Source organism: Mesoplodon bidens, assembly GCF_964165515.1.
Source record: "Mesoplodon bidens genome assembly, chromosome: 13".
Classification (NCBI taxonomy): Eukaryota; Metazoa; Chordata; class Mammalia; order Artiodactyla; family Ziphiidae; genus Mesoplodon; species Mesoplodon bidens.
Window position 1 is genome coordinate 23,240,679 of NC_138169.1, and position 275,737 is coordinate 23,516,415.

General features: G+C 50.0%; 8 protein-coding genes across 20 annotated transcripts; 4 read left to right on the forward strand and 4 right to left on the reverse strand.

Annotated features, from left to right (window-relative positions):
• Nucleotides 1-1,055: 1,055 nt before the first annotated feature.
• On the forward strand, nt 1,056-8,741 carry NEFH (neurofilament heavy chain; the record flags this gene model as incomplete). The annotated part of the gene is made up of 4 exons (XM_081252593.1): nt 1,056-1,932; nt 3,828-4,027; nt 5,005-5,129; nt 6,755-8,741. The coding sequence occupies 4 exons, from the start codon at nt 1,056-1,058 to the stop codon at nt 8,739-8,741; spliced, it is 3,189 nt and encodes a 1,062-aa protein (XP_081108719.1).
• Nucleotides 8,742-23,366: 14,625 nt separating this feature from the next.
• On the reverse strand, nt 23,367-54,954 carry THOC5 (THO complex subunit 5). Of its 4 annotated transcripts, none has more exons than XM_081253325.1 (22): nt 54,872-54,954; nt 54,094-54,168; nt 52,768-52,899; nt 50,234-50,377; nt 49,213-49,326; nt 48,967-49,064; nt 46,950-47,096; nt 45,439-45,553; nt 42,031-42,163; nt 41,275-41,307; nt 39,919-39,996; nt 39,198-39,238; nt 38,868-38,967; nt 37,347-37,455; nt 33,435-33,536; nt 32,766-32,862; nt 32,103-32,217; nt 29,984-30,087; nt 29,752-29,839; nt 27,488-27,603; nt 26,621-26,811; nt 23,367-23,748 (listed from the first exon to the last, which is right to left on the reverse strand). In XM_081253325.1, exons 3-22 carry the CDS (start codon nt 52,861-52,863, stop codon nt 23,685-23,687), a joined length of 2,085 nt encoding a protein of 694 aa, XP_081109451.1. In that variant the 5' UTR covers nt 52,864-52,899; nt 54,094-54,168; nt 54,872-54,954; the 3' UTR covers nt 23,367-23,684. The 4 variants fall into 4 exon arrangements, with proteins under 4 accessions (XP_081109451.1, XP_081109453.1, XP_081109454.1 ...); XM_081253327.1 differs by lacking the exon at nt 54,872-54,954 and adding an exon at nt 54,713-54,817; XM_081253328.1 differs by lacking the exon at nt 41,275-41,307.
• Nucleotides 54,955-56,581: 1,627 nt separating this feature from the next.
• NIPSNAP1 (nipsnap homolog 1) lies at nt 56,582-71,570 on the reverse strand. The gene is made up of 10 exons (XM_081252199.1): nt 71,443-71,570; nt 64,818-64,945; nt 64,573-64,618; nt 64,228-64,322; nt 61,014-61,084; nt 60,728-60,868; nt 60,393-60,424; nt 59,946-60,040; nt 58,559-58,642; nt 56,582-56,917 (listed from the first exon to the last, which is right to left on the reverse strand). Exons 1-10 carry the CDS (start codon nt 71,538-71,540, stop codon nt 56,853-56,855), a joined length of 855 nt encoding a protein of 284 aa, XP_081108325.1. The 5' UTR covers nt 71,541-71,570; the 3' UTR covers nt 56,582-56,852.
• A 10,404-nt stretch (nt 71,571-81,974) lies between these two features.
• On the forward strand, nt 81,975-161,385 carry NF2 (NF2, moesin-ezrin-radixin like (MERLIN) tumor suppressor). Of its 5 annotated transcripts, none has more exons than XM_081252184.1 (17): nt 81,975-82,557; nt 110,823-110,948; nt 112,891-113,013; nt 114,975-115,058; nt 124,717-124,785; nt 125,620-125,702; nt 130,500-130,575; nt 132,978-133,112; nt 138,216-138,290; nt 139,959-140,072; nt 142,627-142,749; nt 143,419-143,636; nt 144,828-144,933; nt 145,407-145,534; nt 147,277-147,442; nt 148,837-148,881; nt 159,098-161,385. In XM_081252184.1, exons 1-16 carry the CDS (start codon nt 82,444-82,446, stop codon nt 148,870-148,872), a joined length of 1,776 nt encoding a protein of 591 aa, XP_081108310.1. In that variant the 5' UTR covers nt 81,975-82,443; the 3' UTR covers nt 148,873-148,881; nt 159,098-161,385. The 5 variants fall into 5 exon arrangements, with proteins under 5 accessions (XP_081108310.1, XP_081108311.1, XP_081108309.1 ...); XM_081252185.1 differs by lacking the exon at nt 159,098-161,385 and adding an exon at nt 150,960-151,237; XM_081252183.1 differs by lacking the exon at nt 148,837-148,881.
• Nucleotides 161,386-181,600: 20,215 nt separating this feature from the next.
• CABP7 (calcium binding protein 7) lies at nt 181,601-190,852 on the forward strand (the record flags this gene model as incomplete). The annotated part of the gene is made up of 5 exons (XM_081252204.1): nt 181,601-181,709; nt 188,953-189,096; nt 189,889-190,001; nt 190,312-190,465; nt 190,687-190,852. The coding sequence occupies 5 exons, from the start codon at nt 181,601-181,603 to the stop codon at nt 190,812-190,814; spliced, it is 648 nt and encodes a 215-aa protein (XP_081108330.1). The 3' UTR covers nt 190,815-190,852.
• Nucleotides 190,853-192,155: 1,303 nt separating this feature from the next.
• ZMAT5 (zinc finger matrin-type 5) lies at nt 192,156-217,557 on the reverse strand. Its single transcript, XM_081252205.1, has 6 exons — nt 217,469-217,557; nt 206,449-206,603; nt 201,581-201,643; nt 199,254-199,334; nt 197,890-198,001; nt 192,156-192,559 (listed from the first exon to the last, which is right to left on the reverse strand). Exons 2-6 carry the CDS (start codon nt 206,573-206,575, stop codon nt 192,430-192,432), a joined length of 513 nt encoding a protein of 170 aa, XP_081108331.1. The 5' UTR covers nt 206,576-206,603; nt 217,469-217,557; the 3' UTR covers nt 192,156-192,429.
• A 328-nt stretch (nt 217,558-217,885) lies between these two features.
• UQCR10 (ubiquinol-cytochrome c reductase, complex III subunit X) lies at nt 217,886-219,856 on the forward strand. Its single transcript, XM_081252471.1, has 2 exons — nt 217,886-218,062; nt 219,591-219,856. Exons 1-2 carry the CDS (start codon nt 217,913-217,915, stop codon nt 219,633-219,635), a joined length of 195 nt encoding a protein of 64 aa, XP_081108597.1. The 5' UTR covers nt 217,886-217,912; the 3' UTR covers nt 219,636-219,856.
• A 15,467-nt stretch (nt 219,857-235,323) lies between these two features.
• On the reverse strand, nt 235,324-275,519 carry ASCC2 (activating signal cointegrator 1 complex subunit 2). Of its 6 annotated transcripts, XM_081251643.1 has the most exons (22): nt 275,315-275,424; nt 273,295-273,332; nt 272,796-272,960; nt 271,252-271,350; nt 265,172-265,257; nt 264,636-264,806; nt 263,540-263,669; nt 258,744-258,811; nt 257,720-257,830; nt 256,299-256,411; nt 252,393-252,467; nt 251,841-251,948; nt 251,521-251,589; nt 251,221-251,295; nt 249,821-250,001; nt 248,324-248,538; nt 247,199-247,318; nt 239,383-239,476; nt 239,167-239,297; nt 238,506-238,602; nt 237,204-237,283; nt 235,324-235,883 (listed from the first exon to the last, which is right to left on the reverse strand). In XM_081251643.1, the coding sequence occupies exons 4-22, from the start codon at nt 271,340-271,342 to the stop codon at nt 235,712-235,714; spliced, it is 2,187 nt and encodes a 728-aa protein (XP_081107769.1). In that variant the 5' UTR covers nt 271,343-271,350; nt 272,796-272,960; nt 273,295-273,332; nt 275,315-275,424; the 3' UTR covers nt 235,324-235,711. The 6 variants fall into 6 exon arrangements, with proteins under 6 accessions (XP_081107769.1, XP_081107768.1, XP_081107767.1 ...); XM_081251642.1 differs by lacking the exon at nt 272,796-272,960; XM_081251641.1 differs by lacking the exon at nt 272,796-272,960 and having other exon boundaries at nt 265,172-265,330; nt 275,315-275,420.
• Nucleotides 275,520-275,737: the final 218 nt, after the last annotated feature.

Consider the following 275,737-nt stretch of genomic DNA (forward strand, 5'->3'; position numbering starts at 1 on the left):
ACCTCAGTGTGCAGACCCTGGCCTGAGTGACTCCTAGCCCTCCTGTCACTTCCCCCACTCCCCACAGGCGTCAACTCTCCCAGCTTCATGCCAAGTTCCCCGCAGCACGCCCACTCTTGGTTCTCTGACCCTTACACACTCTGCCTTTACAGGGGACCCTCTGCCACTTCACTGAGGGCCCTCCTTGCTGGGGCCAGTTGTAGGGTCTCCTGCCTCCTATCCTGCGGAGACCACTGTGCCCCCCAATCCGGGCTTCCCTTCTCCATCCTCTGCAGTGTCTCCCACACGCCCATTCAGGGCAGCCTTGTTGCCCTCCCCAACTCCAGGTCCTCCTCCCGTATTCCGGAGCCGGCTGCAAAGTTCCTTGAGCCCTCTCCTGGTGGCCCCTCTAGTTACTAGGGGAACAGTGTACCTCCACTCAGGGGTTTTCTACCTCTACCCTCTGTACTGCCCACTATGCCTCCATTCAGGTTTACTTTTCTCCCTCCCCTATTCCGGGCCGGCTGCAGACACTCTGCATCCCCTATCCTGAGAGTCTAATTATGAGGCAAAACCTGTGCTCCCTCTCATTCGGGGGTCCTCTCATCCTACCGAGTCTTCTATCGCTCCATCCCGAAGGCATCCTGCCCCTATTCCCATCAGGTCTCCTTGCCCTCCCCCCACTTCAGGCTCCTTCTTTAATTCCGAACATAGTAGCAGGGTCTCCCGACCCGCATCAGGGGGCTCCCCTTCGGTCCACTCCGGGAGTCCTCTACCGCCTGACTCTGCTTCGGGGGTGCTTCTCTGACGCTGCGTCGTCGATTCCCCTTCACTCCTTGGTTTCCCTGCCCCGCCCCTCTCACTGCGGCGGAGCCAGCCGGCCCCGGGCCGCTGGGGGAGGAGGCGGAGAGGGCGGGGCCCTCCTCCCCCGCTCACCCCCCCAGCAACTGCTGAGGGGCTGGACCCCGCCGGGCTGCTATAAAAGGGCCGGCAGTCCGGGTGCTACCGCAGTGCCGCCCGCCCCGTCCCGGCCTCGGGTTCCCGCTCCGCCGGCAGCCGCACCTGCTCCGGCCAAGATGAGCTTCAGCGGCGCTGAGGCGCTGCTGGGCGCCTTCCCGCCGCTCCACGGAGGCGGCAGTCTGCACTACGGGCTGACTCGCAAGGGCGGCGCGGGTGGAGCGCGCTCTGCAGCCGGCTCCTCCAGCGGCTTCCACTCATGGGCGCGGACGTCCGTGAGCTCCGTGTCGGCCTCGCCGAGCCGCTTCCGCGGCGCGGGAGCCGCCTCCAGCACCGACTCGCTAGACACGCTGAGCAACGGACCGGAGGGCTGCGTGGTGGCGGCGGCGGCGGCGCGCAGCGAGAAGGAACAGCTGCAGGCGCTGAACGACCGCTTCGCGGGCTACATCGACAAGGTGCGGCAGCTCGAGGCACATAACCGCAGCCTGGAGGGAGAGGCGGCGGCGCTGCGGCAGCAGCAGGCGGGCCGCGCCGCCATGGGCGAGCTATACGAGCGCGAGGTGCGCGAGATGCGCGGCGCTGTGCTGCGCTTGGGCGCGGCCCGCGGCCAGCTGCGCCTGGAGCAAGAGCACCTGCTGGAGGATATCGCGCACGTGCGCCAGCGCCTAGACGACGAGGCCCGGCAGCGCGAGGAGGCTGAGGCGGCGGCGCGTGCACTTGCGCGCTTTGCGCAGGAGGCCGAAGCGGCGCGCGTCGAGCTGCAGAAGAAGGCTCAGGCCCTGCAGGAAGAGTGCGGCTACCTGCGGCGTCACCACCAGCAGGAGGTGGGCGAGTTGCTCGGCCAGATCCAGGGCAGCAGCGCCGCGCAGACTCAGGCGCAGGCCGAGGCGCGCGACGCCCTCAAGTGCGACGTGACGTCGGCACTGCGCGAGATCCGCGCGCAGCTGGAAGGCCACGCAGTGCAGAGCACGCTACAGTCCGAGGAGTGGTTCCGAGGTTCGCAGGCGAGCGGGGACAGGGAGGATGGGGCGCCCTCTGTTGGTCGGTCAGTGAGGGGAAGGGTGGCGTGACTTAGGGTGCTGGTGGACTCTGCATAGAGGTGGCTGGACCGGATGGTGCGCTGCTCAGCTTCCTCCTGCAGAGTGCATGCCCCTTAGTTAAAAAACAGTTTTACTCTGGGTCTCTTGTGGAACACCCCCCCTTCCCCCCAACTGTAGGTTCTCCTTTGGCCTTCTCCAGGGTCCTTATATCTGTCCTTCAACTCTGGGTCCTTTCTGCTCCTTCTCCCGAGTTTTGGTAACCCCACTGTGAGGCCCCTCTTCATCAGGTTCCCTCTACTGCTCCAAAGCGGTGCCGGCTTCTAGTCGCTGGGGCGCTCTTTGCCCTTCAAAGTAACATGGCTTCCCTGTCCAATGCTGCCCACCCCCTTTCTTGCACACTGCAGGGAACCCTATTCTGACACCTATCGGGCTCCTCCCCACTACAGTTGGGGAGGGTGGGTCATTCTCACATTCTTTCTCCCCAGGGGGACCACCATTACAACCAATTGGTGCCTGAAGCTGAAGTGGCTTGTGGGCCCTTTAATGTCCTTGCTCCCCTTCAGAAAAGCCTGGAGCCTCCCAAACCCATCTCCCTCCCCCAACTCCGTGCCACCCTGAGTCAGCTAGGTTGCAGCTGCAGCAGCTTTGAAGCTGTGCCCAGCACCTGCAGGGTGACTTTGGCCAACACTTGCCCTCTCTGGTTTTCATTTCTTTTGGGGTTGAAAGGGGGGTCGACTAACTGGGCTTCTTACCCTGGGGAGCTCCATGAGCCTTCCTGAAACTGTCTGTAAAACTTCTGCATTGTTCCTGGGAGAGCGTACAGAGGCTTCAGTGATTTTCAGACAGGTCTGTGATCCACAGTGCGTAAGAATCCTCACCGACTTGGATGGTTTCTAAATCTTTGCCAGTACTAGCAGAGAAAAACCAGAAAAGCTGGGATTTTGATGCATTGCTTTTCCAGTTCCTTCCTCTCCTCTGCAGTGGTAGAACCATCCCCTCCCCCATCTCTGCAGCAAGGCTCCTCCCAGAGCAAACCTCTCTGCTCTCTTGGGCGTTGCCCTTCATCCATCTCAGGACTTCTGGACCACCCAGCTGGCATCCCTTCTTCCTCCCCCACGCCCAAGACTCAGGTCCTGAGTGTCATTATCTCAGGATTCAGGATGTCCACATTCAGGAGGTTCAGACTAGCCTCCAGATACCCACTGGCCCCTGAAAAGTCTTCTGGGAACCTGCAGCCCATTGCTCACAGGGGCCAGGGTGTGGCTGCCATTGGCACAGAGGCTCCTGTGCTAGAGAATGCGCAGCAAGGGGGAGGAAGGGACGGAGGAGCTGGCACGCAGGCCCCAGGCTCTGCAGTGACCTTGGGCTCTGCAAAGCAGAAACCTGCAAGGAAGGGGCTATGGCTACATGGTGGCTCACGGGGCCCTCGTGCCTCTAAAGGTCACAGACTCATTAACTTGTTCAACCACAAGCTCAGAGTTAAGCCCCATGGGTCAGGTTTCACATATGAACCCTCAGCACTGCCAGCCTTTGCTGGGGAGCTGAACCAGGAGGGCCAGAAATGTGGGCTTCCTTTGCCCTGCAGTTTCCAGATCCTGAGTTTGGGGAGACAGTGTGATCTTTGAAGCCAGATAGACACTAGATTTGAACCCCAGCTCTGCTGCTCAAACTGGCCTACCGGCCTTGGGCAGTCGTCATTTGCCTATCACAAAGGATAGGGTGAGTTAAGCATCCAAGATGGCACCGGCACTCAGTAGGTCCTCAACCCATGTGTGTCACCTTCCAGATCTGGGCAGTAGAATCCAAATCCAGTTGTGTCTAACCCGGTGGCCCTACTCCCTTCTCTCCCAGTGAGACTGGACCGACTGTCAGAAGCAGCCAAGGTGAACACAGACGCCATGCGCTTGGCACAGGAGGAGATAACTGAGTACCGGCGGCAGCTGCAGGCCAGGACCACAGAGCTGGAGGCGCTCAAAAGCACCAAGGACTCACTGGAGAGGCAGCGCTCTGAGCTGGAGGACCGTCATCAGGCTGACATCGCATCCTACCAGGTAGGCAGGGGTGGGGCAGAGAGCCAGACTGTCTCAGCTGGTTGGGTGATCCTGGACAAGTCATTGCCCCTCTTTGAGTGGGGTCATCATAGCTAAGACCATGGGCCTTGGAGTCAGACATACCAGGGGTACCAGTATGTCTTTCTAGCCATGTGACCCCAGGAAAGTGTCTGCCTCTCTGACTCTGAATTCCCTCAATGCAATGGGAAAAAAAAAAGCCTCCTTTGCAGAGCTATAAAGCTTAAAGAGAGAGACGAACTTTTCATGCGAGGAGTGAGTGTGCTCAGCAGGGTCTTGGTCATAGTGAGCATTCAGTAAACAATAAACAGTGTCTATGAGTGAGGGTAGCCTGGGGAAGGCCTTGGCAGATACCTCCCATTAAAGACAACTGCCAAAAGAAAATACCTCTTTTAAAGAGCTTATTATGCAAGTAATATATGGTGATTGTAGAAAAAGGAGGCAATAAAAATCAGCCATACTGATTCACTTCAAGCAGTGGCTAAGTGGGCTTGGGGTCAGGGGAGAAGCTTCAGCTAGTACTGAGCGTGCTTCTGTGTATTGTCTCGGTCAACAGATGCCTCCCGAGCCTGTACTGTGTGGCAGGCACTTTGGAGCACTGGGAAAACAATAGGGAGCCAAAGCAGACAAGGCCGTGTTCCCACTGAGCCCTTTCTAAGCTTAAGATCTGTAAAAATTCACCCATTATCCCACTGACCTGTGATGACCATTGTTGGTGTCTGGTGTGTTTCGTTCCAGACCACTCCCTAGGCTGAGGTTATACACACAGCAGGAGTTTTGTTCCAGGTGGCTTTCATGTCCATGAATGAGATCCGTAGCTTTCACCGGGTGGGGGTTGGCCCCAGCAAGCCTGGCTGAACAGGACTACGTTGGGTCTGCATAGCCCGCCCCAGCTCCTCCAGTGCTGAGGGCCAGAATGCTGACTGGCGCGTGACATGTATGTGACTTCTCCTCCCCAGGAAGCCATCCAGCAGCTGGATGCTGAGCTCAGGAACACCAAGTGGGAGATGGCAGCCCAGCTCCGAGAGTACCAGGACCTGCTCAATGTCAAGATGGCTCTGGATATTGAGATTGCTGCTTACAGGTGAGGGGGCCAGGGGGCCTTTGGGTGGTGGTTCTTAGAAGGAGAAGCCTTGGATTTTAAGCCCCACAGTGAGGTAGCCTGCCAGTCTTAGAGACAAAAAAATAAAAAATTTTTTTTTGTATTGCGGTGAAATGTATATAACAGAAAATTTACCATTTAACCATTTTTAAGTATACAGTTCAGGGGCATTCAAAATATTTACATTACTGTGCAATCATCACCATCATCTATGTCCAGACCGTTTTTCATCTTCCCAAACTGAAATTCAGTGCTCATTAAACAGTAACTCTCCACTCCCTTCCCTTCCCTCCCCCCAGCCCTGGCAACCACCATTCTACCTTTTGAGAGACAAATATCTTGAGAGTGACTTAGTTTCATTCTGACAGTGATTCAGAGGGTTAAAGCTCCTCACCCTCTTCCCAAATCCAGCCAGCTAGAGGTTGTCTTGGAGGGAAAGGAGGTACTTGAGTTGTCAAGGGCCTTCACAACTCTACCTCTTAGAGATTTCTAGCTCTCTGAGCAGTTGTTTCCTGGGGAAATAAAATAGGGGTGATAATAACAGTACCCACGTCCTGGGATTGTTGGGAGGAGGTGCTAATCCTGTTCCTGAGCTAATCCAGGTAACACAGGCACCACTGGGCTGCCACAGAGAAACCCCTCAGTAAAAAGTAGCCATGAGAAAGTCAAGAGACCTCCCAGCTTAGCAGTTTCCTGCTAAGGAACAGGGCTGACCCCATGAAGACCTGTCCCAGTTGTTGGCTAATGACCCTTCACTTCCCACCTCTTGGCTCTAATCTCTAGTCTTGCTACTCAAAGTGTTGTCCATGGAGTAGCACAATCAACATTATCTGAAAGCTGGTTAGAAAGGCACCCCAGACCTGTTGAATGAAAATCTGCATTTTAATCAGATACCTGGGTGATTTGCATGCCGTTAAATTTTGCAAAGCCCTGGTCTGTATGGGTAACCCCTACACTTACTCTGAGGCAGGTATTGCCAGGTTCTTTTTATTTATTATTTCACTGAAACAACCCTCTGAGGTTAGGACTCTTAATGACCCTGTTTTTACCAATGAGGAGACTGAGGATGAAAGAGTTTGAGTGGCTTAGCTAAAGTCACATGTCTAGTGAGTAGGAAAGAGTGGAAACTGCCCCCACCACGTTCCTAAAACCCAAAGGATGAGACTATAAAGTAATAGGAGACCCTTGAAATTCAAATGGGAACATTCTAAGACCTCTTAAACCCAGGTTTATACATGTGGAATTCCTTGCTCATACTTCCACCTTCCTCTTGAATAACATTTTAGTTGAGGGACAATAAGTATAAATGTTGTTAATATAGGTGTTTTCTCTTGAGGGCCATTTTTTCAGGAGAAAAAAGTTTTATAAGTTGCAACCTTAGCTGCGTTCAACAAGAGCAGTGCCATTGGGGTGTGGATTCTGGGTGGTCCCTGGGATGATCTGCTAAGTGACCTTCTCCAGTCTCAAAGTGCCCACCATTCACATCCCTTCCTCCACCAAAGTGCATATCACTGGATGCGGTGGACCTTCAGAGTAACTCAGGAAGCCCCCTAACTCATTGATCGGCTCTGAGTTAATAGTAACCTGTTCCATTATCCATTCTGCAGAAAACTCCTGGAGGGTGAAGAGTGTCGGATTGGCTTTGGCCCGAGTCCTTTCTCCCTTCTAGAAGGACTCCCCAAAATCCCTGCCATATCCACTCATATAAAAGTCAAAAGCGAAGAGAAGATCAAGGTGGTAGAAAAGTCAGAGAAGGAAACTGTGATTGTGCAGGAACAGACAGAGGAGGTCCAGCTGACTGAGGAAGTGACTGAAGAAGAAGAGAAAGAGGCCAAAGAGGAGGAGGAAGGGGGAGAAGAAGCAGCAAAATCTCCCCCAGCAGAAGAGGCCGCGTCTCCAGAGAAAGAGGAGGCCAAGTCCCCAGTGAAGGAAGAAGGCAAGTCCCCAGAAAAGGCTGAGTCCCCTGTGAAAGAAGAAGCAAAATCACCAGCTGAGGCCAAGTCTCCTGAGAAGGCCAAGTCCCCAGAAGGAGTGAAGTCTCCAGAGAAGGCCAAGTCCCCTGTGAAGGAAGAGGTCAAATCCCCAGAGAAGGCCAAGTCCCCAGAGAAGGCCAAGTCCCCAGTGGAGGTGAAGTCCCCAGAGAAGGCCAAGTCCCCTGTGAAGGAAGAGGCCAAATCCCCAGAGAAGGCCAAGTCCCCTGTGAAGGAAGAGGCCAAATCCCCAGAGAAGGCCAAGTCCCCAGAGAAGGCCAAGTCCCCAGTGAAGGAAGATGCCAAATCTCCAGAGAAGGCCAAGTCCCCAGTGGAGGTGAAGTCCCCAGAGAAGGCCAAGTCCCCTGTGAAGGAAGAGGCCAAATCCCCAGAGAAGGCCAAGTCCCCTGTGAAGGAAGAGGCCAAATCTCCAGAGAAGGCCAAGTCCCCTGTGAAGGAAGAGGCCAAATCTCCAGAGAAGGCCAAGTCCCCAGTGGAGGTGAAGTCCCCAGAGAAGGCCAAATCCCCAGAGAAGGAAGAGGCCAAATCTCCAGAGAAGGCCAAATCCCCAGTGGAGGTGAAGTCCCCAAAGAAGGCCAAGTCCCCTGTGAAGGAAGAGGCCAAGTCTCCTGTGAAGGAAGAGGCCAAATCCCCAGAGAAGGCCAAGTCCCCAGTGAAGGAAGAGACCAAATCCCCAGAGAAGGCCAAGTCCCCAGTGGAGGTGAAGTCCCCAGAGAAAGCCAAGTCCCCAGTGAAGGAAGAGACCAAATCCCCAGAGAAGGCCAAATCCCCAGTGAAAGAAGAGACCAAGTCCCCAGCTGAGGTGAAGTCCCCTGAGAAGGCCAAGTCTCCCGTGAAAGAAGAAGCAAAGTCCCCGGAGAAGGCCAAAAGTCCTGTCAAGGAGGAGGCCAAATCCCCAGAGAAGGTCAAGTCTCCTGTGAAGGAGGAGGCCAAGGCTCCTGAGAAGGAGGTCCCAAAGAAGGAGGAGGCAAAGTCCCCCGTGAAGGAGGAAGAGAAACCCCAGGAGGTGAAAGCCAAAGAGCCCCCAAAGAAGACAGAGGAAGAGAAAGCTCCAGCCACACTGAAAACTGAGGAGAAGAAGGACAGCAAGAAAGATGAGGTGCCCAAGAAAGAGGCTCCAAAGCCCGAGAAGGAGAAGAAGGACCCTGCTGTGGAAAAGCCCAAAGAACCCAAAGCTGAAGCCAAGAAGGAAGAGGCTGAAGATAAGAAAAAAACAACGACCCCAGAGAAGGAGGCTGCTTCCAAGGGGAAGGAAGAGGCCAAACCCAAAGAGAAGACTGAGGTGGCCAAGAAGGAACCAGATGATGCCAAGGCCAAAGAACCCAGCAAAGCAGCAGAGAAAGAGCCGGAAAAGCCAAAGAAGGAAGAGATGCCAGCGGCACCTGAGAAAAAAGACGCCAAGGAGGGGAAGGCCACAGAGGCCAAGAAGCCTGAGGAGAAACCCAAAGCAGAGGCCCAAGCCAAGGAGGAGCCCAGCAAGGAGGCCTCCACACCAGGCAAAGCCAAGGCAGAAAAGGCTGAGAAATCCTCTAGCACAGACCAGAAAGACAGCAGGCCTCCAGAGAAGGCCACAGAAGACAAGGCCACCAAAGGAGAGAAGTAAGGCAGGGAGAAAGGAACATCCAGAGCAGCCAAAGAAATTCAGGAGGGTCTGGGAGCTCAAGGGTCGGTGTAACAAATTTTCATTTTTTCTCCCTTTTCTTTAAGAAGAAACTCTGCTTAGACTATGGGCCCTCCTTCACCAAACAGGAATTTCTATTAGCAACGTGTTAGCAGGAGAGGGTCCTCCCAACCCCCGGCCCCACGCCCCAAACCCTCCCTAGGCGATGGACAATTATGTTATGATAGCTTATGTAGCCGAATGTGATATATGCCGAATGCCACATGTAAACACTTGACTATAAAAACTGCCCCCTCCTCTCCAAATAAGTGCATTTATTTCCTGTATGTGCAACTGACAGATGACCGCAATAATGAATGAGCAGTTAGAAACACATTATGCTTGAGATGTCTTAACCTATTCCTGAATGCCTTCTGTTTTCCAAAGGAGTGGTCGAGCCCTTGCCCAAAGCTCTCTATCCTGGAAGAGCTGGAGCAGGTGGGGCTGGGCGCTGGCCACTGAACCATGCCAGGGCGCACTTTTCCACTGGAGTCCACTTTCAATTGCTTCTGTGCAATAAAACCAAGTGCTTATAAAATGAAAATGCTGCTGTTGTTATTTATTCTTTTCCCGTGGGCAGGCTGGGGGATGGGCAAGGGAAGTCTTGATCTCACTCTTAAGAACGCACAGGACTGAATGGGAATCAGAGGTCTTGTGCGGGTCTGGGACCAGTTACAAGGCCTCTCGGGCTATTTCCCGGGCACAAACCATGTGCCAGGCAATGTGCTCGGTGCTTTATCTTTAAAATCTTGTAGACAGGTGGCCTGGTGTGTGGTTTCTCAGTGAGGTCCATGGACCACCTACATAAGCATCATCTGGGAGCCTTATAGATATGCACACTTCTTGATTTCACCCTAGACCACTGAATCAGAATCTGAGGGGTAGGCCTGGGACAATGAATGCTTCACCAAGTCCCACTTGATTCTAATGCACGCTGAAGTCTGGGAAGAGGTGAGGTCCTGAGGACACTGAGCCATCTATTCAAGAGCTCTGCATGTGTCCTTTTTTGTAAGGAGGGATGAGCTTTCTGAAAGAGGGGCCATATGTAGCTAATTCACCTGTAGTGAAGACTATAGTCACCACTATTGGGAACAATTTGTCAATAGTCACTTAATTGGACTCCAACATGCTTCTCCAGACATGAGTTTCAAAGCTGTGGTGCTTTTGTGGATTTATGTGGGGTCTTTACTGTAAAATTTTGACCTCATGACTTACTTGTAATGACTAGAATATGGCAAAGTGATGGGATGTCATTTCTGAGAGTAGATTACAAAAAGATTCTGGCTTCTCTTTTGCTTGTTCTCTCTTGCTCATTCTACTTGCTCATTCCAATGGAGGAAGGAGAAGCCCACATGGCCTGGAACTGAAAGAGGCCCCTGGCCAACAGCCAGTGAGGAACTGCAGTCCTCAGTACAACAAGAAACCAAATCCTGCCACAACCACACTTGAGCATAGATGCAGATCCTCCCCTGCTGAGCCTTCAGACCCAGACAACACCCTGGCTGCAGCCTTCTGAGAGACCTTAAGGAAGAAGCACCTAGCTAAACGGCACCTGGATGATAGATGTTTGTTGTTTTAAGCCACTAAGTTTTGAGGTAATATGTTACATAGAAATAGATGACTGGACTTCCCTGGTGGCACAGTGGTTAAGAATCCACCTGCCAATGCAGGGGACACGGGTTCAAGTCCTGGTTCGGGAAGATCCCACATGCCACGGAGCAACTAAGCCCGTGTGCCACAACTACTGAGCCTATGCTCTAGAGCCCGCGAACCGCAACTACTGAGCCCGCGTGCTGCAGCTACTGAAGCCCACGTGCCTAGAGCCTGTGCTCCGCAACAAGGGAGGCCACCACAATGAGAAGCCCGTGCACCGCAACAAAGAGTAGCCCCCACTCGCCACAACTAGAAAAGCCCACTCGCAGCAACGAAGACCCAGAGCAGCCAAAAAATTAAAATAAAATAGTTAACTAATACAGCTTCTCTCTCAGGAAGGCCTTCTTTTCATGGAGATCCTAAGTAGCTATGGGCTTGCACCCTTCCAGGTACAAATCAGGGAGAGAGAGACTGTGTCCCCACCAGTTCAAACAAAGTCTGAGAACTGAGTCTCATTACATGGTCAGGTTATGTGCCTATCCTGAAATTAATGGAACATACTAATTGGACCTGCTGGGTCACATGTCAAACTCTAGATCCAGGGTGGAGTCAGCCATCTGAATTATATAAACTAGACCTGACATTTCAGAACCCAGGGATAGAGAGGATTCTAAAATCTTCTAGAGAGAGAGAGAGGAGGAAAAAAAAAATGATCAAGAACAAGAATGGTCCCAAACTTCTCAATGATGGGAAATGTCTAGAAGTCTATACTGATAAATCAAGTGTGAGGGTAGATAAAGGGCAATTTAAAGCATACAAAGTCCCCAAAGGTTACTTCCCATAAACCCTTTCTCTGAAATCACTAGGGGGACATGCTCCAACAACAGGAGACTATAAACCAAGAAACAGAAAATCTAAGAATACAGAAAACAGGGACTATAACAAAGAAGAGACAAGAAGGGAATCCCCAGGATGATGACAAAGAAGAGTTGATGGACAAGAGCTGTGCAGCCCTATCTAGACTAGCGTGGGTCTGGGGAGAGAAGGGTGGGTTCCAAGAAAAAAATTAAACTGATAAATTATTTGACATGATCCACCATGTATAAAATTGAATTGAAAGCCCTTTACTGAACTATTGGAGAGTGTGGGAAGATTGTCAGTTTCAAAGAAAACAAAATAACTCCAAGACAAAAAAATTATGTATAAGAGGAAGTGTAATTATAACACATTAGTCAAATCAACAGGTAACAATATTTACATAAAAAATAACAAAAGCAATGAATATGGATTATACCAAAAAGCAAGACAAAAAATGGGAAAGGGAAAATGGAGTGTGTAATTGACAAAAATACTCATCTCTTATACTCCTCTGGAGAAAATGCTTAATATTTATAAATGAAAAGAAAGACTGAGAAACTATCACAGACTAGAGGAGACTAAGATGACATAATGACACAGGGCAATGTGGAACCCTGGACTGGATCCTGGAACATTCGTGGAAAACACGGTGACCTCCAAATAAAGTTTGTAATTCAGTTAATAGTAATGTACCAACATTAATTTTAATTTTAGTTTTGACAAATGTACCATGATCATGTAAGATTGTTAACATGAGATGGAGCTGGGTGAGGACATTCAGGAGCTCTCTATGCTGTCTTTGCAACTTTTCAGTAAATTTAAAATTACTTCAAAATAAAAAGTTTAAGAAAAAAGTTTAAGATATATCAATAAATTGTATATTTAAATAAAAGTTTAAGATATATCAATAAGTTGTATATGATTAAAAACATGGAGGTAGGGCTTCCCTGGTGGCACAGTGGTTGAGAGTCTGCCTGCCGATGCAGGGGACGCGGGTTCGTGCCCCGGTCTGGGAAGATCCCACGTGCCGTGGAGTGGCTGGGCCCGTGAGCCATGGCCACTGAGCCTGCGTGTCCGGAGACTGTGCTCCGCAATGGGAGAGGCCACAACAGTGAGAGGCCCGCGTACCGCAAAAAACAAAAAACAAAAAGCAAAACAAAACAAAAGACATGGAGGTAAATACCAAAACCTAAGAGCTATGGTTGAAAATAAGAATAGGGACTTCCCTGGCAGCCCAGTGGTTAAGACTTCGATTTCCAGTGCAGGGGGTGTGGGTTCGATCCCTGGTCAGGGAGCTAAGATCCCACATGTCTCCCTGCCAATAAACCGAAACATAAAACAGAAGCAATAGTGTCACAAATTCAATAAAGACTTAAAAAAAAAGAAAGAAAATAAGAATAGATGGGGGTTGGGAAGAGAAGGCAAAGGCCCCTGTATATTACTATAAGTAAATCATAGCCAGTCAAAGCAAATAGGGACCCAAATAGCATCTAGTCCAATCCCATTATACAGATGAGGAAATTGAGGCCAGAGAGACAGGAGCCTGCCTAAGGCCCAACAGCCAGTTGGTAGCAGAGCTACATTTTCCTATTTGTTTTATAGAGAAAACATGAATTACATGGATATTAATTTTCTTAAGAATCTGATTTTTTAATAAATTATCCTCAGTGACCCTTACTTAGAAAATCTACATTTTCTCAGTTTTGAAACCACAGGGAAGACATGAAAGGTATTAGACCTACAAGGGCTCTCTCTCATGAATCATTGTCTCAGCTGATGTCCACAGAAGAAAAGACGGGACTTGTCCAGACTAGAATCCATGGTCACCACTTACTGAGCATCCCCAAGGACTGGGCCCTGGACTGTACACTTTATGTCCACAGTCTAAAACAGCCAGCCCAATGAAGTGAGCACTATTGAACCTGCATTTCTCAGTTGAGGAAACTGAGGCTCAGAGAAGCAGACCTTGCCCAAAGTCCAGAGCTAGGAAGAGGTGGAGCGTGGATTTAAATTCAGGCCTGTCTGACCACAGAACCCAGGCTCATCCTTACTCTGCCATCCTGCCTCCATCCTCTCCAGGGACATATTACATGGCCACCCCTAAACCAGATGCTGAAGGTATTTAGAATGCCAAAAGCTCCAGCCCTCCTTGATGATATCATTCTCATGGTGGCCCTAAGTGGCACAGGCAGGGCAGAAGGATCTGACCAGGATGCCCCTCCTTTTTTGCCCTAACTGGACGTGTACCCAATGCTGTAGGCAGGATTCGCTGGCCAGGTACCAACCAGACTGACTTTAACCATCTGCCAAACAAAATCATCCTCCCTCTGGGAGGATAACAAACCTTAGGAAAAACCAATAGAGTCAATTTGCTATGGAATTGCTTGTCAGATGTTAGAGGCCTGGGGGACAGAGACGAAATGTGGAAGGAGCTGACTGCTTTAGGATGTGCCCTTCCTGTTGGTTAGCTGTTGGCTCTGCAGATACAGCTGAGCTGATGAAAACCATCCTTCATTTTTTCCCCAGGGGGATTGCTTCAGAAAGAAGAGGTTAGGTTCTGTCTATAACAATAAACAACTACATCTCGGTGGCTTAACACAAAGAAAGCATCTTTCTCACTTATGTTATACACTCTGGGTAGGTCGGCAGGGGTCTCTGTTCGTAATGGTCATTCAAAGACCAAGCTAATAGGGGATCCATCTAGACCCAGGTTTCCAAGTTCACCAAGGCAGGGGCGAGAGGATGTAGCAAACCACGCACAGGCTCTTAAAACTTCTACCTAGAAGTGACACAGGTCTCTTCTGACAACATTTCATCAGCCAAAGCAATCCACACAGTTATATCTAACATCAGAGGGGATGGGCAGAGCAGTCCTACCAAGTGCCTGGAGGGAGGAGAGTAGGGACTCTTTTAGGGGGAATCAAACAGAATCAAGCCAGTTTAAGCAAAATACTTGCTACTGATAATAATGATTGATATAACATATTAGCTTACATAACCAAGGAGTTCAAGAAGGTTGACTTGCTTCAGATACAGCTAGAGCCAGGGGAATTCTCAAATAATGTTCCCCAAGATCCTGTCACTCGTTTCTTCATCTCTCAGCTGTCTCCTTTTGTGTAGGCTTCATTCTCAGGCAGGACCTCTCCATGTGGTCTCCAGAAGCTTCAGGCTTACATCCCACCTGTTTAGGAAACTTGGGGGGAAAAAAGAACTCTTTTTCAATATTCCAGGAAAAGTCCAGGGGTTGATTCTCGTTGGGCCCCTCAAACTGAAACTGAGAGTTTGTGAGGTGTGGTTCCAAAAGAAAGTTAGAGGATGGTTAGCAGAAAAAAAGGAGTGGATGCTGGGCAGCAACAATGATAACTGTCCACAGTGGCTTGAGTGCTTGTAGCAGAAGATCCAAATAGGCAGTAATACCCAGTGTTTGTGGGTGTGCAGAGAAACTTGAACTTTCTGACACTAATGATTGGAATGAAAATTGACAAAACCTTCCTGGAAGGCAACATAATGAGACATATCAAAAGCCTTAAAAGCTTAGACACTCTAACCAAAGTTTGCCACTTTTAGGAATGTATCCTAAATAATCATGTCTGTACAGAAATATTCAAATACAAAATATATTCACTTCGCTTTATGTTTTGGAAAAATGGAAAATACTCTGAATATACAATAGGAGATTGGCTAAATAAATTAAATTACCTCTATTTTTAAAAATATTTATTTATTTATTGTTTATTTTTATTTATTTTGGCTGTGCCAGGTCTTAGTTGCAGCATGCAGGTTCTTTTAGTTGCGGCATGTGGACTTCTTAGTTGTAGCATGCATGTGGGATCTAGTTCCCCAACCAGGGATCAAACCCTGGACCCCTGCATTGGGAGCATGGAGTCTTACCCACTGGACCACCAGGGAAGTCCCTAAATTACCTCTATATTAGTAAACATGTTGCTGCAGAAAAGAAACAAGTTTTTAATTTTAAAAGTAATTTATATCAATGAGACCTAACAGATATCTATAGAACACTGCATGCAACAACAGTAGAATACACATTTCTTCTCCAGTGCACATGGAACATTCTCCAGGACAGATCATGTATCTTAGGCCATAAACAAGCCTCAATAAATTTAAAAGGATTGAAAATGGAGGGACTTCCCTGGTGGTCCAGTGGTTAAGACTCTGAGCTCCCAATGCAGGGGACCCAGGTTCGATCCCTGGTCAGGGACCTAGATCCCACATGCCGCAGCTAAAGAGCCCACATGCCGCAATGAAGATCCCGCATGCAGCCACTAAGGCCCGACACAGCAAAATAAATAAATAAATATTTTACAAAATAAAAATAAAATAAAAATGGGAGATAACAAGTGTTGGTGAGAACGTGGAGAAAATGGAAACCTTGTATCATACATTGCTGATAGGAATGTGAAATGGTGTAGCCGCTGTGGAAAGCAGTTTGGTGGGTCTTCAAAAAGATAAACATAGAATTAGTATGTAACTGAGAAATTTCACTGCTAGCTATATACTCAAAAGAACTGAAAACAGATACTCAAACAAAAATATACACACATGTTCATAGCAGAACTATTCACAACAGCCAAAAGGTAGAAACAGCCTAAATTCCCATCAATGGCTAAATAAATAGAAAGCAGACTGGTGGATGCCAGGAACTGGAGATAGGGAGAAATAGGGATTGACTGCCTATTGGGTACAGGGTTTCCTCTTTGGGTGATGGAAATGTTTTGGGATAGGTAGAGGTGATGGTTGCACAACATTGTGAATGTACTAAATGCCACTGGATGGTTCACTTTAAAGTGGTTAATTTATGTTACGTGAATTTCACCTCTATTCACTCGATATAAAAAAAATTTTTATTGTAGGAAAATACACATAAAATTCACCATTAGTGACATTTAGTATAGTCACAATGTTGTACAATTATTACTACTATCTAGTTCCAGAACTTTTCAATATTCCAAAAGGATACCTCTTACCCATTAAGCAGTCTTTCCCATTTCCCCCTCCCCCCAGCCCCTGGAAACCACTAATCTGCTTTCTGTCTCTATGGATTTATATATTCTGGACATTTCCTATAAATAGAATCATACAATATGTGACCTCTGGTGTCTGGCTTCTTTCTGAGAAGTCTACCCTGCAGGTTGTAATACCCAGATGAGGGAGATACAGGGATGGAGGGATTTTTGTTGCTGCTATGGTTTTTGCTAACACCTGGAGATTCCTTAACAGTTATATATATATGAATGTCAGCCTTAAATAGTACATTAATGATTATAAAAATAACTTCCTGCCTTTCTTGCTATCCCAAATCTGTTTACTCATTGAATTTAACACCATTTTACCTTAATCTTCTCCTTACAGACTATAAGCTTTATGTGTTAATTCATTCAAGAGATATATATTTTTAAATTAATTAATTTATTTTTGGCTGCGTTGGGTCTTCGTTGTGCGCACGGGCTTTCTCTAGTTGCGACTAGCAGGGGCTACTCTTCTTTGCAGTGCGCAGGCTTCTCATTGCAGTGGCTTCTCTTATTGCGGAGCACAGGCTCTAGGCACACAGGCTTCAGTAGTTGTGGCTCGTGGGCTCTAGAGAGGAGGCTCAGTAGTTGTGGTGCATGGGCTTAGTTGCTCCGTGGCATGTGGGATCTTCCTGGACCAGGGCTCGAACCCGTGTCCCGGGCATTGGCAGGCAGATTCTTAACCACTGTGCCACCAGGGAAGCCCCTCAAGAGATATTTATTGATCTCCTACTGTACCCACCTTGGGCAAGATCCTGGAGATATAGAAGTGAGCAAGATAGAAGTGTGTTCTGCCTTTTCTGGAGCCTGCAGTCTAGTAGGAGAACAAATACAGAAGAGTAAACACAAAGGGTTACGTAATAAAATTGGTTGTATGTTGCATTCTTGTGGGTCTCTGTTGGCTTTTGCCACTCTAGCTTCCATTTTCTCTTTTACTGATAAAAAGAGAAACCACATGTCCCCACTCTCAGGCCATGTAGTAGGGTGAATTATGATCCCCCAAAGATGTCTAAGTCCTAATCCCTGGAATTTGCCTATGTGATTAAGTCAAGGATTTTGAGATGGGAGATTACCCTGGATTACCTGGATGGGCCCAATGTCATCACAAGGCTCCTTATTAGAGGGAGCAGGAGTCAGAGGAGAAAGTGATGTGATGATGGAAGCAGAGATTGGAGTGATGCACTTTGAAGATGGAGGAAGGGACCACAAGCCAAGTAAAACAGGAAGCTAGCTCTAGAAGCTGGAAAAAGCAAGGAAATAGATTCCCTCCTGGAGCCCCCAGCCCTGCCAAAATATTGACTTTAGCCCAGTGAAATTGATTTTGCACTTCTGGCTTCCAAAATAGTAAGAGAATAAATCGGTGTTGTTTTTAGGCCACCAAGTTAGTGGTAATTTGTTACAGCAGCCATAGAAACCTAATATAGGCCACATGGTTTGGGTGACCCCATGTACCCAGAACTCAGAGATGCACATGTTCCAGGCATTGCGGATCATATGCTATCCCCTGGCCTCTGTGATTAGTTCACAGATTCACATGTCATGCAAGTTTATCCAATGAGAGCCAATTCCAATGATATTGTGGGAGCTGTTGGTGCAGAAAAGCCTTACCAAAGGCTACCCCGAGAACAAATAGAAGCAGAGAAGACAGCACCTTGGAATTACTGCCAGTGTTCAAGTGACAATGACACGGTTTGAACAGCTGAATCGAGCCATGCCTGAAGTCTTCCTCTGTGGGACTTCTTAGTTACCTGGGTCAATGAATTCTCTCTTTTGCTTAAAAATAAAAAAACAAACAAAAAAACAACTATAATGAATGCAATTTTTTAGTTATTCTATCAGCAAAAATCCAAAAGTTTAATAATATTTTGGTGAGGCTGTGGAGAAACTAGTCCTCTCATAGGTTGCTGGTGGGAACATAAGCTGGTATATCTCTCATGGAAGAGAATTGGGAAATATCCTTCCAAATTATGAAAACATAGACCCTCTACTCTGGTATTTCTACTTTTGAAAGTTTAACCTACAGATGTATTAGCATATGGGTGAAATGGCTCTGTGCACAGGTTATTTACTAAAGCAAAGATTGGTAACCAAATATCCATTAAGATGACTAAATAAATTATAATACATCCATTCAATGGAATATTATGCAGCTCTAAAAAAGAACAAGGATGGGCTTCCCTGGTGGCGCAGTGGTTGAGAGTCCGCCTGCCGATGCAGGCGACACGGGTTCGTGCCCTGGTCCAGGAAGATCCCACATGCCGCGGAGTGGCTGGGCCCGTGAGCCATGGCCGCTGAGCCTGCGCATCTGGAGCCTGTGCTCCGCAGCGGAAGAGGCCAGCGTTCCGCAAAAAAAAAAAAAAAAAAAAAGAACAAGGAAACTTTGTATCTCTGTACTGATAAGGAAAGATATCCAAGATATGAAAAAAAATCAAGATGCATATAGTATGATATTTGTGTGCAAAAATAATTGTGTTTGCTTAAAGAATTTGAAAGGATACAAAAGAAACTAAGCAACTTGGTTGCCTATTTGTGAGGGAGATGGGAACTAGGCAGGTGGGGGATAAGATTGGTAGTGAAACCTTTCACTGTATTTCACTTCTTATGCTTTCTGGTTTTTGAAGCTTGTGAATGTATTACTTATTCTAAAAATTAAATTAAAAAAACCCAATGTGTACACTGTGATCCAAGTTTAGTAAGAAAATATATAAATGTGTATGAAATCAGAAAATAGAAAACATCTAGCCTGTAAGTGGTTATTCTGGATACAGTGGGAAGTAAATATTGTACTGGTTCTGTGGAATCAGGGAAGGAATAGCATAATTTCAGGGTCTACCGACTCTCTGATTGCCAGGACATGTGCCCCAACAGCCATTTTAAACCAGTTGCTCACCCAAACTGTCACATATTTTAACTCAAGCTGTTGTTACATCCCAGCACATGGGTGAGTGGTTGGATTTTAAGACTTTCTGTAGGACTTTACATTTCAACTTGTTAGACTGGGTCCATCTTTGAAATATTTTGGGACCCCCATCCATTCACTCATTTCACAAATACTCTGAGGGTCCTTCTCCACCAGCCCCACTGGGGAGTGCTGGGGTTTCCTTTCACACCTTAGGTCATCTGCAGAGGTGGGGGAAAGCCAAGTTAGAACAAGATGTGGTGAGAGCCCAGGAAGTTGAGGTGATCCTCTGGTGGGGACCAGGACACAGGCCCACAGACAGCAGGGAACAGATGCATGGCTAACGGGCTGTGGTTGGCCTAGTGTGACAGGTAATGAGAGCCTGACTCCAGCTGAGGACAGAGCCCAGCTTGGCCACTGACTGGTGGACATGCGGCCGAAAAGGAGGGACAGGGCCAGAGAGAGCGAGGTTTCCAGAGCCTGGGAACCCTCCAGCAGGGGAAAGGGCATCAGAAAGGTAAGGCCTTCCTCACTCAGGAGGCCTCTTCTCCAGGCGGAAACCTGGAGGCAGAGACAAGAATCGCTCCCCTGAAGCAGCTGCATAGCACAGGGAGATCAGCTCGGTGCTTTGTGACCACCTAGAGGGGTGGGATAGGGAGGTTGGAAGGGAGGGAGACGCAAGAGGGAAGAGATATGGGAACATATGTATATGTATAACTGACTCACTTTGTTATAAAGCAGAAACTAACACACGATTGTAAAGCAATTATACTCCAATAAAGATGTAAAAGAAAAAAAAAATCGCTCCCCTTTACTGAGCGGTGCTTGGTGTTGGCACAGTGCTGAGTTGATTCTTAATTCCCACAACCACCCTGGGAGAAAGGCTGACTGTCACCTCTAGTTGCAGATGAGGACTCCTGAGGCTTCGAGTGATTCATGCAATCTGCCCAGGGTACACAGCCGCTCAGGGGTGGGACAGGACCCAGCTGGTGGGTCTGACACCAGGCTGTAACTCTTGACCACTACAGTACTCTTGGTGTACTTGTGTTGCTGAAATGAATAAATGGCCCAGAAAGAGCGCCAGCCTGAAGCTACGTTGAGCCTGAAGCTACTCTTGTGGAAAGGAAAGCCTTGGAGGCAGACAGACCTCGCTGCGCTCGCATCCTGGGTGGGCAGCTCAAGAATCCTGTGAGCAACGGACAAGTCATTTAACCCTCTGAGTCTCAGTTTCCTCATCTGTAAACATGAAGGGAATATGTACCCTTGGCAGCATGCAGTAATTAAATAGGACAGTGAATGTAAAATCATGACTAGCACAGGGCCTGACCCAAAGTCGATGCTTGACATCTGAGCTCAACAGAGAGGCTGCTGAACACCATGGAAAGGCCAGAGTTGGGGCTACAGAGACAGGGAGAAAGTTCCTTTGGAAGCCTGGCAGCTCTGCGCCATCCATGGATACAGCTTTTAGCTTTGTTTCCCCAGAGTGATCATCAGCTATGCCCTTAAAATAAAAGGGGTCTTTGGATTTATTTGCAGAGAAAACAATTAGGGGAGGGCAAGCTTGGAAAAAGGGAGAGGCTAGGAGACACAGAGACATCAAGAATATGGGTAGTAGCTTTAAAAAGGCAAGGAACCTGGGCTGAGTCCCAGGTGTGGGAGGATGACAGAAGAGGGCTGCCATCTGGGACGTGCCCCAGCCAAGGCCAAGGCCAAGGCTGAAGAGGAAGCTTTGAGGTCCTCCCAAGCCAGGCCCCTTCCCCCTAATCTGCCCACTGTTGACACAAAAGGCTCAGTTCAGTAGCTCAAGGGGCTAGATTGTCTTGGGCTTCTCACTAGTTTTAAAACCTTACTCCTTAAGGCCAAAGGATTCTTTTGTTCAGCTTGTTCCTTTCAAGAGGGAAAATCTCTTCTGGAGGGCGACAGGCCCTGATATCCTCTTCCCAGGAAGCAGAGCCTCCTCCCAGCCCTCACAAGCTGTCTTTGCAACCTTGTCCCAGCTCTCCGAGACGAGCTTGTGTGCTGAGTCAGTTTGGCCGCCTTCCAGCCAAGAAGACAGTGGAGGCTGCAATGCAGGGGCCATTAAAGGAACTATTTTTAGGCCCCATTTCAATCTTATTCAGCACGGGCCGTGAGATGCTAGGCTTGAAAGTGGCCAGACCAAGGGGATGCTGGCAGAGACAGAGTCCCAGGCAAGTAGGTCAGGGAAAAGACAAAGAAATCTCACTATGGGAGAGAAAGAAGCTCCCAGAGGTTCATCTTGCTGTCTGTCCAAGTTGCAGGAGACAGAAGAGGGGAGCTTTTCACAGAGAATCAGCCCTCCTGCATTACCTGAGGAGTCACCAAGAAAAATGAGGAAAGTACAGCGACTTCCAAAAAGAGACTAGGGCAACATGCACCTGGGGAGCTCATTAAAAATATACCTCTCCGGCTCATCTTAGGTCATCTGAGTCCGAATATTAGAGTGGGGATGTATGTTTCCAACCTACTCCCAGGGTAGGTGACTCTCACACACAATGAAGTTCAAGGACCTGAGGGCTGGAGAGTATCTAGGTCTAGAATTCAAAGGAATGATCCAGACTGAGGGGAAGGAAAGGCACAGGTGGTGGTGGTTATTTAACAACCCCCAGAGGTGCCATTTTCCTTTCCTCACTGGGCTCAGGCTTCCACCTATGAAGTGCATGGTCCTGGCAGGACTAGGAGTCTCTTTGTTCTGCCTCAGAAAATCCTTGCCACAGGGATGCTCAGTGGTCAGCTGAGAGGACAGGAAGAAACGGCTTTCATACCAGAGGTCCACGTTATCCAAGGGTAACCATTAAAATTCCATCTAGGATGAATACATGTACATTGGGAACCAAACTTCAAAGCATGTTTTGGGAGGAAAAAAATCCATTTGATTGGGACTGTCACAGAAAACAAAGTTTATGTATATTGAAAGCTGCTAAGAGAATAGATCTTCAAAGTTCTTACCCCCAAGCCCATCCCCCCCATATCTATGTGAGGTGATGGATGTGTTAACTAACCTTATTGTGGTAATCATTTCACAATACATCATCTATCAAATCATCCCTTCGTACACACCTTAAACTTACAGAATGTTATATGTCAATTATATTTCGACAGAGCTGGAAAAATAAAATTTATTTCATTTTGTAATTAGCAAATTTCAGATTATACTTGCAACTGTGTAATAATTTTTCAATATTTTCACATCTTTATATCTTATTCCTTAAAATGAATTAAGAGTTGAGGATTGACTTTTTGGTGGGGGACGGGGTATAATTTTTCTGACAAAGCTGTCCAAGAACACTCTATGCTATCCTTCGTTTTGTTTGACTTTTGCAGAATTTTAAAGAAGATAATTTTTCAAACATTTTAAAGGCTGTTATCTATTTCCACATTTTTTAACATCTTTATTGGAGTATAATTGCTTTACAGTGCTGTGTTAGTTTGTGCTTTACAACAAAGTGAATCAGCTATACATATACATATATCCCCGTATCTCCTCCCTCTTGCGTCTCCCTCCCATCCTCCCTATCCCATCCCTCTAGGTGGTCACAAAGCACCAAGCTGATCTCCCTGTGCTATGCAGCTACTTCCCACTAGCTGTCTATTTTACATTTGGTCACAGGACTTCTCTTAATCCTTTGAGAGTCAAACCATTATTTTTTGAGGTACCTATCATGTCATCACCATGAAGTCTCTCCTCAGATGTCACCTGGTCGCACTCTGCCAGAGCATCACTGGACAGTAGATCTGCATGTGATTCTCCAACATCACTCTCATCAACTTCATGAAATCCTGTAAGATTTACAATTATTCTTTGGGATGTATTTGCCTGTTTCCGTTGCATTGTCAGATGATTATTAACAGCCACCAATCAGGAGAATTTGGCCATCAGAGACAGTGACAAGGTCCAGTGGAAAGAGTGAGGGGAAGGGGGAAAATGAGCTTTTGCTTTTTGTGCTATGCGACTTTGGCTTCCCCTGCCACCTGCTAACAGCAGGGACTTAGCATAACAAATACCAAGATAATGAGGACCTGCCAAAGCAAGGTGAATTGTTCTCACTCTGCTTTTCTTGGCCACCTAGGGAAAGCCTATCCACACATGCTCTTTCACATTGTGCCTCAGCTCCCACCTGCCCATCCAGACTGCAAAGCCACCCCTTCTTCCCTAAGGAGACACAAAGGCCACATGGTCAGGTGACACTTTAATAGGCTAGAAATAGAAAACATGTGCCAGGGAGATCAGCTTGGTGCTTTGTGACCACCTGGAGGGGTAGGATAGGGAGGGTGGGAGGGAGGGAAATGCAAGAGGGAAGGGATATGGGAACAGATGTATATATATATAACTGATTCACTCTGTTATAAAGCAGAAACATAATTTTAAAAAAATTAAAAAAAAATTCATCCACAAAAAAAAAACCCAAAACAGGAGCCACATGTGCGCCAGAGCAGAAAGCAGAGGCGCAGCAGTTGGGTCTGGGGGGAAACAACAGGCCGAGTGGGAGGTCAGCGATGGCTGAAGAATCCTTGAGGATGGTTATATTTAAATGGCTTCATCCTGCTGGGGCCCCTAGAGAAACAGGAGAAGGGAGAATAGTGTTAATACCATACCCTTCGGGCTGATAAAATAAATTACAATTCATCCACACAAGGGACTACTATTAGCTGTTAAGGGAAAAAAAAAAAGGAATGTTGTAAGAAAAGCAGACTGCAGAACAATATGAAAGGTGTGACGCACTTCTGAAAAAATGTCTTTATGTGCCTGCAAAGCCATGAACACAAACCTGGAAGGGCCCTCACTGACGACGTGCACTTTGGGGGACAGGGCTTGGGCACCCTCACTTTTTAGTGTTTTTACAAAACTGCTCATTGTTATTTGTTATATTTAACAACAAACATGTTTTATTTCTATGATTAAAGAAAAACCATAAAATCCTCCTTTGCAGGGAGATTCCCATGCAGGTAGGAGTCTGGGTGTGAAAAGAATCTGTATAAAGTTCCTGCCAAGAGCCACGTGCTTTATACTCACTACTTCTTAGACGCTATTTCTATCATTTTATAGATTTTAAAGATGAAGAAACAGGCTTAGGGACGTAAACTGTCTGCCCAACATTATGTGGTCAGAAAGCAGCACAGCACACACAAATTCAAAACCAGGTCTGATGCCAAAGCCTGCTGGCCACAGGCAGGCTGACAATCACAGCCAAAGCCTGGACCCTGCGAAGCTTAGGTGCTTCAGCTCCAATCCTGAGCCCCCCAAGCAAAACTTCACACAGGGTTCTTTTCCATACAACTCCACAGTGAATGACATCCAGCTAAAGGGCCTCTCATTTATCTGCCTATGACTGACATTCAATGGTAACCAGGAGGTGACACCTTGGATCTTGGTCTGAGGGAGGGTGAGAGGCAGTGTGTGGTGTGTGTGTGTGTAGGGGTGTGTGTGTGTAGGGGTGTGTGTGTGTAGGGGTGTGCAATCACTTACTTAAGGGAGGGCTTACTCTGCCTGCACTGTGCTTGGCACTTTACACGCTCCGCCTGGTTTAATTTCATCCTCCCAACAACACCTGAAGTGGATGTCATTTTAGGGATGAGGAATCTGAATCTCAGAGGGGTTAAGTACAGACCCTAATCACATAGGCTGGAGCTGCCATTTGAACCTAGGCCTTTCTGGCCCCAAAGGCTTTGCTCTTTTTTTTTCCGACCATGCCACACAGCATGTGGGATCTTAGTTCCCTGACCAGGGAACGAACCCGAGCCCCCTGCGTCAGAAGCACAGACTCTTAACCACTGGACTACCAGGGCAAGTCCCCCAAAGCCTTTGCTCCTAGCCATGACGTCATGTACCTCCCCAACATCAGAAGGGTGCAGTCATCCAGGTAAGTCTAGGCACATAGCTGATGGAGACCCCATAGCCTGAAGGTACCCGGCCACGGGAAGAGCCAGACCTTGTGTTTCCTGCGGCCCAGGCCAGCCCTTTGCAGCCCAGCCCCTTGGCCTGATCCCAGTGGTCAGCTGAATTCCAGGCCAAGAACCTCACATCCCACATCTCATCAGTCATGGAATTAATTGGATCTGAGTAGCCAAAGGAGCACCTTCCCAGAATGTCCTGCCAGAGGAGCTCAGCCTGGGAGACATACCAACCACTTCAGAAAATGGGTCCTTCGGGAACCATTAGATAACAGAATATAAACACTGGCCGTGTGAGAACTCCCACCCTGGAAATGTGCTACAGCAGGCTGGGAGTCGGGGTAAGAGCTGAGTTCTCACGCAGACACACCAGGGAAAGCAAGTCCTAGAAGGCACCAACATCTAGCCGCCAGCTCTGCCTTGTCAGCAGCCACTCCGGGGCTGCAGCTGGTTATTATCAGCTAGCATGACAAACCAGGCCAGGTGGAGGTGCCAGACGGAGGTGGGAGGATGCTGGGGCAGCTTCTAGGAGCTGAAGCTGGCTGTGTGAGAAGAAGGCAAGGGGCAGGTAAGGTACCTTTTAGACTGACAGAGAACAAAGGGATGTCCTGATTAGATACAGATGCTAGCCCTTCGCAGACACCATTCCTCCCCAACCCCTTGCCCAAAAGGGAAGGGATGCCTGAGCAGTGTGGACTCTAGAGTTCTGAAACTGGCTCTAAGAACACTAGTTAAGGGATGAAAGGGAAAGAAAGGACCCAACACCAAGGCAAAAGGAAAAGCAGCTAGCAGTGCTGTGCGTGCAGACACGCTAAATACCAAGCTGTCAGGACCTGCTGGCATTTTCTGAGCCTCTGCCTGTGCCAGGATCCATTCTGGAAGCTTTACATGAACTCTCTCTACTTCATCATGAGTTAGAAGGTAACACCTTTGAGAAAGGTTCAGAGCTGAGCTGAAGTGACTCTTCCAAAGTCACACAGCTGGTGAGCAGGAAAGCAGAGATCTGCACTTGTGTTTGTATTACTTCAAAGCTGGTTCCTTCTGTGACTCCTGACTGCCTATAGCTGCGATCCCCTGAGATGTGTGAGTACCTTAGGAAGTACAGCAGACTCTGGGGACTGGTGGGATGCATATAGTTTAAAAAGTTCATTTGGACCATGAAAAGCAAACCTACTGTTTTCCACAGAAAGTAGAGAGAGGAAAAAGAAAAAAAAAAAAAAAAGAAAGTAGAGAAAGGAAAGTTCAGTCAAATCCTCTTGCTCACTTGGCGTGTGACCCACCTCTGGGGGGTGTTCATGATGAACAACTGGACCAGGCTGGTAGGATGGGAGCCACAGGGAAAGTTTTAGGAAGATGGGGGCAAGCTCTCCCGAGGAAATCTGGCAGCAGGATTTTAATTTCCATGGTGAATGGAGACTAGTGCACTGGGAAATGTGTGTGCCTTCCATGCCAGGCTCACCTCTGCCCCAGGTCCCTGTGAGAGGCAGGGCTGGAGGTCCCTGGGCCCGGCACCCCCACCCCTCCCCTCACCTCACCTGAAAAGCCGCAGACACATTTTCTCCTGGGGAAATTCCTTGGGCCCCTCCACGCTGTCGTCGTGGCTCTCCGTCTCCAGGTAGACGTCCAGCAGCACGCACAGGCGCTGCAGCTGGTTCGTCAAGAGCTGGTGGCCGGGCCGGGGGCCGCACAGCTCCTTGTAGCACACATTGACCTCACTCTCCATGGCCTATGGGTGGGAAAACCAGAAACTCAGCACCACTTTCAGGCCAGCTGGGTCTGATGGTTTCACAAGAACTGCACCCGGGCCTCCACAGGAGCTGGGCCTCTGCAGATCAAGCCGGACCGACTTGTCCTGAAGCTCCCTCTCCTCAAGACAATGGGGTCTTCCTGATCCTGACTCAGAACTTTCCCTGCCTTGCACATCCACAGACAGACAGAGACGAAGATGTGTAGAAGAGGAATCTCAAGGTAAGATCCAAATCAGGTGTTAGGGTTAAAAACGTGCTCCACGACTACTGAATCAAATCCACAGGTATAACAATAACTAACAGATGCAATGATCTCGGACATCATCTCATTCCAGCACTTTCTGTGTATCTGAGTTTATTCTCATTTCCACAGAAGCCCAAACAACAACCTTTCACAGCAGGTATTTATATTATCCCTATTTCATAAATAGGGTGAGCCTGTGGACCCCAAGCTAGATAAGGGGTTGAGGTGGGTCTGAGCTCTTTCTGCTACTATGGCATGCACCCTCCAGTAAATTCTACAAATCCCGGCAGGCCCCTCTGCCCCGGGAATTGTGCCAGTGCCCAAGCCCTCAGCTGCGGCAGGTTCTGCCACTGCCCACCTCCCCAAGGAGGCTCTCCCTGCTCCTCCCACCACCCCCAGCAGGTCCTTACCCGAATATTGTCATCGTTGTTGTTGGTTTTCTCCCCTTTCCAGTTCAGACAGAGCTGGAAAATGGGTGGGATGGAGGGGTAGCCGGGGTTCAGCACCACGGCAGCCTGGAGCTTAGCTGGGAAGGGACGGGAAAGGAGGAAAACTCAGTTCTGAGACCTGGCTTGTTAGCCGAGACACCCTCCCCGCTGGACCCCTGAGGCTAGCTCTGGGTCTCACATTAATCCAAGTGCTCAGAGCACATTCTGGTACTAACTGACTTTTACTTTTGTTCTAGAATCTCCCAAGTGGAACTGCCAGGTTGCAGAATGTGAGGTCCTGTGACTCTGGTCCCTCCAAGGACACAGAGCTGTGTGGACTCCCCAGAGTCTGGTCCACAATGAGTTTGCCCAAGAGTTCTATTTACTCCTTTGACAGAAGTTTGTTTTCACTGGCATTTATTTGCCAGCAAGTTAAGGATTTTCCCACGTGAAGGTTTCCTATCTGTTTTTCCTTTTCAACAATATTGGGTATTAGCTGTTATATTAGTCAAATATATTTTTTCTATTCTGTTCTTCATTTTTATCTATTTTGTTATGTGCAGCTTTTTCATAGCTAACATTTAATGACTACCTACTGTTTTCCAAGCACTGTGCTAAGCCCTTTGCACACATTTTATTTCATCCTAATAACGATTCTGAGGTGGGTACCATTATTATCCCATTTTACATATAAAAAAACTGAGGCTCTGACAGAAACTTCCTTAAGATCATCAAGCAGTTGCAAAGCAGCAATGCTGAGTTTAATCAGAACTACCTGATGCCAAAGCTGTGTTCATAATCATTAAATGAAATATTTGCATTTTTAAACGTTTTCATTTTTTCTCTGGTGATAGCCTTTGCCTTTTTCAATAGGATGACATTTATCCTCTCCATCAATGGGCTAAGCATTTAGCCACTCCTTTTTCATTATTTATGGAGGAAAAAAGGAACTCTCTGACCCACCAGTAATTCAAATAAATAAGAGAACAAGAGAGTGTAGGTTAAAACAATCCTTCCCAGTCGCAACAACATTTATTAAAAAGTGACACTTTCCTGTTGTTTCTGTCATAACAGTTTGCACATATTTCGGGGTTTATCTCTGTTCACTAATTTTTTGTTTTTAACCCATACCATGTAATTGTTGTTCACTTATTCATTTAAATTTCACTCTTAATTTTTCAAATTCTATAATGCATCTAATGAAAATTTAAATGATCACATTCATTCCATGTACGAATCTAGAATACTTATCATCTTTCCAAGCTTTCTTCCGCTCAACCAGGAAGCAGAAGTGATGTCCTCCAATGACTTCCCACCCTTGGGGCTTTGTAAATTACTGGATGCATATTTTGTGCTCTTTTAAAATAGCACTCTGTTGTTTAGGGATGAGGTTAAAGTATTTTTTAAAAGGGGAGAGGATGAAAAGCAAATGCAAAATTCCTAACAGCAGTCACCTATTGTCAGGGTGAGAATGAAGTGGGATCAAGGAGCCTCAACTGTATCCGAAATTATTTAATTTCCTCAGAATATTTCTAAAAACATGTAAAGAAAAGAAAAGGAGAAGGGAAGAAATAGAGAAACTTGGACATCAAAGAGTGCAAGCTTTCCTGACATGTCTCGTACTGTCTTGGAACTACAGACAACTTCCTCTGCCCTGTGGCCTCAGCACTGAGCCCCTGGGGTGGGATCCTGCAGGCTGTGCCAGACCTCCCAAGGCTGGGGCCAGATGACAGCACCACAGGCAGCATCGGGGTGGCTCCAGCAGGAAGCCCTGGCCGAGCAGATGCCAGGACAGCTGTGAGGAATCACAGCTCTTGATGCCTCCCAAGTGAGTGCAGGGACTTCAGAGAGGGAGGAGGGTCCTACACTTCACATCCTGAGAGTGACAGCCCTTCCCTGAAGAGGGGGAAGAGCAGGCATCTGATTCTAAAATGCAATGAAACAAAGGGGCTAAGAGCTCAGGCTCAGAGGTCAGACTGGGTTTCTGACTAAGCCCTACTTTCCTCACCTACAAAGCAGGAATATCACCAGCCCCAGGACTGTCCTGAGGATTAGCTGATAAATCACGGGACATGACTGTTGCAGAACAAGTCCCGCCTGAATGCTGCCTCTCACAACCATGACTGTTTGCTAAGTCCCCACTGCAGGATTCCAGGATATTTCGCTTCCTTTGGGCAACTCCCAGGAATGTTTTATTCTCAGCGGCTCCCCTTGCCTACAGCAACTGTGATCAGCAGAGCAATTACCTGTGCCCCTTTCCACGAGTGCCATATAGTAGAGATTGGTGTCCCCAGCCAGTCCCGCCTCCATGATGTCTTTGGTAAAATGCAGCTCCTAGAAGTCACCAAGGACAAGGGGTGAACTGCTGGCTCCTCTAGTCAAATCCCCTGCCCTTCTGGTGGAGGAGCAGGAGCTGAAAGGTGACATGGGCCTGCAGACCCCAGGACAGCAACAGTGGCCTGTCACCCCTCCACCTACCGTATAATCCTCATGGGCAATCGTCACCCACTTCACCAGGCGAGAGACAACCTTTGCAGGGAAGAGATACTGGCAGTCACTGGTAACTGGCACAATGCCGTGTTCTAAAAGAGAGCAGGACAGGTGGTGTCACAGGTAGAAATCAGCTGTCACAGCTGGGTAACTAGCATCTTGTACAGGGCTCAGATGGCCCTGCCAGCTGTCCAGGTACACTCAGTACTCAGCTGTCCAGGTCAACACGTGCCAGAAACGAAGGCACACCAACCTGACCTTTACCCAGTGCTTGTGCTTGAGGCCAGACCCAGCACCAGCATTCACAGCATTTTATCCTTAATGCAAATGATGGCCTGCCAAACAAAAAAAAACCCTGCAGCCAGAATCAGATGTACAGTGTCTCTGCAGCAGTGACTGTTAATTAGACCAAATAGCCAAGAGGGCTGTTCTCAGAGCTGACCTTGATGGAGAAAGGAGTGAAGTGTTCTGTGTTGGTTCCTCTAAGGGAAAAGAGCAGGACGACTGCTCCAGGGTGAATTCCTGCTGGCGTTTCAATAAGCAAATGTGCCAACACGGTAAACGCTGTCCAGGATGACAATCACCCAACCCTGGGACAAAACAAACTAAGCAATGCTGATGGGGAGCAAGCAGTGCTGCTCTGGAGAAAATAGGGTCCACGTGAGGCCCCCAGACGGGTCCTGGGAACTCAAAGCCTTTCCTGACAGTGGCTCTTTTAGATCAGAAAGATCTTAACCCTCACTCCTTACAAGTCCCTTGTACATGGTAGGCTGTTACAAGTTATTCAGAGAATGAACAAATGAAAAGCCCCACATGGCCACCATCTTGGTCAAGGGCTCATCAGAATCACCTGGGACCTTATGGAAAACACAGGGGCTCAGCCCCACCCTGGAGGATGTCAGTTCAGGTGTCAGGGGAGGGATGAGGCATGGATCCCTGGACAGCTGTATTCAAGTAAGCTGAGAGTAAGCTCCACAAAAGCAGGGCTCTGTCTTGTGCTCATGGCTCTTCTCCCAGCACGATTCTGGCTGCCTGGAATGAATTAGGCTCCTATTAAAACGCACATCAGGACTTCCCTGGTGGCACGGTGGTTAAGAATCTGCCTGCTGGGGCTTCCCTGGTGATGCAGTGGTTGAGAATCCGCCTGCCAGCGCAGGGGACACGGGTTCGAGCCCTGGTCCGGGAAGATCTCACATGCCGCGGAGCAACTAAGCCTGTGCACCACAACTACTGAGCCTGTGATCTAGAGCCCGCGAGCCACAACTACTGAGCTCGTGTGCCACAACTACTGAAGCCCGCGTGCCTAGAGCCCGTGCTCCACAAGAGAAGGCACCGCAATGAGAAGCCTGCATACCGCAACAAAAGAGTAGCCCCTGCTCACTGCAACTAGAGAAAGCCCGTGCGCAGCAACAAAGACCCAATGTAGCCAAAAATAATAAATAAATAAATAAAAATAATAAAATAAAATAAATTTATATATAAAAAAAGAATCTGCCTGCCAATGCAGAAGACACGGGTTCGAACCCTGGTCTAGGAAGATCCTACATGCCGCAGAGGAACGAAGCCCGTGTGCCACAACTCTTGAGCCTGTGCTCTAGAGCCCGTGAGCCACAACTACCGAAGCCCGCATGCCTAGAGCCCGTGTTCCGCAACAAGAGAAGCCACTGCAATGAGAAGCCCATGCACTGCAACGAAGAGTAGCTCCCGCTTGCCACAACTAGAGAAAGCCCGCATGTAGCAACGAAGACCCAACACAGCCAAAAATAAATAAATAAATAAATAAATAAATTTTTTAAAAAAACGCACATCAAAGTCTGACGTGCACTGACCTAGCATGATGCTCCTGACCAATCTGCTAACCTGGGCCCCCAAAAGGCTTTGGGCTGAGACAGCCCTGATGGCCCTGAGGAGAGCTCAGACCTCTGCTTGGCGGCCTACAGCTCTCCCCAGTGGCCCATCTAACACCTCTGCTCAACAAGAGCCAGAAAGCCAGCCCGCTTTGATTTGTCATCAGGATTCAAGAAATCTGAGTGCAGGGCTCCGTTGTCTTTGTCCCTGTGTTGTCTGAGTGGCTCTCAGGCCACAGCCCTAACTAGCACCAGCTTACCCAGGGAGGCAAACTGCTTGTGGAGGGCCAGGCGGGACTGCACCCTGGTCTTCAGCAGTTTCATGGTGGTCTCCATGTGGCTGGCGCTCAGCGAGTGGTCAGCGATCACAGTGGGCTGCGGAGGACAGCGAGTGGCACACGTTAGTAGCTCCCTATCCCTTCCTCCAGGCACCCCTCTCTCCTAGGACCTGCCTGCCTGTGGCAGCCTGGACCACCCACGTCCTGAGATGCCTTCTGGGGACAGCAGGGTTTTCCTGCTGTGACAGGCCAGAGGTTGAGTCCCAACAGGAATGATACAAGCTGCTGAGATCTTGAGAGGCTGTGGAAAAGGAAGGCCTCTGCTAAGGTGCCAGGTCCCCTAGGGTTCATTTCTGGCACCTTTGTACATAAGACCAAGGGGTAGCAGCACCTGGAGCTGCACTGCACACAGGGCAAGGATCCAAGTTACTTTGACCTAGAGGGCTAACAGGCTCATGGCAAAGGCAAAAGGTACCTAAACACTTGTAGGCCTTGGACATTTTAGTATCCCGAGTGGAGGGAAGATAGATCATAGCCCAGAGGGATAGCATTCTGCTAGTTCAAAGTCCCAAAGCCCTTCTGGAGTCTGTACGGGAGGAGAGGAATAGAGGTCCTCAGCCGAGGGGACCAGATCAGTAGACACACCTGGGGCTGCTCTTTGGGGAAGTGGAGGCCACCCAGCTTCTGCACCCACAAATAGGGATGCCCTAAGTCAAGTACGTAGTCCCTCAGAGTCAGGATGCTGCAGAAAAGAACACAGAATGAAATGATTCTATAAGTCATTTCTGCAGTGGTCCCCGGATATATCCCTCCTCCCACCTTCTCATCCCCCCAAAACAGAACGGTCCCACAGGCTCAGCTGCACCCACGGCCAGGCTGCCAGCAAAGCCTCTTAACTTCATCAGTTCCCTACTGTGAATTTCATCTCTCCTAGTCACTTTTCTCTTTTTCCCTTGGCAGCCTTCAACTCATTAGTAAATCTCAATAAAAAGGCAGTGTACTTGATCTCTTCATCAGTCCACCAATTTATAAAATATTTAAAAAATTTTAATCCTCAGAGAATTAAAACATTAAACACATCTATTATCACGTTCCCAGAGTTTTGATCCTTCCACCCTTCCCCACCCTCCATGGCCTCATAAGCAGGAAAAGGCATGTGTTCCCTTCTCTGGACAGAGCACTCCCTCCTGCCCCACCACCTCCCCTGCCCCCTGGGAGGACTCTGGCCCTAACAGGTCTCCAGCTTTGGGTTTGAGCCACAGGAGAAACTCAGAAGCAGAGAGGCTGGGAGAGGAGGAAATGCTGCTGACTCACCCAACTTTATCAAACTGATACTGATTGGCTGGATTTGGAGTTTTCTTTCCATGATCCCCAGGATACAAACAGCTCAGGACTGAGTCAGGAGACAGCAAGTCACTGGAAGAGGGAAAAGACTGCAGTGAGAACGCCGGCCAACCCATTGCTTCCATGCAGACGTGGGCATTTGGCGGTGGTAACGCCACCTCTCACAGATGATCAAAGCCAGACCCTTTATATGCCTGAGGTCATCAGATACTCATAACCCTATGAGGTAGGGAGTATCATCATTTCCATTCTATAGAGGAGAAGATCAAGGCTTTAAAAGATATGGCTTGTCCAAGACCACACTGCTATAGTAAGTGCTGGAGCCAGGATTTACTCTATTCCATCAAAGACAGTAATACTCTTAACCATCAATTTTTTAAGAAACCTATCCCTTCAAGAGTTACATGGTGACCAGAGCCTTTTCCTCAGGGGAGCAAAGCCCTGTGACACAATAGGAATAATCAGAATTTTCATAGGAGCAAAACAGATGCCTTCTACCCCAGAGAGATCCAGTGTGAAGCTTTGATATTGTGCTTATCTCACTTTTTACCAAATCTCATGCTATCACAGAAACAGGTCCCCTTTAAAATTCCCGGAAAAAGATATATCACATAGACTGGAGACAAGGTGACCTAGTGCTGTAAAGCAGAGAGACACGGTGATGCCACAGCCACCTACTCACAATGGTTAAACATGTAATTAAACATGACAATCAGAGAAGAGATGGGGAGAGAATGGAGTAATTTGATCACAAAGGTCAATGAGGCCCATTCTTTCCCTTCACCAACGGGAGCTCCCCTTCGCCTTCCAGGGACAGCATCAGGAGTGACTCAGGTGGAACTGCTGCTCTGAGCCAGCAGGCCTCCAGGAACTTAGCACCGGGAGGGTGGCAGCTTCTGGCTCTGCCCTGCTCTCTCTCCTGACAGTGTCTCCCTGCACCACCACAATCCCCAAGGGTCTCTGTCCCCTTTGCTGCTTCACACAGAGAACCGGCTAGAAAATGAATAATTGTCAGTCTTTTAGCCAATATTTAGTGACTGTTACTAATATACAGAATCAGCCAAAATGAAACAGAACAGCTAAAAATGCCCAAGATAAGGATTTTAAATTGATGAAACCTGATGGAAGAATCAAATCTTCTCGACAAAATTTCCATCTGCAATATGTGGCTCAGGACAACTGAATTTGGTAAAAATAATGGCCATTAAAGAGAAGGCTAGGGCTTCCCTGGTGGCACAGCGGTTGAGAGTTTGCCTGCTGATGCAGGGGACGCGGGTTCGTGCCCTGGTCCAGGAGGATCCCACATGCTGCGGAGCGCCTGGGCCCATGGGCCATGGCCGCTGAGCCTGCGTGTCCGGAGCCTGTACTCCGCAACGGGAGAGGCCATAACAGTGAGAGGCCCGAAGGCTATATACTCATAAAAATATGACTATTCAAAAAACTATTCAGTTACTCAAGTCTTTGTTATAAAGTTTTAAAAGAAGAGATTTTTAAAATCTTTGTAAAGTGGAAATGGAAAATAATTGAAAATAATTCAATGCCTTAATGAAAAACTGATTAATGAATTAAAGTGGCCTAATGGAGATCATTCTGGAAAACAATTTCTTGAGGAAAATTCAGCAAGGTTCATACAATTCTGAATAAAATGTTGATAATAAAAACATGAATTTCCTAATGAATTAAGAGATCCTGGCATCAGTTGTCAATGCTGCTAACATCTCAAAAATAGAGACAGCCTGTGCCTCCTGATAAAATCACGCAATGTCTCTGACACAGTGCTGCACACCCACCTCCCCCGCTAAAAATGGAATCTGATCAGGTCTCTAACTCTACCTACAATTTACAGGAAATACAGGGGGAGGGAGCAACACGTTCAATTGTACCGCAGGGATGCAATCATCAAAATGCAGCCTGGGGGAAACCTACAGAGCAAACAACCTACTTTCCTCAACAAATAAAAGATGGCAGGACATTCAGATGGAAAGACACTTGAAAGAAGCTTCATCCAACTGCAACACATGGACCTTAAAAAGATCCAGATTCAAAACCCAAACTGTAAGAACAAAACTAACAAAGAACATTTATGAGAAAATCAGGGAAATCTGAACTCTGACTAGATAATTGATATTAAGGAATTAGTGTCATACTGTGATTAAATTGAAAATTTTAAAAAGTATCCCTGTTTTAGTTGATAAATAAATAAAACCACACACCATGGTGTCTCCATGGGGCCAAAGCAGCCTTGAGCAAAGGCCTCTAGGCTAGGAGTTTGAAGTCTAGGCCCAGCACTTCCATAATTGGACATATGCCCCTGAACTCAGTTTCTCCATCTGTAAAATAGGGGGATGAGCTAGACAACACCTGAAGGCCCTTAAAGGGCTAATCCTGGCTTCAGGGTGGTGTTTCCTTTTGGGTTTCCTCCCTCTTTGGGGACCAGGGCAATGACAGTAGTGTAGTACCATGGTACAGGACCGGCTGGCTTTGAATCATCACTCTCCATGTACTACCCGTGACCTTGGGACAGCCTCTTAACTCTGCAGAGCCTCAGTTTCTTCACCTTGTAGAGCTACTGTGAGAGTTAAATCTGATGATGACAAACACAGCTGTCATTTACCAAGTGTTTCACCTATGTTAAGCATTTTATCTGACTCACACAGGCACCCTGGGAGGGGATCTAATTAATGACCGGAGTGAGGAAACGGACTCAGAGGCCAGGTAATCTGGCTAAAGGTGCACACACAGCTGTGAGGGGAGACCCGGCACTCGCAGAGCTCATAGCCAGTCTGCAGTCCTGCCCCTATCACTGTATGTGCAGCGCCCTGCAGGGGAGTGGGCTTCAGTGTACACTGGGGCCAGCCTGCAGCCCCGTGACTTAGCAGATAGGACATCTGAGAAGTGAGCAGGCAGAACAATCACGACAAAGAGCTCCACTGTGGCCAGGGCCGTCATGGGACCCTCGAGCTGCTCACTGGACCAGCACTGCAACTGGGTACTCTGAAGAAGCCAGCCCTGGGCTCCCTCTGCTGGGGTGAGGTGGGAACAAAGTCAACTCCATCCAGAGTGCTCGGGGTGGTCCAGCAACACTCTCAAGCACAGGGACCAAGGATGTAGCCTGAAGGGGGTGTGGACTCTAAGTGCAGGGTCGAAAACCCAGGGGAAACGCCACCATCAGGCAGGCCTGGAAAGAGTCCCACCCCACCAGGCACCAGATCCGCGCCTCCCTCACTGATCTTTCTACACTTGACATGAGGACTCACTGGAAGCAGGTGGGGCAGGGTCGGGAGGCGTGCAAGGCCAGGTGAGCCTATTTCAGCCCCAGGCCCTCTCGGTTCTCCTCCCTCCCTCCCGTGCTGGCTGTGGAACAAGCAGCCACGGTCAGGGCCTTTCTGGGGATGCTCCACCTGTGGCCGCCACTACGTGCCTCTGCTCACCCTACTCAAAACCCCCACAGGGACCCGCCAGTCTTCCTCCCGCTGCCCAGGTAAGGGCAACCTGGGATTGAGCTGAGCTGCAAAGTGAAATCCCAGCACCTTGGGACAGAAAGAGACAAGAAAAAGAGGCCTAAATTTGTCAACCTGGTAAGGTCTGCCAAATCTCACTTTCACATTCACACTCTTTCCACTGGTATAAAAGGTGGTGCCCTGCCCAGTCAATTTACAACAGGCTGTAGTCACTTCTGGCATCTGCTGTGTAGTGAGAGGACTTCACCAATTCAAGTCAGTAAGTGCTTTCTAAATACCTGTGATGTACCAGGACTTCGGGGCTGTGTGGCCGTGAACTCCACTCAGAGCCAGATGAGGGAGGATCCGAGAGGAGCCCAGCACCGAGGCTCCCACCACACCCCCCTCCCACGCCCCACCCCCCGCAGCACCTGTCCAATACCCTGCACTGATGGGGGTGATCAGTTCTGTGGCGGTTGTCACTTTGGCTTTTACCGTCATGATGTTGAGGTTCATGAGGTAGTAGAAAGTCAGGTGCAGTACACTGTCATCTGGAGGGGAGGAGGAAAAGAAGACATCATTTATGAGTTAAACACTAGAAGAGCGTCAACAGTATTATAGAAAGGAAAGTCAACAAGACTTTTAAGATCTTTCACTATAAAAACAACTTGATGGCAACTTAACATTGAGTAAAAAAAGAGTCTCTACAAATTCTTTGCTATTCCTCCCTCCAAGAGGTGGAGCTTCATTTCCCTCCTTTGAGTGTGGACTGGACTTAGAGACTCTGCTTCTAACTAATACAACATGGAAAGCAAGCGATCAAGGGATCACCAAGTGATCTGGGTTAACATCACTAGTAACAAGACGAAGTGACACCTCCGACCCCTGATAAGACGTGACGGTGAACACTGCCATCTGTGGTATTCCTTCCCCAAAACCCACAACCTCAGTCTAATCAGGAGAAAACAACAGACAAGCCCAAATTGAGAGTCTTTCTACATAATACATAAACCTCATCTTCCAAAGTGTCAAGGTCATGAAAGATAAGCAAAGACTGGAGGAGACTAAGAGGCATGACGACTAAATGCAACATGAGATCCTGGATTGGATCCTGGAAGAGAAAAAGGGCACTGGTGGAAAAATCAGGGGAATGTGAATAAGTTTGGTAGTTAATAGTATTGTACCAATGAAACTGACACTGATTTTGATAACTGTACTGTGGTTAAGTAAGATGTTGATATTGGGGTGAAGAGCAGGTGAGAAATCTTTGTATCATCACTGAAACTCTTCTGAGTCTAAAATTATCTCAGAATTTTTTTTATAAAAAGGCAAAGAGAGGACAAGTGTGTAGAGTGTTTCCATTTATGTAAAAAATAAAAGGTGAAGGGGATAAGTATATACTTGTGTAAAAGCTTCTAAATGCATAGTTTATTTCTTGAAAATACATAGGAAACTGTCACAATGGTTGCCCTTGGAGGTAATGACCAGGACCAGGGTCTGGAAGTCTGGGGTGAGAAGGAAACTTACATCTGACTGCTAACTCTTATCCTGCTGGGATGCTTTACCATGTGCTCCTTTACCCATATGAAGCCAGTTTCAAAACCCATCGTCTCCGCAAAATACGAAGTTCTATTTTATTTATTAAATTAAGCAGGTTGGTCATATTACTCAAAGCCTGCATACTCTTGGCAACTTGTTCTGTGTATCTAACCTGTCAAGTTCAGAAAGAGGTGTAGTTCCATCAAGCATCCCTAATGTGTCTGATGTTTTTACTATGTTTTCAAAGTTATGGCTTAGGAGGGGGAAAAAAATCAAACTCCATGAAGAACAACAAAGGAAAACAGAAATATGAAACCAGAATCTTTTCCTGGGCAAGGAGGCATCAGCTTGCTGGGCCCCGCAGAGCGGCAGCTGGCTGCACTCCTAGGCGCTATGAGATCCCCCAGACCAAGGGGAGCCAGACCTTTGCACTTCAGGTCCAGCATGACGGACAGCGGGTGCCTCTTCAGCATCTCCTTGCGCTTGTCGTCCAGCTGAACTCCCAGTGTGGGTCGCCGGCGCTTCTGGACAAAGGAAAGGGTGGAGCCGGTAAGCACTGCTCACGGGAATCTCCCCCGTCCCCCCCTTCCTGCTGGCCAGGGCCTCACTATTGAGACCCGTGCTTCAGCTCTCCAGCTGCCAGGATCTCAGCCTCCCTTTCTTTCAAACCTCTTTCTTCTGCTTCTAAGGGGGGATGGCACCCACCAACTAGTGGGCCCCTAGGGCAGCCGCTCGGCACTCCCCACACTCTCACCGTGGTCTGCTCCTCCTCAGCATCCGAGTCACTCTCATCATCTGCAGCGACAGAGAGAAGGCAGCTCGAGGTGAGAAGGCTCCCAATTCTCCTGAGAGCACCTCAACCCAGGGCGCATAATAGGGCCCAGGCTTTTGTAAATGGGTTTCTTTAGAATAAATAATAAATTTGCTGCTTCTTATTCAGTATAGAAAACAGAGTGATGCAAGGAAAAGAAAAATGACCTACAATCCCATCACCCCTGGTTTTTTTCAGTGATTTTTAATGTCATCCTGTGGACCACAAGCTCCTCCACTGGTGGTGGTGGTGGCAGTAATAACAGTAGTATAAACAACAATAACAGAAGCTCATATAATTTGAGGGGTTACTGTGTGCTGAGGACGATGCTAAGGGCTCTGCATGCATGACCTCATTTAATCCACATAGTAATTCTACATGAGGTATTACTATCTTGTTTTGACAGGAGAGTACTGAGGCTCTGAAACGTTAAAGAACTAAGTTAAAGAACTTAGGATCAGTGAGCTAGTGAGAGGCAGGTTGAAATCCAAAGGCAGTGCTTTTCTCTGTCTACCCCGAGCACTAAGACATTAAAGCTAAGCTCCCTGCCACACAGAACCAGTACGGCTAATTACCAAAGGACCAGCACTGGCCCTCGGTGGTGACCTGGCATCTCTGGAACCAGCTACGGTAGACGTGGGGGAGGATCCTGACCACCACTTACCTTGGGAGTCCTCGGGAGGCTTGAACAGAGCCTTGGCCTCATCCACACTGCCTTCAATCGCCACAGACAACGTCTTATCTAGGAGCAAGAAACAGCTTCCTGTGAAAGCTGCTGAGAGATGGAGCTAAACTACATGAGCAGGCCCGCCCTGGGGCTGCACTTCTTCTGCCTCTGTCACACCTTCTTACTGACCGGGGTTGGAGGGCAAAAGTTCTTTCTCCAGATGAAGAGGAGCAAAGTGAGAAACCTACATCTTTTTCCCATCATTTACTGAAAACAAGGAACCCAAAATGCAGATTCCTGGCCAAGCATCACCTGAGACTAGGGGTGAATGCCTCTCTTTTCAGGCTTACACCAAGGCACAGAAATCCAAATCGATGGCCGAAAGCCACACGGCACAATTCTACCAACTGCCTTAAAGGTTCTCATCCAGAACCTGTAACTGTCCACATTCTGGCAACGACAGCTCTCCTCCCCTCAGTTCTTCTTCTCTGTTCTGCACTACACCCAGCACCGAGCACCTGCCTGGTACCGGAACGTTTAACTGGGAGGCAGCAGGACAGTGGGTAGGAACCTGGACCCTGCAGTCCAGTCCCGGCCTGAGTCTCTGCTCAACCAACTCCCAAACTTACAACCTGGAAAGTTATGTCACTGCTCTGAGCCTCAGTTTCTGCACCTATGAAACAGGGACTTGACAAATGGTGGCTGCCCAGTTAGGTTAGGAGGACTGAATTTTAACTACAAAATTACTTTTAAAAATTAATTTTTAATCCTCACAGCAATCCTATAGGAGCAATACTATTACTCTAGCCATTTACAGATGAGAAAATTAAGGCTCGGGGAAGTTAGATACAACAGCCAAGAGGTAAATAAGCTAGGATTCAAGACCAAGTCTATTCAACTTGAGCTTGATGTCTCAAACACAAAGCTAAGTGGCCTGCTCCCTGCACCAGGCCTGACACCTCAATGAGCAATGCCTGGGCCTGCCTCTGTGCAACTCCGTGGGTCTAGCGCTGAGAGATCAGATAGGCCATCACCCTTCCTTCTCCATTCAAAAGGGTATACAGAGACGCAGATAGTCACAGGAGCCTGAAAGGGTTTGTTCAAGTGCATAAAGAGGGATGACAAACTTCCCCCAAGTGGCAGGCCCCTGAGATATTCCTAAGTGGCTGACCACTGCTTATCTCTGACAGCCCTCATGAACCATCACACCTCATCCCAAACAAGCTGGCTGCCCCCTTTAACACTGGCAAATGCTAGCCTGTTCTTTTGACTAGTTTATTCCTGGAATTCTACAGTAAAATGGGAATGGAAACAGGCTGGGTTTTAAACACAAAAGAAAAGAAAATTACTCACCCTGTCTAGGGGGCTGGGAGGATTTCATATGAGCTGATGATGAAAACAGGAGGGAGAAGAAAGGGGAGGGAGAGGATCAAAAGGACCAGGAAGACACAAGAAGAGAGACAGTAATGTGTTGATGCCCATGGCTGGGAGGAGAGGCATGCACTGGCGCAATGTGTGTCTGTCTGATGCAGTGGGGTGGGCATAGGGAAGAAAAATTTAGGTGCTGGGTGAAAGCTTGCAGTAGGGCAAAAAGTAGGATCTCTAAAAGCTTCTCAAAATCCTAGTGGAGTCATGGGCTGCCTTCAAGCTTAATGAGGACACCTCCTCTCCTTCTGTAATTCACTGTTACGACATGCAGCCTGTTCCAGGGCTTGGTGAAAGCCTGAGACAGCTGGCTGGGACCTGCGTTCACCAAACCCTCTCTCTGAAGCGAGCAGGAGGCACTGATCCACCTGCCAAGTGTGCCTTGATGGGGTGAGTGCTTGGGAGGCCAGACAGGCTGCCTGGGCACTGAACACAATAGCCGACCAGTCAGGCTCATCAAAGATTCAAAGCCATCCATTCTGAAATGCCCATCAGGTTAGTCCAGCCTCAGGCCAGCTGGTCAAAGCAGCCATGCCCGGCAGTGCAGAGGGGAGGCAGCATCTATCACCTGAGGGCTTCTGAGTAGGGCCAGGGAGCTTTCCTCAGCAGGAGGTGCTTCCAAATGACTCAACTGGCCACAGCTGCTGCTCCCACAGCCCCTCCCTGCCCAGCCCCTATACTTACCACAGGCTTGCCCATACGCAGTGGCCTGGACAAAGAGGACATAGAGGGGAGGTGGTAGGTGTCGGGCTGTCTCATACTGCTTGTGAGCTTGGTCGAAGGGCATAAACAGATACTCCTGCACTGGTAGGGAAGCCTGCGAGCAAGGAAGAAGGGATTTTGTTTTTCTTTTATAGGCAGTCCACACAGGAACATGTGGCTTCTTAGTTACTTAGTATACAGTTTTTTATTTATGAAAGTGATAGCAGCAAAAAACAGTAAGAAAATGAACTTTAAAAAAAGATACCATTTTGCCTAGCATCAAGAAAACATCAAATACCTAAATGTCAAAAGTGTGTCAACCTCTACATCAAGAAAACATCAAATACCTAAATGTCAAAAGTGTGTCAACCTCTACATAAACACCTGAGAAATGAAAGATCTAAATGAATGGAGATATATGCCATGTTAATGGCCTCCAAGGCTTAATACTGCCCAGATGTCAATTCTCCCGAAAGTATCTATGGATTCAATGCAATCCAATCTAAGTCCCAGCAGATGAAAATAGACTAGCTGATTCTAAAACTTATATGTAAATAAAAAAGGCCAAGAATAACAAAGATAATCCTGAAAAATTAAGTTGGAGGACTTACATTATTGAGCATCAAGACTTCTGATAGAGCTAGAGTAATAAGTCAGTGTGATATTGGTGCACAGACAACTAGATCACGCACACACAAACCCAAACATATACAGATATCTGATTTATGACAAAAAAGGCACTGCAGAACAGTGGGGGAAAGAATGGTCTTTTCAATAAATGAATCAGCTGAATACCTATGTGGGGAAAGAATCTGACCTTCACCTCACACTATATACAAAATTCACTTCCAGGAAGACCATAGATTTGAATGTGGAAGGTTAAACAATAGGGCTCTATAAGAAAATACAAGAATATTTCCATGACCTTGGGACAGAGAAAGGAAAAGACTGATAACTAGATCGTATTAAAATTAAGAACATCTGCTCATTAAAGAATACTATTATGAAAGTGAAAAGGAAAGACACCTGCAGAAGACTCATCTCCAGAAAATATAAAGAATTCCAGGCAACCCAACAGAAAAATGAGCAAAAGACTTTAATAGGCCCTTCACAAATGAGGTACGCCAAAAGCCAATTAGTATATAAAACGTGCTGTGCTCAACGTCACTGGTCCCCAGGGAAATGGAAATTTAAACCATAAAAGATACCCTCCAGAATGGCTATAATCAAGAAAAATGACAACATCAAGGAGGTGGAAAATTAGAACTTTCACATGGTGATGGTGGGAATTTCAAAAATCAGTATAATCACTTTAGAGAATTGTTTCACTGAATACCAAAGCTAAATATACGCATAGCATACTATGATCCAACAATTTCATTCCTGGGTATATATTCAAAAGAAATGTGTACACATGTACACCAAAGGACACGTGTAAGGCTCCTAGTGGCATTATTCACAACAGCCCCAAACTGGAAACACTCCAAATCAAACACTAAACATCAATGAGAATAAATGAACTCCTGGTACTCACAACAACCTAGATAAATCTCACAAACAAACTGTTGAATCAAAGAAGCCAGACACAAAAGAATATGTACTATATCATTCCATCTATATAAGTTAAAAAACAGGCCAGGACTTCCCTGGTGGCGCAGTGGTTAAGAATCCACCTGCCAATGCAGGGGACATGGATTCGAGTGCTGGTCTGGGAAGGTCCCACAGGCCGCGGAGCAACTAAGCCCGTGCGCCTCAACTACTGAGCCTGCGCTCTAGAGCCTATGAGCCACAACTACTGAGCCCGCGTGCCACAACTACTGAAGCCCGTGTGCCTAGAGCCCGTGCTCCACAACAAGCCACCACAATGAGAAGCCCGCACACCACAACAGAGTAGCCCCTGCTCGCTGCAACTAGAGAAAGCCCATGCGCAGCAACGAAGACCCGTAGCAGTCAAAATAAAACAAAACAAACAAACCAACAAAAATAGGGCAAGCTAACCTGTGATGTTAGAAGTCATGAATAATGGTTATGGGGTGGGGGGACAGTGACTGGGAGGGGAATAAAGTAACTTCTGGAAAATTGCTAATGTTGTTGATTTGGGTGCTGATTACACAGATGTGTTCACAAATGTGTGCACAGTGAATATCCACTGAACTGTGAGTATGCTTACGAGTTATATGCTTTTCTTTATATAAAATTATTTTTTTAAGTAGTATATGTACATTTTTTTTAAAGTTGTATTCGAGTTTATAAGGCAAAAATTCCCAGTTCCCAACCACCAAAGGTAACTGTTAATGGTTTGGTGTGAAAACATACTTTTCTAAGCACATACATGACTTACATATATATACAACCATTCGAATACTTTGTAAATGAAGGTATACAAATGGGATTTTACTACATGTTCTACAACTTGCAGTTTTTGATTTCATAATTTAACAGATCTTTCTATCCAGTTATTCTGTCAGTAACAGGATGCTCCATACTTCCATTATAGGTGTAAGACTGAACCACACAAGAATTTATTTAACCTGTACCCTATTTATTTAACCTGTACCCTATATAGGAGCATTCAGTGTTTCCAGTTAACAGGAAAAATTTAAGTACAACCAAAATTTTTAGTTTCTGATTTTTGTCCTATATGAAGTGTTACTGAGCATATTTGTTAACTCTAATTCTATGCCTAGAGTTGAAGAGAAGAAATGTAGATCTTGCCAGATCCTACAAAAGTGAATTTTCAATTTCACTAGGGTCCTTTTACAAAGTTCCTCCATATTAGCCATTTACCCTGCTTTATAAAACTATAAAGATTTAGATCAAATCTGGCTTCACAAAGCAAACAAAAATCAGGTCACCTACATAGAAAGAAATTACATTTTATAGGTGAAGTGGGGACTTTTCCTCCTAAGGTACCTAACGGTTTTCAAATATGAGTAAAGTTCTTTTCAGAGCGAGTAGATTTGCTGAGCAGCTGGCCCCTGAGGTGCAGTCAGGGGGATCTAATAGACATCTGTGAAAGCATGCTTAGATGCCCGGGGACTGTGGGCTGGTGGAGATCATGCAAGGTGTAAACTAAACTTACAGTTTGTGAAAGCGTTTTACCCGGAATAGGCGCTGGGTGAAAAGAAAACGCCGAGGTACGTGTGTGTATACGTTCCAGAGCCAATCCTGCCAGCAATTCCTCCACACAGGACACAACCTTATCACACCTGCTGTGGGCATGCAGACGGGACCATCCTTGCACTGTGCTCTAACACTGATTAGGGTAACAGACCCGACAAAACCCACAGGGTGATGTGGCTGCTGGTGGTCTCAGGTCAGCAATGTGTCACTGAGTGGTGAAGGCAAAGCAAAAGCCGAGGAGGTGGCTGGGTGTGGGGAGACCCTCACCTGCATGATGCTGTTGAGACGAGGCTGGAGGCTACTCAGGTACTCCTTCTTTACTTCAATCTCCTTAAGGATCTTCTCCTTGTTGGACAGGCACTCTCGGTACTTCTCCGCCAGCCTGTTGGGGGAAGACAGAGCACTGTCGTCTGATGCTCTCCAGGGACACCCCAACACACCTGTTCACTATCAGACTCTACCTAATGACAGCAGTCACGATTATCTGCTAATGTTTACCTAGCACTTACTATGTGCCAGGCACTTTGGAAAATGGTTTACAAGCGTTATGGCATTTAATCCTTATAAAAACCCTGGAAGACAGGGACTTTTTTTATCCCCGAAGGAGGAAACGAAGGCTCAGGGAGGTAGATAACTTGCCCAAGATCATCCAGTAAGAGCAAGCACAGAGCTGGGCTCTGAACCCATGCCTGTCTGCTCCAGAGGCTGTGCCCATGACCACTGGTATCACCTACTGCTCCATTTCTTGCCTCAGAGGCTAGACCCAGAACTTTCACAAATATATGGACTCAGCAGCTATAGGACACAAATGAGGCCCATGGACCTGAGTGGGGCAGAGTGGGGATAGACTCCAGACCAGAGCCACAGGAATGGAACACTTATGGCTTAGCCAAGGGCAACTGACGTACTGGACAGGGGTGTGACAAGCCAGCCCCATCTGCTAAAAAACTGACACCAAGTCCCTAAGATCCAGACTCAGTACTTATTAAATTCGTTATGTAGACCAAAGGCACAAAATATACTCAACAGCAGAAGAAGGCAAGGAATTAACAACAGCAGCTTCTCTGACAGAAAACAGAACAAATGTGCCAACCAAAAGCCCTGGAACTCATGTACAAACATGAAAGGGAAAAAGGTCACCATGATGGAAGGGATGCAACCATAAAAAGTTCAGGATGAAAAAAAAATACATACCATATTCTAAGGAAGATCTAGATTAAATTACACAGTATAGACATTCTACTTACGGTTAATAAATAAAAGCTCTTTATTAGTACAAAAAGTTTTATATGTAAAGGTGTGCCTCAAAGCATTATTTATGATACCAAAACAATGCAAACAACCTAAAAGTCCAATTCAATATGGGAACAATTATGTGATTTACAATTTACCCTGGAATGTTGTACAACCTTCTAAAATAATGTTTACAAAGCTTTGCAATACCACACAAATATGCTTACAGGTGGGGGAAAAGGCAAAAAAAAAAATCAGATTAATAATACAAAAGGTATTTAGGTCTTAGGCATTAAAATTTTAAAGGAAAGGTTACTCTTTCTCATAACGGCGTTAAGCAATTCCAACCCCACTTATGATACAGTTGGTCAAGTGTGAACTGCTAAGTGTGAATTAATCACAAAACAGGATTTGGTCTTAGAGACTATTCTGCTGGTTCCACAGTACTTTGCTATCTGATCCTGGGTCAGGACAAAGCACTGTCCCTCATGGATAAAGGTCCGTGTTTGCACAGGTGAACAAGGTCAGGAAGGAGGAAACGCTACCTTTTCCGCTGCTCCAGCTCCCAGTCCAAACGTGCAAGGGTTTGCTGGTGAGGGTCTCCCATGGTGACTTCCACCTTGCTGATATCTGGAGGAGCCTCCTTATAAAACTCCTCTAAGCTGACCAGATCGATTTCTTCGTGCTTTGATCTGCAGTCAAAAACTCAATGTCAGGGCTTCCCTGGTGGTGCAGTGGTTGAGAGTCCGCCTGCCAATGCAGGGGACACGGGTTTGTGCCCCGGTCCGGGAAGATCCCACATGCCGCGGAGCGGCTAGGCCCGTGAGCCATGGCCGCTGAGCCTGTGCGTCCGGAGCCTGTGCTCCACAACGGGAGAGGCCACAACAGTGAGAGGTCCGCGTACCGCAAAAAAAAAAAAAAAAAAACCCTCAATGTCAAGCTGCTGCCCTCAGAAACCCAAACTGTGGCTTAAACAGGCCCAGAGTTCCACCCCGTGTACGTCAACTCAGCCCTGGTCTACAGCTACCCAGAAACCTAGAATCCAGTCTTCTCAGCAAATGCTCATTAGCAGGTGTTTCAATGTGAAGAGAGGTAGTTGGTGACATGCCACAGGATCCTTATCCATGTTGCCCAAGCTTATATCCATGGTTTAGCTGAAGACCTAAAAATACACTTATGAAATTTACAGACCTCTCCAAGCTGTGCAAGAGAGCTAAGAGCTTGAAGAATCAAATAAAAACACCATGGTCTAGGTCTAGACTGTCAGGTTGAGACCAAGAAATGCCATTTAACAGGAATAAACAGAAGAGTCTACACTTAAGTTCAAACTATTAGCTGCCTAAATATAGCATGGGGAAGATCCAACATAGTATGACCAGATGTGAAAAGATCTAGAGGCTCTGTTGATGTACAGTGACACACAATAACTGAGATGGGGATTTTTATCTCCATTTTTCAAATGAGATAGAGGCTTCCATCAGTAAGCAGCTTGCCCAACGTCACACAGCTAGGGTGAGGCAGAGCTGGGATTTGAACCCAGGCTGTCTGATTCCAGGGCCCCTGATCCTTCCACATGGCCACCTGCCTCGCTACAGGGTTTGCTGGCTTTCATCTGAACAACGGTTTCAGGTGGAGCATCCTATCTTTCTTCTTTTTAAATAGTACTATTTTTGAAACTTCTTGTAAGTCTTAAACTGAGAGTTTATTTCCTCCATGAACCCTTCTCCCAGGTTCCCCCAATGATAATATCTTATCTAGGCATAATACATTGTCAAAACTAGGAAACTGACAATTGTACAGTACTATTAGCTCAGGTACCTGATGTGGATTTCACTTCTATTAGTATTTAAATATTATTACGTGGATGGACTCGTGAAGCAGATAAAGATGCCTCTCAAAAATCAGCATACACCAGACCCAATGCCTAACGTGGTCCCCCTCATCCCAAGTTTATTACAAATAAAACCTGACTCCTTTCAGTTTACACAAATAGATCTGACGAGGCAAGAACACGTTCCCTTCTCTCATTTTATCTATTCCTTCCTCTTTCACATCTCTCAGCTTGGATTTGCCAAGGGGCATCACAGTTTAAGGACACTGACAAACCGTAGTTTGTTCACCTAAAGGCAGATAGGCAGCAAGAAGTTCAGGTTCCTAATAATGAAATCCATTTGCAAAAATGAATGCTGGAACTTTAGAGAAGAAAGCTGGGCCAAAAGGTTAAAAAGATGTAACTGGAAGTGAGCTGCTCCCATACAGGGTGCTCAGGAATCAAACTGGTAACGCAAAGGCTCTGCCTGCTGGGGAGAGACAACTGTTTTTCACCAGGTTCAGAGCGCAAAACTCAAAAGGGTCAGACAGGCTTCTGAGGTTCTTTGTGCAGCCTGGAACTACTGCTTCCAATTCTCCCACTCAAAGTGATCTATGCACCCTTCCCCCTAGATCCTGTAGTCTCCAAGTGCATCTGACTTCTTTTTAAAGAAACTGGCTCACACTGAGCTATGTAGGAAAAAGCAGTTACCAACAGACCATCTTGCCAAAGCCCTGTGCTCCAAAACTCACTTAAACTCCAGACATTTGGTGATCTCCTTCTGCAGGTGCATCACCTCATACAACAGGTTCTGGAGCTGCAGGTGATAGGCGTCCACTTTCTGCTTGGCCTGAAAGGAGGACAAGGTCAGAGGTGAGTGGGGCAAGTTGGGGTGGGGTGGGGCAAAGCAGAGCAGCAGCAAACTCAGAAAAGGGGTAAAGGAGATTAAAGAGGGGATGAGAAGGAAGAAGAGGAGGGTTAAATCTCTCAGCTCCTACCTCATGGGTCTGATCTCTTCCTTTCTTCAACCTGATGTGGGCTAATCGGTTAAGCTTTTTTAGAGTCATGAAATGCACACAGCTCTGGATCTTCCGATTTTCGATCTCAACTGCCTGCAGGCCAAAAAAACTGGTAAAGACCTTGACAACAGGAGCTGGCTCAGCTTCCTTCAGCCCCTCACTGCTCATCCTCATCCAGAGCCAAAAACAGACACTGGAAGGAGCTCAGAACCATAAGAAGTGTCAGGGGGAAATGGAAGAATGACTGTATAAGGGAATGCTTAAGGTTCCCAGGCATAAAAAACTAATTTCTGCTTGGACCAAAGTAACAGGAATCAAAGATGGAGCAAAGGCAGCCAATGCAAACAATAGCTGTTTCTACACAATGTACACAGAGATCCTAACAACGGCAACATCGTGCCATACAACTTGACCTCTGTAAACATTACAGAATAATTTAAATGAAAATAGAAGAATTACAGCTGTAAAACTTGACTACAGTAAAATAGATAGAATGTAATAATCTTAACAATATTGGCCAGTATAAGCACAAATAAGTGAGATTCCTGGATAAATATGGATTGTTTTGTTTTGAACTTACCCATTCAGTTTTCAGTCACACTGTTTTGCTTCTCTACCCTGAAACCTTTTTTTCATTTAATATTAATACTTTAATTTTTGGCCTCTATGATTTATTTGTACATATCTAGCCTTATAATAGCAATGGTGATTGACATGTACCATAATTTCTCCATGCCCAGCACTTAATAAATATCATTTGGACGAATTATCAAATTACAGTTATGGAAAAAATTAATTATCCTGTACTTTCATGACTGTAATTGATGACTGGGTGGTGATGTTACAATAAATTAATAGGCAGGTCTCTGGAGCCCTCAGGCTCTAACCCCCTGATGACGGCAGGATGTAAGACCAATACAAAGAAGGGCTCTGATAGGTGCGAAACAGGTCCATCCATGCAGACCCACCAGGTCCGTGTCCTCCCAGCCCCACTCCTTACCACATCCTTGCCTCCCCTGCTCTTCAGGTCCTGGATCTCGGCCATGAGCCTCTGCAACTCCTGGCACGTGTACTTGTACAGCTCATAGTCTCTGCCAGGGTCCCGCAGGTCCACCTCAGCCTCCTCGCTGTAGTATTTACCTTCCTGTGGAGGCAAGGATACAGGCCTTGGGTGGAGAGTAAAAGTCTCTCTGTTGGAACAGGGACACTTGGCTGAGATAAGTAACAAGGAAGCCCCAAATCAGGTCTCTAAAGGATCTGGTCTGTAAATCAAATGTTTTTCTTCTTTTCAAAGTGGAAAAGAATTCCTCTTTTCCTCTTTCTGATTATAAAGTAATGCATGCTTGGTGTCAGAGATTCAGAACATAGTGAGGAGTATCAAAAACAAAATGAAAACTTGCCTATAATCTCACCTCCCAGCCTGAAGTAACTCCATTGTTAGTATTGTGGATAAATACATTAAAAAAAAAAAGGGATTATATTGTTCATGCTATTTAGTGCAATTTCCCATCACAATAAATATAAATCTCCATCAAAATGGCTACATATAGATGAACCAGAATTCATTTAACCAAATTTCTACTGATGGGTGTTTAGATGGTCAAATCAAGCTTTAGCAGAAACTAAAATATCCCAATTGGTCTCCCAGACTTTGGAATAAACAAACACATCTCTTTAAGAGAGAGTCAGTTACAATTAAAAATATTGTATCGCATATTTGAAAGTTGCTAAGAGAGTGGATCTTAAAAGTTCTCATCACAAGAAAAAAATTTTTGTAACAACTATGTAACGCGTCGAATGTTAACTAGACTTATTTCGGTGATCATTTCACAAAATAAACAAATATCAATCATTATGTTGTACGCCTGAAATTAATATAATGTTATATACCAATTATACCTCAATTTAATTTTTTAAAAAAAGAGTCAGAATCAATACCTCCCAAAGGATAAGGTTCTTCATTAATTTTAATTTCCTAAATCTGAGGAAAGCATCATCTTCCATTGAAATTGAAGCTGGTATGTTTCTCTATTCTAGTTAAAAAACAAACAAAAACCACAACCAACCAAAAAATCAACACAGTTAAGTCATACAACCTATGGACTGGGAGAAAATATTTGCAAACGATGCGACCAACAAGGGCTTAATTTCCAAAATATACAAACAGCTCATACAACTCAATAACAAGAAACCAAACAACCCAATCAAAAAGTGGGCAGAACAGTAAATAGACATTTCTCCAAAGAAGACATACATATGGCCAAGAAGCACATGAAAAGATGCTCCACATCGCTAATTATTAGAGAAATGCAAATCAAAACTACAATGAGGTACCACCTCACGCCAGTCAGAATGGCCTTCATTAAAGTCTACAAATAAATGCTGGAGAGGGAGTGAAGAAAAGGGAACCTTCCTACACTGTTGGTGGGAACGTAAACTGGTGCACACTATGTAAAACAGTATGGAGGTTCCTCAAAAAACTCAAAATAGAGTTGCCATATGATCCAGCAATCCCATTCCTGGGCATATCCGGACAAAACTCTAATTAGGAAAGATACATGCACCTCAACATGCATAGCAGCACTATTCACAATAGCCAAGACATAGAAGCAACTTAACTGTCCATCGACAGATGAATGGATAAAGAAGATGTGGTGTACATATAGACAATGGAATACCACTCAGCCATAAGAAAGATGAAATAATACCATTTGCAGCAACATGGATGGACCTAGAGATCAGGTACGAAGTGAAGTCAGTCATAAAGAGAAAGACAAATATCATATGATACCACTTACGTGTGGAATCTAAAATATGACACAAATGAACTTACTTACAAAACAGGTTCACAGACACAGAGAACAGATTTGTGGTTGCCAAGGGGAAGGATGGATTGGGAGTTTGGGATTAGCAGATGCAAACTATTATATATAGGATGAATAAACAACAAGGTTCTACTGCATGCACAAGGAGGAAGAGTTTATTATATTATATATATATATATATATATCATATTATTATATTCAAGATTCTGTAATAAACCATAATGGAGAAGAAAAAAATAGTTAAGTCATAAATTAGCTTGACAGATTCAAGGACAGAGTAACAGCAAAAGAAGAACCTGCTGACTACGAGAGCACTCAGGCCTCAGAAGACGTTCTTTAGCTACATGGTTCTGGTACTGTCTCAGTAGCAGACCAGGGATGTCACATCTCCAAAGCCTTAGTGGCCTGCTGCGGATGGACTGCCTTCTTCTGACCATCAGGAAAGCTGGAGACACACACCATACTAGAACGCATTCTCTGTTCAAGCACTAATCGTGTCTAACACAGGCTTGTTGGTTCTTGGGATGCTGCAGCTAAATCTGATGTGGATACTCGGGTCTTGAAGAGCCAAGGGAATTCCAAGCACCTGGTCAAACAGAGGCCACCTGGGAGGTTGTGCCTATGACCCTCGGTTGCTGCAAACCCACAACCAGGTGCTTGGCCACGAGCTGCAATTTCTCAGCAGCACAGCAGCCCTGGCTGATCTCACCTGTTCAGTTTCAGAACGATTACGCTTCCCTTCAGATGGAGCTCCATCACTTCGGATCACTTTGGGCTTTCGTTTTTTGCTCGATTCCGATGACATGGTTGTTTGGTGAAGTCAGGAGGAAACAGCAGAGACCTGTTAAGAGGAGAAAGCTTCTGAGCTTTTCCAGAGTTGGAACTGGAGATTTTCCTGGAGTCAGAATACTGAAGTCTAACTAGCAGTTGTGCCCGCTTACACTCTTGGTAACTCAAGAAAAGTCATCAATCCTCCAAAGCCTCAATTTAATCCTCTGTAAAAAGCAGAATCATCCCTCAGCCTCTTCAAAATGAACTCATCTTCCCCAACTCCACCTCCTTTAAAGGCACCACCACAACCCCACTGACCAAACTCCTCAGCCAGGCACATAACCCCATTCTCAACACTACTGATTGATCATTGTGTGCTGACCTTCATCTAAGCACTTTAAGGGTATGTTCTCATTTGGTTCTTATGACAAGGATCCTCTCAGATATGAACAAGCACCATTTTACAGGTGAGAACACTGAGGGTCAGGAAGGTGAATGACTTGTCCAAGGTCACACAGCTAGTGTGCTAAAGCTAGGGTCCAACTCATGCCACAGCAGTGCTCCTGACAACTATATGACTGTATCTTGTAGTGTTGCCACCATGTCATCTGATGATGCCATCAACTCCCTGGTTGACGCGAAAATTTAAAAGAACAGAACAGGGACTTCCCTGGTGGCGCAGTGGTTAAGAATCCGCCTGCCAGTGCAGGGGACACGGGTTTGAGCCCTGGTCTGGGAAGATCCCACATGCCGCGCAGCAACTAAGCCCATGTGCCACAGCTACTGAGCCTGAGCTCTAGAGCCCGCGAGCCACAACTACTGAGCCCACGCGCCTACAGCCCATACTCCACAACAAGAGAAGCCACGAAGAGTAGCCCCTGCTCACTGCAGCTAGAGAAAGCCCGCGCACAGCAACGAAGACCCAACGCAGCCAAGAAAATAATAAAAATAAAATAGAAAATAAAAAATTTAAAAGAACAGAACATACATTCATGGGCCTCTAGCGTCACAAAGCATCCTCTCTCTGCTACCTCTACTGACTGTCACCAGCAGCCCCTGAGGTGGGCGGCACTAACCCCCCTACCCCAGTGAATCTGTCACCAACACTTATTGAGGGAGCCAATACCTCAACAGAGTCGAGTCAGAGAAACCGTGGGCTGGAGCCTCCAGTTCTCTATTTCATGGCTATGAGTCCTGCGACAAGTCACTTCACTTTTCTCTGCATCTACTTCCTCCCAGAACAAATGAAAATAGCCATCCCTACCTCAGAGGTGGCTGTGGACATTAATGCAGGAGGCACTCCACTGGGGCAGGCGATGAAGATGATCTGAGAGCAGGGCTTTAGATGGTACACAAGTGGTTAATAATGTTAAAAACCTACGGAGAAGGTTAATCCCTTTCAATTCTTTTTAGAAACTTCTGATTGCTTCAAGGAGAACGTGTCATTTCCCTAGTTAGTCTTTAACATCTATGAATGACAACGTCCTTTTGTTAACAAAAGGACTCTATCTCAGATCCTTAAGACAATGAAATCTAGCCACAATTATTAACGATAACCTTTACATATTAAATACATTAATTTTTATCACTACCTTCTGCCTAGGACAAGTGAGAAAAGTTTTCTATTTATAGTAAAGATTAAAATTTTTCTTTTAAAGTAAATTTAAATTTTAAAAGTGACTCAATTAAAAGCCTTTAGTAAACAATCGTGCAAGATAAGTTGATTTTTCACAGAGGGACCCGAAAAGCGTTGAGTGTGGGAAATCCTGACGTTGGCAAGACAGTAGACAGTGCCTGGCACACACAATCGCATAATAAATGTGACCACCGTGGTGGTCGTTATCTAGAAGCTGCCCTGTAAGGCCTGACGATGCTGCAGCCACCATTTTCCACAGGAGGAAACTGAGAGTGCGGCGCCGAGCGGCCGGGGTCCCCGGAGAATGAGGACGGAGAACCCGAGTCAGACCCCAGCCCGGAGACGTCCTCGGGAGGTCCGCACACCAGTCCCAGCCCGCCCAGCCCCACCCCGGTCCTCTCCTCACCACACTGCACCCCGACCTGTAACAGCCAACGAGCCACTCCCCGCGGCTCGCGCACCATAGAGAAGCGGAAGGAAGGAACGGCCGACCGGAAGTGAGGCGCGGAGGCCGGGAGCGGAGCACGAAGGGTTCCGACGCAGCCACCAAGCGGTGCGGGCGGCTGCTGGGCTGCGAGGGGACAAGGAGATGGTGGCACCTGGGTTGTCTGGGCGGGTCCCAGCCGGCCAACAGCCTCACGCTGCCCTCTGAAACCAGGAAACCGAAGTTGCAAGGGCAAAGACTATGTGCCTCGTTCATTCTTTCCCCAGCGCCTAAAGCAATGCGCAACTAGTAGGTGCTCGGCCAAGTATTTGTTGAATGAATTTGTCGAGAGCCCAAGATAACGCAAGAATGTCGTAGTGCCATGATTTGGACACTTGTGAATTTGCTTCCATAACCTGGATTCTTAACCACTGTCATACTCACCCGAACATCCCACTCTAGCGAGAGCAGCAACTCAAGGTGGGCATTAATCCCATTTTACCCCGCCTCTCCCCCCACCCCTAAATTCATCCCCATTTTAGGCCCGATTTGCCCTAGGGCAGAGTCACAAATCTAATGCAGCATTTGACAGCTTCAAGTAGTTTCTATCCCTGGTACGAATCGTACTGATGAGGTTCAGTGAATCCTACTCATCTGAAGGTAGAAACACTGATGTCCTGAATCCCTGGTTATGCAGTGTATTTCCTTCTGGTAGAAGGAGGCCCTCCCCAAAAGTAGCTCAGGGAACGCAATAACCTCCAGTGGGGTAGATCAGCCAGGTGGACCTGCGAAGCTGGCCCTGCCTGGGGCACCTGCCCAATTTCCTTGCAGATGAAGAAAAGACACCATGGTTATAGTAAATATTTAACTGGTTCCATCAGTGACTCCAGCACCAGTTTTCCTGAAACGGAGGCAGAATCAAGCTACTCAGAAGTTCATGAGGTGTGGGGGGTCACTGAGGAGGTCCCCAAAGTCACTGACCCCACTCAACACACCTGATGGCCCAGTGGAATGAGGGTTGGGCTGAGAGAATGTGAAGAGGGAGAAAAGGAATACGGGGTGAGGGAAATACGGGACCTAGCCCGTAGCTCTGCCTGCAGGGCAGTAGGGAGGGCAGAAGACACTACCTGCACAGAAGGGCTGGAACAACTTGTTCAAGTTCTCAACCTCATTATGTGGGAAGAAAGAGATGCACCTCTCTCCAACCGTCTTGTATTAGGAACCCCTCCCCAAGTGGTCTTCTCTCATCTCTATCTTCCCAATTCTGTATTCCAAATTCTTCAATTCAAACCCAAGTTCTGAGTTCTAAGTTCTACCTTCTGGGTTCCTGTTCCATTCTGTTTCCCTCCCCCAGGCCCTTCCCAGCTCCCATCCCTTTTCCCAGCCTTTCTGGGTGGAATATGTGGATGTCCTGCTGACTTAGCTAACTTGAGGGTTTTCCCTTTTGCTTCTTGAGGCAGTTCTAGGCTTTTCTCCAGCAGAAGGGACTTGGCTCAGACTGTCCAGCAAGTGGGTGGCCCACTAGAGACCAGGGAATTCCTGAGAGCCTGGCCTGGTCTGACCTCCTCCCTTCCCACCCCACCTCTAACCACTGGACACACTACCTTTTGTGCAACTTAAGCAAAGCTGAGGATTTCCATGGTGATGATTATGGACTGGTGGTCTTGAGATGAGGAATCTTAGGGGAAAATGTGAAAAGACACAAAAGGTTGCTGTTCTTCATTCAGAGAAATTAACAACTGCTTCCAGCAAGGGGAACGGGTGGGCGGGGAAGGTGGGAAGGGTCTGGACAGGGCTGCGAGTCCTCAGAACCCCATCATCCTTCAGCTCCCCCTTCTCTGAGCTGAGCACTACCCCCAGAGTCCACAGAGTCTGAGAGAAAACCAAGACATCAGGGCTGGGATCTCCTCTGTCCATGGCTACCCTGAGGGAGAGGTGGGAGGAGGTGGAGGCAGCGGCAGCATCACTGGAGAGGTGAGATCTTCAAAGGGATCATGATCCGAGACTCCATATGTCGAACCAGGGGGACTGCAGAGAGAGAGGCAGAGGTCACGAGGGGGCTGAGGTGAGCCAACCCCCAAAACTAGCCCCTGAAGGAGGAGGAGGCCTGGGATGCTGAGACAGGGAAACCCCACTGCTCTCCTGGAATGGCCCATGGAGAGCGCCACATCTCCCAAACTGTGGGATACGAGGGGACTTAGGCAGTAATGAAAGGCAGCTTTAAAAATTTTTCATAATTGGGACTTCCCTGGTGGTGCGGTAGTTAAGAATCCGCCTGCCAATGCAGGGGACATGGGTTCGAGCCCTGGTCCGGGAAGATCCCACATGCCGTGGAGCAACTAAGCCTGTGCGCCACAACTACTGAGCCTGCATGCTGCAACTGCTGAAGCCCACATGCCTACAGCCTGTCCTCCACAACAAGAGAAGCCACCGCAATAAGAAGCCCGCGCACCGCAACAAAGAGTAGCCCCTGCTCGCCACAACTAGAGAAAGCCTGCACGCAGCAACGAAGACCCAACACAGCCATAAATAAATAAATAAATTTATTTTTAAAAATTTTCATAATTATGTATTTATTTCCTATGTATGTGAAAAACAACCAGCATAGCTTAAAAGTGATTTCACAGATTATTATTGCTTAGGACAAAGCTAGGTGAAGAATAAAGCAGGCGGATTTAAAGGAAGAGATGAAGAAAATAATTGTAGCAGAAGAAAACTGGCAGGACAAAATCTGTGAGGGTGTCCTCAAGGGGCTAAGGTTTGAAAAACACTGATTTAGTTCAACTGACTCATTTTACAGGTGGGGACGCTGCAGCCCAGAGCGGGTCAGCCCAAGGTCACCCAGAAGGTCAGACTCCTTCCTCCTGCTCAGTGCAGTTAAACTTTACCGTGCTTAAAAATTACCTACAGTTCTCGTTCAAGTGCAGATCTTGATTCAGTGTGGGGAGGGAGGGGGTTGAGATTGGGCATTTCTAACAAGCTTCCAGGGGATGCTGACACCGTCATTTGGGACCACACTTGGAAGAGCGAGGCTCCCGCTAACTCCTTCAGGAGATGCATTCTCCCACACACCAGCTGGTAAGTGTGGAAGCTCAGCTGTAAGTTCCTTAAGGGCAGGGCGTTCTCTGCCTCCCAACTCCCACCCACCACAGTCCCTGGTACACAGTGAGTGCTCACCCAGCACCTACTGACTCCAGGTGGTTCCCAGGGGTCCCGGCAAAGTGGCAAATGCTGTAGGCAAAAAACTTGCTCGAAAAAATTGACTGTGCACCTCCTCTGCGCCAGAGTCTAGGCCAAGCACTTTTCATAAATTAGCTCCTGGAACCCTCCCTCCAGCCCTCTGAGGGAGGCATTCTCACCAGTGCCACCTTACAGATTGAAAACAGCATCAGTGAGGTGAAGAACCAGGCCCAAGGTCACACTGTGTGCTCAACTACAACACTTCTCTGAGACAGGGACCACCTGGCTGTGTTATTGCCCCTTAGAGCACTCACCCAGGACAGCCTGCATCCCGGGGAGCATGCCACCAGGACAGGAACCTACTAACTCATTGTCCTGAAAGTGAGTTCTCCATCACGAGAGGTAATCAAACTAGGTCAGATCTACTTGCAGAGGGGATTCCATCCTCAGATAGGGCTCTTGGCAGATGACCTCAGAGGAGGTGCTCACCTGTGTAGTAGACATTTTCATCCCAGCCCCTCTTCCTCCAGGCAGCATTTCTGGTCTCCTCCCGAGACTGCAGGTCTTTATAGGCTGTGGGGAAGGCATAGGCTCATTCCTGAGGCACAGAGGATCTGTGCCTGTACCCAGCACAAGGCCCTCCTCCCGTTGCCCCAAACCCTACCCTGCTGTCTCTTCCTCCCCGGATGCCTCCAACTGTTAGCAAACACTGTCTGCTTTGACAATCTCATCCAATCAGTACATTTCTTGTGTATTTCCAGCCCAGAACTCTCCCTTGAGCTCTAGACTCGACTATCCAGTGTCCACTTGACATTTCCACTCAGATGTGTCAGTGTCTCAAAGGTAACACTTCTAAGGACCAAAAGTACACTCCTGACTCTCCAACCTGCTCCTCTGAGGGTCTCAGTAAGCAATACAGAGCTGCTCAAACAGGAGTCTTGGTGTCCTGGGGTCCTCTCTCCCTCCCCCACCGTAGACAGACAATTTACCCACCAGTCCCATTGGTTCCACCTCCAGACCAATGAATCTGTGGACTTCTCAGCATCCTCACTGTCACCACCTTAGGCCAGGCCACGATCCTCTCCCCCATGAGCTACTATAACCATCTCCTGATGCCCCACATCCTCTCTTGCTCCCCTACAAAGTGCTCCCAACAAAGCACATGGCAGCCAGAGGAGCCATTAGAACACAAATCAGGTCATTTCATGCTGTTTGAAACGCTGCAGCAGTCGCTCGCTGAAGTTAGAATAAATCCCGGGAATTCCCTGATGGTCCAGTGGTTAGGACTCTGCACTTCCAGTGCAGGGGCATTGGGTTTGATCTCTGGTTGGGGAACTAAGATCCCTCAAGCCTCGCGGTGCAGCCGAAAAAAAAAAAAAAGAGAAAAAGAAAAAGAATAAATCCCAACTCATCTCATCCCCATGGCCTACAAGACCCAGACTAACCTGGACGATCCACATCTTCCCACTCTCTTCCCCACTCCCTCCACACAGGCCTCCTTTGCACTCCTCAAAACCCTGAAGGCCTTTCCTCACCGCAGGGCCTTTGCACGTGTTGTTCCCTCTACTTGGAATACCCTTCCCTGGCAATTCACAGCTGACTCCTCATCCTTTAGCTGAGCTTACATTTCACCTCCTTAGAGAGGCGTTCTAGTCTATCTAAGCCAATGAGGCTTCCCATATGTTTCTTCATTATTTCTCCCTCTCTATGATGTGTAATAATCCGAAATTATCTTTTTTGTTACTTTACGTCTGAGGTGGTGTCTCCCTCTGCTGGAATGTAAGCTCCACAAGGGCACTAATGTATTCGCATTGTTGACACGGACTGAGAGTGGAGAAAGGGGGCCACAGAGGGTCCTGGAGGGTCCCCAGCCTACCCCAGAGATGGTGCACAACGTAGAGCTCTCCTATCTGCGAGAAGAAGCCACCTACTGCCTCCTGGTTCTCCTGCCGGTACTTGATGGCCCGAGCCCTGGGGATGGCAGAAAAGTGTGGGGCAGAGGCCAGGGCCAGTGCAAAGGGCCCCTCCGGGGTGTTCCCAGGCTGGTTTCTCAGTTACACATCAAGGGAGGAGCCTGAGGTAGGGCCCTCGGCTCTCAGAAATGATCAGGGACCAGGGTGATGGAGGTGCAGCCGCTGGCTGGGTATTCTACCACAGTGGTCTAGAGGATCCTCACCCCCCTGGTTGGATCATCACCATCTCCTGGAGATAGCATGGAGGATGACGGGTTCCCTGTTACAGGGCCCTGGGAAAGGTGGCCCACCAGGGGCCTTGATGGAGCAGGTGGGCAGGGTACACCCAACTCCCCAGAACCACCACTCACCAGTTGTTCCCCCATTCGATCATGGTTCCCGGCTGAAAGAGAACCAGAGCAGAGGAGGCAAATGAGCCCCCTTCTGGTATTTCAAGCATCACTGTTGGGTGGGGATGGGAAACTGTCATGTCTTTGCAGCTCCTGGGGCCGCTTCACCTTATTCACGGGGCCCTGACTCACGCCTGGGTGTGCACGTGTGCACACATGCACACACACCTCTGTTCTGGGGCCAGAAGCCCCAATCTAGGTGCTGGGGCACCAGGCCCACCCACCTCAGGGTACCAGGAAAGAAGCGCTGCTGCAGCATGGGTGAGAGACAGGCGGGGAGCTGGCGGGGGAGGCACCTTGAGCTTGTACGTCCTCAGCTCGTAGATGTTGGGGCCGTCTCTAGGCTGTGGCTCGTTCCAGAAGCTGAACTCGAGGAGCAGCTGGTTCCTCCTGGACAGCAGCATCTGGCTCCGCTCCTTTCGGAACTCCAGGTACTCCTGTGGGCATGGTGGTTTGGGCACAGCAGCCAGGAAGTGCTCCGGCCCCATCGGTGTGTCCCACAGGGTGACGGAGGCAGCCCCCAGCACAGGGCTGAGCCAGAACCAGCATCTGGAGAGGTTTGCCAAGTGTATGCCAACATACCTTGTTGTTTTTGAGCTTGTTCATGCAGTCCATGAGGGCTGGGTAGCCACCTGAGAATCGCCACAGGTGCACTGTTGGGGGGCAGGGAGGAGGGTACAGGTCAGGGGGCTGCGGGGACCCTGCCCTGCTTACCCTGAGGCTGGTTAGGTGTGTATGTAAAAGGGGAGGCTCCAGTCTGGTTCCCTATAGCACCAGGACTCTCTGAGTTCCCTCTGCCTTGGTGGGGGCAGCTCTAGGCAGGGGAAAAAGCCAGACACAAGCCCCGGAGACCTAGGTTTGAGCTGCAGCTCTGCCAGGTGGCCTTTGACCCCTCTAGGCCTCAATGTCCTCATCTTGAAAATGAGAATAATGCTCTCACCCAAACTTCTTTAAGTAGCAACAAGAGGATCAGATGTGAACTTGTACCCTAGGAACTGCGCATGCATAAAGCAGACCACCAGGCCTGTGAGGGACAGGCTGGGCCAAAGGAAGGGGTAGGTCTGATGGGCAGAGATGGATGACTCCAAAACACTGAATTAAAGGAAAAAAACTAAGGAACAGAACAGCATGTGAGGTATGGTACCACGTGTGTTTAGAGGGGGAAGAACATATCCAGAGATGCTGGTCTATGCACCACCTCTTGATGGAGAACCATCAAGATTGTGACAGGAGATGCCCTTGGGGCAAAGAACTGAGGCCTGGGGTTCACAGGCAGGAGGGAGGCTTACTTTTCATTGCAAACTCTTTGTACCATTTGCATTTTTTAATCACAGTCTCTGTACTGGGTTAAATAGTGTCCTCCACCCCCACCCCCAAATTCATGCCAACTCAGAACCTCAGAATGTGACCTTATTTAAAATAGGGTCTTTCTAGTGGTAGTCAAGCTAAGGTGAGGTCATATTGGGTGGGCCCTAAATTCAATGACTGATGTCCTTATAAGAAGAGGGAGACTTGGACACAGAGGGCAACACCACGTGAAGACAGACACCCAGGGAGAACACCATGTGACTAAGGAGGCAGAGATTGGAGCAATGCATCTGTGAGCCAAGGAGTGCCAAGGATTTCCGGCCACCACTAGAAGCTGGAAAAGGCAAGAAAAGATTCTCCCCTAGAGCCTTTGGAGGGAGCACGCCCCTACCGACACCTTGATTTCAGACTTCTGGGCTCCAGAACTTGAGAGAATAGATTTCTGTTGTTTTAAGCCCACCAGTAGTTGGTACTTTTTACAGCATCCCCAGGAAAACCCTGATACACTTTCCAGTAATAAAGAAACCTAGTCTGTGTGCAAGAGAAGGAACAGTCTTGTCATGCTTGGGAGCATGGCTGGGGCCAAGGGAGCAAGGTCCCTAAAAGGTCAATCGGGCAGGCTAAGGCTGAGAGCATTTGGCTGGCCAGTGGCTTGGCATTTCAGACTCTTGTTACTTATCCCCAGCTGGTCGCTCACCTGCCTTTTGACTCCATCTCTGCCTTGATTTTCCCATCTGCAAAATGGTCTGACCCTATGGTTTAAAGGCCTCTTTCCCAAGGGAAACAGCAAAAGTACTGTATGGATGGCAGTCTATTAAGACCAGGAATGCTGACCTGTGGAAGAGGCATTAGCCTAATTCTAGGGGCCAAGAGGTAAAAGTTACAAGGAGGGCATCCAAGGCCCATGAGAAGAAAGAATTTTCTAACAGTGATAGTGTTCCATCTAGAAGATGGATTGGAGGTTTTTTTACAAAAAACCCGAATCTACAAATTCATTAAAATGTAAATTCTTGAGCCCTACTCCCAGGAGGTGGCTCCGTGCATCTGCTCCCCAGATGATTCTACATAGGGGACAACCCCTCAAGATACACAAAATATAGGACATGCTTTAAAATTCACGCTCCCATTCCTCAAAGTTCATTTCTCAATTAGCAGATACTTAGAAGAATCCAAGAAGTACTGCTGGAACTGATTAGGTTGTACCTAAAATGGGAAAACTGTAGGGGCTGGAACAGAAGACAGCTTTTCTCCTACCCCACTATTAATGTGTCAGTGACCGTTACTGAAACAGAATAAATGATTAAGAGAATCTACCTAACTGCAGATCACAGATTTAAAAAACAAACAAAAAAAACACATACAATTATCAGGGCAGTTGAAGGATGAGGTGAGTTGGCTTATGTGGTAGTGAGCTCCCCATAGCTGTGAGTGTTCAAGGGAAGCATAGAGGACCCTCTATCAGGGCTGCACCAGAGGAGCTCCCTGTGCTGTACGTAGTCTAATCAGCACTGTCCAAAAGGACTTTCTACTATGACGAAAAAGTTCTACAGCCGTGCCATCCAAGATGGTAGCCACGAGCCACATATTTCTATCAATGGGCACTTGAAATGTGGCTAGTGTGACTGAGAAACTGAATTTTTCATTTTATTTAACTTTACCCAATTTAAATTTAAGTAGCTACATGTGGTTAGTGGTTACTTTCCTGGACAGTGCAGATCTAAATGCCAAGGCCCCTGTAAGTGGCTGGGATGTTGTGAGTGAACCAAATTCATGTGTGGGTCCTCACAGCTGGTGCCAACTGAGGTGGGCATGTTGGGGTAGGATGGGGCGTGCTTGGGGTACCGCTGGGAAGCTGTAAGGAACCAGCTCAGATAAGAGTCCCTTTTACTCCACAAATATGTACGGCATACCGGGGGTTCAGTGGTGAAGAAAGGCAGGGCCCCCGCCCTCCCGGAACTCACCACCTCCACGGGGAGACAGACAGAACAGGGCACATGATTAGGGCTGTGAAGAGGCAAGTCCTGGGGGCTGGGGAGCCAGGAGGGGTGCCTCACCCAGCTGCGGTGGAGGGAATCAGGGGAGGCCTCCAGGAGGAAGTGATGTCTACACCAAAATAAAAGGTGAGTAGGGGAGTGAGCCAAGTAGAGGAGGCAAAGGAGAAAGAATGCTTCAGGCTGACGAAACAGCATGAACAAGAGCATGGAACTAGAGGGAAAAACTATCCATCTGAAGAACAGAAAGAAGTCCTGGGTGGGATGGTGCAGCGAGCAGGAGGACGTGGCGAGACAAGGCTTGACGCTGGGCAGGGAAGGGCTCGAGAGCCTCGTGGGGCACCCCAAGAGCAGAGGGAGCTGCCACGGATGTTTGGGCAGGGGAGTGAGCTGACAGAGGCTGCACTTAGAAAGACCCCTCTGGGTGCCGCCGCAGAGGAAGTGGAGGGCAGCCACCTGGGCTGGGAAGCAGTGGCGCTGGGGGGTGCGCAGCTCACCTGCCTGGTCCTGCTCCCCGTACCATGTGTTCCAGTTGCCCACGAGCGAGCAGGGGTAATCCTCATCCAGGTGCAGCTTGGGCAGCACAGCCTCCCTGTGGGAGGGGCACAGAGAAGGGGGAGGGCTCACACCAGCCACCAGAGCCCCTGAGATTAGGCTTCCAACTCAGGCCCGCAGAGTTGGGTCTCAGTCTCCCCATCTCTAAGATGCAGAGGCTGCACGAGAGGACTTGTGGCTCTGAAATCTACACCCCCCTGGATTCCTGCACGGAGAACAGGGCTGGGATAGAGGCCCCCACCCAAGCAGGGACTGGGACAGGAGGGTTAGGGTTAGGGTCAGCTCACGTCAGGCTGTTGTAGGCATCCAGACACTCGGGCTTCACATTGTGAACTGCAACAGAGGACAGAGAGCAGGAGGTGAAGCGAGGGGGAGCAGGGTGTCTGTGGGGAGCTGCGCTAGGGGTAGCCGCACAGGGCCTGGGCTTCCAGGACAGCTCGGGATGTCCCAGACCTTCTCAAGTCCCAGCCAGAGCCTTGCAGGCCCCCAGATGCCCTGGGAGGGAGGGCTGGCCAACTCAGCAGCCACTCACACTGGATCTTGTAGAGGTTGCTGGTCTCCTTCTTGGACAGCAGGGTAGAGTGGGCGTCCTTCCGGGGATCCACCTTGTGTACGAACAGAGAACGGAACCAGCTGCCTTCATTGTCCTTGGAATAGAAGCTGCGGGACAGAGTTCAGGGGGGACCTGCTTACATCTGCTCAGAAGCCTTGCTCCCCAAGGCCAGTGACACACATTTCTGGGAATGAAGCCACGGAATCCCATGGCAGCTCCAGAAGATGTCATATCATTGGAGCCAGCTGAGCACAGCTGGTCCTTTCTACAGACATCCTGGCTGCCCAGTTTGCTTCTTGAAGCTCTGCAGAGCCTCAGGAGGCCAGGAGAGGCAGCCCCACCTCCTGCCTCTCTCTCCAGCCTCCCTGCCTCCACTTCACCCCTTTCCAAGAGGTCCTCCACTTGGACCACACAACTGCATCCCTTGCCAAGAGGATCAACCCCACACCCGTCTTGCCTGATGTCCAAAGCCCATGACAGCCCAACCTACCTTGGCAGCCTCCCATCCTGTCCATCCCCCACCTGTGTATCCCACTCTCCAGCTATGCTTCTCCCTGAACACACCAGGCTCTTTCACTCTGTGCTTTCTTTGCAATCTCTGTCCCCTCTGATGAGAGGGCTGCACTCACCGTCCTCCCTAGTGCTCACACTACACCTGGCCTGTGCCCAATCCCAGCCCCACAAATGGAGAGCCCAAGGCAAGCACACTTTGTCCTTGAGGAGGTCACAGTCTGCTGGGAGAAGTGGACCTTGGAACACAGTTACAGCCAGAGGTCTCTGGGAGAGCCCAGATGTGTGAGCCTGAACTTGGCCTCTGGAAGTCTGGGTTGGCTCTCTAGAGGAGGTGATCTGGCCAGTCTCCAAATCTCCAGGGCTGATTTGGCAGATAAAGGCAGGTAGAGGGGGTCAAAGGCATCACAAGGCAAGATTCATTCACTCATCCAGCCAACACTTAATTGACAAATATCTGCCCTGTGCACATTGCTATGTTGCTGTGAGAATGAATGAATGAATGACGTGCCTTGTTCAGAGCAGGGGGACCAACCACCAGGTCCTGCCAGATCATAACTGCACTCCCCACACAAGGTCCCAGCAGGGGTGGGGATTACTTTTAGGCTGCCAGAGGTGGTAAATCATCTTACTTAACAGCAGTGGTGCAGCTTGTAGCCAGGCCTGAAACACTAGCCTCCCGCTGGATGATTTGTAGCCAAGGAGCCCGGCAGTGGGGGCCCCATCAGCAAGTCCTCTCCTTTTTCAAGCCTCTTCTGTGGCTAGGATAAATGTTTTGCAAATCAAAGTATTGCTTTTCTCCAAAATATGGAGCAAGTACTGGGACTGATAAAATTTAAAAAGCATCTTAAAGTGGTGAAATATTTGTATAATCATAGAGAAAGATAAGTAACAATCTGTCCCAGACTGCTTTTTGTTGGTTGGTTGGTTGGTTGGTTTTTGGCCACGCCAAGCAGTCTGCGGGATCCTAGTTCCCCGACCAGGGACTGAGCCCGGGCCACAGCAGTGACAGTGCCGAGTCCCAACCACTGAACTGCCCAGGAACTCCCAGTCCCAAACTGTTAATACTCCTTACCTGGGAGAGGGAAGAGGAAGATGGTTAAACTTTTCGTTATTCATTTTTTGTAAAGGTAAAAAAAACTGTTTAAAGTATTTCCAAATTCATAGGTTTTCTATCATTTTGTGTGTATTTGCTTCATTAACAAAAAACAGACAGTTATCATCAGATGGTCGACGCAGTCTGAAAAATTTGGGGCCAGAATAAGGGAGCCTCACTATGGCTAATGTTGGCTGAGGATATCCTCTGGGCCAGGGACCTGTGGTCAGCTTAACATGATCCCGCTGAATCTATGTAAGGATATCATAATGTTGATATTATTAATGGCCCCATTTTCAAGATGAGAAAATAGAAGGTCGGAGGTGGGAGGGTTAAGAAACTTGTCCCCAGGTCACATAGCAAATCAGGGGCAGAGAGCTCAGGAAAGAACCCAGAGCTCTTTCCTCTAAAGTCAGCCCCACCTCAGATCTGGCACCAACCTGGGGAACTAGCATCAGGTAGATACTGTGAAGAACCAGGTGTTTTTAGCAAAGCCACTGGCAGAGGGACCTGACCTTTGGTCTGAATGTAGAGAGGCTGCTTCCGCTGGAAGGGGTGGTGACAGGGAGGGCAGCCACTCCTACTATTTGTCAACCAAGACCTTTGCTCCAGGACTGGGCTTTGAGTAATTTATTAACGTCAGCACTGACCAAGATAAACAGCCAAGTGGCCAGCCCTGAAGAGAGAGCCTGGGACCCCGGGGGCTGGGGAGTGAGGGGGTCCAGGAGCTCTGATGGGCACCCATCTCCTCCCACCACTGTCTAACCTTTCCTGCCTCTGGGTCTCCGTTTCCCCACATGTCAAAAGAGCAGGGTAGAGCAGCCTATCTCTAAAGACCTTTTCTACCCATGCCCCCTACAGGTCCCAAGAATATCCCAGGGCAGGGTCTGAACTTGAAGCTAGCATCCGAGGGTTCACATTTTCAAGAGTTCAAATTTCACTTTCTCAATGAAATCACAACATTCTCCTGTCCCTGAACTCCCCAACTCTTCTCACCCTGCTCTCTATTTTTCTGTAGCTCCTTCTAACACGTTATAGAATTTTTTTGTTTATTATGTGCCTTGTTTATTGTCTCCCACTAGAAGCAGAGCCCCAGGAGGATAGGGATCTTGTCTGTCTTGTGTATCCCTGCTGTAGCCCCAGTGCCTGGAACAGTGCTGGGGACGTGGCACATGCTCAGACCACGTTTGGGGAATGAGTGCAGGCGTGTGGGGGAAGCTAAGACAGAGGTGCATGAAAATGATGAAATCTGAGAGGTTAGAAAGGAGAGAAAGTGTGGACCTTGGCTCAGAGTGTGGACTCGGGACTCAGGGGCCCTTTCCATCCCCACCACCACCAGCAGAATTAGTGCTTAAGAACACAGGTTCTGGACAAATCCAGGACTAATCCCAGCCCAGCGTCATCTCTCTGAGCCTCGTTTACCTCATCCATAAAATAAGAGCAACAGGATCGCCTGTAGAGAATGGGACAGACACGGCAGTGCAGCTAATATCACTCTTCCTACCTAACTTCCTAACTGAACTCCTGGCTCCCATTCTTTCCCTTTTTTCCTAACCTGCCCATCAATTTTGTAATGCACCATGGTTGTGATGCTATTCGTCCACTTGAAAATCTTCTATGGATCCCTACTGCCCATAAAACAAGGCTGGATGTCTCCACTTGGGATTCTAGCTCTAATCTATTTTGCCAAGCTTTCCAGAGTCAATTCTCCTTTTTTTAAAATTTTTAATTTTTATTTATTTATTTTTTTGGCCACCCCACGCAGCATGTGGGATCTTCGTTCCCCGACCGGGGACTGAACCCATGCCCCCAGCAGTGGAAGTGTGGAGTCTTAACCACTGGACTGCCGGGGAAGTCCCCAATTCCCTCTTAAATTTGGTCACCACAGAGCCAAGACTCCCTATCGTTAGCAACACCTGAGAACATGTTAGAAGTTTTCAGGCCCCATCCCAGACCCACTGCAACAGAAATTCTGGGGGTGGGCCTAGCAATCTGTGTTTTAACAAGCCCGCCAAGGGATTCTGATGCACACTCAGGCCCGAAAATCACTGCTCTAAGGCAGTCCCAACTTACTTTCTTTCCTTCTTTTCTTCATGTAATCTCAGTAAATCATCCCAGAAACACCAAAGATTCTGGTATCTAAACTATATTAAGAATATATTAAGCCCCAAGGGTGGGGCTTCCCTGGTGGCGCAGTGATTAAGAACCCTCCTGCCAATGCAGAGGACACGGGTTCGATCCCTGGGCCAGAAAGATCCCACATGCCGCGGAGCAATTAAGCCCGTGTGCTACAACTACTGAGCCTGAGAGCCATAACTACTGAGCCTGAGAGCCACAACTACTGAGCTCACGTGCCACAACTACTGAGGCCCACGTGCCTAGAGCTCGTGCTCCACAACAAGAGAAGCCACGGCAATAAGAAGCCCACGCACCACAATGAAGAGTAGCCCCTGCTCGCCGCAACTAGAGAGGGCCCACACGCAGCAACGAAGACCCAACACAGCCAAAAATAAATAAATAAATAAATTAATTAATTAATTAAAAAAAAAAAGAATCCGCCTGCCAATGCAGGGGACACAGGTTCGAGCTCTGGTCCGGGAAGATTCCACATGCCACGGAGCAACTAAGTCTGTGTACCACAACTACCGAGCCCGCATGCCACAACTACTGAAGCCCATGTGCCCTAGAGCCTGTGCACCGCAACTACTGAGCCCACATGCTGCAACTACTGAAGCCCGCACGCCTAGAGCCTGTGCTCCACAAGAGAAGCCATGGCAATGAGAAGTCCGCACACTGCAACGAAGAGCAGCCCTCGCTCGCCCCAACTAGAGAAAGCCCGTGCGTAGCAACGAAGACCCAATGCAGCCAAAAATAATAAATTAAAAAAAAAAAAGAAAGGGGCCACATTTCTGCTTATTGTTCCTGAAGTGTGTCTTTAGAAGACAAACTGGAAGAACTAAAGTTCTGTTAACGAGAGCATTACTGATGCAGCGGCAGCAACTGCTGTGTACTGAGCACTTCCTATGTGCTGAGAACTGATCCTCACAATATGTTCTTGAGAAAAATGAGGCTCAAAAACAAAATAGAGAAATATGAGGCTCAGAGATGTACCAGGCCTTATTCAAGAACAATTAATCAATGACCAAGAGGATTCCAATCCAGGTCTATCCGATTTCAAAACCCACGCTGTGTCTATACCCCAGTGGCCCCCAAAGCTCAGAGGCCAGAGGGCCCCTCTAGTGACTCCAGAGAGATACGGGGCAGATGGAGGGTCGGTAGGATTCCCAGGTATCCAAGGTGGGGCCAGGGAGTAAGTAACTTTGAAGCAGTCCTTTAGGGACTTGATAAGTATTAATCCAAGTACCTGCACAGCAATCCTACGAAAAACACCAGGCAGGGATCCCCATCCCCACTTTACAGAGAAGGAAACCAAGGATCACAGTGGTTCAGTGCCCCATCCAAGGTTAAGGAGTGGATAAGTGAGGAGCAGCAGGCTGCCTTAATGTCCCATATGCTCCTTTTGTGGCCTCTGGCTATTCGCCACACAAATGGCTTTACCACCAACCAATTTTGTAACACCGGGGAAGTGTGGTCCCGCCCCCAGCTTCCATTTCCTTATCTGGAAAACAAGGGGCTCACAGGAGGTGATCTCCCCAAAGCCCCTTCAGCCCTGACACCTTGGGGGTTCATGAAGAAATTGCTTGAGACACAGGTTTGGGCGAGGGGCAACATTTGCAGCAAATTCATCAGGGGCTGGGTACGTCGCACACATGGCCTTGTTAATCCTCAACAACTCTATGAAATACATCCTACTTTATCACCCCCATTTTACAGATTAGGAACCTGAGACTTCAAGAGGCCAAATGACTCATGCAAGGTCACCCCACTGAAAAAGGCTGAGTTAGATGTGCTGGTGCCGGGCAAACTCTAGGCTCTCTCCATGTTATCAGCTTTCTCCCCAATTACTGGGCAGTCAGGTTGGGGGCACATGCCTGGCTCCTCTTTCCCAGCCTCCCCTGACCCCCACTGCACAGCACTCTAGAACATCTCACAGCAAAGCCTAACAGAACTCTGCAGCTTCATGCCTGCACTGCTGGGCAGGACAGACCCCTCCTTTCCACAGGTAGGGGGACAGGTGTCCTCACTTCTTTGGCCAATGTTCTTGAGCATACACTGTTGTGAGACCTGTGCCAGGGGCTGGGGAAACAGAAATATGAGGTGATGCTCTAATGGCAGGGACAGGCAAGTGTGTACAGGGTGGTAAGAGCAGAGATGGGGGAAGTACAGGGTGCTAGAGACGGAGAAGGGAGGGGTCCCCCAGGGCCAGTCAGGGAGGCCCAGCCCTGCCTCAGCCCAGAGCAGGGACCAAACAAAAGCCCAGGCCCAGCCCATGGCCTCCCAGGAGGCTACCAGTTGTGGTGCAAAGAGCACAGGGGTGTCAGAAGGCCTGGGTCCAGACCAGACCCAGTGCTGCCACAGGATGGCAGGGGGAGTGACCTTGGGCAACTCCCATCCTTTCTCAGGCCTCCTTTGCCCCACTTCTACTGTTCAGGGTTGGGGAGCAAAGGATCTGTGCAGCCACGGCCTTTAGGGATCTCCCATTGCTCCCCATATCTCTTACCCCCAGAACTTCCGGAAGGAGGTGCTGCCTCTCCTAGAAGCCCCCAGGGGGACTACCTCACAATCACCGCAGAGGCCCCGGAAGGGGCCACTCCTCCTGCCCTCTGACAGCTCCCACTCCCCAGGGCCCTGGACCTGCCCCTCTCATTCACCCTACCCTTCATTCTCAGCCCAGAGCCAGGCACCCAATAGGACAAAGACCCTGCGCATACCTGTCCCACCTCCTCCGTTCTTTGACCAGACCTCCTCCCCATGGCTCCGCCTCTAACCACTAGATTACAAGCCCGAGTCTCTGCCCATCCCCCAAGCCCAGACCCTGGCCCCCACGCGTGTACCCCCTACGCGCGCCGCCCCCGCCTGGCCCGGCCCGGCTCATACCGCGCTGCAGCCACAGCCGCAACGTCCCGGCCTCCGGGCCCCGGGCGCCCCAGCAGCCGCCGAGCCGCCGCAGAGATGCTGCACAGACGCGGAGCCATGTTGGAGCGCGGCTGCTTGGAGGAAGGCCCCGCCCCCGAACCCAGCAGCGGAGGCGGAACGTGAGTAAGCCCCGCCCCACCTGGTCGCCCGCCCCCTGTCCACCCAAACAGGTGGGCGTAGTCCCTGTGAATTCAGCAACTTAGATGCTGGGCAGAAGTCCGGATTCTTGTCCTCTGAGCCTCTGCAGCCCTGCTACAGACTTGCTCTGTGACCTAGAGCAAACCCTTTGCCCACTCTGGGCCTCAGTGTCCACCCCGGTAAAATGGGAGCATTGAACAATAATACCAGGGGTTCTTAACGGGGCACTCAAGGATGAGCGGCAGAGGGCGAGTAAGCCCCCTGAAATCGTATACAGTTATGTGCGCCTGTGCGTTCCTGGGCGGGGGCGGGGGCGGGGTGGCGGCACAGGTAGCGTTTATCATATTATAAAAGGAAAACCCCCTAACAATTTAAGACAGATGGGCAAGGCTCTGGGTTGCAGGGACACTTTCTCTCCATCATCTCCTTTTCCCTTTCCATCCCCCCCTACCATCGATGCCTGGGCCTCCTGGGGCCCCACGCCCTTCTCCTGCTCTGCCCAGGTCTTGTGCCTAACTTCCAAACTAGTCTCCTCTCGGCTCACAGTCCCCCAGGTCACAGACCTCAGCAGGAGCAGAGGGCCTGCAGACCCCACAGGGGGGCCCAGGAGCCTAATAACTTCCAGAGAGACTGGATGTGTGCCTAAAAGTATGTCCACCCGCTGAGGCTGACGCTGACGGTCACCGTGGTGTGCCTGGGGTGGAGGAGTGAGGACAGGCTTTGATTTTGTGATTCCTTCAGCAAATATTGAGTCCACGTGGCTAGGCCATGTGGTTAGCTCTGAGACACCAAAGGCGGCCAGAACAACAAGCCCCCAGCCCTCTTGGAACTTAAGGCCTGGCCAGGGAGACAAAATCAAGCTGGTACTAACCTCCTGGGCAGAGACCTTAGGCCTACCCCTCCCCTCCCCTCTCCTGCCTGACATACTAAATATTTACTGAATAAGTGAAAAATATACACAAAAATATTTTTTGCCAACTGTGATAGAGGCCATGAAGAAGTATGTGGAGTTATGAGGACTTATAATGGGGAGTGGGAAAGAGAAAATTCGAGGTCCTATATAGACCTTGAGGGTCAATGATAACTTCTATAAGGAAGTGAGGCTTGAACTATGATTTTTTTTTCTTGTGTTTTCTAAAGTTGCTACAATGAACATGTATTCTTTGCATGATTTATTTTAAAAGGATACTGTATATCATCATGATAAATAAAAAACCGAAATCAACTGTTAATTCACAGGCAGAGCCATCAAAATAAATGGAAAAGTATTTGCAACAGATACTGCAACAGATAACAGTATCGCCCGTACCTTGTAGCTAAGGCAGAGGGCCATGAGCCTGGGGCCTGCTCTCTGTGTTAACAAAGAAGACACAGCTGGGCCCAGTTGCTCCTTGGGTTTATCAGAGGGACAAAAAGAGAGTGAGTTCCTCATTCTGGAAGTCAGCATGATTGGAGGGTTCCCAGACACAGACACTCAGGAAAAGCCCTGATGGGTAGATGGAAGTGTAGCAAGTAACATGTCACTGGTGTCATGCGGTGGAGAAATCAGGTGTGGCAGGCGTGTAGAGGTGGGTGTGACCATCTTGATCGGGCCTCACAGGTGGCCTGATTTTAGGCCTAAGCTTTAAAGGCTAAGCAGGGAGAGTCGGCCAGAAGGGAGCAGGGCAAGGAGAGACTCAGGCAGAGGAAGCAATGTGTGCACAGTATGCGAAAGGGCCCCCAGGAAGGAATGGGTTCGGATTGTTCAGCACCATCGAATGTCATCAGAGGGTGGAGATGATGTGGAGGCATCTTCTCTCTCAGTACAAGGAATACTTTCCTAACAATGGAGTGGGCAGCCTTGGTGACCTGTCACTGGATTGTGCCAACAGAGGCTGCGCAGCAACTTATTGGCCATGTGGTGGAGGGCATTTGGCAATCAAGCCACAGGAAGCCAGGACCCCTGGACAGGGAAGGGCTGGCCCTCCTGGTCTAGGGTGAGAATCCTCACCAAATTCTTGGTGTTTCTAGCCACCTCTGCTGGAGAAAACAAGGGAGGGCGGACCTGCAGCCTCCTCACACGGGTCTAGGCATTTCTAAGATGGTCTTCCCACCTCTCCCTATTCGAGTGGGATAGGAGGATCAAACTAGGTCCTCCGGGAGCACGGTCTCACCCCTGACCGGGAGAGATGGGAGATGAGTCTCCATACCCAGGCCATGTGAACCAGTGCGGCTGGCTCACTGGAAACTCAGCTTCGAGATCTCCACCCCCACCCCAGCTAGGGTGATCAGCTCATTCCAGTTTACCCCAGACTTTCCCAGTTTGGGCACTAGATGTCCCCTATCCCAGGAAACCCCTCTATCCTGGGCAAACTGGGATGTATGGTTATCCTAACTGTGGCCCTTTCCCTCTCCCCAGGACACACATCCACTCCACCCCAGAATCTTTTCCTTGCTTAACTAACCCCATTTACCCTGTTTGAAGTGGCAGGGCAGGGGGGCTGTCTTTATGGCACTCAGTGACATGCAATGCTCGTTAATTGAGCACCTGGTATGAATGGGTCCCTGCCCCATGGACCGTGCATTCTGGGCAGTAACCAGATGGATGTTGGATGACAATTCTGCAAATAGGGAGTTATATAATTAGACCATTTCCAATTACTGCAGAATAAATTACCCCCAAATTTAGCAGCTTGAAACAATAAACATTTATGATCTCACACGGTTCCAAATGGGTCAGGAATTCAGGAATGAGTGATTAGCTGGGCTGTTTCTGGCTCAGGGTCTCCCACGATTTTGCAGTCAAGTTATTGTCTTGGGCTGTGGTCATCTGAAGGCCTGACGGAGGCTGTGAGATCTGCTTCCAAGGTGGGCCGCTCACACACCTGGCAAGTCAGTGCTGGTTGTTGGCCAGGTGCCTCAGTTCCTTGCCACGTGTGCTTCTCCAGATGCTGCTTGGGTGTCTTCACCCCATGGCAGGTGGCTTCCCCGAGCACAAGTGATCCAAGAGAGAGCAAGGTGGAAACTTCAAGGACTTGTTTTTTTTTTTTAATTCGGCCAGGCCATGCAGCATGTGGGATCTTAGTTCCACTGAACAGGGATCAAACCCGTGCCCCCTGCAGTGGAAGCACGGAGTCGTAACCACTGGACCGCCAGGGAAGTCCCCCAAGGACTTCTATGAATTGGCCTTGGAAATCACACTCTGTCATTTCTGAATATCCCATTGGTTACACCTGTCAGCCCTGCTCAGTGTGGGAGGGGACATTACAAGGGTGTGAATATCTACACGCGAGATTCTTGGAGGCTGGCTACCACAATTATGTTCTGCACTAGGCCCAACTTAGTTATTGGGATTGGACTCAGCTCTTCAAGCCATCTTCTACGAGCAGGCCTCCCCAGCATCATTGTCTTCTGTTCTAGGATCTCCCCTTCCCCTTCCTCTCTGAGGTCCCTTCCTGCTCACCACAGAGTCTGTGGCATCTCTTTCTCCTGAACCTGTTCAGCCTCCCCTCTCTGCAGGGAGCTGACCCATTTCTTCTTCTCCCTCCCTCGTTTCCCAAAGATGCCCTCATGGGCTCTACCTTCATAACTCATTGCCAAGACCTACTGCCCAATCTGTGAAGTGAAATGAGAGGAGCAGGGACAAAGACAGATGGGCAGAGCCAGGCGAAGAGGATCAGGCAGGTTCATAAGTGTAAAATATGGACAAACCTGCCATCATCTATTCCCTGGGACAAATAGATCATCACCGAATGGGCTGCAGAAGAGCAAAGAGACAAATTACCCAGCTGTGGCAGTGTCACCCGCTCCTTATTGATGGGCTTTTATGCTCGGGCCCAACTGCTCTCTGAGAATTGCATCCTCCAGTTCCTAAGAGACCCCGAACAGGAGTGACAGGAAAGACAAGAAAGCTTTTATGTCTTGGCTGGGGCATGAGCCACACTGCCAAGTTCCAACCTTTCTGTAGTATGCATCATATACGTATATGAATTTTGTGACTTTGACACAGTGCCACATAAAAACATGATCAATGTGCCACCCCATGTGTAAACTGGAAATCATATAAATGCCAGAGAAAGAGAACATTTTAACCGGTTAAATACTGAACAATTTCAAAGCTGTTGGGTTGGAATAAATTATAAATTGTGTTTACGCTGATGCCACAAGGCGGCGCCACTACAGCCGGAAAACGACCACATTCTGTGTCACTATGGAGCAAATCACACAGTTGCTAGCATGCTTTGGACTCCAGCAACTGCCTCTTTGTGACTACTGAGCTGTTATTTTGCCACTCACTGTCATTATAAACAACTTTAAAAAGCTATAACAACTGCATTCAACAACATCATTCACGAAGTAGAGAAGTCAATGCTGAAAACCACGCCCCCAAATCAATACTTTGGAGCGGCTATTGGACGTGATAGAACACCGTGAAGAAGATTGAACCACCTCCGTGACAGGCGGTGCAGAAAATCTGGGAGAGTGCCAGCGGATAGAGATAACGCAGCAAAGACACGAAGCAGCATCAAAAGCAAAAATATAGTAAGATGGTTATAGATTTACGAGCTGTGGGAGCGCATTTCATTGCCTCCTTCACATTCATTCCTATGGGGAAACATGGGTCTTGGTATGCAACGTTTTGAATCATGTGAAGTTTACAGGAGGCACCCTTCCTGAAAAAAATGGGACTTCCCTGGACCTCCCCCAGATATCCTGGTAGAAATATGGCTCCTGGAGCCCACTGCTCGAAGGGGAATGTTGTAGGTTGAATTGTGTCCTGTGAAATAATAGAAACTCTTTATGTGGTCTCTGACCCCAGTTCCTGGCACCTGAGCTCCTAAAACTCTTGTAATTTCCTAAGTGATAAAAGCACCAGGAGCCCTGTGTGTTCAAATTATTTGGTCTTTGATCCTGGTTCCTAACACAGAGCTCCTAAATCCCTTGGAATTTCCTGGGTGATGGGAACATCTTTTGCTCTAATGAGGCAATGCTTGATGGGCTCCTGGATGCGGGCTGGTTACTAGAAAGATTAAGCCATCATTAGAAGCCTGGAGCTTTTAGACCCAGCCCGCATCCTCCTGGAAGGGAAGAAAGGCTAGAAGTTGAGTTGATGATGGATCATGCCTACATGAGAAAGCCTCCATAAAAATCCCAAAAGTATGGGGTTCAGAGAGTTTCCAGGTTGGTGAACACATGCATGTGCTTGGAAGGTGGTGCACCCCAATGCCACGGGAACAGAAGTTCCTGCTCCCTGGACCACTGCAAACCTCATCCTATGTGTCTCTTCATCTGGCTGTTCATCTGTATCCTTTATTAAATAAAAAACCGGTTAACCTAAGTGTTTCCTTGAGTTCTACGAGCCATTCTAGCAAATTATCAAACCCAAGGAGGAGGTCACAGGATCCCTGATTTATAACCAGTCCTCCAGAAGTTTAGATTACAACTTGGAATTCTGATTGGCGTCTGAAGCCAGGGGCGAGGGTGGGGAGCAGTCTCGTGGGACTGAGCCCTTAACCTGTGGGGTCTGTACTAACTCTAGTTAGTGTCAGAATTGGATTAAATTATACGACATGCAGCTGGTGTCCCAGAGGATTGCTTAGTGTGGAAAACCCATTCATTTGGTGTCAGAAGTATTGTGGGTATGAGAGTAAAGGAGAAACACAGGAGTGTTTTTCTCATGTGTGCCCTAAAAATGATATTGAAGTCCTAAGCCCAGCACCTCAGAATGTGACATTATTTGGAAATAGGGTCTTTACAGAGGTAATCAAGTTATAATGAGGTCATTAGGGTGGGCTCTAACCCAGCCTGACTGGTGTCCTTATAAAAAGGGGAAACAGACACGTAGACAGCCAGGCACAGAGGGAAGAGGATGTGAAGAGACACAGGGAGAACACCATAGGAAAACTAGAGCGATGCAGCCACAAGCCAGAGAACATCTGGAGATTCCAGAAGCTGCAAGAGCCAAGGAAAAGATCCTCCCCTACAGGTTACAGAAGGAGCAGGGCCCTGCTGACACCTTGATCTCAGACTTCTAGCCTCCAGAGCTGTGAGATAATACATTTCTTTTGTTCTGGGCCACCCAGTTTGTGTGATTTTGCTACAGCAGCCTTGGAAACTAATACAGAATGTCAGCTTGAGACTCAAAATTATCTACCACAGTAAGGAGCACAGAAATAGCAGAAAATTGGGCTTCCCTGGTGGCACAGTGGTTGAGAATCTGCCTGCTAATGCAGGGGACACGTGTTCGAGCCCTGGTCTGGGAAGATCCCACATGCCGCGGAGCAACTAGGCCCGTGAGTCACAACTACTGAGCCTGCGCGTCTGGAGCCTGTGCTCCACAACAAGAGAGGCTGCGATAGTGAGAGGCCCGTGCACCGCGATGAAGAGTGGCCCCCGCTTGCCACAGCTAGAGAAAGCCCTCGCACAGAAACGAAGACCCGACACAGCCAAAATAAATAAATTAATTAATAAACTCCTACCCCCAACATCTTCAAAAAAATAAAAGAAAAAGGAACAGCAAAATTTTGAATTAGGCATGAGCATGAATTTTAGGCCAGAAAACAGTCATTTTTCAGTGCCTGCTGTAGACAAGGCCCCTTGCAACCTGCAGCATGCTGTCCTTGAAAGGCCATGGACCCAGGTTAGAGACCTGGGTTTGGGATCCAGGCTGTATCTCTATTAGGCTGTGTGGTCTTTGGCCAGTAACTTAGCTTTGGGTGTCTCTGTTTTCTTAACTGTCAAATGGGTATAATAATCTACTTAATCATGAGAATTAAATGCAAATGCATGCATATGAAAATGAGCACCAGTTAAAGTTCTATCTATGTGTGCTCTTAGGCTTTGGTATTTGCAATCCCATTTCCTAGTCTCCCCATTTTAAGTGATGATGAAACGGAGGTCCAGAAATGGTTAAAAAAAAAAAACTTTTAGGTTACACAGCACCTTAGAGTGCTCAATAAATATTAATTCCTACTTAAGAGTGACTCTTAAACATGTCATATCATTTATTATTATGCCCATTTTTACAGATGAGGTAACTGAGGCTCAGAGAAGCTAAGTTATGCCCAAGGTCACAGAAAAGTAGAAATTGCTACTCAGATCTGCCTGCTTCCAACACTGCAGGTGACAGTCTGGGCAAATTCAAGAATCTTCAGTCCTGGGCCTGAAGGGAAGAGGGTGAGCACCAGTGATTTCCTAAGGCCTTGTACTTTTTTTTTTTTTTAAGTATTTATTTATTTATTTATTTATGGCTGCGTCGAGTCTTAGTTGCGGCACGCGGGCTCCAGAGCACATGGGCTCTCTAGTTGCAGCACCTGGGTTTAGTTGCCCTGCGGCCTGTAGGATCTTAGTTCCCTGACCAGGGATTGAACCCATGTTCCCTGCTTCGGAAGGTGGATTCTTAACCACTGGACCACCAGGGAAGTCCCAGGCCTTGTAGGTTCTTACTCACCGTTATTCAGGTAGGAGCTGTTATCCGCAACTACTTTCATCCAGGCTCAGTGCTTCAGGATAGCGCCTTGGAGCATCCCAGCTATGGCCTCAGGGGAATTCCCTTGCAGTCCAGTGGTTAGGACTCCATGCCTTCACTGCTGAGGCCTGGGTTCAATCCCTGGTGGGGAACTAAGATCCAGCAAGCTGCTGGTGTGGCCTTAAAAAATAAATAAATAAATAAAAAAGGCTATCGCCTCAGAAGTCTTAGGTACCAGGTCACACATCCTTCATCTTCCCATAGAGGGGAGAGAGGCACCCCCTGGTTGTGACAACCAAAAACAAAAAAAACAAAAAAATCTCCAGACATTGCCAAATGCCCCCCTGGAGGGAAAGGATGTCACTTGGAGAAACTCTGATCTTCTGGAAGAATGAAGGAACAAAATATATCAGGTGAGATCTGGATTAAAACAGTCCTATATGAAAATTGCAACTCTACCAATTATGATTTTGGGTAAATTACTTCGTTTCAGCCTTATCCAGTTTTCCCATGTATAAACAAGGGACATATACCTACCAAATAGGGTTTTGATAAAGATCAGAAGAAGCATGCCAGGCCCTTTGCAGAGTACCTTATATGGTAAGCACTTAATATATGGCAGCTATTAACATTGTTCCCATAGTTGAGACTGCAAGTATTTCCTCATGTCCTTCACTTATTCATACAACAAATATTCAGTAACTGGTGTCTGTGTGCCAGGTCTTTCTTAGTAAGCCCTACCTGAATTTTTCTTTCTCAAAACCTTATCTGGTATGTACTATTACCATCTCTATTTATTCTGTGAGAACAGCACTTTTAATGCCAGCATAATATTCTATCACGTCTATTTTGATTCCTGGCCCTGGCCTCCTTTCTGAGGTCCAGACCCATACATCTACCTGGATGTCCCCCAGGAATGTTAACAGCATGTTTGGCCAATTAGCCCAGTGCCTAGCACCTAGAGAGCCCTCCATAAAAATGAGCTATTACTGGTCATCAGTGTCATTTTTAGCCCCTGCTGATCCACCTCCTCTTGCTACTCCTCAGTGGGTTCTCAGAGTCACTTATTTTCTGTCAGCAGTCTTGGCCCTGGGTTAAAGCCCTGATTTGTTGTCCCTGTGGGGAGCCCATAGGAGAATCCAGCCTGGTTTTCCCACCTGCAGGGAAGAACTGAAGCAATGAAAATAAAGACACTCCCACGCTAGAGTGCCCTAAACAACCAGTTTGGTGGGGAGAGTTTGCTAGCAGTAGGCAAGACATAAAGTTCCCCCACGGCAGCCTGGCAGCCTTGCTGAGTGTGCCAGCAAATGATTCCTGGGGCCTGGCTGGTGCTTCACGGGCACCGCCGGGGCCCATGGAAAAGAGCTAATTTATGCTATTAGTATAGTTACAGCAACAGTGTCTGCTCAGTGTTCCAAAACTGTATTTCATGGTCTTGGGGCCAGAACAGGGAGGAGCAATTTAGAAGCCACCACCAGGGAAGCAGAGCAGAGTAGAGGTAATACCAACAGCCTCTGGGTGAGATAGGCCTCGGTTTGAGTTCCAGCTTTGCCCCTCATTAGTTGGGTGATAGCCAGCAAGTAGCTCTGTCATGCTGATCTTCTATTTCTTCACCTGTAGGGTTGGGGTGATGCTAATGATAGTTATTCGTGGAATGCTTCTTGATCAACCATTCAGGTATTCAACCATTAAGAGTTATTCAAAAATAGTATTTTTTTTTTTTTTTTTTTTGCGGTATGCGGGCCTCTCACTGCTGTGGCCTCTCCTGTTGCGGAGCACAGGCGCCGGACGCGCAGGCTCAGCGGCCATAGCTCAGGAGCCCAGCCATTCCGCGGCATGTGGGATCTTCCCGGACCGGGGTGCGAACCTGTGTCCTCTGCATCGGCAAACAGACGCTCAACCACTGCGCCACCAGGGAAGCCCCGTATTTTTTTTTTTTAAATACACAAAGTTATACTTCCCCACCTCACACACACACACACACACACACATCCATATAACCCTTGATGACATTAAAAAATAAACAGTACACGTATATGATCCGAAATAAATTGGAAATCACACAGTGTAAAATGAAAAATGCTCTTTTTTTGTCCGGGCAGTGGCTTGCGGGATCTTAATTCCCCGACCAGGTATTAAACCCGGGCCCTCCGCCGTAAAAGTGCGGAGTCCTAACCACTGGACCGCCAGGGAATTCCCCCAAAATACTTTCATTAAAAAAAAAAAATCTACAAAAAGAGCAATTTCATAGGATTCAACCTAATATGGCCAGCCACCGTTCTAAAGCTTTATAGTCCCCAACAACCCCATAACGTAGGAACAATTATTACCCTCTCCCTCGGTAATGATTAGAATTTCTCCTAAAGAGAAGAAGGACTTGGGGGGAAAGTGCCGGCTACCTAAACGGCCTCCACAAGTGATTTGAAAGTTTGAGAAACAGAGATCAGTACATGTAATTAATTAAGTGCTAAACAGGATTATCCGCCTGGTGTCCGAAACACGATCCCCTGGGGGGCCACACGCGGCGCAGACTTGGTCCGAAGGGCAGTCCCTCGCGGTACCAGGGGTGACCCGTCTCTCTCGCCCCGGCACGAGCCTCTACGTGTTTTCCCGGGAAAGGCGAGCCGGGCTCCGCCACCTCAACCAGTCTTGCTAGAGTAGGCTTACCCCTGCGAACAAAAGCATTCGGAGAGACTGCCGCCTCAGCCACTCAACGCCGAGCCCAGGCCGGCGCCTCCAATTAGATCGGAACTTCCAATTGGTGAAGTGTTGTTGAAGAAGGTGGAACAGAGCGGGAAAATTCCTCCTCCCTCGGGGTTCTCAGCCAACCGCGGGTCGGGGCGGCAGCCGCCGAGTTCGGTTGCGCCGCGTGTAGTGATCTAGGGGGCCCGAGGGCGGGGCGGGGAGCAGGCCGGGGGCTGCGGGGAGGGGACGCTTCCCGCGGGCACGCGGAGTGAAGACGGTGACAGCCACGCGCGCACGTGCGTGCCCGGCTGCAGCGCGGCCCCGACACCTCCCTCGGAGGCTGAGAAGCGCGCGGGGTCTGGGCCGCCGGCGTCTAGGGGCCCCGTCCCTGGGCGTCACCAGCGTCCCCGGCCCGAGTCCCGGAGAGCCGGGCCGTGCCCGCCCCGTCGGTCCCCGATCGCGATCCCTTCCCCTGGCCGTCAGGGTCCGCCCCCCAACTCCCATTTCGGTTCCCGGGTCAGGGTCCTCGCGGTCCATGCTGGCCGCTGGGGGCCCGCGCCGCTCAGTCAGCTCCCGGGCCGGCCGGCCGGCCACCATGGTGGCCCTGAGGCCTGTGAGGCTCCTCCAGGGAGGCTAAAAGGTCCAGAGCGCAGGCCTCGGGGAGCGAGGGTCCCGAACCTGAGCCCCGCGCCATGGCCGGGGCCATCGCTTCCCGAATGAGCTTCAGCTCGCTCAAGAGGAAGCAGCCCAAGACGTTCACAGTGCGGATCGTCACCATGGACGCGGAGATGGAGTTCAATTGCGAGGTAACTGGCTGCAACGGGCTGCGGCGAAGGGGAGCGCGGCGGGATCGGGCCGGGTGCTGGTCCGGCACCGACGCGGACGCCCTTGCCGCGGTGACAGTGGAAGTGGAAGCTTCGGGATTCTGTTTATATCAGCTCTGGGCAAAGATAGAGTCAACCAGAACTGGAAGGGGCCATCTAGGCCCAAATCCTCATGTTAAAGATAATCGCTGCTTTTTTTCAATGGGGCTTTCGGGTTTGGAGGCACTTCCTGAAGGTTTTCATTCATTGTTACTGCAAGAGTCTGAAAGCATTCGTGGTAGCGAATTCTAGTTTTTAGTGTCACGCTTAAGCTCCAGCTCTATACAGTTTAAACTTTATTAGATAATATTATGTACCCCAGTTATTATAAATTGCATCTCGTTGTATTGGAAAGTCTATAGTACTTGTTTCCCTTTTTCACAGCTTAAATTTTCTGGGAAAAAAAAAAAAAAACTTTGAGGAAAGAGACGGTGTCTTAAACTTTCCATACAGTTTCTATCATGATGGTAACAGTTATCATTTATTGAATACTTCCTAAATGCCAGATATTCATACACTTAATTCTCAAAACAACTCAATGAGGTAGGTACCCCAAACCATATATCTAGTAAATGGCGAAGGGGGGTTTTGACTCGAGATCTTAGCCAATACAGTACTGCCTCTCAAGCAGCTTAAGTCCTTGCTACTCAAAGTGTGGCCTGTGGACCAGCAGCATTAGCAGCAGTAACCTAAGTCAGGGGTTGGCAAACTTTTTCTGTAAAGGCCCACATAGTAAATATTTTCAGCTTTGCTGGCTTTAGGGTCTCAGTTGCAACTACTCAACTCAGCTCTACCATGGTAGCACAAAAGCAGCCTTAGACAGGATCAACTTCCAGCATGACAGGGTGAGGAACTCCACTGACCTGGTTCCCTGTAAACCGGTAAAACATTAAAAAAAAAAAACAATTTAAACCCTCTGGAAATTGTCCTAAGGGCAAACATCAAGTGAAGAAACAGCTACTCAAGAAAATCTATGAAAATTCGGTAAGAAAGGCAAGAATTTGTGATATTTGTTTTTGTTTTGGCCGAGAGGCATAAGGGATCTTAGTTCCCTGACTGGGGATCAAACCCACGCCCCCTGCAGTGGAAGCATGGAGTCTTAACCACTGCACTGCCAGGGAAGTCCTGAGAGTTTGTGGTATTTGAACCAAGACCACTACTACCGTCCCTGCTCCCAGCTCTCGACAATGGCTGCAACCCAGTACACTGGGCTCCCTCTCCCCCTAGCTCCCAGTCAGACAGCTTTCTTCCCAGGAGGAGCATGACTTTAGGGCTTCTCCTGCCCAAGGCTACTTGCTGCTGAGGCTAAATCCTGGGTGAGTGAAGCTGAAAGATGGGGCTTCCTTCCTTCACCCAGCTCCCACTTATGGAATGGAAGCTGTACTCTGGGCATGGCCCACCGAGAGTACTGTGGTCCCAGTTGCTCTATCCCCACCCTCAGTTTGTGAGATGGTGGTACCAGCCAGGAGAGGCAAACTAAGACCTCAGGCTAGTGTGTCTCCCCCTCCCCCCTTCTATCAAGAGCTCAGCGATTTTGCCTGGAGGGAGAAGCAGGCTCCTAATCTCTTCCCAGAAAGTAGTGACTTCATTTGTAGTAGAGTGTGGAGAAATTTATACCTCAGGGTGCTTTCAAGAACTGTGGAGGTTTTAGTGAAAGGCAATTGGGAGGAGATTTGTGGATTTAATAAAGATACAGCCTAGACTGTAAGCCAGCTAGTTTGCAGGAGAGAATAAGACAGCTGGGAAGAGCCCTCCTGGGGTCAGAACAAATATCAAACACTAATCTCAAAAGAGCCACCTTTTGATTGGATTACTTTATAGAACAAGTTATGCCCCAGGGCATTGTTGAAAATAATAGAATAATATACCACAATTAGTGGAGTTTAACAGTTGGGTGTGACCAGGGAAAGAGGGAGAGTCCTACTAAGACCACTGTCATCTTGGGTGACTTTGGGCAAATCCAAAGATATGTCTTCCTGAGGAGCAACATCATAGGCCTTAACACTGTTACAGGGGAAATAGATTTCACTAAAACAGTCCAGCCAGTCACTAACAAACAAGCAAATAACAGTAACCAGCCCAGTTGGGTGGGGGGGAACCACTCCCTAGAGTTGCTGTAAATATGTTCACAGAACTAAAAGAAAGCATGATTAAGAAGGAAGGTATAATGACATTTTTGCATCAACTAGATTTACTCTTTATCAGTAAAGAGATATGAATTATAAAAAGAACCAAATTGAAATCCTGGAATTGGGGCTTCCCTGGTGGCGCAGTGGTTAAGAATCCGCCTGCCAATGCAGGGGACACGGGTTCGAGCCCTGGTCCGGGAAGATCCGACATGCCGTGGAGCAACTAAGCCCGTGTGCCACAACTCCTGAAGCCTGGGTGCCTAGAGCCCATGCTCTGCAACAAGATGAGCCACCACAAAGAGAAGCCTGCACACCACAACAAAGAGTAGCCCCTGCTCACCACACTAGAGAAAGCCTGTGCACAGCAACAAAGACCCAACACAGCCAAAATAATAAAATAAATTAAATTAATCAATTTAAAAAAATTCTGGAATTAGAAAATACAATGACTGAAATAAAAAGTTCACTAGAGGGGCTCAAGGTAGATTCCAACAGGCAGAAGAAATAATTAGTGTACTTGAAGATAGATTGATAGAGAGCATGTAAGGTGAAGAGTAGAGAGAAGAAGAATGAAGAAAAATGTAGAGCCTGAGAGAAATGTGAGGATCATTCAGTGCACCAACATGTGTAATGGGACTACCAGAGGAGAGGAGAGAGAAAAAATATTCCAAAAAAATTGGCTGAAACTTCCTAAATTAATTGAAAAACAATAACCTGTATATTTAGGAAGCTCAATGAACTCCAAGGAGGATAAACACAAAGAGATTCACAGACACATCATAGTAAAAATGCTGAAAGTCAGACGGGGAGAAAATCTGGAAGGCAACAAGAGAAAAATGACTTGACACTTATAAGGGAACCCCAATAAGATTAACAGCTAACTTCTCAGCAGAAGCTGTGGAGGCCAGAGGCAGTGGGATAACATTCAAAGTGCTCAAAGAAAAAACTTGTCAACTAGGAAACCTATCTCCAACATAGCTGGATATAAATGAAAAGGACATTCCAAAAACAAAGTTAAATAAAGACTTTCCCAGATAAACAAAAACAGAGACTTTGTTGTTTAAAGACCCACCTTACAAGAAATATTGAAGGAAGCTTTTCAGGCCTAAAGCAAGTGACCCCAGATAGTAATTCAAATCCATGTGAAAAAAATCAAAGAGCACCAGTAAATGTAATAATATAATTATAAAAGACAGTATAAATGTATATTTTCCTCCTTCTTTTAACTGATTTAAAATGCAATTATATAAAATAATTTGTATATAATATACAATAATATTTGTATGTACTATATTGTTGGGCCTATAACATGGAAACGTAATATATGTTTAATAGGTGTGCCAATAACAGTACAAAGGAGGTGAGTGAAAACCAAGCTGTAATAGGCTAAGGAAATGACTACAGATGGTAAAGTAATAACTACAACAATGTATTGCTGGGTTTGTAACTTTATTAAATAGTATACAATAGTTATAATACTATAAAAAAGGGGGAAGGGAACAGAACTATGTAGAATAACATTTCTGTATAATTGCTGCAGTTAAGCTAGTATAAATCTGAAGCTGATTCTTTTTTTACTATATATATATATATATAGTAAATTAGTTTAATTATTTACTTTTTGGCTGCATTTGATTTTCATTGCTGTGCGCGGGCTTTCTCTACTTGCAGCAAGCAGGGGCTACTCTTTGTTGAGGTGCGTGGGCTTCTCATTGCAGTGGCTTCTCTTGTTGTGGAGCACGGGATCTAGGCATGCAGCTTCAGTAGTTGCAGCACGTGGGCTCAGTAGTTGTGGCTTGTGGGCTCTAGAGTGCAGGCTCAGTAGTTGTGGTGCATGGGCTTAGTTGCTCTGCGGCATGTGGGATCTTCCGGGACCAGGGCTTGAACCCATGTCCCCTGCACTGGCAGGCGGATTCTTAACCACTGCGCCACCAGGGAAGTCCGATATATATAGTTTTTGATGTGAACCATTTTTAAAGTTTTTATTGAGTTTGTTACAATTTTGCTTCTGTTTCTTGACCCCAAGGCATGTGGGATCTTAGCTCCCCAACCAGGGGTTGAACCTGCATTGGAAGGCGAAGTCTTAACCACTGGACCGCCAGGGAAGTCCCTCTGAAGCTGATTCTGATAAGTCAGGATTATGTGGTTAAACCCTAGAGTAACCACTTAAAAAAAAAAATCTTTAAAAATACAGTGGAAAAATAAATAAATAAATAGTGGAAAAATTATTAAAGAAATTTAAATGCTTCATTAGAAACTATTCACTTAATGCAAATCAAGTAGTAAAGGAGGAATAGAGAAGTAAAAAAGGCAAGAAAAACATAGAAAACAAAAAATAAAATGGCAGTTGTATCCCAAATAGTTAGATAACTTAAATGAAGTGGACAAATTCCTAAAATGAAACCAGCTACCAAAAGTGACTCAAGAAGAAAGATAATCTGAATAGACCTATAACAACTGAAAGAGTAAATTAGCAATAAAAATACTACTTACAGTAAAAAACCCATGTTCTACCCAGTAGTGGCCCAGGTGGCTTCACCACTGAATTCTACCAAACATTTCACGATCAATAAATACCAATTCTTCACAAACATTTCCAAAAAACTAGAAGAGGAGGGACCACGTCCCAGCTCATTTTATGAGGCCATCATTATCCTGATACCGAAACAAGACAAAGATAACACAAGAAAACTAGAGATCAATATCTCTTATGAGTATGGAAGCCACAATCCTTAACAAAAATGTTAGGAATCCAGCAACATATTAAAGAAACTATACTCCATAACCAAGTGAGATTTATCCCAGAAATGCAAGGTTGGTTTAACATCAAAAAATCAATTAATGTAATATATATTATCAATAGAACAAAAAGCAGAAATTACAGGATTATCTCAATAGATGCAGAAAAAGCACTTGACAAAGTGCAACAGCATTTCATGATAAAAGCACCCAACAAAATAGGAATAGAAGGGAACAGCCCAATATCACACTTAATGGTGAAAGACTGGATGTTTACTCTTTAAGATCAGGAATAAGACAAGGATGTCCACTCTCACCACTTCTATTCAACATTGTACTGCTGGTTCTAGCCAGGACAATTAGGCAAGACATGAAATAAAAGGCATGTATATTGGAAAGGAAGAAGTAAACCTATGTCTATTTACACATAATATTATCTTGTATACAGATATTTAAATTATTTATTTATTTAACATCTTTATTGGAATATAATTGCTTTACAATGGTGTGTTAGTTTCTGCTGTATAACAAAGTGAATCAGCTATACATATACATACATCCCCATATCTCCTCCCTCTTGCATCTCCCTCCCACCCTCCCTATCCCACCCCTTTAGGTGGACACGAAGCACCGAGCTGATCTCCCTGTGCTATGCGGCTGCTTCTCACTAGCTATCTATTTTACATTTGGTAGTATATATATGTCCATGCCACTCTCTCACTTTGTCCCAGCTTACCCTTCCCCCTCCCTGTGTCCTCAAATCCATTCTCTACATCTGCGTCTTTATTCCTGTCCTGCCACTAGGTTCTTCAGAACCTTTTCTTTTTAGAGTCCATATATTTGTGTTAGCATATGGTATTTGTTTTTCTCTTTCTGACTTATTTCACTCTGTTTGACAGTCTCTAAGTCCATCCACCTTGCTACAAATAACTCAGTTTCATTTCTTTTTATGGCTGAGTAATATTCCATTTTATATATGTGCCACATCTTCTTTATCCATTCATCTGTCGATGGATACTTAGGTGGCTTCCATGTCCTGGCTATTGTAAATAGAGCTGCAGTGAACATTGTGGTACATGACTCTTTTTGAATTATGGTTTTCTCAGGGTATTTGCCCAGTAGTGGGATTGCTGGGTAGTTCTATTTTTAGTTTTTTAAGGAACCTCCATACTGTTCTCCATAGTGGCTGTATCAATTTACATTCCCACCAACAGTGCAAGAGGGTTCCCTTTTCTCCACACCCTCTCTAGCATTTATTGTTTGTAGATTTTTTGATGATGGTCATTTTAACTGGTGTGAGGTGATACCTCATTGTAGTTTTGATTTTCATTTCTCTAATGATTAGTGTTGTTGATCATCCTTTCATGTGTTTGTTGGCAATCTGTATATCTTCTTTGGAGAAATATCAATTTAGGTCCTCTGCCCATTTTTGGATTGGGTTGTTTGTTTTTTTCATATTGAGCTGCATGAGCTGCTTGTATATTTTGGAGTTTAATCCTTTGTCAGTCGCTTCATTTGCAAATATTTTCTACCATTCTGAGGGTTGTCTTTTGTCCTGTTTTTTTTTTTTAATCGGTATGTTATTTTATTTATTTATTTTTTATTTTTATTTTTTTATTTTTATTTTTATTTTTTTGCTTTATAACAAATTTAATCAGTTATACATATACATATGTTCCCATATCCCCTCCCTTTTGCGTCTCCCTCCCACCCTCCCTATCCCACCCCTCCAGGCGGTCACCAAGCACCGAGCTGATCTCCCTGTGCTATGCGGCTGCTTCCCGCTAGCTATCTACCTTACGTTTGGTATTGTATATATGTCCATGCCGCTCTTTCACTTTGTTACAGCTTACCCTTCCCCCTCCCCATTTCCTCAAGTCCATTCTCTAGTAGGTCTGTGTCTTTATTCCTGTCTTACCCCTATGTTCTTCATGACATTTTTTTTCTTAAATTCCATATATATGTGTCAGCATACAGTATTTGTCTTTCTCTTTCTGACTTACTTCACTCTGTATGACAGACTCTAGGTCCATCCACCTCATTACAAATAGCTCAATTTCATTTCTTTTTATGGCTGAGTAATATTCCATTGTATATATGTGACACATCTTCTTTACCCATTCATCCGATGATGGACACTTAGGTTGTTTCCATCTCCGGGCTATTGTGAATAGGGCTGCTATGAACATTTTGGTACATGTCTCTTTTTGAATTATGGTTTTCTCAGGGTATATGCCCAGTAGTGGGATTGCTGGGTCGTATGGTAGCTCTATTTGTAGTTTTTTAAGGAACCTCCATACCGTTCTCCATAGTGGCTGTACCAATTCACATTCCCACCAGCAGTGCAAGAGTGTTCCCTTTTTTCCACACCCTCTCCAGCATTTATTGTTTCTAGATTTTTTTTTTTTTTTTTTTTTTTTTTGCTGTACGCGGGCCTCTCACTGCTGTGGCCTCTCCCGTTGCGGAGCACAGGCTCCGGACACACAGGCTCCGCGGCCATGGCTCGCGGGCCCAGCCGCTCCGCGGCATGTGGGATCTTCCGGGACAGGGGCACGAACCCGTGTCCCCTGCATCGGCAGGCGGACTCTCAACCACTGCGCCACCAGGGAAGCCCTCTAGATTTTTTGATAATGGCCATTCTGACTGGTGTGAGATGATATCTCATTGTAGTTTTGATTTGCATTTCTCTAATGAGCAAAGATGTTGAGCATCCTTTCATGTGTTTGTTGGCAGTCTGTATATCTTCTGTGCAGAAATGTCTATTTAGGTTTTCTGCCCATTTTTGGATTGGGTTGTTTGTTTTTTTGTTATTGAGCTGCATGAGCTGCTTATAAATTTTGGAGATTAATCCTTTGTCAGTTGCTTCATTTGCAAATATTTTCTCCCATTCTGAGGGTTGTCTTTTGGTCTTGTTTATGGTTTCCTTTGCTGTGCAAAAGCTTTTAAGTTTCATTAGGTCCCATGTGTTTATTTTTGTCTTTATTTCCATTTCTCTAGGAGGTGGGTCAAAAAGGATCTTGCTGTGATTTATGTCATGGAGTGTTCTACCTATGTTTTCCTCTAGGAGTTTTATAGTGTCTGGCCTTACATTTAGGTCATTAATCCATTCTGAGTTTATTTTTGTGTATGGTGTTAGGGAGTGTTCTAATTTCATTCTTTTACATGTAGCTGTCCAGTTTTCCCAGCACCATTTATTGAAGAGACTGTCTTTTCTCCATTGTATATTCTTGCCTCTTTTATCAAAGATAAGTTGACCATATGTGCGTGGGTTTATCTCTGGGCTTTCTATCCTGTTCCATTGATCTATATTTCTGTTTTTGTGCCAGGACCATACTGTCTTGATTAATGTAGCTTTGTAGTATAGTCTGAAGTCAGGGAGTCTGATTCCTCCAGCTCCATTTTTCTTTCTCAAGATTGCTTTGGCTATTTGGGGTCTTTTGTGTTTCCATACAAATTGTGAAATTTTTTGTTCTAGTTCTGTGAAAAATGCCATGGTAGTTTGATAGGGATTGCATTGAATCTGTAGATTGCTTTGGGTAGTAGAGTCATTTTCACAATGTTGATTCTTCCAATCCAAGAACATGGTATATCTCTCCATCTATTTATATCATCTTTAATTTCTTTCATCAGTGTCTTATAGTTTTCTGCATAGAGGTTTTTTGTCTCCTTAGGTAGGTTTATTCCTAGGTATTTTATTCTTTTTGTTGCAGTGGTAAATGGAAATGTTTCCTTAATTTCTCTTTCAGATTTTTCATCATTAGTGTATAGGAATGCAAGAGATTCCTGTGCATTAATTTTGTATCCTGCTACTCTACCAAATTCATTGATTAGCTCTAGTAGTTTTCTGGTAGTATCTTTAGGATTCTCTATGTATAGTATCATGTCACCTGCAAACAGTGACTGTTTTACTTCTTCTTTTCTGATTTGGATTCCTTTTATTTCCTTTTCTTCTCTGATTGCTGTGGCTAAAACTTCCAAAGCTATGTTGAATAATAGTGGTGAGAGTGGACAACCTTGTCTTGTTCCTGATCTTAGAGGAAATGGTTTCAGTTTTTCACCACTGGGGACAATATTGGCTGTGTGCTTGTCATATATGGCCTTTTTTATGTTGAGGTAAGTTCCCTCTATGCCTACTTTCTAGAGGGTTTTTATCATAAATGGGTGTTGAATTTTGTCAAAAGCTTTTTCTGCATCTTTGAGATGATCATATGGTTTTTCTCCTTCGGTTTGTTAATATGGTTTATCACATTGATTGATTTGCTTATGTTGAAGAGTCCTTGCATTCCAGGGATAAACCCCACTTGATCATGTTGTATGATCCTTTTATAATGTGCTGTTGGATTCGGTTTGCTAGTATTTTGTTGAGGATTTTTGCATCTATGTTCATCAGTGATATTGGTCTGTAGTTTTCTTTTTTTGCGGCATCTTTGTCTGGTTTTGGTATCAGGGTGATGGTGGCCTCGTAGAATGAGTTTGGGAGTGTTCCTGCCTCTGCTATATTTTGGAAGAGTTTGAGAAGGATAGGTTTTAGCTCTTCTCTAAATGTTTGATAGAATTAGTCTCTGAAGCCATCTGGTCCTGGGCTTTTGTTTGTTGGAAGATTTTAAATCACAGTTTCAATTTCAATGCTTCTGATTGGTCTGTTTATATTTTCTATTTCTTCCTCATGCAGTCTCGGAAGGTTGTGCTTTTCTAAGAATTTGTCCATTTCTTCCAGGTTGTCCATTTTATTGGCATAGAGTTGCTGTAGTAATCTCTCATGATCCTTTGTATTTCTGCAGTGTCAGTTGTTACTTCTCCTTTTTCATTTCTAATTCTATTGATTTGAGTCTTCTCGCTTTTTTTCTTGTTGAGCCTGGCTAATGGTTTATCAACTTTGTTTATATTCTCAAAGAACCAGCTTTTAGTTTTATTGATCTTTGCTGTTGTTTCCTTCATTTCTTTTTCATTTATTTCTGATCTGATCTTATGATTTCTTTCCTTCTGCTAACTTTGGGGGTTTTTTGTTCTTCTTTCTCTAATTGCTTTAGGTGTAAGTTTAGGTTGTTTATTTGAGATGTTTCTTGTTTCTTGAGGTAGGTAGATGTTTTTTGTTTCTTGTATTGCTCTAAATTTCCCTCTTAGAACTGCTTTTGCTTCATCCCATAGGTTTTGGGTCTTCGTGTTTGTGTGTTTGTTTTTTTTAAAAAAGTTGTTTATTTATTTATTTATTTTGTCTGTATTGGGTCTTCGTTGCAGTGCACGGGCTTCCTCTAGTTGTGGTGAGTGGGGGCTACTCTTCATTTTGGTGCATGGGCTTCTCACTGCAATGATGTCTCTTGTTGCAGAGAATGGGCTCTAGGCACGCGGGCTTCAGTAGTTGTGGCTTGCAGGCTCTAGAGCCCAGGCTTAGTAGTTGTGGCACACAGGCTTAGTTGCTCCACGGCATGTGGGATCTTCCCGGACCAAGACTCGAACCTACCCCCTGCACTGGCAGGTGGATTTTTAACCGCTGCGCCACCAGGGAAGTCCAGGTCGTTGTGTTTTTATTGTCATTTGTTTCTAAATATTTTTTGATTTCCATTTTGATTTCTTCAGTGATCCCTTGGTTATTTAGTAGTGTATTGTTTAGCCTCCATGTGTTTGTATATTTTACAGGTTGTTTCCTGTAATTGATATCTAGTCTCATAGCATTGTGGTCAGAAAAGATACTTGATATGATTTCAATTTTCTTAAATTTACTAAGGCTTGATTTGTGATTCAAGGTGTGATCCATCTTGGAGAATGTTCCATGAGCACTTGACATGGAAGTGTAATCTGCTGTTTTTGGATGGAATGTCCTGTAAATATCAGTTAAGTCCATCTTGTATAATGTATTATTTAAAGCTTGTGTTTCCTTGTTACTTTTCTGTCTGGATGATCTGTCCATTGATGTAAGTGAGGTGTTAAAGTCCCCCACTATTATTGTGTTACTGTCGATTTCCTCTTTTATAGCTGTTAGTAGTTGCCTTATGTAGTGAGGTGCTCCTATGTTGGGTGCATATATATTTGTAATTGTTATATCTTCTTCTTGGATTGATCCCTTGATCATTATGTAGTGTCCTTCCTTGTCTCTTGTAATATTCTTTATTTTATTTATTTATTTATTTTTTTGCGGTACGCGGGCCTCTCACTCTTGTGGCCTCTCCCGTTGTGGACCACAGGCTCAAGACGCGCAGGCTCAGTGGCCATGGCTCACCGGCTCAGCCGCTTCGTGGCACGTGGTATCCTCCCAGACCAGGGCACGAACCCGCGTCCCCTGCATCGGCAGGCGGACTCAACCACTGCGCCACCAGGGAAGCCCCATTCTTTATTTTAAAGTCTATTTTATCTGATATGAGTATTGCTACTCCAGCTTTCTTTTGATTTCCATTTGCATGGAATATCTTTTTCCATCCCCTCACTTTCAGTCTGTATGTGTCCCTAGGTCTGAAGTGGGTCTCTTGTAGACAGTATATATATGGGTCTTGTTTTTGTATCCATTCAGCGAGCCTGTGTCTTTTGGTTGGAGCATTTAATCCAGTCACGTTTAAGGTAATTATCAATATGTATGTCCCTATTACCATTTTCTTAATTGTTATGGGTTTGTTTTTGTAGGTCCTTTTCTTCTCTTGTGTTTCCCACCTAGAGAAGTTCCTTTAGCATTTGTTGTAGAGCTGGTTTGGTGGTGCTGAATTCTCTTAGGTTTTGCTTGTCTGTAAAGCTTTTGATTTCTCCATCAATTCTGAACGAGATCCTTGCCAGGTAGAGTAATCTTGGTTGTAGGTTCTTCCCTTTCATCATTTTAAATATATTGGAAATACCATTTTACCATAATGAGAGCCAACCAGTTGTATGACTAGAATCAAAAAGACATACAGGGACTTTCCTGGTGGCACAGTGGTTAAGAATCTGCCTGCCAATGCAGGTGACATGGGTTCGAACCCTGGTCCGGGAAGATCCCACATGCTGTGGAGCAACTAGGCCCATGCGCCACACCTACTGTGCCTTTGCTCTAGAGCCCGCGAGCCACAACTGCTGAGCCCACGTGCTACAACTACTGAAGCCCGTGCACCTAGAGCCCATGCTCTGCAACAAGAGAAGCCACCGCAATGAGAAGCCCACACACCGCAATGAAGAGTAGCCCCCACTCACCGGAACTAGAGAAAGCCTGTGAGCAGCAACGAAGACCCAATGCAGCCAAAAATAAATAAATAAAATAAATTTAAAAAAAAGACATATAATAACAAGTGTTGGTGAGAATATGAAGAAATTGGAATCCTCATATACCACTGGTGGTGATGTAAAATGGTGCAGCGACTTTGGAAGAGTCTGACAGTTCCTTAAACAGTTGAGCATAGAGTTACCATATGGTCCAGCAATTTTACTTGTAGGTATCTACTCAAAAGTGAAAACATGTCGATAGAGAAGCTTGTACATGAATGTTTATAGTAGCATTATTCGTAAAAGCCAAAAGTGGAAACAACCCAGATGTCCATCAGATGATGAATGGATAAACAAAATGTGGTCTGTCTGTACAATGAGATATTATTTAGCAATAAAAAAGAAGGAGGTGGGGCTTCCCTGGTGGCGCAGTGGTTGAGAATCCGCCTGCCGATGCAGGGGATACGGGTTCGTGCCCCGGTCTGGGAGGATCCCACATGTCGCGGAGAGGCTGGGCCCATGAACCATGGCCGCTGAGCCTGCGCGGCCGAAGCCTGTGCTCTGCAATGGGAGAGGCCACAACAGTGAGAGGCCCACGTATCGGAAAAAAAAAAAAAAAAGAAGGAGGTAACAATACATGCTACAACATGGATGAACCTTGAAAACATTATAAGTGGAAGAAGCCAGTCACAAAAGATCATATATTATATGATTCCATTCATATACAAGTCTATTATAGGGATATCTATAATGAAAGTAGATTTGTGATTGCTTAGGGCTGGGAAATTAGGTGCGGGGATAGGGGCACTATAGCTAAAGAGTACGAGGTTTCTTTTTAAGGTGATGAAAATGTTCTAAACTTGACTCTGATGGCTGCACAACTTGGTGACTATGCTAAAAACCATTTACCTGTACACTTTAAATAGGTGAATTTTAAGGTATGTGAATTATATCTCAATAGAGCTGTTTTTTAAAAAGCAGCCTTTGAGGGCTTCCCTGGTGGCGCAGTGGTTGAGAGTCCGCCTGCCGATGCTAGGGGACACAGGTTCGTGCACCGGTCCGGGAAGATCCCACATGCCACGGAGTGGCTAGGCCCATGAGCCATGGCCGCTGAGCCTGCGCGTCCGGAGCCTGTGCTCTGCAACGGGAGAGGCCACGACAGTGAGAGGCCCGCGTACTGCAAAAAACCAAAAAGCAGCCTTTGATAAAATTAAAAAATAATAGACATGACTTTGTTCCAATAAAACTTTCTTTATGGACATTGAAATTTGAATTTCATGTAATTTTCACAAGTGAGGAAATGTTATTAAAATTTGGGGGGGGGGGTGGAATTCTCTGGCAGTCCAGTGGTTAGGACTCCACGCTTTCACTGCCGAGGGCCCGGGTTTGATCCCTGGTCGGGGAACTACAATCCCACAAGCCGCACAGCATGGCCAAAAAATAAAATAAAATAAAAAATTTTAAAAAATTAAAAAAAGTTTTCTTCAATCATTTAAAAGTGTAAAACTCATTCTTAGTTCTCAAACTGCAGTAGGTTGGACTTGTCTTGTGGACCACAGTTTACTGACCCCTGATCGAAGTTACTATTTGATACATGTTGTGAGAGACTGACCCACAGGGAAAGGAATTTTTTGTGACATTTGTTCGGCCATAATTTTGCAATGAAAAACTCTTAGTTTTTCTTCTTTAAACAGACCCCAGACCCAGAGGATGGACACTATTATCAATGTCAGGATTTCTCAACCTTGAAACTATTGACATTTTGGCTGGAGAGTTCTTTGTGGTGGGGACTACCCTGTGCACTGTAGGATGTGTAGCGACATCACTGGCCTCCACCTATTAGATTACAGGAGCACCTCCTACCTTGCCCCAGTTGTGACAACTAAAAAGTGTCTTCAGACACCGTCAACTGACCCTGAAGGCAAAACACACTCCTCTTCCCTCCACCCTATCCTCCACCACATTGAGAACCAGTGGAAGGAATAATAGTAGTGATGTTCAGAGAGACAGACTGTTACAACATACAGCCTGTCAGGCTTTAATGTACACATACATGACCTGAGGATCTTGGTAAAATGCAGATTCTGATTCTGTAGTTGTGCGGTTGACTGAGAATTCTGCATTTCTAACGAATTCTCGAGTGATGCCAATGCTACTGGTCCAGGGACCACACTAAAGTATCAAAGCAGTAGTAGTAGTAGTAAAAAGTAGTAGTAGAGGGCCTCCCTGGTGGTGCAGTGGTTAAGAATCCGCCTGCCAATGCAGGGGACACAGGTTCGAGCCCTGGTCCGGGAGGATCCCACATGCCTCGGAGCAACTAAGCCCGTGAGCCACAAGTACTGAGCCTGCGCTCTACAGCCCGCAAGCCACAGCTAGTGAGCCCGCGTGCCACAAGTACTGAAGCCCGCTCTCCACAACCAGAGAAGCCACCGTGATGAGAAGCCCGCGCACCGCAACAAAGAGTAGCCCCCGCTCAGTGCAACTAGAGAAAGCCTGTGCGCAGAAACGAAGACCCAACATAGCCAAAAATAAAATAAATAAATTTATAAAAATAAAAAAGGGAGTAGTAGAGAGTGCACAGGCTTTGAAATAAGACAGACCTGGGCTGGAATTCCAGCTAAACTACTTAAAGCTTGGATAAGATACTCAAGCTCTCTGAACCTCAGTATGCACATCAGTAAAATGGAACTACTATTACTGACCCTGCAAGGTTGTTCTAAGGACTCATGGAATGCTTACTGCTGGGCAGAAAGGAAGGGACTATAGTTGGCCTAAAGCAGGAGGCTTGGGTCACCATGGGCACTGACTGCCCTGTTGTGATTTGTCCAGCCGTTGTATCTCATCAAACCTCAAATTTCCAGTGAAAATACCTCTTTGTAAACCATGTTCAAATATTCTGTCGAGGGCTTCCCTGGTGGCGCAGTGGTTGAGAGTCTGCCTGCCGATGCAGGGGACACGGGTTCGTGCCCCGGTCCGCGAAGATCCCACATGCTGCGGAGCAGCTGGGCTCGTGAGCCATGGCCGCTGAGCCTGTGCGTCCAGAGCCTGTGCTCTGCAATGGGAGAGGCCACAGCAGTGAGAGGCCCGTGTACCGCAAAAATAAATAAATAAATAAATAATTCTGTTGAAAGTAATGGTAGTTTGATTTATGATGATGGAGAGAACTCTGAGAAGCCACTAGTCTTGCTCTCCTGCTCTATTTTTATGTTGTACATTAACTGAGCAAGATGCTAATGCGAGAAGATGCTAATGCAAAGATGCATTTTGAAAAAAAGAGAGATGGTACTTGAGGAATTCTTGGTTTTATTGAGGTCAGATGTAGGTGGCTTTCTAAGAAGGACTCAATTTCAGAACCAGTGGTAGTTAACATATGAATCATGTTAATGATGCTAATCATTTCAGACTTTTTTGCTGCAGAGATAGGGGGGAAAATCTCTTTCTTGCACCACTTACTGCATTGCACAATTGGCTTGATGCTTTGGGATTTTTCCACTTGAAAGATTTGATAGTTGTCTTTTTGAGAAAGTGGGTGCTGAATGTAATTTGCCAGGAGGCTAAACGGTTCTGTTATTTCTTTTCTAGGCAGGAATTTTACTCTAATAATTCAATCTATCAGTAAGAAGAGCCAAATATGAAAAATTTCTCGAACTTGAGTTGTGAGAGATTCTAATACCATCTTATATCAAAACCAAAGCCTCCTTCTCCTGTTTGTTGGCATCCCAAACATTTTCACATACCCAAGCACAATTATGATTGGATTAAATACCAACATTACAGATCATTTTAGCATACAAGTGGACATACAGTGGTCCATGACGGGCAGAACTTTCAAAAGGAGAAGACAGAAAGAACAACTCTGGTGATTTCAGTAAGGTGTTAAATCCTAGACTCCCCAAGATCGAGGCAAATGATTCCCTTCCAGGATGTAAACTCCAGGAGGGAGTTCAAACTGGTGTTTGAACCCTGGCTTCTCCGTGGAGCTCTTCTGTGACCTTGGGCGAATCTCTTTTTTCTCCCAGGCCTCAGTTCTTCCACTGCAGAACAGGGGGAAGAACTTGATTTCAAAGGCTCTCAGCTTCACATCCTATTTTAGGTGATCTGGGCAGAAGAAGCTCATTGTGCAACTTTCTGTTTCATATTTCCGTCTTAGGTAGGAAGTCATTTCAGGGTTTGAGCATGTAGGTATGAGAAAATCTGCTAGAGGACAGAACAAATACTGCTTAGGGAAAAGAGCCAGCATCCTGATAGAAGGGGTAAGTTGGCTTAGGTGGAAGGAAGACCCACCACTGCCCCCGTCTCCCTGATTGATCTTAGACTTACCTCTCTAAACCTAAATACTATTATTCTAAATGAGAATAATAGTATTTTCTTATAGGATTGTTTTAAGGCATGAACGAGGTAGACCTTTACAGGCACTTAGCCCAGGGCCTGACCATAGTAAGCACTTGGTAAACATTAGCTTCGTATCATGAGTTGGGAGTGTGAGAATAAAGAGGAAAGGTCTCATGCTAGAGGCACTGTAAATTTTCTCCTTTAATCATCTCCGTCATTTTCTTTGAATCTTCTTCAGGTTATCCATGGCTTTGTAAGTGTAGACCCTCTAGACTCCACAGTTAGTCTAAATATAGTGAGCTTTACCTTATGCCGTATACTTAAGGATCTTTTTTGTAATGTGCTCTATAATTGGTCTTTGTTTAGCTCGATGTCCACTGTGATAGCAGGATTCTTTTCTGATTTCTGCCAAGCTTAATTATTCTCCATTCCTTTGTCCCCCATGTGTCATTTTGAAATTTTTCTCTTTTGTTTTTGATGACTTCTCCAGTTATTCATGCTAGTTTTGCATTCTTCTCCAAGAACATTTTTGGTGCTTGTTTATTCTTAATTTCAGAAGTTAAAAGAGCATTTGCGGTCTTAAAAACCCAGAATTGAGTTTTCTCAGAGCTGGTAATCATTTTAGCCAGCTGATGACAAGGCTTCTCTGGTTTGTGACAGGATGATGTGTTCCATCCTCCTGTCTGTGCTTTGTCTGATTTAGATTCTAAGTCCACGTTTTAGTACTTTTTTTTTTTACTTTTTAAATTTTTGGCTGCGTTGGGCCTTCATTGCTGCACGTGGCTTTCTCTAGTTGTGGCGAGCAGGGGCTACTCTTCATTGTGACGTGCGGGCTTCTCATTGCAGTGGCTTCTCTTGTTGTGGAGCGCAGGCTCTAGGTGCACAGGCTTCAGTAGTTGTGGCTCGCAGGTTCTAGAGCGCAGGCTCAGTAGTTGTGGCTCACGGGCTTCGTTGCTCCGCAGCACGTGGGATCTCCCAGGCCCAGGCAGATTCTTAACTACTGCGCCACCAGGGAAGCCCGCTTTAGTACATTTTTGTCAAGCAAAAATTTATTACCAATTTAGTGCTGACCTCGGGAAGTCTTCAGTCACCTGTGCTGAGTTGAGGCACTTGTCCTAGTTCAGGAATCACTCCGACACCACTAGGTGGGGTCAGAGCACATCATTTCTGAAGGAATTGGCCTTTTTCCTCTCCTTTTTTTGAAGTACTTTTAAATATAAATTACAATTTTCACAGAGTCCAGGGCAGGAGGAGTTAATCCACTGGGTAACGCTTAGTCATGAGTGGTGTTTCAGAGTCTGTTCATTTTACTTCATGTTTAGGCATTTGAAATTGAGCTTTGTGCTGCCAGCCCTGAATTTACTATTGTTTCCTATTCATAGCTCTCCGCAGAGTTCTTATTCTCAGTGTTTGAAACATTTTTTTTAACATCTTTATTGGAGTATAATTGCTTTACTATGGCATGTTAGTTTCTGCTTTATAACAAAGTGAATCAGTTATACATATACATATGTTCCCATATCTCTTCCCTCTTGCATCTCCCTCCCTCCCACCCTCCCTATCCCACCCCTCTAGGTGGTCACAGAGCACTGAGCTGATCTCCCTGTGCTATGCGGCTACTTCCCACTAGCTTTCTATTTTACGTTTGGTAGTGTATATATGTCCATGCCTCTCTCGCTTTGTCACAGCTTACCCTTCCCTCTCCCCATATCCTCAAGTCCATGCTCTAGTAGGAAACATTTGTAACCATTGGTAATTGCTGAATATCAACAGCATGCTTGGTGCTAAAAAACTTGTATTTTTCATTAGCATGACAATCACCATTTTTGTTGCATTAGAGAGTTCATTATTGTAAGTCAACTCCTGATTATTAGTAGAAAGGAATGATTGCAGTGGCAGTACCTGAGTAAGGGAAAGTAGAAAGCACACAGAAATTAAGTGTTGAGGGTCATTGACATCCCCCAAAATGATTTTAAGATATAGAATGGGATGTTAAAGGATTAAAAGAAAATGATTATAGCAGTGAAAAAAGTACTCCATGGTTTATACAAAACCATCTCAAGCTCGTAGACTCAGAGGGTATTAATCCTGAAAGCCCACTTGATGAGTGTGGAAGCTGAGACCCGGAGAGGTTAAGCGACTTTCCCAACACAGCGGGTTTAGGTGTTTTATAGCTATTTGACAAGGCCATGATTGCCCTCATGTTGTGAGTTAAATTCCAAAGATAGAGATTGTCTTCTTTACTTTGGAGGGATTGCATTGCTATTATAGCATATAACTATTGTTTCTTTTTGCTTTGTCATCTGTCAGCTGACTTTCAAAGATTCAAGCCTCTCATCTTTTTTCACAGCATTATAAAATTTGGGCCTTGCATGGGGCACAAATGATTGACAGGAGGCGCAGTTGAGCTGCGTGGCTCACCCAAGGTTGTGCGTGGTGGAGGGAGTAGTTTAGGTCGCAGATCCCCTCTCTGGGCTCACGGCCGCTGCCAGAACCTGTCTCCACTAAAGCAGGCAACGTGCCAGGAGCTGCAAACATAAGGACTTTTCTCCCCCCCAAAAATCTATAATTCATTTTGTTTTGAAAGACTTCTCAGAGTTTAAAACCTCTGTTTTGTGGCTTGCCGAGGCGCTGTGATCTGTTTCTTACTGGTCTCTTGTTCTGTGGAAATTTTTCTTGGTTAGCTTTTTGAGATTTAGATTTCCTTGCCAAAGTATTTTTAGAGAGTGGAGATCAGTATGTGTCCCCAAAGTGGGGGGGATATATACCTTCAGGCCCAATTATGCAATTAGAATTTTAATGAGGAGTGTCATAAATCCTCGCTTCATTGCAATCATTACCTAGAAGACTGTTCTACTCAGAAGGCTCAGCTTAGGTATCATCATCATTATCATCAACATCACCAGCCAACCACAAGCATTTGTGAAGTGGCCACAGATTATGCAGCACTTGTGTGGGTCCTGGGAGACTTAGAGAGAAAGAGGAAGGGAGAAAGGGGGAGAGAGAGAGAGAGAGAGAGTGTGTGTGTGTGTGTGTGTGTGTGTTAGCCCTTGCCTTCAAGGAGTTTATGATCTGCAGAATTGCAGGAAGGACAGGAATCTTGGGCAAAGACAGACACCTCATTTTTCCGTGTATGTAAAGTACATACTAACTCACATATCTGGTATTGTATGCAGGGGAGGGAGACAGTGGTGAGATAAAGAAGGGATCTTAGAGGGGCTTCCCTGGTGGCGCAGTGGTTTAGAGTCCGCCTGCCGATGCAGGGGACGCGGGTTCGTGCCCCGGTCCGGAAGGATCCCACATGCCGCGGAGCGGCTGGGCCTGTGAGCCATGGCCGCTGAGCCTGCACGTCCGGAGCCTGTGCTCCGCAACGGGAGAGGCCACAACGGTGAGAGGCCCGCGTATCGCAAAAAAAAAAAAAAAAAGAAAAAAGAAGGGATCTTAGAAAGGTCTGGTTGTGGGTAACTAGAGGCATGTAGGTTTGTTGACCAGGGAGGGCACAGGCTGCCTTGTAACAAGGCAGAGCAGTTGGTTGGAGGAGAGAGGAAGTAATTGGTGGAAGGCCTTGAAACCAATGATTTAAATAGATTCAGCCTACTAACAGCGATGATTGGAGGGCTGGGAGAGGAAAATTACTTGCTATGGTTGATTCTGGCAGGGCAAGATTGGAATTGAGTTTTTTGTTCTGTTTTGTTTTTGCAAAAAGGAGGTTTCAGGTTTGTGAGATTTTGTGCAGATCAAGATAAGGGATTTGGGGGTCATGATTGGTAGAGCAAAGAGATGAGTCTCTTTTTTTGGCTAAAATCTTGTTTCTGTTTGGAGGGTCTCCTTTTCCCTCAGAAATAATGGCTGATTAGGAGTGGGGTGTGTGTGTCCTTAACCACGACAGGAAACACAGACATGAGACACAGAACCTGCTTCCGTGGTATGAGTCGGGGAGGGTTGGTTTTACACGCCCATTACTGCACTCTTTTATCCTCTTCGATTAACTGGAATAGATTTTAATGGGACTCATTATTCACTGCTGCACAGCAAAATCATTTTTATAACTCTTTCCATTGTGTTTATCTTGTAAATGGAGATGTTTGGCATCTGTTTTTTCAAAACAGACCAATAAAAGTTGTACTTAGGTTTGGATCTGGCACATCAGCATCTTAAATTCTCAACTCTTCTCTGAAATCGGTTCTCGTGGGGCAGCCACAACTGCAAAAGTCAATTAGGGGTGAACGTGGAGAGGGGAGATCACAGCCCTCGTTGCTCTCGCATTCCCGAAATCATGGTAAACATGCTACATGTGTCCTGAGCCCGGGGAGGCACGGTCCCTTCTATTGCTCTGTCTGTAAGGGAGCTAACCTTTCAATAGTTTTTATGGAAAATGCTGGGGCAGCTTGTGAACTAATTAGAAGAAACCCTGATAAGTGAATGCCGTGTCTGTCCATCGGTTCTCTTTCCTCTTCTGTGGAGTAGACAGCCAGTCAAATAGCATCTCTTGTGTGGATGATAATCCTGTCCCCCAACATCTATGAAATGGGATGTCACTTCTCTGCTAGCTTCTCCAGGTTTGAGTCTTCTCTGTAAAGCTGAAGTTTCTCTGGGGCTTCTGATTCTCAGGCATTTCACACATGGCAGCCACATTCGGTTCTCTGCACGGCCCAGAGAAAGCAGTGCGAGAAATGCAATGCGAAGGCTGCCAAAGCCAAAAAAACAAGTGGTAGTTTTAGGGTTGTGAGTCTAAACCTGGCCTGTTGTAAGAAGATGTCTCAGACATTATTCAAAATGCTTCCCCGGTTAATAGACCCTGATTGGTCCTGTAGGTTATTGGTGCCAGTTGCTTCCAACAACAGAAAAGTGCTGCATTCCAGCTACGTTCCTGCTGCAGAGCCTAAGTGCTTAGTGCTATTTCCTTAAAACATTTGAGGTTGATAAATGACAAGCACTTCACTCTGGGTAAAGCTCATAAATCCGGCCCCTACAAAAGATAACAAGCTGACAGCACTTAGTCCTGTTTATAAAGTTCATACACATCCATCTGTGATAGAGGCACGGGATGGATCTGGGAAATAGCACCGCAGCCCGTTAAAGTAATGCCAGGACACAGCCACGATGCAAGACGTGCTGTGTGCCCAGACTCGCTGCCATTTGCCCCGAGCTTCAAGGGCATCTGGAGGCCGAGGCCCACAGAGCTGGAGCCCACAGGCCATGGAGTCCGACTCCTTCCTGCAAATCTCCTTTCTCCCTCCCTCCACCGCTCCTTTTCTGCCTGCAAGATGAGCCCCTGCCTCGTCGCCTCCCTTCGCTGGGCTGAGCAGAGGCGGGGGTGAGGGGGTATGTGGAGCAGTGGAACACTTCCCCCAGGGCAGGTGAACATTTCATCAGCACCAGGGGCTGTTCTCTTTTTGGCAATCTGTTCGGGAAAAATGACAAACCCTCCAAAAAGGCCTGTAAGTAGCATAAGTGCAAAGCCTGAATGGCTTATGTGCTAGCAGGTATCAGAAGAGAAAATGTTTTAATAAAAAAAGAAACACGAGGGCTTCCCTGGTGGCGCAGTGGTTGAGAGTCCGCCTGCCGATGCAGGGGACGCGGGTTTGTGCCCCGGTCTGGGAGGATCCCGCATGCCGCGGGGTGGCTGGGCCCGTGAGCCATGGCCTCTGGGCCTGTGCGTCTGGAGCCTGTGCTCCGCAGCGGGAGAAAAAAAAAAAAAAAAAGAAACACGAGACTCATCCCACTGGTCGTAGCTCCTTAGAGACGTGGCAGGTATTGTTCAGGGGGTCTGGTCGCTCAGAGCAGGGACTGAACGACCCAGGCCCTGAGTGGCCGTGGTGGGTGCGATCTGTCACACGCATGGGGCTGAAGCCATGTACACAGTACCGCACTGAACATTCAGTACTGCAGATAGGACAGTCACGCTGCTTGTCAGATACCAGAAGAGCGCAAAGAGCGTTCCTTCACTTGACAACAGCCTGGACCCAAGCGGCAGACATGCTGTTCCCTCCGGTTGGAGTGACCTCTCTTCCTTCAGCCCCTTCACCAGAGGACCAGCTGCTGCCTGGCTTTTGAGACCCAGCTCAGAGAGCATCTCCCCAGGGAAGCAACTCACCCCACAGACCCCCAGGCCCGAGCTGTGTTCCCTTAGTCCTCTGTTCTGTGATCATTTGCCAGGTTGCACTTTCCTTATCCATTCACCTGTCTTCCCCATCAGCCGTAAATAGGGACAGCATCTTGTCCCAGATTCATCATTCATCTCTGGGGCCGAGCGCAGTGACTAGGATGTAGTGGGTGCTCAATAAATGTTTGTCAAGTGAGTGACGGTGTGGTTAGCACGATGAGAATTGATGGTGCCCTTTCTGATCTGCCATCCATCATGCGTGGAGTGGAACACAACTGGAGGCTTTAAACAATGCCCCTTGAGAATATAAGAAGAGGCGGAGTTAGAATGAGTAATCACCACCTTTTATTGAGTATTTACTGTGGCACCTTCTTAGGCTTTTCAAATGTATCAGTGCACTTAATCCTGAGATCAATCTGCTAAAACAGGTTCTGTTTATTATCCCTGTTGCAAAGCACAAGGAAGTTCAATAACTTGCCCAAGGTCACACAGCAGCAGCACTGAGATTCATACCGATGTTAGATAACCACTGTTTCTCTCTGCCTTTTAGACTGGTTCCTGGAAGGAATTAAGCCCTAATCTTCGGAAGCATCCATCTTATGTAATGATTTAGCTTCTCTCCTGTACATCTAGAATGGTACGAGTTATGTTCCATCCTAGGGAAAAAGGAGAAAACGGCCATTCAGACAGCTTTCTGTGGTTCACACAACAGGTCAGTTAGGAGACAAAGAATTGGTTTTATTTTTATTTTTTATTTTTTTTGGCCATGCCATATGGCTTTCGGGATCTTAGTTCCCCAACCGTGCCCCCTGCAGTGGAAGCGCGGAGTCCTAACCACTGGACTGCCAGAGAATTCCCAAGAATTGATTTTAGACAGTAGTTGAAAGCACAGCAAGTGTTCCCCAGCCTCTGTTCTCCAGCCAGACTGAACTACAATACTGCCATTTCCTGCAAGAACCATCTAGACCCCTAGACCTTTGTATATGCTCTTCCCTCTGCCTGTAACACACTTCCCTGCTCTCTCCTCCTTCCCCTAGGCTGCTCTTCACTTGGCTTCTCTTTCCCACCAGTTCAGATGCCATTGCCCACCCCTTCAAGATAGAGAGTCCCTCCAGTCCCTGATGTCCCTGTTGTGGCACTGAGTGCTAGAGTGCTGACCACCACACCCGGAGTTGATTTGTGTGTGGGGCGAGGGGAATGATTATCTGCTTCTGACAGGTTCACACCCTGGGCCTGTTGTCTTCTGTCCCCCATTTATCCCCTGCACCTCGGCTGGTGCTCGGACACAGCGTGTGTTCACTAAATGTTTGTCGAAGGAGTGGACGAATGGGGGTTCATTTTGCTTTACACTTTTGAGCCTCGGGGTTTTGAAGTGGTCAAGTCTGTTCTGTCACACAGCCATTGTTTGCCACGTCTTGTGTGTACACACTCGGCGGGTGCCATGGGGAGTAGAGAGATGACCGGCGTTGCTCTTGTTCTGAGGCGCCTATGATCTAGGGAGATGCTCAGGTGGTCACATCAGCACAGCACAGTGGACCAGTGATAGAACGGGAGGTGGGCGTGCTCATGCTCTTGCGAGTCGGCAGCACCAAGGAAGCCCCATCTCAACGCAAGACCTCCCGTCCTCAGGGTGTCCCAAGAACCACCAGGAGTAACTGTGACTGGTGGTTCTTGTTTGTGAAGAAGTAGAAACCCAAATTAGGAAGACTAAGCAAGCCTCATACATTTGGGGAAGACATGTTGAAAAGTGCACCCTCATGTAGGTAACAACACATTGGAGGTTAGATTTAGCCCAAGAGAAAAACTTAATGACTTAAAACTAGAACCCTTTATTTTGCAAATAGAGCTAAGACTTAAAATCAGGTGTATTTAGGATATCTCTACTTGGTTTCCTCAGGCACCCGATCTTACTTTGTCTAGAACTTAATTACTCATCTGTTTCCCTCAAAACTTGCTGCTCCTGCTTCTCTTGTCTTCCATCCCTTCTTTACTGGAACCACCTGATGCTCAAGCCAGGAATTCAGGTGTTTCTCTTGATGCTTTTCCAGTTCTCAGGCTTTCTCTCCTTCGCACTGCCTTCATCAAGGCGGGAGTTGGCCTCCCTCCTGCCCTTCTTGATTCCAGGCTCCTTTCCTCCAACCCTGTTGTTAGTGCACATTCTAGAATGCAGGTCTGATCCCATCATTCCTCTGCCTCTGGGTATATGGAGAATCCTGGTCCATCCCCACCAGGCCCACTGAGTTCAGGCTTTCACCTCTGCCAGATGACGTGCAGTTCCCTATAAAGATCATGACGTTTGTCTGTTTTTAGACTTATTTCCTTTTCTCCTTTAACTAATTCTCCCTTGTTCTTTAAAGCTTTTTCCAACCTGGGTCGTTACTTGAGTCTTCGGCAGGGAACATTCTTCCAGAATTTCACATCCTCAGTGTCTAATATTGCTGGGCGCATAGGATGTGCTGTGTAATCCTTGCTGAAAGATTAGCTGAGAGGATGGGGAGTTCCCTGGTGGCCTAGTGGTTAGGATTCCAGGCTTTCACTGCTGTGGACAGCGTTCAATCCCTGGTCGGGGAACTGAGATCCCACAGGTGCAGCCAAAAAAAGGATTAGATGAGAGGAAGCAGAGGCTTTAATTCACATTGAGCTGTAAAGGAGCAATAAATACCTGGCTCTTCTGAAAATGGGTTTTGTTTTAAGGTGGGAGAAGAGTGTTAAGATACCAGTTACTTACTGGAAAAGGTGGCTAGGGAGTGCTGGAGGAGAGCAAGATGAAAGGAACCCCACAGAGCAGAAAAAGAGGCGATCTGGGGGGTTGCCTACCTGGGGGGTTGCCTACCTTAGACCACCAAGAAGGCCGGTGTCTGCTGTAGCAGGCTGCCAAAGAATGTTTCCTTATACAAGAAGGGGACAGGTCTACTGTAGGTAATTAATTACTCAGACTCATTTCCAATTTGACACCCTACAATTCTTAAAGTTGAAAATCTAAGCCAGGCATTCTGAATCGGTGTGAGAATTTTTCCCCTCTCTTCACTTTATTGCAAGCTCCATAGTAGCAAAGACATTGTCTCTGCATTCAACAGAGATAATTTTGCATTTTAGAAACAAGGAAGTAGAAAACTGCATTAATAAGAGATTATGTTTGAGGATTTAAGCTCCCAAATCAGGAAATCCACTCAGCATTCTCTTGGTAGCTCTCGTTTAGATGCACCACACACCCACTTGCAGACAGCCCCTTGTGCCAGAGCCTGCCCTGCGGTGGCCGTGAGTTATGGCGGATTGGGGATCATTACCTTGATCTTCTTGGCCCTTGGGTATTTCACTTCTCCAAGTTAATGTGTGCTCTTAAGTGTTACATTATCTTGTAGCAAAGTAGTCATTTATAATTTATATACTATGTACTGGCTTAAAATAGAAACAAGAGGATAATCAGCATCCTGAAGCTCCTAGTTTTCCAAAATAACATTCCTTCAGTAAGTCTGCCTGTAGGAACTAAAACCTACCGTGAATTAAAAAACCCTTTGTCCCAGTGTCAGAGTGGGACACAGGTGTGCCAACAAGCATTATTAAGCCTTACAAAAGGGGAAGGAGATCATCTTTTTAAAATAAAACATTTTATTTTATTCTACTCAAAATAATTTCTAAAGAACTCAACCTTTGTAGTGTTGCAGGGGCCCCAATGAAGTCACAGAGAGGGGACGGGGCAGAGCTAAAGCGTCTTTTGGAGAAGGACAAAAGCTAATCCACATCTCCACCCCGTGTCTGCTGCAGTTTTGGTGTCCTTCCATCTAGGCTGCTCCTTTGCCCTTTGACTTTGACTATATACACGGAGAAGGATGGGCTTTCCTGTTGAGTTCCTCGAAGGGAACACGCCGTCCATTCACATATATTAAAAATAGAAGGCCTGGGCTTCCCTGGTGGCGCAGTGGTTGAGAGTCCGCCTGCCGATGCAGGGGACACGGGTTTGTGCCCCGGTCCGGGAGGATCCCACATGCCGCGGAGCGGTTGGTCCCGTGAGCCGTGGCCACTGAGCCTGCGCGTCTGCAATGGGAGAGGCCACAACAGTGGGAGGCCCGCATACCGCAAAAAAAAAAAAAAAATAGAAGGCCTGCTTGAAAAATCCTCTAGAATCAGGTTTTAGCAAACACCAATCAGATTTTAGAGGTCTAACTTATTTTTTTCCTTCTTGCTTTTTTTTTTTTTTTTTTTTTTTTTTTTGCAGTATGCGGGCCTCTCACTGTTGTGGCCTCTCCCGTTGCGGAGCACAGGCTCCGGACGCGCAGGCTCAGCGGCCATGGCTCACGGGGCCAGCCGCTCCGCGGCATGTGGGATCTTCCCAGACCGGGGCACGAACCCGTGTCCCCTGCATCGGCAAGCGGACTCTCAACCACTGCGCCACCAGGGAAGCCCCTCCTTCTTGCTTTTATAAGAAGTCTCTGAACCCTGAACTTTCCCCAGTTCCTTTTCATTGTGCATCTTCAGTGTGCCAGGACCTTGGGTAGAAATTTCTAATGACAGCAGGAGAAGGACAGACGCCCCTGCAGTCAGGTGGTCTTCCTCTTCCGATGTCTGGCGAATTTGTGTTTGAATCCACCATCTGTGACCACCATCTCCGTGATGTGTCTTGTGCTCATCCCTGTACCCAGATGTCCATTTGAATGTCCACCTGATACTTGGGGGCCACTGACTGGGGTTGAGGCCGGCAGCCGCTATGGGTGGCTGCATCACAGGTGGCAACATTTACTAAGCTCCTGGGTATTTTCTTCCCCTATTATGATGTTGAACCTGCTTTTCTGGCCACAAGATTGAAGAGCTGAGAAATGGGTTTAGCAGCCATTGCTTCAGGTCCTTTTGAAAATGAGGCTACGGGATTAGCACACTACAGTATATTCCTGTCTGTTTGTCCCCTGGGTTTCGATACAAGAGTTTGAAGTTGCTTCATGTGGCTGTGGGTGGACACCTCCTCTTTGGCCTCGGTTACACATCATGACGGGGACTGGCTGGTCTCTAGTGGTTCTTTTTCCCCATGATTTGTGACGTCAGTTACAACTTCTTACCCTATGTTGCGTTTTTTAAAAAAATCAAGTAAAACTAGTCTTTACATTTTAAAATACTAGCCTTTTATTAAAGGGCAGAGTCATGATTAAAAAGAAGATCAGGGCTTCCCTGGTGGTGCAGTGGTTGAGCCGCCTGCCGATGTAGGGGACACGGGTTCGTGCCCCTGTCCGGGAAGATCCCACATGCCGCGGAGCAGCTGGGCCCATGAGCCATGGCCGCTGGGCCTGCGTGTCCAGAGCCTGTGCTCCACAACGGGAGAGGCCACAGCAGTGAGAGTCCCGTGTACCGCAAAAAAAAAAGATCAACAACAAAATCTTGAGGAAACGAATGTCTCTAGAAGCTAACCTTGGGTTAACGGGAGAAGCTCGACTCTCTTAAATGTGGACGTTATTTACCAGCTTTCCTAAATTAGCAGCTTTGGGCATATTAAGATCTGTAAGGAACTGTCCAAGGGAGGTATTGTGTATGCTTTGCAGTGATTAAGCCATTAAGCTCTAATTATTATTTTACCATTCATGGTTTTGTGTAGGAAGGTTTACAATTATTTAGGAATTCTGTGATCCTCAGCCATCTTAGCGTCATCCCCACCTTTCAGAGCCTGAGGTGGGGGGAGCAGAGAAAAGGTTTTCCTGCGAGCAGATTACCACTTGGGCTCAGCTGTCTTCCCCTGTTGGTTTGTTCCCTTGCAGATGAAGTGGAAGGGGAAGGACCTGTTTGACTTGGTGTGCCGGACCCTGGGTCTTCGGGAAACCTGGTTCTTTGGCCTGCAGTATACAATCAAGGACACCGTGGCCTGGCTCAAGATGGACAAGAAGGTGGGCCCAGACCCTGATGACACCAGTGGGGCTGGCATGGGCTCTGGATTTCCCCTGAGCATGTGTCTAGCTTATTGCTCATCATGGGGCATTATGGGTACACAGCAGAGAGAGGGGTAGGTTGCGGAGGAAGTTATATGGGATAGGATGCGGGCCTGGGGAGGCCCCGCCCCTGTTCCTCACCAGCTACCCCGGGCCTGCAGAACCACCCAGGACTGACCAGCTGCCATCCCTGGCTTCTTCCTTGTTGTCACTGGGTGTCACCTGATTGCTTCAGGCTTAATGCCGTTCTGTTGACTGAGCCATGAGTCAGGCTTCATGGATAAAAATTACTATTGTATTATCGTTTTGGTTTTTTTTCCCACAATTTATGTCTTTGAATGATTTTCTTGGGGCTCCTGTTCTTTAGGGAATTTTTTAGAGTATTTTTGAGAAACACCATGGCCCAACTCAATTTATTCATTAACATGATCTAAGGAATAAAGGGTGCCCTGGTTCCCGTGGTGAAGGAAGAATGTCTATTTTGTTCTCATGATATTCTGGGGCTTCTGAGGCCTGGTGGACAAGTCTGGACTCCCAGCAGTTCTAATGTGGCTTAGAAATGGATATTGCCTCGGGGAACTGCCCTCTGCGTGGGTTCTTATGTGCTCACAAAGACGCTGTCACCTACTTACCTGCCAAACTATCCATGGAGACGCTGAGAGCAGGGCCGTATGTTTTAGTCAGTGACTCCTAAAAGACCCCTGAATCTCCAAGTAAGTCAGTGTCTCATTTTTACCCCAAATTACCCCCTGCAATTGCCTACCTCATTCTGTTATCTACTACTTCGCATGATAAACAGTGAAAGCCTCCCGTCTTCTACCAGTTTGACTCTAAACTCAGGCATTCAAATTGTGTTTACATATGTACGCAGTAATCTGAATCTTCACGTTGGGGTCCCTGCTGGTTATAAATTTCACATGGTAATTCCCAGCGATCATGAATGTCCAAGTGCTGCCATGCCAGCAAGAGCGTCCTAGATCAGGTTTATTTTGAATCTCTTGGGCACCACGACCAGGAATTTGGGCAGGAGCCTGGAGAGTTATCTACCAAAGACAGCAAAACCCTCAGTATCATTTTGTGACTCTCGGCAAAGTAAATTTGAAATCGTACCTGAGTGTTGGCCAAATGGATATTAGATTGGGGGCCTCAGGAGCCATGGAGCCTGCTGCTCAAAGGAAATAAATTATGACACATGTTAATGGAGCCTTGTAGCCTGTCACATGGCATGTTTATGTCCTGAGATGAAATTCATTCTGGAGAGCAGATGGCTCAAGCTTTCCAGTGGGCGGATGAAATTGTTAGAATATTAAAGGCAGAGTGGTTTACTGGCTGTGCTCAAGTATTTCGTGGGGCATCTCTAGAGGTTCCTTGAAACAAAGGGTTGCCATGATGGACGTGTTTCACTTTTGTTGCTCAGTTAATGTTTAGATGATTTCACAAATATCTAGTTCATCATCTCTAAGCTCCATTCCAGTATGGACCTAAATGTTGGAGGTAGTCAGCAAGACAAAAGAATAAAGGAAGATTCCACTACTTGAGAAAATTTAAAAACCTTCAGCCTACCGTAAAGGATAGTGCCCAAGGCCTTTGAGTTATAAATTTCTAGTTTTTAGCTATCTCTGTGGCCTTGAAAACATTTGTGCCTGAATCATCGTATCTCCACTCACCACTTGGGGATATTGATTAATTTGATTAATTCACCATGTGAAGTGAATGTTACCTCCTGTTATAGATGGCTTTGTGAATGCTTCAAACTGTAGAATCACAACCTTTGGGATATGTGATAAATTTAGAAGGGAGAAAAATGTTTATACACTCCCTGCAGAAGGTCCTTTGATGGTGGCCTGGGAGGGAGAGGGGCAAAACTAGCTTGCTTTTCTTTTGCTCTGCAACTCTGCAGGTGCTGGATCATGACGTTTCAAAGGAAGAGCCAGTCACCTTTCACTTCCTGGCCAAATTTTATCCTGAGAATGCCGAGGAGGAGCTGGTTCAGGAGATCACGCAACATTTATTCTTCCTGCAGGTACCCCTTTCCATGCCACCCCCCTGATCTTGAGAGAACCGCCCCCAGGGGTAGCGGCAGAGGCAGCCTGGGCCAACCCCTCGGATTTGACCACAAATGCCTCCACATTGTGAAAATGTTCTCCCTCTGGAAAGCCAGTCCCTTTGGTTCTGTAATGAAAAACAGTCTTCAGGACAGAACTATACTTGAGTGATGAGAATTGGTGTCAGATGAAATTGCAAAAGTATGATGGCGAAAGAACACATGCAAGTAGCTCCCTAACTAGAAACATCTTTGAAGATGGTTCCTCACTAACTTAGAAGTACTCAGTAGTTGCCCAGGAAGTCTAAAAAGAGAGTCTTGCAAAGAGTAGTTCTTCCAGAAATTTAAAATCTGCTCTCATGAAGGCAGGACTTCAGAACTCCAGTGACACTTGGTAAATCCCACACACGTGGTACTTCAAACATCATGTTTCATGCCACTCTTTGTCTGTATTGTCTTATTTTCCACTTATTCCCTCATTAGACTGTAAGCCCCTTTAAGGCAAGGCTCATTGAGTGCACGGTGGGCACCCCGTAAGTAATTGTTCCACCGAATTGAAGAAATTAGGAGATCCATAATTAAAGGTTCAAAGACAGCTAGTTGACCATCTAGAGGTGCAGCTAGGGGGACTGGTGTGAGGATGAGAACCTTGTCAGTTTTGCTTGTGTTCCTACTGCTCACTCAGAGCACTTCCCGAGTTTCACGGTTAGTTATGGTGCTTGGCACTGGAACGGCTGGTGTGTCCACCATCAGTGACGGAAAAGACCCTAGCAGGGCGTTAATTACATAATTGCCCAGACGTACACATATAGCCTGTCCTCCTATAATTAGTTTGAGCCTCAGATTATTGCATTAAGTAGATATTAAGTTAAATGTAATAACCCCCTCCAATAATTTCTCTTGCAAAAAAAAGTTTGCGAAAAAAAATGTGTGTTTGTATATCCCCTCTCCAATATTTTCATGTCAAAGGGAAGCCCTTTTAGTTTTTCTGTAGTGCAGCTTAAAACCGAAAGAAAGTTGCCCTGCTTTGAATGAAACCACAAAATGACCTCCTAGGCCCCAGAATGTCCTAGCCATATAGAGATGGCTTTCTTGTAAGCAGTGCCCATTCTCCATTTGACTTTGGCTTAATTTCCCCTCCTACTGAAATGTTGGAGCGCTTTCATGGCTGAGCAAGGCAAAATTTACTACTTTTATGAATCTGGTGACTGCTGACGTCTGTGAAAGAGAGCTGGCTTTCCCGTTGTGTTTATTTCAGCATGCCCTCACTTCAGGAGGCTGTCTTGCCTCTACGTCTGGAACATCACCCACCGTACCAGTCTAAGAAATTAAATGCAATGAGATATGTTAATTCAACATTATGGCTTAAGAATTATATTTCCCAGACCTCAAGTGGACTTAAAGGTTTAATCGATCAAACTTTATTGCTTCCTTTTTCCTTAGAGCAGGCATATTGAAAGTGATGGGTTTTTTTCCTGCAGTCATAACTCAGTGGCCTCGCTGACTTTGGTCTTGTGTTAAGACTTAAAAGCACACTCCATTTCCTCGGATTCTGCGTGTGCTCAGCTGGGGCCGAGGCTGCAATCACCACCAGAGCCGCTCCTGACATTTGCCGAGTTCACAGCTCTCCTCCGTCACAACCCAGATGTCAGTCTCTTTTTTTAACTACGAAGATTGTTTTTCCTCTTCGGCATTTGATCACGAACAGAAGAGATTAAGGTTTTTTTTCTGCGTAGCCATCTTACCAATAACTTCTCGGGGACCGAGCTCCCAACCTGTCGGCAGCGGTAAAAAGAAAAAATCGTTCCCTTTGTCAGAAAATCATTAGCAGGCTGGGTTGACAGGCCTCATTAGAACACACTGCAGTGTCTTGCTCTGACCAGCCTGCACGGCTCCTGTCCACACATACGGTATCATGTCTCCCCTGTTGCCCCTTTCAGGTAAAGAAGCAGATTTTAGATGAAAAGATCTACTGCCCTCCCGAGGCTTCTGTGCTCCTGGCTTCTTACGCTGTCCAGGCCAAGGTAGGCTCAAAGAAGAAAAATGCATTCTTCCTGGGCATTAATGCATGTCACAGGATCACACTAGTCATCTGTTTCTTTGGATCTTCTAGGCTTCAGAGACTTTCCCCAGAAAGTGGGATGCTGTGGCACTTGTGGACTTGGGGGACCACTCTCACTGTTCCACTGCTGTATCATCTTGTGAGAGTGTCTGTGTGTGTATAAACAATAAGTGTACAGCTTGATGAATTATCTGTGTAATCTCACTATGCACATGTGGTTAATTACATTCACCCAGCCAACCTCTCTTTTTATTAACTAGGAAGAATGTGGTTATCATCTCCAGTTTTGGCCAAACATGGCCTTGGGGTCAGAAAGGCCCAGGTCCTCACTGCAAACTCATCTTCTGAGGACCAGTGGCCCTATGCCTCGGGACTATGTCACACCCTGGGGAATGTCCTGCTTCATCCACCTGGATGGACGTGCTGGCCGTGCTTACGGTCGGGCACTGCAGGCTCTCGGCCCCACCAAGCCCAGCTGAGCTGTCTGGTGACCTGAGAGTCTTTCACAGAGAAATCGCTGCAGACTGGGAGTGGTGGGAGAGGGAGACCACTGGTCTTGTGCTTCTGTCCTCTCTGTTTTTATAAGACGCACTACAGGGTCTGCCCAGGGTGTTTCATGCCCCTCAGGTTTCTGAATTCCATCACGTGCCACTTTCTCCTGATCCCTCTGCTTACTACCTTTCACTGCAGCATAAGATGACCTCAGAATTGGGACACCTGGGTTACTTTTGTGATTTTTGCCTAATCTTTTCAGTTATTATTTTCCTTTTTAGTTAGAGCCATTACCCTGACATGTTAGAGAAATTAATAAGACCCCCAACTTCTTAGCCCACTTTTTGGGGTAGCTTAAGATAATCTCAAATCAAAGCCAGGAAGTAACTGGCCTATCATTTGGAGGAAAAAAGGGTCTGTACGTGCTTGTCACACTAACAGAAGCATCAGGGTCATTTGATGACTCGTCTAATATTTGCTGAGTATTCACTGGCCTGAGGGGAGGTTGTTGACTCTGTCACTGATACAGACACAAGTGAGTATCTGCCCTCAGTGATTTGCCCAAGGTCATTTGGGCAATCTTGGGTAAAGCTAAGGGCAGAATTCATGGCTTTGGGATTGCATTTTGAGCCTCCCCTATTGCATTGTCCTGACAAATGAGTAATTGAGAAAACAGAAAATGGGCCTTGATTCAACTAAAACATATGCTTCCTTTTATGCTTTGATTAAGAATATTAATAACAGGAAAAATGTGTCCTTTCAATCAGTATCGCCCTGACAGTGATGAAGCAGTTGTCACTTTCATTAAATCTAAGCACTTCCTGGCCCGGAACTGAGCTTCTCTCTAGCACGCCTTCTCCCCGGCTGAGAGGAGGCCCAGTATCTTCTCAAAGATACTACCTCTCTGAAGGATTTTAGTCTCAAAGGCTACATTTTCTTTGCATAAATTTTGGGCTACAAATTCAAAGGCCACCTGTAGAAAAAAATAACTTTTCAGGGAACCAGCAGATGTTTGCTTAAACAGATTTCACTGTAGGAAAGCCCTCCTAATTTGGATCCTGCTAATTTAGAGATGAAAGTGATTCACAGACAGCATATGGGTTTCATATGGAGGAGCATGCTTTAACTGTTTTTCCCGGTGTAAATTGTCAGGAACCTACAAATAAAGGTAATCTATGGCTTCAAGTCTGCATTTGGGAAACTAAGGATTATTATAACATGCTTCCAGTTTCTAGGACAGCTATTAATATTAATAGGGTGCCTCTGATTACAATATTGATCAGATCTTACACGCCTGTAGTGTTTTACAGTTTTACAAAGTGTTATAACATGAATATTTCTTGAGATACTCAATGGAGTCTTTTCTGTAAACCAAAGAATTTAAGGCTGAGAAAGGACTAATAATTTGTCTAAAGTCACAATACTTGATGTTAATTATTTTTTTAATATAAATTTATTTATTTATTTATTTTTGGTTGCGTTGGGTCTTAGTTGCTGCGCACGGGCTTTTCTCTAGTTGCAGTGAGCAGGGGCTACTCTTCATTGTGGTGTGCGGGCTCCTCATTATGGTGGCTTCTCTTGTTGCAGAGCACAGGCTCTAGGTGCGCAGGCTTCAGTAGTTGTGGCTCGTGGGCTCTAGAGCACAGGCTCAGTAGTTGTGGTGCATGGGCTTAGTTGCTCTGCGGCATGTGAGATTTTCCCAGACCAGGGCTCGAACCCGTGTCCCCTGCATTGGCAGGCGGATTCTCAACCACTGCGCCACCAGGGAAGCCTGATGTAAATCCTTTTTTAAATGGAGTTTGTAGCCCACTTCTTAATGGACAGGATTTGAAGCAGAATGGAGCTGGAGAACGGAGCAGGAGTGAGAACCCTAGTGTCTGGATTGCATAATTTAGCACTTGCTCTTGCCCTCACTGTGAGAGGGGTCTCTGGGTACCACACACTACCTTTCACTAAATTCCAGGTTATTTATATGGTCACATCAGTCCAAACTTTTCAGTAAATCATCCTGGTTCCTTCCATTATATTCCATTTCTTTTCTTCCACAACCTTTCTGAGACAGATAGGAAATGTAAAAGTGTGGTGGGGAAAGTGAATTGAGCTCATTAACACATGGGATGTAATTACGCACAAATGTATTCATTACAGTATTTCAGCTGTTCAACTGATATAGACAGTTCATTCCAAAGCATAAAGAAACAATTACCCTTAAAGCATAAATATAGATATTAATCACATGGTTCAGTTAACAAGAACCATATTTCTTAGTAGAAGTTTAGGTTATTTTTGAATCAGAAATATAGGCTGGTTTTTTTGGCCCAGTCATGTGACACACCAAACCATCCTGCAACGTATTAAGCCACCTGTTGGATTTTATATTGACAATTTGGTGTTTGAAATGTGTTCTTATTAAAAATGACTTTGGGAGAGAATGGTATGTAATTCCCCAATCTTGCAGGGCTGGCCAGCAGATTCCTAGTGTTCAGAGAGAGAAAAGACTGGTGGGAGAGGAGGCTTGTTGTTTCCTAGTGCTCTTTGATGCTAATTAGGGGCAGAGTGCCAAAAGGCAGCTAAGAAGTCGGGTATATGTAAAGTATAGGTAGAGTGGCAAGAGTTGAGGCTGGAGAGGTCTGCTGGGGGTCAGATCATAAAGGGTCTTCTTAACTTTATCCTGTGGGGGATGCAGAGCCAGTGAAGGGTTTATATTTTAGACAGATCCTTTGGTGGCTGTGTGAAGGACAGATTGGAGTAAGACCAGTTTGGAAACAGGGAGACCTGTTAGAAGGCTGTGGTGGTCATCTGGCTGAGACTGTGGGGTTCCCAACTTGGGCAGTGGTCAGTTGGATGGGAGGAGACTAACTTTAAAGTAATCCAGGGAAAAAAAATACCCAGGAGGTAAAAGTTGATATAAATGGTATACTATCCTCTGCATATCCCCCTTTCTGGGGGGGCTTATCCTTTTACAAATGGGTATTTTCTCTCACTCAGTGTCAATTTTGATATGTATTGTGTTGTACGTGTTGATGTAGCTCATTGATTCTTACTGCTGTATGGTAGCCATTGATGAATAAGCCTAATTTATTTTTCTATCCTCCTGAGGAGGAGGTAGGTTTAGTTTCTGCTGTTTCCCTATTATAAGCAGCACTTCACTGAGAACTCTTTTATATGCTTCCTTGTGTACATGTGCAAAAGCTTTTTCCCCTTAAGGTAGATTTCTAGAAGTAGAATTGCAGATATATCCCTGAATATAAAGAACTCTTAAGTTTCTAAGAAAAAAGCAGAAAAATGGGAGCAAAGGGTACAAATAACAGGCAATTTATAGAATATGAGAAGAATCTGTAAATACAAAAAGATGCTCAATCTTATTAGTAATCAAGAAAAAGAAGAATTAAAGCAATAAGGAAACATTTCAAACCCATGAGATTGACAAGGATTAATATAGGACGGATGAAGAATAAGGTCCTACTGTATAGCACAGGGAACTATATTCAATATCCTGTGACAAACCGTAATGGAAAAGAATATGAAAAAGAATATACATATATGTATAACTGAGTCACTTTGCTGTACAGAAGAAATTGACACAACATTATAAATCAACTATACCTCAATTTAAAAAAAAAAGTAAAATAAACAAATAAATTGAATAGAAGCTCTGAGCTCATTTCCATGCAGGAAGAGACTGAATTGGCATAAGCTCTGTGGGGTGATGGGTATGGTAGGGCCCTGTCAGTGAGGAGACACCCGCTCCCCGAGTCCCTGAAATCCCACTCGTAGGCCACCACTCTAGAGGAAATCTTGCATAGCGCACCCTTTCCACTTAAAACTGTCAGAAGAGAGTTCTTAAAGTACTCAGTTTTTTAAACTATTGAACTGTATTTCATAGAACAGAGGGGCTGTGGTTTTTTTAAATATCTTTTTCTTGTTGTTTTGTTTTTTGTTTTTGTTTTCTTTTTTTAATTGAAGTATGGTTAATTTACAATGTTGTGTTGGTTTCAAGTGTCCAGCAAAGTGATTCAGTTATACATATATGTATATATTCTTTTTCAGATTCTTTTCTGTTATAGGTTATTACAAGATATTGAGTATAGTTCCCTGTGCTATACAGTAGGTCCTTGTTGTTTATTTAAATACATCTTTATTGGTAGATACTTAGGCTTGTTTTTCTTTCTATTAGTTTTCTACTTATATGGGTGCAGTGAACATCCTTGAGTACGCCTGTTTGGGCACATACGAACAACATTTGTCTATGATAGATATCAAGAAATGGTATAAATGGGTTGAAGGATAGGAACGTTTAAAGTTTAAATAATGCTAAGTGAAAGAAGCAGACAGGAAAGGCCACATATTGTATGATTCCATTTGTATGTCCAGATGAGGCAAATGTCTAGATGAGGCAAATTCATGGAGACAGAAGGTAGGTTGAATGGTTGTCAGGGGACAGGAGGAGAAAATTAGGACTTACTGCTAATGGGTAAGGGATTTCTTTTTGAGGTGATGGAAATATTCTGGAATTTAGACAGTGGTGATGGTTGTACAACATTTTAAATGTACTAAAAACCACCGAATTATATGCTTAAAATTGTGAATTTTATGTATGTAAATTTTATCTCAAAAAAAATTTAAATAGTTATGGCCAAATTGCTCTCCAAAAGTTCCTAATTTAACTTCTACCAATAGTGGTGAGAATATCTGTTTTTCCATATCCTCAACAACCGTGGTTGCTATCAGCCTTTAAATATTTTGCTAATTTGACAAAAAAGCAGATTTTTAAAAAGTTTTCATTTCCTTGATTACCACTGGGGCATCATTTTCATAGACTTATTGGCCATTTGTATTTCTTTCCTCTGTGAATCAAGTGTTTATGACTTGCCTGTTTTTCCCACTTTATTTATTTATTTATTTATTTTTATTTTTATTTTTTTTGCGGTACGCGGGCCTCTCACCGCCGTGGCCTCTCCCGTTGCGGAGCACAGGCTCCGGACGTGCAGGCTCAGTGGCCATGGCTCACGGGCCCAGCCGCTCCGCAGCATATGGGATCCTCCCGGACTGGGGCAAGAACCCGCATCCCCTGCATCGGCAGGCGGACTCTCAACCACTGCACCACCAGGGAAGCCCTCCACTTTATTGTTTGTCTTTTTCTAATTGAGTTATAGGAGCTCTATATATTTTTTTTTTTTTTTTTTTTTTTTTAAGTTTATTTATTTATTTTTTTAATTAGTTTCTGCTTTATAACAAAGTGAATCAGTCATACATATACATCTGTTCCCACATCCCTTCCCTCATGCATCTCCCTCCCTCCCACCCTCCCCATCCCACCCCTCCAGGCGGTCACAAAGCACCGAGCTGATCTCCCTGTGCTCTGCGGCTGCTTCCCACTATCTATCTACCTGACGTTTGGTAGTGTATACACGTCCATGCCTCTCTTTCGCCTTGTCACAGCCCACCCTTCCCCCTCCCCATATCCTCAAGTCCATTCTCAAGTAGGTCTGCGTCTTCATTCCCGTTTTGCCCCTAGGTTCTTCATGACATTTTTTTTTTAAATTCCGTATATATGTGTTAGCATACGGTATTTGTCTTTCTCTTTCTGACTAACTTCACTCTGTATGACAGACTCTAGGTCTATCCACCTCATTACTCTATATATTATGGATATTAATCTTTTATCATTTTTTACATGTCAGTCCTTTTCATGTTTTGAGTGACTTTTGGAATGACTTCACCAACTTAATATACACATGTTCTTCTATATTTTATTCTGGTATTTTTATGGATTTTCATTTATAGGTTTAAGTCTTTAATCCATCTGGAATTTAGTGACTGGTGTGTGGTTGGGATCTAACTGTTTATTCTATATATGTATTGATTAGACCTTTATGTTTTGTGAAATCCTATTCAGAGCATTTGGTCTAATTTTTCATACATATAAGCAGAGGAAAGTATTTGTCTCTGTTTAAGAAGTGACTCTGAGAGTCCTTTAAAAGGTGAACTCCCTTCTTGAATTTAAATTCAATTGGTTTATATCAGGGGTGGATCCAGGTTTTGTGGGCCCTGAAGCTTATATAATTTAGGGTGGCAAGAACACCAAGTTATTAATATAAAATTAGGTACAGGCCCATGCAGGTGCAGAGACCTGAAACCCAAGCCTCATTAACTTCCCAGCAAATTCACTCCTGCTTATGTTATTGGGATGCCTCTGTACATAAAATGAGGAGGAACAGCCATCTCCATCCATGGAGTGGTCTGACTTTCTTTTATATTCACCAGCCACCACAACTTGAGGATTTTCTTCTTTTGTTTTTTAAAAAGACATTTAAGGGCTTCCCTCGTGGCGCAGTGGTTGAGAGTCCGCCTGCCGATGCAGGGGACACGGGTTCGTGCCCCTGTCCGGGAAGATCCCACATGCTGCGGAGCGGCTGGGCCCGTGAGCCACGGCTGCTGAGCCTGCGCGTCCGGAGCCTGTGCTCCGCAACGGGAGAGACCACAACAGTGAGAGGCCCGTGTACCGCAAAAAAAAAGACATTTAAGAGCAGACACATACCTCAAGGTGGCTGTAATGTTATAAGTGGAATTTGTCCAGTGGAGAAGTTCCTTCAGCAGTGTCTTTGCCACCTCCCCAGTGCTCAGATGTAGCATTTGATCAATGGAGTAGCTGGGAGCTCAGTATGACAATGTGGATCCTTAATCTTGCAAGCCTTTGGAGCCTGAATTTACAGCTTTCATTTTGCATATCTGCTTGCAAAAGCACTAGAGTTTGGTCAGCACTGTTGAGAGGTTTGCAAGTACAACTCACAGGGCTTTCTTTATCATCCTCCCCCTTTAAGAATCTGAAAGGCAAAGAGTAACCAGTGTCATCATAAATAACGCAGCTGATGACAATAATACCTGACTCATTATGAGCTGGGCACCATGCAAAATGCTTACCTGACTGTCTTCATCCTCATCACCCCCCAGGAGGCAGGCACTGTTCTGACCCTTGCTTTCCAGATGGGGAAGCTGAGGTTTAGAGAGAGGGTGCCTCACTCGGGGCCTCAGGGGATGCTCCAGAGCACCCCCACCCCCACCCCCACCCCCGCTTCAAAATCCTCCAACACAAATGCTGTCGTTTGACAAATTAGGAAACAGACTTGGAGAAGTGACATGACCTGAGTTTTTAATCTTTTGACATCAGGTTGTATTGAATGCTGTGTGTTAATCATAGTTTTAAAATTTTTATGGGTCGGGACTTCCCTGGTGGTCCAGTGGTTAAGACTCCACGATCCCAATGCAGGGGGCAAGGGTTTGATCCCTGGTTAGGGAACTAAGATCCTGCATGCCTTATGGTACAGCCAAAAAAATTTAAAAAAAATTTCTGGGTATTTCATTTAATCCCCACAAGAATCCTATAAGATAAATACTGCTGTTATTCCCATTTTACAGACGAGAAAACAGACACAGAATTTCTAAGGTCACAGCTAATAAGTGAAGGAGCTGGAATTGAACTTTAAGCAGCCTGCCTCCTGTACCCCTCCCCTCCCTCTCCCCCCCCAATTTCAGGCTCCTACCTGCACTCTCCACAGAGAGTACCGTTAAAGCTCATACAGTTCCTGACTTAGTACACCCCTCTGGCCTTTCAGAAATCCAGAGAAACCAGTTTCCTTCTTTTTTTTTAAATTTTTTTGGCCACACCAAACAGCATGCGGGAGCTTAGTTCCCCAACCAGGAATCAAACCCATGCCCCCTGCATTGAAAGCGTGTAGTCTTAACCACTGGACCACCAGGGAAGTCCCTCCTTCAAGTTTTTTAAATGAAGAAATGCATAGACAGGGTTAAGTATTTAAGTTTGACCAGTTAATTTTTTAAACTGAAAAAACAAGCAATACAATTCTGTTATTTGCAAGGTAATTATGAGATTCATAAGAGATATTAATCCTCGGGGCTTTTATAGAAGGGTAGTATGGGAAGAAGTCATGATTTACAGTTGATGATGAACATCTCTTCAATCTCATGAGTGTCTGTTGGAAAACTCACCAGAAATCTAACTTAAGGTTCTTTGGGAATGAGGGTGGGCCATGTCCTCACCCGATTTGGTGGGATGTAGAGCCAACAGCCTTGTGCCAGACCTTTCTTTTGTTTTTCCAGTGTTGGTGGCAAAAAGGATAAATGTTTATAGAAGATAATACTAAAATACTGAGCTTTGTTGTTTTTGGTCAAAAGAAAAGCCACTGAATGCTGATTGACAAGAGACAGGCTTTGATCTATATATTTTATGGTTAGTTTCTTTTAAAAAATTTCTTCATTTCTGATTATTTCCTGGTCAGACTAACTTTCTAGGAAAGAAAGGGGTATTTGTTTGTTTGTTTGTTTATAAATTTATCCATCCTATTTATTTTTGGCTGTTTTGGATCTTCATTGCTGCGTGCGGGCCCTCCCTAGTTGCAGCAAGGTGCACAGGTTTCTCATTGCTGTGGCCTTCCCGCTGCAGAGCAGGGAGGGGTATTTGTTTTGAAATCAGAAAATAAACTTCAAGTTATTGTCCCTGGTGAGTACATTAAAATGCGGGCCCCAGAGTGATTTGCTCTGCAGCTTCAGGAAAATCTGTTAACATTTTACTCATTTCTTTGTCTGTATGATAGAAATGACAGTGTTGGCATCACATTTTTCCAAAGCATTTTTCAGAGCCTTGATTGAAAGTTATTAAAAATATTGCTGGCATTATCCCCAGCTCCCACCTGTCAGTTGGCTCCAATTACCAACCACTTAGAAGCATTTATAGGTAAGACTCTTATCACCAGTTGCTCATCACAACTTACACAGTTGTGTTTTGTTGTCTCCTTTCAAAAGCTGTTTTGGTAGTGATGGCTTCCTACCAAGTTAGAAAACTTGGCCACATTTCTCTACAAATGTCACATTCTTATTAATGTGTCACCCATCCATCCCTTACAGGATTATGCGACTCTTCACAGATATAATCAGTTTTGTATTTTCATCCAAGGATAACAAACTAGCAAGGTTGCAATCTTGACTTGTCATCAGAATTAAATTGCTCCCTGGAGCTGGGAGGGACAGAGGCTGAGTCGACCTCCTGTTCAGAAATGCAGTTGTCTTTAGAATCTCAATCCCACTCTCTCCTTTTCCTCTCCTTCCAGTACGGTGACTACGACCCCTCTGTTCACAAGCGGGGATTTTTGGCCCAAGAGGAATTGCTTCCAAAAAGGGTAAGAAGTCAAATTCTCTGTTTGGGAAGACATAACCAAAGGACCGGAAGGAATATTGGACATAGGTGGCAAGAACATTTTTATAAATGTTTTGTAATCAATCTCGAGTAATGATCTCTGTTAAGAACATTAAAAAGCAAAGGTTCGTGGGATTCGTTTGGGGTTGCCAGGACAGGCATGGCCTGCGGATGGTCCTTTCTTTAAAGGTGGGGGAGTGTCAGTGATTCCTAGGGAGGGGCCTGGAGCAGCCTGAGTTCAGCCTGGGGAAATGAGCTGTTTGCAGCTGTGCGGGGCGGGGTGGATAGAGTCAGTGGTGGGCATTGTAGCTTTTAATCCTTGGTGGTGTTTGTCTTGTTCATTAGCCTCAGAAGTAGGCCTTCCCTCCCTTCTGCTGCTTCTGATTTTATAGCTCCACTCCCCTGTCATGTGTGATAAAGGTCTGCTCCTCACCTTCCCCTGACTTTACCTGCTCCTCTGATGATTTCTGCCGAGGCAAAGGCTGCAGCATGTACAGCCTGGCCCGCGGCTGGCCCGAAATTAGTGAACTCTGCTCCTGAGCAAAGTCCTCCCCCTGGGCTCTATGGCCCAGGAAAGAGGGGTGCTGCCAGGCGAGGGGTGCCCCATGGCCTGAGAAATGGTGCAGCTTTCTGAGTTGTGACTCAGGTTGAACGGTGCTTATTTACACGCCCACCTCTGCGGGTGACTGGCTCCCTGTATATGGCTTTTTAAAAATAGCTTTGCTGTTTTGTAAAAATGATGCATAATTATAAAAATACCAAACAATACCAGAACTTTCTTTGTGTGTGGGTTTTTTATTTTGCTCTTTTTTGCTAGGTAATAAATCTGTATCAAATGACTCCAGAAATGTGGGAGGAAAGAATCACAGCCTGGTACGCAGAGCACCGAGGCCGAGCCAGGTGAGGCTGCTTCATCACTGATTTATATTACCTTATGGGCCTTTTTTTCTTTTTTAAGGAACTACAAAACTGGGATGTGTTTGTTGAACAAAATGCAGTACCGAAGTATATAGAAGAAAAAGGGAGAGCAGTGCTGGTCTTCAGTACTGTGTCTGTCCTTCTTCTGGTGTGTGGGGGCATGGGTACCTACTGCCTGTCAGGATGTACAGACCTACTGCATTCAGTGCTAATTTATGTTCATTTTAAGAATTTTATTGAGTCCCTCCCATCAGGAAGCTTGCACAAGCCTCTTAGATAGCCTCATCCACCAGAGGGCAGACAGCAGAAGCAAGAAGAACTACAATTCTGCAGCCTGTGGAAGGAAAACCACATTCACAGAAAGATAGACAAAATGAAAAGGCAGAGGACTATGTACCAGATGAAGGAATGACATAAAACCCCAGAAAAACAACTAAATGAAGTGGAGATAGGCAACTTTCCAGATAAAGAATTCAGAATAATGATAGTGAAGATGATCCAGGACCTCAGAAAAAGAATGGAGGCAAAGATCGAGAAGATGCAAGAAATGTTTAACAAAGACCTAGAAGAATTAAAGAAGAAACACCTAGATGAATTAAAGAACAAACAGAGATGAAGAATACAATAACTGAAATGAAGAATACAGTAACTGAAATGAAAAATACACTAGAAGGAATCAATAGCAGAATAACTGAGGCAGAAGAATGGATAAGTGACCTGGAAGACAGAATGGTGAAATTCACTGCCATGGAACAGAATAAAGAAAAAAGAATGAGAAGAAATGAAGACAAGGCTTCTCTGGTGGCGCAGTGGTTAAGAATCTGCCTGCCAATGCAGGGGACACGGGTTCAATCCCTGGTCCAGGAAGATCCCACATGCCGCAGAGCAACTAAGCCCCTGCACCACAACTACTGAGTCTGAGCTCTAGAGCCCACAAGCCACAACTACTGAGCCCACGTGCCACAACTACTGAAGCCCATGCGCCTAGAACCCATGCTCCTCAACAAGAGAAGCCACCCTAATGAGAAGCCTGTGCACTGCAACGAAGAGTAGCCCCTGCTCACTGCAACTAGAGAAAGGCCGCATGCAGCAAGGAGGACCCAACGCAGCCAAAAAATAAAATAAATAAATAATTGATTAAATAATTAAAAAAAGACACATGCACCCCAGTGTTCATTGCAGCACTATTTACAATAGCCAGCTCATGGAAGCAACCTAAATGCCCATTGACAGATGAATGGATAAAGAAGATGTGGTATATATATACAATGGAATATTACTCAGCCATAAAAAGGAATGAAATTGGGTCATTTGTAGAGACCTGGATGGATCTAGAGACTGTCATACAGAGTGAAGTAACTCAGAAAGAGAAAAACAATTATCATATATTAACGCATATATGTGGAACCTAGAAAAATGGTACAGATGAACCAGTTTGCAGGGCAGAAATAGAGACACAGATGTAGAGAACAAATGTATGGACACCAAGGGGGGAAAGTGGCGGGGGGCGTGGTGGTGGGATGAATTGGGAGATTGGGATTAACACACATTCACTAATATGTATAAAATAACTAATAAGAACGTGCTGTATAAAAAAATAAAATTCAAAAAAAAAGTTCTATTATATGCATATCCCATAGCTTTTGCGTCCATTCCTCTATTGGTGGTATTTGGAGTAGCTATAGGTCTTTCACTTTTACAGAATGATCTGCAGTGTACAATCTGATATCATTATATAATTGTATGAGTAGTTCTGAGGATAGATCCTTTAGAGGAGTTGCTGAGGCAAAGGATGTGAGCATTTTGCGTCTTGACAGGTGCCTCCAAATTGCCCTCTGAAAAGGTTGTACCTATTTACAAGCCCATCGGCAGTATGTGAAAGTCTCCCCCCCATTCTCTCCCCAACACTGGTTTTTAACCAATCTAATTTTTGTGATCTAAAAGATGAAATTTTGTATCCTAAATATTAATTAGCATTTCCCTGATCACTTTAGGAACTGATCATCTTTTCATTAGCCTTTAATAATTTTTTTCTCTTCTTCAAATCAACTTCCTATCACATGTGATTTTTTTGTTTTTTTTTTTTGCGGTACGCAGGCCTCTCACTGTTGTGGCCTCTCCCATTGCGGAGCATAGGCTCCGGACACGCAGGCTCAGCGGCCATGGCTCACGGGCCCAGCCGCTCTGCGGCATGTGGGATCTTCCCGGACCAGGGCACGAACCCGTGTGCCCTGCATCAGCAGGCAGACTCTCAACCACTGCGCCACCAGGGAAGCCCACATGTTGTTTTTAACTCTTAAAAAAGTATACCAAAAAGTGGATAAGTCGTAAATATACCACTTGATGGATTCTTATAAAGTGAAAACACCAGGTAACACCAGGTGACAAGAAAGCACGTGCCCCTGATCACTCCTCCCCAGAGGTAACCACTCTTCTGAATCCAACTCCATGGATTAGTGTTGCCTGTTTTAAACATTGTATAAGTGCAATCAGACAGTTTCTGTTATTTTAAACATTGTATAAGTGCAATCAGACAGTTTCTGTTATTTTTGCCTCACTTCTTTTTTTATTTTTTAATTTTTTAATTTTATTTTTATTTATTTTTATTTTTTTATTTTTTGCTTTATAACAAATTTAATCAGTTATACATATACATATGTTCCCATATCCCCTCCCTTTTGCGTCTCCCTCCCACCCTCCCTATCCCACCCCTCCAGGCGGTCACAAAGCACTGAGCTGATCTCCCTGTGCTATGCGGCTGCTTCCCACTAGCTATCTACCTTACGTTTGGTAGTGTATATATGTCCATGCCGCTCTTTCACTTTGTCACAGCTTACCCTTCCCCCTCCCCATATCCTCAAGTCCATTCTCTAGTAGGTCTGTGTCTTTATTCCTGTCTTACCCCTATGTTCTTCATGACATTTTTTTTCTTAAATTCCATATATATGTGTCAGCATACAGTATTTGTCTTTCTCTTTCTGACTTACTTCGCTCTATGACAGACTCTAGGTCCATCCACCTCATTACAAATAGCTCAGTTTCATTTCTTTTTATGGCTGAGTAATATTCCATTGTATATATGTGCCACATCTTCTTTACCCATTCATCCGATGATGGACACTTAGGTTGTTTCCATCTCCGGGCTATTGTGAATAGGGCTGCTATGAACATTTTGGTACATGTCTCTTTTTGAATTATGGTTTTCTCAGGGTATATGCCCAGTAGTGGGATTGCTGGGTCATATGGTAGCTCTATTTGTAGTTTTTTAAGGAACCTCCATACCGTTCTCCATAGTGGCTGTACCAATTCACATTCCCACCAGCAGTGCAAGAGTGTTCCTTTTTTTCCACACCCTCTCCAGCATTTATTGTTTCTAGATTTTTTGATAATGGCCATTCTGACTGGTGTGAGATGATATCTCATTGTAGTTTTGATTTGCATTTCTCTAATGAGCAAAGATGTTGAGCATCCTTTCATGTGTTTGTTGGCAGTCTGTATATCTTCTGTGGAGAAATGTCTATTTAGGTCTTCTGCCCATTTTTGGATTGGGTTGTTTGTTTTTTTGTTATTGAGCTGCATGAGCTGCTTATAAATTTTGGAGATTAATCCTTTGTCAGTTGCTTCATTTACAAATATTTTCTCCCATTCTGAGGGTTGTCTTTTGGTCTTGTTTATGGTTTCCTTTGCTGTGCAAAAGCTTTTAAGTTTCATTAGGTCCCATGTGTTTATTTTTGTCTTTATTTCCATTTCTCTAGGAGGTGGGTCAAAAAGGATCTTGCCTCACTTCTTTTATGCAGCCTGATATTGTGAGATTTTGGTTTGTGGCTCGTAATGGTGGTTTTTTCCATTTTCGTTACTGTGTAGAATTCCGCTGTATTCATAGACCACACATTATTTATCCATTCCACTACTGATGGACATTTAGGTTGTCCCGTTGGCTCCTGGTTTTTGCTGTTACAAATAACATCGAACAATTTTCCAAAGCAGTTGTATCAATTTACATCAACAATGTGTGTGATTTCGAGTTGCTCCACCTGCTTGCCACTGCTCATCCTCTCAGGTTGAATTTTTAAAATTAATTTGAGACCATTTTGAGATGGGAGAGAGGGAAGAAGGCAAGGTCATAGGGAGACTTGAGTTAAGATATTTCAACACTGTACCTATCTGGGAGTTTTCTGCAAGTCATTGCTACTTCAAGAGCTTCCTTTAAGTCTGGCTCACAACTTAGAAGTGGGTGACCTGGCTTGGGTTTGACAGCCTGGATAGCTCTTGCCCTAACCTCCAGCAATATCCAAAGGATTAAAATCAGGAAGGTGCCTTAACCTCCAATAACACCCAAAGGAATAAAATCAGAAAGGCAGCTCTCAGGTAGCTTGCAGAGAGAGATACATCATTAGCAAAACCTTCTAGGTGAAGAAAGTACGCAATTAGATAAAGCAACAGCTTATGTAAAATTGGAACATACAAATCCATTTGAGGGAGCAGATGTACTATGTGCTTTTCTTGAATTACTCAAGCCGGGTGTCACTATTTACCAAGGGTAAAGCGTGAAATTGAAGCCAAGAGACATTGTAATGAATCTCTTCTCTTGTTTTCATGGGGAGGGAAATTCTGCTTCACCTCTGTGTGGTGTGGTTAACAGACTTGGGATCGGGCAGAGCTTGGCTGGTAGCTGCCTGGCTCTTGTCTTCCCGCAGTTTCGAAGCTCAGCTCGGTGTGCGCCGCCCTCCAGATTTCTCTTTTCCGCGCCAGTGACGGTGTCTTTCATTCTCCTCGCAGGGACGAAGCTGAAATGGAATATTTGAAGATAGCTCAGGACCTGGAGATGTACGGTGTGAACTACTTTACAATCCGGGTGTGTAGAAGCCTCTGCGAGTTCCCCGTGTGTGGGTGGAGACTGAATGAGGGCAGTCTGTTAAAATGGGTCCCTCCCCATCCCAGGGCGGTAGACACTTCAACAGTTCAGTGGTGAACAGGGAAGAGGAAGGGGAGGGTCTAAGAGCCTCATTTTCTATATTGGGACTTAAATTAGATCCTAGGTAATTAATTATCAGTGGAGCCTGGGAGGGCCTGGTCCTGTCTGGGCAGAAACCTGTCTGAATGCTCTCGTGTAACATTTGATTATCTCTGGCTCTGTGAGATCCGGGTCCACAGGGAACACCTGTAAATACTTTCTTCCCCCAGGACACAAGGAGAGTAAAGCTGCTTTTACAGATTACTGATTTGTTTGGGTGGGGACTCTCCCTGGCAGGCTAATTGATTTTCTATGCAGACCATTAATAGTCCACTGTCCTCTGGGAACCCGCTGCTCCTGCACCGGAGAAGTGTTTGTTTTCAGCCCCTGTCCGGCCTTTCAAGCATCTTTCTCCTGAGGCTCTGCTGCTGGACGCAGCTCCTCCCAAAGGAGTTCATGCGATTTGCTGAAGTATTTCATTGCTGGTTCCAAACTGTAGATGAGTAGACAGTAAAACAGCATTATGGTTAAGGCTTGCTTTCCTTTTCAGGGTTCCCATAAATTTTGTATTAAATTTAGGTAAATTGAAACACATTTAAAATATCCTAGGGATAACTTTCTACTTTGTTTTCTACATACGTATTTTTAATGGATCATTTGTATGAAATAAGGCACACTGACAAATTATGTCATTTTTGTATGGTATACAAATGCCTAAAAGATTTTCCCTAATAACGCCGAAGGTTGTTTTCTAAAGTTTTATTAATTTGTATTTGCTAATTGTTTGGTTTCTTTAAGGTCAGACTCATTTGACACATTTCTGTGGTTTTTTCCATATGACTCCTCTTGCCCCACCACCTACATTCTAGAAAACTAGTGTTTTATAACCCTTCAAAAACAGCTTCTTATGAGGGAATATTTCTACAGCAGTCAGACTAAATTATACTATTTTGTGCGTGTGTGTCTTGTATTGCGTGATAGACGAGGCTAATGGATATTTTAGTGTCTTTGTGTTAAAGTTCCTGAAATTTCACCATCACCTAAGGAAGACGTGTGCTTAAAACAATTTAAAAGGGGCTGCTTGAGTCCCCACTTCTCTGTTTATTCTCTAGAACAGCTGGAGCCTCATGATAGGAGGCCGAGGGTGCGATCCATTTTTTAAAAAAACTTAAGCTAGAAACATAATGAAACGTCTTGTTTTCCAAAACGTACTGTAGATTTTTAAAGCACAAAGCCTTGCTTGTGTTAACGCAGTGGTTTTAAGAGCCCTGCAGATGAGCAGATGACTCTCCCTCCTGGTTTGGTGATCACATCTGACTTCAGGTGTTAGCTGGAGTAAAAGATTTATCTCAGAGTGCTCACTCCTCCTCCTGACGCCTGCTGTTAGCCTTGTACTTCTCATCACAGTCCCGGCACCTTCTCAGTTTGCAGACCCTTTTTCCTGGCCTGGAGTCTTGGGTCCATTTCCTTGTTGTCAGCAAGGGGTCAAGTGTGGGGAGATTCCCCCCACTGCCGTACGAGGACCGGACTGCAGCACAGGGGGATGGGCCTGCAGCCCGAAGAGGTGGCCTCCAGGTGCACACTGGTCAGTGACATGGGGGCCCAGGGCGCTTGCCCTATGGGTGCCCTGGCTGGTGGCCGGACTGCCATCAGAGGTACAGCCTGCGTACAGTCTATCAATTAAATTTTTACACAACTTTATTGGGGTACAATTTATATATAATTCATTTTGATATATTTTTCCAATATTTTGTAGTAAAAAATTTCCAACATGCAGGAAAGTTGGAAGACTTTTACAGTGCATACCTATGTATACCCACAGCCTGGATTCTACAGTTAACACTTTATACTTGCTTTATCACATTGAAACAACATTTTAATGTAAAATAAGGCCATCTGATCCCAGCACTTAAGAGTTTTCTTTCTGGTAGTACAATAACCTTTTCTTTTAACATAAGAGCTGTTTAATCCTACAAGTCTTTATTCTACATTTATGATAAGCCAGTTATTTAATTAGCGGTAACAGTGTTTTGATTACCTCTACTTTAGCCATCGAGCCAGTGACAGGAGCCCCCAGTGATCCTTGCGTGGGACACATGAGTCACAAGAACAGTATCATTTGCCTCCACCTGTCCCAGTTCAGGAAGCTGGAGGCCCCCTGGGTTCTAAGACAACAGTGACTTCTGTTGGGACCTGTTGAAACTTGTCACATGTAATGGTCTATGCCAGGTTCTTTGGGAAGTTGAATAAAATCTTGAGCCTCAGCTGGAGCTGACGGTGGCTGTTCTTTGTCAAATCTACAGAATAAAAAGGGCACAGAGCTGCTGCTCGGAGTGGATGCTTTGGGGCTTCACATTTATGACCCTGAGAACAGGCTGACCCCCAAGATCTCCTTCCCGTGGAACGAAATCCGAAACATCTCGTACAGCGACAAGGAGGTAGGACCCGTCTGCACTGTAGATGCCCTGGCGGCCCAGCAGGTTTTTCCCCATCTCTCCTCCTTCTGGAGCGGCCCCAGGCAGACCGCTCCTTGTTAACAGCAAGATCCTTTAATTCCCAGGCTTTGGGTTTTTGCTTGTTGATCTTTATAGTATTTACAGAACAGTACTGGCATCCTATTTTCAAACAGCATCACTAAACCCCTCTGCTGACTAATGAGAGGCTGGGAAGCTCAACTGTCAGGACTAAACCCCGGAGAACAGTAAACAAACCAGAAAGTAACCCTTTCTTATTACTTGGCTTTCTATTTCTGGTGAGAATTCTCTCTCTTTTTTTTAAAATAAATTTATTTAATTTATTTTTATTTTTGGCCGTGTGGGTCTTAGTTGCTGTGTGCGGGCTTTCTCTAGTTGCAGCAAGAGGGGGCTACTGTTCGTTGTGGTGCGCAGACTTCTCATTGTGGTGGCTTCTCCTGTTGCGGAGCACGGGCTCTAGGCGCGCGGGCTTCAGTAGTTGTGGCACGTGGGCTCAGTAGTTGTGGCTTGCTGACTCCAGAGCACAGGCTCAGTAGCTGTGGCACACGGGCTTAGTTGCTCTGCAGCATGTGGGATCTTCCCAGACCAGGGATCAAACCCATGTACCCTGCATTGGCAGGCGGATTCTTAACAACTGCGCCACCAGGGAAGCCCCTCTCTTTGTATTTTAAATGCGGTGTAAATTAAACCCTCTCTCTGTGTCCAGTGCTTGATTCATGCGATGCAGAGATATGTATATATATATACACACACACATACATATACCTCTCCATAACATGTATATGAATGTATATGTATTATATATATAAATATTGTATACATAATATATACATATCAGCAGTGATATAAAAGGTATTAGGCCAACTTACTTACAAGAATTCAAGAAAAATTAAGTTTGAATAACTCAAATGAGCACTCTAACTTAGAATTCAAATATTACTATATAGGATTGTGACTTTTCCCTAATGCTGTAATCCTATATTCATTCATTCTTTGTTAATTTTTTAAATTAATGTTTAATTGGAGTATAGTTGCTTTACAATGTTGTGTTAGTTTCTGCTGTACAGCAAAGTGAATCAGTTACACACATACATATATCTACTCTTTTAGATTCTTTTCCCATATAGGTCATTACAGAGTATTGAGTAGAGTTCCCTGTGCTATACAGTAGGTTCTTATTAGTTATCTATTTGATATATAGTAGTGTGTATACGTCAGTCCCAATCTCCCAATTTATCCCCTCCCCCACCCTTTCCCCTTTGGTAACCACATTCACTGTTAATTTTAAGGGAGTTTTTGAGCATCTTCTTTGTGTTAGGTTTTGTGGGAGAAACAAAGATGTAGAGAATGCAGTCTCAGCCCTCAGGGAAGTTATAGTCAAATAGTGACTCAACTGCCGTGATACATAACCTCAGTGTAAGCAGCTGGTGACAGAGGTGGTGATGATATGGTGCTTTTCCACCTGCCAGAAGCTTTGCCCTGGCTCTGATTCAGTCTTCACAAGAACACTGCTGTGAGAATAGGGGCTGTGTTCTGGTTGCTCTGTGTCACCTCAGGAAGCGGAGATGCAGAGGGATCAGGTGACCTGTGTGTGTCTGGTGAGAGGACTAGCAGAAGCCACATCCCCCGAGTTTCCAGAGAAGCACAGAGGACGGGCCCTGAGACTCTGCACCGGGCTGAGGAAGGCAGGCCCGGGCGTGGAGTGAGTAACAGAGACGGCCCACGTGGCTGCCTGCAGAGCCTCCACCCCGTGCAGGTTTCCTGCTTTCTCTTTCCTCGTGTAGCAACTCGAGGAAAGGAGCACCAGGCCCCCGGTTGCCAGTATGTGGTTGAGATCCACTCGGCCATACTTGATGAGACAAATTGAGCTTCTTAATTCAAAACATTTTGGCTTCTCAGATTTTTGTAAGTAGTCCAGGAGATGAGCATTTAGGTATTTCTTTTTTAAAGCACTTAAACTGAAAGTTCTACGTGACTTAAAGCAGTAGGTGTGCTGGTAGTTTTTCATCTCTAATTTCATAAAGTCTATTTACTGCACATCCACAACTTCGCGTGCTAAAGGCTCCCAAAACACTCATCCTTCACGGAAGCCAAGGAGTGAAGTCTCCCCTAGTGCGATGGCTCGACACAGTAAACTAATATTCCCTCTCCCGGGGCAAGGCGCCCCCGAGTTCCATCACGTCAGCAACTCGCACAGTGCAAGGGCCCCGAGCTGACTTGACATGATGAGAAGTAATCTTGGTCGTTATATACAACAACCATGCTGTCACAACGGAAGTGCTGGTTTATTTTAAGTGAGCCACTGATTCTGTGTGCACGCCCCGGCGTGGCACAGAGCCTGTGGTTTCCCCACTCCTTGAGGTTTCCCACTGACAGCTCTGGGCTTTGATAGCAAGGCCACAAATAAGCTCACGAAATTCATAAATAGCAGCCTACACAAGAGCAATACTGCTTCTAAGTTCACTTGACCAAAAGCGAAAGAAAGGACCATTTTTCTGTCCTCTGTGTGCTAACCCCTTGTTGGACAATATAGCATGTGAAAGAAATACCCAAGAATAGATCTTCCTAAACGACTTAATCTGCTTAGCAAGTCTTGCTTGGGAGTGGATATTCATGTTTAAAGTGCATCTTTGTCTATGACATAAATCACAGCAAGATCCTTTTTGACCCACCTCCTAGAGAAATGGAAATAACAACAAAAATAAACAAATGGGACCTAATGAAACTTAAAAGCTTTTGCACAGCAAAGGAAAACATAAGATGAAAAGACAACCCTCAGAATAGGAGAAAATATTTGCAAATGAAGCAACTGACAAAGGATTAATCTCCAAAATTTACAAGCAGCTCAATATCAAAAAAGCAAACAACCCAATCCAAAAATGGGCAGAGGACCTAAATTGACATTTCTCCAAAGAAGATATACAGATTGCCAACAAACACATGAGAGCATGCTCAACATCACTAATCATTAGAGAAATGAAAATCAAAACTACAATGAGGTATCACCTCACACCAGTTAGAATGGCCATCATCAAAAAATCTACAAACAATAAATGCTGGAGAGGGTGTGGAGAAAAGGGAACCCTCTTGCACTGATAGTGGGAATGTAAATTGATAACAGCCACTATGGAGAACAGTATGGAGGTTCCTTAAAAAACTAAAAATAGAACTACCATACGACCCAGCAATCCCACTACTGGGCATATACCCTGAGAAAACCATAATTCAAAAAGAGTCATGTGCCACAATGTTCATTGCAGCTCTATTCACAATAGCGAGGACATGGAAGCAACTGAAGTGTCCATCGACAGATGAATGGATAAAGAAGATGTGGCACATATATACAATGGAATATTACTCAGCCATAAAAAGAAATGAAATTGAGTTATTTGTAGTGTGGTGGATGGACCTAGAGTCTGTCATACAGAGTGAAGTAAGTCAGAAAGAGAAAAACAAATACCGTATGCTAACATATATATGGAATCTAAAAAAGAAAAAAAAAAGGTTCTGAAGAGCCTAGGGGCAGGACAGGAATAAAGACACAGGCGTAAAGAATGGACTTGAGGACACGGGGAGGGGGAAGGGTAAGCTGGGACGAAGTGAGAGAGTGGCATGGCCATATATACACTACCAAATGTAAAATAGCTAGCTAGTGGGAAGCAGCCGCATGGCACAGGGAGATCAGCTCCATGCTTTGTGACCACCTAGAGGGGGTGGGATGGGGAGGGTGGGAGGGAGATGCAGGAGGGAGGGGATATGTGGATATAAGTATATGTATAGCTGATTCGCTTTGTTATAAAGCAGAAACTAACACACCATTGTAAAGCAATTATACTCCAATAAAGATGTTAAAAATAAAAATAAAATAAAATAAATAAAGTGCATCTTTGAAATCTAGGATCTGCCCGGTCTCATCAGGAATGAGTGAGAACAACAGTTGCCATTTTTTCTTTATATTTGACCCTGCCTGGTAGTCTGGCCCTGGGTTCTCCTACTAAGCTCCCCACCCTCCCACCCGCCCATCCATAGCATTCCTCTTTCTCTCCCCTTTGATTTTTGTAGTATTTTCCTTTTCTGCTACAGTCCATTCTTTGTCACTCTTTAACCGTATTCTTTCTATTAACAGCTTTCATCAAACCATCCCCATGTTTGGAAATCTGGGGTGACGTCCTGTATGCAGTCGCATCAAATCTAAGCCCTGCTGACTGCCCATCCCCAGCCCACCTCACCAGCCCCCACTCCTGCCTTCCTCCCAGTCTAAACCCATGGTTTTATCTTAGTCATCAAAGAGTTAATAATCACACACACACACACACACACACACACACACACATACACACACACGCTAACACTGCTCATTTCCCCATCTCTGCCTTATTTCTATTGCCTGCCCTGTCCAGAATGCCCCTCCATCCTACCTTTTAGCTTCTCTGTCATATTCTTTGTCTAAGACCAGCTTAGGTCCATCCTACCCTGAGGATTTGTGATTTGTGCCACCCAATGAGGCACTAACACGTGATGTAATCTCTTGAGTAGTTGACTCTTGTTGGTCTAGTTCCAGCCAGGTGGTGAGCCTCCTGTAGGCAGGGCTGCCTCTGCGGCGGCCCTCCCAGTGTTGGCCTCAAAGTTGGGCCCGTCAGGGCTTCCCTGGTGGCGCAGTGGTTGAGAGTCCGCCTGCCGATGCAGGGGACATGGGTTCGTGCCCCGGTCTGGGAGGATCCCACATGCCGCAGAGTGGCTAGGCCCGTGAGCCATGGCCGCTGAGCCTGTGCGTCCGGAGCCTGTGCTCCGCAACGGGAAAGGCCACAACAGTGAGAGGCCCGCGTACCGCAAAAAAAAAAAAAAGTTGGGCCCGTCAAGGGTTTGTATTTCAGATTTCCAAGCCTAAGATGGTGCCGAGAACCCAGCTTCCAGGATCCTGAACTTCCTGGGCACCATGAAGCCAGGACAAGGCATGGCCCCGTGCTGGATCTTTGCCAGGGGGTTTGCTGCTTTTGTGGAATTTCCCAGTTGGTGGCAATGTTCTAGGCTATCAGACTGAAACTGTTTTCTGCTTTTTCCTTTCAGTTTACTATTAAGCCATTGGATAAGAAAATTGATGTCTTCAAATTTAACTCCTCAAAGCTTCGTGTTAACAAGCTGGTAAGTTGAGATCCTGGTTTTTGTTACAGACTGTAGTTTTTCTGTGAAACTGAAAGCCGTTTTTGAACCAGTATCAGAGTGACATGTTGTGAGGTGTAGAATGATAACTCACTTGGTACGTGCTTCTCTGATCAGCCTTGAAAGATTTCTCTTTAGCTTAACCTAAAGAGTCAAACCTACATTTTGTGATGAGGAATTTCTAAAAGTTATTTTTATTGAAGTACTTCATATATATGAAAGGATATGTATAATGTATACATGGGGTGTAAAGAACAACAGAAATAAACAACTACCTACCCACCACCAAGCTTTAAGAAATAGCACACTCCCAACACTGTGGAACCGCCCTTGCATTAGCACCCTGCTGTCCCCCCTCTCCCCGAGGGTGACCACCATTCTCAGCTGTGTGCTTAATATCCCCCTGCTTTTCATCAGAACTTTAGTTCGTACACGGCAAGTTATGTATGTTTTTGAAATTTATATATATGCTATCAAGTGTGTTCTTCTGTCACATGCCTTTTTTACACATTATTTTTTGAGATTTATCTGTGTTGACGCTCAGAGATATGGTCCTTTCATTTCACTGCTGTGTAGTATTCCATTGTATATTCTGTTAAAAATATATATATATATATATATTTTTTTCTCCGTTCTCCTGTTAATGGACAATTAAGTGCTTTCTGCGTCTTGTATCTGCCCGCTGGTGCGCATGGGCAATCGCTTCCCTGGAGTCTAGAGAGTGTCTTCACATAGCCCTGCATGTGGTATATGTCCAAATTCAAGGTTATGTCACGTTGTTTTCCAAAGAAGGTGAATTAATGTACAGATCCAACAGCCCTGGGTGAGACTTCCTCTTGCCTTATATCCTATATCCTCAGCAATTGTGTTATTATCCTTTAAAAATTTTTGCCAATCTTGTGCATTTAAAATGGTATCTCAGTGTCATATTAATTTGCATCTTTATATTTACTAACGAGGTTGAATATCTTTTTGTATATTTATTGGCCAGTCTCATTGTCTCTTTTGTCAAACTTGTTTCTTGTCTTTTGGCTGTTTTTCTTTTGGGTTGTTTGTTTTCTTTATTGGTTATCTCTTCTTCCAGTTTGTGTCTTATTTTTCCTCTTTTTTTGTATGTCTTAGCAAATTTTAATGTAGATAGATGTATACATCTTTTCCTTAACTATTTGTGCTTTTTGTGTCTTGCTTGACATCTTTCCTTATCCTGTGACCATCAAGATATTCTTCTATGTTCTCTTCTAAGAATTTCCAGGGCCTGATCATTGCACTTAAGGCATTAATTCCTCTGGAGTCGAGTTTTGCATGTGGTGGAGGTGGGGGAATCCAACTTACTTTTTTCCCACGAATGACCTGTCTTCCCAGCCCTGCCTGTTGAACAAGCTTTGCCGTCATCTTCCCTGGTCTGCAGACCCACGCCCTGACTCCACAGAGTGAGGGGCATCAGAAGACAAGCTAAATGGCGCCCCTTCCTCTCTTCACTGTGATTGTCTCCAGAGCTGAGGCCTGGAGGCCACAGGGAGGATGGTGTTTCCCTCCATACCTTCTCTCAGGTTCCCCACAAGAGCCCTTGGACCAAGATGCTGTAGCTGCTGTGCTGTCTCAGTGGAGTCAACGTGTGGGTATAACATTTCTCCTGCTTTCATCGCACAGATTCTCCAGCTTTGTATCGGGAACCATGACCTGTTTATGAGGAGGAGGAAGGCCGATTCTTTGGAAGTTCAGCAGATGAAAGCTCAGGCCAGGGAGGAGAAGGCCAGAAAGCAGGTGAGCAGGTGAACTGCCGTTGTCTCCTGGTGGTGGATTCGGCCAGGAGGTAAGGAGTGGTCTGGGCTCATAGGAGTCCTTTGAGCACAGATCTGCCTACTCTTATTTTATTCCTGTTGGGTCTTTTTGGCTGATGAATAAATGATGGTGGGACGTCAGCTCTGGAAATGAGGAATAAACTCTAACAGCATAACTCAAAGACACATCCCTAGTTATTTCTCCAGTGAATTGAGTGAAGTGTGATTAATGCACGTTGTGGGCAGAGATAGCCAAGCCCACATGTATCCACCCACCTATCCACCCATCCATCCATCCATCCATCCATCGTCCATGCAGCTAAGCTTTCATTCTTTCTGCCTGCCTGTCTCCTGTGCCCAGACTTCTCCTTTTCTAATTAGATGGTGATGGAATGCAGGGCGGCATCTCTGCGCCCACTGCTGGAATTAGACCCCAGCCGCACTTCCCCATTGCAGGTCAGCCCAGGCGGCACATCGCCCACAGCGAGAGGTGCCAGGAGCACGGTATCAGCAGCCTGGACGATCTGCATCATTGTTTCCTACTCTTAGACCTTTTTGACTCACCGCAATCCACAGAGCTAATCTGAGCCCTGCTGCTGAGAATATCAATCATGGCTTTGGATGAACTACTAGACAGAGTAGCAGCAGCTGCAATCGGCTGCCCTTAGGACTTGCAGGCTTGGAGGGGTAATAATTAGTCTGTGTGCAGCTCTCTAATTTGGGTCCTCCGACGAAGCTGGCTCCCGGCCCTGAGATTTAGAATGAAATGCCCAGTTTGATCCATTGTGCTCTCGGCTCCGTCTCTGTGCTCTCGGCTCCGTCTCTTTGCTCTCTGAGATGGCAGGCCACAGATGTACTCTTCGGGATGCTTTGGGGTGGGGTGGGGGGCAGTGGAATGGGTTTTGCTGGACAAAGAAATGCTCCTGGGCCAGCACAGGGTCATAGTGGCAACTTTAAGAAGAGCCGTCTCTGACCTCTTTATCAGCAGAGGAAAGCTTAGAAGTGAGAGATCTGATCACGGCAAGGAGCGTGTAAGCCTCCAGGCTGTGCAGAGAGTAGCTTGAACACACCCCTGGACCTGCACTGCCTGTAGGATGGCAGATGCACGTTCCTGGCATCTGGCACCCACAGGTCAGGGGCTCCATGGCCCAGCAGTATAGGCATTGACCTTGGAGCCAGATGTGAAGCTTAGTATGTGACCCTAGTGATTGACTTACCTTCCAGATCTCGGTTTTCTTATCTGTCAAGTGGAGCTAAGTATCTCTCTTCTGTGTCTCAGATCAGAGGACACACTGTACCTGTCTTTGTGAGCTGAAACCGCTTTACAAACAGGAGGTCCCTTATGATTGGGGTGGAAGTCTCAGGGAGGGTGCAATGCTGAGAGCAGAAGGGGATTGTAGACTTTTTTTCAAGTGGAGGATAATGGGGATCTAGTCATCCACCTAATGGGAATTGTAATATGATGGAAATTAGAGAACAAATCGGCCAAGCTTTTCATTGACCTGCAAGAGGAAAACTGGAGAAAAATTTACTGTATTTTATTGCTTGTCTTTGCATTATTCCTTTGAGGCCCAATGCATTTTTTTGACTTACTATTTAGAAAAAGCAGCAATCTTAAAAATCTTGTGTTTGGGAGAAGATTGAAGCAAGAAGTAAGTAATTAAATGTGCTTTAATTATTTAAGGAAGAAAATAGTGCAGTGGTCACTTCTGGCTCCTGCTTTCTGAACTCAGCTAGAGGCCTAGGATCACAGAGAATAGCACTTGTCCTCCGCTTGTTCCCCTTATTAAGCTCGGCATGTGGCCCAATTAATACAGTGATCCAGAAGGCAAGGGAGGCGCCAGCAGCTTAGTGCTGGTGCCCTAAGGGTCAGGGCCGCGTCCCCACTCCTCCCCCGAGCTCCCTCCTGTCGCAGGCCTGGCTCAGGAGTTGCTTTCGCTTGAGGCTGTGGGGGTCTGTGCCTGGCTGCTGCCGCCTCCTGCTGTGAAATACGTGTGTGAGCTGTTGATGCATCACACGGATGATTCCATCTTCTCCTAGGGTCAGAGGCAAGAGTGGAGCTACTGTTGACGAGATTAGAGGTGTGAGAGGGGTCCGTGTGGATAAGAAGTGGCGCGGTGGCTCACGGTGGTGGAGAGGGACACGTGGTCTATCTCTGGAGCTGCCCCTTGGGGAGAAGGAGCCTGCATTGTGTCCTGTCAGCTGCAGGGTAGAGCCACTGGGGTCTCAGGCACGTTGGCCAGGTAGCTGTTTCCATACCCAGCGTGTACGGATGCGCCCGTACATCCAGGTGGAGACTGGCTCCGTGTTCTGCTGTTTGTTCATTTACAACTAGATGATTTTTCAAGGAGCGTGGCTTTCTACTCTACAGCTGGTTTAGAAGGATGGAGGGTGGTGGGCGAGGAGAACGACACTGGTACCTAAAGTCCAGGGAAGAAAAGGGTCCCCAGAGGGGAGACCCTGGGCACTGGCTGTCCTCAGATCTATGGCACAGCAGGTCATGGGCCCTGTGACCAGAGGCTGCTCATTCCCCCCAGATGGAGAGGCAGCGCCTCGCTCGAGAGAAGCAGATGAGGGAGGAGGCTGAACGCACGAGGGACGAACTGGAGAGGAGGCTGCTGCAGATGAAGGAAGAGGCGACGATGGCTAACGAAGCCCTGGTGACTTCCAAGGGGCTGGGTCCTGGGAGGCTACTCAGACTCCCTCTGGTTCTGAAGTTAGGCCCCCAAGGACCACAGATTAGCCACATTTACTTTGACATTTTGGCTTAAAAAAATTATTGTCTTCCTCTCTGCCTGTGTTTCCAGGGGCAGATTTAGATTGAGTTCAACCTCCAAGTGCAGGCAGACTCCACTCACTGTGGGTCACCTTTCCCACAGGGTGTCTCAGCCTTGGCCTGCCCCACCTTGGGGCCAGGTCGTCCCCTGGTGGGGGCCATCCTATGTGTTGAAGGCTGGTTGGCTGTGTCCCTGGCCTCTGCCCACTAGATTCCCCCATTTGTGACAATCAAAAATGGCTCTAGACATTGTGACGTGTCCCCAGAGGGCACAGTCTCCCGTGCTTTTGAAGCACTTATTTAAAGAGAAAGAAGGACAGAGTTAAGCTGGGTTTCTCCCTCATAAAGTGTAGCCTCAGCTCAAGTGGGTCCCCATGGAGGGACCCTGAAGGGCCTTCTGAGAAGCTGAAGGGTGTGGCTTGGGGACATTCAGTGGCAGGGCCTCAAGGAGTCCAAGACCTTGGTCCTTGCTGACCTGAGTGTCTGAGGCCTGATCGGGGCGGGATGACAGGCACAGTACTCCTGTTCCCACTGAGCACGCTCTTTTCTCCAGATGCGGTCCGAGGAGACAGCCGACCTGTTGGCCGAAAAGGCCCAAATCACTGAGGAGGAGGCGAAGCTTCTGGCACAGAAGGCGGCAGAGGCCGAACAGGAGATGCAGCGCATCAAGGCCACGGCCATCCGGACGGAGGAAGAGAAGCGCCTTATGGAGCAGAAGGTGCTGGAGGCCGAAGTGCTGGCGCTGAAGATGGCTGAGGAGTCCGAGAGGAGGTCAGCATGGGGGCGGGGAGGCCCTGCGCTGGGGCAGAGCCTGCTGGCAGCTGCTGACCCGTCTCCCGGGCAGGGGCAGAGGCTCCTTCCTGCACAGGCCAGTGGGGCTGGAGCTGGATGGGCGCAGGAACGTAGTTCTCCTGTCCAGTGGACTCCGGTTGGTCTGTGCCTTTGCGATGAGCCCCCGTCTCTGTGATTCTCGTGTTTGCAGGAAAACCATCGAGCTTGTTCACAGGCTGCTGTTAGCTGAGGAGACATGAGGAGGCTCTTCTGACATTTACAGAACGTGCTTCTTTTCCCTTTTGGTTTGAGGGGTGTGTGGGGAGACAGCAGCTATTCACCTTCAACGCTTCCCTGAAGATGGGAGGGGAGGGCAGGGTGCCCTGGCTCACGACCAGGTCGAAGGATGGGACTGTAGTCTGTGCTTTTCAAAGACAATTGGAGGCTCTGGGCTGTGCTGGTTCCGCAGCCGTCAGACAACCCTGGCTCATTCCTCACGGCACTCGGTCTGTGGGTTTCGAGCACCTGAATTTGGCTTTTCACTGCCAGGGTGCAGTCACTACAGTTTCCTCTCCATTCTTTACGTGTCATTCTGGGAATACGGTTCCGTGTCTCCCGCCCTGCCCCAGGCTCCTTTCTGTCCATGTGCAGTCACTTCCCCGTGAGTCATGTGTGTTGGGCTGGGTCCCCTGGGTCCAGTGTCCTGATGAGGCACGAGGCCCTCAGCGACGTGCTTATCTTCCTGCCCGAGGAGGTTGTTTCACTTGGGGGTCGTGAAGAATCAGTTCTTTCACATCCTGCCCTTTGTGATCCAGTATGACACCTTTGCCCGGCCCACTCTCACCCAGAAAGAAGCAGAGGAAGCTTCTAGCCCCTCCCCCCGATTTCCCTCCCCCTCCCCCAGTTGCAAAGGTTCATCCTTGACTCTTCTGGCCACCTGCTTCACTGCTCTCCCAGTTTTGATTTAAACTGGAAATCAGTTGAAATGAACAATACCTGGGAATGTTGTTCCTGCTTCGGAAGTTCTGATTTCATGTAAATCCTCCCCCACCCCCATGCTTGTTTGCCTGGTCTGGCGCCACCCTCAGGGTTAACCCAGCTCCCTCCTCTCTGGGGATCAAGGGGGAAGAGGGGTCTCTTTCCTCCTCCTGTCATCTTCTGTGGAGCTGAGGGCCCCTTCTCTCCTTGCAGGGCCAAGGAGGCAGATCAGCTGAAGCAGGACCTGCAGGAAGCCCGCGAGGCAGAGCGAAGAGCCAAGCAGAAGCTCCTGGAAATCACCACCAAGCCCACATACCCGGTGAGCCTGGGGCTGCCAGCCACGCTGCTTCTCACCTCGTAGCAGTCCCTTCCCTCCCAGCCCTCCGGTTCCCCTGGTGGGGCCTTCAGGGCGACTGTTAAGCAAACGCATGGTGGAGCGAATGGTGCAGAATGTTCTAGGCCCTTGAAAGAGAGATGGGACGTAGGGAGATGACTTGGTTTAAGCAAAGTAACAGAGGTGGGAAGCAAAGTGGTCCAAGGGCTAATAAATGATACCATTGACGATCTTATAGGGCAGACGGTGGGAGAAGTAGATTGGGGCCATATTTTAGACGATCCTCTGATCTGGGAGGAGAAAGTCCTCAAAACAAATCTAACTGCCTCACCCTCTGCTTCAGGGGTGGGCACGCTGGGCCCAGAGCCTTTGTGGCCTCTGGAGGGGTGGGTGGTTGACGCAGCAGTGCCCTCTGTTCTTGTGGAACCGAACCGCCTAATCAGATTTCTCCTTCGTAGCCCATGAACCCACTCCCAGCCCCGCTGCCTCCTGACATACCAAGCTTCAACCTCATTGGTGACAGCCTGTCTTTCGACTTCAAGGATACTGACATGAAGCGGCTTTCCATGGAGATAGAGAAAGAAAAGTACGGAGCCCCCTCCCCTCCCCCGTGCCCCGCGTGGGCAGCCTGGCACTAACTCCTACAAAGGTCTGTTCTGTCCTCACCCACCGGGAGAGGAATTTCCTAATTGGAAATGAAGGGTGACAGACCAGCATTCATCTTCCAGGATAAAAATGACACTTGATTGGTGATCCGGAGCTCCAGAGCTCACCTGAAGTCTAGGACTGGCTGTCAGAGGTCTCCAAGCCAGCCAGACCGCTGTTCACGTGGTGGTCCATGGTGGTCGTGTTCTAACCTGGTGATGCGACACGTTTCCTAGTTGTGTTCTCTGGCGGCTGAGCTCTGTGGCGTGTCCCATGTCTAGAACAAGGGCGAGAGAGAAGAAACTCCAGCTCAAGGCTGAGGAGGGCAAACGGCTGGGGCTACAGTCAGCTTGAACAGCCCTGCCGCGGGATCTGCACATTGAGCCCAGCATGCCCTGAGCTGTCTTCCTCCTTCACTTTATGGTCAGGGGACGTGGCTCTGAGATAGAAGGGAGCCCCACTGCAGAGGGCATCTAACCGAGGTCCCCTAATCAGAGCTGTCAGTAAATCGGCCATCTGTGCCATGGCTGGGCAGGGAAATGTCACAGTAGCTGCCAGGCATGGGGTGCCTGGGTGACAGGGTCCTTTATCTTTTATCTCATTTCATTCCCACCAACTGACTTCAAAGGTAGGATTAGTGTTCCCATTTATAAATGAGAACCCAGATTTAGAGCCTTTAAGGAGCTCACCCAGCACCCCACAGCGGATGAGGGGCAGATCCGGGGTGTAGCGCTTCGTCCTTCTGACTTTGCGGCCCATGTGCTTTCACCTTGTTTGGTGTCCTCAGGTAACCCTCTCCGTGTCCAGCACGGGCAGCCACAGGCTGGGCAGTTAAGTCTCTCTGGGCTCGTGTCCTGAGGATAGAGGGACCCAGCGTCTCTGTCTGTGGCACCCACAGACCCCTCCACCCGTGGTGGAGTTCCCCTCTACCCTTCACTGTTTTCTAGGCATGCTCAGCAGTACATGGTTGTGTGATCAGGGTGAGGCTGCGTACTGCTTTTTTACAGGTTATGTTTTCTTTCTCATTACCTGTGCACACCAGGCACCACCCGTGCTTGGGAATCACTGCAGAATGTCCCTTGTGTCTGTGATGCCCGGTTTGCCTGGCTGTGCCCGTGTAGCTGGACACCCTGAAGATGGCTTCCTTCATAGATAACCATGTGTGCTTGCAGGTGGTGGTGGGCATCTTTCTACTCCTGGTGTTTGCTGAGTGAGCTTCTGTCATCTTTAGGAGATTATGTCCCAAAACAAGTAGGGATGTGGCCATGGCCTATCAGAAGAGGTCGCTAGAATGGAATTACTTCTCCGAGAAGGGTTGAGACAAAATTGTTTTGGATGCCAGGAGGCTTGTTTCTTGTGTTGTTTTCTGTATAGAACTAAAACCTATCTGTTATCCATTACAGCTGGTATGAGAGTTTACTGAGGCTTTCCTACACTTCCTTCTGTTTAATCCTGACCACAGCCCTGTGATCGTTATCCCTGTCTTATGGATGAGGAAACGGATGCAGAGCAGTTTAGTGACTGGCCCAAGCTCCCATGGCCCGCAAGTGGCCGAGCAGAGATGTGAACCCCAGGCTCAGACCCTGGGTCCCGGGCCAAGCAGCGTGTGGGTCTGGAGCCTCTCGGCCACGGTGCGCCTCACTGTTTGCCAGACCCCCTGATACTCTGTCCTCTCCCTGGCAGAGTGGAGTATATGGAGAAGAGCAAGCACCTGCAGGAGCAGCTCAACGAACTCAAGACAGAGATCGAGGCCTTGAAACTCAAAGAGAGGGAGACGGCCTTGGATATTCTGCACAACGAGAACTCCGATCAGGGCGGCACCAGCAGCAAACACAATACCATTAAAAAGGTACCGAATCTCTTGTCTTTTGCTGATTAGGACAGTCGTTAATGAAATGTGAGGTTGGCATCTGGTTTTCTCGGTAGCCGAGTCATTAGACTGTTGTCATTTTTTATATGTACTTAGTTGAGGAAATTTTTTGACTCACGCCAGAAAGGGAATTTAATCTGCCCATGTCTGTGAACCCATTGGCTCGATGGAAGGGGAGCTTGTGTTAAAAGCTCTGATGAAATGAATCACGGTTACAGGACAGGTTTTGATCCATCATTTAGCAGTAAAACAATTCTGTCTTTTAAGCCGAGGGGAGTTCTGCCCAGGGAGCTGCCTTACTTAATGAGAAAGCAAAATGAAAGGGAGGCTGTTGAGAATGGACTCTCCCTCTCATCTTTTTGTGTTTTTAAGTGGCAAGGACTGTAAAATTCTGTTCTTAATTTAGAAACCAAATTCTGAATTTTTAACTTTTTTCAGACTTGAAAGGGAGTGTCTAGAAGAACCTTAATGTTTTAAAAGATGAGACTTCATTTATGTTGCTAACAGTTTCATGTCTTTCTCCACGGATATTTTGAGCTTTCAGCATTTTGGAGGAAGTTAAATTCTATACTAACTATCAGCCCAAGAGTGTACATCTCTTACGCTGGGCAAAGTGGAAAGGTCCTCTCCTGCCAGGTGACGTCAGCTCCTGTCTCTTCCCCCAGGACCAGGCTAACTGTAAAATGGGGGTCAGTAAGACAAGGCTCTTCATTGAGTTTACATGGTGATAGTTAGATGTGTTTCACTTTGTACGGTTTAGCGTAGTCTTTAAATTGGTCTCCCAGTTTGAGAAATGTCTGTTTTCAAGAGATCTGTATCTACCTGCTATCGTTGAGGGGTACAGTCGGGAGCCCTGAATCCTCCCTCTTGACTCCAGTTAGTATTGGCACCAAGTAGAGAATTCCTTTTAATAGAGTGACCTGGAGGGAGACACCTTTCCACAGTCCACGTTCTTCTTTCCTCCAGCTTCTGTAACTTACCGGGTTTCCCTTCCAAACCAAATTCTGAAACAGTTAGCAAAGGGGAGCTGGAGCGAGGCCTCAGCCAGTGAGCAGAAAGAAAGGAGGATGACTGGGCCAGTGAGCCAGCTGGGCCTCACAGAAGCTGCCTCGGACCCCTCCCTGCTCCACTCCCTCCCCTGGGCGCCGGGCACAGGCTCATCTTTGCCACTGCTTCCGTGAGCCGGGCCCTCGACCACAGGGCCCTGGGATTCTGAAAGCTGGGGAGACCTGTTTCCAAGCCATAAACATACACAAATGAAGTCACTTGTCACAATTTCAGGCCTGTCTGAGCATTTTGCAAATGGCACATGTGACATTGTTGATATCACAGGGTATGTTTTTGTTTTTCTTCATTTTATTTTGCTGGTTTAGCCTCAAGCCCAAGGCAGAAGACCTATCTGCATTTGAGCCCTCAAAGTAGGTTATTCCCAGGTACTCTGTATGTGGTGATGGGACTGCCCTCTGTGATACTAACCCCTGCATGAGCTTGCCTGTCTCTGTCCCCGGGCCGTGCCGAGCCCTCCCGGGGGCAGGTGGCGCCTGGGGACTGGCCGCAGCATGCTTCGAGTCTGAGAGCAGGCATCCGCCCTGTGGGGCCAGAACAGCCTCCAGGGTCCAGAAGGCTGCCTCGTTCTGAAGAGCATGTCCTGGGGCTGTAGGACCAGCCGTCCTTCACATCTTGTGTCGTTGTCGGGCTGGGGAAGGTCATGGCTTCTCGTCCGGTCAGATCTGTCTAAAGTCCTTTGTCTTGGTGGCGTACTCCTCAGATAAATAACCCTAGCATGGAAACGGGGTCAATTTGGGTGTTGTTAAGACTGGTGCCTTTAAAACGAGATCAAGACCTTTCATGTGGTGACAGCCTCTGAAGACCCGCAGTCATACCTAGCGGCTTCTGGTCGTGGGATGAAGGGGCTGCCCGTGCTCCGTCATTTTCCTCTAGAGCCTCCCTTTCTGTACACATCTATTCTCTTTTCAAGTACAACAAACCAATAGCACAGGGGTCTGATATGCAGTCAGGCTAAGCGGACTGTCTGTCCGCCGGCGCACTAACGGCCACCTCTGCCTGGGCTTCTCCGCAGTCTGGGGCGCGGTCGCAGTCGGCGTGAACTCATGTCGGGACAGAGCAGTCCGGGCACCCAGCAGACGGGCAGTCAGCGCTTGTGGAGTGAATTAATTGAATAATTGCTGCTTTCCTTCTACAACAGTTCATTATTCTCCCAACAGGCCTAGGCAGTGGAGAGAATTTATTAGTGCAATAATAACATCCTGCCTCTGCTCCCCGCCTGCTCCCCAGTAGTACCCCTGCCAGCAAGCCCACCCACACCTGACAGTCACATGGGATGTGTCCTTTGGTGTCCTCACCGTGCTTTCTGCTCCTAGAATAAAATAAGCCCATTGGAATCTCTGTACCAAAAAGTGCAATCTGGCATAGGATAGATCCTATTTGTGGTTGCTATTAAAGTCCCAGATGGATCTCATTAGAAGATGGATTTGATCTGTCAGTGGTTCCAGGAACCCGTGGCGTGAACCACAATTTGTGTGTGACACTTTTGTTTAGCGGGCTCCTGTTTCTTCAGCTTTCATACCGCACGCTGGTGCTGAACACGCCAGCACCAAGCGGCGCATGCTCCGCGCCGGGCAGGTGTGAAGAGCAGAGTGGGCGGGCCGGGTGGCACCTCTGCTCAAGGGATCACCCCGTGGCACCCAGAGGACCCTGGGGCGGCTCCACTGTGGCTTCCTGGACCCCGTGGCAAACACAGGGGCACGCAGGAAGTCCCTTTTTGTTTTAGTCTGTGCTGTCAGATATTCTCTGCATGTGACCGTCCTGTTCTACCTTGATATGATTTCATCTCTCTTCTTTCTGTAATGACTCAGAACGCTTAAGTTCTTCAGGGATCCAGTTCTGACTGTCAGTGATTATAGACAAATGATGTTTGATTTGTAGTCAAATGTGTACCGCTCCTAGGACATGCACAGAAGCCTTTTTTTTTTTTCTTTTATTTTAGTGTCTTGATGTGAACTTGTTTTCAAAAGTATGCTGCCAGGCTCCAGTTAATCAAGAATTCTGATTAATCAAGGGTTAATAAAATGGAGTTGGCTCTTAATACAGCTGGACTTAGTATCACCAGATTAAATAGTGGCAGCTTTTGCTACACGTGAAGTTGGATGCACTTTCCACTTTCTAGACTTTGGTGGTCCCTGTGGCCAGTGACCAAGCCTGACGGCCAGTCACCTGCTGTGCTGAGGCAGCTCTGGCCTTGTGCCTGCTGTGGTCTGGGCTGAAGTCAGCCTAGCTGATGAGAAATACCATGGCGGGCTTTGAAGTGTGGGCACCTAGAATGTCAAGGGCACAGCTCCATCTAGAAAGTCCGGGATGAGAAATGCAGACCGGTGGTGAACTGGAGAGTTTCCATTCTCCTGAAACTTGTCATTAATCTTGGTTCAAACCAGCCTGCATTGATTTTTCTTTTGTTTTTCATGTCTTTTGATCATAGATTTCTTCAAGGAAAGACTGGTTCTCCTACCTCCCGTGATCCGAGTGTACTCCTCCCCCTTGTTGTCTGTCCTCTCCTGCCTCACCTCGAGGCCGGTGTCTGAGCCTGACTCATCAGGACCCTCCGGGGCTGGTGACACTTAAGCTAATTACAAGGGTTTACCCACGGGTTACCATGGGAATGCTGAGAGGGAGTCCAGTTTTCTTCACCGGGGTTGCCGCTGCTCTGCCACTTCCTAGCTCTAAAATTCTTACCTTCTGTTAAGGGTCAGTGTCCTCATCTGTAAAAAGGGAATAAAACAGTTCGCCCCCCCCACCCAGGATTGTTATGAGAATTTAGTGAGTTCACTGTAAGGACTCAGCGAGTGCTTAAAATTATATAAAGAAACAAATCTGCTTGTGAGCCTGGGCCGAGGGACGCACCACAGTTACGTGCACGTGTGACACGCGTATCCAGTAAGTGTTAGTTTCCGTGTGTTTAGAGGTAAAAACTTTTAAAAAGCCAGAATGAACTCCGCTGACTGTACTACCTGATTTGGATTTGCAAGGGTGTATTTTTCTCCTCCTGTTAATCTTAACTCCACATTTCAATTTTCTCCCAATCGATCATCGGTACAACTGGTTTGGCATTTGCATCTGAGTCCCGAGCGGTGCTTGTGATCAGAAGCTGCCCTTGGGAACGTAGATTTGTGGCATTCTCGGGGGGAGTCACCGTGACATGTATTCCTGGACTCTGGGTCTTGTGAGCGAGGGCGTGGGGTCTGGCAGTGAGGCTGGGGGAGGGGGACACAGTGTCTTGGGCTTGAACCTCTTGCCTTCAGAGCCACTGCACTGATGAAGTGAGTGGTGGCCAGGTGTGACTTTGCTGGGCAGCACATTCTGGAGGTGACAACACGTTCGCACCCTTCATCCCCTCTCGGGGGACAGCTTCACTCCCCAATTCTGGGCTGGTCTGAGTGCAAGGAAACTTGTCTTTGTTTTTTGTGCCCATGGTCTCTGAAGAAGCACAGGATTTCAAAGGCAGTCGACAAATGAGAAATCCTGTGGGTCATAGAGCTTAGAAAGCTTATTTTTTTCGTAAATGGTGTGAACCATCGAGGTCTAGCTGTGGCTTCCGCTGGTGGAGGAGCAGGAATGAGGAGCCTCGACATTTATCTGAAGCTCCAGCCGCCTCTCTCAGATCAGGAAGACATAAAAGTCCAATGTCATCTTCAATTTGCACGGACTCCCTTTGGAGATGCAGGGCTGGCCGAATCAAGTGGAGCACTTAAAACACCAGGGAAGTGATAAATCACAGGGCGAGGGTGAATATGCGTGAAAGGCGTCTCCCACAGTTAAAGCAACCAGCCAGGCCTCCCTTGTGACCTCCATCAGCATCGCCTGCCTGGGCGGGGGCAGCTCCACAGGCTGCGCTGCCCATGTGGTGAATACCTTCAGCACCCCCAGGCCCCGCTCAGGGACCCACATGGCTCTGCCTGCTTCGGAAACCCTGCGTTGTCTGGTGGAGCGTCCCCCGCCTTGGCTCCCTGGCTCCAGAACTTTCCCTTTGTGAGAACAGGGCAGAAGTGGTGGGGGGGGTGGAGAAGAAACGGGAGCAGGAGTGGAGTGGGGAGCAGGGGTCAGCAGAGGCACCAGGTGTGGATGCAGAACACAGGAGAGAGGGCACTGGCTCCGTGGGAAGCTCAGGGGAGGCGTCGCAGGCATGGGCTGGTCTCGGGGCGCCCTCCTCCTGGACGTGACGCCTGGGCTCATCCCTGAAGGCCACTCCCACCTCACGCAGACTGAATGTCCACGCGCCTCTTAACTGTCGAGCGCTTCCAGTGTCCTTGCTTGTTCCTGGTAGCTCCCTAGGTAGGAGATTCTACCAGCCTCTTTGCCAAAAGACCATGATCCAGTCCCTCCCTTTGGTTGGTGGGCTTTACCTGGTTAAGCAGTTGCCCTTTGGGAGGTGTTGAGGAGCGTGCAAAACCTGCCTTGCCCTTCTAGGGTATTTTACCACCATTTCGAAGTGTCTGAGGACATTAGTGGGCCTTATTGGATGCAGTAAGACATCTCATTTGGTCCCTCAGCACTGAAGATACGTTTCAGTGCAGCTTTCCTCCAGCACCTGATTTGTCACTGCAACAGCGGGAGGGAAGAGTCGGGATGCAAACTCATTCTGCGGGCTCGAGGTTCTATTCTTATGATCCTTGCTGTGATTTCCCTTCTGATACTGGCAATTTGAAATGACATCGGTCTATCTGCCTCATTTCCCGAAGGCGTTCGTTCAGAATGCTCTGTGCCCATCAGTTAGCCTCCCCCTGCCCAGCGAGGTGAATCAGGCTGATTCGTCCATTTTCCAGGTGGAGGAATGAAGTGAGGCCCTGCCAGCATCACACAGGCAGCTTGAGACATGGGCAGATACCGGTTTCCAGGCATCATTCTGCCACTTTAGGTCCCTAAAGGATTAATAAACCAAAGGCACCCTCTGGGTTTTCCCAGGCATATTTCTCTCTAGAGCAGATACGGTAGCTGATACCAAATTGGATTTGTTAATTGTGGTGGACTCGGCCTTTCATCCCACCTCTGCTTAGGGATAAGTGTGTGGACAGCTGTCTCCCCGTGCACATCACCAGATGGCATTTGGGTACAAGCTGTCAACTGGCAAGACAGCAGAATAGCTTAATCTGACCAGTTTATAGCAGCCATCCCCCCTCACCGGCCCTGCCCCCTCAGCTTTCATTTGGAAGGGGAATGTTTATCACACCCCGAACCAGAGATTATGTTGGAATTTGCTGCTGCTGGATTTGGCTGTCACCTTCCTGCTCCTGGTGGAGAATCTGCCTGTCCTTTTGTATCTGCGCCCTCCCCGGCTCCTTCGTTCTCAATATGTAGTGGTGGAGAGGAAGTGTAACATGATTTTAGGGCTTGCATTTCAATTCCACTGCATTTTTATGGGACAAGCAGAGTCTCAGCGCCTAGAGTTATTAGGTTAGTATCTAAAATGGGTTCAGCGTTATGGGTCTTTTTGTTGAAAATGAATTAGACGCTCCCCCACCCCTTCTTCTCTTCTCCCCCGCCCCGGGGATGAGTGGATTGAGGTGAGGCCCCCAGAGACTAGTTGGAGGAATCCTGGCGCTCTGATTAGTTTTCTTCTTCCAGCTTAATTGTAGAGCTTCTCTCTCATCGTTGATAGCCGAAGTGGCTCTGTGTCCCACCCACCCCCTTTTGCTTTAGGAACAAGATTATCACAGTGCGGCCTTGTGAATCAATTTCTCTGTGCTGATGAAAGTGTAATTCATTCTTAATCAAACAGCCTTGCTGCTGCAGGCTCTGTGCCGGAATACATTTAGTTATTCTCTCTTCACTTTAGGAAGCAATCCCCCTCAAAAGGACTTTTGGAGGAGAGCTGGAAGGAGGGAGCTGGCAGCCAGCCTGGGGCTGTGGTTTTCCAGCAGGGGGCACTCCTGGGAGTGAGGCCGGAGGAGCTTCGTAGCTGGAAGCCTTCACTGCAGAGCAGGCCAGGAAGGATCGGTGAGCCTGGTGCTAGTCTTGGTGCTTCCAGGCTTGCTGTCTCTAGACCCTGGGGCCCTCTCTCAGGGGCAAGCCAGGTCCTCGTATCTAGATGGGCTGCCTGAAACCCTCGCCCAGTGAGGGGGAGCCCGTGAGTCTGCATATTGTATGCATGCCTGGGTTCAGGAGAGGCTGCTGGGTACCAAGTCCTTCCCTAGGGTTGGGGGAACCAGACTCCTGTCTTCTTAAGGAGGCAGAAGTGTCTCCTGAATCTGATTCATTAGCTGGTGGAGGTGTCTGTTCGGTGATACCGCACACAGCTCGGGTGGTGTGAAGAGGTCTCGCCCTGCCAGGAGGCTCCCTGTCCTGCCCTTGCACAGCCTGGTGGCCGTCACAAACAACGGGCAGTGTGATGGGGAGGTGGCTGTGGGGGAACTCTGCCAGGCTGTGTCTATCAAGGCTGGGCAGGAGGAAGGGGCCAGGCCACAGGTGGACCAGAGCCCCCCGAAGACAAAAACCACACCATACAGATATGCAGCCGAGAAAGAAGAGGAAGTTTGTCTCCTCAGAATGGAGCTGGATTAGTGACAGACTTGAACAGCCGGTTCAGTCAAGAGAGAACTTAATTCCTCCTGTATTATTCACACGGCGGATTTTAATCAGATGTGAGGAGACAGCTGCAAGAGAGAAGCGGGTCAGTCCCGTGCCTGGTGAGGAGACTTCATGTTCTTTTGTCATCTTCAGGGAACTGGTGAGAGGAACGTGGGGTGCAGAGCTCCCGGAGGGGCTGGACGTGGCTGCCAGGACTCCCTGGCCGCCTCTGTCTGGACCCAGGGGGAGGTTTGGACTGTGTGGGGCAGACGTGGCCACCAGTCATGCTCGGGCAGAACCCTACCTGTGTGTCCTCAGAAGGATTCAGAGAAGGTGGACCAGACTTGACAGGTCCCAGAATGAGGCAGCCACTGTCCAAGAGGCCCTGCTTGTCTGTCCGCGTCCTGAGGCCTTTCTGCTTCACCATCTACTGAAATTTGGAGTCCTCCCAGCATGGCAGCGTGGTCGTAGAGCCACATTCTGTGCACTTGGGGAGTCCCCCGTGGCACCGCCCCAGTCCTGGAGGTGCTGCCCCCCGAGCAGTGGGTCTGGGGGTGATGACAGGTGTTGCTGGATCACCAAAGGGGCTGCAGGGTGGTGGGTGGCCCTCGTGGCTGACTCTGGCTCTCACCGTGTGGCACCGCAGGATGCGAGGCCCAGGGTGGCAGATCATCTCTGTGGGCCCTTTGCCGCGCTGTGCGGAGAGCCAGGCCCATCCCTGAGCAGGAAGACGTACCGAACGCTGACGTGGCTTGTACACCTTGGGGTAGGAGAGGGTAGCGGGAATCCAGGATGCTTGTGAGCCGATTTCCAGGAGTCTACGAAGACAACCTGCAGAGGCAGTTCTTATGAAGGGCTAGCTTTGTGCCGTTTCCTCTAAGCCTTCCCCTCCTCCTTTAGGGATACCTCCTGCCTGAGGCTACATGGTCAATGTGACAGTCGGTGAGCTTTCTAGAAAGAGCAGGTGGTGAGGGATCCCACAGGTGAGGGGAGGGCTGGGGCGTGGGGCGGAGCCGGGCCGTGAGCACAGCTGGCAGTGCCTGAGGGGGACCCTCCCTGCCCCTGGGCTTGAGTCCCCATGTGGAAGAAAGAAGCCCAGGCTTCTCTCCACGGACCGTCCTCACTGCCCAGCTCCCCCGCCTGCGCTCCAGCATGAGCAGGTCCTGATGCCTGAGATGAGGGACGCTGCGGAGGTAGGGCGGGCAGAGGAAGGGTTCGGTCCGCGCCAGTCAGCTCGTGCGGGATTATCCTCTGACGACGGGCTTCCTGTTGGAATTGGAACCACCACAAACTGTGCAGAAAGGGTGAAAGGCGGGGACGGGGCAGCCAGGTCTGCCTGTGGGCCGAGGTGGGACGCTCCAGTGCCCTTGGTGTCAGCATCCACGTCCGCCACCTCCGTCCCGTGGCTCTGCCCATCCCTCCAACAGCCTGGAGACCATGGTACTGTCTTCTTGCCGAGGCTGCGCGTCCAGGGTGCTCTCCTGCTTCTGCACGGCCAGTGTTCGATCTCGCGCCGCACCCCTCCTTGGGCTGGGGTGCGACTGCTGCTCTCGCGAGATAAGAGGTCAGTGCGGGCTCGGATCCAGGGCACCGTGTTGCCCACCCGAAGAGGGCTTTGCCTCCCGACAAGCACACACTCAAGTGACTGGAGTCTGGCGCTGCCAGAGCTGCCAAAACCCTCCACTGGCACCTCGAGGGGACAGCCAGCACGCAGCTCCTATAGGAGGATCCAGGAATTCTTGGCGCCATCATTGTACAAACAGGCAGGAGGCTCTCGGAGGCCCCCACAGCTCAGGCTCCGTGCCTGGGGAAGAGGCCAGGCCTCTCGGGGGCATCTGCTCTCCCTGCCTCAGAGGCTGTGAACCCTGCCTTCGCCCTCACCCCTCCGAACCTGCCCTCTGCCCTGCTCCCCCCGGAAGGAGAGGCGCCGGAGCTGGGGGAGGCGGGACGTGACACTGCTGTTAGTAACACCAGCTGTAGCGTTTCACCGCGTGCCAGGCACGTCACCGAGCGCTCCACAGAGTTTCTGTCCCTCCGCACGTCACCCTGTGAGGCAGGTGCTGCCACCACCCCTGCTTCTCGGTGGGAACTGGGGCCAGAAGAAGTCAGTGACCTGCCCAGGACCACCCAGCCGCCCAGATGGGCTTTGGGTCGGGCAGTCTGGCCGTGCCTGTGAGTGACTCAGTGTATGGAAGGAAGGGCTGCAGCAGAGCCCTGTCCCCTGCAGGTCCCCTGTACCCTGAGGAGCCGGCCTGAGGTCTCCCCGGGAGTGTGGGAGGAACCCGAGTGGAGACACAGGGTTTCACACCTTTTGATTCACTCTCCCCAAGAGCCTTTTTGTCCCACTGGCTCTCTGGCTCTTTCTTTCTTCCCCAGTTACCATCCTTGTTCCCATTATCACAGAGCACATAACTCCCGGCCCGTCTCCTCCACTTGTGTTTAGGAAGAAACCCATCCTTCTGGAGGGAGTTCCTTTTCAGCAAAGAAATGAAAGCTCCACTCCCGTTGGAGCTGAGCTTTCCAAAGGGTTTCTGAAATTGGTTCCACTGAAAAAAAGAACTCAGATGTCTCCCTGCATTTAGCTTGTTAGTCAGGAACTTCAAGGCCAAAAGATTTGGCAGGATTTAAAGAGCTGGCTCTCAAGCTGTCTCATTTTGAGTGTACTGATGCTGCGTGTCTTTGATGGTGAAGTGGTTGGTTTGGAGTCTTCTTCCCCCACCCTTTGGAGAGCCAAGCTCTCTTTGGATTCAGGGACTGCCAGAGGTCGAGGGAATGGGCCAGACCATCTAGCCTGGCCCCATGGTTTAACTCCAGAGAAAAGTGGCTCAGAGAGGTCAAGGGTGTCCACTGAGGCTACACAGCGAGGTGGTGACGGAGAATTAGAGCCTGGGCCTTCTTAGCCCCAGGTGGAATTCTCGACTTTCCCATGCATCTCACCATTTCGTTATCGTTATCACCTACATCTTATTCACTCAACAAACTGAGCTTCTGCTATGTGCAAAGCACTAAGCTAAGTGGTTTGAGGGTATGAAGATGAACAGTACGCACTCTGTGTCCCCCCTCCCTGAAAACACTCCTTAGCAAAATCCCAGAGCTGGATATGGAGCGCACGGTCTCACCCAAGTAACTGATTTCAGAAGTAGAGCGGGAAGCAGGGCACTGGGGGTGCGCCCATGCCAGATGCTTCTGTGTGGGGAGATCCTGAGAAGGGGCCTCCCGAGTTGGGGGATCGGGGTTTGGCAGCCCGGGAGGTTGCAAACCCTAGTTAGTTCTTTATCTGCCAAACCGAGAGCTCCACCGCCCATCCTCCCTCTCCCTTCCACATCTTCTCAAGCTTGTGCCGCTCAGGACAGCATTCCTGGGAAGGCCTCACAGTTTCTGCCCAGAGCACCGCCCCATGTGCTGCGCCCTCCCTGCCTAAACCAGCCCTACCTGGAAAGCCTGTTGCCTCCCAGTTTGTGGATGGAAACCCCCTCTCAGCTGCCAGGTCACGGGCACGTCTGCTTTGGGGCCACCTGGGGAGCCAGGAGTGGAAAGGATGAGCCCTTCCTCACCTGACACAGGCCTGCCCTGCCCGAGGCCATGTCTCCTTGCCCCAGCAGCGTGCCCAGGGTATGAGGACTGAGACGCTTGCATTGCTGAGCTGGCCCTCGAGCCCTGGAGCGGATGAGCCCCCAGGCTGGGACCAGCATGGACAGCACACCAAGAGGCATCGTAGAGACTCCTTTGTAGATGGCGATGTGAGAATCTATTAAAATGCCCAGGGTTCCCCTGCCCTCTGTGAAAAGGCGACACTGATGACATTTTCCTGCTGACATGCTTCTGCCCACCAGCCATCCCTCCTGGCATGTCCACATTTGTCACCTCCTAATTTGAGTTCTTGGGCAAATCTGGAAGCTTACTTGGGATTGACCACCAGCTTCTTGAACATCTACTTGAACCGTCTTCCCTTTCACTCCCAGCCACCTTTGAGTTTAGTCCGGGAGGCAGGAGGGCATCCTGTTGTGAAAGCTGAAAGCCAGCCCCCCTTTCACTTTCTTCTCTGCTTCCTTGCAGCTCACCCTGCAGAGCGCCAAGTCCCGAGTGGCCTTCTTTGAAGAGCTCTAGCAGGTGACCCAGCCACCCGAGGATTGGCCACTTCTGCTTGCGGCACCGATGGGCTGGGCCTGACACCACGGGAGCCGTCTGTAGGCGGGCTGGATGGGGGCCTCCTCGGGAGCTTGGGAGCTTTTCCTGGCTGAGCAGAGAGCCCAGCCCCCTTCATGTGCAATTGCCTTGAACTATGACCCTGCAGAAGTATCTCTCTTGGGGTTCTAGTTCTCCTGACCTGAGTCTTTAAATTTTTTTGAGTATTTGTCTTTCCTTATCTAATGGGGGATTCCGTGCTTCCTTTGTCCAAAGCACCCTGGGGTGTGTGTCTTACTGTCCGCTGCTGACCTCCCAGCCCTGTCTGGGAAGTGGCTGTAGGAAATGAAGTACACAGGCCCCCTGGAGACCGGGAGGCTGGTGGCATCCCCCCCACCCCCCCAGGGTTCCAGAACATTCATCTCCTTCACTGGTGAGGAACTGGCATAGGAAGAAGCGTGGCCGCCCAAGCCCAGGCCCACAGCAACCTGCCTGCTACACGTCATTGGAGAGCGAGCCAGGCGATGGGTCCTCGGCCTAGGCACCCCTGAGGTAGCGCTCTGGCTGCCAGCTGGTGGGGAATGGGAAAGGCAGCTGTGCCTGGGGGAAGACCCGGCAGAAGCTGTGATGAAGGGCTGGCTGCCAGCAGAGGGCCTGGGAGGCCAGCAGAGCCGTGTAGGAACCTGCACCCTACAGAACACTCGCTGCCTTTCTTCTGCCACCTCAGACCAGGGTCCAGGAGGCAGGCGGGGCCCTCTCCAACCGTAGCCTCTCTTGCACGTGGCAGGCGGGGTTGGGGGGCTCCCCGTCACTCTAGTCAGCACCTGGCAGCCCAGCCATGACCGGGGTCTCTGTAGAGCTCTGAGGCCCCGACACCCAGTTCCACTGGCTCCAGTCTGCCTCGTTGATCTGAATCGTCTTTCCTCCTGGCCACACACCAGCAAGGCCCTCCCCTGACGTGGCTGTACCTGGGCCTCCTTGGCTGTTGCCCTCATCTCCTTTTTTGCCTTATGTTCTCCCCTGGGCCATGTGAGGGAGGGGCTGCAGGTGACCCCTCACAGTGCGCTGCACCTGCTGACATGCGACCCCTGGCCATGCCAGGTGGCAGCAGGTCACAAAGCCACCCCACGGCCCATACTCTCCTTGGTTTGGGGCCGCTTTCCTGCCCTTTCTTCCTCCATAGCTAGTGGTGCTGCTGTGACCCACCAGGCCATTCACATCCTTCTGATGAGGCTGCTGTGCAGAGCCGGGGATAAGTGCTAACCAGTGAAAAGTGTATTAAATGAAGGCGTGGGAGGGCCTGGAGATTTCCCGAGGGCAGAGGTGGCCTCTGGCAATCTTGTGTGGTTTTGAGAAACTGAGAAGCTTGCAAAGATCCTGCCAAATTCTGTGGTCAAGCTGACCTAGTGGTGTCCTGGGCTCGCTGCCACCTTCTTGGGTCACCTTGCACGGAGGAAGCCAGCCCTATGTGTCCCCCCAGCCCCTCAGGACATGCAGGATGGGACTCCGAATCTGGACACTAAGCATGAATGGCTGTAGCTGGAAGGTTCCCTTGTGTCTCTCTGTCTCTCTGTCCCTCCGAGGCCTCTTCCCCTGAGACACGGTCCCGGCGGGGGTCCTCCGGCTGCATTTGTAATATAAGGTCTGACAGTTGTGAGGCTGTTTCCTCAGGCTCACCACCCATCCCTGACCTGCACATTTGGTCTGTAACAGTGGCTGTGGGCACAGAGTATGGTGGTCATTTATAAAAATGTTGTCAGGCTTTGTTTTTTTTATTATTTAACTGCTGTGTGTATATCTGAAGTCTGGGAAATGCCAAGCCATGCAGTCACAGGGGAGCCGGCTGGGATCTGAGCTGTGGAGCAGCAGACTCTGGAGGGCCGGCAGAGCCTGGCTCCCGCAGGGACAAGGCAGCTCTCCCTGGGGACAAGAGCTGGCAGGTACCTCCCAGAGATGAACAGGTGGAGAGGATGGTGGCCCTCAGAAATATCTTGAGCCCCAGTGGAAGAAGGAATGAAAGCAGAGCTTGGTTTTCAGGGCGTGAGCCAATGGCCGAGGTGACCGTGTGATTTGTAAGTGAATGAGCTTAGGCCTTATTAAGTAAGGAAGCCCCTGACCTCCACTGAGAGCAGGGCCCTGCCCGGATTGTTTCGTTAGAAGTGCTCCTGATGGTCCTTGCGCAGAAGCACCGTGCTGGTAACACTCAGCGAGGCTGCGCTGGCAGCCCCTGGTGGGTCCACACAGGGCATCTCGTTGATCTGACTGAGGCTCCACCTCAGCCCCAGCGGCTCTGCCCTGTGCTGTCCTCACAGTTATTCAGTTATTCGCGCACCCACCGGGCCCTGCTGGACAGCACCCCGCGGCATTACATAACGCTTCCTGAGTGATTGCGTTCTGTAGTCTTGGGGACAGGTTTCTCCCTCCCTTTCTTTTCTCTTTCAAATCAAAACCGCAAGTCCTGAGGCTAACAACCTGCGACTGGCTAAGCTTCGCCCGCTGACAGGGCTGGGGCCTGCAGGCCCCTGGAGGGGGTGGCCTTGGCAGGGAGATGGCCTCTCCCAGCAGCCTGGGGGCCAGGCTGGCCCCTCTGGGCTTCCAGGGAAGCTCCATCCACCCGTTTTCAAAGACGTCAAACCATCCTTCTTCCTATGGGGCCTCCTGTCAGGGCCAGACCAGGGAAGGCTATTTTCTATTCTGGGGGGTTGTTGTAATTTAAATGATTGTTTTAATAAAAATTCTAAGTTGTAAAAAGTTCGTCTTGGGCTCCCTCAGTTTGCTTGTTGCTCTGGCCATTGAAGTGGTGACTGGGGCTGGGGGGTGGCGGCTCCCTGATGTCCGGGACCTCAGCTCCAGCCCCACATCTTTGGTGGTGTCATCCCCTTTTCTGGGCTGATGACAGCACCGCGACTGTGCCTTCATCAGGGCACCCCTCGTGCTTCCCGTGAGGCAGGCCCTGTACTGGGTCCCAGTCTCTCCATGTCCTTCCCACACCCCTTGCCTGTCCTCAATTCTAGACCTGAAAACTAGGGCACTGGACTGGGCAATCACTCCAGGCACTCCTGCTCTGGAAGACGGGGCGTGGGCAGCATGCAGAGCCACTGGGGGCCCAGGCACAGCCTGCAGGACAGATGAGGCCCCGCTGTGGTCACAGGGCCACATGCCATTCACGCTTGGAGTTGGGAACTACCGCTGCAGAGCTTTGGGGTTTTTTTGCTGGTTTTATTGTTTTAGTCAACAAAAGTCCTTTATTAAGACCAAAACTACTATAGGATAATTCTATCCCAAATCACGCAGCCTAAAATAGAGATTCAGGTGTCACAATGTGTTCTCAGGACTTCTGAGGGTCCACAGGGCTGCCTGTCAAAGTACACAAAACTTTCCAAGAGTTTGAGTTAAATATAACCAGCTTTCTATATATTTTGGAAAGATATGAAGTTGTAAAACTAGAGAATTTTGAAGTTTTTAAACGATATTTTGTTAGTTTTAAATGTATAGAATTAGTAACTAATTCAACTTTTTGTTGGATGAATAATGTGAAACTGCTGCGTTTATTTTTTTAGTTGAAGTATAGTTGATTTACAATGTTTGTCAGTTTCAGGTGTGCAGAAACTGCTGCATTTCTTAAATGTAGGTTATGTTATTTTCAGTGATTGGAAATAGTTTTATTTCCTACGTAGTCCAAACTAGAGAAAATACTTTATACATACTGGTCATTTGAAGCTGTTCAGACAAAATTTTTTTTTTTTTTTTTTGTGGTACACGGGCCTCTCACTGTTGTGGCCTCTCCCGTTGCAGAGCACAGGCTCTGGACGCTCAGGCTCAGCGGCCATGGCTCACAGGCCCAGCTGCTCCGCGGCATGTGGGGTCTTCCCGGACCGGGGCACGAACCCGTGTCCCCTGCATCGGCAGGCGGACTCTCAACCACTGCACCACCAGGGAAGCCCCAGACAATATTTTTACCTGACTTTTTTTTAAAAAGACAACTCCTGACCCCCAAAAGACAGTAAGGCTCTCACAGATCCCAAGGGCCCCATTCAGTGGGGTTAGAATTAATAATACTGATATTTGGGTACTGGGGGGACAGGTTGAATTCTCCTCTGCTTTTTTTGGTTTGTTTTTAGTTTGTTTTGACAGTGCTGTAAACCCAAAGCTGCAGGCCGGACCTGGGTGTTTAATTGTGGCATTTGCAGCCCGGCCCCATGAGGTCCTTTAGTGGCGCTCCTGCCAGCACTTCATCCTTTTCTGTCGTCCTCGCCTGAGCTGAGCACCTGGCAGATGTCCCCAGGGCTGCCCACCCCAGAAGCCTTCGCTTTGGAGGAGCGGGTCGGGAGCCACCCACGTATAACAATGAGTTGGCAGCCGGACTCTGGGGGGAAAGGTATCGGTGAGAAGATTGCTGCAACCATGTCTAATCTAATCTCTTGAGGGTCTGGAGAAGAGAGTCGAGCCATCTGTGTGTTCTCCGTCTCTGTCTCAGACAGCCCAGGCAGCTGAGAGAGGCCAAGGGCTCCTCTCCCCTCCCGGGCTGTGGCGGGACTCCCTGGCAGCCTGTCATTACTGCATTACAGCAGGATGCTGCGGCCACAGTCCCGGCCCTGGTAGGGAGTCCAGAGCTCGCTTACACGGAGAAGGCTCAGGGCTGTTCAGCGCTGCCAGGACCTGAGCTGACTCAGCGGAACCCCCACCGGGTCCCCTGCCGGTTCCCACTTGATACCCATTTCCCACTGGGGTGGTAGCCCCAGAATAGCACCTGGCATGTTGCCTCTGAGCCAAAGAAATCAAGACATCTCCTGGAGAGGTCCGCAGCTGGAGCTGCACGCTTGCTCTGTGCCTCCCGGCTCCCGCTCTGTAACGAGGGTTGGCAATGATGCCTCTGGGTACCTCTGAGATGCTGTCAGGATAACATGAAGAACAGACACAAAAAACACTCAGATTTCTAAGGAAAAAGAGATGAGGATGTGTAGCAGTGCCACCATTATTTACAAGTAACAGAAGCAGTACACACGAAGAAACATGAAATCTTTTCTTTACACCCAGCCATGCGGAGGGCTAAGGAAACCACATAGCTGAGGGGCTCAGGGCCCCCAACTTGGAACTCAGAAAGACCTGGTTTCAGTCAATTAGCGGCCATGTGATCTAGGCAAGTCACCTAAGTTTTGGGCACTGCAATCTCTTCATCTAAAAGGGGAGTTTTATAGGGTTTTGTGGGGATCGATCATGCCTGGGAAGCTCTAAGCCCAGTGCCACAAGGGGAAGGTGACTCTCTCTGGATGTTTCCTTTGGAGGGGTGGGGGGCTTACAGGAGGAAGCAGAAAAAAGGGCAAGTGGACACCCAGAGGAAGCCCCAGGTCAAGAGGGACGTGGCCCCCACATGGGCCCCATCCCTCCACCTGTACCAGGAGCTTAATTACCTGCATCTGGCCTATTTGTCCTCACTGTGTTTGCCCAGTGCCAGCTGCAAAGCCCAGGAGATGATAGATAACCCAGGCTAGGGCTGCCTGGAAAGGATGTTCTGGCTTTGTCACATTAATACATGCTGCTCAGGTCAATAATTTACTGGAGGCTCAGGGTGGGAGAGTGGCTGGGTGGGCAGCCCTTGGCCCTGCACCTGGAGCAGCTCCCTGAGCCCGTGGGCACCTGGACCATAAAAACCCACCTCAGACGCCGGGGGTTGGGGCGGGGGGAGTCGGCAACGGGCACGGCGGTGACCTAATTTTCTCTTATCAGGCATAAGGAAGAAGTCCCCATGGACTCTTGCCCATTTTCAATATAAATAATGTAATTCCCCCGCCTGCCTGCTCAGGGAGGAAGGGGCAGCCTTTGATCCGAAGGAATTAAGTCAGTAAACAAAAGCGAAGAAGGCTGCTGAGGTGTCTCCTTGTAGGCACCTGCTGTGCCATTTACCCGAGAGTGGATTGGAGTTAAATCCAGAACGAGTGAAGTGGACCGGTGGGGACAGCCTCTCTCCTGCCCACCCTCCCCCTGGAGCTCCCTTCATCCAGAGACACCTTCCAGTTCCCCCCACCCTCCCCAGCAACGGCCCAGCTTGGCCCTGCATAGTTTCCAGGGGAGGGTGATTCCGAGGGAAATGCGTGTGCAGAATTGGAGCGGTCTGGGATTGTCTGGGCTGGAGAAAGGCTCCCCCCATGGGAGGAAGGGGCCCGTGGCTGGCAGAGCCACCCAGACTGATTGTCCCACCCTGGCCTGTCGGGGTCCAGCTTGCGCTTCAGGAGAGCAGCTCCCTGCTTCCAGCCGTGTGGCCTTGAGAAGGTCCCTTCCGCTCTTGTCCTCGGCTGTAGGTCAAGTTTGGACCAGAGGAACCCAGACCCCTCCCAGTTCCAGCCATCTACAAATGTCATGTTTCTAAAAGAATTCCTCAGGCTGGTCTGTTTCACCCTCCAGGGAGCCGAAAAAGACAGACCCAGGATACCACAGGGACAGCCGTGGCACAGCTGGTCTTGAACCAGGCACCCTGCAGGGCCAGCCTGCTTCACCCCATCCTCTCTCCCAGCCCCAGTCTCCTCTGGCACAAACTAGGGAGTGGCAGTTCTGGTGCCAGCCCCCGAGTTAGTGTGAAGGGCAATGGGCACCATTGCAGGGGCCTGGCACTGCCACCTGGGCTTCCCCGCAGCCTCCTGCCCAGCAGCAGGTCCAGCTCCTGACAGCCCAGGTGGTGGCTGGGGCAGCCAAGTGCGCGTCGGCCAGGCCTGCTGTGACAGGTGCTCTGCTCTAAAGCCCACGGGGACCCCGCCTTCTTTGTCCACGCCCACACCCCTCCCCCAGCCTTCTGCTCCCAGCCGAGCTCCTGAGGCAGAATCAATATTAAGTTCTTCATATTAGCCGGCAAAGGGGGAAACGGCCCTCTTTCATCTTAACTGGAGTGAATTTGCATTAACACATGGGGAGTTCTGTTTGCCTTGAGAACGCACATTACTATTCTGAGCTGCACACGCAGCGAAGTATCCGTACAGCTTTTTTCTCCTCCCCCCTTTTTTCTCCCGGAAAGGGGAGAGTGGCTGGGGATGCCAGGGCTCCCCGCTCCACGTAGGAAGGTCCCCGGAAACGCCGAGAATGGGGAGCAGGGAGCAGCTCTCAGGGGGCGCAGGCGTGCTCCCCTCGAGGTGCATTCGTGAGCTGCGCCCCGCCCCCCGCTGCCCCCTCCAGGAGGCCGTTAGGCTCCAGGGGCCGCCCCCACCCCAGTGCCCTTATTTGCCAAGCTCTGCTGTAACCAGTTCGTACTGGGCGTCGGGTAGAGAGGCCCAGCAAAGTAGCAGTCTGGGAGCCGGAGCCCCACCCCGAGGTGCTCCTTAGGGAAGGGGGCCGGGTGATGTGGATAAATCAGGGGTGGCTCCCGCTGGGCGGAGGGGCCCCCCGGCAGTGACGACGACGTGGAAGTCACAGCGTTCCAGGTGGGTCTGAATGACGTGGAAGTTACAGCGTTCCAGGTGGGTCTGACCCTCCGGTTGCAGAACCGGCGCCAGACCACTCTCCCGTCCTGTCACGGAGGCAACTTAAGAGTGTTCGCACCCAGGAACTATGGGGTCTAGGCCGGGGGTGGTTGGGCATGGTTGTCAGGTCTCAGATCTGGAGATGGAGGATCTAAAAGGAGAGAAAAGGGAGGAGGGCAGGGGAGGGAACGGTGCACAGGGAAACACCCACCTCGGCCCCTCGTGCTTTCCAGTCCTCCAGGAGGCCCAGCTCCTCCTCCCAAACCTGGACACCCCCCCTCCCCCACTCTGGCTCCCATGGGCCGGGAAGCTGAGGGGGGCTGAGAGTCCCATGATGAGCAGGGGAAAAGCAACACCCCCCGACCCCAGGCCACCCCCACCCCACCTCCTGCCTCCTGGCGATCCCAGGCGATGAGGAGGGGAGGAGGATGCAAGGCAGACAGGGGGGCCAGGCCCCATCCCCTCTGGGTTGGGGAGCAGGGCAGAGAGAGGGTCCCACGAGGACCGGGGGTGGCACCGCAGGGCTGTTGGGGGACAGTGGTGCTCGGAGGAGAGGGCTTGGCCTTTTGAGCTCCACATTCCTCTTCCGCAGGATCGATTCAGTTCCTAGCCCACCACAGGGTCATCATGGGTACCAGGTTCTGAGCCAGCATCTGCCACAGAGAGAGTTTATTAAACAAGGCCTGCTGCTGTGTGGTTATAGCTCTTCACTATTAGCTCGTCCTGATTCAGGTATCAAAGGAGACAGCTCAGGGCAGCAAGAGCCACTGGGGGCAGGGAGGTCTTCTCCCACAGCTCTGTTCCCACTCCTGAGCCCTGGGCAGCTGTGCCCCCCTCCAGACCACCCTGAACTGCCCCCCTCCCACGAAGACAGGGGCAGGATGTGACCAGCCACAGAGAACCCTCCCTGACCTGAAGCTGGGCCCCTCACAGGCTGACAGCAGGAGAGGGGCTGGTGGTTGCAAATATCCTTGAGTGGGTGACAGCTGCAGCTGCCTGGGCACAGCCTTTGGGACTTGGGGGGAGTCTGGAGGGTCTGGGAGCCCTGGGCCAGCATCAGCATTCCATGGGCATCCCTGGCCCCTCCGACAGACTGCCCGCCCCCACCCAAGATGGTCCATGCCAGGTGCCACAGCTACTCTCTCCAGTGACATTTACCAGCTGGGAAGTGGCCACCGAGATGTGAAATCAGGGCCAGCCTGGGACAGGCCCCCTTCATTAGAGCCGGCTCTGCTTCACTGAGTAGGTCAGCACAGGCCAAGCACAGCCCCGCCCCCCCAGCCCTCCAGCTCCTCCCAGCAGGTCCAGCCCCCCTGCCTGGCTCAGGGGAGCAGGCCCGGCCCCCCACCCCAGCACCGACCCTGTCTGCTCTGGCCAGGCCCCGAGGAGGATGATATTTACTACAACAGTGATCTGTGTTGGCCTTGACACACCTGGCCTGTCTCTAATCCTCAGCCGTCCCAGCAGGGGAGGAGCTGGGGATGCAGGGTTGAGCTCGGTGCTGTTGGGGGGCACGGGTTCATTCACGAGCCCCCCTGCCAGGCACTCCTCGTTGAGCCTGTCCCTGGGCCGTGGTGTGGCCCTGGCCGCGTGGAGCGAGTGCAGGTCTGAGGCGCAGATGTGGGCGCCTCCCTCCTCCTCCTCCCAGCTGGGGGGCCCAGGCAAGTCAGGTCACCCCTCTGAGCTCCAGTTTTCGAAGCTGGAAAACAGGGTCACCGATGTCTGCCTTGGATGACTAAATGAGAACGCACTTTAAGTGCAGACTGTGCCTGGCACCCAGGGTGCCATCGCTGCCAGGGAGCACACGCCACAGCAGAATGCTGTGTGCCACATTCCCAGTATCTACCATGAGGGGTGCAAAACCCAGTCCTGTAACTTCCAGGGTGCGTGGGGCAAGCATGCAGCCGAAGCCTTCTTGTCTGATTCCCTGGCGCCCAGCACAGAGCCTGGCCCGGAGTGGGTGCTCAGTACTTAACTGCTGGGTGAATGGGTCTCAGGCGCCCCCATCTGTGAAATGAAGATCTTTTCTCTTTTTTTTGAAGATCTTTTCTTTTTTAAAATATTTATTTATTTATTTAGGCTGCGCTGGGTCTTAGTTGCAGCATGCAAACTCTTAGCTGCTACATGCATGCGGGATCTAGTTCCCCACCCAGGGATCAAACCCAGGATCCCTGCATTGGGAGTGTGGAGCCTTACCCACTGGACCACCAGGGAAGTCCCTAGAGTGAGGCTCTTAATGCCCAAGGATCTCGCCCCACTCCCTAGGCCGTTGTGCAGTTCAGGTGAAATGATGGCTCAGAAAGCATTTGTTTTGATAATTAATATGCTGAGGAGGAGGGGGAGGGAGGCAGTGACCTCCCAGCAAACCGGGTGAGGGCTGGGAGAGTCCAGGCCACAATGTCCCCCGGCCAGCTGGTTGGGTCAACTGAGCTGTACTTACCGTGGGGCCTGGTCGTCACTCAGCCACCCCCACCCCCAACCCTTCTGTCTCAGAGGAGCATCCATCAACGTCTCCTTCGCCCTGATGGCCCAGACAGTTAGGCATTTCTGCCTGAATCAGATGGCCCTGCCACTCAAAGCCACCACCACTGCTTCGCCCCTCCTCCGCCAGGGGCCAGACTGGGGGTCGGGGTTAGGAGTGGGGCGTGCGGGGCAAGCACGATGCCTCATCTCTGTGAATCCTCTCCTCTTCTGGGTCAGGGGGCACTGCTGTGTCCCCATTTTACGGATGAGGACATTGGCTCCCAGAGGCCAGAGACTTGCCCAAGGTCACACAAGTGAGGCCTGGAGCTGTCACTCAAATGCAGATGGGTCTGGCTCCAGGGTCCCCACTTTTTACTTCTGCTGCCCTTATCCAGGCCTCAGTCTCCCCTGTGCTAAGAGAGCTGCAGACTTCCTGCAGGCTCCAGCCCCGCCAAGCCTGCTCACCCCATCCCAGCATCCCAGGGACAGCGTGATGGATGAGGGTCCCGTGGAGGGGCAGGTGCAACGCGCCCACACACCCACAGGCTGACCGTTGGGTGATGGATCTCTTCCTCCTCTCCCCTCCCCAGGGGCTCGGCTCCATCTGGTCAGGCACCGCGCCAGCCTGATGGATGGGCCGCCCGCCGGGCCACCCTCGCTGCCGCTGCCACCCGCATCCTCGTAGCTGTGCTCCAGGGTCAGGAGGGCGGCTCTGCAGCCCCTCATTCAGTCATTCAACAAACACATGTTTATCAAGGGCCTACTATGTGCTGGAACACAGAGCAGGCAACACAGATTAGGAAACCAGTTGTCACCCTCCAGTGTAACAAGTGTGGTCACAGGGCAAATAGAGGGCAGTTGTGAAAGCCAGAGGAGGCCTCTGACCTGAGGGACCAGGGTGATGGGTCTGACTAGGGCAGAAGGAGCAGCTTGTACAAAGGGCCAGAAATGAGAAAAGCAAGGGATGGTCCCACAGCTGTGACAGGTTCAGAATGACTGAGGCTTGGAGATGGGATGGGGCGGGGGCCCAGGGAGGCTGGGGACTGGGGCGAGGCCAGCTTGGGCTCACCTCTGGATGAGGGGGAGCCAGAGCCAGGTTGGCGCTTCAAAAAAACCCCACTGCTCCTGGGGGAGGGCGGCCTGCCAAGGGTCTGTAGAAATTCAGGAGCAGAAGCAGACCCTGGCAGGTGGGACTGGAGGGGGCAGCAAAGGGGAGGGAGTGAAGATTCTGGAGCCAGTAGTGGTCAGTGGCAGAAGCCACGGGGGTGATCGCGTTAGCCCCATTTTATAGATGAGGAAACCAAGCCTTGGAGACGGGGCAGGACCTGCCCAAGGTCACACAGAGAGGGAGAAGCAGAGCTGGGCTGGGGGCGAGGTTGTGTGGGAGCCATTGGCCCCTTGAGCCCTGGTATCTGAGCCTCGACCCCAGCCTCAGCCTGGCTTGGTGAGGTAGTCCAAGGGCAGCCCCCACCGGCACGGGCACCAACTTATTCAGGGAGGCAGCTGTCCCCTTCGTGCTGCCACGGACAGGAGCCAGGGAAGAAATATCGCATCATTAAAATGACAAATCCCTTCACTAACTGAACCGGAAGGCCTGCCTCCCTGCCTCATATCCCTCAGCCCCCTCCTCCCCCGCCCTGGGCTCATCACCCCTCCCAGACCGGCAAGAGAGCGTGGTGGGACCACTGCCTCGCCCCTGAGATGACCTTGGGTCTCCAGCCCTCCAGCAGGGACCCGGGAGGAGGGGTCCTCTCCATTCTACAAGTGGGGAAATAGAGACTCGGAGAGGGGACGAGACCCTCCAGCAGGGGCTCCCTCCTCTGCAAGGGTCCCGGCTGTCAGCCCCCCATCCCCCCCAGACTTAGAAGCAGGGGCTCCCCAGGTGACCTCAAAGGCCACATCCAACCCTGGGGTTCTGCTCAGAAGAACGAGTCCAAAGTAAGACTCACATTCCAGAGTGCTGCCATGATCTGCTGCAGAGCCTTTCCCATCTCTTACCTTGAGGGGTGCACTTTCTTGTCTGAGCCCCACCTTGTGAGGAGGATGGGGCACGAGTGGTTCTCCTGGATTTACAGGCAGGAGCCCTGGGGGCCTTAGGCAGGCTGCTGCCCTCAGTTTCCCCATTTGACGATTCCTTTGGACCAAAGCTGAGGCCGAATTGTGCGGGGCCTGGTGGCTGCCGAGTGAACATCTGTCTCTCCCCATGCCCACCTGTGTACTCCCACACCTCATCCATGCCTGCGTGTCCAGAGAGGCCCACACGTGCAAAGTGCATTGCACACCCAGACACGTGTGATGTAGGCCCCAACCCTGGGTTCTAGGGGCCCAGGTGCTCAGACCCCTACATGTGCCTATCTCCCCTGGCACACACGTGTGCACACACTTGGCTACAGACACACATGCACAGGCCCACACCCCTCACGCGTCCAGCAGACCTGTCCACGTACATCTGTGTCACGTACCCACAGCCATCGGGAGCCCCACATGGAGTCCAGGCTCCTCTGGGGAGCAGGGCAGGTGAACAGATGCCAGGAGATGCCGCCTGGCTCCACAGGCAGCCTGGTTCCCAGAATGACCCCCCCACACACTCCCCAGCCCTCCTCCAGGCCCAGCCAGCAAGGACACGCCGTCCGTCCGCCCAGTGTCCTGGTCTCCTTGGATGCAGACAGATCCCACGGAGGCGTCTGGCGCATCCTGACTCGGCTGCAGCAACTGCACCAGCCCTCCCGGCCCCCTTCCCTGTGCCCAGTGCTGTCCTGCCCGTCCTTCCCCACCTGCTGGGCAGCGGTACCAGCCCCTCACGCCCCACCCTCCTGGGGTGGAGAGGCGACTTCTTTCAGGAATCACCATGAGGGGTCTCCCAAGCCCTCCCACCTGATCTTGGGCAGGTCCTGCCTCCTTCAAGACCTCGGTTTTCCCCTCTGGAAAATTGGAGGGAGGTTGAACTAGAAATTTGCCAAGGTCTTCTACATCTCTGGCTGTGCGATTCTCCCAAAGGCCAGGAGAGGGAAGGTGGGGGAGGGGGTCAGGGGGAGACACAGGGAGGAGGAAGTGGACTTTTAGGGATAGCCCCTCCCTGGCCCAGCACCAGGCCTAACAGGGTTGGGAGTGGGAGCGCCCCTGAGGCCGGGGGCTGTGCGTGGTGAGCATCCTCTCAGGTAATCCTCCCTGCCGCCTCCCAGTGGGTGCTTCATTGCCATTTTACAGAGGAGGAAACTGAGGCCTGGAGAGATGCCAGGAGGAGCCAAGAGCCCCCAGCTCCCTGCACTTCCCCACACCGAGGGCCACAGTGTGAGCGCCACGCGGGAGACAGCTCCCTCCGCACTCGCTGTCCTGCCCGAGGTCAGTGAGGGTGGCATTCCGGGAATGGCTTTCTCCAGAGCCAGGCGCCTCCCCACTGCCCGCTCCCGCTCTGGCTCTGAGCCCACCCTCGGCACTGCCCATCCATCTGCTGTCGCCTCCTGGCAGGGCCACTGGGCCATACATCACCCAACGAAGAAGCCTGAGGCAGCCTGGCCAGGCAGGTGGGCTGGCGCTCGCCCTGGACGGACCCACCCTGGTGCTGATGGTGAGGTTTCGGGCACTGACTCTTGCCTGTGAACAGGGAGCTGGGGCCAGCAGAGGAGGGGTCTCCTTGGAGTCCCAAAGCCCACCCCAGAGGTAGCCGATTCCTGCGGGAGGAGCACAAAAGAGGCAGTTGGAGGCCATGGGGTGACCCGAAAGGGAGTGTGGGTCAGGCTGATGGTCAGTTGATGCAAGCGGAGGGAACCGAGGTGGAGCACTTGGCAGGAGGATGGAGATTTTTATCTCCCCAGCCCCCATCTGCCGAGTAATTTGCTGATGTAGGTCGCTGGGACACTGCTCCTTATGGAGCCATGCTGGGGGGGTGGGGAGCCAGAGGGAAGGCTCACAGTTGGGGGGTCTTAGTCACCACACCACCCCATGTCAGCCTCCTGGCCCCCTCAACCTGCACAATGCACCCCCACACAACCTGCCCTCACCTCCCAGGGCTGCCTCGGTAGGGAGCCTCCAAGTTTGCATTCATTCATTCACTTATTCACTCATTCAACAACTATGTATGATCATCTGCTCTATGTCACAACACTAGGGATGCAGCCGTGAACAAAATCCAGCAACAGGCAAGAAAAGAAAGTCCACGGTGCGTTACGTTGTGGTAAGTGCAAGCCAGGACAATAAAGCAGGGCAGTGGGAGAACAGGTGTGGTTTGTCTTTTGCTTTGTTTTTTTAAGCAAGTGTGTGGCCAAGGAAAGCCCATCAGGAGGGTGACTTTTGAGTAAAGACCTGAAGGAGTGAGCAATGAAGATGTCTAGGGGGAGAGCATTTCTAGCAGACAACACAGCAAGTGCAAAGGCCCTGGGGCAGGAGTGTGCCTGGCACTCTGTCAGGTAAGGCAGCTGGAGCAGGTAAGCAAGGGGAAGAGTCGAGGGCAGAGAGGTGAGGAGAGAGGTACATTGTGCTCCCGTGGAAGAAGGTGGAGGGAACTACGCCTAGGTTAGGAAAGTGACCAGTGGTAGTTTAGCAGACCAATGGGAGGGCCTAACATTGGACAGAGGCCCTCTGTCCATGGTCTGTCTGTCCTCCCTCCCTCCCTTTTCTTTTTTCTTTTTCTTTCCTTATTAATTAATCCAGCAAATGTTTATTGAGTGCCAGAAATCATTGTAGCCTCTTGTGAACTCAATCCAAAGGATTCTCCACCCTGCCCCCCTGACAAGACACCTCACAACGTCTGCCCCGCATGCCTGGGGTAGGTCTGGACCCCCCCTCAGCCCCTCTCTATGCTCCAGATGTCAGCCCGTGTGTCCCTCACGAAGGTGCAGAATGGCAGCGATGCGTGTGCAGAAAAGCCACCAAATGCCAGTTTCCAGGGCTGGTGAGTCTCAGACACACATACGAGGCCAGCGTGGAGCCCACACAGGCTGTCCCCTCCCCTCCCTGGGCCTCAGTTTCCCCATCTGGGAACTGAACAGGGAGAGAGGACCTAAGACCTCTTTCTGATTCCCCAGAGCCCTGGGAGCACAGAGAGGGGCTGGGCTTGAGGGAGTCCCTCTACCCCGTTCTATAGGGAACTGAGCTTTGAACTTACAGGTCCCCTCGTGTCATGCTTGCCAAGGTCTCCTCTCGACATGATGGAACCCCAGGTCTGAGAGGGGCATGTGTAGACCCTGGCTGCCCCCACCCCACTCAGCTGCCCCAGGAGCCCTGCTTGGAAGGAGCGGCAGAAGAGCAGGAGGTCCCAGTGATGACCCAACGCCAGCCAGGGAAGGGCCCCCCCAACCTGCTGCTCCCTGGCCCTGGCCCTGCATGGCCCCCCAGTTCACCCTGGCCCTCCATAGCTCTTCTAATTACATAGCCATAAAGCACAAATCTCTAACAATCCAATTAGTAACGCCATTACTGCTCTGTCCAGGATTAAAATTACCAATTAAACTGCTGTCGATTTTATCATCACTTAGGCTCGACATGACCAGGGCACTTCAGGCCACAGAGGCCCATCAGCGGCCCCTTGAGTGGGGTCTGACCAGGGCCAGGGCTGGGGGCCTAACTCAGCAGCTCAGAAGGAAGTCCCTCCACCCACCACCCCTGGCGTCCTAGTGCCCTGTCCCCCAACATCAGGGACTCCAAAAGATCATAGCCCTGTTCCCTACGGAATCAGAAGCGGGCAGGGGAGGAGGGACTTCGGCAAAACCAGCCTCTACCTGGGCAGCACCTCCAGTCTGGGCCTCCCCTACGTTCTCATCAGACTCACTGGTTCATGGCCCTGTGTTTCAGTGCCAGGCCAACCTGCATAGCTGAGTCCCAGGACGAGGGGCCGTAAGCACTCATCTGAAAGCCTGGCCCCCACATCCCATGCCCCCTCTCTCTGCTACCACAGTGCCCTCTGCCCATAGCCTTGAGGTGCCATCATTACACGGTGTCTCCACTGTGCTGGGGGCACCACTCTGATAAGCTACTCACAGATCAGCACTGTCCATCTCCCAGGTGACAAGCAGGTGCTCCTTTGGGGGACCCTCAGTGCCTTGTCTCAGCACAGGGGAGATCTTGGAGCACAAAGCCAGAGGCCAGGGAATAGGCAAGCGCTTGCCCTGCCTGGAGGTGGGGGGAGTGAGCTCCCCGTCCCTGGAGGTGTGCAAACACAGGCAGCACCCAGGCCGCATGGTGGCAGGTGAAGGCAGAAGCTCACACATGGAGAAAGGTAAATGTTGGGCTGGATGATTGAAGCCAGGTAAGTAATTTGCTTCTCCTGAGAACGAATTTGAGATGTCAGGATCTGAGAACCCCCTTGGGAGGGCCAGAGGGTTCAGCTGTCTGATCTCCAGCCCTTGCCCTGGAGGTGCTTCCACAACAGGGGAGGGGCAGGAGCAGGGGACGGGGTGGGGGGAAGGGCCCGGGCAGCTGGAGACAGGGAGGTAGGCACCAGCCTGAGAACTCAGCCTGGTGTGCTAAAGGCTGCCGGTCCCCGGTACCACAATGACCCCTCTGAGACACCACAGGAGCAGTGACGGCGAATGTTTGTGCTCTGCCCTGGACCCTGGGCTCAGTGCCTTCCCTGTCATCCTCCTCCTGTGCTCATCCTGAGAAATGGGTACCCTTATTCCCAGGTGAGACACCAAGACTCTGAAGTCCAACAACTTGCCTGAGGTCACACTGTTTCTCTCTCAGGTCTGATCCCAGAGGACATGTCGTGTGCCAGATGAGGCCGCAGAGCCCACCCACAAGGTCTGCACATTTCAGCACCTATGCAGCTCTTGTTCAAATGGAAGTTTATGCACAAGCTCTTTATGTCACACAAAGAAATGCAGAAAGGAGAGGCACCCGCATCCCACTCCAGAGATGGCCAGAGCCTGCAAGGAGAGGCAACTTCCTCCTACCCACACCCTTGGCTGATGCTCGGGCCAGCAGGACTTGGGGCCACTTCTGGAGGAGCGGCTGCCCTGGGCAAATCAGTCAAGCATCTCATCAGAGGCGACAGACTGAGGCAGGGATCTGGGAGCCCAGAGCAATTAGGAGCTGCCTCGCGCCTGTCTTCTGCCAGCTGCCACAGCTGTCACTCAGGAAGTGGGACTGGAGCAGGGGCTGGGCCCCTGATGCCCCAGCCAGTCAGCAGCCTGCCCAAAGGGGGAGACCGAGGCCCAAAGGGGACCAGGGGCAGGGATCACTGTCATTTCCTGGGTTGGACACCACCAAGTTCTTCTCGCCCTTGCCCAGACTCAGTTTCCCCGACCAAGCCTTCTTCCCTGGAGCAGTGGTTCTAACCCTTGGAAGCTCCTGGGAAGCTTTTTAAAAGTGCCCTTGCCCAGGCCCCAGCCAAGCCGACTCTCTGGGGTGGGGGGGCCTGGGTGAGTGCCTGAGTCTGTCTCTCCCAGGCCAGGTTTTTTGCACTTATTGACATCAAACCCTGCCCCAAGGACTAGAAGCTTCTCTGCTCCTATGGCCATGCCTCCCTCTGCCTTCCAGACCATTTCTGGGCCCAGGGTAGTGTGAGAGCCAGAAAGGGAGGCTCTTAAGGTCCAGCCTCTCAGCAACATGTCCCAGCACTGTGTGTGCCAGGGACAGATGTACCAGGCACTGTCACCTTTGTCATCTCATCAGATCCCAGCAACCCTGGTTGGGTAGTGGTAGCGTCAACCCTATCTTACAGAGGAGGAAACTGAGGCAGGACTGGGTGTCACACCCAGGGCACAGAACTGGTAACAGCAGCCAGGTTTCATCCCAGCCACAATGGACTCCGAGTTCAGTGCTCTTTTTCTACCACCAAGCTGATTCTCAAGGAGTAACAAATTCAAGGACTTGTCCCTTTCACCCTGTTTCCCTCTCATGGACTCTGCCTCCTGCTCTGTCCTGTCTACCCCTGTCACCTGTAGGAACTGGGCATCTAAGGGCTCAGAGAGGGTGCTCAGGGCAAGGCAAGATCAGAGCAGACAGGGGCCTCTGGGTCCTGGCCCGCACCCCTCATGGCTGGGTCTGCCTCTGCAGGTCTATAAATTCCATTATTCATCAAGTGACTGTGTGAGTTTTCCCGGATGATGAATATTTTATTCATCTCCACACACTGTCCCCAGCGGGTTCTTGGAACAATATTGTCCCCTAGCCAAGGAGCAGAGGCCAGAGCCTCTGCCCTCCCTGGATGTGCCCTTCCCCCACCAGCACCTCCCTGCCTCCCCCAGCGGTCCCCAAGTTTGGGCAGGGCTGCAGTCAGCAGCCCCAGCAAAACCTTGAGCTTGGTGCTTGCCCTCCCTCCATTTTGATATCCTCTTCTGGATAATGGGTCCATGTATTGCCTGTAAGGCCCTCCCGGATCTTCCACAACTTTACCCGCTATGGCTTGGCCCTGGGCTCTGCCAGTAGCTCTCCCTGGTGCTGAATGTGGGTGGCGACAGGATGCTGGGGAACAAGCTGGTTTTGAGATGAGAGGGCTCCAGTCTCTGGCAGGGAGGCAGCCAGCCTCTGGACAGGGTAGTCCCCACTTCTCTCCTCTTGCCTCCCTGCCACTTGGTGGATTCTCCCAGAGTCACAGATGGGGCACCTCTCCCCAGGTTTCCAGCACCCTGAGCAAAGGACTAGTGGGGGAAGTCTGTGGTGACCCCTCTCTGGAGGGCCCACGAGTCTCCTGGTGGCACCCCAGGGAGTGCAGTGTGATGGCAGCGGCACCTTCCCCAGATGGGGGAGTGACAGACACAATTCACACGGTGTGATCTCACCATCTGCTCCCCTGTGACGTGCAGAGGAGAGGACGGGGCTGCAACACCGAAGGGCGGATGGGCTGGTGTGTGATCTTTCGTTCATTCATTCAATCTCTCATTCATTCTCTCAGCAGATGTTCATCCAGCCCCTGCCACTTTCCCAAGCCCAGCCCAGTCCTGTGCCAGGCACTCGGATCTGGGGGGTGCAGACCCAGACCCTGCCCTCCAGAGCTGAGTGGGGTCCTCACACACCTCTGAGCTTTTGCCCACCCTTGCTCTTCCTCCTGGAGTTCCCTTGACTCATAGTAAGAGCCACCGTGTTCCGTGCCTGAGCACTTCGCGTGCAGGAACTAAGCATTCATTCTGGGGGCTGGATGTGTTCCTATTTAACAGGTGAGTAAGCTGAGGTTCAGAGACACCCAAAGGCACATGTCCAGCTCTAGATTCTCCATGCAGAGCTCTTACTGCTCATGGCACTGCCTCCTCAACCGAAAGCCCTGTTTCCATGTCCTTCCTCTGTAAAAACTGCCCCCCGCACCTGCCCTTCATCAGGCAATGAGCTTCGACCTTAACCATGCTGCCCAGCCCTCTGGCGCTTGCTCTGTGAGCCCCAGGTACAAGCAGCTCCCCCTCATCCTCTGACTCCCAGCCTGGCTTGCTCGCAGGACCTAGCACCCAGGGGCTGCCCACCAGAGGGCCGAGGAGGTCGATGAAGGTTCCCAGAGGAGGTGGCATTCCTCTGACCCTGGAAGGGCAGGAAGAGAGCAGCATGGCCCAGAGCCTGTATTCCCATCCCATCCCTACCCAGCTCCTGCCTTGAGCTTGAACCCCAGCTCTATCTCATAACTCTGCATGACCTAACCTGGTCCCTTCAGCTCCCTGAATGGGGGTGCCCTTGACCATGAGTGGGGTGTGGCCAAAATGCCTTCAGAGTCTTAGGGGACTCTGTGCAGGTCATATGCACAGCCCAGGTGTAGCCCAGGTGCAGCTGGTGGCGTGTGGAAGCTCCCTGGACACACAGCCAGCTCCATGGGCCATGGCTTTGCACCAGGGGAGATAAGAGCGACTGGCCTGAGGCCAAGAATGACCCAAGCAGTGGGGTGCACCACGACCTTGGTGCTATAATCCCTTGGTGCTATAATCCCTTGGTGCTATAAACCTGGAGGGTCCTGTCCCTTTGGCCTGGTGGGAGCCTGTCCCAGGGAGCAGCCTGGTCACAAGATGGTCACAGACCAAGGCTGAGGCCAGGAGGAGGGCCCATGTCTTAGCAGACACCCACACCTTCCCTCAGCACTGACCTGCAGGTAGTGCTAGTCAGGCCCACACAATTGATTTTTGCTTGATTTACTCGGGGGCTGTTTCTGCCCGTCCTTTGAAGATTCTCTGCCTGGACAGCACGGCTGGGAGCCACAGGGGATGCAATGGGAGCTCCGTCTGGCGAGTGCCAACATGCTGTGTGGCAGCCTCTTGGAAAGTCACCAGGAGCTGGGTTTCCCAGCAGCCCCTCAGCAGGTTCCAGCCCACCTTCCCTAGACGTGGGGGTCCTGATTTAGAACTGGCTATAGCCACTCAGTAAACACCAAAGGACTGAGCTGCTGTCATTCACGCTCCCCATCAGTACGTTGCAGCTATAATTATTATTATTGCATATACCCCGGGGGGATTTTCATGCTAATAGTAAACTCCCAAGAGACACAGGGACGCCCTGCCAGGCACCTCTCATAGGTTACATCTCTTCATCTTCACACTGCCCGGGAGGTAGCACTGCCACCCTCACTTCATGAGGGAAACCGAGGCCCCAGGAGGTTAAGGGAGGTGACTAAGGTCCCACAGCAGCAGCCCCAGGTCTGTCTGGCTCCGAGGTCCAGGTTCTTTCTTCCCCATTCCTCTGCTCCAGCAGAAGACCCGAGGGAGCTCAAAGCACTCAGCTCTAAGGGTGGAACGTCAGACCCGGGACAGCTGGACCAGGAGGGCTTCGGGAGGGGCTTTTCTGGGGCCTCACACAGCCCCCAGTCCCAGGTCCTAATGGGCACCCAGCTGGCCCATAGAGGCTGGGGAGACAGACAGACAAACAGCTGGGGTCCTTCCGGGCTTCTCTGCAGGTTGTAGATGCTGCTGGGAGCTGTGTCCACAGCCAAGTCCAAGAAGTGCTGGGGCCCAGGCCTGGCCCAGCCCAGCTCAGCCAAGGCTAGCATCTCTCCCTGAGCCCCTCTCCCCAGGCCATGAGACAGGGCTGTGATTAATCAGCGACAAAAACAGAAAAATGTAATCAGCCTGGGAAGGGCAGGGCCATAGAGGGCCGTGGCAATCAGCTTTCCCCCTGGGGCCGAGGGCTGATTGGACCAAAGGGGGCAGGGAGGTGGTTCCGATAGGGCCTCAAGGGGCGGGGTCCGCAGCTGGGGCCATGGCGAGGCCAGAGGGTCAATCCCTCCTCCATAAATATGCATGGCCGTCTGCGAACACAGGCCCACAGCCAGGGGCTGCACACTGCCCCCCACCCGCCCACGGGTTCCTGCCCTTCCCTCCCAGCTTACAACCTTGGCACACACAGGTGTCCACACACACTCCCAACATGCGTTCATCTGCGTGTGGACTCGAAAACACATGTACACACCCTCGTGGATAACGGATACATGCACAGGCATACTGCTCCCACGAACACCTGACCCCTCACTCCACGCGCACACAAGCTCTGGGGCCTGGGAGAGCCCTGCACAAGTATTAGGTCTAACCTGGAGCTATGTGAACTGACAAAGCCTCACACCAGTCCCTACAGGCACCCAGCCACCTCTCTGTCCCCCACTCTCTCTGGGGCCTGGCTCCCTCTCTGCAGGCTGAGCGGTGGTGAGGGCTTGGGAAGGAGGCTCCACTGTTGGAGGCAAGGTCAGGTGCGATGTCTCAGCCACAGGGCAGGGAAGCCTGCTCCAGAGCTGTCCCCAGCTCCTGCCTGCCGGCCCTGCCCCATGACCTTGGTCAACGCCCTTCTCTCTCAGCCTCAGTTTCCCCACTTTGGAGCCTCTCCTGGCGCCAACACTGTGATTCTCTTCGAGGATCCAGGCGTCTGGGGCAGACCTCCCCTCGCTGCCAGGTATCTGGTCCTCAATTCCTGGCTCTCTGTTCATGGGGGTGAGGGCCAGCCAAGGGGCTGGAAGGAAGGGCCCCACCCCCACCTTAATTTAATCCTGGTGGCTGCGGACTTGGTTTGTATGGGCGTTGGGGGGGCGAGTGATCCTCCTCAGGAAGAAAGGGGAGCCCGGGGCAAAGGGGAGAAGGAACCCCTGGCCGGCGAGGGGCGGCCGCACAGGGGCCGGCGGCGGGAAGGGGCGGGCGGGGTGGGGGTGGGGGAGCGCGAAGGGGGCGGGCGGCGGAGGCGGGGAGCGCAGCCAGAGCTGCACAGAGCGAGAGAGCGAGCACGGGAGGCGGCGAGAACCGGAGCGGCGGGCCGGGCGGCCGCGCCGGCGAGCGGACCAGCGGGCGGCGAGCAGCGCGCAGCGCGGAGCGCGCGGGGCACCGAGGAGCGGGAGCGGCGGGCGCAGCGCGCAGCGGCCCGAGCGAAGAGGCCCGAGCGGCGCCGCCCCCGCGGCCCCTGCGGGGCCCCGGCCGGGAGCCCGACGAACGAGGGGGCGGCATGGACCGGCGGCCCGGGGCGCGGGGGCGCTAGGCCCCCGGAGGGGCGCCCCTCGCCTCGCCGCCACTGCCGCCGCCGGGCCGCCCTCCGCAGCCGCGCGCCCTGCCCGCTCCAGCCGCCCCCGGGGCCGCCGCCGGCCCATGAGCCCCGACCTCAAAGTTTGCGGCGGGCGGGCGGGCGCGGAGCCTCCAAGATGCCGTTCCACCCGGTGACGGCGGCGTTGATGTACCGGGGCATCTACACCGTGCCCAACCTGCTGTCGGAGCAGCGCCCCGTGGACATCCCTGAGGACGAGCTCGAGGGTGAGTGCCCCGCCGGGACCCCCGCCCGCCGGCCCTCCTACCTGTGCGCCCAGGTGAAGCGCGGTCTAGGGGAGCGGGGGCGGGGGGCTGTCTGCAGGTGCCGCCTGCCAGGTGGGCACTCCAGCGAACAGCTGTGCGGGGAGGCAGGACGAGTTCGCACCCTGGGCGCCGCGGTGGGGGTCGCCAAGGCGGAGGGGCGGCCCAGCCCCTGCCCGCGTGGTCCCCCGCGCTGCGGAAACTTGCCGAGCCCCGCAGCGGGGTCACGGGGCCGCGCAATCCGCGGTGACGGTGCGGCAACGCGGCGGGTTGGGTTGGGGTCTGAGCTGTGCCCCCTCCGCCGGCCCGGCCAGAGCACCCGCATCTTGATCCCCTCCGCGGCGGCCGCCCGCGGCTCTGCGCTGGCATTGACATTCCGCTCGTGTCGCTTTTAAAATCCAATCTGCTCGGGCAGCGAGAGAAGGGGAGAGGGCGACTGCCCTGCTCCTGCCGGCTCCCGGGCTGCCCGCAGCCCCTCTTGCGGCCATAGCCCCTTCCCCACAGCCCTGCGGGAACCCCCAGCCTGGAGCGCCAGGAAGGCGGCCCGGGAGGTGGTGGCGACAACAAGTGGCCAGGTTGGGCGGCTTGGTTGAGATAACCAAACCTGGTAGGGAAAGGCAGAGAGGCCGGGACCTAAATCTGTCCCCCTGGAGTCCCTCCACCTCCGGACATGAATGGGGACCTTAGGCAGCAGGCTAGGCGAGATCAGAGCAGATGGCAGAGGCCAGGGTCCCTGGACAGAGACTTCTGAGGAGCGATGAGACCCCTGGGGCCTGCGAGCTCTTTCCCTACTGGGCTGGGGACAGGTGCTTAGGTTTTCCCTCCCCCCCAGACCTCCTGGGGTCCCATATGGAGTGGAGTGAGGGGCTCTGGGCTGATGGGAGTCTTGGCCCCCTGGGATCTGCTTGTCTGCTGTTGGGGGAGGGGCTGTGATCACCCAGAAGCTGGGCCTCTCTTCAGGTACCTTAGGTCCAGGGGTCTCTGCGATCTGGGACTCAATAGGGCCTTTGGGGGGTGCAGCTGAGACACCAGCGCAGTCAGGGATGATGGTGGGAGCACAAGCCATGGAGAGCGATCCAGCCTCATCCCCCAGCCCTGGAGGGAGCAGATCCTGGGGGAGTCAGACGGGATCAGGGGGAAGATCAAGAGGAGAAGGCAGCTACCCCCACCCCACCCCACCCCACCCCACCCCCACCCCCGCACTGCACCACAGACTATGAGCCGCCTGCTTCTCACCAAGTCCCCCCAAAAGCCTCCAGAGGTTGGGAGAACCATGGAAATAGAGCCTGATGTTTGAGGCGGGCAGGACAGATGGATGGGTGCCGCTACTGGGTCTTTGGCCTTGAATTCCAAAGCCCAAGTCCCTGCCCTGTCTGGGCCGAAGCCCAGGAACAAAAAGTCTCATCCAGGGCCTGGGAAAAGGAGGGAGTATGATGAGGGACAAGAGGGCAGGGGATGGGGCATAGGCTGTCTCTTCCCTAACACTGTCTTCTCCTGCCCTGGTCCACCGCAAACCTCTTACCAGTTTCCCCTCCACAGATCCTCATCCACACCTTCCTCCTGGCCACGCGGGCAGGGGTAAACATTGTCCCCCTACACCGGCAGCTTTCCCCTCATTCCCTCCCCTTGCTCCCAGCACCCCACCATGACCCTGGCAGCCCTGCTATGGGCCTCACTGGTCCCTCCTCTCCTGATCTCCCAGCCCTGGAGTACAGACCCCAAGGAAGGGGAGAAGCTGAGGAGGCTGGGGTGCAGGGGTGAGCAGGGCACAGGGTGGGCAGTGCAGGGGCAAAGAGGCCGCAGGCTCCCCTTGGACCGCATGGCGGACATGCTGGCAGGAGCCCAGGAACGTTAGTCACCAGCCACACCAAAACGCACTCCCTGCTTCTCTCCTGTCCACTTCTCCTGGGCCCTGTGAAGCAGAAGGACCTGGCACAGGGGGCATCTGAAGGACAGAGCCCTCCCTGGGGTGGGCAGGGGGGGCGTCATGGAGCAAGCAGATGCCTGGTGGCCCTAGCCCATCTCCTGGTCTGCGGGCAGCCATGGATGAAGACAGGAAGTCCTCGGTGATCGGCCCCCTTGTTGGCTGCAGGCACTCTGGAAGCCCTTCTCCTAGGAGACCAAGTCTCTGCAGGCCCCAGCGGGCCTTGAGTGCCAGGGCTGGGTGGGAAGGGTGACCATCCACAGCACAGATCCCCCCTCTGCCCCCCCCCACCTCACCAGTGCCTCATCAGTGCTCCCACCCCAGGGTAGTGTGGGTAAGACCCAGGCTCTTTGCTGGGAGGATGCCCATCACTGGGGGAGCCACACGTGCCGAGGAGAGGGAGCCTGGTAGCTTGGGATGAAATGCTACAGACGGTACGTGCCTGCCTGCAGAAATCCAGGGGGTGGTTAGTCCGAGGGGGGAGGAGGACTAGGAAGGGAGGTGGAGCACACCGGGTTAAGGTGAGGGCTTCCTAACCAAGCAGTGGTGGGTTCGAGTTCTCTGCTCCCTCAATTTATGGAGTGACCTTGGGCAGTCACTTGCCTCTCTTGCCTCGGTTTCTCCATCTGTAAAAGGGGGTTGACCCTTTGCCCCTCCCCAGGGTTGCCAGTGACAGAGGATGTGATGGAAGTGCTCAGCACAGGGCCTGGCATGCAGTGGGGACTCAGGGACCGGGACGCAGCAGCGGGGAGGCTGAGGGGTGGGGGTCGGGGAAGGCCCATGAGAAAGGAATACGGGGTATGCAGGGGGGCCAGGCCAGAAAGGCAGGCTGGGGGAGAGGGTGGGTGGAAACGGCCTTGAAGGTCTGGCAGAGGCACCTGGGGACCCCTGGATGGCAGTTGGCAGGGTAGACGTGGCTGGGCAGAGCTGGTCTGGGTCCCCCAACCTCCCTTGAGGCGGAGGTACAGGATCTCCCGGATTCTCCCTGAGATGCACATAGCAGAGCCCCCCTGGCCTGTGGCAGTGCTGAGGCTGACCCCAGTGGCATCGACGTGCTTGAGCACCTGAGGGTGGGAATTGGGGCAGCTGCAAGCCCTAGCCTGGCCCTTCCTCTGAGAGAGGAGAAGGAAGACAGACGGACAGGCAGACAACCACCAGGGCAGAGGTCTGGGCTTGGCACTTGACCTGCCCAGTCAGATGGTGGACCCTGCAATGAGAGTGGCCAAACGGGGGCGTTCAGGGTACGGGGGGGCAGAGGAGTCCCTTTTCCTGCCCCTCTTCTCTGCAAGCCCAGCAGCCGCCTCTGTCAGGCTGGAATCTCAGGGAGGCCAAAGTGCTGGGGCGCGGGGCCAATGCCACGGAGAGTGGCTGTTGCCGCAGACGACAGACACTGCCCCCCTCAAAGTGACCTCCAGCCCACGCACCCCCTCTCTGGACTCTGGCTCCCTGACAGTGCTGGCATCCCTTGGGGGCGGTTGGGGACTCAGGCCCTGACGCAGCTCCTCGGGCCGGGGAGGGGATTGAGGGCGTCAGGCTGGAGGTGGCAGGTAGGGACCAGTGTCGGCCCGGAAACCCAGAGGCCCTGCCAGCCCTTGCCTGGGCCAGGCTTCCCCATGCCAACGTGGAGCACGGCAGGCTTTTCCCTGCCTCGTGGGGGGCGAACAGTGCAAGGCTTTCAGGGAAACGTGCCCAGCTGGGATGTGCCAATGGCGGCAGCAGCAACAGGACACCCACCCCACTCTGGGAGCCCCCAGCAGAGTCCAGCCTTCAGAGATGGGGCAAGAGTCACGTTCCCATCTCACAGGCGAGGCTCTTGAGGTTCAGAGAGGGAGGTGCCTTGCTCAGGTCACTCGGCTGCTGAGTGGCAAAGCCAGACTCCAAGCCCCGGCCCCCGAGTCTTGGCACCAGCAAACAGGAAGGCCGGCCTGGTGCTTGAAGCTCCCCTAGTCCTCCCTCTCCTTCCGGCTCTGCCAGAACGTCTGGGATGTTCTGATTTATAGCATCCTGTTCTGAGCCAGCCCCAGGCCCAGCCAAGCACTTACATGCTTGATTTTCTTATTTAGTCATTTCCGCAGCCCCATTGTACAGGTGAGCAAACACCTACTCAAGGGCACCCGACCAGGATGTGGGAGAGCTGGGATCTGACCCTGAATCTGTGTGACTTAGTGCTGATTCTCTGGCAGGGAAGGTGATCCCTGAACTTGGCCTCAGAAATCAGCTGGTGCTGGGTCACAGCTCTGAGCAAGGGTGAGGACACAGAGTAAGACTGAGGTGTGAGCCAGGCATGCCAGGGAGGAGTGGCTGAGGCGACACATGAATGAGGAGGTGGCGGTCTTTGGATTGATCTAGTGGTCTTGGAAGGTTAGTCCTGCCTGAGAAAGGGCTGCCCCTGGGCCTGTCGCCTGCCCACGGACCCCAAGATTCACCTGCCCTCCACTGTCTCCTGTGCGTTTTCTCAAGACTTTTAGAAGGAGATCAGGGGCTCCAATTGAAACAGCCCTGGGCTCTGGGAGCCACACCTGGCCCCTGTCAGTGTGCGAGGGACAGCCTGGACCCCAATTCATTGCAAGGGAGAGAGCCAGCACCCACTGCAGCCCCACTGTGGGTCCAGGGTTTTGCCATCCCACCCTGAGCTCTCCCGACCAAGGACCCAGAAGGATGGGGTGCCTGCCTTGGGTTCCCCAAACCAGCCCCTGACCTGGGGGTGTCTGAGGATGGTTCCCCCACCCCTGACTTCGGCTTGATCCCCCTCCTCTGGGTGGCCCATGGAGTGAGGGGGTCCTTAGGGACTGCACAAGGGGACAAGCAGCATCCTCAGCCTCCCTTCCTGCTTCTTGCCTGCTTGGGGAGTAGAAAGCAAACGCTTGCCCTTACTAGGATCATTTGTAAACTAAGAGTAAATGGGCTCTGAGTGATGACCCCACACCAAGTGGAGCATGAACTTCTGGTCAGCTCCTTTGTGTGTGTGCTCCAGATGGGTGGGCTCCCTGAATCAGTCATTCATTCACTTAACCACTTACTAGCAAATGGTTATGCTTGAATGACAGGCACTGTTCCAGGTAGCGGGGACACAGCGGTGAACAAGACCGACCTGGCTCCTGCTCTCATGGCGTCTCATAGTTCACAATCTGGTGTGGTCAGGAAGGAATCCTTGGGGGAAGGGTGGAGTCTGTGGGAGCCCAGAGGAGGGCCAGAGTCAGCTGGGGGGGCAGGGAGGGCTCCAGGGAGGTGATACCATCCACGCTGGGAACTAGGGATGTATCAGAATTCACCATGGTGAGAGGAAGAGCATTCCAAGCAAAAGGAGCCTCATATTCAAAGGCCTGGAGGTGGAGCAGCCCTGGTGCCCACCATGACTGAAAGGGCCCCTAGGGCTGGAGTTCAGGACACCTGAGATGGGCAGAGCCCATGGCTGGGTCAGGAGGCCAACAGTGCCAGCCAGAATCCTAAGTGTGTGTGTGGAGGGCTGGGCAGAGGGTGTGCCTGGCTGCATGGTCAGTGCCTTCCTCTGAACCCAAAGACTCCCAGGTGATTGGAATTCCCTCAGCAGCGTCCGTAACTGCTGGGCCTCTGCTCACACACCTCTGGGGATGGGGAGCTCACTACCTCCTCTGTGGCCCTGGAAAATTCAGGTGGGAGTTGGCCTGGAGTTCCCAGGGTCCAGGGTTTACAGAAGCCCCTGGGCCTGGCCCAGATCTCCCTTCCCAGCTGCTCTCCTGGCCAAGGGGCCACTGGTTAGGAGACCAGGTTCTCAGGCCCTGCCTGGGATGGGTAGGGGGTGGTCCAGAGTCAGAGGGTCTGGGGGCCTAGGCACCTCAGGTGTGGCCCACTGACTCTGTCTTGGCCTGAATGTCAACTGGAACCTCCAGGCATTGGCTGTAGATGCCAGGTGGGAGGAGCCTGATGAAGTTTGGGGCTTCAGCCCAAGCCACCTTCACGTGTGGCTTGGGACACATGGCCACCCTCTCTGGGCTGTAGTGGGTCCAGCAGAATCAGGGGATGACCCCAAGGTGCAGGATCCCACAGTCAGTTTCAGGGGCTCACAGACCCTCTAGGCCAGGCCTGGGCTAGCCTAACTCCTGCCCTCACCAGAAACAGCCCTGACCCCACACTGGCCACCTAGCCTCTCTGGGCCTCATTTTCCAGGAGGGCAGCGTGGAGCATCTCATCTGTCTCTCCTTCCAAATGCACGCTCGCACGATTGCACGCACGCTCGCACGCACGCTCGCATGCATGCACATGAACTCACCTCTGCCCGTGAATTGAACAAGGAAACCCCCGGGAGCTAGAGCAGAGAGGGTGGGAGTGGAATGAGATTCACTCCCCATCAACGGGAAATGTTCTGTAGGACTTTTCTTGGGCTGAGTAACAATGAAGGGACAGCAAACAGAGAAACAGAGGTGAAAAAAGGGTGAACAGGGAGAGGTTAGGACCCTTCAACCCTCAACAGTTCCTGGATGTCCTTGGTAAAACCCTTTCATCCTTACACCATTACCGCCCATTTTACTGTGGGTAAGACTGAGGCTAGCCCACGGTCACTCACGGGGTTGCTTGTTCCCAGGCTCCCAGCCCAGTGCCTTGCTCCCCACCCCTGAGTCACCCAGGTCCTCAGGCCTGTCTCCCTCTCCATACAGTGGTGGGGGGAGTGACCCCCCGCACCTGAGCTGGCCTGGGGCTGCTCCATCCATCCTCTGTCTTCCCCCAAACCTTGGGCTCCGTCTGGGAGGCAGTCTGCACTGAGCTGTCAGCCCATTAGCCCGGAGCCGCGGCTGCCTCACGTGGCCGCCATTAATGAGTGTTGGCCGGTGTTAAGGAGCTGAGCCTGGGGAGGAAGTGCGATGGGGATGAAAAGAGGGGGGATGGAGGGGGAGGGTGGGCAGGGAAGCCTTCGGCAGCTCACAGAAGACCGGCTGCCTAGCCCGGCGTCCTCCCCTGCACCGTGGGACCCGTGGTACCGGCCACACGGGGTCGTCGTGAGCACGCCTGGAGAGGCTGTGGGAGCCTGGCACGCGGAGCCGGAGACCCCCGGGGCGGTCTTGTCACTGACGCGGGGCCTGGGCACCTTTGCTGCCTGCTTGGCCTGCCCTGAGCTCCAGGGAGGCAGCGCTGTAGTGGACTCTTGAGCCACCTGCCAATTGTCTGTGACCAGACTTTCGGGCTCTAGAGGGGAAGGGGGGATTCTCCATCCCGGGCTCAGGCTGTGGCATCCGGGATCCTGGAGGTCTGGGGAGTGGGCTGTCGGGGACAGGAGTGTGGTCTTGACCTGCTCTGCTCCTCCCACAGAGATCCGAGAGGCCTTCAAAGTCTTCGACCGCGATGGCAATGGCTTCATCTCCAAGCAGGAGCTGGGCACGGCCATGCGCTCCCTGGGATACATGCCCAACGAGGTGGAGCTGGAGGTTATCATCCAGCGGCTGGACATGGACGGTGAGCCCTGCCCCCTGCCTGTTTCCTCACCCCTCACCTGGTGGCGGGGGGCAAGTCTAGGGCCTGAGCCCATGGGGGGGCCTCTTACTCTCCCCACTCCCAGCCAGCCTTCCAAGCCCATGGCTTAGGTTTGCAGCCAGGTCTGGCCCCATTTCTCAGCCTGGAGAATTGAGGCTAGAGAGTGACAGCCCCAGCCATACCCAAAGGTTGGAGATTCTGCCCCTCTCACTCTGTGTTCCAAGAAATTTTTAAAGTACAGGAAAGCAGAACGGATATACTAAATACCCCACTTCCCATCACCAAAAATAAAAAATCAATTTAGTTGTAAATATTTGCCACCTGGCATTTAATCAAGGAAAAACTCATAAGAACCAGTAATGCCCAGTGCCCTCCGCTCATCCTCCTCTGGCTGCCTCCCCCATCTCATCTCCACCCAGAGAGCAGGTGATGACCTGGGCAGGCGGTCCCCCATCCTGAGTTTAATTTCCTGTCTGTGTGGTGGGGAGGATGTCCGGCTCCACACCTGCTCCGGGACAGCAGCAGGGTGCTGGGAAGCCATGTAGGGTTCAGAGGGAAACGTGTCTCCCACACGCAAGGCCTGCTCAGGGCCCACCTGCTGCGTGCCACGCCCCCCCCCCACCTTGTCAGGTGGGGCCCCAGCACACTTGGCTTCAGCATCAGCCCAGAGACTGGCACATGAGGCTCTGAGGAGGGGACCTGCCTGAGGTCCCATGGTGGCCCAAGGTGCCCAGGTGCAGCCTCACCAGCTGACTGGAACTGTGCCTGCTCTAGGTGATGGCCAAGTGGACTTCGAGGAGTTTGTGACCCTCCTGGGACCCAAGCTCTCCACCTCGGGGATCCCAGAGAAATTCCACGGCACTGACTTCGACACTGTCTTCTGGAAGGTACTCCCTGGCTGATTGGGACCAGGGCTGTGTGCACAGTGATGGGCTGTACTGGGCCAGCGAAGGGTCGGGCCCACACCATAAAGGGGGGGGATGACACCCACAGGCTCTGTCCACTGGACGTCTTGTCTCCCAGCGGGCCATGGGGTTCCCTGGGGAGGTTGGTGTTGGTCGAGGACTCAGAGAATGGAGTGAGTGGTTCCCAGCCCTCCAGAATCTGGAGGCTTGTCACTGGCTTGTGTGGCTGCAGGTGCTGGGGGGTACCGTGGTGGTGCTGGTGTCCAGAGCGCTGTGTCTCCCCCCACCCAAGTGTGACATGCAAAAGCTGACCGTGGACGAGCTGAAGCGGCTGCTCTACGACACCTTCTGTGAGCACCTGTCCATGAAGGACATTGAGAACATCATCATGACGGAGGAGGAGAGCCACCTCGGCACGGCGGAGGAGGGCCCCGTGGACGTGGAGAGTGAGTGACCCACCTCCGGGCCCCACGGGCGGGCCGACTGCTCGGGCAGGGGAGGACCCAGGGGTTTGCAGAGGGTGGCTGGGGGCCTCCTTGCCTGCCCCAAACCTTGCGTCCCCGTGTGCCCCGCGGGACGAGCCCATGTGCAGGGCAGGCGGCTCCTGAGTCCATCGCTTGGCTGTCCCCTTTTCTCTCTGGTGCTCCCCGGCGGCGGGCGGCCACAGCCTGCTCCAACCAGCAGATCCGTCAGACGTGTGTGCGCAAGAGCCTGATCTGCGCCTTCGCCATCGCCTTCATCATCAGCGTCATGCTCATCGCAGCCAACCAGGTGCTGCGCAGCGGCATGAAATAGGCGCCACCTGGGTGCCCCCGTGGGGCACGCGGTGCGTGGGGCCCCCTCCACACCCACCGCCGCCCGCAGTCCTCTCCCTCCACCGACTCCCTGGGCCACCACCGCGTGTACTTCAGGGCCTGGGCGTCCAGCGGCACCACCCCGCCCGCCCCACAGGCCTTGCATGGAGCTGTGGCCCAGCTGCAGAGGGCCTGGTGGTGGCTCTGAGGACGGCCCTGGCCCTGCCTGCACCCTGCCCGTGCCCCACCCTGGCCTTTATGTAGCACTAACTTTTCCCGCTGTGCAGGGGCTCCTGGGAAATTAAGGAGGAATTTATACAGGGCCCAGTAGCTGCAGGTCCCTTGGGCAGGAGGAGGCATTGTGTGCCCAGGGCCACATAGCCAACCCAACCCTGGTCCCTCAGGTCTGCCCAGGGCCATGGAGGGGAGTGCAGGGGACAGAAAGCCTCCTCCTGGAGGGCAACATGAGGCTGGGGTCTCCTGGGCCCTTCTCCCTGGCATGGCCTGAGGAAGCCCCCGGCCTTCTGCTGAGTCCCTTCCTCTGATCTTCCTTAGACTCAAACCCAGGCCTCCTCCACACACCCACTAGGGCTAGAGAATCAGCCCATTTCAAAGATGAGGACCCTGAGGCTCAGAGAGCTCCCAGATTTGGCCTCAGTTCCCCCATCAATGGTGATTTTTAGGCAGGGCAGAAGCTCACAGAAGATGGAGGATCTGAGGTGGCTCAGCTGCCACCTCACCCATTGGGCCCCCCACCAGAGGCCCAGTGACCTGAGGGCCACATTGCCCACGAGTACCCCAGCACAGTGGAGTGCAGTGGAGGCAAGAAGCAGAGCTGGGGCCCAGAGGCTGCGAATCCCCTGAGCAGCCTATGTGGTCTCTCTACTGACTGGGGAGCTCCTCCAGGGCAGAAGTCACCCCTGGTGTCAGTGCCAGGAAGCTCAGCCAGGCCACTCTCCCAAGCTCAGGGCCCGTCCTCCTGGGTCGCCCGCTTCTCCACACCATCCAGGCCGGAGACCCAGCTCCCATCCCTGCCCGAGCTGTGCCATCTCATGGTCGGGCACCAGCTCAGCACAGGCTGATGTGGGGGCCAGGACGGCAGACTGAGTCCTCAGCTCCCCTCCCCAGGTCTGGGGCTACTGCTCACCTGGGCGAGTCACAGCCATGCTGGCTGCCCCCTGCCCGGCTGTGCTGAGCCTCTGCCGGCCCCCAAGGGAGAAGGGCAACAAGCACCGGTCACCCTGGAGAGGACCTCACCTCACTCCACCCCTGCCCATCATCTGACCCAGGGCCAGAGCACGGAGCTGAGGGCGCCAGGCAAGGGGCAAGAGCAGCCGCGCAATGGTGGTGACAGACTTTCTTTATAAACATCTGGAAGGAAGTCTTCTCAAGATGTCCCGTTGGGGTGGGGGTGGTGGAGTTGCCTGGCTCAGAGCCAGGACCAGGGCTGCACCTGGTTGGGGCGGACGCTTAGTCCTCAGAGAGGCCAGGCCAGGCCCAGTCTTTAGTTTCAGATGCTCCATGGGGTGCAGCAGGAGGGGGCCTGGGTGTCCCCCGTACAAGCCCTTATCTTGATTGTGGCTGACTGGAGGGCTGACTAGGCAGGGATAAGGGACTCAGCCCCACTGGACGCTGGACTGCAGGGGCCAGCCCCCAGGCGGGGGTGCCCGCAGGGATGGAGGAAGCTCCTGGACTGGTGGCCAGCCCACCGGGTACTGGAAGACGGTGGCTCTGATGGGTTCAGCCCTAGAGGGAAAGAGAAGAACAGAGAATTAGTGTGGAGCACAGCCCAGGCCCAGGCGGGGGCACCCCCCTCCAGCTCACCCTCCCCACCACCCCAGCTGTGGGCAGGGGCAGCTGCCTGTATCACCTTTATGGAAGGCAGAGTCTCAGAAACACGCCTTTGACCCTTTGAGCTAGCCACCTCACCTCTAGGATTGAGCCCAAGGAAAGAGGGGGGCTGTGGGCAGAGACTGAGCTATAAGAAATGGAAATAACCTAAGTGTCCACCTGTGGGGGACTGATTAAATATATATGCACGTCCACAGCAGAGAATGCTATGCAGCCTGCGTGAGAATTAAGGCAAACTTATATGCACTGACGAGGAAAGGTGTCATGATGTACTACTGTGTGAGTAGGGAGAAAAAGCAGCTTATAAAATAATGTATATAGCATGATACTATTTTTGTTTAAAGATATATAGCATATATAAATGCATAAAAAAAAACCTGGAAGACACAGCAAAATGTTAACAGTGGTTCTATCTGAGTGGTGCAATTATGGGTGATTTTTTTTTACTTCTTTATACTTTTCAAGAAAGTTTTTCAAGCACGCAACCCTTTGAAATGAGAAAAAAATATTGTCTAAAAATTTTTTAAAAGCCTCATTTCTCATGCTACTTACTCCCCTTCCCCTTAAGGTCCACCGCTCCCCGGAGCCACCTCCTAAGGCCCGGGGCCTATCTGAAGCACCCACCCTGTGTGCTCAGCCCGGGGTGGCGTGTCCTAAGGGAGCTGCTGAGGCACAAAGGCAGCCTCCCCACCAACTGCTCCACATTCCGATCCTTCTGGACTCGACCCACACTCAGACTGCCACTCCAGGGCTGCTCTGCCCCTCAGGCTACCTTGAACTCACTTGGGAGCTCACGTCGCCCCTGTAGGACTGGAGCTCTCCAAGGGGGAGAGACCAGGGGATGGGGTGGCGTCCATCTGCTCCCGCAGTGCCCAGAGCCAGGCCTGGCACAGGGAGCCACCCAGTGAGTGTTTGCTGATGACAAACAGCCATGCTGAGTGCTATTACTGCTTGGATACTACTGTGGGCCAGACAGCACGGCTGAGAGGAACCTCAAGAATCCTTACTGAGCCCCATTTTATAGATGAGGCAACTGAGGTGCATGGAATCAGTCACGGGCCCAAGCGACACAGTCTAGAATCGGGGATGAGAGGCCGGAATGCCACCTACACGTGGGCCCCAGATGTTGGCCCTTCATGCTTCTGCCCCCAGCCCAGCCCACCCCCAGGCCCCACTTTCAGTGAAGGTGAGGCCCTGGCAGGCTCAGGGGCCCAGTGGCCAGGCCTCTGCAGGACGGGAGCGTCCCAGGCCCACTGAGAGGTTTGAAGGCTCGACCAGCCACCCCTCACGGGCCTGACCTGCTGTCAGACCCAGAGCAAGGGCTTCAGACAGCCCCAGTGCAGCCTCTGGGGCCTCCCGTGGCACGAGGACAGGGGAATCCCTGCTCGGCTGCCTGCTGCCCACTGGAAAGCACAGAAAGCGGCTCCCAGCATGATTTATGGTGCAGGGGAGATTTTATAAACTCCACCAGGCGCAGAGAAGGGTGGGAATGGAGGGAGGCTCCGCAGTTGCTGGAAGGGAGAGCCCCGGCTGCCAGCCAAGCCCCAGCTCCCCGTGGGGCTGGGGTGATCTCAGTTCTCCTCAGAGAGGGTGTGATCCATCGGGGAGCCCCTTCTTGTGAGCCTCAGGCTCTTCCTCTAGGACACGGGGCAGACTCCCGGGCAGCTGAGGCCTCCCGCCAGGAGAAGGGTGCGTTCCCTGGGCCTCAGACATGCGGGCCCCAAGGCCTTGGAGCACACCCCTCCAGCCTGCACGGAGCAGACGGGGACACAGGTGTGCAGGACTGTGCTCGTGGCTTCTCTCTTGGCCTGTCTGCCCCGTCACAGGGACAGGGCAGCTCTCTTTCATCTGTCCCCAGCTATGGTCCTAATTAGAAGGAGAGAGTCTTAGGGAGGCACCTGGGCCAGAACAGTAGCACCAGCCCTGAGAGGGGTGCAAAGGGGAAGATTAAGACGGATAAAGTCACAATCTGAAGAGCCAACAGTGGAAAGCAGGGGCCAGCACTGGCCTCGCAGGGATCCGCCTGCTCACCTGAGGCTGGCCCCTCCCTCTCCCTACTGTCTGCTCCCAGCAGGTGCCTCAGGGTCAGTCTGCTGGGGCACGGGGGTGGGACAATGCACCAGGCTGGGGCCCCATTGAGCCTCCATCTCCCCTTTACAAGGACGGTTAGCCCAGCTCACCTTGAGGGCTCCACTCAGCCTGTAAGGTCAGAGCCCTCAGGTCTGGGTGGCCCCAGGTGGGCCAGGCAGCCGTCTCTGCCCTGTGTCCTGGGGGAAGGACACAGACACCCAGAGAGGAAGAGGGGCCACCAGACCCGTTCCCACGAGGCGCCAACGGCACTAATACTCAGGAATAGTCCTCCAGGCCGGGACCCTGCTCCCCCGAATGCTCTCTCATGCAGCCAACATGTCCTGGGTCTGCGCCAGGCTGATGACAGTGTGAGCTTAGGGCCGTGACGGGGAGGCCCGGGGGTGGAAGGGGAGAAAGGGGAGATGTCTCAGCTAAAGCCTGAAGGATGAGTCTGAATTTGCCAGGCAGGCGTGGTGGTGGGGGGGCAGTTCCAGGCAGAGGAAACAGTGTGCACAAGGTGCCCCGAAATCAGCAACGCCCACCACACCTAACCAGCTGCCAAGCATCCGGCGAGATTGACAAAGAGGCCAGATGGGAGAGGTGAGAAGGTGACCCTCAAGGGCCCTGGAGGCGGCAGGGAAGTTCTCCGGGGCCCTGCAAACTGGGCTGCGGAGTCCGGGTCCACCCGACAGGGAGGAAGCCCAGGAGGGTTTCAGCAGGGCCGGGGCCAGGGAGTGTTCTAGAAGCTGGTTGGGGCTGTTGTGTGGAGGATGGACTGGAGGAGCAGAGGCAGGTAGGAGACCAGGAGGGGCTGCTGTGACATCTAGGAGAGCCAAGGTGGGTGAAGGGCAGAGAGGGCACTGTTGCCACAGGGCTGCCTTGATGGTAGGAGACTCAGGGGACAGAGAGAGGCAGCCTCCTGGCTCTAATCCACCTCCCCGACCCTGTGGAGTGGGGGCCAGGGACGTAAGGGCAGAGCCCAAAGCCTGTGGGCCGCAGGGTGTGGGTATCATTTTTCATGAGACCAACCTGAGGGGAGAGGGCTGAGGAAGACCAAGGCTGTGATGGCAAAAGCAATGATAAATGGTCACCTCCCTCCTAACAACCCCCTTTTCTCAAGGCTGGACTGGCCTGCTCTGCCCAGAGAGTCATTCATTTTGGCTCCAAGCCCCCAGGAGGCAGGTGGACAGGTGCAAAGGCACAGAGAACAAGTGGAAAAGCAGGTCCCCTGGAAGGGGCCAGGTTGGGTGGTCAGCAGGAGAGGAGCCCGGGGGATAGGGTTCAGCCTAGGGTGGTCCCCAGCGGCAAGCTCTATTCCAGAAACAGTCACTGCCATCCCAGCAGCTGGCTACTGCCACTGCCACTACCACTGCAGACTTCCGGCTGCAGTGGCCAACCACTGCACTGGCCCTTGGCCAGCCCTAGACCTGGTAACAGAAGTGGCCCAGGGTCCAAAGCCAGGGCAGGGACCTAAGCTCTCTCTCAAGTGACAGCTGAGTACTGCCAAGGGTAGCAGGTGTGTGACCAAGGCAGTCACAACCTCCTGGAGGGGAAGAGATTCCTCAGCTACAAACCGGGGGCACCAATCCCCCTAAAGGCCGGGGCTGAGTGCCGGGCACACCACGGCACCAACACACCTGATTATCACGTGGTCATCACTCTTCCTGTGACTCTGGGCCCGTCATTCAGCCTCAGTTTCTCCACCTTGTCCCCTAGTCCTCTGAGTCTCATGGTCACAGGCACACTGCCTTAGAGAGCACAGGGACACATCTGTCCCTAGGAAGGGACTTCAGGGCACCCATCTCTACCCACCCCCACGCCCCCTCAGCCCAGCCACAGGGTCTCCCTGAGCCCTCGGCACAAGCCCAGGGGGTGCCCAGGCCTCTGGGGCTCACTCCCAGCAGAGGAACCACGGTGGCGGAGCGGGGAGGCAGCTGGGTCCAGGGAGCGGGGGAGCGGGGAAGCCCCCAGAGTTCTCTGAGTGGCCTCAGCCCTGAGCCTGGGGTGCAGGACATGGGTCCCTGGACCAGTCCCGAGGGAGGCGCCCACACTACCAAGATCACAACCACTTCTGACATGACCAGACGGAAGGGACGTCACACTCCAACACAGGAGTCATGACTGTACTATATGTTTTCAAGGTCGGGGGACAAACTGGGCACAGATTTAAAAACAAAGTTAATTTTAAAATAGTTTAACAAACTCTCCTCACTGAGGCACGGAGAAGGCAAGAAGCTTGGCCCTCATCTCCTGGCGGAGCCTTAAGGGAAGGCCTCACCCCACAGACTGTCCCAGCCAGGCTGCTGTCCCATGAGGCCACCGGGTCCCAGTGCAGTACGGGAAAGGAGGCAGCCCGGCACGGGGTGACTTTACCAAGTCAGGCAGCTCACAGGCACATCCTTTAGCCCTTTTCCTCCCTTCTCTCTCTTTCAATACCTGGTAGAAGACCCCAGGAGCCCTGGCTTTGGTCTTGGCTGTGACCTTGAAGAGGAGAACCTGGGACGGCATGCAGCACACACCTGTGGGCTCCTGACCCAGGGTGCTCCCCATACAAGGGGTAAAGGGTACCCTGTCCACTTCTGAGCATCCTGAGTGCTGGGCCCAGGCAGTAGCTGGGCCAGCCCCACCCCAGCCCCCTCCTCAAGGAGGCAGTGGGACAATGACAAAGCCTGTCACATGCCTGTGCAACCCAGCTGTGCCTGCTCCGAGCTGTGTGCCCTTGGACAAGTCACATCATCCCATGAGCCTCACTTCCCCTTCTGCAGGGTCGGAGCAACCATGCCTATCTGGCAGGGCCCAGAGGGGACAGTGTGGTGACTGGCTTTCTGGGGCCTCAGTAACCACAGTCAGGCCTCTCCCTCTGGCAATGGACTTGGTGATGTGGAGTCAAGCTGGCTTGGCCACCTGCCCCCTTCAGCCACTGCAGACTCCACCAAGGCAGGGGGATGAGGCCTAGGCACAGGAACCTTCAGGCAAGTGCCCTTCAGCCTCTGGCCAGGGCCTGGGGACCTAAGAGCTCCCGATGTGGCCCCCACCTGAGGAGTCCTTTGGGGGCGCCCGTGTCTGGTCCCTGGGCAGTTTGTGGAGACAAGGGCAAGCTGGCTGGTGTCTTGCTCCTGGAGGGCATGGGAGAAGGGGACCCACAGGGCCTGTACCTGCTGCTTGGGGCCGAGCTCAGCCGCTGGGCTCTCTTCTCCAGCCAGTCCTCCACGTGGACCTCAGGGAGCTCGGTGACGTCTAGTGGCCACTCCCTGGCCCACCTCTCCTCTGTGGGGATAGAGAGGCAACTGAGGGGCATACTCACCCCCATCTGAACCCCACACTCTCACAAAGCAGCTGGAACCTTCCAGAGGCGGGGGGGCAGGCACAGGCTGGGAGGCCAGGAGCAGGTCCTCTGGCCTGTCCCCATCCTGCAGCCACCTCCCCAGGTAGCCCCTCTGGGCCTCACTCTGCTTCCCCATGAAGTGAAGACAAAACACTGGCTGCCTCCCAAGCTTTGTGGAGTTGGACACAGGACAGTTGAGAGCCTGGTCCTCAGGAGGGGTCCAAACCTGGGGTCAGGGAGGCAGCGTGGGCTGCAGAACAGGCAAAGGCTGCGCTCTCCCGCCACGGGCCAACGGCTCTGAGAGACCATGGCTGGAAGCGCTGGAGATAGAGCTGCCACCAGGACTCACTGGCCTGGCCCATAAGGCCTCACTTCCGCCCTGGGAAAGCTCCTAGAAACCTGTGTTTGTGGCAGGGCTGCAGCTACACTGTCATCAGATCCCCAGGGCAGGGCACTGCCCACAGGGTCTGACTGGTCAGAGGGGAGTGAGGCCTATTGGTGGAATAAGGGCGAAGGCCAGGCCACCCCAGACGCTCGCTGGCTGCCCGAGGCCATGTGGACAGAGGAACTGCACTGGACGGGGGCTCACGTGAGGCTCAGTTTCTCCATCCATTCAATGAGGGGCTGTATGCGAAGATCGATAAAGACCATCTAAGTGGGAATTTCCTTATCTCTAATTGGAGCAGTAGGAAGTGAATTTCCCAAAGGCAGACATGCCAGTTTCCAGAGGGAAGCTGAACTTGCCCTTGCCTGTAGTCCCCAGGCCTGAGCATCCTGAGGGCAGGGAAGGTGCTCTCTTTATCCCCTTGTCCCCAGAGCGCAGTGGGGGATCTGCCAGGGGCCAAGTAGGGGCTCCAAACACATTGCCTGATTGAGGAAGGGCGGGTGGGTGTACATGAATGAATGCCAGGCTAGCAGGGCCCAGGTGGGGCTGAGGCACACCCTTGGGACTCCTGGACAGGAAGCCATACGTGTCACTTTAAACCCAGCCGGGCACATGGATGGGGGCTCCCTGGCTCCTTCCCAACTCATGCCTGGGGTGGTTTGAAAGCAGTTCCTGACGCCCTGGATAGCCCTCAGCCTACCCCACATGGCAGCCACAAAAGAGGGGGAAGTGGGGAGACACAGGGCAGAATTCCCCTACATCCCCGCAGCACCCACCCCTGCCCAGCCCAGGGTCCCAGTGAAACGCACCCTCCACCTGCATACTCAGCTCCTGCAGGTCTCGCTCTGACATGTGGGAAAATCTGCAGTTGGAGCCAAAGTCGCACTGGCCTGCAACGGGAGGAGAGAGTCACTTGCTGCCCGGGATGGACTCCTACCATTGAGCTGAAGGGCAGCCTGATGAGGGGCCACCAGAGTTTTAGGGGCAGGGTGTTAGGGACTAAGGAGTAGCAACTCCAGCCCCGAGGAAGAAGCTGGACTCTCTCTGGCCCAGTCATAAGAGCAGCCGGCACGGCTTGTCTGGTCCACTAGGCCCTGCTCACAGCCCTTTCCTGGCCGGGGACCAAAGTCCACTGAAGCCTTTCATGATTGGGTTCCATAAGCCTCTGCAGGCTTGTCTCCTGTTACCTCCCCTTGTCCTGGCCCGCAGCCCCGACTAACTATGAGTGGGTCCCTGAGAGGGTTCTGCTTCCTCATGCCCCCCCTTGGTGCCCCCTGCCCATGGCGGGGTGGGAGGGAGGTCACAAGTAGCTGGACTGTGCCCCAGAAAGGCTTTAATGGCAGCTTTGTCAAGGAGGTACCAAAGTCCAGGTTGGCTTTCCAAATCTCAACTGGGGACACCAAAATGTTTCTCAAAATAACAGGAGACTAGGGGGAGAAGGGATAAATTGGGAGATTGGGACTGACATATCCACACTACTATAGATAAAATAGATAACTAATAAGAACCTGCTGTATAGCACAGGGAACTCTACTCAATACTCTGTAATAGCCTATATGGGAAAAGAATCTAAAAAAAAAAAAAGAGGGCTTCCCTGGTGGCGCAGTGGTTGAGAGTCCACCTGCCGATGCAGGGGACACAGGTTCGTGCCCTGGTCCAGGAAGATCCCACATGCCGCGGAGTGGCTGGGCCTCTGAGCCATGGCCGCTGAGCCTGCGCGTCCGGAGCCTGTGCTCCACAACGGGAGAGGCCACAACAGTGAGAGGCCCGCATACCACAAAATAAATAAATAAATAAATAAATAAAATAAAAAAGAAAAGAGTGGATATATGTATATGTGTAACTGATTCACTTTGCTGTACACCTGGACTAACACAACACTGTAAATCAACTACACTCCAATAAAAATTACAAAAAAAAATAGGGCTTCTCTGGTGGTGCAGTGGTTAAGAATCCGCCTGCCAACGCAGGGGACGTGGGTTCAAGCCCTGGTCCGGGAAGATCCCACGTGCCTCAGAGCAACTAATCCCGTGTGCCACAACTACTGAGCCTGTGCTCTAGAGCCCGTGAGCCACAACTACTGAGCCCGTGTGCCACAACTACTGAAGCCCATGTGCCTACAGCCCGTGCTCCGCAACAAGAGAAGCCACCGTAGTGAGAAGCCTGCGCACAACAATGAAAGAGTAGCCCCTGCTCGCCGCAACTAGAGAAAACCCGCGCACAGCAACAAAGACCCAAAGCAGCCAAAAATAAATAAATAAATAAATAATAAAAAAATAATAATAGGAGACTAGAGGTGTCCTAAGACAGCCTTGCCTACCAGCAGTGTGTTCACATCAAGGTGCAGCCCACGGGGAATGGCAGCCCGATTCGCAGGCCTGGTGCCCATTCTAGGGGCAGCATGGGCTCCTGAGGGGAGCATGGCCATTCACCCCGCTCTCCTAGGCCAACGGCAGTACCTCTCCCTGGTGCTAAGCTCCCTTTTACACCATGTTAATCATCATGGTTTTCCTCTTTGCCTTGGCTGCTAGGAAACTCAAGGCCAAACTCTTAGAGTATACAGGACCTCAAGGCAAGCATGGAGGAGACTAAGCATTCTCCTGGCCTTGTCTTATTTTTCCTATCCTTATTTTCATCTGCCTTCGGCTCCTTCACTTACTGAGGTTTTTGTCTCTAAACTATATGCATCTTTATTAGCTACGTACTAAGCAGTAAAATCAACACCCAGCGTCCTTTGTTCTAACCCTGAAGCTTCTCAGCATTGTCAGGCCTGTTCCTGTCTCCAGCCCTGCCTGCTGGGAGGGAGGGCACAGTGGAGTTCAGGCTCCCAGGCTAACTTAATCAGTCAGTCTATTACACCCATTAGTATCTCCTGGATTTACTTGTAGTCTCCCCGCCCTTGCTTGTTCTGGGTAAGCTGATAAAATCACATTCTAGGTCTGAAGAGCTGAGGACCAAGCCCTGGATGTCATAAAGCACAACCCCTGGGAAGGCCCCTGTTGACTGTGTCAAGCCAGCTGATGCACCAAGGCCACAAAGCGGGCTCAGGCGGGAGGGTGGGGGGTGCAGAAGTCCAAGCAGACCAGACAGGGCATGCTGGTCCCTAGGGGGACCTGAACAGAGTAGAACAATTTACCTGTCAGTAGAAACTTCCTGCAGGGCCGCTTGTTCTGCTCATCCAGCAAGATGGCAGCTGCATCTGCAAGGAGAGAGGATCCGGGTTCAGACTTGAGCTGCACACAGGCACTTCCTACCACCGAGATCAGGGAAGGAAAGAGGTCCTCATCCACGGAGGAGTGTAAGGGGGGATGACCACAGGTAGGGATGCTGGGCAGAGGGATCCGAGCTTCAGGTGACCTCAGCCCCACCCACCCCACCTAGACCCAGCCAAAGGCCAGGACCAGGTTTGAGGTCAGAGACTCTCAACTTTGCACAGTAGATCATATTGGGAGGTTCTTTTGTGTTTTTTTGTTTTTTTAAGTCCTGGTACCAGAAGAAGACTTCTCTGTATTGTCTTTGCAACTTCCTGAGACTCTCTAATTATTTCAAAATAAAAACCTAAAAAGCCCACCAGTAAACCCCAGGGCCCAGGCATCGCTCCATGGCCAAGGCTGTACCCCATCTCCCTCTGTTCCCCTCTCACACTAGCCACCGGCCTCAACAGGACTTCCTGGCAATCTTTCTGGATATGAACCTTAACCCCGGTTTCCTCCGATTTTTCCTACTTTTATCTTCATCATATAGGTACAGTTTAAATCTTGTATGCTCCTTGGTGGGCAAGGAATCAATCAGTCAAAATCTGTGAGTGAGACAAGTGAGGAAGGTACCCTGACTCAGAGGCCCTCATGTCACCCTGGGGGAAGGAGAGGCCAGGTCTGGGCTGTGCACTTTACCTGTCCATCTGCTGCCTTTTCTAGAGGCCGCTGGGGTAAAGGAAAGACCATGGGCTACTGAGTCCAGGTACACAGGACCACATCCTCCAAATGTCACCATGACTTCCACCTCAGAAGTCTAATGGCTGTTGGAAGCCTTATCCCACCTGACTTCTGACTTCTATGCTTCATTTCATGGTGTTAGCCATTCCTTTTCACTGGATTCCAAAGTCACCGAATCAAAATAATTCCCCTGGTATTTCTGACCTTCACTCTAAGAGCCCCCTGGGCCCTCTGTTCTTCTTTGTTTAGATTTTCTGTTACACTTTCTTGTTTCTTTTCTAAATTTATTCGGAAATCAAACACATCTCTGCTGGTTACTCCAAGATGGAGACCTCACCACTAAATTCCTACTTAGCCCTCAAGTCAGAATTCCCAGCTGGGGCAGGTACCAAGCATTTCCAATTGAATACTCTCTAGACCACGTCCAAATGGAGTGAGGGGTTAGGTGGGCTCTCCATTAACGAGCCCTGACTGGTAGGTGAACTCTCTCCAAGTCTCAGTTTCCCCATACGTAAAATGGGAGGGAAATTCTCACCTGGTAGGGCTGCTGTCAACATTTAATAAGATAACAGATGGAGAGAGCACTGGGCAGAGGAGGTCCCATGTTAGAATTGTGGGAAAGTGGGCCTGGGAACGGCTTCAGCACCACGGTCCCTGGGTAATGTTAACGTGCAGCCAGGGCTGAGAGCCTCTGAAGTGGATGCTCAACAAACGGGAGCAGTTCTTACTCCATTTCCTCCTCATAAACCCACCATTTACATGAACATCCCCATTTTGCAGACAGAAAAACTGAGGTTCACATAGGGAAAGGGGGCACACACATAGGAAGTGGCAGTGCCAGGTTTGAACCCTGGCCTGTGCGTCTCAAGCCCCCACCCTTTCCTGTGCAGTTGCTGATTTCCTGGTGGCTGGTGAGTAGCCGACTCTGAGGGGGGCTCCTCACTTCCTCAGGGCTGGGCTGCTGGGGTCGAGAGTTAGCTATCAGAGGACTCACTCCCGGGGCGGCCTGCAGGAGCGTGGGTGGGGCCAGCAGCGTGGGGAGAGGGTCAGCACTGGACTTGTCAGACTCAGCCCACCCAGCTGGTGCCAGAGGCTTTCCCTGGGGAGGAGGGCTGGTGGAGGGCGTGTGGACATTGCCCAGGGCCCCGCTGGGGTAGGACAGCTAAACTGGAAATGGGGCTGAGTCTGAGTCTTAGACAAGAGGCCCTGGTGGGGTGACTCAGTACAGGAGAAGAGTTCCAGGCTGCCCAGCATCTGGCTGGTTGTTCTCAACTCCAGCCACATGGCGAATCACTTGGCAGCTTTTAAAGTATACACAGCCCAAGCCCATCTTTCTCAGGTTCTGTTGTAATTCATCTAAGGGGAGGGCATGAGAATTGTTAAAAGCTCCTTAGTGATTCTGAAGTGCACCCAGGATTGAGAACCCCCAGCCACAGGCCCTGCTCCTCCGCCTGGCGTTCAAGGCTCTTCAGGATCTGACCCCATTGGTCCTTCTCGCTTCAGCTCCCCAAATTAACAGCTGCCCGGCTGCCCTGGGTTTGTTTGCTCGTTCATTGAGATATTCATCTAACAAACATTTACTGAGCACGTCCTGTGTGCCAGTCGCTGCGCCAGGATGAGGATTTAGTGGAGAACAAGTCAGACCTGGTCCTTCCTTCCACTCCAATAGTCACACTAATCCATGTGGATATAAACGGGGTAAACAGCCAGCATGCAGCCAAATGACCTGACCTGGCCCAGGGGTTGGAGAGGGCGTCCCGGAGGACTGTCTGGGGTGGGGAGGACAGCAGGAAAGGCATGCCTGCAGAGGGGACAGTACTTGTGGTGGTCAGTGTGGCTGGAGCTTGGAGGGACAGGCCAGCAGGGCTTGGAGGCCTGGGCGGGACAGGGGTTCCACCCAGAACACACTGTTGTAATGGGGTGTGAGGTTACACAGGAGAGGGGCCCTGTTTTATTCACCTTTAAGTCTTCAGAGCCTCTCTGGGAGCCAAGGACACGCTAAGCGCTCACCAAGTGTTGGCTGAATGAATGAGCCATGAGATAAAGGGTCCAAGGCCAATCCTTCTGTGGACCCATAAGCATCGTTCTTACTTAGTAAGTCCTTACGTGCCATACAGTCATCAGGAGATTACTGAGCCCCGTCACATCCCTGGGAGGGGGGATATGGCTATTACAGCTGTTTTACACATGGCAAAATTAGGGCTACAGTTCTAGTGAGTGACACGTTGGGACTGACATCAGGCAGCCCAGCTCCAGGGCCCATGCCTGTCCTGACCAAGGCAGATGGATCATCATCCCTCTGAGGGTTAAGGGACTTGTCCAAGGCCACGAAGCCGGGAGCAGAGCAGGTCTCGGGTCCTAGCTGAGGCGGGGTACCCTGTGCCCTTGCAGAGACTGTGCTGTGCGGTTGTGCACGTGAGCTGGAGCCCTGGGGAAGCCTCCCAAGGAAGGGGAAAGAGCTCATATGTCAGCTTGGGGACCAGGGTGAGGTGATCCACCGCTCTGGATTTCTAAGTCACCACCTGTAAGTGGGGCTCCCTGGCCTGCCCAGCTTCCCTTGAAGTGCTGTTTTAAGGACTGGATGTGGCTGGGGATGTGAGCGAATGCTGGGAACCCTGAGAAGGGGTTTGTGGCACCCACTGTTTCATCTATTCTATAGCCCTCTTCCAATCAACCCTGTACCCACGGGCCCAGGGTTCTTGGCTGAAAGTCTGGGACTAGGAACAAACACCAGGATAACCTTGAGGCCTAGCACCACGCCAGATCACAGCCCCTACTAGATTTGGGGTACAGGGAGCCTCTGCCTGACACCAGGTTCAGAGGCCTCTGAGGCACCTGGGAGACCCCTCTGCCCCTGAATTCCCCTCTGCCCCCACTCCCAGCCCCTTGCAACCATAGCCGCGCCTGGTCTGCTGAGTGGCTTGGCCACCCTCCCTCACCCAAGCCTAGACCCCAGCCCAAACCTGCCCCTGGGGATGGGGGTCAGGGGATCAGTGTTTTTTATTTTAAGGTCTCTAGGTGATCCTAATTCAAAGGGTTTAGATCTGCTGCCTTACAGAGTTACTGAGAAAAGCAAATGACAGACCGTGGAAGGCACCTGGCATACAGCAGGCACTCAATAAAATGTGAGTGACCTGAATCTGAGTCACAGACCAGGGAACTCTCTGTCTCCCCTTCCGAGCTGCTGGGACTCAGCTCCTTCCTTCCAGCCTCTGGGTCCTGTCCTGGAATCCTGCTCCCCAGCTCATGGAGCCCCGGCCCTGCCCCGGCTCATTCCAGGAGCTCCTGGTCACCCCACCCCACTGCCACAGTCCTCCTCCATTTGTCCAGCTCCTGGCGCCTCTCTCACTACTGCTCAGTGTGTGTCTAAAGACAGCAGAGCAGCAGCAGCTCCCCTCCAGTGAGTGCTCCTGGGTGCCAGGCCCTGTGCCAGGTGCTTATGGCCTTAATTCCTTTGTCTCATAAGCCTTTCCCAGAAGCAGCTCAGTCATTCGACAGCCATTTACTGCGCCCCCTGCTCAGGCAGCAGTCGGCCATCGCCATCAAATGTAGCTCCGGTCATGGTAGCTATTGCCCACAGCCCTTCAAAGGCTGCCCTCTGCCCATCCCCCTTACCATGGCCTCTGCAGGCCTGCACGATCTGGCCCTGGCCCTGTGGCCAGCCTCGGCCCCTACCATGCTCCTTCTCATCCTCTCTTCGGCTCTGAGAGCAGCTGGCGCTTTGCCCTCTGCCCAGGATGGAGCACTGGCTTTTCCTTACTTTTCAGCCGTGGGCTCAGACTTTAGCTCCTTAGAGAGGCCTTCTTCATGGCCACAGTGTCCCCAGAGCCTGGCAAGGCGTCAGAGAACGGAGCCCTCAGTCAGGATTGCGGGGAAAGGAGCTTGCCTTCCACCTGCCCCTCTGAGGGCCCGTCTGCCCCAGGGGCCAGCAACCCAGGTCTCCTCTCTTTTGCTCCTCAAAGAGCCCAGACCAGCACTGTCGCTGGCCCGCAGCGTTTCCCTGTCTGATGATAAGAAAGACTGGAGAACAGGGCTCCGTCAGCCCGGCCGCCAGGCCGGCAGCACCCACCTCGGAACATGTCGTACCAGAGCTTCTTGGCCTTGAGGTGCTGCAGCCCGTTCAGGTGCTTCTTGCGGTTGTGGAGGTTGTCCTGGAAGGAGCGGTCGCAGTAGTCGCAGAAGTAACGCTTCCCCATGGTCACCCCCGCTGGGTGCTGCCGCTGCCTGGGAAGTCACAGGGCACTGGGTCAGAGCGCAGAGGAAATGCCATCACCCTGCCTGAGCATGCCCGGGGGCCAGGCCTGCGCCACGTCAGGAAGGTTCTACTTACTTACCCACACCAGCTCGTAGGAACTCCACAACAGCCCATGAGGGGCTACCCGGGCAGATGCTTATGGCCTGAGAGGCCTCATTCCAGAGGGGTCTTTTAACAGTTCTGACGCCCAGCTTCCACCCCAGGTCGGTTAAAGCAGAAACACAGTGGGTGAGGCCTGGGCATCAGCATGTTTTAATGCGCCCCAGGGAATTCTTGTCTGCAGCCAGGCTGGTGAAACACCACCTCACCCACTCTGGACAGCCCCCCACCACCACCTCTGACGTCCCCTCTCCTGTTCCTCCATGCTGGCCGCACAGCCCCCCTCTCTGCTCCTCACATGCGCCAGGCACACGCCAGGCACACGCCAGGCACACGCCCACCTCCCGCTGTTTGCACCTGCTGTTCCCTCTGCCGGGATGCTCCCCCCGCACACCTGCCCTGCTTGCTCACTTGACTCCTTCAATCTTTGCTCAAATACTACCTTCTCAGTAATCTCCCATGACCACTTTACTTAAAATTGCAGAACCCTCCACTTAGCTTTCCCCATTCCCTGCTTCACTTTTATCACCTTTGAAGTAATAAGTTACTTGTTATGTTTATTATATTTTTCTTTCCTTCAAAAGGAATATAAATCCATGTGGGCTGGGATATTTTTGTGTTTTTTTGTTGTTGTTGTTGTTTTTAGGACACTCACACTTTATTTTTCTACATAAAATTTTCAAAGCCCCAGCCCCCAAAGTGGTGCACGGTACAGAGTAGGCAACCCAATATTTGTTATTCAACAATGAGTTAATTCCCATTGTCCTTATGGGACAACTGGGGTTCACAGAGAGGAAGCGATTTGCCCAAGGTCACACAGCTGGTAAGCAGAAGGCAAACCCAGGTGCCCTAAAATCCCGCTGCTGGTGTCCTCTCTTCCACAGCCAGCTTAAGGCTTAGAGAAGCCAGAGGGCTCAGGCAGAAATGCACACAGCTTCCCAAGGAGATCAGCTAAACACTTAGGTGGCAGTCACAGAGGGAAATGAGAACGTTTCAGGGTCTTCAGACACTTAAGACCCCTCAGTCCTGGTGACCACAGCTGCCACTCCTGACCCAGATCTGTAGCCATGACTCAAGGCCAGCCCTTGGGTCCCTGTTTGGTGTCACAAGACCAGAGGACAAATGGGTCCACTCAGGGCCACCAGGTGGGATCTGCAAAGGCTGAGCCCAGAATAGCCTCTTACCTTTCAGGTCCTATAGTCTGACCCCTCATTTCCCAAAGCAGGTTCCTGAGGCCAAGAGGAGGAAGAAAAGTGACTTCCCCAAGGTCACGAGATAGCAGCCCAGGCCAGTGGCAAAAGCCCCAGACTCTCAGAATCTGGCAAATAAAGTTAAAGCTGAGACCTGACCCACAGGGCAGAGAGATGGGGGAATACATGTTGGGAAGAAGAGAATGGGGAGAGACACAGAGACAAACAAGCCCCTGGACAGTCCAGGCAGCCAGGCGAGGGATGGAGAAAGCCGCTCCTGCGGCAGAGACAGTGGCCATTAAGTCAAGGGCTGTAATGGGATCAGGAACAGTCATTCAAAATGAAAACGTATAAAACCTCTCTTCTCCCATTACTGCTGAGAAACCGCATCCCAGACATGCGGACTTGATATATTAAATTTGGCAGCTCTAATACACCCCGTCTTGCCAATAAACTTATAGGAATTGGACTGAGATTATAAGAGATGAACGTTTAACCGCCGAGTGCTTAACTAAGCCATTCACGAAGGCTGAAGCTCAGAGGAGCCGCTGGCTCTGGAGCATAAAGGGGAGGGGAGGGGAGGGGAGGGTACGGGAGGGGCAGTGGGAGGGGTGTTCCTCCAGGAGACTGATAAGGAACAGTGGCTCTGCGGCAGACTTAGCTGGGCAAAACCACACAGGGCACTGGGAAGCCAGCTGTGTGACTTGGACCTCTCCAGGCCTCTACTTTCACTGTAGGAATAGGGGGCGGTGGGTCCAACGGGTTGGCTGATTGCTTAGGGAGCAGCACACAGAAGTTTGAATCCAAATGAATTATTAATAAAAGAGTAACAGCAGTACAAATGACACTAATAATGTCTGGCATTGAGCAAGTGTACAATAAATGTTATGTAATATTTGATGCACTAAGTACCTACTATGTGCCAGCACTGGGCTAAAAGCTTTATAATGCATCATCTCTTAATCCTCAGGACAACCTGTGAGGTTTCAGATGAGGGCACTGAGGCTCCAAGAAGTGAAGTGACTCAGCCAAGATCATGCTGCTAGAAAGCAGCCGAGCTGGGCTTAGAACACAGGCAGGATGGCTCTAGAGCCCCCACACTCCTCAACACTTCTGAAAGTCGCCTCGCAACAAGTCATACTGATGACAGCTTTCCTTTACTCACTACACCCCCAGGACCACGTGGCCCCTTTAAACCCCAAGAGGTATGTATTACAACCTCATTTACGATTGAGGAAACTGAGGCCCAGAGAAGTGCTGTGAGGTGCCCCAGATCACACATCCAGGAAGGGCAAAGCAGGTCTCCCACCAAACCACCAGGAAATGAAGATCACATGCCCCTCTCCCAACCTGTCCAGCAACACTGATTCAAATGATGAGCCCCTCGGGGCTGGGCTGTGTGTGTCTGTGTGAGCGTGTGTATTCGTGTTTTCCCCTCTCTCTCACATGCACAAACCATGGGGGGCACACCAGCCTCAGCTGAGGGCCATCGTGGCCGCACTGCCCACCTGTGCCTCCCTCTGCCCACCCTGGCCACCCCTCATTTGGCACAGGGAAGGGCTCAGCCGTCCGGGACGGGTCAATGGACTTGTGTCTAGTCCCAGCTCTGCCAGATGAGGATGTGGCTCTGTCACTTGCCCTCTCTAGGCCTCGGTTTCCCCACATGTGAAGTGGGAGGCAGGCAGCTAGACCAGGTGATCTCTAAGGGCACACACACACACACACGTGTGTCACTTAGCACAGAGCCTGGCCCACAGGAGGCCCTCCAGAAACGTTGGCCGTCATCACCATCATTATTATTAGCCTCCAAAAGCCTGTATTTCAGAAAACTGAGACTCAGAACAAGGAACAGGATATCAGTGCCCAAGTGACCTCTGTGGTCAGCTGCTCCATATTACAGATGAGGCAAGGGAGGCCAGGAAAGGGGAACTGAGTTGTCCAAAGCACACAGCACAAGGCCGGGGTGGGACTGAACCTCAGCCCCTTTGGCAGGCTAAGACCTCTGCCTGCACAGCAGCTCTGCAGAGCCCCCAGTGCCCGGGAACGGCGTCAAGGGAGCAGAGCGGCTTTAGAGGGGCCAGCACTTCCTGCCTCCTTCACAGGCCTGACCCCATGGAGGCAGAGGCCCTGTCCCTGGTTAGGAGCTGGCCTCCAGCAAGGTGACCTCACCCAGGTGTGAAGTTCTAGAGCTCCTGACCCAACTCCCTCCCGCTCCAGTGCCCTGGCACACATTAGCAAAAGATGCGGCTGCAGAATCCTCTGGACAGATACAGCGCCGGGCCAGACACACAACTTGGCAAGCAGAGTGTATTTCACTCTGCCTCACCTCGCAGCCAGGCGTCCTTGCACAAGGCACAACCTGCACCACCGCACTTGGCAGCCCTGAGTGGGAGGTCAGGGAAAGGGGAATGGGGACAGCCGGACGTCTCTCCGGCACCCAGACACCAGCATGGGGTGCTGACTAAGCTGGCCCTCTCTGCCGTGATTCATCCTTGTCCTCTGAGGCTGGCGCGCTCTGCAGTGTGTGAGCGAGGTCCTGTCCGGAACACAGGACCATCCCGCCCCACTCCCTCACCAGGAACACAGGCAGTGCCATCCACCCACTCCCAGAGACCAGGTCCACGGTGGCAACAGCATCTGCTGGCTCCCTGAAGCTTCACCAGGTGACAGGGTGGCTCCTCATGGGCACGGGGCAGAGGGCAAGGCTAGTGGGACCACCCTCTGAGGTCACACAGGCCTGGGTTCAAATTCTAGCTCCACCACTAGAAAGTTATTTCATCTCCCGGAGTCTGACCTTAGCTACAAAACAGGGACCCCACCGCTGCTGTGAATTTACCACCACAGAGAATGGAGGCCGTTACTGCTGTTGCCATCATCCCCTGGGAGGCTCACTCCCCTCCTACCCCCAGCACGTCCTGACCACTTGATTTAAAATTGTAGCCAAAGTCACAGCAGCAAACACATCTGCCCCCTCACCACCTGCTCTGTTTTCCATAGCTCGTCTCACACACTGATTTACTGCCACGAGAGCTGCCTCTCCAATAGAATACAGGCTCCACGAGGGCAGAGAGTTCTGTCTGTCTGTCCAACTGCACCACCTGGAACAGAGGATCAAACGCAGAACTGCTGGTGGAATAAGCGAGGGAGCCACCCGTGGAGCCCAAGGCCTCCCACCCTTTGTTCACCGACCCTCTTCTCCACAAGCCTGAATCTGGGGACAAGGACGGGGACGAGAAGAGAGACATGTAAGGCCCCTGAAAGCAGGTCTCTGCCACCCCCGCCCTCCCTGCAGGGCTTCTGTCTCCAGCAGGGCCCCCACTACCGACTTAGACCACTCCCGGCGAGCCCACAGCACCTGACTGCAGGCCTCCAGGCTCAGGGAAAAGATGACCAACGAGTTGAGATGCTGTGGGGTGGAAGAAGGAAGAAAGGAGAATCAGATTTGACACTGTGTGCTAGGCATTCTTTTATTTAATCCTCACAGACCGTCGGAGTAGATATCAAGGCATCCATCTCACAGATGAGGAAACAGGTTCAGAAACACTCACTCCTACTTTGCTCAAAGCCTCGACTGGGAGAGACACTGATAAGGAAGATTTCTCATCAACCTGAGTGCTGCGGGTGGGCCAGTGGTGCTGAGGGGCCCCGTGCGCCTCCTGTGGAGCCCTCACCAGGCGTGCCAAGGCACACCGGAGCCAGCATTCACACTGAGGCCTGGCTGACCCGGGACCCATTCTCTCCCCACCCCACTGCTCCACCGTGAGGCTGGCTCAAGGCAGACATCTGTGCTTCACTGATATTCTTGGTTGCTTTCATCACGTGTGTTTCAGGTACAGAGCTGGCTTTGGCACAAGGCTAAAATAAGCCAACAGCTCAGCCATGGCCAGGGGCTGGGATGCATGCTGTAATTATACAGGACTTGTGCTCACCACATGCCGCCCTCGAGCTTACCTGTCATTTCTTCTAGTTATGGCACCACCAGACCCCAGGTGAACAGCAAGCCTCAGCCAGAGGATGACTTTACTGCACACCCACTAGGAACATGGCAATGTCCCAGCGCCACATACGCCCGCCGTCTGGAGTCGGCGGCATCGGACCTGGCCCATGCAGGTGGCCTGCAGACTGCCTGCTCAGGACCCAGCTCCAACAGAAGTGCCAGGAAGATCCAGATGTCTCCCCTGATAGGAGCCCTGATATGTTAAGGGTCTCCCTCAGATGCCCCAGGGTTTTGTAGCAACCACGCAGCTTTCTCATCCTGACCTCGTTCACGTGTTCACTTCTTGAAGTAAAGTATATTATCCACTCTCAGCAATATAAGGCAGTGGGGACTCCACCCACAGCGATTTCTTAACTCAGCAGGTCTGGGACAGGGGCAGGGTCTAAGGAGGCCCTGATGCAGAGTCCACAGACCATACTTGGAGAAATGCTGGTCTAAGGGGGGAGATGACAGACTGAGGAACAGAGAAGGAGGGAGTTTGCCTGAAGTCACACAGGACCCACAAGACAGTCCTTACTGTATAGCCACACACCCAGGCCTGAATCCCAACCCTGCCACTCGCGGGCTGTGATACTCTCATCAAACTACCTACCCCTGAGCCTCATCTGGAAGTCGGGGGTAATAATACTTTTCACAAGAGTACTGTGAGGATTGAGTCATGCATGCTAGGTGTTTGGCAGAGTGTCTGGCAAGCCAGTGCTGCTCAATGCACATCTGTGGACGTGGCAGCCAGCCTCTGTGGCACCCAATGACCCCAACTCCTGGTGTCTGCACTTTGTGTCTCCCGTTCCAAAGCGTATCAGGGTTGGTCTCTGTGACTAAGAGAAGAGAGCAGAAGGATGGTATGTCACCCCCAAGATCAGGTTATAAGACAACATGGCTTCCATCCTGGTGTCTCCCTTTCTCTGATCACTTGTTCTGGGGGGAAGCCAGCTACCATACTGTGAGCAGCCCAGTAGGGAGGCCCACATGGCAAGGAACTGAGACCTCCTGCTAACAGCCAAGTGAGTGAGCTTGGAAGCAGACTGTCCAGCCCCAGTCAAGCCTTCAGAGGAGGGCAGCCCTGGACGACAGCTTGACTGCAACCTTGTGGGAGACTCTGAGCCAGAACCACCCAGCTACACCACTCCCAAATTCCCGACCATCGGAAACCGTATCAGATAATGTTTGTTGTGGTAAGTCACTAAATTCTAGGGTAATTTGTTATGCAGCAACAGCTAACTAATACAGTGAAATACATGAATGGAGAAACTAAATCACTTTACAATTTGTGATGGCCACAGGTACAAAGTGCCCCACAACCCAAAACTCTCCTGAGTCAAGTCAAAGGAGGGCCCCCCTCCCACTCGCATATGCACAACCCTAAAGTTCCATGGTTCCCTTTTCAGTCATTCATTCACCAGCCAAACACACTGAGCACTTCCTCTCTGCCAGACTGGGGTTCACGCTTCATGACACAGAGTCCATTGCTCTCACGAGAACGTGAGCTGAGTATGTGCTGGGGATGGGTGGCCGACAGATGTACCCCCAGTAACAGTCATAGGTAACAAGCTCTGTGCCGGGGGTCCCAAGGAGGGGCGCCTGCATCCAACAGGGACTTCCTCCAAGGAAATGATCAGAGATCATCTCGAAGATCTAGGTACCAAGGTGAGCACTGCAATGTAGCTTGTCCTGAAACCAAACTCCAAATGTCCAAGAGTAAAAAGAGCTGACGGTTATCCATTGCTCACCACATGCCAGGCAGACCACTCAGGGTCCTGTGTAGAGTGGGGGAAGGGGTTCAATGATGATGCACAAAGCCTACCATCCTCATTTTACCCTAAAAATAACTTTGGGTAGAGGGAGCTCACAACTGCCAAGGAGCAAGAGTAGGGTGTGAGCCAACCTATTCAATGGTGCCATTAAAAATCAAGTTAAAGTAATACATCAACTATACTTCAGTTAAAGAAGAATCAAAGGGAACAATTCCCTACAGGGACAAAATGTTCATCCCATATTGTAAATGAAAAATGACTCATTGTCACAACAGTATGTATAACATGATACCACTTTTTTAAGGAGAAGGAACTTCCCACCTCAACACACACATATACACACAGACACACATACAAAGACTGGAGAAGACACAAAATATTTACTGTAGTTATGTCTAGAGAATAAAATTACGATGTGCGGGATTTTTTTTTTTCATTTTGTGTTTTTCTGTTTTTCTAAGTTTCTACTTTTGGTGTGTATAGTTTTAAAATTTTCCCAAAAAAGTGGGAAATTTGTCAGGCAGGGATAAACCCTATTCCTTCTTCCTTAGGAGGCTGCCATGGAGGGTTCCAGTGACCCGGTTCACCTGGGATGAACCGGCCAGGGGTGGTGTTGAAAGGGATCTAGCGTAAACATTTCCCTCAGTCCAGGCTGATGGTTGATAGGACAAGCCCTGATTCCAAGTGGACCTGGCCCAGTGAAGGTCAGCTGAACCCAAATCTGGGCTCCAGGAGCTTCAGGATGGAGACAGTTTCTCACCAGATAGGCAGAGGTCTCAAGAGGCCAGAGTTTCCAAATAGGAAAGGCAAAAATAGTCTGAAAGAGGCTTTTGAACCATATACCCTGACTCATATAAATACCTCTGCCTTTCCCTTCTCCCCCCACCGCCAAGTCTGGGCTCCAAATACCATGTGACTCTCTGTTACCACTGCCCAAGTCAGGTCTCACCGCTTCACATCTGGACCAGCCTCCTTAGTTCAGCCCACTCTTGGGCAGCATCAGATCAACCCTCTCAAAACAACTCCTCAAAATTTTCCATTGCTCCTGGTGAAGAGCTTATTAAAAATGAAGTCTCCTGAATCAGATCCTCAGGAATTCTGGCTCAGCAGATCTGGAGAGGGGCTCAGAAATTTGCATTTTAACCAGGGACTCTAGCCACCCCCAGTAGGTACCCCCAAGAAATGAAAGCCTGGAGAACTGAGCTTCCACTGTTCATTGACCTCTTCATCCCCTGCATCCCAAAGGCAGCCTTTGCTGAAGGCAGTCACTCTGGGTAGACACAGCCCACAAATCTGTGTCCCAGTCAGAAACTGGTCGGACTATGAACCACCTCAGTAAGCTGAAATGGTAACCCCGACTTGATGAGAATGCTAAGCACAATTTGTTAGAGAGGATAAAAGTGTTTTCTTACTGGCTAAGCATCCTGTCACACTCCAGGAAAGCTTAAAATTGAAAACAGAGGTAGTAAACTAAATCAATTATTGTACTAATGTTCCTGTCCTAAGTTTATTAATAATCAGTGTCTACCTGGTGCTTAAAAGTATCACATTGAAAAGAATTTGACATGTTGAGTATATAACAGAAAAGCACTGTGATTCCAATTTAAAATATAAAAGTTAAAATATGTAGTTAGGTAATTGATAAAGTATCTGTCAGTAATTGATATGAGACTTGTGATTCTAAGTTGAGGGGTTAGCAATGGTTGGAAACACTGGCTGCACATTAAAATCACTGGGGTGCTATAAAAGCTACTAAGGGTGCCCGCCATATCCTAATTTCTTGTCAGAGATGGAGCCTGTATTTTCTGAATCCCCCAACTGATAACAAGTTGACAAAACAGAATTTGACTAAGTTTGTTAAAAGTATTGAAAAGTATTAAAATTTATTACATTTATAAGGTTAATTTTATTAGATTTTCTAGTAACTGTTTAAGTATTCTGGGGAAATTAAGCTTGTTAGGTTATATATCTGAAGTACTTAAAAAGAAAATCAAATATATTAAATGTATAAGTGGAATTAAATGTGTAAGGGAATGTAACTGAGCTGAAGATAGGGCTGAATGTTTAAAGGAATTTAGTTTGTTCAAGTTGAGTTCAAACATTAATCAAAGGGAAAGTTAAGGTCATTTTTCTTATTTTTCTAGATTTATGTATAGAATAATAATTTCTAAGTTGAAATCGATGGCCTAAAGAAAATTAGATTTTTTTAAAAATTGTTGCTCCAAAATGAGAATGAACTAAAAAGGCAAAAAAATAAAACAAGCTCCACCTTAACTCCCTGTGGTCTTCCCAACCCATCTCACTTAAAATAATTCCTCCCTCCTCTGAACTTCTCATCTGGGAAGTTGTCAGCAAGATATAAGTATTCTTTCCCAGAAGCTTCACAACTTCCTGCCCGAAAGGGCTACCAGGATGCTTTGCAAATAGAAAATAACCGTGGATATAGAGCATTTCACGTTTTTCCTCCCAGTCCCCAAACGAGGCATTACTGTTGTTTTACAAGTCAGAGGCAGATCCAGGTCTCGAATCCAGTCCCTGGTTTTCAATGCCACACGAACGCCAATGACTTTTATCTCTGGCTCAGGCCTCTCCTCTGAACTCCAGATCCAAATCCCAATTAGCCTCTGGACCTCTCCATTTGATGCCTAAGGGGCAGCTCAAACTTAATGTGGCCAAACAGAACTTAAGATCACCCTGTTGATTTTAAGTTGTTGAGGTAAAAACTTTGATGCCATTCTTGAGTCCACTTTCCTGTATGCCCTACATGCATCTGTCAGTTTGTTCTGTTTGTCCCACCTCCAAAAATACATCCCAAATCTGATCACTACTCTAATCCACACCCTAATCTAAATTACCACCCTGCCTCAATTGACCCACCACAGCAACTTCCCCTCTTCAGTCTGTTCTCCAGAGCAGCCAGAAATGATGACATTAAAATGTAAATTAGATCATGTCACACCCCAGCTTAAAACCCTTCATTGGCTTCCTAGTGCAATTAGAAAAAATAAGACTCTTTACCACGGGTTACAAGGCCAGTTATGAGCTGACCTGAGCCTACTTCATAGTCCACTCTACTTTTTTCCTCCTCAAACACCCCAGAATAGAGCAGCTTCAAGGCCTTTGTACCAACATTTTCCTGTTTGAACTGCTACTATTTACTCAGGTCTAGGGTTAAGTGTCGCCCTGGGGCCCACCTTGTCTTAAATATTACCACCACCACCCCCTCCCCAATCAACCTTTCTTCAGCTCTTCAAAGCATTACTTGTCATTACTGCACCTTCCCATCTACCCATACACAGTAGAATGGGCGCTCCATGAAGGCAGGGACTTGTTCACCGCTGGGTCCCCAGCGCAAGGCCCAGAGGCACTTAGGAAACATGTGCTGGACGGCCCTAGTCCTCCAAAATCCTTGCTATTTCTATTCCCAAGAAAGGATGAGTGGATCTAGGTCTCCTGCCTTCCAAGCCAGGATTGTCAGCTGCGAAACCCAGGGATGAGGGTAACATGAAGCATGGGCAGAATCGCCACTTCCCCTGAGGCTGGGCAGAGGGATTCAGTCCCCGGGACCCGATTTGTGCCACAGGCTCCAACTCTAGCCCGGGACTTGGGGCTGACAGAGGAGACAGGATGGGGGACAAGCCTGGGACCGGGCACCCAGGCCTCGCTCTCCTATCCACTCCGCATTCCGTTTAATAGTGTGGCCCGCCGCGGGGTTCGCGGACTTAGATGGAAGAGCCCAAGCCCTCCCGTGGGGGTTAGGACACTCGCCCTCGACGTCCCGCCAAAGAAGGTACCTGGCTCCGCGGGGCCAAACGGTTCTGAGTTCCCCCTCCTGCGCCCTCACGCCACGAACTGCTTGCTGGGATTCGTAGTCCTTCCTTGGGTATCGGTCCACCCTTCCCAGAAACCTTTGCGAATCAAAGCTGAGACCGCGCAGGAGGAAGTGGGGGGAGCGCGAGGGCTTCTGGGTGTTGTAGTTTAAAAATATTCAATCAGCAAGAAATGATTGAGGAGAAAAATTCGGTAATACATTTTACCAACTATTTGGGCTGCCGTGATCTGGATTTTTGGTGATTTGATTCACGCGCAAGCCATCAGTTACTTCCATACTTCAAAACGACGAGCGCTGAGATCCAGAAGAACTACAAATCCCATAAAGCATTACACGTTGAGGACCTTTGGAGAGAAAGCTCGGTCGCGGTGCATGCGCGGTGGCGCTAGTTCGGCAGCGGACAAACATGGCGGGACCGACGTTGACTGCGAGGTTGTACTCCCTGCTGTTCCGCAGGACCTCTACCTTTGCCCTCACCATAGCCGTGGGCGCCGTGATCTTCGAGCGCGCCTTCGATCAAGGCGCGGACGCGATCTACGAACACATCAACGAAGGGGTGAGGGCCTGGGCCGTCCCTGACCTTGGGTCCCTCTGAGGGGTGACAGTGAGAGTGGGGGTGGGGCGGGATTCAGTCTACCTTTACGAGGAGCGGGGGGGATCCCTGGGTGTCTTCTGTCTGCAGACTGCCGTCTGTTCGCTCCGCTCGGTGTGAATCCTAAAACGTTAAACGGGGTCAATAGATACCACTTTGCAGGGGTTTTAAGTATTGCTGTCTCCCGCCCCATACACCCACTTGTCCATTTGCAGAAGCGAAGACTAACCTAATGAGAGCAAAGGACTTGTTAGGGCCACATCACCAGGGAGTTAGAGGCAAGTCAGGGCTGGACCCGGAACCCCCTATCTCCTCTGAAGGTTTCAAGGGCAGATTTGAGCGGGCGACGGTCGTGAAAAGAACAACTCTTTAGATACCGTGGCTGGCCTTTTCAGATAGCACTTTTCAGTTCCAAAGTCTTTCCATGCTGCCAGCGGTGGTATTAATAATGGTTTAGAGTAGGGTGGGTATGAAATTAGAGAGCCCTGGATGGGAATACTGGGCCTTATCAATGAATAACTGTGGCATAAAGGTGGGCAAGTTTCTTAACCTGTCTGAGCTTCACTTTTATCTGTGGAATAGAAATGATAATAATAGTAACTATCTCAGGGAATTGTGAGGATTATATGAGATGCAGGCAAGGTGCCACAGTACCTGGTAGGTGGTACTCTCAAAAAATGGCATTTGTTACATTCCTCACGAGAAAGTGGAAGCATAAGATAGAGAATAACAGCACTTTTTAGACTCACTGTGTGCCAGACACTGTGCTGGATGCCTTGCCTGCTTTCTATCGTTAAATTGTGGCTCATACTGGGGAAGGTCTCGGACAAATAAGGCCTGTGCCGCCACTCACTCTGTTTTTAACTTGAAGCTGTCTGGCCCTACAGCCCAGGCAGGCTCTGTCCACTGATGCCTGTGGCCAGGTCAATTTTTTGCCCTTATGAAAGTGCTGCTACTGGTCATCTTCAAGCAGTTCCTCTGGCCATTTCCAATGTGTGGGGAAGGCATCTCAGGATGTTGTCATAACCCACCCATCTTTGTTGCTTTTAGGAATAAGAATACAGCTAGTTCCTGACCCAAGGATCATAAGTCTGAGGAAATTTTTTAAATGGCTCAATGTGAAGTATTTGGGGACCATGCACTTAGGACCTCTTGAGTAATACCTGGGAGTTGAAGAAATGAGACATTCTCCAGCCTCTGTTCCTTAATAATTGTGTGCTCTGGGGGTAGGTCCCTCAGTCTCTCTACCTGTTTCCTGTAAAGTGAGATCATGCCTTCCCACTTACTTCACACACTGATTGAGAGCATCAGAGCATTCTGTAAATGTTAGGAATGTACATCAAGCCTAGTACTGCTTCCAGTTTGCCCACTGCAAACTGTCAGGATGTGGTACATGTTTCTCTCAGGTTTGTTTTAGAGACCAGGGCAGTGGGAGGACTTACAAAATGTGAGAGGCAAAACTAAGTTTGTGGTTCTTGTCTTTAAAATGCAGAAGCTATGGAAACACATCAAGCACAAGTATGAGAACAAGGCGTAGTTCCTCGGAGGCCCCAATCCAGGCCAGAAGGACCAGGTCCACCCACCAGCTGTTTGCCCAGAGTCAGGGCCTCAGCTTGAAGATGAAGCTCATGTCACTCTACACGGGCCACCTTTAGCTGTTGGCAGGAGATGACGTCACCTGACAGACTCTTTAACTTCTGCTATGTTTGAAGTACGTTTAGTCAGGGTCATCAACAAATAAATGTAAATTGTCCTTGAGACCTGCTTCTGCATGGGGTGCTTTTTAACTACCTGATCTTCACTTAACAGTTATTTGACACCACTTCAAAGTCCTCTGCGAACATCTGAAGGGCAGATTCCATTATTTTGGGTTTCCCATTAACTTCCAAAGAAGAATTCTAGTTTTCAAACCATGAGCTAGAGTTGGTGATGTTATCTTCAGCTTTGGCTTCTAAACCAATAACTCCATTCTTAAGTCAGGCAGAGGATAGCTAACTGGCTTGGCCCTAGGGAAGCTCCATGGATCCAGCGGAGGAACAAACCATGGCCTGAAGATTTAGTCTCCATTCTGCCTTTAACTTGCTGAGTATCTTTGGGTAAGCTGGCGTACCTCTCTGGGCCAGCGCTCATCTTCTGATGGCTGTAAGGGACGTTGGAAAGCATGCAGCATGGCTGGGAGTAGCCATGGAGAGCACTGGGATGTGCTGAACAGGAGTAGAGTAGTTGTTTGGTAACTGGCCTGGGAAGATGAGTGACTCACCTGTCCACCATATTTCACCTGGAGCTTGGCTTGATTGGGCCAGAGCTGGATCAACCACCAGCAACTAACGGGGAAGAGTCAGGTCGGGAAACACAGGGGTAGGAGAGAACTTAGGAGTTGCCCAGTTTGCCCTACCTGAGGCATATCTTAATGAAGATGAAGTCAAGCCCTTGAGAAATCATGACCTGCCAAAGGTAGTACAGCTCTGGGGGCCAAATCAAGACCTGAACCAAAGTAGGGTTTCATTCTAAGACTGATCCTAAGAATGATTTCAGCATTAATAGAGGAACACTCTGGAGGTTGAAGATTGTCACTTACTTTACACTGTTCCCAACGATTTGAGGGCAACGTGCTAGTGAGAAACAGTAAAGCAGGGAGCATTCTCGAAGAGTTATTCTACATTATTCTTGAGCACCTGATGACGAGCTCAGGGCAGCAGAGTTAGAATGAGCTTAGTTGATCACTTGTCTCGGGGCACATTCAGCCCAAGCAGCAAGTGTATTTCTAAGCCATTCTACATTAAAATGCCCCTTTATTGGACTTCCCTGGTGGTCCAGTGGTTAAGGCTCTCTGCTCCCACTGCAGGGGGTGCAGGTTCGATCCCTGATCGGGGAAGATCCTGCATGCAGTGCAGCCCAGCCAAAAAAAAAAAAAAAAAAGCCCTATTATTTGTCATCAGCATTTCTGGGCTGTTGAGGTGTGGGTGTGGGTGGGTGTGGGTGTGTCCTTTCAGTAAGAGCCAAACATTAAAATAATAAACCCTGTTTTACTTATTTTAGGGGATTGAATATTTTCCACCCAGAACCTCAGAATGTGACCTTATTTGAAACTAGGGTCTTTGCAGATGTAAGTAGTTAAATTAAGATCAGGTCGTAATAGGTTGGGGTGGGCCCTAAATCCAATGACTGGTGCCCTTTTAAGAAGACCATATGAAGACAGCAACAGAGATTGGAGTTGAGCTTTCACAGGCCAAGGAATGCCAGAGATTGCCAGCAACCACCAGAAGCAAGGAAAGGGACAAGGAAGGATTCTTCCCTAAAAACCAGAGGGGGAATTCCCTGGCGGTCCAGTGGTTACGACTACGCGCTTCCACTGCAGGGGGCACGGATTCGATCCCTGGGTGGGGGAACTAAGATCCCGTATGCTGCATGGCACAGCCAAAAGAAATGATACGGAAAATTGGCACAGATGCACTACTGGAAAGAGTGTGTGCAGTGGTACCATTTCCTGGAGGATGTTTTGTACATATGTATTAAGATCCTTAATATACATACCCTTGATCCAATAAATTCCACTTCTAGCAACTTTTCCTAAAAAAAAAAAAAAAAAAGGTCCACAAGAGATGTTCATCATGTTGTTTATAATGGGTGGGGGGTGGGGGGGTTATGAAATATCCAAAACAGGAATTACTATTGAGGTGAAATATGCAGTCATTTAAAACCAAGTTTTAACTGGGAGACAATATCTAACAAACACGGCATATCCAACCTCAATATGAAGGAAATATCCAACAAACATGGCATATCCAACCTCACTAATATGAAGCAGTCTTCCAAATCCATAAGACTAAGTAGAAGCTGGGGTGAATGACAGGAATAGGCAATTAAGGAATACAAATGGCCACAAACATGAAAAGATGCCCAGTTTCACTAATAAAGAAACAAAATGAAATACCATTTTTCGCGCATCAGATGGACAAAGATGGAAAAGATTAGCAGCACCAGTATTTTAGTGAAGAAGCACTGCCCACAGGCATTGGGACAGTGATTTTGGAGGGTACCTTGTCGATATCTTTTATTTAAATATTTGTTGCTTTTGACCTTGATCTTCCACATCTAGAAAAATACTCCAGAATCCCATGTGCACATGAACCCACACAAAAAGTCATTGGAGCATTGTTCGGAATTAAAAAAGAAGAAAAACGCCTTTCAATAGGGGAGTGGTTAAATACAAGGTAGATTCATACCACAGAAATCTATGCAGACAAAAAAAAAAGACAGGTGACTCAGTGTGTAGTTGAAAAGTGAGAACGAAATCAAGCTGCAAAACGGTTATGTTTAGTTGTTTAGTTTGATCTCACTTATGTAGACACATGCACATTGATAAGGGTACACACACAGTACTGCAGGATGTGCACTAAATTCTCCTGGGAAAACACACCTGAGGGCTAGTATTTCAAGCCTGCACTTTGTGCAACAGTGGTTGACTTTTTCTTGCAACAAGCAGATACTGATGTTCTAATAAAAATATTTTATAGCAAAGAAAGCAATTCAGTAAAAAATGTTTAAGGCAAATGCTCAGATAAAACAGTCAAAATATAAAGCTAAGTGAAAAAAGGAGGTCACAAATTCCTATACACCATGATACATTTTTAAATTTATTTGTTTTTATTCTTGACTATGTTGGGTCTTCGTTGCTGTGCGCGGGCTTTCTCTAGTTGTGGTGAGCGGGGGCTACTCTTTGTTGCAGTGCGGGGACTTCTCATTGTGGCTTCTCTTGTTGCAGAGCACGGGCTCTAGGTGCACGGGCTTCAGTAGTTGTGGCACGCAGGCTCAGTAGTTGTGGCTTGCAGGCTCCAGAGCGCAGGCTCAGTAGTTGTGGCACATGGGCTTAGTTGCTCCGCAGCATGTGGGATCTTCCTGGACCAAGGCTCGAACCCATGTCCCCTGCATTGGCAGACAGATTTTTTTTTTTTTTTTTTTTTTTGCAGTACGCAGGCCTCTCACTATTGTGGCCTCTCCCGTTGTGGAGCACAGGCTCCGGACGCGCAGGCCCAGCGGCCATGGCTCACGGGCCTAGCTGCTCTGCAGCATGTGGGATCTTCCCGGACTGGGGCACAAACCCGTGTCCCCTGCATCGGCAGGCGGACTCTCAACCACTGCGCCACCAGGGAAGCCCCGACAGACAGATTCTTAACCACTACGCCACCAGGGAAGCCCAAGCATGATACATTTTTTAAGACTCAGCGCTTTCACTGCTGTGGGCCTGGGTTCAATCCCTGGTCTGGGAACTAAGATCCCTCAAGCAGTGAGGTGTGGCCAAAAAAAAGAGGAAATGCTCACACCAAATTGTTCACCGTGGTGAACTGGCTGAACTATTTTCTTTTCCATTGTATTTCCCCATGAGTTCTAAGTTTTCTGCATCAAACATGTACGCTCTTCATAATGTGGGGGTATAAGTAAAAGGAGGAGAGAGCTTGATCACAGAGAGATGAAAAATGTGAGCCCCCAGCCCTGGCTCCAGGCCTGGAACCCGGCTGCTGGGTGGCCCAGGGCTCCTCTTCCTGAGGTCCCAGTGGGCACTTGTCCTTGATTGGCACTGCCAAATGGGAGCTGGACCTACCCAGGGCTGGGTGGGTCTGCCCAAAGGTGGGGGAAGTGAGGATTAGCACCCTCCTCAGACTGACACAGAGAAGCTGTTTATTGCTGGAAAAAAAAATTCACCTCTGTCCCAAGCTCAGCTGGAGGCATGTTCTGGAGACAAGAGCTGTCTTTACAGTTAGAAAGCCCCAAGGACTCTGCACCTGGTTCCCTTGCACAGGTGTCAGGAAAAGCTAATTGCTTAGGTGCCTCATAAAGCAAGTTCCAGAAGGTCTCTGAAATTGTCTTCAGAAGTAGCATCTGGTATAGCTCTGAGCAAGTAGGACTGCTCTCTGGGCAAAGAGTTTTATGCTGATGTCCTATTCCTCTAGCTTCTCTCTTGTATTCAGAAACATCTCTTCAAACTGGTAGAAACCATTCATTCATTCATTCAACCAATACATCTCTGTTGAGTGCCTATTCTTCCTGGCACTGTCCTAGACCTTGGGCAAATAGTGGAGAACCAGAAAGACCTTTACCCTCTTGGAGCTTAAGGTGAGACAGACAGTAAACAAGAAAGTAAATAAGAATTATAGCTCATGTTAAGGGCTATGAAGAAAATAAAACTGGGTAACATATAGGGAGTGACTCAGGTTTGAAGAGCAACATTAAATGGTCAAGGAAGTCTTCTCTATGGAGATGACATCTGAGCTGCGATTTGAATAGAAATATCAGTCAGGTAAAGACCCAGAGTAAGAGCATTCCAGTAAATGAGAACAGCAAGTGCGAAGGCCCTGAGGTAGATGTGAGTTTGGTTTAGTCACTGTACTGAAGGAAGAGAGGGAATGACAGGGTCAGATGCTGTGTGGTCTCGTAAGCCACACTAAAAGAGTTTGGATTTCATTCTTTTTTGTTTGTTTTTTTAATAAATTTATTTATTTGTTTATTTTTGGCTGCGTTGGGTCTTTGTTGGTGCACGCGGGCTTTCTCTAGGTGCGGCGAGCGGGGACTACTCTTCATTGCGGTGCACGGGCTTCTCATTGCCATGGCTTCTCTTGTTGTGGAGCATGGGCTCTAGGCTTGCGGGCTCAAGAGCGCAGGCTCAGTAGTTGTGGAACACAGGCTTAGTTGCTCCACAGCATGTGGAATCTTCCCGGACCAGGGCTTGAACCCATGTCCCTTGCATTGGCAGGCGGATTCTTAACCACTGCGCCACCAGGGAAGTCCTGGATTTCATTCTAAGAAGAAAGGGAAGCCCCTGGGGTGGGGGTGGGGTTCTGATTAATGATTTACATTTATCAACCATTTACTATGAGCCAGGCATTGTACTCGGTGCTCAGCAGTTCACATGTCATTTAATTTGAACAATAACAACAATCCAAAAGGTCATATTATTGATATTATTCCTACTGAATAGCTCTAGTGAAGTGTAAAGAGCACTAATTTTATTTACTTATTTTTTTTTATTATTTTATTTTTATTTATTTTTTTATAACAAATTTAATCAATTATACATATACATATGTTCCCATATCCCCTCCCTTTTGCGTCTCCCTCCCACCCTCCCTATCCCACCCCTCCAGGCGGTCACAAAGCATCGAGCTGATCTCCCTGTGCTATGCGGCTGCTTCCCACTAGCTATCTACCTTACGTTTGGTAGTGTATATATGTCCATGCCGCTCTTTCACTTTGTCACAGCTTACCCTTCCCCCTCCCCATATCCTCAAGTCCATTCTCTAGTAGGTCTGTGTCTTTATTCCTGTCTTACCCCTGTGTTCTTCATGACATTTTTTTTCTTAAATTCCATAAATATGTGTCAGCATACAGTATTTGTCTTTCTCTTTCTGACTTACTTTACTCTGTATGACAGACTCTAGATCCATCCACCTCATTACAAATAGCTCAATTTCGTTTCTTTTTATGGCTGAGTAATATTCCATTGTATATATGTGCCACATCTTCTTTATCCATTCATCCAATGATGGACACTTAGGTTGTTTCCATCTCTGGGCTATTGTAAATAGGGCTGCTATGAACATTTTGGTACATGACTCTTTTTGAATTATGGTTTTCTCAGGGTATATGCCCAGTAGTGGGATTGCTGGGTCATATGGTAGTTCTATTTGTAGTTTTTTAAGGAACCTCCATACCGTTCTCCATAGTGGCTGTACCAATTCACATTCCCACCAGCAGTGCAAGAGTGTTCCCTTTTTTCCACACCCTCTCCAGCATTTATTGTTTCTAGATTTTTTGATAATGGCCATTCTGACTGGTGTGAGATGATATCTCATTGTAGTTTTGATTTGCATTTCTCTAATGAGTAAAGATGTTGAGCATCCTTTCATGTGTTTGTTGGCAGTCTGTATATCTTCTGTGGAGAAATGTCTATTTAGGTCTTCTGCCCATTTTTGGATTGGGTTGTTTGTTTTTTTGTTATTGAGCTGCATGAGCTGCTTATAAATTTTGGAGATTAATCCTTTGTCAGTTGCTTCATTGGCAAATATTTTCTCCCATTCTGAGGGTTGTCTTTTGGTCTTGTTTATGGTTTCCTTTGCTGAAGACCACTAACTTTAGAATGGACAGTCCTGCGTTAGAATTAAAGCCCCACCACTCACTAGCTGTGTAAACTCAGCCAAGTTACTTACCCTCTCTGAGTTGGTTTCCTCATCTGCAAAATACTCACCGTGATATTCACAATGACAGCTATGATTCTTATTATTTCTGGAGATGTCACCTTGGAGGGGTGTCAAGGGGAGTAAAGATTACTTACAGTAAATCCTCACCCAGCTGTCTGCTTAATTAACCCAGCTAGGGGCCACCCTGTAAACTTCTGGCACTCCAGGGCAGCCTGCCAAGGCTCAAAACTTTTCAGCTCTGGATGGAGTCCAATTTGTCCCGGCAGCTCAAAGAAAGAAGGAAGGCCCAGCCCTCAGAGCATTCTAGGCTAGTCCACGGTAAACACAAGAATGCCACCTATCACAGGCTGGGTTCCCTGGGAAGCAGACTCTGGGCTGGAAGTTAGGGTGCAGGAGGTTTATTAAGGAATGCCCTTGGGGTTAATATCCTTCAGCTTGACAAAGGAAGGATAGGAAATAGGGCCACCAGAGGGAGAAGCCAGATGTAAATGCTGTCTTAATGGAGGCCTCCGGGCCGTGTATACCTGCATCCACTCCTTGGGGCTCTGCAAGATCCAATTTGCAAAATAAAGATAACTAGACATGCATTTGCCTGTTAAAGGATGCAGATGAGAACTGGAAAAATGTTCACAATGTCTTATTAACTGAAAAAATGGTGAGAACAGCATGTGTCGAATGATCTCATTTTTGTAGAAAACCAATGTTTATATTCCTTTTTCTAAAATAATGCTAGAAAGATGAGAACTAAAATCCTAACAGCGATTATTTCTGCTGGTTTTTCTTTCTTTGCTTATTTGTGTGACCCACACCAAGCACGTTACTGCTTTTGTAAGAAGGTAGAGGGGGGCCAATGTAAGTTACTAAAAAGAAATAGGTTCCATCCCCATGATGCAGCCAGCCCTTCCAACAACAAGGAACACGGACTGTCCTACAGATGAGCTTGAAGTCTTCTGAGGAAGGGACAGAAATCAATGAATTTAAAATGTCTGAGCATGTAGAGAATGGACTTGAGGACATGGGGAGGGGGAAGGGTAAGCTGGGACGAAGTGAGAGAGTGGCATGGACATATATACACTACCAAATGTAAAATAGCTAGTGGGAAGCAGCTGTATTGCACGGGGAGGGGAGATCAGCTCGGTGCTTTGTGACCACCTAGAGGTGTGGGATAGGGAGGGTGGGAGGGAGACGCAAGAGTGAGGGGATGTGGGGATACATGTATACATATAGCTGATTCACTTTGTTATACAGTAGAAACTAACACAACATTGTAAAGTGATTATACTCCAATAAAGATGTTAAAAAACAAACAAACAAACAAATAAAATAAATGTCTGAGCAATGTGCAAAGTTGGAGGGAATACAAATTCCCCAGGCAAGATGGAGGTAATGGCAGCTTCTTGAGTGTTAGGAAAGGATGAACACTGTACCAGGGGCGGGCATTGGCCCACTCAGAAGATCACACACACACACACACACACGCAAAGCTGCCTTTTCCAGGCATTCACCCAGGACCAGGCCTGGGCCCCATGCCATTAACATGCCCTGTATCACTGGATCCTCAATCCGAGGTGGGCACTGCCCTCCACCCCATTTTACAGGTGGAAAATGAGGCTCAGAGAGGTTAAGTGTCTTGCCTAGGGTAACACAGCTAGTGAGAGTGGAGCAGAGGTTCAAAAACAGGGCAGTTGGCTCCGGAGCTTATATCCACCACACCGTGTAAAAATCATTTTTCCCTTTTCACTGAGGCCTTGGCCTGATATGCTTGGATTTATGCACAGACTGAAAGCCAAGGGCAGGCTCCAGCCGGCATCAAGGACAGGGCAATGATGGAATGCAGAGAGCGTTGGCTGGGAGCTCTTCCATCGACAGTCTGTGAGTACAAGGGTGCTGACTCCCTTCCTGCTGCTCCTGGCTTATCCTGCCTTCAGGACTCCTACATGGAAACTTCCTCGACTGCTCTGGACCCTTCCTCTCCACTGAACCCTCAGAAGGCTGCCAGGTCAACTCCCCTGCTCAAACGCCTTTAATAGCTCCCCACTACCTATAAGATCAAGTTCAAATTTCTCAGCCTGACATTTAAGATCTAGGCTACCTCAAACCTCACTTAATACACCTTCCAAATAGGGCCCTTTGCTGTCTCATCTTGTGCTTAAACATGGATTATGGGGATTCCCTGGCGGTCTAGTCCTAACCAGGACTTTGTGCTTTCACTGCCGAGGGCGCGGGTTCAATCCCTGGTTGGGGAACCAAGATCCCGTGAGCTGCGTGGTATGACCACCACCACCACCAACAAAAACACATGGATTATGGAAGCAGAACATGCCCGAGTTTGAACTCCGGCTCTGCGCCTCTACAGCCAGGAGACTTTGGGCGGGTTGCTTCTCCTCTGTGAGCCTCAGTTTCCTCATGTGGAAAATGGGATAACGATGATGAGACCTCACAAGGTGCTTGGGAAGACATGCGGGATAAGGCTTGTGCTGTGCTTAGCACAGGCCTGTCAGGGGTAGTTTTGTTACATTGCTTCAGCCAGCAAGTTAATGGTGGGGGGGTGCTCCCTGCACAGTCTCTAGGGACCTGTGCCTAATTAGCATATTCAGTCCACAAAATGATGGCTGAGAGCTTTGGGGATGACTGTACCGCTGAGTCATCCAAGTGACCCCTCCCCGACACTGCCGTTGTCCCAGCTGCTTTAAAACCATGTTCCCTACCTCCTTTCCATCCCTCTGAGGACGGATCGCTTTCTTGTGTTCCCCTCGGTGTCCCTTGACAATCTTGTTTTCGGTGTCTCTAACTGTTGTAAACCCAGCAGCCTCGTGTCTTCCTCAGGCAGACCTTATCTTTTCCCCACACCTTTCACTGTGTAACAGGGTCCTCTGCTTCCATCCATCTTCCTTCCTTCCTGATGTCAAAGCAGACTTCTGTCTCCCTCCTGTATAGGCTTCCAACAGAGAAGCCACTTCCTGCCCTGGGGCTGAAATTCCACGAGATGCTTTGTCTCCTTGGTTCACTAAGCTTTCCTTATGAAACCCCTCCTTCAAACTGCGCCCTCCAATGATTATCCTTTCCTTCCACTGGCAGACAGGGGAGACTGTGGCAGAGTGGGGATTTGGAAAATAGGTCCTGCCCGGCTTTCTACTCTCCTCTCCTTTCCCCTGCCCCTCTGTCAATGGAATGACTCTATTAGAGAGGTGGTATCATCAGAAGTATGGTGTTTAGAACGGAGGAGGTGATAGGTCCTCTTTTTCATGCTAAGCCAACCGCTTGTAGAGTATTGTGGCTTCCTGTTCAAGTGCCAAGCTATAGAGAGGTAGGAAAACCAAGAAGCTGAAAATAGGGACTTTGGAGGCTGGCAAACCTGGGTTTGAATCCTGACTTAGCCACGATCAAGCGACTAACCTGCTAAATGGGGCTTATAATCACACCTATCACTGGCTTTGTTTCAAGGATTCAGTGAGGTAGTTTACAGTCCCCTGGGCACCTCCTCTGGGCTCCCAGGGCACCCAGCACACACTTACCAGGCTGACTTGTGCCTGTCCTCTTCTCTCTCTGGCTCCTGTGTGTCTAGGTCATCCTGAGCCCAGAGGCCTCTGGGAAGACTGCCCTGGAGGAGTCAGGGCAGCTGTGCTGAGGGGGTGAGACGTGGGGTGCCCAGAAAGCTGGCTGGAGCATTGGTGGGAGGCACCCGCCACCCCTCACCTGGGTCCCTGTGAGCAGGGCCCTGCGAGTTCACTGGCCACCTCACAGCAGTCCACGACTGTACACGCCTTATCCCAGCCATCCTGCCAGCATCTCCAATTTACAGACAAGACAACTGTCTGTGGCTCGGAGAGGTGAGGCCACCTTGCTCAGAGTCACACAGACAGACAGGGGCTGAGGCCAGCTGGCTTCTGACCCCAGAGCCTGGCCCCTGCTCTGAATGGCAAAAGCGAAATAGGCCACTGGCCATTCAGAAGCCCCAGATCCCCAAGGAAAAGTTCTGGCCTGCCCATTGCATGTTACTCTGAGTTATGACTCTCGGGGAGGAACCAATGCCTTTTTGTGCGCACCCCTCCCGAGCGGGGGAGTCTGGTTTTCCAGGTGTAACAAGCCACATGCATCCCCTTTAGCAGGTCTCCCAGCTGGTCCTCACCTGTTGCTCCTCTCCTGTGACAGGCTGACTGGACCTGGGGGCGGGGCTCTGCCCATCATCATGTGGACCTGGTGAGCCTGTCACAGGAACAGACGGCAGCCTCACCTGCCACTAATCAAACTCCCATCCAAAGGGGTCTCAGCTCGACTGTTCCCGAGGCTCCCTAGAGGCAGGGGCCTGTGGGGAAGGCTGTTTCATGACAGAACTTGCCCACGGAGGTAAAAGCCATCCCCAATTCTGTCCTCCTGGTGGGAGCTATCAGCAAAAATACAGATAGAGGCAGCTCTAAAACTGTTCATGGCCCTGGGACCCCAGAATCCCACATTTAGAAATGTGCCCCCCCTGGAAATAACAGGTGATTTGTGCAAAGAGGTTTGTGGCAGGGTGATTAAAAGAGAGCAGAGTAATGCAGGGCTGGACAAGTGCAGAGTGCAGAGGGCTGCCCACCAGTTTTCTTCTTTCCCGACTGAACAAGTTCACTGCTCTCAGAGTGTCCCCCAGTTGTGACATCATCTGACCCTCACAGTTACTGGTCCCCACGAGGCAAGAGGGCTTAGAGAATGATCATCCCTGTTTCGCACAAGAAGAAATCAAGGCCCAGAGAGTCCGAGTGACTGACATAAGGTCACACAGCTTATTGAAGTCTAGAACCTGGGCCCCAGCCTCCTGACCCTCCATCCAGTGCTTTTTTTCACCACCCCTGGCCACCTTTATGAGCAAATTAAAAATAAAAAGGATGGACACGTGAGGCCTGGGAATGTGCATGGGAAAGAACGCTAAGTAGATCAGACCATGAGATGGGAGACAGGGTGGGTGCCTGCGTGTAATCTCTGTAAATAAAATCCTAAGTGTACAGGAATGATTGGTGCTCATCCTGCTGGAGGCTCTTTTTCTGCCAGGATCTTCTATGAAAACCACTTTAAGGAGGAGAAAACCATAATTACCCCCTCGGGATGGCAGAGCATTTAAGGGACATGTCAGATTGCTGAGGGTAGGCTCATGCAGCCAGACAAAGCATATTCAATGTCATAATTTCATATGTGGAGAACTAGAATTAAGGACCCGTTGTTTTTGTAATTCAGACCAAAGCAAGTGAAGCTCCACACCACCTCCAGGGCTGGGAGAGACCCCCAGGAGCCCAGTGAATTCTTAAGCAGGGCAAACTTCCCCATCCCCAGGGGAGGAGGTGGAATCCGAAATCCCAGGGCCTGAGATTGGGGCAGGTTAGGGGTTTTAAATAGGTTGAAAAACTCTGGACTAAACGCCCTTTAAGGCTCTCCAGTTCTGCCAGTCTGTGTAAAATTCTCTTGGTGATTATCGATTGTTGGAAGAGAATTTCTAGTATGATGTGAAGTTGGAATTTAATGCTCATTTTACAATCCCTCCACCACTCATCACACACACACATAGGGCTGGAGATGGTAACCTTTAGACTGAATTTTTCATCTCGGTTCAGCCTGCAGAATTGCAATAGCTTCTGACTGAGGTCAAGGCCCCTCCCTGCTGCCCCGGCACAGAGATCTAGGTAAGAGCTGATGCCAGGCTGCCCCTCACTCCACTGGGCTGATCTGAGAGCTCCACGGGGGCTCTGGCTCCACCCTTCCCCTCCCTAGGGACTAGCGTCCCCAAGGTGGGTCCCCTAGGCACCTCCCCCGCTCCTTCTAAAGATCCCATAAACATGCTCTGGATGCCAACACTCCCTCCTCACCTCTGAGCCCCCTCTTCGTTCTCTTTGATGTCAAGTTCCTTCTTAGGTGGGCCCACTCTCCTGCCTCCTCTTCCTCATTTCCCATTCTTCCCACTGGCTATCTCCCCACGACTTCCTGGCAAAGCTGGGCAGTGAGCCCCATTGTCTTAGCCTGCTTGACCTCTAGACTGCAGCCTAACACTGCATTCCCTCTCCTCTGCCCCCCCTTCCACATTCACCCTGGATCCCTTGACTTTCCCACCTCCTGGCCCCCTCCCAGGTCTCAGTGCTCCCCAGCCTCTGCTAGCCCCATCTTAGCCTCCAGCCTTAGAGAGACTGGACACAAAAATGAAGAATCATTCAGTGGGCTTAATGGCAGACTGGACACACAGAGGAAAGGATACATGAATTTGGAAATAGGAAGTTTAAAAATGAAACTCAGAGCATCTGAGATCTGGGGGACAATATCAAACAGTCCAACATACATGAAATCAAAATCCCATCAGCTTGGTCTGCTGAAATGGCATTTCCCATCCTCTTGTTCTGCAGCTGCTACTTGTATTTTTCTTTCTTTGTAAGAACAGTAGTAAAGAGGATGCGGGTGTGGGGGAAATGAATGGTAGGTGGCTTCGGGGTTAAGAGTCGGCTTTAGGAGACAATCCTGGGACCAAATCCTCCCTCAGTCACTTGCTAAATGTGTGACCTTGGACAGGCCACCTACCCTCTCTGTACCTCGGTCTTCTCATCTGTACCTGTGTGAGGATTAAACAAGATAATGCAAGGAATGAGCCAGGCAGAAACTCTGGCCACAGTAAGTGCTTTTTATTCTAATTACAAATAATTGTGGTCTCACCACCATCGTCATCCATGCTCTTATCATCATTTTCAGTTATGCACATTCCCTTCCAGACTTGGAAAAATGCAAAAAAAACTTTTTTCTAACATTTTCACAATCATGGTGCATTACCATGTATTCTGCTTTCACATTTATTCTTAATTTTTTTTTAAATTCTTGAATATTTAGTTTCTCATGTTGCTACCAAGTATTCCTTGACATCATGTTAAAGGGCTACACAACACCCCCCTGCATTTTTGGTGGGTTTAACTTTTATTGTTTGTTTGTTTCTCTCCCTGTATTATTTAACCCAAGCTTCTGGTGTGGCTGGGACAGGCAGGTTCTTGCTAAGTATCTACTCTTCCAAACTGCACCTAGCCATCTCAGAGGGCCACTCAGAAAGGATCTGTATCCATGGGCTCCAGGCATGTTACTTGCCCTCCCTGGGCTGCCGGGGCCCCTTTGAATGGCTCTGCCCACCCACCTCACAGAGGCACAGATGCACTGTTCAAACTGACATGTCCACCGTCACTGCCAATCATGGACTGGAGACAAAGACACTCAAATCTTAAGTCCTCTTGGAGGCACAAGGTCTTAAAAGCTTCCTGGGAAATGCCTGTGATAGTCATGTTCTCTGCCAGGGTACAGAGAAGGCACTTAGAAAATTCCTGCTTAGGAGCAGTCATGGGGGTGGTAGGGCCCAGTGAGTGAGTGGGCAGGGTTCAGAGCCTCCACCCCACTTCACTTATAATGCTGCCCATCTTAAACCCTGGGGCCTCCTCGGTGGATCTAATTGGCACCAAGTGGAAACCATTCATCTGGTCCAATGTACCCACTTCATATGTAGGAAAACCGAGGCCCCAAGAGGTGAAGGGGTACGTCTGCTAGCACTATTCTGGATGACCCCTGAGCTGTTTCCAAAGCAAGCCCGAAAGGATGCCCTCATGATCTGAAATGGAAAATCACCTTGAGGTGATTCTTCAAGGGAGACTAAGTTGGACCTGGCACTACATTCTGGAAAATTTCAAAAATCCCCCGTCTTCTCAAATCCTTTAAACCAGGACGCTAATGTGAAGCCTGAACTCCAGGTGGTCAGGAGGTACAGATGACAAGTGAAGGTGTGAGGGGCTGTATAAACAGTAACAGGTAAGGCAGGTAAAGCCCAGGAGCGCCACCCAACCCACCTTACTTCGCTCCAGGGCCAAGGGCTGGGCTTAAGCAGCTCAGAGAGAGAAAAAAAATGGGCCTGCCACTGAGCTGGGTCCCTGGCAAATGCCTCCAGGAGGAAAGAGTCTTCCTGCTGCCTGTCAGGACAGCTGTCCCTGGGCCTGATCTCAGCTAATTTGACAGCGTGATGGGAGGACACCACCCCCATATCTACTCTGCATCTCAAACACACCGAGAGAACTGGTGCGACAGAGGAATTGCTATTGATTTCCACTTGTGCAGTCTGACCTAACAAAACCAATTCATCAAGTGCCTGTCTGCCTCGCTGCTTCAGACGCTCATCCTAACCACGTGCAAATAAAGTGCACTACCATCTAGGGTGATCTGTCAAGGTCCAGCTGGGCAGGGGCCCTGGCTTCCACTGATGGACTCCGGGCCAGGCTGGCGGGGGGGTCAGTCCAGCAAATGCCCTGCTGCTGATCCGCCACCGATCAGCCACATTCTGGGCGGCCCAAGAATCGGGATGTCTGGCAGCTGCGGCCATGCTAGGAGCTGGTTGGCCATGCCTGGGAGGGGGCTTTGAGGAACAAGGCCCAAGTCCCACTCGCTTCAACAGGACTTGGTAGTGACATCGTCAGTTGTTTCTTCCTGTCTCTGACCCCTTGATTTTGGAGGATTTAATGGAACGTCTGTGCAACCAGGAGGCACTGAGTTCTGGTTTTGGCTCGGCCACTGGCCGACCATCCTTGGGCAGCTATGAGATGGAGACGACACCACCCGTGGGGGCCCAGGTCCCTGAAAAGGCCAGGGGTCAGACTGGGTGTCCAATCCCTGTTCTCCCACCTCCTGGCTGTGGGCGGACAGCCACCTGCAGTTCTCAGTGCCTGGCCTCCTTCATCTGCACTATGGGGCTGAAAATCGTACCTACCTACCTCCTAGGGTGGCGGTCATGGGGACTGAACGGGCTCACAGAAAGGACTGCAGGGCCTCACACGCTCAGCCCCTGCTTCCGCAGGCAGGGACCGGAGGCTCAGAGAAGGGAGTGATGTTCTCTGGGCCACACAGGCAGAGCGAGATCAGGAGGGGTGAAAATGAGAGGCGAGCGTGAAAGGCTGATGAAAAGAGCACCGCCCTGCCGCCCTCCTCTCCTGACGGCGGCTGTCATCGAAGCACTGGGACACGGGGAGCGGGTCACAGGCCCGGCACGGATCATTTCTTGAAAGGGTCAAAACTTTATTCGCAGGGTTTTTTTGTGTTTTTTTTTGTTTTTGAATACACAGGTTTCCTGCCGTCCAGGGAGAAAGGGACGTGGTGTCCAGCTGCACGAGGTTTGGGGGCTGGCCTTGGGGTTCCAACCCCGTCCCTTGCACCTGCGCGCTGGCTGCTCAGTTCCTCTGCTGTGGATAAGGCACTGTGTGTTCTGCAGGATGGTGCTCACGGCTGGCTGGCAGACGACGAGGTGGCCTTCTCAGGGGCTGCGAAGCTGAGGCTGTCGAGGGGTGGACTTGAACTTGGGGCCTGGCAGGGGGCCAACTGGCGAGGAGGCCCCAGGCTATGGTACCTCAGCCTGGCAGGTCCAGCTGGCCCTGGTGCAGCGGCCTCAGGATGGAATCATGCCTTTGCTTCTTTTGCGGTCGGTCATGGCTCTCCGGTTGTGGTTGGCTCGTGTGGCCTTGCTGGATTCCTTCTTCCTGCGTTCCTGTGTTGTCTCTCGGCTCTGCCCGTGGCCCCGGGGGCTGCCAGCCACTGCCATCGAGCTGTCATGCCGGTACCTTGAGGGAGGAACAACCCGCCCCCACAAGAACCCATCAGCCAAAGGAGGAGGCCCTGATGGGAAGAGCCCTTTGCCTTCCTCGGAAGACCCTGGGAGAGGACACAAAGCTTGGGCCAGGATACCCGTCCCAGCTTCCAGGGGGAGGAGAAATGGAACCCGGCAGGGGCAGGGCTGCGGGGGCTCCGGCCAGCACCGTGCCCTCTGTTTACTCTCCTCTGAGCCCTGCCTCCCGATGGGCCTCTGGCTAAGCTCTGAGGGACCAGCTAGTGGGCTGAACGCAGCCCACAGTGCAGAGAGGACGAGGGCCTGGGGATGAGCCCCTCTCTTCTCCACCCAGGGCCACGTGATACAGATGAGGTAGGACTCCAGTTCTACACCCCAGGGCCTTGCTTGGTGGCCTCCCAAGACCAAGTGCACTCAGATATGACCTTGGGCCTCTTGAGACCACATCAGCTGCTGGGTTTACCCAGAGCTCTGTGCTCAGGGGGCTGCAATGGATCAGAGGTCAGAGTCACTCTGCTCTCTGCTCAATGACCTTCTGTGGCTCCCGGCTGCCTTCAGAATGAGATCCAATGTCTTCCCCACTTGGTTAGGCCCCCTGCACCCAGTGGGCAGGGCTGCGGGAGTCCCAGGGCGAGGATGAGGGACTGGGCTTGAAACCCCTGGCTTGGCTTTAAGTGGAAGAGGGACCTGGGGCAGGTCCTTGGCCCCTCTGGACCGCACCCCACCCCCAGGAAGACAACGGGGTGAATTAGAGGAGTCTCTGGTTACCTGTTCCCAGCTCCCCTTCGAAGACCCCCTCCCTGACCACCCTGAGCTTTCTTGCCTTTTTCCCCTCACATGACGAACTCCTTTGCACACTTTCCACCTTTAAGGGCCCAGCTCACATGCCCCATCCCTAACACGCCTCTCTTGGCCATAAAGGATATGTGCTTGTCTGTCTGTCTGGGCTCTCCCACATTTTACACTCTGCCTGACACCAGCGAGCCGTGGACACATCATGCTCCCACACTGGGTGATAAACCCCTTGTAGTATCTATCAAGTAATGGTTACAAGTGTGGACCCCAGAGATAGGCCACCTGGACTCAGTCTCTGCTCCACCACCTACCAGCTGTGTGACCTTTGGCGGGTTACTTAACATGTCTGGGCCTCAGTTTCCTCATCTGTAAAACGAGGGTAATGGTAATAGTAGCTACTTCATAGGTCTGTTGCCAGAACTAAATTAACACATGTAAAGCACTTGGGGTTTGTGTGTGGGCTTCCTGTGTGGTTGGCTGGGCTTCCCCCTCCCACCAACACAGCCTCTTAAATGCTCACCCCTTCCTGGCCAGGAAGGCCATGCGCCTGGCTTCTGCTTTTTCCCGCAACACTGCAGGGTCCTGCACAAAATGGTCAGGCTGTGGAGGGGAGGGGAGAAAAGAATCATAAGCTGCCCCATTTCCCTAAGTTGAGGTGAGGCTGCACCTGGCCCAATCCTGGTGACACCCCCATGCCAGGAGTGGGGCTAAGCCACAGTGCGGCTGGGCAATGCCCCAGAATGGAGCCGGCTTGCTATGGTTCAAGGTTTCCACCAGAAGCCCCTCCTCTGACCCTCCCACCAATTTCCAGAAGAGAGGCAGCTAAAGATGGCTCCATGATAGCAGGAGCACGATGATGACAGGTGGGAGCAATGGGGCAAGGCCAGGATGGCCACCACGAGAGACCACACGGGGCCTGGAAACCCAAGAGAGCGCCCTGGAAGCTGACTCCTCCCCCCGCTGGTGCCACAAGCAATGGGCTGCGGGAGCACCCGCCCTGTGCCAAGGTGGGGAGAGACTGGACTAGCGGGAGAAAGCAGGACCCAAGGACCACAGACAGGCTTTGGGGGCCCGGGCTGTTTCACAAAAACAACAACAAAACAAGGGGAATTAGTAACTTTTGAAAACTTCAGGATTTGACATAAAAATCCAGGCTGATCCCTTGCCTGGAAGAAGGGAAAGCCCTGGAGGGTCCAGGCCTCCACAGTGCTGAGGAGCCCCTGGGCAGGGCATGTGTGTCCCCCCACCTCAGTTTCCATCAGGCCCCGCTACTCATTTACGTTGGTGGCCTGGCCCCGGACACATCTGAATTTGTCACCCTGGTGGGAGGACATGGTGGGGGATCCAGGGGTCCCAGGCTGCTGCCCCATTCAACCTGAGCAGCGCTGCTCTTATCTATTTTATATGAGGCTCTAGTTAAGATTTCACTTGAAGAAAAAGTTTAGTGGCTAAAAAACAGAATTTTCAAACCCATCATCCCAGATGACCTCCAAAGGGCCCTTGGGCTCTAACGCCTCTCTGATTTCAAGAATTGCCAACCTGGGCACGGAGGCCAACAGCTGTCCCTCTCCTGGGCCTAATGAACCCAGCAGCTCGAAGGCCCAGCCTCTGATCCATCCCCTGGGCCCTCACTGGGCAGCAGAGGTGGGTTCTAAGCCAGCAGCTCTCCAAGCAGACATCCCGGGCTCAGAGGGACCTCCACCCTCCCGGGCAGTAATGCTGGAGCCGCCTCAAGGCCAGGTTCAGGGAAGCGGGGCGCAGATCCTGATTCACCTCTCAGGAGTGTACCCTCCCCTTAACCTGCCACCTGCCAAGGAGGTACCTTGGGGGCCTCGTCCTCAGCTTCCTCCTCCTCCTCTTCCTCCTCCTGCCCTTCTCTGGGCACTTTGGTTCTCAGCACCTGAGGGATGGTGAAGGGCCTGAGGGTTTAGAGAGAAAGTGAGATCAAAGACTAGAAACCTGGAGAGTAAGCCTCAGGGAGGAGGGAACCCCACTGGGTGAGAGGGGCTGCCAGGATGGGGAAGGGCTCAGGAGGCTGGGAAAAACCAAAGTGCTTTTGAAGCCAGCTTTGCTCCAGCCCCTGGATTCTGTGTGGGTACCAGGGTCTGACGCGGGGGCTTTGGGGAGACTGAGCTGGGGCTGTGGGGGTCTCCAGTTCTCTCTAGTCAGGGCAGCTCTGCTTTTACTGGGGAATTGGGGAATCTCCATAAGATCCCACTGGGAAAAGTTTTCTGCAATTAGGAAGAAAAATGTAAAACTCCTGCATGAGACCCAATAAATGCTGCCTCACTCAGGGTAGGTTGGACCAACCGGCCAAGGGGGTGGCTGGGGTGGAGGGAGCACTGGACTAGGAGTCAGGAGGCCTGGGTTCGGGCCCTGGTTCTGCCACTGACTTGCTCACGTGACCTGGGCCCTGGCTCCCCCATCTGTATAAACAAGAGGCTGCGGGAGGCCGCTCTGCCCCTGGAATTTGACAGCCTCACCTGCGGCTGATGAGCTCATCATCTGAGTCTGCATCGTTGGCGCCCACCTGGTTGCCATCATATGTGTCATCATACTCATCCTCGTAGTCGTCACCGTGGTAAGGCGAGTCCTCCCCTGGCTGTACTGGCACCTGAGACGGCAGAAGTGTGGGTCCAAGGGGCCCGGGGCTGGCCGGTCTCCCCCCGCAGCACAGCCGGTGGCCTGGGGACGCCTACCTCCTCCACCACCACGCTGTACTGCTCGTAGCGCCACCGCTGCGCCACCACCTCACGCTTGTCATTCAGCAGGCTCCGCGCGCTCTCCTCCTTCCTGGCACCGAGAGGAAACAGCAAGGAGGCACAAAAGAAAACCATTAGGCTTTGAAGGCATGGGAAGGGACTGCGGCTTCCATGGCTTACTTCTCCCCGCCTCAGGCCGCCACAAACCGAGATCAAGCACTGGTGGGGGCGTGGGGCTCACCGCTGCTGATGCCCATGTGACTGGGTCCAGCCACTCTAGAGGGCACCCCAGGAGCAGCTGTTAAAGTGGAAAACATGCCCCCCGCTTCAGCTGGGAGACTCCCTTTCAAGGCGTCCACCCTGCAGCAACGCTGGCCATGTGCGCACAGAGGTCTGATTGGGGATTTTCTTTTCAGCATCGTTTTTAACAGTGAAAAACGGAGAGCAACTCATGTCCATCACGGGTGAAATGGCCAAAGGACCTGTGCTCCCTCTGTGCCACAGAATGCTGGGCAGCAGCTCTCAAGAATGACGGTGATCTATTTGTGCTGATGGAGAAAGAAATCTAAGACATTCTCCAGGAAAAAAGCAAGCAGAGAAAAACTCACAGTATGATCCCATCTGTATAAAAAGCAGAAAGCAAACCAGAACAACTGTCTCCTCCTGTGGGCACATACCTGTCTATGCACGTAAATGCACAGAGAGGGCTAGTAAGCCCCCTGCCAAATGGCTGGTTACTCCAAGGAGGGGCCTGGAGTTATCCAAATCTTCTAAAACAAACACAAACTGAAGAAAGAGCAAGGCCACATGTCGCTTTCTTAGTGAGCTCAGGGGAGCCCTAGGCGGCCTCAGGGTGTGAAGGGCAAGGAGGGGTCCTGGTCTCTCACTTTCACCCCCGATTTAGCACAGGGCCTCGTCCGTCCTGCAGTTCAATCTTCCATGTCAGACTGCATGGTAGGAAAAAGTCTGAAAGTTTAACTCCTGTAATATCACAGGGGAGGAAAGTTGGGTGCAGGGGAGGGAAGGGGAGAGACGTGTTTGGGAACACAGTGAGCTGTAGCACAGCCATAGCGGGGACTCAGGCCTCTTGACTCCAGGTTTTGCAAATCTGTAGAAAAACCTGGTTTGTCAGACACATAGGCCTGTGGAATGTAGTTTCTAGCCCTGCAGGGGAAATCAATATGAGATGCCAGGAAAGAAAATCCAGCTTAGCTGTGAAATCGGGCCTCTGGAATGTATCAAGGGTAAGGGGAAAAAAAAGAAGAGACACAAAGTCTATAGCATTCATAAAAATCTTCTATTATCTGGCTTTTGGTGCAGGGAGGGGCAGGCGCCTGAGTCTGGTGGGCTGTGTCTAGCCTGGGAGCCTGGTGCAGGTCAGGACTGCAGCCCCCAGCATGGCGGGTTAGGATTTGCTTCCTTCAACCGTTTTTATAAAGGGCCTACTATATGCTGGGCAGGGTGCTAAAGCTGGGTTAGGGAGAGATTCAGAAAAGAGTAAGATCTGGATTTGCCCTTAAGGAGCTCAGTCTAGTGGCAAAGAGCAGAAGTGTGCTAGATGAAGGCAAGTATGTCCTGGAAACACAAGGAAAGGAGAAATGAACTGTGGTGCAGGGGGCCTAGTGGGGGAGCTGGAGAAGGGGTAATGGAGGCTCTATGGTGCAGAGACGTTTGTCTGGACCAGGGAAAAATCTTGGTCCACGGGAATCTTTCAGCTCATGCCAGGAGAGGGGGCATCTGACTGTGGCCTCGGCCCTTACCTGGCTCTCTTTGCCACGTTGAGGGCTGGAGAGAAAAGAGGCAGAGAGGAAATGAAAGGGGCCAAGCATGTCCACGTGGTTGGTGCCACTGGCAGAAGTACACCCATTCAATCAACACACGTTTCCTGAGGGCCTGCTAGGCGCCAGGCCCTGCGCTGGGCCAGGGGACCAAGGATGGATTAGAGCTGTCACTGTTCTCTCTGCCACATCTCACAGCTCCTGGTCTACCTGGCCCCCAGTCCCGGCAGTAGGGAGGTTCTTTCACACGATGCGCCCTCTGGTTATGTTGCTCCTAGCAGCACCACAGAGAAGCCTGGCAAATTGCACCTGCCCCAGCTGGGTCCTAGGAGAGGACACGGGTAAGGACAGAGGAGCCTGGTGCCCTGGGTACCCCATCCAAGAAGTGTGGCTTTGGCCCCATGACCTCATTTGGAGCCAGAGAAGGAAATGAAAATCAGGGGCAAAACCAGCCAGGGGGCTTCTCTGGTGGGGCAGTGGTTGAGAGTCCGTCTGCCGATGCAGGGGACACGGGTTCGTGCCCCGGTCCGGGAAGATCCCACATGCTGCAGAGCGGCTAGGCCCATGAGCCATGGCCGCTGAGCCTGTGTGTCCGGAGCCTGTGCTCCGCAATGGGAGAGGCCACAACAGTGAGAGGCCTGTGTACCGCAAAAAAAAAAAAAAAAAAAACAGCCAGGAAAAGATCCATCTGACCCCGAATAGCCAAAGCAAACTTGAGAAAGAAAAACGGAGCTGGAGGAATCAGGCTTCCTGACTTCAGACTATACTACAAAGCTACAGTAATCAAGATAGTATGGTACTGGCACCAAAACAGAAATATACATCAATGGAACAGGACAGAAAGGCCAGAGATAAACCCACGCACATACAGTCACCTTATCTTTGATAAAGGAGGCAAGAATATACAATGGAGGGCTTCCCTGGTGGCGCAGTGGTTAAGAATCTGCCTGCCAATGCAGGGGACACGGGTTCGAGCCCTGGTCTGGGAAGATCCCACATGCTGCGGAGCAACTAAGCCCGTGAGCCACAGCTACTGAGCCTGCGCATCTGGAGCCTGTGCTCCGCAACAGGAGAGGCCGCGACAGTGAGAGGCCTGCGCACCGCGATGAAGAGTGGGCCCCACTCGCCGCAACTGGAGAAAGCCCTCGCACAGAAACGAAGACCCAACACAGCCAAAAATTAAATAAATAAATAAATTTAAAAAAAGAATATACAATGGAGAAAAGACAGCCTCTTCAAAAAGTGGTGCTGGGAAAACTGGACAGCTGCATGTAAAAGAATGAAATTAGAACACTTCCTAACACCATACACAAAAATAAACTCAAAATGGATTAAAGACATAAATGTAAGACCAGACACTATAAAACTCTTAGAGGAAAACACAGGAAGAATACTCTTTGACATAAATCACAGCAAGATCCTTTTTGACCCACCTCCTAGAGAAATGGAAATAAAAACAAAAATAAACAAATGGGACCTAATGAAACTTAAGAGCTTTTGCACAGCAAAGGAAACCATAAACAAGATGAAAAAACCCTCAGAATGGGAGAAAATATTTGCAAACAAAGCAACTGACATAGGATTAATCTCCAAAATATACAAGCAACTCATGCAGCTCAATATCAAAAAAACAAACAACCCAATCCAAAAATGGGCAGAAGACCTAAATAGACATTTCTCCAAAGAAGATACACAGATTGCCAACAAACACATGAAAGGATGCTCAACATCACTAATCATTAGAGAAATGCAAATCAAAACCACAATGAGGTATCACCTCACACCAGTCAGAATGGCCATCATCAAAAAATCTACAAACAATAAATACTGGAGAGGGTGTGGAGAAAAGGGAACCCTCTTGCACTGTTGGTGGGAATGTAAATTGATACAGCCATTATGGAGGACAGTATGGAGGTTCCTCAAAAAACTAAAAATAGGGCTTCCCTGGTGGCGCGGTGGTTGAGAGTCCACCTGCTGATACTAGGGGACACGGGTTCGTGCCCCAGTCTCGGAGGATCCCACATTCCGTGGAGCAGCTGGGCCTGTGAGCCGTGGCCACTGAGCCTGCGCGTCCGGAGCCTGTGCTCCGCGACGGGAGAGGCCGCAGCAGTGAGAGGCCCGCGTACCACAGAAAACAAAAAAAACCTAAAAATAGAACTACCATACAACCCAGCAATCCCACTACTGGGCATATACCCTGAGAAAACCATAATTCAAAAAGAGTCATGGGCTTCCCTGATGGTGCAGTGGTTGACAGTCCGCCTGCCGATGCAGAGGACGTGGGTTCGTGCCCTGGTCCGGGAGGATCCCACATGCCGCGGAGCAGCTGTGCCCGTGAACCATGGCCGCTGAGCCTGTGTGTCCGGAGCCTGTGCTCCACAACGGGGGAGGCCACAGCAGTGAGAGGCCCGCGTACCGCAAAAAAAAAAAAAAAAAAAAAAGAAGAGTCATGTACCACAATGTTCATTGCAGCTCTATTTATAATAGCCAGGACATGGAAGCAACCAAAGTGTCCATTGACAGATGAATGGATAAAGAAGATGTGGCACAAATATACAATGGAATATTACTCAGCCATAAAAAGAAACGAAAGTGAGTTTTCTGTAGTGAGGTGGATGGACCTGGAGTCTGTCACACAGAGTGAAGTAAGTCAGAAAGAGAAAAACAAATACTGTATGCTAACACATGTACATGGAATCTAAAAAAAAAATGGTTCTGATGAACCTAGGGGCAGGACAGGAATAAAGATGCAGACGTAGAGAATGGACTTGAGGACACGGGGAGGGGGAAGGGTAAGCTGGGACGAAGTGAGAGAGTGGCATGGACATATATACACTACCAAATGTAAAATAGATAGCTAGTGGGAAGCAGCTGCATAGCACAGGGAGATCAGCTCGGTGCTCTGTGACCACCTAGAGGGGTGGGATAGGGAGGGTGGGAGGGAGACGCAAGAGTATGGGGATATGGGGATATATGAATACATAGAGCTGATTCACTTTGTTATACAGCAGCAACTAACACAACATTGTAAAGCAATTATATTCCAATAAATATGTTAAAAAAAAAAGGATCCATCTGAGAGCAAGAACATCAGTCAAGCAGCAGTAGCTTCGGAGACTGTATTTGGAGCAAGTTGTTTCCTTGGCCTCCTACAAGCCCAGGGAACACACGGGCTCTCCTGAAACGTGCCACCTTTTCCCTCCTTGTTTCCTCCAGCCTATCCTTCAAGGCCCAACTCAAACTGGCCCTTAGTGGGGTGACACCCACTTTTGAACCTCTAAAGGGTCTGCAGAGGCAATAAACCCCCCCTTTTCCAGGTGAGGAATCAGGGGATCCAGAGAGGCAATGTAACCTTTCCAAGGTCACACACCTTCTACCAGCAGAGCCACGGCCATAACACAGGCCTCCTGACTCAAGTCTACTTGGCTACTTCCTGAGTGGTGTGATCACAGGCTGGCCCCTTATCCTTGCCAAGACTTAGTTCTGCCTCCCAGGGATGATGTGAGCATGAAATCAGACAATGAGCAGAAGTGGACCTGGCACCTGCTGAGCTCAGCAAAGGGAATCCTACTTCTTTCACTACAGGACTTGTCAGAGCCTTTAATGTACTAATGTGCCCTGTGACTCTCCAGGAGGCACACGGGGTGCACAGACATTTTTGGCAATAGAACTAATTTGAGAGAGAACACTTATTATCTTCCAGGGCACCACTGTCCAGTCCAAAGGAGTTAGGGGACCCCACCTTACACACACCGCCTCCTTCCTTAGCTACTATACACCTGTGGCACATGTGCTTGGCGTCTACCCAACAACCCCCCCTTACCGCACCCCCACTCCTATCAGACCCTCATTTTGCTCAGGTCCTCCCCCTTCCCCCTTTTCCGGGAGCCCTGGACCTCGGCCCTGTGACCCAGTTCCTCGGTGAGATGTGAGGGGAATCTGGGGAGTTCTGGGAAAGGTTTCCTGGCCTCTAAGAGAGATGCAAAAAGACCTGGTCCAGACTTCCTCTTGGCTGTGTCAGTTCTGGACGTCACAGCTGAAACAGCTGCAGTTACCCAGTGGCCCTGAGGGAGCAAGATGCACCCTTGATGATGTGGCTGCACCGCAGGTCAGCCAAGCCTAGACTTCCCTACCCTGTGACTGCCTGTGACGCACGGGGACAGCTTTCCTTATCACTTGAGCCACTGAGTGTATCGTATCTGGTTCAATGACACACACACATTTTAACTCAAGGGTGATCTGCCTTGCGCTACTTAATTTCTCACATGCTCCGTGAAGGCAGGGCCAAGGCCCTAAGCCCCACTGCCCTGCCCGCATCAGGACAGGGGTCCCCACTGAGGCCCCTCCGTGCCCCATCCTGGCACCTCTCCACTCTGTCACGGCTCGTTTAATGTCCTAAGTCTTTCCCACAGTCTCTGTGCCCTTTGAGGATGAGGCCTGGGCACCCTGCTCACCTTGTCTCCTGGTGTCTCTAGCACAGGATCTGGAGATAGTGAATCACTTAATAAATATTTGCTGTATGAATAAATAAATAATGAACACATGAACAGAGACTCTGCCCGGGCTACCCGGCACAACAAGTTCAGTAAACATTTGCTACCTGGTCTCTCAGCCAGGCAGCCGGGAGCTCCTTCGAGCAGGGGTACAGCCCCTCTCCCCATGGCAGGGTCATTCTGGCCTGGAACAGTGGCCACTGATACAGGAGAATATCGCCAGCCTGGGATCTGGGGATGTTGCAACGTGCGTGACTAAGCAGTTTGCAAATGCTTCCTGTCCAGCCAGCCAGATGGCTTTATAGTTGCCCTGTGCCGGGTACGCAGGCCAGCAGTCAGCCACGCTTCTAGCGTTGGACAGCCCTGGGAATGGGGAACAGCTTGAGCTTCTGGCACTGAGGCTCCTATCCCAAGAACGGGGCAGGTCCTCTCCCCTCTCTGACCCTCACCACCTCCATCTACGTGTTGGGGGAGAGGACAGGCTGGACTCATCCAGCGGTTCCTAGATTTCTGGATTCCGTGCAGCAGCCCCATGCAGGAGAACGCTGGGGGTCTAGTGCAGGGCTGACGGTGTCTGATCCCGCCATTCTCCATCATGCCATGTGGCTGCTGACTCTCAGCCCCTCCAAGCGGTCTCCATTCCAAAGCCAGGTGATCTTTCCAAAACATAATGTATCGGCTCAGGCGACCCTCACCATGCTCCCACGTCCTCGGGGCCACCACCCCTGCTGTTCACTCTGCTTGGAAAGCTTCTGCCCCCTTTGCACAACTGACCCTTCCTCGTCCTTCCACAGTCAGTCCCACATCATTTTCTCCAAGGAGCCTTTGTGCCTGGACTGAAGCCCCGACTAGAGGCTTGGAAGTCTGTGCACCTCCACCTTGGAGAATCTTTTTCATCTGCAATTTCATGTTGCTTGTTTGCCAAGCTGATCAGTGCAAACTCCACGTGGGCAGGGGCCCTGCCTGTTTCACTCCCCACCACATCCCCAGCACCTAATAAATCCAGGGCCTAGAAGCACCAGGCAAATATTTGTTGAATAAATGATGAATGGACTTTTCAATGCCAAAAAAGTAAGAAGGACATAGACCAAACATTAAGTGGAAAGGCCTTAAAATGGAATACATTCACTTCTGAAAAGCTCACTCAGGACAGGTCCTTCATTTGCTCATTTTGTCACCAGATGGAAAAATTCAGGTCAAGGAGCAGCTGCTGGGAAGCACTGCCCAGCTCTCCCATCCAGGGATTCAGTGGCGGACACCTCCAAAGATGTAAGAAGGGAAGAGGGGCTGGTTTCGGTCCCGCTGGCCTTTTGCTGTCAACAAGGAGGACTCACTAACTCTGTGTGCAGAGTTGGAGCCTAAAGCGGGATCATTAGAGACCCTGAGCTCGGCTGCTGGGAGCACATGGGTGCCAGGTATGGGGGGAGCCCCGAGCTGAAGCTCCACGACCAATTCCATCAAGATGGGGGCCCTGAGTTGCTCGCTTTCTCTCTGCACTTGCAGAGTTGGGGTCCCTGGAACCCCACGGCCCACCACACTCACCTCCTGCCCTTGTGTACCCGGCTCAGGTCCACTGAGTCCCTGCTGAACACGTCAAACTCATCATTCTGGAAGATGTTGTGACGAGATGCCAGCAGGGGAGTCGGGTCTGGCTTCACCTGTCTGGGGGGCAGCACAGAAATCCATTTCAGGGGGCCTTGCTAGTGGATGTCTATCTGCACCCATTCCCCCCATCATGTCTTATCCGTCAGAGACTCCACCCCCCTTCAATAGCCACACCTGGAACACAGCCTAGAAACCTGCCCAATCCTGTCCAATGCTGCCCCTGCCTGGGTAGGCGGCCACCCCTCATACAAAGTGTCCCTTGGTCCTGCATGCCATTCACACAGGTTTTGCTCACGACAGCGCTATGAGATAGTCAAGGGTCACTCAAGCTCTTTTTGCTTCAAGTGCCCTCACCTGTAAAATGGGCACACGGAGGCTGAGGAGCTTGTCCAAAGGCAGAGCTAACTTCATTCATTCATTCAATAAACAACATTTATTCATGGAAGAAACATCCATTCCTGCACTCATTCCTTCTGCCTCCCGGGGCCTTCAGGGAAGCAGTGGGCCCAACTCAGGAAAGGTGGGTATGGGGGAATTCCCTGGCAGTCCAGTGGTTAGGACTCTGCGCTCTCACTGCCGAGGGTCCAGGTTCGATCCCTGGTCGGGAACTAAAATCCCACAAGGCGCGCGGTGCAGCCCCCCAAAAAAAAAGAAGGGTGGTTGTGAAGGAAGTGAGCTTTGGCTGTCCTCCCTCAGGAATCTACTGGGAAGGTGGCAATGACACGGCAGGCCAGCAACATCAGAGCTCTGAAGGCTGTCAACCCCTTGGTCACATCCCTGTGGCTCTAATGGGTCTTCCTACGAGGCGGAGCAGGGCAGTCCGGCGGTGCCCACTCTGCCCTGCAGGGGGCATGTGAGGACCTCCGGGGCCTGAGGTTTCTGTTTCCTCAAAGAGGACATTAGCTTCCATGGTTGGGAAACTGCTGTGGGGAAGAGCAAGCGAGCTGAGTCCCGGGACACGTGGGAAGGAGGCGTGGGAGGCAGAGGAACTAAGAAGGGCCCCTGACACGGGCCCCGGGGCAGGCTGGACGCTGTGAGCCTCCTCCTACCCGTCTCTCCCACCTGTCTAGGCCGCGGTCCAGCTGGCTGAGGGCAGGGGCCAGTCGCCCCTCCAGGATGTTGTTGATCACCTGCTCCGGGTCATAGCTGTAGTGCTCCAGGCAGGCCAGGATGAAGCCCTCGCCAAGGTCTGGCAGCAGGTCCTTCACTTGGGAGATGAGTGAGTCCAGCTCCACGCCACACACGGCAGGGCCTGGAGCAGCTGCTGCCCCCAGGCACTGTGGGAAGAGCCAGAGTGAAGTAGGGGAAGGCTAGGTTGGGCCAGTGACAGGGCAACCGGCCCCCAACAGTGCTGGTCTCGAGTCAGGGGACCTGGTTTGAGTCCCAGCCCTGTCCCTCCTGGCCGAGGGACCTGAGCCAAGTCACTTAAGTGAAAGGGGGCTCTACGATTTACCAGCTGAGCTACTTCTGGCTGTGTGACTTGGGGCAGTGTGCTTGTGCACAAAAAACGCAGAGCGCTGTGCCTGGCATGGACTAGGCTCTCCATAAACGGCCATGGCTTCTAGGAATCAAGTCCTTTTCCTGCTCTGACGGGTTGATGACTGACGTCAGAGCGGAACAGCAACCACCAGACCTGACTACGTGGAGATGCTCTCCTTTGATGATCTCCGCCTCAATGAGGGGTATTCAGTGTATAGACAGCTCGAAGTGGCTTAATTTTTTAGGCTTTTAAGGAAATTTACAAATCAAAAAAACAACAGTAAAACTCCTCCATGTCTGAAGTAAGCCAAACGGGGAAAAGGGGTGGTGGTGCGGGGAGGCACAAGGGGTTGTCATTCTCCAAGGTCCTGGGACAGCAGTCACGACGCCTAGGGTCTAACAGGAAGAGCAGCAGCGTCTGTCAATGGAGCATTGAGGGCCAGCCAGGCTCAGAGCACTCACTCCACACAGCAGCTCTGAGCATCATCCCACAGCCACATGGAGGTGGGGACAGTGGCAGTCCCCACCTTACAGGTGAGAAACCAAGGGTGATGTGAGGGACGTGCCTGAGGCCACACAGCTGGCAGGTGGCAGAACCAGGATACATCCCTGAGCTGCCTGACCCCAGAGACTGTGTGGTCTTAATCCCCACATCATGGTGCCTCCTGACATGCAGGGAGAGTCCTGGGCTCAGTGGCCAATCAGTACGGCCACAGACTTGGCGATGGTGAGTTCTGGAAAAACCTGGAGTGAAAGCACTAGATCAGAGGTTTCCACTCTGTTTAGAGGAGAGGGCCAACAAGGATTTCACATGGAATTTCACTGCTTCGTCTTATGGAGGGGAAACTGAGGCTTTGACAGCTAAGCGACTTGCCTTCCTCACACCCCGCCTAGCATGCCCGCAGCTCAGAACCCTCTAAAGGCAACGCAGAGCTGACCGGCAGCTCAAGACTGTCAACTCCAAAAGAAACCCTTTTCCCTGAGAGCAGGAACAAAGAAGGGAGGTTTCCCGCTGCCCCAACCTCTCGATGGGGCCAGGAGGGGCTGGGGAGCAGGGGAAGCACCGCTCTTGTCACACACCTCCTCTTCCTCAGAGTTCTGGGGAAGCGAAGACGGTCTGCTGACCGCCTCCGCCGCCTCCACGACCCCGTTAGGATTCTCAGCCACCGGTGGGTCTTTGGCATTGGTGGCTTTCCTTCGGTCCACCCCTTCCCATGCACTCTCAACTGCCTGGAGGATGTAGGCGGTCCGAGTCTCGTCCCTGTGAGGACGTGTTAAGGAGTCTCTCGGGAGGGCAGCTCCGAGGCAGCATTGTTTCTCAATTCATCCCCAGCATCTGACTGTACAGCTTCGGCCAGGGGCTGTCTGGGCTGCATCCAGTGGGTATCACGGGCACCTGGGCTACATGAGGAAACGGGCCAGGCAGACCAGAGCCACACTAGCCTGAAAACCCGGTACCTGCCACTCAGCAGAAAGCAGCTCTGGGTAGACAGGGCCAGGGGCTGGCAGCAGAGCATCCTGGAACATGGCATTTGGACAAGCCAGCAGCTCCTCCTCTGCACTGACCCCCAGGAAGAGGGCCTGGTGGGGACACTATCACTGGGCTTCCTGTCGAACCAGTTGCGGGCTTTCTGCAAAGGCTGGGGGCCCACAGGGTGTCCCTGAGACAGGACTGAGCAACCTACCCAGCCACCAAAATGGCCCTTGGGCCTGCTCGTTCCTGCCCCTCCTCCCTCTCCACTACCCTGGGTATTGCCAAGCCAGACGCTGGGGAGTTGCCCTAGACCCCCTCACTCTACTTCTAACCCAACCCCCCACCAGCCAAAGTATGAAACTGACAATGTCACCCTCTGCTTCACACCCTTCCATGGCTCCCCAGCACTTGCAGGGCTGACCCCAAACTTCTCAGTGAGGGCCATCCCTGGGCCATGCAGGTCTGCCCAGCCCCAGCTCATCTGCCATGGCCTAAACCCCCTCCTGCTAGACCCCTTCCCCTCAGCCCTCTGCAATCTGCACACAACATCTGTGGGCTCCTCAGACAGGCCTGCTCTGTCCGCTGTCCCCTGGGAACACTTAATTCAGGGTTTGGCTACCTCCTCTTCCTTGCGCTGTTCTCAACTTGGATTTCACTTCCGTGTGACACCCCCACCCCAAGCTCCACTGGGTTTCCCCTGACTCTGAATTTCTCCCATATGACACTCTAACTGGTTATTTAATTATCTATCTCTCATCCTGCAGTGATGGGCAGGGCTGAGTACATCTTGGTCACACAGGTCCAGATGCTCAGCAAAGACTAGGGTAAGTAGGGCTGTATTTGCCCCAAGGATCAGAGCAGTCATCTCCTCCAGAGACTGGGGCCGGGGCCTCGGCGGGCGTCTAGGGCAGGCTGGCCGTGTGTTCTGGGGCCAAATGTCCCTCCACTCCTGTGGGTCTGACCCGGTCAGGTCAGGCCCGTCCCAGGGGCTGCAGTGGAAGGATACAAGGCTGACGAGGCCTGCTGCAACAGGCTGATGTCATCGGCCACGGGGAAGAGCGCATCATAGTCCCGGAGGAACCTGCCAGAGAGAGCGCAGCGGGGGTGGTGGGGAGAGGGTGTCGGGGAAGACAGGGCTGGAGCCACAGGGGCTGGTTTGCTGCGGGCCACTCCCCGTGTCTGCTGCCCAACCACAAATCCCAGAAGCTTAGACTGTGGTGAGCACATGGCAGGGGCTCTATTACTTAAGGTCTCCTGGGGCTGGTGGGAGTGCCACGGGCCCGTCCTAACTCAGCCACACGCTCACCTCTTCTCCTGCAGCAAGGAGCTGAAGATCTGAAGGAACTCTTCAATGAAGCCCTGAATGTTGTCACAGCTGGAACAGGACACAGGCAAGATGAGCTCATTCCATGCAGACAATCTGCAGCTCCCTTCCTCGCCCGCTCACCCCACCCCTCTGCCAGGCCTCCAGCCAGTTGGAGGAAAGAGGCATTTTTCTCAGTTTCCCATCTTTGCTCAGCAACCCTGGAGCAGGGGAGGGACAAGATGAAGTGAGGGAAATGCCTCTGCTGGGCTTGGGGAGGGGGCTCTTCCCCCTGGGTGGGGCAGTGGCTCCCGAGTGTTTACCTGTTTTCTAGGACTGGAAGAAGGCAGATCTGGTTCAGGAGGATGTGAAAAATCTCCAGTAGCTTCTTCCTGGAATGGGAGAGCCTCTGCCACAGGTCACCCAGCAGCCTTTGAAGGCCACAGAGAAAAAAGTAGATTTGAGAGGCAAAAAAGGCACTGAGGGAACTTCTTTCCAGCATTTGCAGGTGCCCCTTGCCCCCCAACCCCTGCCCCCGCCCCCAGGGGCTGGGAAAGCCTCACAGTTCGCTGTTGACAGCAGTTGGCAAAAGGCTACAGGCTCTGAGAGGCCGGCTGGTTCCAGGGCCACTTCTCAGCTCAAACAGGGGGTCAGGAACCAGCAGGTCAATAAGAGCTTGGAGCAACAGCTGAAGGGAAAAGGCTTCAATACCGAGGCCGGGAGGCCATTAGGTAGGGAGGCACCAGCCAAATCCGCATGGTCCTTGGTCCCACCGCCTTGCTTAGAGATGGGGATGCCAAGGCCCACGGAGGGCAGGGCCCGAGCTGGGGCTTCTCTCTCCCACAACAATACTCTTAGTTTTGTCCCCGCCTCACTTGCTATCTTCAAGCCTCCTCTTCTTAATTGCAGACTCCAGTTCGGGAACTGCTATTTCGTAAAAGGAAGCTAGCCTGTGGTGGCACACATGGGTAAAAGGCTGGATTAGCTCACAAATATCACACTTCATTAGAAAAAGCAAAGCAAACTCAAGGGAGTGGGAAGGCCTATTTCTTGCTCCCAAGTTGTCACCACAGTTTTCTCTCGGGACCACCCTGGCTCTTCCTGAAGTTCACCCCAGATTGTCCCACAGTGGCTGGTCCTAGGAAGAGCCTCATGGGAAGTGCCCTGGAGCTACTTCCCCCATTCATATGGGAAACCAAGGCCCAGATAGGCTCATTCTAACAGAGCAATGAGAAGGCCACCCAGGACTCACTGGGGTTTGAGAAACAAATACAAGGTGACTTTTTTCTTGCTCAAAAACTGCCGGCAGCTCCCTACCTCCTATGACGTCAAAGTGTAACTCCTCTCTGGTACATCTGTACCTGGCACAGTATAGCCAACCCTGCTTCTCACCTCAGCAACCTCACAGCCACCCTTTCTCAACTCAGATTTAAACTCTCCATCCCCTAAATTAGGAGATTGGGATTAACATAGACACACTACTATATATAAAATAGATAACTAATAAGAACCTACTGTATAGCACAGGGAGCTCTACTCAATGTTCTGTAACAGGGCTTCCCTGGTGGCGCAGTGGATAAGAATCTGTCTGCCAATGCAGGGGACAGGGGTTCGATCCCTGGTCTGGGAAGATCCCACATGCCGCAGAGCAACTAAGCCTGTGCGCCACAACTACTGAGCCTGCGCTCTAGAGCCTACGAGCCACAACTACTGAAGCCCGCGCGCCTAGAACCTGTGCTCCACAACAAGAGAAGCCACTGCAATGAGAAGCCCGCGCACCAACGAAGAGTAGCCCCCGCTCGCCACAACTAGAGGAAGCCCGCACACATCAACGAAGACCCAATGCAGCCAAAAATAAATAAAGAAAAAAAAAATTCTGTAGCAACCTATTGATATATGGGAAAAGAATCTGAAAATGAATGGAGATATATATATATATATATATATATATATATATATATGTGTATAACTGATTCACTTTGCTGTACACCTGAAACTAACACAACATTGTAAATCAACTATATTCCAATAAAAATTTCAACAAAAGCGAAAACAGAAACTCTTCATCCCAGCCACACGCTTCCTGATCACGCTCACCCCTGTGATTACTCCTCCCCGGAACTGGATGCACAGTACTCAGAAGATCGTGTTTTTACAACTTAAAATGCAGCTACCTCTCTTCTGGGGTGTAATTCTATCTCTGAACATCTTAAGCTTCCCAAAGCCAGAAATGCAGCTGACGTGCCTAGGACAGTGCTGAATCTGCAGCAGGCACCCTGTAAATATCTGTCTGTCAATCGGCTGGCTGCTGACAACTTTTTCCTCGTGCAGTGCTGTGCGTAGCAGAGGGTAAGCAGGCCCAAAGAGGCAGGCCTTTCGAGGCCCACAGCATGGCACCCAGAAGACGAGAGAGAGGGTAGTTTGGCTCAAGCAGAGTCAGGCGTTGCCAGGATACACTGCTGGTGGGAGGGTTAACTGAAACAACCCCTATAGAGGGTGATTTGGTGAGATCTGTGAAAATTTTAAATGCATATACCATTTGTTCCCACAACTCTACTTCTAGGAATTTATTTCTCAGATATACTTGTAAAGAGGTACATAATGACCTGTGTGCAAAGTTATTCTTTACGGCAATTTTTTTGTAATAGCAAACAGTTGGAAAAAACCTAAATCTCTGGGGGCTGGTGTCCCACACAATGGAATTCTACCCAGTCATACTAAAGACTGAAGGTGCTTTATGCACAGATGTACATTAAATTTAAAAGTAAAATGCAAACAGTACATACAGTCCTCATAATATGCCAGTATATTAAATATTAAAAAGAGGGCAGGAGATTTATAATGTGTATATTTGCTTATATGTGCATATTTATATGCATATCTCTGGAAAATTCCACAAAAAAAACTAACACAATGCTTGTGTGTGAGGAACAGAACTGGGGAAGGGGGAGAGGAAGGCTTTTCAATGTGTATTTTATACTTTTTGAGTTTTGAACCATGTGAATGTATTATTCATTCACAGAATTAAAGGACAGAAAGAGAGGAGGGTGGAGAAGGTTGTTCTGAGAGAGATTAGCTAGAGGGCTGTTTGGGGAGGTAGCCCCTTGACCAGAGCCCTCTGGGACTGAGAGGCTGCTTCGCTCAGTGGGTGTTCCTGGCCTCCAGCACAGTTGGAACAGGCTGAGCCAGCCCCAGGCTGTTTGTGGGTCAGAGGCAGTGTCATTTGCCAAAGGCAGGGTCACTCTCAGTCAAGAGTGTTTTCTTTTCTTCCTCCTCATCTTGAGATGGGTGGAGCTGCTCCCCTGCCACGCGGGTACCTCGCAGGAAAGTCAGCTCTTCCAGAAATGACCCTCCCATCTCCAAAGACCCTTTCCAAAGCCATCTGTGCCATGTTTGGGAAGATGCTTTCACAAAATGGGAAAATGCTTATGGTGAGTAAAATAAGTCTAAGAACAGCATGATCTCTCATAGTGATTTTCATTTCCTACCTTTGGGGATTTCCCAAAGTTCCTACAAGCATTTGTCACATTTACCATGAGAAAAGATACCTTTTAAAAACTGTGACAACATTTTTAAGAGTCCCATCCTAACCCCTTCCTTCTGGGGAAAGTATGGATCAGTGCTTTATTCTAACGTTCTCCGGGAGGCCGATCAATCCTCATGTCTGATTTTCAGGAGCTGAGGAGATCCAGGCGGGCTCAGGGCACCAAGCTGCCATCTCTGGCACATGCCAGGGCTAGATAAATGTTTTGTTGAAACAAAATGAGCAAATGACCGAATGCACAGAGGGCTGGGTGGACGGGGCTGGGCAGCTCCCAGAAGCTCCTGCGAACGGTGGGGAGAGACGCCTGGCAAGAACAGCCAGAGGCCACTGAGAACAGGGCAGCCCACCCCAACCTTCTGCCATTGCCAGGCAGTGTGCCAGTTACCAGCCCACCCCCCGCGCACCCCCTTCTCACCGCACACGGAACAGATGCCCACGGTACTAAGTGGGCAAACAGGGTCTCCCTCCCCACCCCGGTATCCCCCTTGGTATCTTTCTTCATCACAGCAGGATCTTTCTATGAGTTCTTTGGATAAAAGCCTCCAGGGCCTCCCTCCTGCCTGCACAATAAAGGCCCCACTCCCTGCCAGCACTCATCAAACCAAGTCTGACTTCCCTGGAGCCGTCTCTGGTTGTCGCCTGCTCCCCACGCCCACACCCGCCCTTCGTGTCACACTCCACTCCCCTGTTCTCCCCGGAACACACGCTGGGCCTCCACAGGCTTCACTCTGCCAGCCTGAATGCCCTTCCGACCATGGAAACCTTTCTCTGCCTGGAAGGTTGCTGTTCATTCTTAAGACCTCATTTAAGGGTCGCCCTGAAACCTTCTCTTATTTCACCAGATAGAACTTTGCTCCCTCGTCTGTGTTCATAATTCGGCCCCAACAGCTGGCGCCACACGGGCGCACATCTGCTCACGTCCTCACGTGTGCTCTTCCCTGGGCTGGAGGCTGAAGTCCTCAGCCCGCTCCTTATCATCTCTCACTCCCTGTGACTGCCTGTGACAGGGGCTCTGAAACAAAATGGGACTGAATTGAAACTGCCCGACTCTTGGGTTGGTGTTTTTCTTCCTTCCCTCCCCTGTTCTTAGCCCCAACTAGCAGTGCTTCTCAAATGCAGCCTCCACACAGGCAGGAGCTGGAAGAGGGCCTGGTGCATCCTAAGCACCCAATAAATACTTGCTGAACGAAGATGTGAACTCCAACCTCGACTTCAACAGCCAGAACTACCTCTGTACCTGTAACAGAAGTCGTGTTTCTGGAAGGTTGGGCAAGCCAAAGGGAAGATATCCAGAAAGGCCCAGAGTGTGGTGCAGGTATCACAAAGGTAGAGAACGATGTCCTTTAATTCCTGTCGCCAAAGGAAAACACTGCATTATTCTCTTCCGCCCCCAGGGACAGCTCTGTAGAGGGTCTGAGACAAAGCTGACAAAGCCAGGGGTCCCCAACAGGCAGGTGAACGCTGGAGGTCCCGGGCAAAGACTGGCTTGTCCATCTCTAGAAGCACGATCTGGGGAGCTCGGGTCTTGCTACTGTAGTTCCAACAGATGCACAGCTGGGGATCTCTAGGGTGACTTCTAGCTCTGGGCTAATACGATTCTCTCTCTCTCTCTCTTTTTTTTAAATTAAATATATATATATTTTTTGATGTGCACCATTTTAAAAGTCTTTATTGAATTTGTTACAATATTGCTTCTGCTTTGTCTTGGTTTTTTGGCCGCAAGGCATATGTGGGATCTTAGGTCCCCAACCAGGGATCGAACACGCACCCCCTGCACTGGAAGGCAAAGTCTTAACCACTGGACCGCTAGGGAGGTCCCCTGGGCTCATACGATTCTCTCTTGGAAGTTGAAGGAGAACCCGTCCCTGAATCTGAAGACAGTGCCTGAGGTCCCACACAGAAAGTACATCCCAGTGAGGACAAGAATAGCCCACCCCACTTTCCTTAGAGTTTGAAGCACCTGTACAGAACAGGGAGTGCGTCCTCATAGGCTTCTCTGATTCTCACGATGACGCTAACAAGCAGGCTGGGATCTCCATTTTACAGATGAGGAGACTTATCTGTAGAGACTTCTCTGCGGTTCAGAGGGGTAACATGCCCTGCTCCCACAGCACTCGGTGTGCCCTTTTCTGAAACACTTGTTTAAGGCCTGTTCTCCCACGAGATCGCAAGCTCCAGGAGGGCAGCTCACAGCTGCTTCGTTCCTCCTCTAACTTTGGTGCTTAACACAGGGCCAGACGCACGTCCAGGCTCCTTAAACATTTACCTCCCGTCTGTCATCCCCATTAGATTCTGAGTTCCATGAGAGCAGGCGCCATGTCTGCTTCTGCTCACTGCTTCACCTTCACAGCCCAGCCTGGGGCCTGGCACGTGCTAGGGGCTCCTCCGCGCAAATCAGCGCGGTGGATGAAAGGCTCAATGAATAACGCACCAAGGAACCTGTCCACCTGAACTATGTGAAGACTAAACCTCCATCCTGTTCCCTCTGCTACTCCTTAAATGAAGCTCCCAGTGAAAAGAGAAGGCCTGCTGAAACGCTCTATACCTGTGTGACAGGAACAGCTGCCGGTGGGGTTGGGGTAAAGGGCTGTGAGCAGGGGAAGAAGCTGCTGGGCCTTCTACTGGCCAGAAAGAAGCTGGGCTGAAGGGCAACCTCACCAGGAGAGGCATGTCGCTGGGGGTCAGCCGGCCCCTCTCCTCAAGCTTCTGGGGTGTGGCGCAGGCCCCGTCCCCTTGCAAACCACAGTGCTGGAGGATATTGCTGAAGACCTGTGAAACACAATAGATGACTCTCCCACATCCCGTCGAGCCAGCAGCTAGGACCCCCACCCTGCAGCGAGGGACTGGTGATCCGAAAACTGCCTCGGAATCTTTAAATATATGCCAGCGTTCCTGGGACACCAGCTGAGACAGTGACCTTCTCAGAGAGCGGGGTCAGAGTGGAATCTGTGTCAAAGTGGAATAATGGGGGCATCCTTCTTGCAGGATTGTGGTGAGGATTAAAATGACAAAATGTATGTAAATCCTGTGGATATTACCTGGATAGACTGGACAAGTGTATGGTGATGAATATTTAAGAGTTACAGTCAGTAACATATGTTTTTGGATCCCCTGGAGATGGCGATTTATGGGAACTATATTGAAATAAAAGACAAATCAACAGTGAGGGGAAAACAGAGCCCATCATAAAATCATGTAAGTGTTTAACTGATTGTGCTATATTCTAAGTATGCTAGCATGTAAAATTCTAAGAGTTACTGTCAACAGTGGTTATCTCTTGGTGGTGGGATTACGGAGGGAGATTAATCTTCCTCTTTCTGTTTTTTTTTTCTTTTTTTAAAATTTTCCAAATTTTCTACAATGAACATTATTTCATCTGATTTGAGAAACGTACAGGGGTATCCTTAGAGGTAGATGGCTGTTGACAAACAACACAAAATGCACCCCAAGCTCTTTCTGTATGAGTGCTGGACAGCCCTTAGACTTCAGTCCTGTTCAAGAGAGGAAAGGATGAATTCAAAGGAGCGAGGTGAGGGGTGCAACAAAGAGACAGTCTGGAGGTGTATCTGGGGTGGCGGGTGGGGGGGGATTTCTCCCCGACTCTTCCAGGAAAGTTGAGAAACATCAGCAGGTAGGAGGAGGTCTCTGCCGCCCCTGGGCAGGGCTGAGAGTCAGTCAGTACCTGAAGGATGGTGGGCATGGTTTCATCCAGGTCATTGTAATAACTTGGCTGTTGGAGAAAGATGTTTCCTGAAAAGAGAAGAGAAAGGTAGGAATTGGGGAAAGACAGTAGGAGTGGAGAGGACGCAGTACAAATGGTTGCCAGCATGTTCTGTGACCTTTCTCCTCTTTCCTAAGCCTGCCTGCACTAAAGCAGTCCTGGCCCTGGGCCCCGCTGGCACAGAGCTTTGGCCCAGCCTAGAAACTTCCCCAGGGTGAGGGAGGGACCTTGCTCAGTACAAGTTAACCTTTTAAGCACCTCTGCCCAGCAAATTACGTAAAAGACCCTCCCTGGTCAAACCAGCTCACCCTGCCATCCCCAGGGAATGATCACACTTGGGCACTGTCCTTTGTATGACAGCACTGGCTTTGTAAATAGGAGCTAGTCATCCAGGAAAATTAGGAGACAGGATCACTCTGCTCAAGAAACCTGGGTGCTACGATCCAGGAGTCTTGCCAGGCCACGCCTCTAGTAATGTGAGGAGATTCTAGGGAGAAATTTCTCTAGAAATTCTCTTACCCTCTGCTTTTGAATCTGCTAGCCATACTAATCCCTACTCCAAGGTGAGAGGCCTGCCGGGACCTGGAGATAGATTTACCACACATTTGCACTTATTCCTATAAAATGAAGCCCCTCCCCAAGTGTTCACTATCCTCCAAGTGCTGCTGCTGTGAGTGCGGAGGTTAGAGCATATGGTAACTGGAACAGAAACCAAGTGTCCTGGCTGCCCAAATGGGTGGGGGAAGGGGGGAGGGAAGGAGGATCACAGCTAGCTAGGGGACATGATGATGCAAAATGCCCCAGCCCTTAAGAAGAGCCTGGGTTCCTCATCCCACTACAATCCCAGGACCTAAGGCTGGCTGACTGTCAGGGTGCTCTGACCTCTAGGTGTCCTCTGTCTTTGGGCAGGTCTGTCCTCGGTTGCCTTAATGATAACCCTGCAGCCCTCACCCTATCCTGGAGGATTTGAAAATGAATGAGATCAAAGGCCACATGGGGCTGGGTGAGTAAGCAAGTCACTAGGTGGCTGGACTTTGTGTATACACCTTCCTGGAGGCCGCTTCATTCCTCGATTCCAGAAAACTGAGTTTCACCAGCAGGAGCTTCCTCAGCACCTCCCATCTGACCCCTCAACCTGGGAAGGTACTCCCTGACCATCTGTGCCCACCTGCTCCTGACAGGCGGGGAGTGACTGCGCTGTCTCCCCACCAACCTCTGCTCTTCCTCATAAAACCCTCCTAGCAATATCCTCAAGGGCAAGTTTGAACTCCTGACCACGGCACGAAGGGCCTGTAAGATCTGGCTTCTGCTGGCATCTCCGGCCACCCTCTTCCCAACCCTCGAATTGCATTCTTCCCTCACACCATCCTCAACCTCACACAATGAGCCCTGTCCCCTCCCTCTGACTGCAGTGACCTCCCAGAGCTAAGTCCACCATAAGGCAGATGTCACCCTCTCCAGGCAGAGTCTCCTGACCCAGGCATCAGGAGCAGGTCTCCTCCCATAATTCCCAGGTCACACAGTGGTCCTCACCACTCCTGGACCACCGGGAAGAGGGGGAGGCACTCTTCCATAATCCTTTCCATGCTTAGGCCTGAGTAACAGGGATATTTTATAAGCATCAAAACAGATCACATTTCACAATCTACCCTTGCGGTCTTTGGAGTCTCCTTCTTCTCCTTTATCTGATTCCAATGACATTGAAGATCTGACTTTGATCTCTTAAAGAAATAATTAAAAAAGAAGGGACAGCAATGGCTTCCCTTGAAATATCCCTTCTCAGACTGAAGTAGTTCAGAAACCCAGGGTGGATGCAAGGTATTGCCAAAGAGATCAGTGCTGTCCTCCACAGGGCCAAGGCCTCATATACTCCTGCTCTGGCAAAGCAGCTCCAAGAGAGTCTAACTGAAGGGCCCTGCTTTCACAATTACACTTGCTGATTCACAACACCAGCCTTAAGGTTGAAAAAAAAGGAGGAGGCAGGGACAGGGCAAGGACTGGGCTTCTGCCCAAAGGACAGTTGGCCAGTTCCCTTGCTCCCCCCTTGTCTCCTTTGTCAACCCTCTTCCAGCTGATCTGCTTTGCTCAAGAGCTTCTGTGGTGGAGAAAGTGGAGGCTGCCCCTTGCTGTGTCTCGTGTCTTCTGCTCAAGGGTTGGAAAGAGAGCTAGTGTGTGTGTGTGTGTGTGTGTGTGTGTGCGCGTGCACGCGCGTGTTGAAGGGTGTGGAGAAGGGGCCTGCAGACGGAGAGGCAGATAGACAGACACACACACACAATATGAAGGGGCTCCTGATACCTGATCCTGCCCTCTTTTCTGTGAACCAGCCTCTGTGAGCCAAAGAAAGGGCTCTCCTTAATAAGCCAATTTAGGGTTCCCAATCTGGGGATGAGAATATCTAAAACAGCTCAAACTCTATGAGGGGGTATGTTTTCCTGGAGACAAGCTTTCATCTGATTCTCAAAGGAGTCAGTGACCCAAAAGATTAGGAACCCTGGCAACAGGCGGAGCTCTCTCACACCACCCTCGCTTGTCTGGAAATGCGGCCAGACAGCATCTCTGCCTGGACCCTCACAGCCGTCTACAGCCCACGGACCTAATGCTGCCCTTGCCTCTACTTACAACCTGCTCCCCCACCTCACGTTTTCTCCAGATTCGTTAAGACTCCTCCCTCCAGCTGACCTCACTAAGCCCCGCTTTACTCCCAGATGTGTCCTTTTCTGCCCCAGCAGCCCAAGCAGGCTCTCACCTTCAAACCCACGCTGAAGCCCTGGCCCCCTCCATGGGCTCCCGTCACCACCCTCCCCACCTGCATGCTGCCAGATTAACCTTGTCGCCAGATGGCTCCCCGGCCTGCTCCAAGCTCCTAGATGCTCCAAGCTCCTAGAGGCTCCCACAGCCTCGTCACAGTAAGAGCTCGCACTTACCAAGTGCCTGTAATGTGTCAGGCTCTGTGCTGAGTACCACCTCATATTTAATCCCCACAACCATCCTACAAGTTGGTCTTCCCTTTCTTCAAGTGAAAAAACTCAGGCTTAGGGTGGCTAACTGACTTGGTCAAGGTGACACAGCCGGGACTAGAGCTGTGGATTGGCCAGTTCAACTCTAGAACCTGCCTTCTTAGCCACCAAGCAATACTGCTCCCCAAGTGCCAAAGCCTGGCGTGGAGCCCTCCTTGATCTGGTCCCAGCTTCTTCCCCTGGCTCCTGCGCTGCCCTCCCAGAATGCTCCACTCCAACCAAACCAGCCTAATAATTGTTTCTCTAACTAATCGTGCCTGCTTGTGTGCACTCACCGCAACCTCTGCTAGAGTATAATTATTAAGGGTCTTTCCTGGGGAAAATAAAAGAAATTAACTGATGATCAGGCAATAATTAGATTTGAATGAGAAACCAGAGGTCGTTCCAATGAAAAAGCTGGATGTGAAATTTCATACACATTATGCTCTGTTTTAAAAAAAATACAGAGAGAAAAGACTAGAAGGGAATAATCACCAAATCATTGTCTCTGGTTGCAGGAATTTAGTAATTGCTTTCCTGTTTCTTTACACTTTATATTCTTTCAAAATTTTCTAAATTAACATATATTACCTTTATTATTGCAGGGGGGAGGTAGGAAGGAAGGGAAGAAGACATTTCTAGGGATAACTGAGCTCGGTAACTGGGCATTTGGAAGTCTCTATCCTACAATCTCAGGGTGAGGAGTGCTGACAGGGGTGTCCAGGGTGAGTAGCTCTCCGTGCCAGTCCAATGCCATGAGTGGCTATTCAAAGACGAGTCCACTGCGGCACTGTTCCCTCTGTAACTTCCCAACAAAGCTTCCGCCTCTGAGTGAACCTTCCAACCCATGGCCTCCTGGTGGGATCCAACTGCTGATGTCTGTTCCCTTCACAACCCCAAAGGGTCCTCCCTGAACTCTGCCCCCATCTGTTCTCAGCAGCAACGCAAATCTCGACATTTCTGAGGCAGCCTCATCACCCCTGAGGCAGGGAGTGGCCAAGGGCGAGAGCTTGAGAGTCAGGCCCAAGTGACATAAATCCCAGCCTGGCCACTCATTAGTCATGGCCTCTCAGGCAAGTCCCTTACATTTAACCTCAGTTTCCTTAACTGTAAATGGGGATGATGACACTACTGACATCACAGGGCGACTGGATCAACTGAGATGATATATGAGGAGCGTCGGCAGAGTCGCCAGTGAGCACTCAAATACCTGTTAGCTGTCGCCACCATTCTTACTCTCATTGCCGAAGCAAACTCCCCGACTCCTTCGACTGTTTGACACATGGCCTAATGCTAGGACTCCAAGATCCTGGAGCAGCTGCGTGATGCCCAATTTTTTTTTTTTTTTTTTTTTTTTTTTTGTGGTACGCGGGCCTCTCCCTGCTGTGGCCTCTCCCGTTGCGGAGCACAGGCTCCGGACGCACAGGCTCAGCGGCCATGGCTCACGGGCCCAGCCGCTCTGCGGCATGTGGGATCCCCCCAGACCGGGGCACGAACCCATGTCCCCTGCATCGGCAGGCGGACTCTCAACCACTGCGCCACCAGGGAAGCCCCAATGCCCATTTTTGTCTCCACTCCCCCACCGCCACTTAGTCACTTCTTTCAGGGTTGACACACATGTCCACTAAGACATTTCCAAGTACCACCCACTGCTGCTGCTCTGAATCCCCCTGTGCTCATCCGGGTGCCCGCCTTTGGAATGTGGGGGCCATCTCTGTGCCCCCCCCAACCTGCCGCCCCCAGGCCACAGGCCCTACTCACCTATCATCTTCTGCAGCAGCGGGGAGTTGCCTTTTCCAAAGAGCACGCAGAGGTCTAGGATCTTTGGGATGTCAAACAGGAAGTTGTTGTAGAGGATTTCTCCAAAAGCAGAGGGGGAAATGAAGTGATCCTAAGGAACAGTGCAGGAAGGATGAGAGACTTTCCAAAAACTGTGCATTGCAGGGTAATAGCAAGCTCACAAGAAACAATCTTCAGGTCCATCAGCAGGGACCTGGCTAACAGAAGAAGCTCTGTCCACACCGCGGATATGTCCGAGCCTCGTGGACTGACCTGGAGCAGTGGTCACACTTCATCTTAAGGTAAACAGAAGCAAAAGCTCACTATAAAACTATCAGCCGGGGAATCATTCTAAAATATCTATGTGTAAATCACCAAGATGTCTGGGATTGTTTAAAATACTCCAAGAAAAACAGAAAACTCAGGGGGAAGGAGCAAACAAGATGTCTATACCTGTTGAACCCAGGTAATGGGTACGTGGGAGTCATTATACTTTTGTGTATATTTGAAAATTTCCATGTAACAAGTTAAAAAAACAAAAAAGCAAGATACTATTTTTAAAATAAATATGCGCGCGCACACACACACACATTGAAAGGAAAAAAGTTTCCTGAAGGAACATGCACCTTGACAGTGGTCATTTTGAGGGGAGGAAATTTTGTGGATGACTTTCATTATCTACAAAATATTTCTGTTATGTTTGAGTTGTTTAGAGACAGCATTATTATTTTTAAAATCAGGGGGAAAAAAGTAAAGGTTTTTAAAAAGCACATACGAGTTCCTCTAAAAACTCAGAATCAATGTTTTCACCCTCTGACGCACAAGGAGGGCACAGTCACGCGCCACCTGGCACAGGGCCCTCGGTTCCCCATTGATGAAAACATTGGGTGTAACGCAGGCGACCCGGTGACTTAGAGGATAAGGGAGGTGGCACAGATTTCTTCCCCAATGGTGGGAATAAAAGCAGAGGGGAGACAGAGGAAACATGATACTTCCAGAGCCTTCCTTCCCAGGGCTGAGAGCCTGGCACAGAGGTGTCAGGTGGCGGTGGTGACCTGTCACGGGATCCGGGGCTTACTTTGGATTCCTTGTGAGTGGACATGCGAAGGAAGGTGAGAAAAACACTTCGGTGGAGGCGCTTCTCCATGTCAACGACCTCAGGGGCCGGGGCCACCCACTCGTCAAACTTTCGGGGGACATAGTGCAGGTAGGAGTCCAGGCACTTCTGCAGAGTCTCGTCGAAGACAACCTAAACCAGGCGACAGAGGACAGCAAGGGCTCGTCACTGAGGCCCAAGGGCGTGTGGGTGGACTGTGCAGGGCTCACGGCCCATCAGCCCTGGTCTGTGGCAAACACTCCAACCCCAAGGGACCGAAGAGGTATAAATGAGCCGAGGGCTAAACACGAGTTTCTAAAAATGACGTGTTGGAAGGCGTTGTGTAAACATCACTAAGACTGTGATACAAGTCAGAGCAATCCAAACCACAATTTGCTGTTAAGGATCCAGTGTAAGAAGGAGAGAAAAAAAGCATCTTCTGGGAGAGGAAAACAACAGCACCCAACCAATGGCATGTCATGTGCTTTGTCTTAGCGTGAATTTTGATAGAATGTTACCTGGCACCAGAATTTATCGTGAGGCAGGGCCAGGAGCCAGTCGAGGTCATTGGCTACGAAGGTGGCGCGTTCCAGGTACTCCTCCACTAGGGCGGGAATGTTGTCTTTAGGGGGCGGTTTGTATAACACAAAATACCGGTCTGCCTTCTGCTCGGGGTGCTACGGATCCAAAAACCACGTGTTAACGTGGCAGAGGTTAGTCAGTGAGGGCCCATTTGCCAACCCACAGCAATGACAACACTGGGCTGTTCCAACCGGTGACCCTCAAGCATAAAGAACTGAGTGTCTCTGACAAAGGGGGCTTGGTTGCAGCCAGGGAACACCAGGCGGGCATTAAATACCATGTTTTTTGGAGAATATTTAATGACATGGGGAAAGGTTAAGGGAAGAAAAAGCAGGACACAAACCTCTCTATTTTATAAAACCAGTTTGGGGAGTAAAAAAAAAAAAGTACACATATTTAACACATTCACACACTGGTACAGATTTTTTTTTAAAGTGTGTGGGGGGGGCAACCCCCCAAAGCTAACACTGGCTATCTCTAGTGGAAGGGATTATGACTTGACTATATTTTCCCATTAAAAAAAAGAACATGTATTATTTTTAAAATTATTTTTTAAATCATACAAGTGAGGCATTGAGCATCCTTTCTTTCAAAAACTCACAATAGTACAGAAAGGTGAGTTGCCTGGCCCATACCCCCAGCCCCTGTGTCAACCCAGAGGTAACCCCTCACCATTCCCTGAGCATCCTCACAGACCTTTTCTAAGTATTTACATTAAAATGTGCCCATATGAGGCATTGTTTGGACCCATTTTCATCTTTCTGACACAAACAGTATACTGTACATATCATTGTGCTATATCGTATAATCAGAAAAAAAACCTCAATTTTTTTTAAAAGATGCTAATCAGGTAATTGCAGGTCTCAGCTTAGCATCACAAGCTCTCTCTTGCAACCCTTACCTTGCCATGAACAAATCTTACTTTGTTCACCATAAAGAGGAGAGGATGAGCTCAGTTTTCTCCTCTGACTACATAAGGGCTGCTTTCTCTTGGGGTGGGGGGGAGGTGAGAACAGGAAGAAGGCTGGGCTGCGTCTCAGCTATTATCAACCACAATCCACCCACTTCCAGGTCTGTCAGTCGAGGGGGGACAGGAAACCACAGCTGATTGGTCAGTCTCCTCGAGAACCACCTACACCTCCCAACTGCCTAACGCAAGTTTGCAAACTGTGGAGTCTCTGAGTCCTGCAGGATTCCTTGGGGGTCACCTGCCAGGTGGGTCTTCAGGACCCCTCCCATTTAAATCAGAATTTATACAAAAGGAATCCTGCTGCCTGAAACAAGTTCAAAACTACTCTCTAGGCCCTAATTTCACCTCCTTGGTTTTTGAGTTCCCCTCCTGCCTTTGTCTGTTGACATCTCACCTCTTAGGTCACTTCTCAGGCCAGGCTACTCACCCCACTTGCCCAACAGACACACACATACACACACCCCTGAGAGTCTTCCTCCCTACAATCCTACACATTTACTGGCACCCTGCTGCGCACATGAAGAAAGGCATCCGTGTGCTTCCAGAGCCCACTCTGCAGAGGGGAAGATGCACATCTAAGCTATCAAATGAGCACAACACAGACAGCTCAAACCCGGAAGAGGGACTGTGAGAGGGCAACAGGTGATTAACTGCGCCTGGAGGACGAGGGGCCGCTTCCCAGGGCCGGCAGCATCTGAGCTGGCCCTTGGACGATGAGAAGGATTTTTAGGTGGAAAACACAGTATTTTTATGGAAGCATAATAATGGGCCATTTAAAAAAAAAAGGGGGGGGCACAGATTGCACCAGGCGGTGGGAGATGGATTTGGAGGGAGAGATGCTGGAAGGATAATAAAAGCCATCACTCACGGAGGACCTGCCTTGTGCGGGCTGCTGAGTAGGCCTGTCCCCCAGCCCATTTCTTTTTTACCTACAACAACTATTTCAAAAGGAGACAGTATTCTCCCCATTTTACAGAGGAGGAAACCAAGACTCAGTCAGATTCAGGAACTTTGCCAAGGTCACAGGGCTAAGGAAGCAATTGAGGCAGGATTTGAACCAAACCTGACACTGCAGACCTACTAAATGACCTAAGGTACCACGTGTCACCCTGGTCTCACTGCTCATCCTTCTCACCCCAGCTCTGACCTCACCTCCTCCAGGAAGTCTCCCAAGTCCCACCCTGACTAGGTTATGGGTTTCACCTGGGCTCCCCAACACCTGCACTCTGTGCTTCCCCGACTGTAGCACTTGTTAAACTGTATCAGAAGTGCTTGCTGATCCGTGGTTGCTGTGGAAGGGAACAGAGGAAGGGATAGATTATAGGGGGGGGCACGAGGACACTTTCGGGAGTAGTAGAAATGTTCATTATCTTTTTTTTTTTCTGGCCACACCACACAGCGTGCGGAACTTCCCCGACCAGGGGTACAAGGGATAGAACCCGTGCCCCCTGCAGTGGAAGTGCAGAGTCTTAACCACTGGACCACCATGGAAGTCCAGAAATGTTCATTATCTTGATTATGGTGATGGTTTCATGGGTGTATGCAGATGTCAAAACCAATCAAATCGCATACTTTAGATAAATACATGCAGTTTATTGTTCTCCAATGATACCTCAATAAAGTGATATAAAAGGGAGGGCCTGCCTTCTCCTTCTCCCCCACTACCCTGCAGGTCTCTGGAGAGAGTCTGAGTTTTGCTCACCACAGCAGTCCCAACCCCTAGAACAGTGCCTGGCATTGAGCAGACTCTCCATGTACATTTGCTGATTGAACAAAGGAATGCATGGAGGTAATGAAGGACCAGATCCTGCCAGGGTCTCTGAAGGACCTTCAATGCCACGCTCAAGAGTAGGGGCCATTGGGGATTTCCCTGGCGGTCCAGTGGTTAAGACTCCATGCTCCCAATGCAGGGGGCATGGATTCGATCCCTGGTCAGGGAACTAAGATCCCACATGCCGAATGGTGCAGCCGAAAAAGAAAAAAAAAAAAAAAAATGAGTAGGGGGCATGGAAGATTCCAGGGCAAGGAGCAGCAGGCTCCAACTGTATCTTCTACCCTTCAGGCCTGGCTTAGGTCCCATTGCTGCATGAAGCTTTCTGAACATTCTCTGCCCCTCAAACTTCTGCTCTGTTTATCCTGATAAGAAACTATTTTGGACTGTTCTCCAAATGCTCCACTTATATGAGTCTTGTCTTTCTCAAGAGCCCATTCACCCACTTTGGCCCAAGACTTGATTTCTTTTGGATCTTCAATAGTAAGTATGTGCATCTGCACGGTAACTACTCAATAAACATTAGCTTCAGCTATCACTCTGCAGAGGCAGCATGATGGCTGTCCCTTTGCTGGAGATCTTCTTCTCCCAAGTTGGGACTAAAGAGACAAATACAGGGCAGGTACATCTCTGAGGACAATCTTTCAGGAGCTTCTGGTGGCCTGCAGCACAGCCAAAAGACTGCTCCTCAATCAAGCAGCTGTCTTCCTTAGCTCGTCCCTCTTCCCACCCTACACCCCATTCATAATGCCGCTGTCACCGTCACAGCTGTCATCACCGTCTTCATTGAGTGCTCACTATGTCCTAGGTTCACTGCTAATTCACAGGCATCTCATTTAATCCTCACAGCCACCCCCGCAAGGCTGGTTCTACTGTTACCCTGTTTTGGATCCTGAGGCTTAGAGACGTTAAGTAACTTGCCCAAAGTCACAGGGCCAAGTCTGTGTGACATTAAACACAAAGACGGGCTCCTTAACTCTGCTTCCACCCCAGGTGGTTGGTGTAGGAGTCAGGCTCTCAGGAGCCCAGGCCAATAGACTCAGGTCCTCCTGCCAGGTCCACCCTCCTCCCATTGCTCTGCCCGGCTAGTGCCTATTCACCCTTCAATACCCAGTTCAGGATCCCCCTCTTTCTGGAAGGGGTCCCTGGCAGTGTGTGCTCTCCCACCACCCTAAGACCTCCCCAAACCCATACACCCCGCTGGTCTGGATCAGCAGCCTGGACTTCCTTCCCTCATATCCTGATCATGCTGCAGAGAACTACCAGTCTGCTTTCTCCCCTCAAGGGCAGGAACCACGTCTTTTCTCTTTGTAGCTCCAGTGCCTGTCACAAAGCATGGCTAGGGTCCTTGACTCATTTACTGAATGTCTCCTGAGAGCTACTATGTGCCTGGCACTGGAAAACCAGAACAAAGGGAAGGGCCCAGTCTCTGTTCCCACGGAGCCCACAGTCTAGCAGCCCAGGTGTCCAGTACACGGGGAAGGACTGAGGTGGGAAATCAGACCCAAGGAACCCATCTCCACCAGCGCCGACCAACAGAACCTCTGCAGTGACGGAACTGCTCTAGACCTGGTCCGTGCTGGCCAATACAGTAGGCTCTCACCACATGGGACTATTTTAACTTAAATGAACTAAAACTAAATTAAAAATCCAGTTCCTCAGTTGAACTAGCCACAATTTCAAGAGCTCAACCACCACACGTGGTGAACAGCTAACATATTGGACAGAACAGTTCTCAATTTTCTGATCAATAACCCCCTTACATAAAAAGATTATGAATACAAGGATATATTGCACAACACAGGGAACACAGCCAACATTTTATAATAACTATAAATGGAATATAACCTTTAAAATTGTGAATCACTATATTATACACCTGAAACATATAATGTTGGACATCAACTCTACTTCAATTTAAAAAAAAAGTTATAAAAAAGAAACAAGAGGCTTTATAGCAGAAAGGTTAAGGGTATGGGCTCTAGGGGCAGCCTAGCTGTGTTCCCATCCTGGCTCCCCTCATTTTCCAGTTTTATGACCCTGAACTTTTAGTTTCCTCATCTGTAAAATGGGGACAACCAAAATGCCTACTCAGAGGGCTGTGGTCCGGCTTACATGAGATAATCCAGGTGAAAGGTTTGGCCCAGAGCGAGTGCTCTATACATTTTATTTTTTTTTTATTTTTTTAAAATTTATGGCTACATTGGGTCTTCGTTGCTGCACATGGGCTTTCTCTAGTTGCGGCGAGCAGGGGCTCCTCTTTGTTACGGTGCACGGGCTTCTCATTGCAGTGGCTTCTCTTGTTGTGGAGCACAGGCTCTAGGCGCTTGGGCTCAGCAGTTGTGGCTCACGGGCTCTAGAGCACAGGCTCAGTAGTTGTGGCACACGGGCTTAGTTACTCTGCGGCATGTGAGATCTTCCCGGACCAGGGCTCGAACCCGTGTCCCCTGCATTGGCAGGCGGATTCTTAACCACTGAGCCACCAGGGAATTCTTAACCACTGAGCCACCCTCTATAAATATTAAGTACTATTATTAGAGAGTAGTTAGGAAATAATAGGAAGCCATCCAGAAAGCAGGAAATAAAACACCAAGCTCTTGTTTCCCACAATTTTACTCAAGCTCCCAGAAAATACTTCCTCCCACCTTGTTCAAGTAAGCTCATATTCTTGGGAAAAGAGCAAGGGGGTATGGGGACTCCAGTCCCCGCGTCTGTCTCCTTCTCCAGCACCCTGGCACCTCTCTGAGGCTCTAATCTCTCCCCACAGCTGGTAATCGGCATGCTCACAGCCTCCTTAATTTTCAGTCTCACAAGCCCTGCCAGGTCTGTGTGTGGCGCTTCTCAGTCCGCTCAGAACTGACCTCTGAAATCAGTGTGCCCCGCTAAAGTGGATAGCAGCTGGTACAGCTCTGAAAAAGGCCCATCCGAAACCTGAGCACCTCCCACAGGGTCCAATCCCCAGACCCAGCTTTGGGCCAGCCCCACTGCTAGCCAGCTCAGGCTGAGTCAGAACTGCCATCAGACTTTGATTCAAAATGAAATGCTTTGCAGGCAAGGTGTGGGGTGGTGACATGGAAAATACCACTCAAATTCAAGCTGCTCGGAAAGGAAACTTCTACGATGGGCCTGGAAGGACCTAATAGCGTCCCGACTACTGAATTACAGACTGTGGCCCTTGGGTCATTTTAGAACAGATAAAGAAGGAATTTACTTTTTGCTTCTGAAATTGCAAGAATGATAATATCAGGCTGAACGGCCTCAAGGCACCGGCTCACCAGCGCTGGTGAAGTCCTCAGCTTCCCTGTCTTCAGGTCCTTGTGGGTGATCTGGAGTTGGTCCAGGGGCAGAGATGGCATTGTGCTGCATTGACCCTCCTGAAAGGAATATGGATGGGAAGAAGACAGCAGACACAGAGGCTCCTGGGGGCAGAGGCCTGCTTTGGGGCTGATCCCAGAGCCAGGAGAGAAGCTTCAGTCTCTGGCCTCAAAGGCTTCAAAGGCCTGGTTCCTGTACCTACTAATCTAGACCAAAGTGACTTTTTTGCCTAAAGCAGCAGTTATCAGCTGAGGAGGAAAACACTCCCCAGGTGACTCCTGAAATATTCCCACCCAATTTGAGAAGTACTGGCTAAAAGTACCTAGATTATCTTTATTATGGCTCCAGGTCTGTGCCCTCCTTGGCCTGTGAACTCTGTGAAGACAGTACCTGGGCTCTCCTTCTCTTGCTACCTTTCCTGTGACAAGCACAGGCTTGATACAGACGTGGCTTCATCCAATATTTCATGAACAACTGAATATGAGGATACTTTTCTTACCACTCTAACCAGATTTTAAGTCTTTTGGGGGTTGGAGCCATGGGCCTTTCTTCACTTGCAGAGGGAGTTAAGAGTTTACAACCTTTCTAAGCTTCAGGAAAGAAGGACACGGATAAACAGGAGGACCAGGGAGGTCAACAGAATTCACAGAAAACTGCCAGAGCGAGCTCCTTTCTAGAGAGGCACAAACTGGCCTCAGAGTCAGTGAGCAGCGGACACCACATCTCCTGTCTTCCCATCCAATGCTCTTTTCTCAATACAACTTGGCCTGACCTGCGGAAAGACATGCGCATTGGCTGAATCATGGTACAGAAGTGACGCAGGCCTCAGACATGCCACAAAAGGCCAGCACAGTCTCAATGACGACATGAAGACATATCAAGGCTGGGATGAGGAAATCATCACCTCCTGACCCCTCACAGAGGAGCTGAGGGGCATGGTCAGCCATGAGTTACTGGAGTCCCAGATCTCAGATATTAGGCCTGGTCCTGGTGTTATGAAGACAGACTGATAAAGCAGGGTCTCTGCCCTGGGGGAGCTTCTGATCCAATAATAATAATGACAATAGCAGCAGCGGAAGCATGCTTCTCATGTGCTGGTGCTCTTCTCAGTGCTTTTCTCAGCATGAACTCGCTTTATACACCTTAAGTTGCTTTACATGTATTAATGCTTGTAACAACTCTAAGGTTGGTACTATTATTACCTTCATTTTATCAATAAGGTAACAGAGGCTTGGAGAAGATAAGAAACTTGCCCTAGGTCTCAGAGTTAGTGGCTGGTGAAGCAGGCTGGCTCTTAACCATTCACTGTACTGAGTCTAGTGCACTTGAGCTGGTGGGGGCTGTGGCTGTCGGAGAAGCATTTCTAGAGGAGTGCCTGAAGGCTCAGGAGAGCCTGAGTTGAGTCTTGAGAGTGGAGAATGGCCAGGGAAGAAGGGTGTCCCAGGCAGAGGAAACGGCAGGAGCAAAGGTAAGGAGGTAGGAAGCAGCTTGGTATATGAGGAACCTTGGTTCAGCGGCTGCTTTAAAGACTGTGAAGATATCCATCTTCACATGGGATGCAAAGAGAGAGGTCCAGTCTGTCTAGTCCTCGAGGCTTGTTCCAGCTCTAGGATCGCAGTGGATAGTGGATCAGATACATGGTCCCCGTGTCTGAGCTTTCATCTTTCACCTTTGCAAAATGTAGATAACACCATCTGTTGTATATACATTACTTCTAATCAAGTTACTATCTTACTAGCCTTTTGCAATAACCCAGATAAGAACGACAAGGATTATTATGCTCAGATGTCCAAAGAGGGGCCCTGATTTGCTCAGGTAAATACATGAGTGGCCAAGTTGAAACTGAAGCCCAGCTCTTGTGCCTGGGCACCTGGGTCTCTTGTGCTGAATATGTTAAAAATACTTCTTTCCTAACCCCTCAGCGATGCTGGGAGGGCAGCTGGAAACATCAGTGGTCAGCTCACCAGTGCAGAAGTCACAAGCCCAGTCCTTTCCATACTCACCTTCCAAAGTCAGTAGTGGGAGTATCCAGTGTGGGGACCTAAGGTGGGGAAAGAGTCATAATGAGGAGGCGGCTCTCCACCCTTATAATTCTAGGCCCCATAGTTCAGGCCTAGACAGGTAGAGACAGCACCTGCTTTTGGAAGAAATCTACTCCTACAAGCCAGTGCCTGTTCAGACCCAGGCTGGTGTGATGGTTGAAAGAGAGGTTTATAGTTCTACAGCCTGGGTTCAAATCCTGGCTCCATCCTACCCATGTTGAGACCTTGAGACAGTTCCTTAACTTCTCTAAGCCTTGATTTCCTCACCTGTAAAATCGGGATGATAACAGCACATCATCTCATAAGCTCTCAGGGTTGATATGAGAAGTAACCAGCACTAAGTTATCAGGATAGTACTTGGCACATAATAAGCACCAGTAAAGTTCACTTGTTGTTATTATTCAAGTCCCAATCATAAGCAGAGCATTTTGGGCTTCCTCAGTTACTCGACAAACACTAACTGAATACATTCTGGATCCTGGGCATGTAAATGACTATCATTCCGTGTAGTTAGAGCTGTAACTGGAAATTTCCAGAACAAGCAGAGCAGAGAAAGGAAGGATGTCACAGAGAAGATGACTTACAACCTGGCTGTTGAAGGATAGGAGGAAAAGATGAAAAGGAAGGACATTCCAAGCAAAGAGCAAGCATGAGTAAAGGCTCAGAGCCTGTGGCTCTGAAGGAAGAGGGAGACATTTGGGATGGCTGAAAACACAAGGTCAGAGAGGGGGTGACAGAAGTGGAGAGAAGAGGTTGGATAGGAAAGATGGAGCCATTTTAAAAAGAGCCTCAAATGCTATGCTGAAGATTTTGGCCTTTCATTTGAAGGCAGTGAGGCGTCATTTAAGTAGAGGAGAGACACCATCAGAAAGAGAAGATAATAACCTGGTGCAGGAGAGGCCTTCTATGAACCACTGGAGAGCAAAAACTGTGTTAATTAACTGTGTTAATAGGCCATTCAAAGAGTTTTTGAGTACCCACTATGTGCCAGGCACGGAAGCCTGCCTGGAGAATCCTAAGGCGGGCAAGTAACAGACCTGATTCTGCCATTCATAGAGTTTACAGTCTTGATGGTTAAGACAGATGTGAACCAGACAGCCATACAAATACGTAAAACTCAACACCGTGAGTATGCTATGCAGGTAAGGCCCTTGGGACTATAACAGCATTTAACGGAGAGAACTAACTTGAGGGAGAGAGGATGTCAAGGAAGTTTTGATCTCAAGTATGAGTAGAAATTAACTAGGCAACGACTGGACTCTAAGTTCCAAAAGAATAAGGACAATGATCATGATGATATCTGTGCCCCACCAATGCATCCTCAGTGCCAAGCAGGGCAGTAGATGCCACAAATTAGGAAAGGGCCCCATATTGACCAATTTCAATAAGTCCTGGGAGCATCCCCAGGGATACTGCTGCCTCAGTTTCTGTCTTCACCCTTCTGGTCTCAATTCAATATTACTCTTCTCAGAGACCTTACCAGACTGCCCTATCTAAAGTATTCACTACCCTAGTTACTGTCATATCTTTAATTACCTAGCGCATGTATTTGTCGTTGACTGTCTCTGCCCATTAGACTGTAAGCTCCATGAGGGCGGGAGCCTTGTCTGTCTTGCTCTGTTTGCATCCCCAGTGCCTACATCTGTGCCCGGCACACAGAAGGCGCTGGACACATATTTGCTGAACGAATTAATGAACGTTGAGGAAACTGAAGCTCGGGGTGAAGTGGGAGGATCGTGACTCGTCCAAGGCCAAGGTCACTCTCGGGCCGATCCTCGAATCCGAGACTCTAAGCTCTGGCGGCCTAATTGGGCGGGGGTCGGTGGAGGGGTAGGAGGAACGGGGCGACTCGCGGCCCCGGGGGCAGCGTAACCCTTGGCCCTGCCGTGTAGGCAGGGAGGCCCAAGGCCGCGTAAGGCACGGCTGCGGCCCTTCCCAGGCCCGATGCCCCACATCCGGCAGGGCCCAGCCACGCACTCACCTCGGCGGCTCCACTGCCGGCGCTGTACAGCCGCCGCCACAGCCGCCGCGGTCCACGATGACAGTTCCCACAGCGCCGGCACTTCCGGGGTCAAACTGCGATTCCGCAAGCGCAGACAGGAAGCCTCGGCCCGGCCCCGCCCCCGAAGCCAACTGCCGCCGGGAAGCCGGGCCCGGGGCCACGCCCACAGCCGCAAGACTCTGCCCCCATAAGGAACAGCCTGGCTGTAACCACGCCCACTGTCCCCCCTTAGCTCCCTTCTTGCTTTTGCAGAGAGAATGGAAGGTGGGCGGAGAGCAGGTATGGTTCCACCTCTTGGAAAAAACAAGTATGATACCTGGGTTCTTAGGATCCCAGGCTTCCACCTCCTTCCTTAACCTACTCAGTCATAATCTCAAGTCCAGGAGGAATTCTGCAGCTGAA

Bases quoted from the DNA above. Each gene is read 5' to 3' on its own strand.
- THOC5 (XM_081253325.1), bottom strand. From the start codon at position 52,863: ATGTCATCGGAATCGAGCAAAAAACGAAAGCCCAAAGTGATCCGAAGT. The intron at 49,327-50,233 runs GTAAGGAGTGGG...TTTGGCCTGCAG, and splicing joins GCAGGGGAGGCAAGGATGTG to GCAGTTGAGATCGAAAATCG. The intron at 29,840-29,983 runs GTAGGTGGAGGG...GGTGACTTCTAG, and splicing joins TTGCCCATGAGGATTATACG to GAGCTGCATTTTACCAAAGA.
- ASCC2 (XM_081251641.1), bottom strand. From the start codon at position 271,332: ATGCCATCTCTGCCCCTGGACCAACTCCAGATCACCCACAAGGACCTG. The intron at 258,812-263,539 runs GTGAGTAGGGCC...TTCTCTTTTCAG, and splicing joins GCTGCTGCAGAAGATGATAG to GAAACATCTTTCTCCAACAG. The intron at 252,468-256,298 runs GTACAGAGGTAG...GTGCCACCACAG, and splicing joins AAACACGACTTCTGTTACAG to GCTAGCTTCCTTTTACGAAA.
- NF2 (XM_081252186.1), top strand. From the start codon at position 82,444: ATGGCCGGGGCCATCGCTTCCCGAATGAGCTTCAGCTCGCTCAAGAGG. The intron at 130,576-132,977 runs GTGTGTAGAAGC...TCAAATCTACAG, and splicing joins TGAACTACTTTACAATCCGG to AATAAAAAGGGCACAGAGCT. The intron at 133,113-138,215 runs GTAGGACCCGTC...TTTTCCTTTCAG, and splicing joins TCTCGTACAGCGACAAGGAG to TTTACTATTAAGCCATTGGA.
- NIPSNAP1 (XM_081252199.1), bottom strand. From the start codon at position 71,540: ATGGCTCCGCGTCTGTGCAGCATCTCTGCGGCGGCTCGGCGGCTGCTG. The intron at 64,946-71,442 runs GTATGAGCCGGG...TCTGTCCCGCAG, and splicing joins GCGGCTGTGGCTGCAGCGCG to CTTCTATTCCAAGGACAATG. The intron at 64,323-64,572 runs GTGAGCTGACCC...CCCCTCCCACAG, and splicing joins GATGCCTACAACAGCCTGAC to GGAGGCTGTGCTGCCCAAGC.
- UQCR10 (XM_081252471.1), top strand. From the start codon at position 217,913: ATGGCGGGACCGACGTTGACTGCGAGGTTGTACTCCCTGCTGTTCCGC. The intron at 218,063-219,590 runs GTGAGGGCCTGG...TTTAAAATGCAG, and splicing joins ACGAACACATCAACGAAGGG to AAGCTATGGAAACACATCAA.
- ZMAT5 (XM_081252205.1), bottom strand. From the start codon at position 206,575: ATGGGGAAGCGTTACTTCTGCGACTACTGCGACCGCTCCTTCCAGGAC. The intron at 199,335-201,580 runs GTAAATTGTTCT...CTCCCGTTGCAG, and splicing joins CAGGAAGTTTCTACTGACAG to GCCAGTGCGACTTTGGCTCC. The intron at 192,560-197,889 runs GTACAGGCCCTG...CTTTCCCTCTAG, and splicing joins AGCTCGGCCCCAAGCAGCAG to GGCTGAACCCATCAGAGCCA.